Source organism: Liolophura sinensis, chromosome 12, assembly GCF_032854445.1.
Source record: "Liolophura sinensis isolate JHLJ2023 chromosome 12, CUHK_Ljap_v2, whole genome shotgun sequence".
NCBI classification, from domain to species: domain Eukaryota; kingdom Metazoa; phylum Mollusca; class Polyplacophora; order Chitonida; family Chitonidae; genus Liolophura; species Liolophura sinensis.
The window spans coordinates 29,598,428-29,886,785 of NC_088306.1; the positions used below are offsets into that span (position 1 = coordinate 29,598,428).

The window sequence follows — 288,358 nt, forward strand, 5'->3', positions numbered from 1 at the left end:
ACTATCACCAATGTGGTCGATGTGAGATCGTCCAGCTCATGCAGGCTTCCTCTCCACTCGTACGTTGTAAAGTCTGTCAGCAACCTGCGGATACTGGCCACAGACCCCCATTAGTTTTTCACAAGCGACAATGTTAACGTTTAGCGCTGTAGCTCAGTCCCAAACATTCCGTGGCCAATAAGCTTTGGTGCACACCTGGCCCAGCCTGTGAGAAAGAAGCCATAAAAATGTTGACATAGGTTGACCGTCAAAATCTGGACCTTTCATGCCGGCAGCTGGGAGGGGTGCCTAGCAACGTCTAGGGGACGTCACTCGCAGTCTCATCACCACCTGTCTCCTCTCACCCAGAATTTCAAACTTTCATCATTAAAACTCATACCTCCCCAAAGCTTAGACAATTCCCATCATTTTGATACCAAGAACCTGTACACCAAAAACAGCAGGCAGGCAGCAAAAAAAGACTTTACACCCTAAAATACACAGAATTACATTCGTAACACTGTGTCCTACTTCTGGGTGTTCCCATGGGCTCCCACCACATTGCAGGCCGTCCTGGAGTATACGGCGTGACACACAAATAAATCAAATAAATAAATACATAAACAATAACTTGATGCTTTTAAAGACTACAGCGCCGCAGGACGTTTTTATAAAAATTCAGTCATAGGTTGGGGGAGCTCGGCAACTTTGTTCGATGTGTTATTTCCTTTTGTTGCACTTTCCGATGATTTTGTCTTTCATACCTTCCCGTCAACGGGTCAGCACTTCCCTTAGATCTGCTGATTAACTTCGCATGGTAAAGTACGCAGGTCATTCCGAGGCTTAAAATGCATCGTTGGCAAACATCAGTATTTTGACCTTTATTTGGTCATCATCAAGATTATTTACAAGGCAAACAGCTGTTTGTTGAGAGCTTATCTATACGTGTACATGTCTATCACTATAAAGCGTTTGGCTATTAGGATAATGGGCTTTCTACGAGATACCTGCCATCTTGTACCATAACTTTTATTCCGTACTTTCAACCGATCATGCAAGATTACTGATTCTGACATCTATATCTATACGACCGCGTTCAGCATTATGGTGGGAGGAAACCGGGCTGATTTTGGGCGGAAACTCACGACGATCCGAAGAATGGTAACATTATTATATATAGGTAAAGAATAAACAAACATGGTTTATCTGCCGACTGCAAAGTTTTTGACAACACCTATACAGCACTACATAAATGAAGACAGCACTTACAACACAAAATGTTTAATGAGTCAGTGACGCAAATATCAAACATATCACATTCAAAAACAATAAGTTGCAAACAGATAACAATCAAACACGAATATGTTATTAAAGAGGCTACACCGGAGATTTTCGGCAAAAAGTCCATATTCGTTAATCAAATAAAGGTTTCTGTATTTATCAAGAATAGTTCAAGTTTTCGTCTTTCATCAGCTAGGCTCGTACCTGTACTATTTACAGTGTTAAAACGATTATAAGTTTGCAAAAGTTACAATGCGAACCATTTATTTATTACCGATTTTCAGCGCCAACACCACGATGCTGATATTTTTCGAAAGACAATTGTTTGGTACTACTTACAATAACAGCCAAAATTGAATATGCGCTGGCTAAAAAAGCTGTTGTATATTACATCGCACTTCGTCTTCGTAAGGGTAGAGGCCAGAGGGTGTGTGTGTGTGTGTGGGGGGGGGGGGGGTATTATTTATGAGGTAGGTAAGATTTCTTTTTGCGTATACTCAAATGGCCAAACGTGATAAATAGAACCTATTTTCAACACTTTTTTTAATTCTTCATTATTTTCCTTATTTGTCACAGTGTCAAATAACCCCTGATGCACGAGGGGCTGAGTTGTATGGAAGAGCCAGTACAGTTTCAAACCTTTACTATAGGGCCTGAAGCTATTAACAACATAAACAAAAACAACAAGAATTATCACAAACTGATACCCTATATCATTGACACTTATTTACATGTAGGTGGATTAGATTGGATTAAAAATATACCTCAGATGAAGACAGCTAATACATAAAAACTCTTCGGAAGCAACAATGTTAGAACTGCCTTGTCGATACATTTTCTCAGTGTGACTGGAAGGTTCCACCAAAGTAAATGTGAACAATCTAACATTTGCAAATTTGACAAATTAAAATATACTTGTATAAAGTCTGAATAAAACAACATGCATCAACACCCAACCGTCATATTCAAACAAACTTCCCAAGAAACTGATTCCCAAGGGATTGTATGTATTTTAATTTCAGGGTACGAAAAAACGTTAACAATAAATTTAAATATAAAGATTGACAGAAGTAACACAACATCAGTTTAAACCTGAAAGACATTGTCATAAATATATTTATGATGTCTGGAAGCAAAATCTGTGGTGCAATACAAAACACGATATTACACAATGGAGTTGTAAAAGCGTACCTATGTGACTGTACCTCCATGAAGGCAATCACATGTAATCTCACTTGATGAGCGACATTCATCTAAGCTATTGAACACTTTTACATTGTTGCCAACCATTTCACGAGTGAACACTTTCACTTTGCTGCTAACCACTTCACATCTGAACATTTACACACTGCTGCTAACCATTTCACATCTGAGCACTTTCAATTTGTTGTTACCCATTTTACATCTAAACACTACCACATTGCTGCTAACCATTTCACGTATGAACACTTACACATTGCTGCTAACCATTCCACATAAAAACACTTACACATTGCGGCTAACCATTTCACATCTAAGCACTACCACATTGCTGCTAACCATTTCACGTATGAACACTTACACATTGCTGCTAACCATTCCACATATAAACACTTACACATTGCTGCTAACCATTTCACAACAGAGCACTAACACATGGCTGCTAACCATTTCACATCTGAACACTTACATTTGCTGCTAACCATTCCACATCTGAACACTTACACACTGCTGCTAACCATTTCACATCTGAACACTTACACACTGCTGCTAACCGTTTCACATCTGAACGCTTACATTTGCTGCTAACCATTCCACATCTGAACACTTACACACTGCTGCTAACCATTTCACATCTGAACACTTACACAATGCTGCTAACCATTTCACATCTGAACACTTACACATTGCTGCTAACCACTTCACATCAGAACATTTACACATTGCTGCTAACCATTTCACATCTGAACACTTACACATTGCTGCTAACCATTTCACATCTGAGCACTTACACATTGCTGCTAACCATTTCACATCTGAGTACTTACACATTGCTGCTAACCATTTCACATCTGAACGCTTACACATTGCTGCTAACCACTTCACATCAGAACATTTACACATAGCTACTAACCATTTCACATCTGAACACTTACACATTGCTGCTAACCATTCCACATCTGAACACTTACACATTGCTGCTAACCACTTCACATCTGAGCACTTACACATTGCTGCTAACCATTTCACATCTGAACGCTTACACACTGCTGCTAACCATTCCACAACTGAACACTTACACATTGCTGCTAACCATTTCACATCTGAACACTTACACATTGCTGCTAACCACTTCACATCAGAACATTTACACATTGCTGCTAACCATTTCACATCTGAACACTTACACATTGCTGATAACCATTCCACATATGAACACTTACACATTGCTGCTAACCGTTTCACATCTGAGCACTTACACATTGCTGCTAACCATTTCACATCTGAACACTTACACATTGCTGATAACCATTCCACATATGAACACTTACACATTGCTGCTAACCGTTTCACATCTGAGCACTTACACATTGCTGCTAACCATTCCACATATGAACACTTACACATTACTGCTAACCATTCCACATCCGAGCACTTACACACTGCTGCTAACCATTTCACATCTGAACGCTTACACATTGCGGCTAACCATTTCACATATGAACACTTACACACTGCTGCTAACCATTTCATATCTGAACACTAACACATTGCTGCTAACCATTCCACAACTGAACACTTACACACTGCTGCTAACCATTCCATATATGAATACTAACACATTGCTGCTAACCATTCCACACATCAACACTAACACATTGCTGTTAACCATTCCATATCTAGACACTAACACATTGCTGTTAACCATTCCATATCTAAACACTAACACATTACTGCTAACCATTCCATATATGAACACTTATACATGGCTGCTAACCATTTCACATCTGAGCACTTACACATTGCTGCTAACCATTTCACATCTTAGCACTTACACATTGCTGTTAACCATTTCAAACCTGACAGTTTCGCATTGTTACTAACCATTTCACATCTGAACGTTTACATACTACTGCTAACCATTTCACATCTGAGCACTTACACATCGCTGCTAACCGTTTCACATCTGAGCACTAACACATTGCTGCTAACCATTTCATATCTGAGCACTTACACATTGCTGCTAACCATTTCACACCTGAGCAATTACACATTGCTGCTAACCACTTTACATCTGAACACTTACACATCATGTTACAGTAATTACAGAAATCTCTATAGATGTTTCTCAGGAAGTTCACTTTTCGTCCAGTTTAATTTTTGCTCCATTATATATTATTGGGAAGTTATGTCGGCTCTCTCTCTCATCTGTACATTTACAGGACGATTGCGAACGGTTAAGAAAATCTTAACTGTCTAAAGATTGGACGAGCAGCACAAGAGCAAAGCTATGCAGCTTGCAGGTGCATGCAGGCCAGAGGGTGTATGCAGGCCAGAGGGTGTATGCAGGCCAGAGGGGTGCATGCAGGCCAGATGGGTGCATGCAGGCCAGAGGGTGTATGCAGGCCAGAGGGGTGCATGCAGGCCAGAGGGTGCATGCAGGCCAGAGGGATGCATGCAGGCCAGAGGGGTGCATGCAGGCCAGAGGGGGGCATGCAGGCCAGAGGGGTGCATGCAGGCCAGAGGGGTGGATGCAGGCCAGATGTCCGAGACAGCCGAAAAGGCTGGAACTTTACCGATCCCCAAAAGTACAGGAGGTTTAAAGCCTGAAATCACAGAACAGTCAAATAATTATAATGACAAAATATTTTGTGCACCGATAGAGTTAAATAATATGCCTATACACGTTACAATTTAATTTCAAAAACAACACACATCAACTATAATCCACACAGAAACTACGTTCAGACATCAAAACTAAATCAAAACTTTAGAATGTATATATCAATGTATCAAAAGTATGACGTATGTATGCTAGGGGTTTAACGTCCTACTTATGAGAAGATGAAGCCATGATCGTGTTGGAGTTGCATAACAGGCAGGTCATGCTTGGTGTATAAAAATATAAAGTATAAAAGGGCAAGTGATGTGGAATGAACGAAATGAATTCGGAGGACATGTTGAACGAACTCCTTCATCTGTTGCGCCGGAGACAATCCAAATGTGTCTCAAATTAACAACTGCTAACGATGGCTTTATAGCAGCTTTCTTCCGTGGCCTTCACAGTGTGATCGTCAATGCATCATTGTACAAGCACTTAATACCATTCTGACCAAATCTGGGTGTACAAATACAGATTTTAAACACAGACTGCCATCTTTCACAATTTGCTACACACATATACATCCATAAAGCTCAAAACATATGACAATTTACATATTACATAATTTATCATTTGCACTAAATGTCTACATGTCAGCAACAGGAAGCCTTAGTGCATTACGCCCATGGCACCATGGCACATGAACAAGACGTTCATCCACTGGTACTTGATTGTCACCCGCATGTAGCTCAAACAGAGGCATCACATTTGTGAGCGTTACAGTGGAAGCATCAACTGATATACAGCTTAAAAAAACTTATATTTGTATATAGCATGTTTTCCATATCTAAAAATAATCTCTCATAGAAACTGCGTACAAAACATACGCATGATAAATACCACAGGCACAAATTAAGTGTAACGAATTTGCACAGGAACGGTCATGTTTACCTTCAGTACCTACACATTTCATGTGTACCAAATTGTGTACATGTGATACACATCTTCTTCACTTCGCGGGCTACACAAAAAGGTGTGTGCAAAATGGTACACATTTGATTTTGAGAGTACAAGTCAATATTATAACACTATACATGTGTAAGAATACCTGGCAAAACACCAGTCATGGCAAAGTACCAGTCAAACTGACGCAAACCTTGGGGCTCTTCTTAAGCTAAACTTAGCATTTAAAATGATGTATGCAACCGTTAAAAGATAGATTGCAATACTGAGGACCAAGGGATCAGTGAGGGTATAGCTTTGCGCAGAGTACCTAGACATCAGAGCGCGTGCCGTTCAGAATTTAACAAATCTGCCATACATTTGGCCAACTACAGCGCAAAAAGATATGAAACGAGCAAAGACCTTTGAAAAAGGTAAAAAAATATCATTCAATATCATTACTAAAAGTTGACTGATCTGACTTGATATTCTTTGACCAGTCAAGGTCACAGGGAAAAGACTTGACTTTTGGTGCATAGAATTTGAAGTATCCCGTCTATATAACTCATACACTAGTATGTACAGACGGACAGATTTGTCTGGTCACTGGGAGTCAACGTGCACTTGCTCACCATCCCACTTGAAAAACACAATAAACCGATCCATTATTTGTTGAATAAATAAACCTTCGCAGTGAACATAAAACTGAACAGTCAATGTATATCTCCCTTCCAAACATGCCAAAATGTATCAGAATTTATTTGATATCGCACATTTCACGATAGGGCACACATTCTCTAGTGCTGAATACTGACTGAGGCAAACTTGTTTCTTGGACTATGTGTCGATGTCAATCAGGCAACACTGAGATAAACAATCTGTATAGTTCCTTCCTTTGCTTCTCTAAGCAAAAAGTGACTTGTTGAATATTTTAGAAACCATCGTGCCCGATCATCGAAGGAAGTCTTTGAGGGTCTGTGGCAATAGGAATTCCTCTGCAATGATACGAAGCTTTGGTCCGAATCGACTTCTGAAGAAGAATCTACAAAGACACAGTAGACTTGGCATTTCCTTCACCGCATCTTGGAGTTCGCGAAATATCTCCATACTACCATCCTTGTCAAAACCTTCGGTATTGCCTTCTACAAGCCAATGCTCCTGCCATATATTGTAGCCAGCTTTTAGCAACATTTTCACGACCTGTGGGCAGCTCCTCTCTACTGCAACCCATAAAACTGATTTCTCACTCGGGTAAATCTTCCCTATGTATTCACTCCCTGGTTCATCGCCGGAACTGCTTGTTTCCATGGTAACCTTTTGCTCGAGCAACGTCTGCACGATACATCCCCGTTGCATGGCAACTGCATACCAGAGTGGTGATGCCCTGATGCAGTTGAAGACTTCTGGATTGGCGTTGAACTTTAAAAGTTCAAGAACACCAGCAACGTTACCGCTGTACGTGGCAAAATGAATAGGCGTGCTTTGACGGATGTCCCGGGCGTGCGGATCAGCTCCGTGCTTCAATAACAGGTGTATTGACTCTTCGCTGCCCCCGTAGAACGCTGCAAGGTGGAGGGCAGTGACCCCGTCTTCTCTGCGAGCGTTTACGTCAGCACCGTGCTTTATTAGAGCATCAACACATTTAGAGTCGCGGTCGCAGATCGCCATTATAAGAGGGTGAGGAGATCCGCTTGGTACAAAGTTTGGATCGGCTCCATTCTGCAGAAGAAGTTCGGCTATTTTGGAAAATCCTAAACAAAATCAACAAAACAACAGCCTTTGAGTCATACAAACTATATGGATCAATCTTTTTCATGTTAGTAAAATCAATATTTATTGACATTTCTCCAACACCACTTCACCTAGTGTTTTATTTATTTATTTATTTGATTGGTCTTTTACGCCATACTCATGAATATTTCACTTATACGACAGTGGTCAGCATTATGGTGAGAGGAAAGCTGGCAGAGCCCAGAAGGGAAACCCACAACCATCCGCAGGTTGCTAGCAGACCTTCCCATGTACAGCATCATGAGCTGGACTTGAACTCACAGTGAACGCACTGGTGGGAGTCTCCTGGGTTATTGCATGACCATGAAGGCCCCCTCCTGGTGTTTTAATCTTGGCAGAGTACTGTCCTTGTGTCAAGATGGGGCTTGTGTTTTACATTTAGAACAGATTCTTCAATACTTTAGCAGCACAATTTATTTTATGTAAGACATTTTCAGCAGTACTTATTTCTGGGGGCTTTCTACTATACTTCACTTTTTGTTTTCTTCCCCTTTCATATGTATAAACATATATATCTGCATATATACATAATTACCATCCTCAACTGCAGCCTGGAGAAGTGTCACTTTATTACAAACTGCGTAGTTGACGTCTGCTCCGGCTTCAATTAACGCTGAAGAAATGGCATAATTTCCACGATCAACAGCTCTGAACAGGGGACAGAAGCCTGCATCGCACAACAAATTGGGATCAGCATTTGCATCCAACAACACTTCCACCTCTTCCACCATTTCACTCTCAACGGCTGACATCAAAACTGTCTCACCGTTGCAATCTCTATGGTCCACATCCCAAATACCTGATCTGACAAGGAGCTTGAATGTAAGACTTTGTTGCATGCGTTTCTCATCTAATGGCAGAGCATCCAGCGCAATCAATGACAGAGCATGGTGCAAGAGGTTGTTTTTGTCATCTTGTGTCCTGCCACATTCGTCTGGTGTCGGTAAGTCCTCTTTGAAAATCGTTGCTCCTCTAGCTAGCAACTGCTGTACTATATCCGGGTACCCTACACGGGCTGCGATATACAGTGGTCTTAACTTGTTCAGGGGTGTGGTGGGGTTCGGATGGCACCCATGATCTAGGAGAAACTCCACAAGCCACGCCTCCCGTAACCTGACTGCCAGATGAATCAATCTCACCCCCACCCATATCTCCTTGCCAAATGAGCGAGAAGACAACCTACTGTTCTGCTTACATGAGCAGTTCCCTTGGCGAATACATTCTACAAAAGCTGCCGTATGGCAAGAGGAAAATTTGGCATCAACACAGCCAAGTTCGTGAGTTGGGTAGAACTCAAACTTCGGGCCTGCTTGGCACCAGCTCTGGCTACTATCACACCCTGAAAAAGATAAATATACATGTAGGTACATATTTACAAATGAACATGTTTTAAATTAATAAAATTAACACATAAAATTAACACCCATGAAAGAAGGGAGTATGCATGAATATCTGTAGTATGCCAGTACAACCCCACCAATGTTCAACCTTGTTTTGTTCTTTTACCAGAAAAGCTACTTTGCATCGAGAAAATTTTGCAACATTTTCAGTGGAAATCAAGCCAAGTAAACACAGAAAAGCGTTAAATTTATTTATTCAAATGATTCATATTTAATTATTGCCTTAACCTGTAAGACATTTTGAATATAATTTAATTGGTGTACCATACTGAAGAGTACTGTGCTCACACAAAGGTCATGCTAGCTTCCTCTCCAGTGGTACATGGGAAGATCTGCCAGCAACCTGCGGGTCTCCCCCACACTCTGCTCAGTTTCCACCCACCATAATGCTTGCCTTCGCCTTGTAAGTGAGATAGTCTCACACAAAAGCTCAGGACAGAAGGAAGGACCTTATTGTGACAAGAGGAAACCTTATTGTGAAAGGAGGAAATCCAGAAGAAAATTATTGTATCTGGTCAGGTATCAACCAGAGACCTACAGAACCATGATCACAACCGAACCTGCTGAATCTGGACATGATCATTACAATGGTACATACAGAATCCAATGTCTTCATCCAGTAGGTGTTTGTGATTCAGCAGGTGATCTTGGACAAATTCTTTGTCCTCCATAGGCCGAGCACACACCAACTGATACAAATCTGCCAGGAGGGATCTCGTCTCAGGATCCCTAACTGAAAAAACAAAAATTAGCAGTTTTGTCTGATGTGAAAGCATAATAGCATCTTGTTTAATGAGTGAATAAATGTTTATTGTTTCGATGTGGTTTAAATGTCATCTATAACATGAAGATACCAGGCACATTACTCACTGGCCTATTCCCTTCTGATGAGCACATGAAACAAAACAGCACCAACCATGCCAATTTTTCTCAAATTACATGTATGACCTGATTCAGGATTGAACCCTCGACCTCCAAATTGTTATGAATAAATGATAAACAAACAGCTTCTTATGCTGAATGTACAAGTAACTCAAAGTCTAAATTAATATACCAAAGATCCAGAACACCACAGAGAAGATTGCAATAAAGAAAGCCTGCTTACGGTTGGTTGATTCCTCTGACATCTGGCTCTAAATGTTGTGGCTATCCTAAGGCAATCCCACAGGCACTGTCGCATGATGTTGCACCTAAGGAGCAGGGAATCTACACTGTAAAAAACAAAGGGTGTTAGTGATCTTATGGCAGGATGTGCTTCTTTCATTTATGATCTTCACAGCGCATATTACCAGAAAATGTTGGTTAGTAAGTACAAAATAAAACTGCAATGAAGAAATCGGACACAGCCAAAAAGGAAACTTGGCAACAAAACAGCGCTGAGGAGTACACCAGACGAAGCCAACATACATTGTCAAAAAGGAAACCATGCAGGCAGCTAATAAAGAAAGAGGAAACCTGGCCGAGACGAAAAGAGAACACTTATCCACTTCACTTAAGTCCTTGCTGTACCTGGCTATGTTTCTACATAAACAAACCCCCCATAGAGCTACACATAAAGCTACAATCAAAATGATAATGTACAGTAACATTTTATAATGTACCACCCTTATTATTCATAGGCTTACTAAATATTTCATCAAAACACCAAACAAATAAATAAATACTTCATGAATGTGTGTTTTGGGATGAGCAACTCTTTAATTACTGCCATTTAATACTGCCATTATCCATCTTTCTGGAATGAATATATATCTGTTTAAAATCTATGGTGAATAAAATTAACCAATCAAAACAGTAACAGCACTCATGAGCTCAACTGCCATGGGCTAGTGCAGTGTACGTAGTTTGTCATGCTACGCCTCCGTCGTCTGGTTTCCTTTTGAGGGCTCCAGCCGGTAACAGGGTATGGCGTACATTACGTGTCACCACCGTACAAAGCAGTACGTATAGAAAGCCTAGAAACATGAGTACCGATGAAAACATATTTTTTACCTTGCTCACAAGTGGCTCAACATTTACCTCCTGTTTCATTTTCTTCTTTCTGTTGCTTCCTCTGTGACCCTGTCACTGTCAGTCAACCCGCGTGCTGCCGCTGGCTGCAACAGGAGAGTTGCGCCAAAGGGAGTGAACTCAGCCATGATACCAGGCTGATTTGGGAATAAATTATAATTAATAAATGAACTTAGGCCCTATATGACTATCTTAATTGTACGCACTAACGCACTAGAAACTTGCCACTTTCATAAGTAATAACTTGTTCAGCATTTGAAAACAGGATCGGGCTATTTTTTTTTTAAGTTATTGTATACATATGAACCCGCGGTTTTGTGGTTCCCAGATAAGCCAGCCTATTCTTAAACACTTTTTAAAGCAAAATCTGACTTCTAATATTAAAAGCTTGAACAATGATTTGTTTCAGTGTGAATGAATGAATGAATACTTGGGGTTTAACGTCGTACTTGACGATTATTCAGTCATATGACGAAGAGGAGTCATTAGATGTGTGTAGATATATGGGCGATTCTATCAAATGTGACCCATCCGCTCTTCTGACACTGTCTCAGATGGCGTTTGTTGGAAATGATCCAAACTTTGAAAACAGCTGAATGGACCATCAAAAGTCACACTTACGATAACGAACAGTGTTCATGTCTTATTTTTTGCATTGTTTTGGCTAATTTGTGGACCTACTAGCGGTGAATCTGTCTTTACCGTCACGCTAAATTCACGCTGTGGACTTACGCTGCTAAGAAAGACAGCTCTAGATATGATTCAACAACATCTGGACATGTTTAATCTGCAAATTTTAACATCAGTGAGTGAACAAAGTAGATTTCATTTAATTGCAACAACAGCTGTAATGGTGAATTCTTTGACTTGGGGGGGGGGGGGGCATCAGCGTGAGAAGCCTATTGCTTGTATACCACGTACAGCAGGGATGATTTCCGGGATGATGTCTGGGCTCTCAATGGCACTGATACCGTCTTCAGAAATCCACCACAGCTTCACACCGAGTGGACGCATGGATACACTGACCGTGCATTAGGGAGGTCAGCTCTACCCTTGGCTACTAGTCTGTCTGCGGTCCTTTTTATGAATGAACCTATTCCGTCAGAAGGCGCCTTTCCATGCCCGACTTCTAGGAAGTTCCAAGTACCAATTAAACCTTATTTATACAGCATCGTGCAGAATAATAAGGTTTTACGGCATCTGTACTGAGCTGTTGGTCCGTCACTTACAAAACCTAGAATTTCTAGGTCTTCATTTAATTCCTGAAGATGGCGAATAACTGGGTCTAGTTGTCCCCATATGGCGGGTGGATCATGTCTTGTACAGCTGGAGAGGGTGCAAAACCTGACAGTACTGGATGGTAAGTAGGCTACGCTGGTGTGCAGATATGTCTGTCGGTGAGATGCTCCGAAGTGAACACTCTGTATCTCTTCACTGTATTTGCATGAGTCATTTTCATAGAAGTCGACATGAAGCACAAGCCGTATTACTGGTAAGGTTTTCTTTCAGTGATCGAAGCTTCTTGTACTGGTGTGGAATATTGAAGGTGTGTTTACTCAGTTTCTCTCTCTTAGCTTGAAAGTCATCTCTCAGCTGTTCTAAAGTCCCAAATTCCTGTTCCTTGACAATCATCTTATATGACTTACCTTCTTCCTTTGTGACTTCACTAAATTTGGATTTCACTGATACCAGCTGGTTTGTAGTCCTGAGTCATGCGCCAAAGAAGGGAACTTATTATTCTTACAAACAGAGCAATTCCCGTGCATGCATTCCATGTTTTCGTGGTCACAATGCGTTGCCTCCACCATCTTTTCCAGATCGCTACAGGGCAGAACATCATGATGGAACAGTTTGTCTGTCAAAAACTGTAAATTGGTATAGATCGCGCGCAGACAGGTTTCCCAGTTATTAATGTTTGAAAGCAATACCCCAAATGGCCTCAATCTGCAGAAGAGAGAGTGGCTTACTGAAATATATGGATTGCGTGAAAGAAAAAGCAGGTGAAGATTCTTCAATGAATCAGAAAGAAGGCGCTTTTGTTTCTCCATTTTGAGACGTGTGATTGTCTCTTTTTTTGCCAGCCTTAATTCTACTAGCTTCGTCTTGGTCAAAAATCTCCACAATTTTACCTTTCAGTTTTGAGAATTTCGTCTGTGTTTTCTTTCTGTGATAATCTTGCACAAGTGTGTTATCGCCGTGTCTCAGGAGTTTACGAGAGATCCCAACTGATTGTTCTGCTGCCGTAAGAAGTCCATAATTTCTCAAGATTTTGCCTTGTATGACATTTAGAACTGTTTGCTTGGCCCTGTACTTCTTTCCTGTTTTGTAAGATGTCGTCAGGTTTTGAGACAGAACATTGTGTAGTAAAAGCGCCCGCTTTACAGTCCTGTAATACTGTCGTCTGTACTTCTCTGCCAGTCGAGCTTTTTTTTTCTCTCTAGTTTGTCTTCTAGCTGAATGATTCTCCTGTGAGCCATGGCGCTGTCCCCTCCCACCCTACTAGTACCTGCATCCAACCTTGAGCGTGCTACAGGAGCCAAGGCAGCTTGTGAATCCTCTGGTGATTGGGGTGGGGTCTGCAGGGTGCCAGACCTATTTGTAATAGCTTGCTGCCTGTTTCTTTTCCGTCGTCCTGCCTTTTCTTTCTTCCAACGTCTTGTCAGTTTTCGCTTCGCCCTTTCACTTGTGTCTTGGAATCAGTGGAATTGTTATTTTTCCAGCTTGTTTTCAACCTTTACAGCTGTTCATTTCATTTTGCCGGTAGTGCTTATACCTTTCGGAATCAGACTTTTTTCTACCTGTATTTACGTACCCTTTCAGAAGCTGTGAGGGGCTTAAAGTCTGTGGTATGATCCGACCCGCGGGTTTGATCTCGGCTGGAATTAAGATATCCATCTCTTAATCACAGGATCCCGGGTCCCCGACTTCGAGGCGGGCGCTCTAATTAAGCCACAAAAGTGATCTGTTTCGATGTGAAAGCGTTTATTTATTTATTTGACTTGTTAAACGGCATCGTCGAATCAAGAATGTTTCACTTATACGAAAGAGGCACAGTACCCATAATAAATATAATATATATATATATATATATATATATATATATATATATATATATATATATATATATATATATATATAGGGCAAATGATTATATGTTCCCAGTGGATTGATCAGTAATATCATGGAGGAATATACATATATAGATATAACCATATATACCTCCATGGTAATATCTTTACTCCCAGATGATATGAATAGTCGATAAGTCAGAAGTGTTTAGCACTGACTCCTGTACGCGGCACATAACGTTTTTCAGACTTCGGCATCAGTAAATTAATCAGTTTAACGAATTAAATTTAATTTTAACATTCCACATGGTGGTTAAAATGCTAGAGAAAGAAACAAAGATGTCAACTGTTTAAACCGTAACATTCTTGGAGCTTATGCGAACATTGTTAGTTGGATAATCGCGGTCATTTTCACGTGACCGCTTATGCGGTAATAGTGAGGCTCTAGATTAGGGTGTCATGCGGTTGGAAATGGCTACACTTTTATAATAAATGGACTTGTTAACCTTAACGATAGGCTAAGATCAGTTTTTAGAGTATATGCTATCAGCGTATAATGATGCAAAATATTTGATGAATATCTCTGAAACATTTTTTTTTAAATGTCAGAAATATGTGTCAATGGGAAGGAGGAACTATGATTGCCGAACTGTAGGCTGTCACGTGATACACTCTTCAGTCAAAATGGCTGCGGAAATCAAACCCTCGAGTTCAGGCAGACAAGGGAACATAAGAAAACCCGTTCTGCTGAACAAACTTGAGGGTATCAACGACGAAGTGAACGCCGCTGTAATTATCCCCCGAGAGGATGGTGTCATCACCGTCTCTGATGATAAGTAAGTCGAGATTTGACTGTTGTAAATCAACTGTCAAGTTGTGAAGTTGTGCGTCCCCCGGCCCACTTTTGTTATGGCTGTCATTGATATTTGTTCTGCGCTGCGCTACACGGTATAACTTGGCATTGTGTCGTAAGACATGTAATAATGTTAAAAGATCACAGGTATTTTGATAAATTGGGTACAAGCTACATAGCCTGATGCGGCTTATATTTACTGATGCGCGGAGACCACTGCCTTCTTTGTGAACTAGACCTTACACAGTATTAAAAGTTCACATACAATTTCTTGGCGAGAAACTACCCTTCTGACACTGAGCAAATATCACTTGCAGGCAGTCTTCATTTGTCATTAAGATTAGGGACTTGGGTGTTCACTTCGAATGAAACATGGAAATATGAGAACGAGATTTTGGATATACATGTAGGTAACTACCAAAATACAACATTGTATTTTATTTATTTATTTGATTGGTGTTTTACGCCATACTCAAGAATATTTCACTTACACGACGGCGGCCAGCATTATGGTGGGTGGAAACCGGGCATAGCCCGGGGGAAACCCACGACCATCCGCAGGTCGCTGGCAGACCTTCCTACTTACGGTCGGAGAGGAAGCCAGCATGAGCTGAACTTGAACTCAAAGCGACCGCATTGGTGAGAGACTCTTGGGTCATTACGTACAACATTGTAAAGACTTAAATAAATACAATGTACCCACATGTTTAGACTTAGTATTAACCCCACCTGTGAGTCTAATGTGTAAAACAACCTTGCTGGCCCAACTGCTTTCTTTCCCCATCACCCAAACCTCTTCTCACATACCCTCAAAATGTAACTACAGTAAGGCTTGAAGGGTAAAGCAGGGTCATTTTACATTTGCAACAATGGGGAAAAATTAGTCTACTGACACCACTGACAGTTTGGTGATCCGAGATTACTCTGACATTAGGCTTGGCAAAATTTTGTTTAGCCAATGATGGCCCCAAACCAAAGTTAGAGTGCGCTCTATTTCAAAACCCGATGCAGTTGCCATGGCAGGTTGTCACAGCGTTTGTAACAAAAATACCCCTCAAATATGTCTCCATGGTCTTTGCCATGCATGTTTGCACATGCACATGTTGCTTACCTTTTCATCTGTCAGTTTATTCCAAGGACAATGTTGATTTGTTATTTGCTAGACCGCGTGGTCCCTCGATTTCTTGGTAATGCTCAAACCAACCTGCTATTCTGAGAACCTTGACGTACTTGACAATGGCAGGTAACTACATGAGGCTTTCTAATGGAACACACTCTGACATTGGATTTTGGCCATGTCCTTGTCTGAACCAAATTTTACCAAATCAAATGTCAGAACAATCTCAGACTAACAGGTTGCAAAAACTTATGTCAAAGTAAGAGGTCGCTGGCAAATCTCGGCAAACTCATTCAGTCTTTCATTCATTCATATGCCTGGAGTTATCAATAAAAAGCTGTCACTGGCAGAAACTCAACACATCCCTGCACCTCTCTGTCCATTAGTAGCTGTTCTGGTTGACTCACTCTTCTCTCCTAAATTGATGTTCTGGTGTGTTTTTTTCTTTCAGAACTGTGCGTGTTTGGTTGAGGAGGGACACAGGCCAATACTGGCCCAGTATCTGTCACTCATTACCATGTAAGTTCTCATAATCCTCAGATTTATTTGTAATACATGTTTTCTCTTTGAACAGGGCGTAAGGTTCAGCTGTAAGTCCCTAAAAATCTGTAAACATCATCTTGCTGTACAGTGTGTACACATCCTTCATACATATATAATTTTTCTACATTCGTTTTCTTCATATTTCCCTGCCTCAGCTGCAGCCACATCACTGGCGTACAATGAACAGACCCGCAGGACATTTGTTGGTTTGGACAATGGAACTATATCTGTGAGTATAGTACAATATTTGTACAAATTATCTATGTATGCATGGTTATTTTTGTAAACCATGAGGACATGTGTCCCCAATTTGAAATCTGCTTGTGCATGGCGTATGGATTTGTGCATGTCCGTGTTGAGGGGGTGGGTTAGTAGGCAGTCTTAGCCAAGTGGTCAAGAGGGAGGGAGGGTGTTGACGGGGTGGGTCAGTAGGCAATCATAACTGAGGGGTTAAGATTGAGCGAGGGTGTTGAGGGGGTGGGTCAATAGGCAGTCATAGCCAGGAGGTCAAGATGGAAGGAAGGTGTTGAGCGGGTAGGTCAGTAGGCAATCATAGCTGAGGGGTTAAGATTGAGCGAGGGTGTTGAAGGGGTGGGTCAATAGGCAGTCATAGCCAGGAGGTCAAGATGGAAGGAAGGTGTTGAGCGGGTGGGTCAGTAGGCAGTCATAGCTGAGGGGTTATGATGGAGGGTGTTGAGCGGGTGGGTCAGTAGGCAGTCATAGCCAAGGGGTTAAGATGGAAGGAAGGTGTTGAGGGGGTAGGTCAGTAGGCAGTCATAGCCAAGGGGTCAAGATCCCTGATTTTCAGGTGTAAGGAAACAGAAGGGTTCGAAATGAACGGTGCATGGTTGCACATATGTATTCACCTTTTCTCTCACAATAATACTGACCGTCGTTGTTTAAGAGAAATATTCTTGAGCAGGGTGAAAACACCAATCAGATAAATGCATATATGTATTTATGCATTGCACCTAAAGTGTTTCCCTGTGCAGCCATTTCTCAATCTTGGTGCACAGCTAGACTCACAAAACTGTGATGTCACATGTATGACTTGCCGGCCTAGGATAGCAAACCGTTGAAATTCCTCTGCCTTCATTAACTTTATCTCAGGGTCTTGGTGACAGAAACTGGTCAATAACACCTGTAAGGGTGTTTTAAGGCAAATACATGTATGTATGGTTTCATTTTTTTTTTCTAGAATTTTTCCCACATATAAAATAGTTTTAAAACATGACATTTTATTGTTGCCTGTAGTGACCCAGAGGGCATGAGTCACGTCACACCCAGAATCCCTGGCTGTCTGTAGTGACCCAGAGGGCATGAGTCACGTCACATCCAGAATCCCTGGCTGTCTGTAGTGACCCAGAGGGCATGAGTCACGTCACATCCAGAATCCCTGGCTGTCTGTAGTGACCCAGAGGGCATGAGTCACGTCACACCCAGAATCCCTGGCTGTCTGTAGTGACCCAGAGGGCATGAGTCACGTCACATCCAGAATCCCTGGCTGTCTGTAGTGACCCAGAGGGTATGAGTCACGTCACACCCAGAATCCCTGGCTGTCTGTAGTGACCCAGAGGGTATGAGTCACGTCACACCCAGAATCCCTGGCTGTCTGTAGTGACCCAGAGGGCATGAGTCACGTCACACCCAGAATCCGCGGTAGTCTGTAGTGACCCAAAGGGTATGAGTCACGTCACACCCAGAATCCCTGGCTGTCTGTAGTGACCCAGAGGGCATGAGTCACGTCACACCCAGAATCCCTGGCTGTCTGTAGTGACCCAGAGGGCATGAGTCACGTCACACCCAGAATCCGCGGTAGTCTGTAGTGACCCAGAGGGTATGAGTCACGTCACATCCAGAATCCCTGGCTGTCTGTAGTGACCCAGAGGGTATGAGTCACGTCACACCCAGAATCCGCGGTAGTCTGTAGTGACCCAGAGGGTATGAGTCACGTCACACCCAGAATCCGCGATAGTCTGTAGTGACCCAGAGGGCATGAGTCACGTCACACCCAGAATCCCTGGCTGTCTGTAGTGACCCAGAGGGCATGAGTCACGTCACACCCAGAATCCGCGGTAGTCTGTAGTGACCCAGAGGGTATGAGTCACGTCACATCCAGAATCCCTGGCTGTCTGTAGTGACCCAGAGGGTATGAGTCACGTCACACCCAGAATCCGCGGTAGTCTGTAGTGACCCAGAGGGTATGAGTCACGTCACACCCAGAATCCCTGGCTGTCTGTAGTGACCCAGAGGGCATGAGTCACGTCACACCCAGAATCCAAGGCTGTCTGTAGTGACCCAGAGGGTATGAGTCACGTCACACCCAGAATCCGCGGTAGTCTGTAGTGACCCAGAGGGTATGAATCACGTCACACCCAGAATCCGCGATAGTCTGTAGTGACCCAGAGGGTATGAGTCACGTCACACCCAGAATCCGCGGTAGCCTGTAGTGACCCAGAGGGTATGAGTCACGTCACACCCAGAATCCGCGGTAGTCTGTAGTGACCCAGAGGGCATGAGTCACGTCACATCCAGAATCCCTGGCTGTCTGTAGTGACCCAGAGGGTATGAGTCACGTCACATCCAGAATCCCTGGCTGTCTGTAGTGACCCAGAGGGTATGAGTGACACCCAGAATCCAGGGCTGTTTGTAGTGACCCAGAGGGTATGAGTGACGTCACACCCAGAATCCGCAGCTGTCTGTAGTGACCCAGAGGGCATGAGTCACGTCACACCCAGAATTCGCGATAGTCTGTAGTGACCCAGAGGGTATGAGTCACGTCACACCCAGAATCCGCGGTAGCCTGTAGTGACCCAGAGGGTATGAGTCACATCACACCCAGAATCCGCAGCTGTCTGTAGTGACCCAGAGGGTATGAGTCACGTCACACCCAGAATCCGCGATAGTCTGTAGTGACCCAGAGGGTATGAGTCACGTCACACCCAGAATCCGCGGTAGCCTGTAGTAACCCAGAGGGTATGAGTCACATCACACCCAGAATCCGCAGCTGTCTGTAGTGACCCAGAGGGTATGAGTCACGTCACATCCAGAATCCCTGGCTGTCTGTAGTGACCCAGAGGGCATGAGTCACGTCACACCCAGAATCCCTGGCTGTCTGTAGTGACCCAGAGGGTATGAGTCACGTCACACCCAGAATCCGCGATAGTCTGTAGTGACCCAGAGGGTATGAGTCACGTCACATCCAGAATCCCTGGCTGTCTGTAGTGACCCAGAGGGCATGAGTCACGTCACCCAGAATCCCTGGCTGTCTGTAGTGACCCAGAGGGTATGAGTCACGTCACATCCAGAATCCCTGGCTGTCTGTAGTGACCCAGAGGGTATGAGTCACGTCACATCCAGAATCCCTGGCTGTCTGTAGTGACCCAGAGGGTATGAGTCACGTCACATCCAGAATCCCTGGCTGTCTGTAGTGACCCAGAGGGCATGAGTCACGTCACATCCAGAATCCCTGGCTGTCTGTAGTGACCCAGAGGGCATGAGTCACGTCACATCCAGAATCCCTGGCTGCCTGTAGTGACCCAGAGGGCATGAGTCACGTCACATCCAGAATCCCTGGCTGTCTGTAGTGACCCAGAGGGTATGAGTCACGTCACATCCAGAATCCCTGGCTGTCTGTAGTGACCCAGAGGGTATGAGTCACGTCACATCCAGAATCCACGGTAGTCTATAGTGACCCAGAGGGCATGAGTCACGTCACGTCCAGAATCCCTGGCTGTCTGTAGTGACCCAGAGGGTATGAGTGACACCCAGAATGTCTGTAGTGACCCAGAGGGCATGAGTCACGTCACATCCAGAATCCCTGGCTGTCTGTAGTGACCCAGAGGGTATGAGTCACGTCACACCCAGAATCCGCGGTAGTCTGTAGTGACCCAGAGGGTATGAGTCACGTCACACCCAGAATCCGCGATAGTCTGTAGTGACCCAGAGGGTATGAGTGACGTCACACCCAGAATCTACGGCTGTCTGTAGTGACCCAGAGGGTATGAGTCACGTCACACCCAGAATCCCTGGCTGTCTGTAGTGACCCAGAGGGTATGAGTGACGTCACACCCAGAATCCCTGGCTGTCTGTAGTGACCCAAAGGGTATGAGTCACGTCACACCCAGAATCCGCGATAGTCTGTAGTGACCCAGAGGGCATGAGTCACGTCACATCCAGAATCCCTGGCTGTCTGTAGTGACCCAGAGGGTATGAGTCACGTCACACCCAGAATCCGCAGCTGTCTGTAGTGACCCAGAGGGTATGAGTCACGTCACACCCAAAATCCACGGTAGTCTGTAGTGACGCAGAGGGTATGAGTCACGTCACACCCAGAATCCACGGCTGTCTGTAGTGACCCAGAGGGTATGAATCACGTCACACCCAGAATCCCTGGCTGTCAGTAGTGACCCAGAGGGTATGAGTCACGTCACATCCAGAATCCCTGGCTGTCTGTAGTGACCCAGAGGGTATGAGTCACGTCACATCCAGAATCCACGGTTGTCTGTAGTGACCCAGAGGGTATGAGTCACGTCACACCCAGAATCCGCGATAGTCTGTAGTGACCCAGAGGGTATGAGTCACGTCACACCCAGAATCCACGGTAGTCTGTAGTGACCCAGAGGGTATGAGTCATGTCACACCCAGAATCCACAGTAGTCTGTAGTGACCCAGAGGGTATGAGTCACATCACACCCAGAATCCATGGTAGTCTGTAGTGACCGAGAGGGTATGAGTCACGTCACACCCAGAATCCGCAATAGTCTGTAGTGACCCAGAGGGTATGAGTCATGTCACACCCAGAATCCGCGGTAGTCTGTAGTGACCCAGAGGGTATGAGTGACGTCACACCCAGAACCCACGGTAGTCTGTAGTGACCCAGAGGGTATGAGTGACGTCACACCCAGAATCCGCAATAGTCTGTAGTGACCCAGAGGGTATGAGTCACGTCACACCCAGAATCCACGGTAGTCTGTAGTGACCGAGAGGGTATGAGTCATGTCACACCCAGAATCCACAGTAGTCTGTAGTGACCCAGAGGGTATGAGTCACATCACGCCCAGAATCCACGGTAGTCTGTAGTGACCCAGAGGGTATGAGTCACGTCACACCCAGAATCCACGGTAGTCTGTAGTGACCCAGAGGGTATGAGTCACGTCACACCCAGAATCCGCGATAGTCTGTAGTGACCCAGAGGGTATGAGTGACGTCACACCCAGAATCCACGGTAGTCTGTAGTGACCCAGAGAGTGTAAGTCACATCACATCTGTACATTTTGTTTGAAATATTTCATTTCAATGTATATGCATTTTGAATGAATGGATGAACAGTCTGTGTATAACCAATAAGTGATGAGACATCACTGGTCCCCAATGTGGTGGGAAAAAGCCTTTCAGGTGGACTTACACAAAGTTTGTGGCTTCTGTCAGTTCCGACTCACACTTACACACTTTGCTGGTGAAAATTGATATGTCTCGTGTGGAAAAGCTTGCCAGATACTTGCCAAAGTGTGATGGTTTATGCTTAGTGATATTGTTCATCAAGATTAATCCATTTTCCCATTTAATACTCTGATGAAGTAACAACACAAGCTTACTAGTTCATCACCCAACTTTTTAGGACGTTTAAATAATAATATATTGTATTAATATTACGCTCACCAATGTGGTCGCTGTGAGTTCAAGTCCAGCTCATGCTGGCTTCCTCTCCGGACGTACGTGGGAAGGTCTGGCAGCAACCTGCGGATGGTCGTGGGTTTCCGCCGGGCTCTACCCAATTTTCACCCACCATAATGCTGGCCGCCGTCGTATAAGTGAAATATTCTTGAGTACGGCATAAAACACCAATCAAATAAATAATAAATATTAATATTACTAAATGTTACCTTTTTAGGAATACTTGTTGGCCGATGACTACAACAGAATCACACACACCAGAGATTACCTAGGTAAGATATTCAAGGTTCTAAACACATTATACTTTAATAAGGTGCTGTATTTCACGGAAAGTTTGGTATGTGTACTTGTGCTCATAAAAGCACTTTCAGAAGCACAAAGCAGCAAATGATACCTTTAAAGCCAAGACTTAAGTTTTTCTGATCAGAAATGAAATCAAATTTCAGAAAAGCCTTTGAAGGGACCTTACAAGGAAGGTTCGCTTCAGAAAGGATAAAGTGAAATGCGTCTCGTGAAGAATGCTAAATTTGAGGTGAAATACAGTTAGTGTAAAGGTAGTCAGGTATGCAAAGGAAGGTGTATGTCATGAGAATCTGTATGTCATGAGAATCTGTATGTCATGAGAAGCTGTATGTCATGAGAAGCTGTATGTCATGAGAACCTGTATGTCACGAGAAGCTGAGAAAGTTACAGATTTGCTTGTGAGACCTCAGTAGAGTTCTTGGCACAAGAACCTGAGTAGACTAGACTGGACTGCTTTAAAAAAGAGTTACTTCTGTCAACTCCAGGGCCATGACGTGTACAGTTTAACATTAGAGTTAAGCGATAAGATTTGTATGAATGGAATTCTGGAATGTTGTCAGCAGATTGCATTGTATTAAAACAACTGTTTAAAGTGACATAGGGGTGGTGACAGTGGGGTGGTGACAGTGGGTTGGAGGCAGTGGGTTGGAGGCAGTTGGGTGGTGGCAGTGGGGTGGTGACAGTGGGGTGGTGGCAGTGAGGTGGTGACAGTGGGGTGGTGGCAGTGGGGTGAAGGTAGTGGGGTGATGGAAGTGGGGTGGTGACAGTGGGGTGGTGGCAGTGGGGTGGTGACAGTGAGGTGGTGACAGTGGGGTGGTGGCAGTGGGGTGGAGGCAGTGGGGTGATGACAGTGGGGTGGTGGCAGTGGGGTGGTGACAGTGGGGTGGTGGCAGTGGGGTGGTGGCAGTGAGGTCGAGGCAGTGGGGTGATGGCAGTGGGGTGGTGGCAGTGGGGTGGAGGCAGTGGGGGTGGTGGCAGTGGGGTGGTGACAGTGGGGTGGTGGCAGTGGGGTGGTAACAGTGGGGGTGGTGACAGTGGGATGGTGACAGTGGGGGTGGTGGCAGTGGGGTGGTGACAGTGGGATAGGGGGAGTGTTCACAGGATTGTACAGAACAGGTGACAAAACCAATAACCACGCTCAAAGTTCAGTGAGCAACGAAATGTTAGCTCTAGTACCATCTCTACATATCTTCTACCAGAATGCATGTGACAGGTGACAAAACCAATAACCACGCTCAAAGTTCAGTGAGCAACAAAATGTTAGCTCTAGTACCATCTCTACATATCTTCTACCAGAATGCATGTTTCACGTATGTATAGGGTCTGCAAGATTATGTTGTGTCAAAACAGGCAGATTTGGTTTAGATGATGGACCGGTAACCAATAGACCTACATTGATAAGTGTGTAGATCTTTCAAAACATCACTGAATGACAAATATGCGACTAGTTTAAAGTATACATATATGCGTTTTAGAAGCAAATTTACAAATATAAGTTCAACACTTCACTGCTACGACTTAGGTTCAGCTTTACAGGTTTGCGCTTGTTGTAGTAAGAAAATCCATTTTCACGCAATTTGCTTTTATCACAACTTGTGATCTCACCAGTCTAAGACAATAGCCTTCATTATATGGAAATTTGGGAGGAGGAAGTAGCAAACTATAACTATTGAGTATTCAGATATAAACGGCTGAGTTGTGTTGATATCATGGCTAATCTCAGCCTTTCACACAGCACAGTCTCTGACATTTCAACATAGTTTAGGAGAAGCGTCAATCACAGCAGAGACCCAGTCCGACCACCTGATGTTTTGGCAGTTGTTTTGAATTCTACTAACTGTAAATGCAGTCTCACTAAATTACTATACAAACATGTAGATTTCACTGGGCACGTGGCCATATGTAAATTAATGGACCTCCATCCGCTAATCTAGATATGGCGTAAGATTTCACAATTGTGACTATTGCTAGGGGCAGGTCAGTGAAAATAGATGCATCTAATTGGCCAGTGTTGAAATCAGTAAGCTGTCAGTTAGACATTTACATGCATGTGACTCTGATGTCTCAGTCCAGTGCATGGCAGTCGACTGTCACATCAGTGTGAGAACGAGGTATGAAAACATGGTGTATCTAGTTTCGGAACCTTGGACAAAATGTGTTTTCTGTGTTAAACTGAAGGCAGATGGACTAGTGGGTGTATAATCACCCCTCTCTCAGTCCAGGCCTGGGCAGTTACATGTACCCCATGTGGTGAGGGCCAGCAGCCATACTGTCATTGGGGATTACTGCACAGCTGGGGGCTGATCACTCTCCCCTGTCATCTCCTCCGGCAACTCAAATGGGCTAATCTCTACATCATATACAGTACTTTCATGTTTAAATTTTTTTTTTGTTTTTTAGCTGGTTTTAAAAGTATTTGTCTGTTTTTGTTTAGTTTAGCATAAAGACATTTTCAATCGTGTAAGCTCTGTTCTCTCCATTTGGGTAGAAATACTTCCAAAGTTAATCCTTAAGCATTGATTGGTTGATCCTTTGTTACACAGCTCACCAGGGTCGTGTGGCCAGCGTGAGATTCTCGCTGAACTTTGAGTGGGTGCTCAGTTGTAGCAGAGATAAGTACTTCCAGTGGCACTGTTCAGAGACAGGACGACGATTGGGGGGATACCAGACATCAGCCTGGTGTCTCTGTTTAGAGTATCCTTTTTTAAGTTTTGGATGGCTCAGTGTTAATAATTCAGGAAATTCTGTTTGAGTTTCTGACTTAAGATAAAGTAAAATGACAGAAAAATTTCAACTAAAAAATTACATACTATAAATTTAACTACTAAACTCCTTTTTTCAGTGGAGTTTATGCATATAATTATTATGTAAATGATGCTAAGAATGATTTGTTAGTGTCATTAAACATACAAGTTTCATAAAACTTTGCAAATGGTTTCTCTTCACCCCATAGTTTTATCAGAATGCTCCAAAATATTTTATTGCAGGAGTGGTTGAAAAGGTTGAAGAATTAAGGCACGTGTGCTTTTGCTGATGTTTTGAAAGTGGCACATCCGCGCATTCTCATCATTTTAGGAAAGGTCTAATAATTCCTGTAACACATCTACTATCTACTTGTATGCTCAAAGCTGATGATATGTAACTACACATGTACCTTAAAATTGTTGAATAACCCCATAAAAGAAGTAAGTCAGAAGTTCCAAAACTTGGTTATATACACAGATTGTGGTAGATCCAAAGTTAATGACTGTTGTATTATTGATTGGCATGTGCGATGTATTATCATGAAGTGGACATACTAAATAGGCATGCAGATGGACAGGCTTCTTGGTACAGGTGCACAGCCAAATTATCTTTTTAATATAATTTCACCTGCTGAATGATATGGTATGTATATTAGTGTTTTATAAATCCTTAACAAAATATCTTTCTAGATTTGATGAGAAATCCAGCTATGCTTTTGTAGGAGATTACTCTGGCCAAATTTACGTGCTGAAAGTGAAAAGCTCAAATTGTGAACTGATAACAACGCTCAAAGGTCATTCAGGTAAATTTTGTCTCTCAGTTAAAGAGTTTTCATTAAAGACTTTTATGAGAGAAATATTTGTGTTTAATGGCATTAAAATGATGTTAATGACATAACTACGAGGTTTATGTAAATGAGAGTTTAGAAATTTGTTTAATGCAAAGAGTTACTTTTGTGGCACTTCATGTGTTTACTGAATTTTTATGTCATGTCGCTGTTGATGTTATATTCAAGTGCTTTTAAGAGTACACCAATTGCATTCATGTACATGTGTGAAATTTAACAATTTAAGAAATTGAAATTTTAAAAATGCAATTGTAGCTAATTCTTGATAACATTACTCGTTTAGATTTGTAAATGTTTGAAATGGCACAGTGATGTTTGTTCTTCTACATTACACAACTCTCTGATGAATATTTTCACAGGTAGTGTGAGAAGTCTAGCATGGGACATGGATAGAAGCTTGTTGTTTTCTGGTAGTTTTGACCAGTCCATTATTGTCTGGGACATTGGAGGTCGGCAAGGGACAGCCTTTGAACTTCAAGGTCACCAGTAAGTCTTTAGACTCACATAATAAATCTGTCACCAGGCCATCATTGGTTTTGAAGATGTGTACAGCAGCAGACAGACAAATAATTCTCAACAAGATACTTCCAGCATGCTTATATACCTACATTTTTCATTTTTTTCATAAAATTCCCTGGAATTGGCCTGCCTAACAAACTGTACTTTAGAAGAGTAATTACCTTTAGCTGATAATAAATCATGTAAAACCGTAAGACCAACTTCTTCTGGCTAAGGGGTAGGAGGCGACCAAGGTGGTTAGAGTGCCAGCATAAGGCAATGAACTAGGAGCCTTTCACCAAGGCGGTCACAGCTCACTGCTCTGCCTCTCCGGCCATACGTGGGAAAGTCTGCCAGTAACCTGCTGATGGTCGTGGGATTCCCCCCGGCTCTACCCAGTTTCCTCCCTCCATAATGCTGCCTGTGGTCGTATCAATGAAGTATTCTTGAGTGCACCAGATAACATTACGAGAATCTTAGATTCAGGTAATGTTTGACGAAAAATGAGCCATGCATTATACTTCAGTGAATTAAATAAATAAATATTAAAATATTTCAGTGACAAAGTACAAGCTCTTGCCTACTGCTCTGCCTCAAAGCAGCTGCTGTCTGCCGGTGATGACACAGTCCTCGTTATCTGGAATATGGACGCCAAAAGATCCGAGGTAAGCAGAATTTTGTCATGCTTTCAAAACAGAATAAATTGGGTCAAAGGTATTAAATATTCGGCTTTCAGTTTCTCTCACAGACTTGGAAACAAAAGCAAATCACATAAGTTGTATAGAATCTTTTGTACAATAAAACTGGTCACATGTCAATTCACAGTGTTAATATCTTCATCACATGTTACATTTGTGGTTTAAATGTCTTTGTCAGGCATGTTACATTTACAGTTTAAATGTCTTTGTCAAGCTTGTTACATTTGTGGTGTAAATGGCATTTGTTACACATGTTACATTTACGGTTTATAAGTCTTCTAACATTTTCCAGACTCCTGATTGGGCGGAGAGTGATGCCTGTGAAAAATGTTCAGCACCATTCTTCTGGAACTTGAAAATGATGTGGGATCAAAAAGTTATTGGAAACCGACAAGTAAGGGCTGTGTGTGTATTCATGTACCTGCTAAATACATGTAGGGGCTTTCTCAAATTACAGTTAAAATATTTTTACCTCAATTTCTTCTCTTTCATTATTCATAAATATATTTTGTTTAAGCTCTTTAGATGACGTTTGAAAACCAGCAAAGTTCAGTTTGGATTCTGATTCTGGCTGGTTTCCATGTTATACTTTCTTCAAATGTTATCCAATTTTAACATAATATTGAAGCACATTCATTTTGTAACCACTGACGTCAGCTGACTTGTTATAAGTATTATGCATCATAAAACAACAATGAAATAAAATAAATAAGTAAGTAAGTCTTATGTATGAGCTTACTTGAGATTTAACACCAGTGTCCACATCACGTTGTTTTCTGTGGACCACATGGCACAATGGATTCTGATGTCCACATCATAATGGTTTCCAGTGTCCACATCACAATGGTGCTGGTGTCCACCTCACAATGGTTTCTGGTGTCCACACCACAATGGTTTCTGATGTCCACATCATAATGGTTTCCAGTGTCCACATCACAATGGTTCTGGTGTCCACCTCACAATGGTTTCTGGTGTCCGCACCACATCACAGTGGTTTCCGGTGTCCACACTAGAATGTTTTGCCTGTGTACTTGCAGCATCACTGTAGAAAGTGTGGCCGGGCAGTGTGTAGTAAGTGCAGCATGAACAAATCCACCCTGCCACCCCTGGGGTACGAGTATGATGTCAGGGTCTGTGATGACTGTCACACACAGATTACGGACGATGAGTAAGTAGTATTAGACATCATAGTCAATGGAAATGTCCTTTTTATCCCATGCAGAAGCCAGGAATGTTAAGTTGGATCCGCCTGCCTGTCATGCTTTCCTATCCATCCAACAGCTACACCATAAATTGTCTGATTTTGATTAAATTTTGGGAAACCTTCTGATGAAGTATGAAAGTCAGCATTCACTCTCACATTAGTTTTACATACTCTGCTTACTAGGGGATATATATTCTCTGAATTTGCTTGGTTTGTTGACTTTAAGAGAAGTGAGGGCGTATGTGCCACTCTCTATGCTGAAAGCCATGTGACGAACACTGGTTTGTTTAGGCATAGCCTCACCACTGATGTTCCGGTGCAAATGTACTTATTTAATCATTAATTTGATTCGTGTTTTACGCCGTGCTCAAGAATATTTCACGTACATGGATACATGTACGCCAGCATTACAGTGGGAGGAGACTGGGAAGAGCCCGGGGTGAAACCCACAACCATCCGCAGGTTGCCGCCATACTGATGTATAATCAGCAGTTTAGATAAAGAGAATGCATGTGCATCAAATTCACTTTATGAAGATGATAGTTTTTCTGACAGGAAATTAATCAAATGGCCCAAACACCTCAAAAGTAGCAATATAAGTTGGATGAGTCAGTCAGAATCAAGCAAAATGTGTTATGGGGAAAATGCTAAACTTAATGTGAAATATAGTATTAATTTAGATATTTGTGAAAAAAAAGGTTTTCAAAAAATGTTAGGCGTTAAGATCTGGTAGGGAACTTAGGTTTTGTGTGTCTCTCTGTTTCAGTAAAGCTCCATTAGCGACATTCCATGACACGCGACATTGTGTGACCTATATGCATCTTGATCCCACAAAAAAGCGCCTTCTGACAGTTGGGAAGGACAGACTTGTTAAGGTCAGTTTGACCAGGTCAAGGTTCAAATCTTCATCACTGTTAATATGCCCATTTAAGGAAAAGTCCACACATGTTAAAACATTACTGTGTGTATGCGCAAAATGGACAAATTGTACATAACATGGTCGTACGAAGAGGCCATTTTTTTTATATCTGACCAAAAAAAAAAGCTCAAAATAAGATGACATGAAAGGGAAAAAAAAAGACCCTTTACGATGTGTTTATTTTAACTGATATGATAATGAAAATGTGCGTTTGGGTATTGTTTATTTCTCCGTCATTTCCTCATTTTCAAGTATCGAATTTGGAGTGATGTTAAATAAACTTCAGCATTTTGTTTATTTTAACAGAAATAGTGGGACTGAAAAGGGTGTGCGTGTGTTATTAAACACATATAAAATCTTTTCTGGACTTATGATTTTATATAACCTTATAAGCTTATAATTTATGATAATCTTATAAGCTTATAATTTATGATAATCTTATAAGCTTATAATTTATGATAATCTGAAGACATAAACAAGAGCACAGAACTCGCCAGAATATTCCTTTGCTCTCATCAAGGCAGGATAAAAATCAAACTGAGATGTGCAATTCAGCATTCTGATTATCTGGACCTTTCCAGGTTTTTAACTGAACAAGAATTGCACAAAGTCCTATAATTGTTTTCTTTGATTTATATCAAACAAAAGCTCCAAACTGCCTGGTTTCCTAAATCACCAAGTCTTACTGTGCGCTCTAATGTCTGTACAGGAGTAATACTTGTGTTGCTTAAAATATATAAATAAGGCATAATTAGGTAAATAAATAAATTCAACCCACTTTAAGTAAAAACATTTGAATGGATTAGTCAAAATGAATTAATGAGCCACAAGATTCGAAGTGTAAATTTGTGTGCAGCCTGTATTAGATTGTCTCCCTTTAAAACATTTGCCGTTGCTTGCCAGAAATCAAAATGAAAGATAAACATAGGATAAAGAAATATTTCAGAATTTAATGTGATAAAACTTTGAGGGATGTTGTTCATGATCCGAGAATGTATGACCCCGTATATTTCAATATCCAATCACTGATTGACCAGATAGCTAATCAAACTCTGTGTCTTTCCTTTCAGATTTGGGACATGAGTAGCGTGTTACACTGATGCCTCCGGCGATGGGAGACTGCCGTTATTATGTGCAAAGACCTGTGTAGGGTCAAGTTGTGTTCCTCAACTTCTCTGTTTATCTATGACATGTTTCTGTAAACACATTTTACGCCAAAGGAGATAAATCTAGGTATTCACAACAGTTTTTTTTATTTATTTTCCTTGTATGTAATTTTGATGTGGTATTAAATAAAACTGCTAGTTTAGGGGTAAACATATTTCTGTTTATATACTTGTGTTCCTTCATCAACGGTCAGAATTGAAGACAGCTGCAGTAGTTGTTCTAAAGATGCAGGAACTTACAACTGGATGTGTGTCAAAATCAAAAGGATTTTTGTATCCTCACAAATTATGGAAAGTTATACACAATCATAGTTTTCAGCATTTAGTTTGTACAATGTATGGTAGGATGGTCACACCAAAAACAGAACATAAGTATACCATTTTCAGCTGGCAATTATTATATTTGTTGACATTTTGCAGTCTGTTGTACAGAAAAATGGAGTATTTGGCTGTGAAAACAGAAGTATTTATCTGCATAAACGTGCCTGGTTTAGAGTTAATCTGCGAGAACACACATAAAATAATGCGCCATTTTTTTTTTTAACAGAATGTTAGGCAACACCAGTTTAACTTTGTCTTTTACTGGCAGGCCGACTCAAAGACCTTTTTATTTTGTTTGATCTCCATGTTTTTTATGGATTTCCTGCTTTTCAAGGCTTTCTGATCATATAAATATGTCTTCACCAGATAAATTTCTCACACAATAGACCATTTTGGGGGTTTTATTTTTGTTTTCATACCTTCTGACAACATTGATTTATTCTGCCCGTAAAACAACAATTAAACTTGGTCTGGCCTGAAGAACCAATGAAATGCAGTGTATATAAATTAATATTTATCCATGTACTTTTTAAATTTGTGGTTATTTGGCAACCAGAATTGCTTCCCTTGAAGGTAGGATAATCCTGTTGTGGCGCGCTGGTGTCATTACTTCAGAAATATTTCCATTGTGAAAATCTAAACGTCTGAATTATTATTGTAATTCTTCAGTAGAATTGGATTTTATAAAACACAAAATTAGCTAAACTTCTGTTTTTTGCTTGTTTTGAAAAACCCAAACAATTGTGTTAAAATGCAAATAAAGTTGCCCAGTCATGCAGTGTCAATGGGTAATGGCCTACCTGCTGTAAGGGGCATTACCCTGCTTTCGTAGATGTTGTCACAGTAAACCAGGTATTTAATGCAAAAATAATTTCTTGCTGGCGAATCATTACGTTCAAATGAAACTCAAGTTTTCTTCAGCTCGACAAATACCCAAGGTTTTATTAGGTCAAACTAGTAAAACGTACATGTATGTGTCCAGAATTTATTTGTTGTATATACTACCGAAACAAAGAGAAAGTGTAGCGAGATATGTGTAGTTAACATGTGATATAGATGAAGTAGAGAAATTTAACACTTCTTTGGGTGGAAAATTTCATGAAAACTGCTACACCTGTTGCTGATCCAGTTTGTTGTGTTCATGTTAAATATTATTGATGATGTAATTTTGAGTGTTTCTTATTTGTTCTTTTCTTTTCAAATGCATGTCTGTGTAGAAAGTAGCTTGAGTTTTAGCTGTTGTGATTTAAGTATACCTATCTTATACCTTCCGTCTCTCTGTTAAAAAGTTTTTTTCAACAATAGTTTCAAATGTAGGGGTACATGTTTCTCTGTATGATGCATTTCTGCATGAAGCAACAAAGGGAGATGACTGTGCTTTTAAAGATGTCATAATTGAAGAAAATGGCAAGCAATGTCATAGGCCTACTTGATGCCTTCAATTTTTAATCAGTGTTGAGATTTGTCATTCAGTTTATGTGATTTGTCATTCAGTTTATGTGATTTGACTTTCAGTTTATGTGATTTGACTTTCAGTTTATGTGATTTGAGCATGAAAGCAAGAAGTCAAATAACACAAATGTCAATCTGTCCGTGGAAAGTTATACTCTACATATATATGCACAGGATGTAGAGACTTTTTCGGAAGTTCCGTAAGATTTTGTTGTATATCAGAGTTTCAGTTTTGCAGTTGGTATGGTGGATTTTGTTTCATTGCATGTTGTTTTCACATTTAAACTTTGATTAGGTTTGGTTAACTCTGTTTGAATTCTCGCACTCATACAAATACATCTACATGAATATTAATAAGTTGTTGATATTTTGTTTGCTGAAATTAGCTGTAATCTGTCCAAACAGGAAACAGGAGAAGGTCATGTAAATTCTGAATCAACTGAATACATAGTACAAGGGAATATTTTCAGTCAAAGTACCAATCTCCAGTCAATGAAGGTAGGAAAAGTTAAATGCATGCAGGATGCTATTTTATAAAATTACTTTCTCTTTCAGAACTTAAATGCTTAAAGGGTTATAAATACCAGATATAATGAAACTAAAACAGCAAATTTGCACTGCAATAGCTGAGACACCCTGTAAAAAGTTGGTGTTGTCTTACACGCAGGTGCACATTAAGTGAATGACCCATGCATCTTAGGATGCCAAAAGTTTGACCGACTGACCGAATGACAGACAAAGCTGCTTAAGTGCAGTGAAAAAATTGTAATGCACAGTGCAGTCCAGTACATGTATATTATGTGATTAAATCGTTAAATCACAAGTGCTTTATGCTAATGATCTGGTGGATTACATCAGGTATGCCATAGCCCAGACCATGTGATAAAAGTTGAACTATATATATATATATATATATAAATGTGATAATGTTAAAATCATCCGTATTTCAAAGCTGAAGTTACCTGACTGTATGTGTAGTGAATCAAATGATTGATAACAATGTTTGCATCTTTACAAACATATATCTGACAGTCATGTACAATTTTGCTATGACCACGCTGGGATCTGCTTGTCCTGTAGATGAATTTTCATTCCTATTGCTCTTGGAATTAAAATATCGAAATTCATGTAAAATGTTTGTACATTGTTTCTTGAAATGTTGATTGTACTAAAGCATATACGGTGTACAAATAGCCACATGTTTTTTGTTTTCACTATGATTCAAGGATAGTACAGAGACACTGAATTTTTGTACAACACAACTGAATCCATGCGGTTTTCTTCACCCTTGCCATTTGTTATCAAGGAGATCACGTGGTCTCTAGCTTCTGAGATCACGTGGTCTCTAGCTTCTGAGATCACATGGTCTCTAGCTTCTGAGATCACGTGGTCTCTAGCTTCTGATCCATTTTACAGAATTGCATGTGTTTAATTTTCATGTAGCTTTTGTCAAAATTTTCAGAATCAGTTTTGGGCATGGCAAATGTAAATTGTCCGGGCATATTAAATACTCAGTCCCTTGTATGTCCCATTATATATTCTTCTATACCTGTTGTGGATGTATGATTTGTGTAGTGTAGGTCTTGGGGTCATTGGGTGGGCCAAGCCCTTGTTGGTATAGAGGGAGCCTAGCTATTAGGGCAGTACAGTGGGTCTATTATGGCTGTGGTGTGGGCCTAGCCCTTAGGTTTAGAGCAGAATACTGGTTGTAAACTTTTGAACCCATGCTCAGTATGTTTTTTTTTAAATAAACACTTCCAGAAGTTAGTGTGATGTGCACTCTATGTGTGCAGAGTTATGGCGGTCGAAAAAAAATTTTACTTTTCATTTTTTTTTTATTTATTTTAATGGTTCACAGATTTTTGCAGAGCTCAAAAGTAGCACAGTAGTGTCCTCTTTCTTTTTATTTGCATTACATTTAGGTGTAATTGAGACTGTTGTAATTAGTGTTTTGTAATACTAAGGTTACTTCCCTTTTCAAGGATTTACCTCCCTTGACAGTACAGCCATCTGCCTTATTTCAGGACTGAAGCATATAGGACTATTGAAAATGTAGCCGTTTGCTTAATTGTCAGTTTTCCAAGGCACAGAAGCAAATTGCAGTGATTCCTTCAGAAAAAACGCAGGCAGATTGGTCACTGTCAATCTCTGTGGTTGCTCAAATTCCATCACACTGCGTAGTTATACCGGTACTTCCAAACGTTAACAGAACTGACACCTACCACCAAGGGAGCTAAATCCTTGAAAAGGGAAGCAACATATGTATGACAAAAACAGAAAACACCTTGAATTAACATTCATGACATTTGTACATTTTTGACTGATAATACTGAAGATTTATTGAGTTGGATAATGATGTTCTGAGTGGGTGTAAAAGATGTCCACAACAATATTTGTTGTTGTTGTTGGTTTTTTTTTTTGATTTGTTGCATTGCTGTGTTTTTGCTTTTTGTTTTTGATATTGAGCTTGTCCCAATCTGGATATGTAATTGTTACTTTTATAATTGTTTTTTATGCATATGACTATATAAAGGGATCAGAAATGAAATTGATTTGGGTGTATTACATAGTACTTGTTTTCCATATTTCACCTAAAATTTAGAATTTTTCAAGCGACAAATTACCCTTGATTCTGATTAATTCATCCCTAATTAGGTGACTTAAGAGTAATTTGTAAAGTTTGATTACTTTTTTGTGAGAAAAACTTAAGTGTTGGTATGAGAAGCATCAGTATAAGGCCTTTTGTGATGTTCTAAAAGTTTGTGAAGTTTGATTCATTTCTTATCCGATAAAGCAGAAGTGTTTGTATCAAAAATATCATTTTTAAGGCCTTTGTCACCGTCTGTCACCTGCATTTTTGCAGGCAAGATATATGTACAGTATGTCTGAACTTATAGATAGTAACTGTAATGCACCATCCACTGTACTATATCCCAACTGTATCCCACCATCCACTGTACTATATCCCAACTGTATCCCACCCTCCACTGTACTATATCCCAACATGAAATGTAGGCTCACATATGCATGTGTAATATCCCTACCTGGTGGAGAATAGTTTACAGCCTCATGTATGAAATGCAGAATGTGACTTAGCTGTGTGTGGAGCGGCCTGTGCATGGTTGTAGCTATCTTCCAAGCTTTGTCCAGCTTCCTCCCACTATAATGCTGGTCGCCATTGTATAAGTGAAATGTTCTTGAGTACGGCGTAAAACACCTGTCAAATAAATAAAGTAACCCGTCTGAAATATAGAATGTTGTACTACTGGACACCCTAATGTGTGCAGGAAAGGTCTTTGGGAACTTGTTAAAAGGCTTGTAGTGTCAAGGACAAAATTGTTAAATAATTGTAAATGATTGTTATGTGACACGCATCGCATGCACGGTAGGCTGCTGTTTGTAAGAGTGGAATATTCATTATTATTGTTGTATTAAATATGAACTGATATACAGGGTGTCTCACAAGTCCTGCACCATCCTGATTTTCCTCCTTATTTTTCCCTGTTGCATATTTAATATTGATTTAAAATTTTTTTCCCCCTCTTTCAGAGTTAATTATGGCTAATAAACTAACAGTACAAGAAAGAGTTGAATTGGTTTTTATGTTTGGAAGAGATGGGGCCATACACTGCTCTGTAGCCCAATATTCAAGCTCAACCTGAATGGTGCGCGACTTCTGGAACACCCTGTATAATGCTATTTCTGAGTCACCAGACAAGTGACTGTGTAAAAAACAAAATCTGACTTCGGTCAATCCCACATCTTATTAAATGTATCGATCCTTCGGGAAAAATACAAACTAAGAATATATGGAATTTTATGTTTGTTCTTTATGTTAAAATTTGATTGTGGTATTTTTGGCTCGTGTATCATTATCCTGTGAAAATTTATCCTGCATCCATCCTGTCATGCTGTCTTTCCCTGGACACGAGATTGCATTCGCGAATGCTCCTCCGTTAATTCTTCAGAGAATGGGAGATCACAAATGTGGAGTGTTTCTGCAGACTCAGCACAATTCCTGTACAAATGTAACATGTCCCATTTGTAACGCATCACACTAGGATATATAGCTGGGGTGGATTGACAGTGTAGTAGAATCGCAGTTGTCAAATCATGGAAACACCATAACGTAAAGCCCTGACCTTTGCCCCAAATTATTGACAAACCAGAAAAGATTTCTAGCATTAATAATAATGATAATAATAATAATAATAATAATAATAATAATGCTTTATTTCAGACAGAATAATATGACCATATTAATGTTAGGACTCCACAAACAATTGCATGAGCATCACCAAACAGCTGGAGTGAGACAATCCACAAATTGTCTGTCCAAGTGTGGAACCTGCATCATGTATCATTGGCTGTTGATGGTCAGTGACATACAACACAGTAAAAGCCAGCAGGTACAACATATGCTACACAGGTCTGTCCAAGGCTGGATTTGAACCTGTGTCTTGTATTATTGGCTGCTGATGGTCTACACAGGAATAGATAGCAGGTACAACATATGCTGCACAGGTCTGTCCAAGGCTGGATTTGAACCTGTGTCTTGTATTATTGGCTGCTGATGGTCTACACAGGAATGGATAACAGATACAACGTATGCTACACAGGTCTATCCAAGGCTGGATTTGAACCTGTGTCTTGTATTACTGGCCGCTGATGGTCAACACAGGAAGAGACAGCAGGTACAACATATGCTACACAGGTCTCTCCATGGCTGGATTTGAACCTCTGTCTTGTATTATTGGCTGCTGATGGTCTACACAGGAAGAGACAGCAGGTACAGCATCTGCTATACAGGTCTCTCCATGGCTGGATTTGAACCCGTGTCTTGTATTATTGGCCGCTGATGGTCAACACAGGAAGAGACAGCAGGTACAACATATGCTACACAGGTCTGTCCAAGGCTGGATTTGAACCTGTGTCTTGTATTACTGGCCGCTGATGGTCAACACAGGAAGAGACAGCAGGTACAACATATGCTACACAGGTCTGTCCAAGGCTGGATTTGAACCTGTGTCTTGTATTATTGGCTACAGATGGTCTACACAGGAATAGATAGCAGGTACAACATATGCTACACAGGTCTGTCCATGGCTGGATTTGAACCTGTGTCTTGTATTATTGGCTGCTGATGGTCAACACAGGAAGAGACAGCAGGTACAACATATGCTACACAGGTCTGTCCAAGGCTGGATTTGAACCTGTGTCTTTTATTATTGGCTGCTGATGGTCTACACAGGAATAGATAGCAGGTACAACATATGCTGCACAGGTCTGTCCAAGGCTGGATTTGAACCTGTGTCTTGTATTATTGGCTGCTGATGGTCTACACAGGAATGGATAACAGATACAACGTATGCTACACAGGTCTATCCAAGGCTGGATTTGAACCTGTGTCTTGTATTACTGGCCGCTGATGGTCAACACAGGAAGAGACAGCAGGTACAACATATGCTACACAGGTCTCTCCATGGCTGGATTTGAACCTCTGTCTTGTATTATTGGCTGCTGATGGTCTACACAGGAAGAGACAGCAGGTACAGCATCTGCTATACAGGTCTCTCCATGGCTGGATTTGAACCCGTGTCTTGTATTATTGGCTGCTGATGGTCAACACAGGAAGAGACAGCAGGTACAACATATGCTACACAGGTCTGTCCAAGGCTGGATTTGAACCTGTGTCTTGTATTACTGGCCGCTGATGGTCAACACAGGAATAGACAGCAGGTACAACATATGCTACACAGGTCTGTCCAAGGCTGGATTTGAACCTGTGTCTTGTATTATTGGCTACTGATGGTCTACACAGGAATAGATAACAGGTACAACATATGCTACACAGGTCTGTCCATGGCTGGATTTGAACCTGTGTCTTGTATTATTGGCTACAGATGGTCTACACAGGAATAGATAGCAGGTACAACATATGCTACACAGGTCTGTCCATGGCTGGATTTGAACCTGTGTCTTGTATTATTGGCTGCTGATGGTCAACACAGGAAGAGACAGCAGGTACAACATATGCTACACAGGTCTGTCCAAGGCTGGATTTGAACCTGTGTCTTTTATTATTGGCTGCTGATGGTCTACACAGGAAGAGACAGCAGGTACAACATATGCTACACAGGTCTGTCCAAGGCTGGATTTGAACCTGTGTCTTGTATTACTGGCCGCTGATGGTCAACACAGGAAGAGACAGCAGGTACAACATATGCTACACAGGTCTGTCCAAGGCTGGATTTGAACCTGTGTCTTGTATTACTGGCTGCTGATGGTCTACACAGGAATAGGTAACAGGTACAACATATGCTACACAGGTCTGTCCAAGGCTGGATTTGAACCTGTGTCTTGTATTACTGGCTGCTGATGGTCTACATGGGAATAGATAGCAGGTACAACATATGCTACACAGGTCTGTTCAAGGCTGGATTTGAACCTGTGTCTTGTATTATTGGCTGCTGATGGTCTACACAGGAATAGATAGCAGGTACAACATATGCTACACAGGTCTGTCCATGGCTGGATTTGAACCTGTGTCTTGTATTATTGGCTGCTGATGGTCTACACAGGAATAGATAGCAAGTACAGCAAATGCTACACAGGTCTGTCCAAGGCTGGATTTGAACCTGTGTCTTGTATTATTGGCTGCTGATGGTCAACACAGGAAGAGACAGCAGGTACAACATATGCTACACAGGTCTGTCTAAGGCTGGATTTGAACCTATGCCTTGTACTACTGGCTGCTGATGGTCAACACAGGAAGAGACAGCAGGTACAACATATGCTACACAGGACTGTCCAAGGCTGGATTTGAACCTGTGTCTTGTATTATTGGCTGCTGATGGTCAACACAGGAAGAGACAGCAGGTACAACATATGCTACACAGGTCTGTCCAAGGCTGGATTTGAACCTGTGTCTTGTATTATTGGCTGCTGATGGTCTACACGGGAATAGATAGCAGGTACAGCATCTGCTATACAGGTCTGTCCAAGGCTGGATTTGAACCTATGCCTTGCATTACTGGCTGCTGATGGTCTACACAGGAATAGATAGCAGGTACAGCATGTACGCTATACATGTTGTGACTGGTAAGGCACGCGTACATAAAACTGAGACCCACTTAGCTGTGTCACTTAGTTCTGCAGCGTTCTCAGACGTCCAGACATCTAGGGCTGTGGGTGGGGGATATTTGAGAGAGTCCGAATAATCAAAGTGTCAAAATAAGAAGAATTATGGTAAGTGTTGTACTAACAGAAGTATAAGCAAAATCAGTGTAATGTCCCAGGGGTTTCAGTAATAGACAGGGTCAAGCCAACTTTGTTCTAGAAACTATCAATTTTGAACCCCTAAAAACCATTCATTAATGTTATTAGTGTTTCATGCCGTATATTCAAGAATATTTCACTTACATGACGGTACTCAGCATTATGGAGCGAGGAAACCGGGGAGTGCCTGGAACAAATACCTGATCATCTGCAGGTTGCTGACAGACCTTCCCTCCTTGCACAAGCATGAGCAACAGTTTTGGTGAGAGGATCCTGGGTAATTGTTCTGGGGTTTAAAATCAAGTTACAAGACAAGATTTTTTTTGTATTTTTTTTTTTTGTATTTGTATATTTTTGTGCCTATAATATTTATTTATTTATTTGATTGTTGTTTTACGCCGTACTCAAGAATATTTCACAGCATTATGGTGGGGGAAACCGGGCAGAGTCCGGGGGTAACCCACGACCATCCGCAGATTGCTGACAGACCTTCCCACGTACAGGTGCTAATGATAATATGCTAATGATGTATATAAGTAAATGGACAAAAACCTTTGTGCGAGGCCTGGCCTTGTACAAACATCCTATCCATCAACACGTATATACTGATCAACACTACAAAATTCTAACATACAGGAAGGTGAAAAAATAACCTACTTGGTAATCACAAGGTATGTTCTCTTCTATTAATGTGGGAGCAATCAACTAGCTGAGAAATACCCAGTACATTAGGCACTGTCTATAATCCAATATCTGAGGCGGACAGTTTGAAGACTAGAGTCTATTAGACTGGACATTTATAAAGTAGCATTAGAAACAAAGGTTGAAAAAGAATTTGTATTTTCTGACATCACTTCCTGCATGATCACCATGACCCCAGTGACATCGGATTGTTCAAGATTTGTGTACAAATTTTGCTGGTGGTGCTAGTATGTGCACTAAATGTACTGATTTACTGTCAGTAGCAATGTCCATGTCAGGGTTTTGTTCGGAACCCTATACACCATATGACCAAAGATTAACAGAGGCTACTAAACAAACTGAGCTACAGAGACATAAACGTTAACAGAGGATTCTGTATTTTTCATTCAAATGGTAAATAAAAAACTACTTGGAGCAGTATGATACTCAACAATTACATGCAGAATTTACCTTATAATCTCACAAACAAACCAACTTGATTTAACCCGTAATATAACCAGTATAGAAAGGAGGCAATTTTCAAAGAGTAATTAACAAGAGTTCTAGATAGAATACTGTACATACATTATATACATAGTTATAATATAAACCCTTCTAGAAAATGTTGAGCTTTTTGTACAAAACACATATAAAATTCCTGAAGTTTAACACATACATGTAGAGTTATGCTACACTGATGTCAATATTTTATAAAATTCTCCTCAATAAAGGACGACTTTGCATACTGATGGTAGCTTGTCTACATAGTCTACATACATGTCCATGTACATCCAACTGTACCATGGTGAAGATAAATAGATAATAAAGAACTTCTAAGAGAACTTCATTTGCCATGTTTATTCATGGCTTGGTACTTTGTTTTCTTAGCTCTAGTGTCTTCTGCTAACTTGTGGGAGAACACGGTGGTGACTACAGAAAGTAATCACATTCCCACCCCCCTCGCGCATTTATCCGTTCTCTGCTGCGTTATTTACATGGTTATTCAGGGGTGCATGTAACCATGTCAGTACAGAAGACCGATGTACAGGCAATCCGTTAAGCGATGGGACCACTATTTTCACATCTGAAGAAAGGGAGACAGCTTTGTCAACAAACACACGTGGCATCGGATGCAGAACAGAGGAATACGCCATTCCCCCTGTGACAGTTGATGTTCAATGAAAAGCGAAGCTAAGATATATAGGTCACACTCAAAAACGTGTGGATCCACCAATAAGCTTAGAATAATGCAAAAGCACTGATGCTCCAAAAAACCTGACAAAAAAAGTTGCATATCTGATGTTTCAATATTTACAAAAAAAAAATTTGTCTGAAAATTGAAATGTAAAATATGTGATTCTCAGTTTGTTCAGGTAACACTTATTAATTGTATATTTTTTGGACTGTCTGAATTGCACGTGAATGAACACTGTATGTATACATCACAAGAAATACACAATATTTCATGCTACAGCTTCAATACACAAGTACTGAAAACACCATAAACTATCTCCGGTAAAAATTTTTAAAAAAACAATTTTTCTTAGCTAATTTTATATTATTATCAGTATTTGCCTATCTAGTTTGTTTACTGTCAATGTATTTTGTTGAGCAGTCATCAGCAAAATAGAACTAAGAGACCATGTACACTTCAGCTTTTCCCCAAAATATCCATACACCATACAATATTTATATATTTTTTTTACAAAACTGCCTATCCCCAATAATATTTCTACATCTAATTTAATAATACAACTGCTTATCAATCTCTTGCATTGCTTAAAAAAAGATTTTCATGAAGACACCAATGCATTTCACCTGAAGTTTGGTACCTAAAATGCTCTGTCAGAAGCAGATAAAGTCTGGTATGTAAAATGCTCTGTCAGAAGCAGATAGAGTCTGGTATGTGAAATGCTCTGTCAGAAGCAAATAAAGTCTGGTATGTAAAATGCTCTGTCTGAAGCAGATAGAGTCTTGTACGTAAAATGCTCTGTCAGAAGCAAATAAAAGCCTAAATATGGCACGTTGATGCCAACACTGAAGTTTTTCTGATAAGAAATTTATCACACTTCTTAAAAAACTCTGAGGTGCATGAATTCATCAGAATCAAGCAAAATATGTCACTTGAAATATGCCAAACTTGAGGTGAAATACAAATGGCAGTTTTAATTTGGCGGTGTGATTTTGCCTTACATGTACATGATCTTCACACCAAATAAAGGTGATCACACAGCCACAGATTAGGAATTTTTCAAACTATTAAAACGCAGTTCTGCCCGTTTTCATAGATTCACCGGTTTTGACAGACTTATACTTTTTGCTCTGATTCACCATTTTCAAAGATTCCCCCAGTTTTTCACAGATTCACTGCATGGTTTCACCAGATTTCCACCATTCACCCAGACATATACAACTTTGTTCATCTCGCATCACATATATTTATGAGTTTACTGAGCAGATTGGACCATTTTCACAGATTTCCCTGATTTAAAAGAATTACCTGATTTCACAGTTTGAGTGTTTTCAAAGATTGGACAGGATTTCCTTATTTCACCTGATCTCATACTAGTAGCAGGTTCACCTTTTTTTAGTTTTCGAGGATTCATCTGTTTGAGAGATTAACAAAAGATTCCACCTGTTCTCACAGACCCACCTGTTCTCACAGACCCACCAGTTTTCACAAACTCACCTGTTTTCACAGATCCACATGATCCACCAGTTTTCACAGACCCACCCGTTCTCACAGATTCATCTGTTCTCACAGATCCACCTGTTTCCACAAATTCACCTTTTTTCATCAATATCCCTCTTTTCATGTGACAGATTCACAATTTCTTACTGCTGGAATTTCTTGCTGAGCTCCTCCAGGCTTTTTATCAACTGGTCTTCTTCTTCTTTGGTGGCTTTAGTCCACGCTAAGGGCAAATGTTTGGCTACAGGGACTCGGTCTGAAACAAGACAATATGTGTTTGGCTACAGGGACTCGGTCTGAAATAAGACAATATGTGTTTGGCCACAGATACTCAATCTGAAACAAGACAACACATGTTTGGTTACAGAGACTCAATCTGAAACAAGACAGCACGTGTTTGGCTACAGAGACTTGATCTGACTCATTACAATTCGTTTATGGCCACAGAGACACGATCTGAAACAAGACTATTGGTTTATGGCTACAGAGACATGATCTGAAACAAGACTATTGGTTTATGGCTACAGAGACACGATCTAAAACAAGACTATTTGGTTTATGGCTACAGAGACATGATCTGAAACAAGACTATTGGTTTATGGCTACAGAGACATGATCTCAAACAAGACTATTGGTTTATGGCTAAAGAGACATGATCTGAAACAAGACTATTGGTTTATGGCTACAGAGACATGATATGAAACAAGATGGAGTTTGAAACTAGAGCTGCAAAGCAGTCTCTGCTGGGGTCCACATCGTTCGTCGTCTTAGATATCAGCTTAAAGACAGCTTAACCATATCTAAACTCATAACGCCTTTGAGAAGTCATTGACAATGCCGCAGAAACGAGCAAGTCAACAGCTTATATATCTGTCCAGATGCCGTCTAACTCCAGGTTAAAGCAATGGGAATAAAAAGTTTTTCCAAAGAAACGGTGGTGTCATTTGAACGCTTCTAGTGATAAAACTATTGATCGTAGCTCAAATCTATTGGCATGTTACACAAAGAGCATGTCTTGGGCTACAACTTGCAAGTTTTTCCATCGACCATAGTTCTTGAGGTACAGGTCACTGAAATAACGTAAATAAATTTAGTTTTTTGACTATATCTCAAAAAGTCATAGACAAAAAATAAAAGGAGATTCAGAATCAGTGGCCTGAAATACACCAGAATATGTAAAAATTGCGAGCTTACATAGTTTTCACCAGAAGTCAGGGATTTTCTTAAAGTTATTGTAACTACCAACTGTCTACTAGAATATCAAATTTTAGAACAATCTGTTCAGTGGTTCAGAAGAAGAAGGTGTTGAAACGATTTCATATAAAATCCAATATGGCTGGGAAACCATGTGACATGAGGAAAAATGAAATAGCTAGCAAACAACTTCGGGTTAGGGGAATTTACTGCAAAATATAAGGTCAATCGGTCAAATGATCTGGGCTGTAGCGAGCTCACAAACCAAATAAATAACAACACTAATCCACACAAAAACCACAGGTGTCCTGCAGGACTACCTGCATGGACACCTAACAAGACAATTGGTTTGGGTTACAGAGACACGATCTGAAACAAAACAATTGGTTTTTGACCATGGTGACTCAGTCTGAAACAAGACAATAGGCTTTTAGCCACAGAGACTCAATCTGAAACAAGACAATAGGCTTTTAGCCACGAAGACTCAATCTGAAACAAGACAATACGCTTTAGCCACGAAGACTCAATCTGAAACAAGACAATAGGCTTTTAGCCACGAAGACTCAATCTGAAACAAGACAATAGGCTTTTAGCCACAGAGACTCAATCTGAAACAAGACACTTGATGTTGGATCACACACTATATGTGAAACGGGCCAATCCCTAGGCATATGTGTATTCCATACAAGTAACAGTATCAGAATACAAGGGGAACTGTGGGGACTGCATTTACTTTATAGATTTATGCGATTGGTGTTTTACGTTGTGCTCAAGAATATTTCACTTATACGACTGAGGCCAGCATTAGGGTGGGAGGAAACCAGGGTGGACACTTTAACAGACCTATCACCTATCCACAATTTGCCACTATGGTGATTAACTATCAGCGAACTTCATGGTTTCATTTTTCTATACCTATGGCAATTAAAATCAACTTTGGATGAAGTTGTTTTTACTGTTTATAAGATGGGGGTGCATGTACATCAACTTTACACTTTTTATTCCCTTTAACTGATTAGCTCACTGTCCCTATTTTCCTCACCTTGGAAAAACAATCCGCTTGACTGCTTAAGAGCTGCCTCAGAGATAGCTAACCAGATGAGAGTATCAGCTCCTTCCTCTGCAGATCGCAATCGCGTCTTCATTTTCTCATAGAAATCAGGCATTGCAGAACGCACCGCTGAAAATGTTAACACAAAGTGGAGATGCCAGTGCAGCTGTTGTACAGCTTAAAGTGTTAGATGCATGGTAGGCAAAACATTTCTTTTCAATTCATTCAAGAGGGGATTGTGGTGCAACAGAGGATTGTGGTTCAAAAGGTGATTGTGTGGCAAGAGGGGATTGTGGAGCAAGAGGAGATTGTGGGGCAAGGTGGGATTGTGGGGCAAGAGGTGATAGTGGCCCTACACATACATGTATACCCTCAAAATTTAAAACATAGAAAATTCTTTTTCACACTAAAACATATTTTGCTCCATATAATTTATAATGCACTTCACACCTCTGACCTGAACCACACCTTAACCTCACCTGTACCACACTTGCACCACACCTTAACCTCACCTGCACCACCCCTTAACCTCAACTGCACAACATCTAAAGCACATCTTAACCTCATCTGCACATTGTCTAAAGCACACCTTAACCTCACCTGCACCACACCTTAACCTCACCTGCACCACCCCTTAACCTCAACTGCACAACACCTAAAGCACACCTTAACCTCATCTGCACATTGTCTAAAGCACACCTTAACCTCACCTGCACCACACCTTAATCTCACCTGCACCTCACCTGCATATCATCTCATGCACACCTGAAACACCTCCACATTATCAAAAGCACACCTTAACTCCACCTGTACCACACCTTAACCTCAGATGCACATCATCTAAAGCACACCTTAACCTCACTTGTACCCCACACCTTAACCTCAGCTGCACGTCATCTAAAGCTCACCTTAACCTCACTTGTACCACACTTTAACCTCAGCTGCACATCATCTAAAGCACACCTTAACCTCATTTGTACCACACCTTAACATCACCTGCACATCATCTAAAGTACCTGTGTCAGCCCATCCTGAAGGCATGCTGGAGAAGTGAAATACCTCTAACCTGGACTTCACCTTAACCTCACTTGTACCACACCTGTGTCTGCCCATCCTGAGGGCATACTGGAGAAGTGAAATAACTCTGACCTGGACTTCACCTTAACCTCACTTGTACCACACCTGGGTCTGCCCATCCTGAGGGCATACTGGAGAAGTGAAATACCTCTGACCTGGACCTCACCTTAACCTCACTTGTACCACGCCTGTGTCTGCCCATCCTGAGGGCATACTGGAGAAGTGAAATACCTCTGACCTGGACTTCACCTTAACCTCACTTGTACCACACCTGTGTCTGCCCATCCTGAGGGCATACTGGAGAAGTGAAATACCTCTGACCTGGACTTCACCTTAACCTCACTTGTACCACACCTGTGTCTGCCCATCCTGAGGGCATACTGGAGAAGTGAAATACCTCTGACCTGGACCTCACCTTAACCTCACTTGTACCACGCCTGTGTCTGCCCATCCTGAGGGCATACTGGAGAAGTGAAATACCTCTGACCTGGACTTCACCTTAACCTCACTTGTACCACACCTGTGTCTGCCCATCCTGAGGGCATACTGGAGAAGTGAAATACCTCTGACCTGGACTTCACCTTAACCTCACTTGTACCACACCTGTGTCTGCCCATCCTGAGGGCATACTGGAGAAGTGAAATACCTCTGACCTGGACCTCACCTTAACCTCACTTGCACCACACCTGGGCCTCTCTTAACCCACACCTAAGACTCGCCTATACCACACCAGAGGCTCACCTATACCACACCTAAGCCTCACCAGTATCAGACCTAAGCCTCACCTGGTGTGTCTGCCCATCCTGGGTGCATGCTGGAAAAGTGGACAGCTGGGTACTCTGAGGCGTACTTCTCGGCCATGATCACTTGCTGTCGTTTGTTCTGCGCATACGCCATTGTCCCATCAAAGGGTGTCATTTTGGCAAACTGCAGATCTGCCACATTAAGTTTCTGGACCAGCATCCCACCAGATGATACTAAAATCTGAAACATGAAAAACAATGCCCATAAAACTGTCAATACTTACTTGCACTTATGCAAATTTTAAGGATTTCAAGTCACCTTGCATGTAGGCTTCTCATTAGGTACATGGTCTTATTAAAAGTCAAGAAGCTCATGTTTTAAAGGGCTACAGAATAGATGCTGATTGGCTGATAGTGGAGATAGGGTTTTCTGGGTTAAATCTGGCAGCCTTGGTCATGCTTGAATAAATACGCCATACCTAAAAGTCAGTTCAAGAAAGGTATAGCCTATCCTACACACCAGCCAATCAGCATCAGTTCTGTATCCCATTAAGATAAGATGTCAAAAATGGTTCCAACAAATTCTTAACCCTCATACTTAATTTTCTGATTTTTTTTCATAACTTCCACAGACTCAAAATGTAAAGGCTGTTAAAATAAGCTACAGTTTTAAAAGGTTCTTGAATTCTATGATGCCACTTATTTATTTGTGAAGTACTCAATTTTCGCATGGAATTAATTTTCGCAGATTTCGCAGTCAATTATTTACCAAAAAATAATTCCAGCAAAAAAAAATTCCAAAACTGAATCATACATTACAGGTGGTAGTATTAATGAAGTCAAAGAGTGAGTGAGTGAGTGCTTGGGGTTTAACGTCGTACTCAACAATTTTTTCGGTCATATGACGACGGAGGAATCTTTAGGGTGCATGTACGTGTAATGTGCCTCCTTGTAGCAGGACGGATTTCCACCGCTCTTTTATTTAGTGCTGCTTCACTGAGACGACTTACCGAAGGCAAGTAAGCCGCCCCGCCCGAGCCATTATACTGATACGGGTCAACCAGTCGTTGCACTATCCCCTTCATGCTGAACACCAAGCGAGGAAGTTACAACTTCCTCTTTTAAAGTCTTAGGTGTGACTCGATCAAGGATTGATCTGATCTACCGGTCCCGAAGCGGACGCTCTACCAACTGTGCTATCCGGGCCGGTTATGAAGTCAAAGAGAACTGACAAGAGTTGTGATAAGAAAGCCCAGGGGGCCAGTTAAATTTAAACAGCAGGGAGGGAAAAGTAGGCTTTAAATATACGCCAATTCTGATGATACAGGTTGGTGGGTATAAAACAAAGTGGGAGTTCATTCATCTTCAGTTTGATCAGTCTTCGGTATACCAGTAAAGTGAATGTAACTTAGACACCATCACATGCTGGCTTCAAACCAATGTTGCTTTGATACACGCTATCCCATTGGCTGTGTCTCTTCAACGAGTGAGCTTCTAACAAACTGTGAACTGTGTACAACAATGCATTGGCCATTTGACAGCTACGCCAATGTTACTGGTTGTTGTTCGGCTGCAAAGGACAATTAAACCGAAAAAAATCTAAACCTAATGGTGTTGCTGGATGAAGAATGAATGGCTTCCTCAGATAATAGTTATTATGTTTTGCATTGAAATGTTCCAAAAGCAATTAAAACAGAAAACAATCTAAACCTAATGGTGTTGCTTGATGAAGAATGAATGGCTTCCTCAGATAATAGTTATTATGTTTTGCATTGAAATGTTCCAAAAGCGATTAAAACAGAAAACAATCTAAACCTAATGGTGTTGCTGGATGAAGAATGAATGGCTTCCTCAGATAATAGTTATTATGTTTTGCATTGAAATGTTCCAAAAGCGATTAAAACAGAAAACAATCTAAACCTAATGGTGTTGCTTGATGAAGAATGAATGGCTTCCTCAGATAATAGTTAGTTCTTAGGTTTTGCACTGAAATGTTCCAAAAGTGATTAAAACAGAAAACAATCTAAACCTAATGGTGTTGCTGGATGAAGAATGAATGGCTTCCTCAGATAATAGTTATTATGTTTTGCATTGAAATGTTCCAAAAGCGATTAAAACAGAAAACAATCTAAACCTAATGGTGTTGCTTGATGAAGAATGAATGGCTTCCTCAGATAATAGTTAGTTCTTAGGTTTTGCACTGAAATGTTCCAAAAGTGATTAAAACAGAAAACAATCTAAACCTAATGGTGTTGCTGGATGAAGAATGAATGGCTTCCTCAGATAATAGTTATTATGTTTTGCATTGAAATGTTCCAAAAGCGATTAAAACAGAAAACAATCTAAACCTAATGGTGTTGCTTGATGAAGAATGAATGGCTTCCTCAGATAATAGTTAGTTCTTAGGTTTTGCACTGAAATGTTCCAAAAGTGATTAAAACAGAAAACAATCTAAACCTAATGGTGTTGCTGGATGAAGAATGAATGGCTTCCTCAGATAATAGTTATTATGTTTTGCATTGAAATGTTCCAAAAGCGATTAAAACAGAAAACAATCTAAACCTAATGGTGTTGCTTGATGAAGAATGAATGGCTTCCTCAGATAATAGTTAGTTCTTAGGTTTTGCACTGAAATGTTCCAAAAGTGATTAAAACAGAAAACAATCTAAACCTAATGGTGTTGCTTGATGAAGAATGAATGGCTTCCTCAGATAATAGTTAGTTCTTAGGTTTTGCATTGAAATGTTCCAAAAGCGATTAAAACAGAAAACAATCTAAACCTAATGGTGTTGCTTGATGAAGAATGAATGGCTTCCTCAGATAATAGTTAGTTCTTAGGTTTTGCACTGAAATGTTCCAAAAGTGATTAAAACAGAAAACAATCTAAACCTAATGGTGTTGCTTGATGAAGAATGAATGGCTTCCTCAGATAATAGTTAGTTCTTAGGTTTTGCACTGAAATGTTCCAAAAGCGATTAAAACAGAAAACAATCTAAACCTAATGGTGTTGCTTGATGAAGAATGAATGGCTTCCTCAGATAATAGTTAGTTCTTAGGTTTTGCACTGAAATGTTCCAAAAGTGATTAAAACAGAAAACAATCTAAACCTAATGGTGTTGCTTGATGAAATGTTCCAAAAGTGATTAAAACCGAAAACAATCTAAACCTAATGGTGTTGCTTGATGAAGAATGAATGGCTTCCTCAGATAATAGTTAGTTCTTAGGTTTTGCATTGAAATGTTCCAAAAGTGATTAAAACATAAAACAATCTAAACCTAATGGTGTTGCTTGATGAAGAATGAATGGCTTCCTCAGATAATAGTTAGTTATTATGTTTTGCATTGAAATGTTCCAAAAGCGATTAAAACAGAAAACAATCTAAACCTAATGGTGTTGCTTGATGAAGAATGAATGGCTTCCTCAGATAATAGTTAGTTATTATGTTTTGCATTGAAATGTTCCAAAAGCGACTAAAACAGAAAACAATCTAAACCTAATGGTGTTGCTTGATGAAGAATGAATGGCTTCCTCAGATAATAGTTAGTTATTATGTTTTGCATTGAAATGTTCCAAAAGCGATTAAAACAGAAAACAATCTAAACCTAATGGTGCTGCTTGATGAAATGTTCCAAAAGCGATTAAAACCGAAAACAATCTAAACCTAATGGTGTTGCTTGATGAAGAATGAATGGCTTCCTCAGATAATAGTTAGTTCTTATGTTTTGCACTGAAATATTCCAAAAGCGACAGATCACTGTGGAGTAAATCTGCGAAAATAAATTCCAGCGAATCGTAAGTACTTTACAGTAATTAATAGGTATATCAAAAACATACCACTCTTGGTTTATCTGCTTTCATAAGAACTGGGATGAGGGTTGTTGTTAGTATGTGGGTACCTGTGGAAAAAAAAAACCAACCAACCAAAGCATACACATCAGTTGTAGCTTGTAAATTTCTTAATAGTTGGTAAGTTATTTAGAAAGCCATATTGCTTCCGTTGTATGAAAGTTGTTTACACATTATGTTGAATTTTCCAAGACAATATGGGGAAGGTTAAATATCAATAACATGGGACATGTATTAAAACTGACCAAAACTGAGTCAAGGCTTGATTATAAACTAATTCTACATGTAATTTTTAATGGCTAGTTTTTCCTCCTTCTCTGACACTGTAAATGTACATAAAAGTAGCATCGAAGGAATACAAACAGATGCCTGAAAAAGGTCAGTCTCTGTAAATGGTACCTAAAGTGTTTGTGGCAAAGTTTTTTTCCAGTTCGTCTTCTGTCAACTCTCGAGTGTTTACCATACAGCCAGCATTGTTTATCTGAAAACCACAAGAGCATTTCCACTGATTTCACTGATGCCTTAATTACATGTGGGTGAGAATTAATACACACTGAGTTGGAATGTGATAATTCATGATGACAGCTCCTAATTCAGGAGCAGTATCCAATTCATGATCAGTTTTCAGTCCTTCAGCTGGAACCTTTAATTAGCCGCTGACCAATGAGTTCATGTGGGTGAATCCTTATAGTGTTTACATGTACACCTGCACAAGCCATTAGGTGAGGTGGCTTCCTCATAGCCAAGGTATCCCGCCTCCTATGTCCCCCACCCATTTACATGTACACCTGCACAAGCCATTAGGTGAGGTGGCTTCCTCACAGCCAAGGTATCCCGCCTCCTATGTCCCCCACCCGTTTACATGTACACCTGCACAAGCCATTAGGTGAGGTGGCTTCCTCATAGCCAAGGTATCCCGCCTCCTATGTCCCCCACCCGTTTACATGTACACCTGCACAAGCCATTAGGTGCGGTGGCTTCCTCATAGCCAAGGTATCCCGCCTCCTATGTCCCCCACCCGTTTACATGTACACCTGCACAAGCCATTAGGTGAGGTGGCTTCCTCATAGCCAAAGTATCCCGCCTCCTATGTCCTCACCCGTTTACATGTACACCTGCACAAGCCATTAGGTGCGGTGGCTTCCTCATAGCCAAAGTATTCCGCCTCCTATGTCCCCCACCCGTTTACATGTACACCTGCACAAGCCATTAGGTGCGGTGGCTTCCTCATAGCCAAAGTATCCCGCCTCCTATGTCCCCCACCCGTTTACATGTACACCTGCACAAGCCATTAGGTGCGGTGGCTTCCTCATAGCCAAGGTATCCCGCCCCCTATGTCCCCCACCTGTTTACATGTACACCTGCACAAGCCATTAGGTGAGGTGGCTTCCTCATAGCCAAAGTATCCCGCCTCCTATGTCCCCCACCCGTTTACATGTACACCTGCACAAGCCATTAGGTGAGGTGGCTTCCTCATAGCCAAAGTATTCCGCCTCCTATGTCCCCCACCCGTTTACATGTACACCTGCACAAGCCATTAGGTGCGGTGGCTTCCTCATAGCCAAAGTATCCCGCCTCCTATGTCCCCCACTCGTTTACATGTACACCTGCACAAGCCATTAGGTGCGGTGGCTTCCTCATAGCCAAGGTATCCCGCCTACTATGTCCCCCACCCGTTTACATGTACACCTGCACAAGCCATTAGGTGCGGTGGCTTCCTCATAGCCAAGGTATCCTGCCTCCTATGTCCCCCACCCGTTTACATGTACACCTGCACAAGCCATTAGGTGCGGTCGCTTCCTCATAGCCAAGGTATCCCGCCTACTATGTCCCCCACCCTTTTACATGTACACCTGCACAAGCCATTAGGTGCGGTGGCTTCCTCATAGCCAAGGTACCCTGCCTCCTATGTCCCCCACCCATTTACATGTACACCTGCACAAGCCATTAGGTGCGGTGGCTTCCTCATAGCCAAGGTATCCTGCCTCCTATGTCCCCCACCCGTTTACATGTACACCTGCACAAGCCATTAGGTGAGGTGGCTTCCTCATAGCCAAGGTATCCCGCCTCCTATGTCCCCCACCTGTTTACATGTACACTTGCACATGCCATTAGGTGAGGTGTCTTCCTCATAGCCAAGGTATCCCGCCTCCTATGTCCCCCACCCGTTTACATGTACACCTGCACAAGCCATTAGGTGAGGTGGCTTCCTCATAGCCACGGTATCCCGCCTCCTATGCCCCCCACCTGTTTACATGTACACCTGCACAAGCCATTAGGTGTGGTGGCTTCCTCATAGCCAAGGTATCCCGCCTCCTATGTCCCCCACCCATTTACATGTACACCTGCACATGCCATTAGGTGAGGTGGCTTCCTCATAGCCAAGGTATCCCGCCTCCTATGTCCCCCACCCGTTTACATGTACACCTGCACAAGCCATTAGGTGCGGTGGCTTCCTCATAGCCAAGGTATCCCGCCTCCTATGCCCCCCACCCGTTTACATGTACACCTGCACAAGCCATTAGGTGAGGTGGCTTCCTCATAGCCAAGGTATCCCGCCTCCTATGTCCCCCACTCGTTTACATGTACACCTGCACAATCCATTAGGTGCGGTGGCTTCCTCATAGCCAAGGTATCCCGCCTCCTATGTCCCCCACCCGTTTACATGTACACCTGCACAAGCCATTAGGTGAGGTGGCTTCCTCATAGCCAAGGTATCCCGCCTCCTATGCCCCCCACCCGTTTACATGTACACCTGCACAAGCCATTAGGTGAGGTGGCTTCCTCATAGCCAAGGTATCCCGCCTCCTATGTCCCCCACCCGTTTACATGTACACCTGCACAATCCATTAGGTGCGGTGGCTTCCTCATAGCCAAGGTATCCCGCCTCCTATGTCCCCCACCCGTTTACATGTACACCTGCACAAGCCATTAGGTGAGGTGGCTTCCTCATAGCCAAGGTATCCCGCCTCCTATGACCCCCGCCCCGCCCCCACTCAACTCTGCCGCCAAGTATATAACCAAGTTATTTGATAAAGTATAAAGTTTAAATTATATGTATGCCTAATGACATTTAGTATACGCCTGAAACACAGCCTCCTTCTCAGACCTGATGTATTAAAGAGAAATTCTTTTTGAAATAGGGTATTAAACAACAACAATCAAATGAAGAAATAGAAAATAACTTAATAACATTTGATAATAAATGTTATTAAAACTCACCAACACGTTCAGTGGTTTTCCAGACTCTTCAAATGCCTTTGCAAACTTGTACACTTCCCTGGGTTTAGACATGTCTAACTGATGAAGGACAACATCCTGTTAAACAGATGCAATGTCACATCAAAGCAAAAAAAAAAACCAAAAAAAAAAAACAAAAGAAATAAATACAACTTTTTCAATCGTAATAGTTTCTTTATCTTCTAAAACAACATCATGTCATTCTGAGATTTAAACTGTGTACACATTTGATGTTATAGCCAAACAAACACGGGTGATGTTATAGCCAAACAAACACAGGTGATGTTATAGCCAAACAAACACGGGTGATGTTATAGCCAAACAAACACGGGTGATGTTACAGCCAAATAAACACAGGTGATGTTATAGCCAAACAAACACAGGTGATGTTATAGCCAAACAAACACAGGTGATGTTATAGCCAAACAAACATGGGTGATGTTATAGCCAAACAAACACAGGTGATGTTATAGCCAAACTAACACGGGTGATGTTACAGCCAAACAAACACAGGTGATGTTATAGCCAAACAAACATGGGTGATGTTATAGCCAAACAAACACGGGTGATGTTACAGCCAAACAAACACAGGTGATGTTACAGCCAAACAAACACAGGTGATGTTATAGCCAAACAAACATGGGTGATGTTATAGCCAAACAAACACGGGTGATGTTACAGCCAAACACAGGTGATGTTACAACCAAACAAACACGGGTGATGTTATAGCCAAACTAACACGCATGATGTTACAGCCAAACAAACACAGGTGATGTTATAGCCAAACAAACAGAGGTGGAGATTATCTCTCTTACTGCCTTCGTTGATCAACTGATGTTCCCTGCCATATTCAAGACTACATGTATTTCATTTACACAACTGGCATCAGCTGTGTGTGGGATCAGCTGTGTGTGGGATCAGCTGTGTGTGGGATTAGTTGTGTGTAGGATCAGCTGTATGTGGGAGCAGCTGTGTGTGGGATCAGTTGTATGTGGGATCAGTTGTGTGTAGAATCAGCTTTATGTGTGATCAGCTGTGTGTGGGATCAGCTGTGTGTGGGATCAGCTGTAAGTGTGATCAGCTGTGTGTGGGATCAACTGTGTGTATGATCAGCTGTATGTGGGATCAGCTGTGTGTGGGATCAGATGTGTGTGGGATCAGATGTGTGTGGGATCAGATGTATGTGTGATCAGCTCTTTGTAAACAGCTAGAGCCTTGGAAGGAGCCATTTGGAAGTCTTGTGTGTCAAATCATGATTTAAGCAGAAGCAAGTGTTATAGCCTGCCCCTTGTCACATTTTTTTCATGAATTTGTGGTCTACATATCCACCAGAATCAAGTCTGCATACACGTAGGTTTATGAACACTCCTGCCACCAAAACTGTGTGGAAAATTCACCAAGAAGGATGGAAGTACTCTTCATTCTTACAATAATTCACAACCTAACCTGGTTTCCTGTGGTCTCTATTATCTCCTGCCTAGCTTCCTCTCCTCTTTCTAAACTCCGGCACACCATGTGAACAGTTCCTCCTAAAGTTTTAAGGAATACCAAATAAAAACAACAACAGTTGTAGATTCACAAAGTATGGACACATCATCAGCTGTTTATGTATATATCCATGAAATATGAAAACAGAGGAAAACAGTTGGTGTTATAGCCCAGACAGGGAATCATCTATCTATTATAAAGTATAAATATTGAGACTGGCCATCTGGCAACCATGACAACTGTGGAAATGAACAAATGTGAGTCTTGACACATCATCATCCGTGTATGCATGTATTCACCTACAATTAAAACTCCACGCCGAAAACAGTTGTAGTTGTAGCCTGAACAAAAAAATCATATCTATTTATATAGTATACATGTATATCAGGATCACGGCTATGTGGTTACCATGACAACTGCTAGAGTGGACAAATTGGAGAGATGGACAAAATCACTATATCATAATATGCTCGGCCTTTACACTTATGGCGTATAAAAATCATGCACAGCTGCCTACAAATCACTGTTTGCTATAGCTGTCTCAAAATTTGCAGACGAAAGGAAGACGAAGTTTCTAAACAGATTAATGCTTGGCAGCACTCCATTAATTGCAAGTAGTCTGGTAAAAAGATAAAACAAAACAAAAAGTTAAAATCATATCTTTATGATCTACGTAATTATAATCGAGAGAGATACTTAGAAAGATAACAAATACATTTCTCAATCTGAAGGGCTTAGCATAAACAGGATGATGATTTATGGCCTGCCTAAGAAAGATGGCCACTCTCTGCAGAAAGGACACACTCCTTACAGCACATACGCCACTCTCTGCAGAAAGAACACACTCCTTACAGCACATACGCCACTCTCTGCAGAAAGGACACACTCCTTACAGCACATACGTCACTCTCTGCAGAAAGGACACACTCCTTACAGCACAAACGCCGCTCTCTGCAAAAAGGACACACTCCTTACAGCACATACGTCACTCTCTGCAGAAAGGACACACTCCTTACAGCACATACGTCACTCTCTGCAGAACGGACACACTCCTTACAGCACATACGCCACTCTCTGCAGAAAGGGCACACTCCTTACAGCACATACGTCACTCTCTGCAGAACGGACACACTCCTTACAGCACATACGCCACTCTCTGCAGAAAGGACACACTCCTTACAGCACATACGCCGCTCTCTGCAAAAAGGACACGCTCCTTACAGCACAAACGCCGCTCTCTGCAAAAAGGACACACTCCTTACAGCACATACGCCCCTCTCTGCAAAAAGGACACACTCCTTACAGCACATACGCCGCTCTCTGCAGAAAGGACACACTCCTTACAGCACATACGCCACTCTCTGCAAAAAGGACACACTCCTTACAGCACATACGCCACTCTCTATGCGGAGTACATCACTCCCACCATCAGACAAGCCTGACCTTTGGAACTTGTGCAATGCACATTTAGGCTAGTTTAGCTTAGCATCACCACTGGTGTCCTCATGTGGAACTATTTGATCAGCATTTATCAATAAAATTGCTCCAGGTGTTGAATAGAATCAGGTGGCGTATACTTTAGATAAAGAGAATGCTAGTGTATAACGTATTATTAGATACCAAGGCTGAGACAGAGATTTTGTGTTTTCTGACATCACTTCCTGCCTCATCATGCTGTCCCCAGTGGCCTCAGTGTTGTTCAAGATTTCTGCACAAATTTTGGTAGTGGTGGCAATGATGTAAAGCAAATAATGAAAGCTGTGCAAGCACAGTAAGGTATGGAGAAAACAACATGGTTACATATAGCATCGATACAATCATATCCTAACTGGTGCTCTGACCTTTCTTGGCTATGGCAACAGCTGCACACTTTCCTAAGCCACTATTGGCTCCAGTTATCATGAAGTTTCTACCATTGAGTTGCACATCCAAATCTGATGCATTGAAATGTTTACTGGCAGAAGTGTACCCATTCCTGCAAGGCCAAAGTAACAACATGTTAAACACCATCATCTTCTAGCAAGCTCTAGCAATAAGGCATGTAGGCAAAGGGTCCTTTCATTCTTGACAATGTACTGTTTTCTGCTTCTGTTTTTGAAGTATTAAGTCAAGTGAATCAGTCATCAGTACCGGTATGTGTTGCATGGCCACAATAGTATTTATTTATTTCCTTACTAGTATTTATTTAAATTCATCTGTTTGTTTCGCTAAAAAAATTTTGTAATCATAATCTGAACTGTAAAAACACATGGCACATTCATATACGTCTATTTCTATGATGGTAGACTCCAAAATCTGGAATGCTGGCCACAAAACTAGTAATTAAGCTTACATGTATGCATGTAGACTGCATGTATGTTAACTACGTGTTGGTGCATGGTAGGCCTACTCACTTTGTGTATTCTTTCATTCCTTTCACAAACCATACTGCTTGGCGGTAGATAGACATAGTTACCCTTCAGTATATAACCCAACCAGCTAGCACAAGTAAACCTGCAAAATGAACACAAATGTCACGTGACAGCTCTATGTTGCATAAATCACCCAACTTTTTCAACCTCGAGCAGCTCACTCTGAATCTAAATAATAAAATTACGGCTTTAATTCCTTTATTTTGGTACCCATTCTGATTCAAGCATAATGCTTTTACTTTGGTCTGCTAGAAATATCAATGCCAAAAGTATCTGTAAAAAGTCAAAATTTACAAGTATTTAAGACATAACTCCATCAAACCCGCTTGTCTTACGCACCTGCAGCACAAAACGTCATCAACTTTTGCACCGGCAAGCCAGCGCATAATACAGTGACGTCAACAGCAAGGACTGCCCCGCATCGCTGATCTGGTCATAGACTATTGCGACTTTGTGCACATTTATTGATGAAATTTGTTGTAAATCAATAGCGGACGGCTGAAGGGAAGGCGTAGAGGTGTGGCACAAAGAAGTCCATCAATATGGTAAGTATTTTGCCCACATATATGTCAAGTTTATCGTTGTATTAAAACAAATGCGACCGACTTGTCACTAAAATGTCGCCGTGCATGCGGTGATTGTCATCCATATTATCCAAATACTGAGTGACAACACACACTGCATAATCAACTCTTACTTTTATGCTGGCGTTTGATGCTGGGCAAATTGTATTGTTTGTATTTGTATTTATGACCATACATAAAAAATTTGTAGATCTCATACAGTGAACTGCATAATTAAATACTAGTATCAGAATAAAAAATTAATATTTTCATATGGTTCAGAGATGTGATATAGTATCAGTTATGGATGTTGTCATTTCAATTACACGTGTTAAATATCTCCCATTCAGGAAACACGTATCTATATTTGTACATGTGTTACCAGTTGTGGATACCACATGTTCAAAGCAATAGCACCAGATGGCCTGGAAAATACAGGCTTCGAATTTAGCAACGGCCATTGCCGCCGCTGCCCTGTCACATGGCCGTAATGCCCCTGAAAATGGTGCCTGACCTACACCCACTGTCCGGCCACCGTAAAACAGGAAAGGCCTACCTGCCCTTGACAATAAAAGGATCAATTTTTTTATCATGTCTGTCTGATTTTGTGTTTTGTTCTCGCACCATTATCCTCTTACAGTAAGTTAATCTTTCCAATAATTTACGACAATGCCATACCAGCCTTGATTTGGAAACCATGCCCTCTTAAGTTAAACTTTAAGTGTGTACACATGAAGGTTTCCGATACTACTTTCCCTTTGCAGGAGCAATGTATGAATGATGTGTTGCTGCAGGATGAAAGGTGTGGAACTCTGTGAAAATGCCGTCACACGAGAGTCTAAAGCAAATTAAAACTAAAACGTTGATAAAAGCAGAAAAGAGCACAAAACTGGATGCTTATTTTCTTATAACCAAGTAAATTATTTCTGTTTTAAAATGTATATACATTAATTTCATTTCAACAACAACATGGTTATATACTTTGGCGACCTTGGAAATGACCAGTACAGTACTCCGTACGTCATTAAACACGATCATCACATGTCAGAACAATGTAGTTTTTTGTGAAATGAGGACAAAATGGTTGTCTTAACTTTCCACTACAAATAAATAATCAAATATCTTAGGCTAAATTAGGCCAACAACAAAGACACATGCTACATTATAAGAAGTATATGCTTGGTTACGTGTACTTTTGTGCAACCGGCCCCGATAGCAAAGTTGGTAGAGTGTCTGATCGTGGAGCGGTAGATCCAGGGTCAGTCCTGAGACTTTAGAACGGGAAGTTGCAGCTTCCACACTCGGTGTTCAGCATGGAGGGGATAGTGCAAAGGCTGGTTGACCCATATCAGTATAATGGGTCGGGTGGGGCGGTTTACTTGCCTTCAGAGAGTTGTCTTAGTGAAGCAGCACTAGATGAAAGAGCAGTGGAAATCCGTCCTGCAAAAGAAGGCACAGCAGGATTCATTCGTGATATGACTGAAAAATTGTTAAGTAGGACATTTAACCCCAAGCACTCACTCACTCACTCGCTCACTCACTTTTGTGCAAGAGTGCATTGTGCAACAAGATGCAGGAGCAGAGAAAAATGAATCTGAATTTTTAGAATGGTATTCATGTACACTGTAGTCTATTATGGTCAGAATACCAATATTTCCTAAATTCATATAAAGTCAGAAATAAATTTATGTACTAGGGTAAGTTTATCAACCAAACTTTACTTTCTTTCATTTTACAAACAAATATATAAAATTCATGAAAGTTTCCTGTTTAGAACACTTATGTTCTAATTCAGAAATGTTTCCTAATTTCAACTTTGACCAAACTTGTCATAACATATGTCAAATTCATAGACCTCGAGGTATTTTTTAACATACAAGTAATACTTTGCATCTGTGATCAAATGATTTCTCATGATTAGGCCTTAAGAAATTAATTAAGAAATTTAGAAAACAAATATTTGTACAGAAAGCCACATCTCTGTATAAGTATTATCAGTGGTTTAAAATTTGTTGTTTAGTTAGGATACATTTTAGTTTTGATGAGTACATAAAAACAAATACTCAACTTGTGGTGAGTTGTATTAGCTGATGGCAAGTTACTTTATAAAACACCTAGCCAGGCCAGTGTATTCCCTTGTAAATATTGTTTTCTCTCTAAACTGATGCGCACACAGTTGCCATGTCCACAGCAAACATGTCAAAACTGTAACAATACCCTATAAACCACACAGTACAATTATATGAGATATGAATAGTAATATGAAATAGTAATAATAATGAAAGTAATATGAAATATTGGAGTGTCAGATTAGCCATACCGTCCAGGGGCCTCTGTGGCTCAGTTGGTTAGCATGCTAGCGCAGCGTAATGACCCAGGAATCTCTCACCATTGCAGTGGCTGTGAGTTCAAGACCAGCTCATGCTGGCTTCCTCTCCGGGCGTAAGTGGGAAGGTCTGTTAGCAACCTGTGGATGGTTGTGGGTTTCCCCTGGGCTCTGCCCGGTTTCCACCCATCATAATGCTGGTTGCCGTTGTAGAAGTGAAATATTCTTGAGCACGGCATAAAACACCAATGAAATAAATAAATAAACCATACTGTCCACCAGGTGGCGCTCTGCTGTTAGCGTTCAAGAAAACATGGGACAAGCCATAATGGAAGTTTAGTTGATCATTTTGTGCCAGGGTAATGTTTGCTGCAGGTATCCAGGTAGGGTCCAGTCAGTGACAATCTTGTCAGAGAGAGCTGATAACCCTCTTTTTTAGCTTACCAGCATGTACAGTGTTCACTGAGACGATTGCTGAAAGTATTTATTTCCAAATTTCTGTCTTTGAACATTTTAATTTCTATGTCTTCCAAAGCCAAGTATTTAACAGTGGCTGTGGTTTTTTTATCTGATGTAACATGCCAAGATTTTCATCATATACATCTTGATCTGCTCATCCCAGTGTCTTTGCAGGACGATTTTCATCGTCTACATCTTGATCTGCTCATCCCGGTGTCTTTGCAGGACGATTTTCATCGTCTACATCTTGATCTGCTCATCCCGGTGTCTTTGCAGGACGATTTTCATCGTCTACATCTTGATCTGCTCATCCCGGTGTCTTTGCAGGACGATTTTCATCATCTACATCTTGATCTGCTCATCCCGGTGTCTTTGCAGGACTCTTCTGATTTCTGATTTCAAGCTTGTTATTGTCCAAACTTCTCCACTTTCTTGTTTTTCTTTAGAGAACATTACATTGCATTTTTCTTCTGCCGTGTATTTCAGATGCAGTTCATGCTGCTGTTCAGCCGTCAGGGCAAACTGCGGCTGCAGAAATGGTACGTGGCGCACCAGGATCGGACAAAGAAGAAGATCACAAGAGAGCTTGTCACACTAGTTCTGGCCAGGAAGCCCAAGATGTGCAGCTTTTTGGAATGGAAGGATTTAAAAATAGTCTACAAACGGTATGCTAACAACAAGAAGAATGTTAAAGTGCAAACATTTTTATCTTTGGCTAGTTTGCAAAACTGTATCTGGTTTGTAGATTTGTGGACAGGATTCTTTTTTTCTGACCCACTTTTATACTCTTTAGGCCAAGTAGAAAATCTATTTGGTTCCCTGGGTATTATGAACAGTCCCCAGCATTTTTGTTTTGTCTCTTTCCAAATCTTCTTAAGTTAAGGGAGGTTAAATTCACATAAAATGAAATGACGTGCATTTACTTCTCCTGAGTATTCAGTTATCTCCCCTGAGAATTAATCACCTCAGTCAAAACGGCAGATTTGTCGTTGCTTTGTGTTTAGATACATCTGTATGAGAAAACAAAGTCTATGTAAACCGTAAATCACAGGATTGTTTCACTTTCAAACCTGTGGAAATCTCTTGGCCAGGATAAATGTGGACCAGTCCAGGAAATTTGTTTTGGCAGAATAGAAGTTAAAAGCCTACAAGTACATGTATCTGTAGCAATACGGAACCAAGAGTATAAACCACATGGCCTCGGGGGCTCATGGTGCAGGTTTCAGCCTGGGCAGTTTTCAGACTCACCTGTTGTTTGATTAAGTAGAGCTAAAATATGTCTTATGTTTGTCACTGCGTGTTCACTTTTTTACAAGACCTGTGTTCGCCCAATGCTACGAGCATGTTTGATCTATAACTTAAGTATTGTGACTTTATATTTTCAGATATGCCAGTCTGTATTTTTGCTGTGCAATAGAACCAGAAGATAATGAATTGCTCACATTAGAAGTTATCCATCGCTATGTGGAACTCTTAGATAAATATTTTGGAAGCGTAAGTGTTTGGTTTTTTTTTTTCATGGCTTTTTGATTTTGTTATGCGTTGTTGTTTATGTGGTCTTTGTAAAAAAAAAAACCAAACTATTCCTCTATGCAAGCACAAGTAGTTAGTGAATGATTAAGACACTTGTCTTTCAATCACCAGAGGTTTGGTTTCAATCTGGCCTTTGGCAAGGAATTTATGGAATTTTTCCCATTTTCTTTGGAGCATCCCTGTCAATATGGGAGTCGTGAGGTATGACATTACAACAACAGAGTGATCTCCCTTTGTGACTTGACATCCCTTTACGGTGTGGATGGGTCTGCCAGTTTTAACATGTGAAGGTCTATGGAACATGATATAATTGTCTTAATTCCTCAACCTTTTGGCATTTTGAAAGAGCAACTTTCAGTGCAATATATGTTACAAACCAGTTACAAATAACTAAATAAAAAGTCTTTTTCATTGTGTCGTAACTACAAATTTAGAAGTCCTTGGAATGTTCAAATAAGCGATCATTCTCAATAAATCTCACATAGTGTACTGTTTTGTAGTGTGTGAAAAAAAATTGATTTTTGATTTCGATTTCCATGTCAGAATTAGCATATGTATAAATGGTTTGAATTTGTTCTAAAATATTCTGTGATTTCATGTTTTAGGTTTGTGAGCTGGACATCATTTTTAACTTTGAAAAGGCCTACTTTATGCTGGATGAGTTGATGTTGGGAGGAGAGGTTCAGGAAACAAGTAAAAAGAATGTGCTTAAAGCCATTGCTGCCCAAGATTTATTACAAGAGGTAAGTGTTGACGTCTGGTGGGAACAGGGGGGATAACTCTTTCAGGTAAACTTGATCACAGGGAGGATTAGTCAGTCAAAAAGCAGTGAAATTTTATGAGGAAAATGAGTTCTGAACTCATTAGTCGTGTTTGTTTTATACTCTGGCCTGCATATTAATTGATCCACAGGGTGTTTTGTTAAAAAAAACTGTTAACATTCATTTCTAATTTAGCGAAGGGGAATCACCGAACATTCTCACGTGACTGCAGGAAAATGTTCTATTAGGGCTGGCAAAACAAGATGACTTGAGATTACATTAAGATTTGTAAACAAAATTATTTTTTTTTAATTTAGAAAGTTGAAATTACGTAATTACGTAATAGTGGGCTGCTAGGGTTACATATAGACGTGTAACTTTTTGTTTTTGTAATTTCAATATAAGCAGGCATGAATGCATTTGTGCTTTTCTAACAGCTAAACTTACATGACTAATGTTATTTTTGGTTCTTAATACTTTTTTAATGTTGTAAATGTAGCCGAAGATATCCCCTTGCCCTTCCTGAAATGCAGTAATAATATTTAATGCTAAATGCTTGCCTCTGTTTGTATCTGTAGTTTTCTTCCTACAACCGAACTCATTAATACATATAGTATAGTTGGATTGTATGTAATACACGTATTAGTCAGCTGGAAAATTAGCCCAGACATAAATTTAAGGGTTTGCTGTAGTAAATAGTAAACAGGCATGTTAATACACTGTATATAGAAACAGTGTAAAGAGCAAAAACAACGTGCAAGTGCATTCTTATGTATTGAAGCACAAGCCTTCCTATGCATTGAAGAAAGAGCCTCCCTATGCATTGAAGCAAGAGCCTCCCTATGCATTGAAGCACGAACCTCCCTATGCATTGAAGAAAGAGCCTCCCTATGCATTGAAGCAAGAGCCTCCCTATGCATTGAAGCAAGAGCCTCCCTATGCATTGAAGCATGAGCCTCCCTATGCATTGAAGCTAGAGCCTCCCTATGCATTGAAGCACAAACCTCCCTATGCATTGAAGCAAGAGCCTCCCTATGCATTGAAGCAAGAGCCTCCCTATGCATTGAAGCACGAACCTCCCTATGCATTGAAGCTAGAGCCTCCCTATGCATTGAAGCACGAACCTCCCTATGCATTGAAGCAAGAGCCTCCCTATGCATTGAAGCAAGAGCCTTCCTATGCATTGAAGCAAGAGCCTCCTTCTCCATTTCCTTATTTCAGAATTTACCATATTTTATCAGTTTTAGAGTCTTGCCCTGTAGTTTGTACATGGATGATTGTCTGAATTAATGTAGAGATATGACTCCCAGTATTCATCTGTGTGTGGGTGTGTTTATTCTGTTTCCATATTTGATGGCAGTTTACTAATTACACCCAACAACTAGAGAGTGTCACTGAACAGGTGTGCTCTTGTAAATTTGAAGGAAATTCCTCACAGCTACCTGCCACCCCCCCCCCCTCCTTCCTTCCTCCCCCTCTTTAAAGATGAATGTGCCAGAGTTAGTTCTACACCTATTAGCTATGAGAAGCTCAGTGTGTTTCCTTTACTCTCCTCTACTGCTTTATGCTTGTGCTGTTCAAAGGAAAACTAATTCATACCTGTAAACATTGCATGTACAGTTATGGAAAACTTTTTGTGCTTAACATTAAACTATTTGTGATCTGAAAACAAAGGTGCTGTGTGCCACAAGCGAGATGTATGTATATATAGGTTTAAAAAAGACATAAGAGCAGCCTTTTTGCAAAAGGAGGGCTATGACAAGTTGGCTTGGTGGTGTCTCGAAAATGCTCAAGGCAAATCAAATGAGATTGGCCTACATACATGTACTGAAAACAGGAAAGAGCAGGCCTATGGTATCACGATGCCGATGGAAGAGTAAAAACGGGGCAGTGTGATTGGCCTTGATCAAGATATCAAGTCACGTATTATGGCTGTTGGTTTTTCTAAAATTCATGTTGACCGCAGTATTTTTTCTACAAGCAACACACAGAATGTGTAAGTCAATAATTTATTGTCTAGTCATTCAGTGTGTAGAAGGGTAGTGGAACAAGCTGATTTGTCTGATAGAGTAGAGACTGCAGGACATACACTTTTATATAGAATTGCAATAACTGTGGCTTCTCTTATTTCTGTTCAGTTTGTAATTAATTTTCCACATCAGTGAAATTCAGTTTGTACATGTAATTAACTGTTCACATCTGTGAAATTCAGTTTGTAATTAACTGTCCACATCTGTGAAATTCAGTTTGTGATTAACTGTCCACATCAGTAAAATTCAGCTTGTGATTAACTGTCCACATCTGTGAAATTCATTTTGCAATTAACTGTCCACATCAGTTAAATTCAGTATGTAATTAACTGTCCACATCAGTTAAATTCAGCTTGTGATTAACTGTCTACATCAGTAAAATTCAGAGTGTGATTAACTGTCCACATCAGTGAAATTCAGTTTGTAATTAACTGTCCACATCTGTGAAATTCAGTTTGTAATTAACTGTCCACATCTGTGAAATTCAGTTTGCAATTAACTGTCCTCATCAGTAAAACTCAGATTGTAATTAACCGTCCATATTAGTAAAATTCAGTAGGTAATTAACTGTCCACATCTGTGAAATTCAGCTTGTGATTAACTGTCCACATCAGTGAAATTCAGTTTGTAATTAACTGTCCACATCAGTGAAATTCAGTTTGTAATTAAACTGTCCACATCTGTGAAATTCAGTTTGTAATTAACTGTCCACAACTGTGAAATTCAGTTTGCAATTAAACTGTCCTCATCAGTAAAACTCAGATTGTAATTAACCATCCACATCTGTGAAATTCAGTAGGTAATTAACTGTCCACATCAGTAAAATTCAGCTTGTGATTAACTGTCCACATCAGTGAAATTCAGTAGGTAATTAACTGTCCACATCTGTGAAATTCAGTTTGTAATTAACTGTCCACAACTGTGAAATTCAGTTTGCAATTAACTGTCCTCATCAGTAAAACTCAGATTGTAATTAACCATCCATATCTGTAAAATTCAGTAGGTAATTAACTGTCCACATCTGTAAAATTCAGTAGGTAATTAACTGTCCACATCTGTGAAATTCAGTTTGTAATTAACTGTCCACATCAGTAAAACTCAGATTGTAATTAACCGTCCATATCTGTAAAATTCAGTAGGTAATTAACTGTCCACATCTGTAAAATTCAGTAGGTAATTAACTGTCCACATCTGTGAAATTCAGTTTGTAATTAACTGTCCACATCAGTAAAACTCAGATTGTAGTTAACCGTCCATATCTGTAAAATTCAGTAGGTAATTAACTGTCCACATCAGTAAAATTCAGCCTGTGATTAACTGTCCTCATCAGTAAAACTTGGGTTGTAATTAACTGTCCATATCAGTGAAATTCAGTTAGTAAGTATCTGTCCACCTTGAATTGTTCACACAAGAATAATGAAACTTTCAACTTAAATCATCGTATCGAAATCTTAATTTTGAATGTATTACAGATGACTTTGTTTGTTTCACAGCATCTAGAATAGGATGTAATTTCATGTTTCCACTTCTTGCCAAGCTGTGAACTAAACATTTGCCCAATTTCATGCCTGGCACAATGCTGGGTTTCATTCCTGTGCGTGCTTTTATGTATGTGTGTCTTGACTGTGTACACTGATTGCTGTTTAGAAGTTTATCACAAGTCAGTTTCTACACAAATATCTGGCATCATTAGGAATGAATTGGATAGTAACATTGATTTACCAAATCTGCTATTTACGGTAGTTTAGCTTGTGCCATTTTCCTACTTTTTACTTTCAACTTGTTTGAACAGTGGTGTTTTATTTCTTTGAACCATTAGGCCACAGTCATTTTAACAGTACTACACTATTCTTTGAGTGGCACTTCACTGGTCCCTTGAACTTTAATGCTGTAGTTCTTTGCATAGTGCAACACTACATATAGTTCTTTAAACAGATTTAGTTCCTTGAACAGTGGTGCATTATTTCCTCAAAAGTACTGCTCTTGTTTCTTGAACAGTGCTGCTCTAGTTCCTTGAACAGAGCTGTTGTAGTTCCTTGAAGAAGGCTGCTGTAGTTCCCTGAACAGTGCTGTTGTAGTTCCTTGAAGAAGGCTGCTCTAGTTCCCTGAACAGTGCTGCTGTAGTTCCTTGAAGAAGGCTGCTGTAGTTCCTTAACAGTGCTGCTGTAGTTCCTTGAAGAAGGCTGCTGTAGTTCTGTGAACACTGCTGCTCTAGTTCCCTGAACAGCGCTGCTCTAGTTCCTTGAACAAAGTTGCTTATCTTCCTTAAACACTGCTGTTCCAGTTCAATGAATGGTACAGCCTTGAACAATACTACTTAATATTAAATCATTTACCACAGAATCATGACTTGATGTCCAGTTTTTGTTTTTCATTATAGTACATTTCCTGTATTTGGTGAACAACTGATAATGCTATTGTACAGCAGGTGTTTTCTAGACGTCACTCTATGCACACGTTAGGAGCCTTGGCAGGGGTATTTAGGGGTACAGGTAATTTTGGGTTTCAGTTAACCCTAACTCACATGGTGTATTAAAGACCTGATGCAATATATTCTATAAAAACACTTTGTATAGAGAGAGAATTGCAAAGCCACAGTTAGATTTTTGTTGGATATGGTACACACCTGAAACAGAACTCCATCAGAGTTTGTAATTGAATTCTATTATTAAATGTGAATTTTTTTTTCAATGTCCTTCAATTCTAAAACTAAGTAATAGTTACACAGATAATTCTGACAAGATGTCTGGTAAAGGGTCACGGTGACTGTTGTACAATACAATGTGTTTTGACATCCAGTGAGCTTTCTTAGACGGGTGATCAAAAGAACATGTAACTCTCTGAAAAAGGAGGTTTCAAAAAGATTGATTTTAACAGAAAAATTTCCAATACACTGCTGTATATTTATAACTGGTCCTACCCATTAATGCCATGCAAGTATTGGACAGGAATTACATTCAATTTCTGCCCTTCATCGATCAGTGTTGCATCACAAAAGATGGAAAAAAAATTTGTATCCATGTTACTTTTTGACAAAATTTGACCTCAAGTTTGCTCTCACTTTTAGTGAAACTACATGTTTCATGTGAAACAAAATGTTGCTCAATAATGACATGATGTACAATCTTTATGTGTGTACATCACTCTTCTTTTTCTAGAGAGCTACTAGGCTACAGCTGTTGCTTGCTGTCTTACATACATGTACATGTAGATGGAGTGTATATAGAGAAGCCATTGGTTCCATGGTTTTAAGTTTACGTGTTTTTCTTTTTCTCTCCAAGGACGAGGCTTTAGAATCGGCACTGAAAGAATATGGCCTCACCTAAGCTTACTGCGATGCCGGTAGTACTAGATGTGTCTCAACAATGACTCGCTTCATTTTCATTGGTTCATGTGACTTTAAATCAGTTACCTTCGTAGTTGTTGTTTCTGATTGTTTGTAATTTTTTTCTTTTCTTTTTTTTTTTTTTCATGTGATATTGCATTTTCTTGAAGTTAACCTTCAACATTCATGTTTTTTGTTTCTTTTTATGCTTGATTTCACGTTTTAGTGATACGCATTTAAACATGAAAATTTACAAGCCTAGATATTGTCCCCACAGATTTACTGCTGAGTATTTATGATTTATGCGCAAAAAGTTGAGAATTTTCAGTAGAAACTTGAAGTGTGATATGAATATGTCAGATTTTGAAGACATATGCATCCAAATACCTGTGACGACGTAGTGATGCGTGTAAGGAGCAGATTATGCAAGACCACGTTAATTTTCCATTTCCATGTTTATGCATCTTCATTTGTGCACTTACTAGTTGATACACGTCTAGAATTCTTGAGTTTAGATAAACATTTGAAAAAAAAAATGGCTTGAATTGAGGAAGAAAAGTCAGTAATGCTATGATAATAGATTGTAAATTGAGTTGAAAAGATTTCTTGAATATACATGTACATTGTCATTCTAGCTGCAGGAATAACAACGTTGTGATATACATATTTTCAGCTATCTAACCAGTAATATCCTAAGTTCTCGGTGACAAATTGTTGAACTTGACCCTGGCAGATTTTGTGTATGTTTTGATTATGTCATAAACAAGATACAAGTTTAAAACTACATGCAGTAGTGTTAGGCATTTTAAAACTTTTTTAATCCCACATTCACATTTTTAGGGGTTTTTTTTTCCTTTCTTCTTACAGAATATTGTAAAATATGCTTATCCCTTTTTTTGGCGGGGGGTGTAAGGAGGGGTGGGGGGGGGGGTTTGTGGGTACAGTGTTGGAGGGGACTAGGGAGAAGGAAAGAGGTTGGGACAAAATGTCTTTTTTTGATAGATCAGTGTACAGTTCTGTCTTCACAGTTGTGCTTTAAAAAACACAGCACACACAAATAAAGATTAAATAAATGAACGCACATCTACAGGGTAAGTGTACATTTACAACCAAAATTGGGGGAGATGAACTTTGCTGTAAGCTCTAGGAGCAGATTTTGAATGATGGTTGATATGTGCAATTTAATCTTGTGATAATTACATGTAGACCATTTTCTAACACTTGAAATTCAAGTCAGTCCCTCAGAGAGTTAAGCTCGGTTATGCTCATGTGAATAACCTGAGTGCCATGGCCACATTCTTAAAGTTACTGTATAGGTTTCATACAGCCAGGAATGTACTACGGTCATTATTCAACCTTTTCACGTGTTCACAAGGTATTTATTCAAGCATATTCTGAAGGCATTATTCTGTGTTGGCTTATATGAAGCCCTGACACTGACCAGTCCAACCAAGATAGTTTTGTTTCCAAAATCAAATTAAAAATGTGCTTAAATTGCACTGAAAGTTGCTTTCATATGCGAAATGGTTGAGGAGTTAGGGTTGCTGCCTCACTGCTTCACCACTGTGGAATCGGAGTGACTTACATGTATTTGCAACTACAAGCGGCCAAGTGGAGTTCTACTAAAAGGTTTACCAGTAAACACAAAATTTCTGCTATGTACTCCACGATAGTGTTCTGGATGTGGTTGGCAACAATGACAGTTTTACCGAAGTTTCCAGGCTGTATGAAAACTCGGCTGTTCAAAAGGAAATCGATATGAGGAAGGTTTCTCATTGTAAAAGTCAGTGTGTGATGCCACTTCACAAGTTCTATAAGTTATATTCATGAGGGCGAGATCATAACATGGGAGATTTCTCAGTCATTTCTAGGAAAGTGATCGTGGACAATAATTTGTTATTTTTAAATCTATTTGTACTGGATAGTATCATGATTTTAATATGTCAGGCAACTTTTTACATGTTTCAGATTTAGCAAATACCAAAATGTACATACGCATTTTTATGCCAAACTAATCTATATGGAAACCTACTATTACTTTCTCAACAATCATGTTATGTTTTTGTGCGACAATTTCCATTAAGGCTTCTATAATCAGCTTGCTTTGTCTATACATTAACTCCACTTGCTAAACATTGCGTGCTTTCCTTTACCTGCCTCACAGGCATTAAAAAAAGCCACAAAAAAGCAACAAAAAACAGTTTCCAGCTAACTCTTGCCATGCCAATGATGCCTTCTGTTACTGTATCACATTTTGTCTTTTGTTTTTAATATTGTTATGTGCGCGTTTTCATGAAGTTTTGTGAACGTTTCATTGTCTGATCCATTGCTGTCCTTTCTCTCTGTCCCCCGTGTTTTTGCAGGAGGAAACCCCACAGGGGTTCTTTGAAGATCATGGGCTGGGTTGAAGCATGCTGTTGACTGCATGAAGTTCCGGGCCACTTCTAATGCTTCCAGTCATATTCATTGCTATCTTGACAAATTATATAAGCTATTGGAGAAAAAAAGAAAAAAAAAAGAATTAACAAGAGTGCACCATGACAAATCCTCTTACCTTTGTTCCCACCTTTAAGAACTTTGCTTCAGTTAAAATTTATTTACATGGAGCAAATGCTGGCATCCTGTCATCATGCAAAGAAATGTAATTTTTTCTTTATTTAACGAAACAGTTTGGTTAATGTAAAAATTGCAGCTGGCACATATACAAACCAGCAGTGTTCTTGGTATGGTTGAAAACTGCCAGCATTTGGTTTACATGGGGATGAGCTTTGACTGATTGTTTGATTTAGAAAATAGACCAGAGTGCTTCCATTTCTTATTTGACTAGAACAGAAATTTGTGTGAATATTCTGTTCTTGAAATAAACCATAGATATGTGTTTGTCATGCGAATTCTCCCTGCATATCTAATACAAGTTTTTTCCTGTTGTCTAATCTAACATCTGCTGTTCTGTAGCATGGTTATTTACTCGAAAGTCTATTTTTATGTTATTTCAATTTGTAGATTTTTTATACAGAATTTAGCATAATACACTTTTTTCGTTTTTTTTTTTTTAGTTACAGTTTATTAAAATGTATGCTATTTCAGAAGTTGTGTGCCACTTTAAGTACATGTATGACATACTTGCTTAGGAAAGTTTTTGCGTATTTCAGAAAAAATTTTTTTTTTCCATTTTAAACATCACATATAAAATTAAATCACATTTTGAATTCATAACAGTAAATGGTTTCAATTTACATCTAATTTGTGCCTTGACCTAAAAAAATATTCCATGACCTTTTCTTGTGTTTTTATGATAGTAAAAAATTTTAAATGCTATTTTAGCCAACTGTGGGTTATCCCTTCAGGTAGAGATATTACCCTAAATGACCATAAATTTTGTCCAAGACCAACCTGCCCATTTTTCCAGATTCAGAGAGGTCTATTGATTCTAGAAAGGTTTTGAGGTTTGCTTGGAACATGGAATGATATTGTACTGGAAAATTGTAAGTTTCAGCACCAAAAATTAATATTTTGTAACATTTCTTTGCCTGTAAAATGCATCTTACAGGCGAAATTTTAGGTTGTTTAGGGTATATATATCAATTATATTTACATATTTATATATATATATATATATATATACACACATACACTGACCATGACATTATAACCATTTACATTCATCCTTAGTTTCCCTGACTTCACAGATCGAATTGTCTTTTTTGGCAGCCTGGTTTTTGCTGACTTTTTAACAGCTGATTTCACATCGACCCTAATTTCTTTAGCTTAAAAGCATTTTTTATTGCACAATGTTTCATTCTGAGATTACCTCCCTTGAATAGCTATACACAGTCTATGTACAGTAAATATTGGGTGACATTGTCTAATTTAAAAAAGAAAAAGGAAGATAAGGATGTATTGTTTTCATAAAAGAAATGTGAAGACATTATATAAAACAAAGAAAACGTGGTTGTGTATGGTCGTGAAATTATTTGAAACAGGCATACAATAAAAAAATATTTGCATAAATGATCTAAAATTTTGGCCACTTTTAAGCTACTCATTTTTCTGGAAACTTAGAGTTCTGTTGATCTAAGAATGGTGTTTTTCAGGTTTGTTTGGAAAGTGGTATGACTGGAAAAACATACATTTGAACAATAATAATACATGTAATATTTCATCAGTGTTATTTACCTTTCCAAATGGACCTCTTTAGGGCGAATAATAAAGGCCAAGACGTACCAGAGGTGTCTTGGAAGACGTTATTCTTTACTTTTATATCGAGACGCTGAGATGAGCCCAGTCAGTGCTTAGAAGATCATTTTTTCAACAAATTATTCACCATTAAACCTGTTTATTAAATCCTGAAGAGGGTAGAAAAAGAGAAGAAAGTCTTATAATTTGTGGGACATTTTGATTAGCCCAGCAATTTTGCCTGGTGATGACATATTTACACAATCTTTGTAAAACAGGAATTTCATTTAAAAAGATCACCTTAAGATTGGAGAAAAATAAAGAGGTGGGTTTTCTGTTATATTTTCATTCTGTTTTGGATTTTTTGTTTTGGTGCGGGCTATACTGTAAAACAAAATAAATTGGTGTTGCCTAAAAGGTGTAGGGTTACCATGGCAAAGCTTACAACACCACCCTTAGCAACAGCAGCATAGGGTGTACAAGAAGACCAATTTACCACTGCAAAGCTTACAACACCACCCTTAGCAACAGCAGCCTAGGGTGTACAAGAAGACCAATTTACCACCGCAAAGCTTACAACACCACCCTTAGCAACAGCAGCCTAGGGCGTACAAGAAGACCAATTTACCACGGCAAAGCTTACAACACCACCCTTAGCAACAGCAGCCTAGGGCGTACAAGATGACCAAGTTACCATGGCAACGCTTACAACACCACCCTTAGCAACAGCAGCCTAGGGTGTACAAGAAGACTAATTTACCACTGCAAAGCTTACCACACCACCCTTAGCAACAGCAGCCTAGGGTGTACATGACGACAAAGTTACCACGGCAACGCTTACAACACCACCCTTAGCAACAGCAACAACAACAACACTCAGCCCATAATCTTCCCTGTGCTAAGACCCACGTGATGTCAGTGACCGTGTTACCAGTTTTTGTGTTGTTGTTTTCAGTGTTGTACATTTTTGTCCGTTGAACTCGTCATGGGGCTTGGAATTTATCAAGATTGCATGATTTAAAAGCGCTCCTATTATTGGTATTAGCATTTCACTGTTCATGTCTGTAGAATTTATGATTTGACAGGGTTTTATTCTTTCTTTCTTTCTCTTCTTGTTGTTCATTTTCAGTTCACGGGTTATGAGTTTTTCTTGTACAGTTTATTTAACCGTGTTACACACATTGCTGTGGTGATCTGTAACTGAGTTTACTAGCATGACGTGATGTTGGGAGGGTAAGAAACTCCATCATGCCGTTGCCTTTCCTTACACTTGCACTTGTTCTGTTTTTGTTTCATTTTCTACTGTTCACTGGTAATTTCAGTCTTCTCTGTCTCGTTCCATTCATAGGACTCCGACGAACCTAAAAGTATTCTTGAAGAAATGGGAATAACAGCCTTCAGCTAAGCCAACCGGCTGCTTTCTTTGATTCTCCAGTCACATAACTTCAGCTACCAAGCTGGCCAATGAAGGCATTGACATGATTGTCATGTGATTTATATCCTATTTGAAATAGCCAATCACCTTTTGAGAAATGTCAAGTTGCTGCTGACCAATCAAAGTGCATGCACTTAACTTGTCTTCTTTAACTGATGAATGAACTTGTATTCTAGCCAATCAAAACTGTTGTAGTGCTTCCAAGCAAGACTAAAAGGCCTGAACTTTTTATCTCTGAATTAAAACGAATGATGGATGACAAAAGATTTAATACTATCTTGATCTTTTCAAAGAAAATGACTTCAGTAATTTCTACTTTTGTTCCTAATTGTCCCCTGCATGTTTGTTGTTTTGTCTGGTCATGACACACCCTTACAAAAAGTAAATGTTATACACCAGTCACACTTGACCTCACCACCTTCAATACATTTAAGCTGGGTTGGTCTGTCTCATTAATGTTGTGGTGATGGAGAAATGACGCATCCTGTAGATGTTGGTGAAAGTATCACAGGTCAGTAAACTCTGTTTTTTGTTGGATTTGAATTCATTGGTTGAGGCCATCCACACAACAAGTGCAAGAATTTGCTGTCAAAGCTGGGTCAACATGTACTGGCTTTTCAACAGAATTTTGCATCTGTAGAAGGGCACAAATTAGATTAAAATGTAAGGGTATTTAAAGGGAAATTGTTATTAAAGAAAGCACTGAATAACTTGAAATTTAATCTCAGAAAGAGCATCAAAACTTAAAGTAAGAGATGCGTTGCATTCCTAATTTTTGAGAAGAAATTTTTTCTCAAAAAGCCAGATTTTTGTAAATTTGGAATTACCAGTTCTCATTATCAAAACAAAATTTGTTGGTTGTCCTATCTGGAAGGAATCTCATTTTGTTTTTTTCTGTTTTTTTGTTTTTGGCATTTGAAGTTAAAACAGGACAATGTGTGTGTGCATGATTTTTGGATTGAACAATTCCTAGATATCTAATAACCTCACAAAACACCAGAAATACACTCTAGAAAATAAGTTGTGCTGAAAAAGTAAACTTCTAATCTCAGGATAGCAACAAGTTCATAGCTTAAACGTTGACATTCCAATCTTTCATTTTATTTACAACTTACATGATTATATATTTGACTGTACTGGTTATAACAATTTTTCATTTTGACCCCAGATATAAAAAGGTTGTTTTTTTTTTAAACATGATATATCCTCACAGGCTTCTTGGCGAAGGGCATAAACTTTGTGTTAGGCGACACAAACAGTTTAACATGGTGACATGTTCCATGTCCGTTTTCAACTGGTTAGTCAAAAGCTTGTCAAACACAAGAGCTTAAGATCACCCTTCTCATCAGGTCGTAAGTGCTTGTATTTGCAGAATAATGCCCACGAAGGCTTAGCTGAAGTTAGATTCCTGTCGTAACTTGTAGGCTGGGTCTGTCCAAAGTCATACGGCCATCAACAACTGGGACCAGTTGAGTTGAGTTGTGTTTTAAGCTCTTAGATATGCCAAGCTTTAGCAAAGTGGCTTTTCCATAAGGATGAGTGGCATTGTACAAGTCTGATTTTCTTATTCAGGTAGGACATTTTTGAACATCTATCAAATTTTTAAGAAAAAAATTAGATTTTCAAATTATACAAGTTTTGAAATACATCTGGTGCATTTTGTGAAACAGATAGCCCAAATTGTTCTTTTTTGTCTTATTTTGAAGTTTTTATGAAAGGTCAATTTAAAAATACACATTTCAATCATGGTAAAGCAAATATTGTAAAGTTCTTAAAATTATGGTAATAAGTATAATAGTACATTGTGCTGGATGGAGTGTCAACTTAATGAATTGTGTGGAGTTGTTTTTCAGAAGTAGTTCTGTTGAAGCTTTAATTGTTAGATCTCTATGGTAACTACAAATTGTGGCAGTCTCATGGAAGTATGTGGGTTGTTTTTTATTAGTTGAGTCCATCAATATTACAGATATGTATTTTCCTGTCATGATTTCATGCTGTATTCCACTATATCTTTGTATGCAAATTTTGGAAACCTTAATATATCAATTGCAACACTTGGAGGTTTTTGTGACATGTTAACTGTAATTCTCCAACCTTTTCGCATGTTGCAAGGTGTTTATCCAAGCATATTCTGAAAACATTGTTCTGTGTTGACGGACAAAATTACACTTTTTGTAAAGTTCTCAAATTGGCCAATCCAACCAATGTAGTTTTTTTCTACAAAATCAGATTAAAAATGTTGATAAATTGCACTGAAAGTTGCTCTTTCATATGCGACAAGGTTGAGGAATTAGGCTATTTTCAGATATACTCATTGAATTACAGTTTAACTGAAATCATTTTACCTGTAGGTTTCTTTCTTTGACTTATATAGACAGAAGTACTGGTATGACAGATTACACTGGTTGCAGGTTTCGTCCAAGAGTTTTCAACAGTGGTTTACTCAACCAGCCTTTTTTTTTTTTTTTGTTAGTGTGAATAAGTGCTTGTATAATCCTGCATGAAGTTTGTGGAGACCACTTCTCACCAGTATGCCACATGTGGGAAAGTTCACCAGTAACTAGCCAGTAGTCCCTGGTTCCCTCCAGGCACTTCATTCTCCATCATTTTAGTGAAAAAGTCATGCGTATGGCATAAAATAATCAACCAATCGTGACCAAATCTGCAGCTAAATTTTCTTCTAAAAGACCGACTTGTATGTAAGTCCCAGTTGAGGGTTTGGGGTCTGATCATAGACCAGCATATAGAAAGGTACAGTTAATAGTAAAAGTGAAGAAATTGTTATTTAGTTGTAAGATACTTCGATAACTGTTATATTTATGGAACAAGATATTTGGACTTTTATTTCTGAAAGGTGGGAACAAAGGGTTTCAGCTTGTTGGGATTATTGGCTATGTTTAAATTAGACCTATTCCATCAATTAGAATTTGGAACAACAATTTTTCAATGAACAACTTATACACCAAGTGTAATATCAAGACAGCACTTTCGAAATTTAAATTACAAACTAAGCATTATGCTCTTTTAGATTATCTGGTCAGAAAGTGGGACGAGTGTTTGTCCAAAGGGACATGACAGAGTCTTCAGGTAGAGGTGGAGGTTTATTGTTGCAATAGCCAGTAATCCCTTTAGTTTTTCTTCCTTTTTTAGTCCTGCAGTTCCGTAATTGTCAAGTCTTTCTGTCCGGGATAAAGATAATCTGTATGAATGGTACATGTGTATTCTGTATATTGTTATGGCTATTGACACCAGTTGTGGCACACATAGTTATGATTAAACTTTATAACATTTGAACACTAAGCTCTTCGTTGTGTTTTGTCGTCTTTCACATGGTGATTCTTAACTCATACCCCATGCAGGTATAGAAGCTGGGGTCACTACTATGGAGCAAGTTCTTGTTTCTTTCAGTAACCCATCGTGTTCCTGGGGCCTGGGATAGTGAGCAGAGGAATATATTTATTCATTTGATTGTTGTGTTTTGCCATATCCAACAATTCTTTGTACGTGGGAAGGCCTTCCAGCAACCTGTGAACGTCCCTGGGTTTTACCCTGGGTCTGCCCAGTTTCCTTCCACCAAAATGCTTTAAGTGTAATATTCTTGAGTGCAGCAGCTTTTGGGATGCAGTGAGAGATAGACCAGACATCGTCAACACTTTAGTGGGATGCAGTGAGAGATAGACCAGACATCGTTAACACTTGAGTGGAATGCTGTGAGAGATAGACCAGACATCGTCAACACTTTAGTGGGATGCAGTGAGAGATAGACCAGACATCGTCAACACTTTAGTGGGATGCAGTGAGAGATAGACCAGACATCGTCAACACTTTAGTGGGATGCAGTGAGAGATAAACCAGACATTGTCAACACTTTAGTGGGATGCAGTGAGAGATAGACCAGACATCGTCAACACTTGAGTGGAATGCTGTGAGAGATAGACCAGACATCGTCAACACTTTAGTGGGATGCAGTGAGAGATAAACCAGACATCGTCAACACTTTAGTGGGATGCAGTGAGAGATAGACCAGACATCGTCAACACTTTAGTGGGATGCAGTGAGAGATAAACCAGACATCGTCAACACTTGAGTGGAATGCTGTGAGAGATAGACCAGACATCGTCAACACTTGAGTGGAATGCAGTGAGAGATAGACCAGACATCGTCAACACTTGAGTGGAATGCAGTGAGAGATAGACCAGTCCATGCTATTCTGGGTATGGCAGACTTTTTCAAGTGTGACCAAAACTGTAGGGTTTTCCTCCTCTTCAAGCTATTCAGTTTTAATTGTCAAGCTGTATCTTTTAACATTTGTTATCCTCTAGGACTACAAAGTAATGACATTTTAACCTTAAACATCTGACATTGTGGAGCTGTTTTCAGTGCTTATGAACCCTTTTTTTCATCTGGAATTATTTCCTGATAAAGGTGATAATTTCTCAGTGAGGAATATCAGTCTTTATTTTGACTGGGACATAAGAATGTGCTCACAAATGTTTCACTCTCAGCACTGGCCAGTTTTGTAGGTTGAGGGAACCAGAATCTTACACCGCTATTTTGATCATCATGATGGCGTCTGCATGCAGCAAGCTAATCCGAGTGCAAACATATGTATAGTACGTATGTGTGTATTCTGAGGATTTTAAAACTGTCCTTAAAAACAGTTTTTTAGTCAAATAATGATGATCCAAGAGTCATTCAGTGTGTTTGCATATATTGTGTCTTGTGGCAGGTGCCTCTCTGAATCACAACATCAAAAGACACCAGACACGACACCTATGCCGGCACAGTGTACCGCACTGTACAGATGGTTACAATGAAACTTTTTTTTTTGCACCTAACTTTACTTAAGCTTGTTAGAAACTACCAGTTGTGGTCCTAGTTGTGGCTTCCTCAAGTTTTAATATCACTCTTGTATCACTGCCGATATATTAAATGTCAACACAACAGCACCAAAGTCTCACTGAATTGGCGGCGGCAAAAAGAAATGCTGATCTAAAGACACAATTTGCTGGCAATTACGACAACTTTTGCTGAATGCCGTCGCGAATTACTAAGGCTGAATAATCAAGAGGTATAAATAACTGTTGTACATCTAGGTAAATCCAGTGACAGGACTTCCTGTGGTATGTTACATGTGATACATAACTCTTGTAGCTACATGGGAACAGTTGATCGACTGGAGTAAAAAAGCTGGCTAAATGGTTTTTCACTTTAAATGATGGTTTATGGGTGGAGGAAATCAGACAGACCACCTCACTGATCAAGTGCCAGCAAACCAGCACTTTTAACCATCAGAGGCAGCAAAAGTTCCTCTGTGTGAACAACCACCTCAATGATCAAGTGCCAGCAAATCAGCACTTTTAACCATCAGAGGCAGCAAACGTTAAACTGTGTGAACAACCACCTCAATGATGAAGTGCCAGTAAATCAGCACTTTTAACCATCAGAGGCAGCAAACGTTAAACTGTGTGAACAACCACCTCAATGATGAAGTGCCAGCAAACCAGCACTTTTAACCATCAGAGGCAGCAAATGTTAAACTGTGTGAACAAATCTTTACTTTAGCAAAGTACACAGGTTCAAATGCATTTATGGCAAAACAACAACAAAAACATGTCATGAAATCTTTTGTAACGTAACGATATTATATTTACCATGAACCATGCCATACACAGACAGAGTGAAAGTGCTGTGCATTTACACGTCCATATACAGAGCACATCTTTAGGAGTTACAGTATTACAGTGTCTGACACTGATACAAAACAAACATTCATCTATGGCCAAAAATGTAGTTATTTGCTTGTTGTTTGACATCATACGCAATACTTTTTCATTTATGTGCAAATTTATTTATTTGGTTGTAACACGACATTCAAGAATTTCCACTTAGAAGATGGCGGGCTGGTTTTATGGGTGGATAAATAGAGCTTTGGCAGACTTGGCAACTTTTCTATGTGGTATGTCAGTGGTATTCACACCATATCAGTGGTATTCGCGCCATACCAGTGGTATTTACACCATATCAGTGGGATGCACGCAGTGTTGGCAGCATGCATGCGGTATCAGTGGTATGCATGCCATATCTGTGGAATGCATGCCATATCTGTGGTATGCATGCGGTATCACTGGTATGCACTCGGTATCAATGGTTTGTGCTGCACACTCGTGGTATGCACGCGGTATCAGTGGTATGCAGGCCATACCTGTGGTGTGCACTCCACACCTGTGGTGTGCACTCCACACCTATGGTATGCACTGTGGTATGCAACGTAAATTATTTCAGGTGATATCTTTATGACAAAAAGTCAAGATACATGTATACACAGAATGCAAAGTCTCATATTCAAATCAACGAGATGAGAGGGCAGTGCCCAAATTCAAGATGTAAATGACAATGTACACAAGTACATGTACACAACTTTAATTGAGCCAAATGTTTTTTGAGGACAAATTTGGCTGAATAATGCAGATAAATTATATTTAAGAATCAGTTAAAAAGGCAAAGTTTTTTTTTAAAGAAAACTAATAAGATAAGTAAGAATTCTCAACATGTACAAAAACATGCAACAAATAAAAATTTGTTACTCGGTCAGAGATTGTTGAATAATTTCATCCACCAGGGCCAATTTGCTAGGGCTTCCAATCCCATGCAACGCCGAAGCACTGGAATTTTTACTAATACTCTCAGAATCTGCACTTTTTGAAACAGAGTTTACAAACATGGCTTTTTCCTTTTTGCGTTCTTTGTGTTTTCGATGAGATTTAGATTTTTTCTTACGAGCTTTGGACAGCACATCACTTACATCAGAGTTACTGGAACTAGAAGACTGACTTCTGTCTAGTAATGTTGATGAAACAATCTTAATGCTCTTACCGGAATGTTCACTAATTATCTCCCTTGAATCTAATCTTGGCTCATTTGCTTCCCTTGACTGGCCTGCTACAGAAGAACACCTATCCCGTCTTTTGCCTCGGTGACGCGCAGGACTCCTACTCCTCGATCTCGACCTCCTACACTGACGTTTTCTTAACTCCTCATCAGGAGATTGGGAGTGACCTTTGTGGCTACGATTCCGTGACCTTGCCCTTGATCTACTCCTTGAACGTGATCGCGAATGCCTTGATTTGCGATCCACTGATCGCTTACCCTGGCGATGACTGGAACGTGACCTCCTGTGAGATCGTGACCTTGACCTTGATTTTCTATGAGATGATCTGTCACCATGGTATCGACCATTCCTCTCTCTCTTATCGTACCTCGAAGACTCTGATCTTTCCCTCTGACTGGTGCCCCACCCTCTGGTGGAACGTTCGAAATCCATATCAGCATCTCGAAATTCATTCCCAGGGTTACGGAAAACATGGAGGAAGTTACAGTTCTTGCCTTTTGGACACTGCTTTCTACCGTAGAGTCCTGGAAAATAAAAAGTGTATGAAAGTTTTTAATTTAATTTCTTTAATTGACTGGTATTTTACGCCGTATTCAAGAATATTTCACTTATACGACGGCGGCCAGCATTATGGTGGGAGGAAACCGGGCAGAACCCAAGGGAAACCCACAACCATCTGCAGGTTGCTGGTAGACCCTCCCACGTTTGGCTGGAGAGGAAGTCAGCATGAGCTGGTCTTGAACTCACAACTATGAAAGTATTAAAGGAACTACACCACTGGAGGGGACAAACTTGGCACTGAACCTTCCCTCCGAGAGCGGGAGATGGGAAGAAGAGGAGGAAACAATTCATGATTTGCTATCAGAAAAGCTTTGAGATGACAGAAACAATTTCATCAAATGGACATCTGTGATTATGCTGTCTTTTCTTCCATGAAAATTACACGAAATTACATCTTTCATGAGAATCCTTCATACAGTTTCCATAACAACTGTAATCAAAATTTAAGTTCTTGAACAATAATATTTATTTATTTGATTGGTGTTTTTCTCAAGAATATTTCACTTCTACAAAGGTGGCCAGCCTTATGGTGGGAGGAAACCGAACAGAGCCCGGGGTTATCCCACCACCATCTGCAGGTTGCTGACAGATCTACCCAGGTATGAGCTGCATGAGCTGGACTAGAGAACAATAATAACAACAACAGTTGGCCTAGTAGAACTGAGCAGGTACAGCAGCACTGAGTAGGTACAGGAGCACTGAGTAGGTACAGCAGCACTGAGTAGGTACAGTACAACTGAGCATGCAAGGCAGAACCGAGCTGGAACGGCACAGCAGAGCCAAGCTTTCCACACATTTAGATGGTAGGAACGTCATAAATGTTTATTTTATTGTTGTTTTATATTACACTCAAGAATTTTGCACGTAATGTCTACAAAGGCAAACATCCTGGAGTACTGATTTTTATGTCATTGTAAAAAAGGACACCAAAATATTGTCATGTCATCATAAACAAGAACAAGAACTTTGTGACGTCATCGTAAATAAAGACACAAAAAGACTGTGATGTCATCGTAAATAAGGACAGAAGAACTTTGTGACGTCATCGTAAATAAAGACACAAAAAGACTGTGATGTCATCGTAAATAAAGACACAAAAAGACTGTGATGTCATCGTAAATAAGGACAGAAGAACTTTGTGATATCGTAAATAAGGACATAAGAACTTTGTGATCGTAAATAAAGACATAAAAAGACTGTGATGTCATCGTAAATAAGGAAACAAACTCTGTGATGTCATTGTAAATAAGGACAGAACTTTGTGATGTCATCATAAATAAGGACAGAAGAACTTTACGATGTCATTGTAAATAAGGCCACAAGAACTCTGTGATGTCATTGTAAATAAGGACATAAAAACTATGTGATGTCATCATAAACAAGGCCACAAGAACTCTTTGATGTCACTCAATACAGACACAAAAACTTTGTGATGTCATCCTAAATAAGGAGACAAGATAGCCACATAAAATGTGATGATTACTGCAATGTCACTGCAACAAAATGCACCCTGGGCTTACCACAGATAGCCAACTTCCATCTTTCTATGGACACAAACTGTGCTGACAGCTGCTTTCCTCCATAATATCGCCCGTTAAACTTGGCGAAAGCGGCCTGAGCTTCGTCTTCCCTGAAAACCAACAGCAAGATTTATTTGACTACCCTAATTCTTCAACCTTTTCAACCACCCCTGCAACAAATATTTTGAAACCTTCTGAGAGAAATATGGTGTGTAGAGAAATAATCTGCAAGTTTTATTGAGTTTGTGACAAACAAATCGTTTTCGGTGTCATTTCCACAATAATTTTTGCATAAATTTCACTGAAATAAGTGCTTCAGAGGTGAGAAAGATTTACAGTATTTGATTATTGCCTAGTGCCATACACAAAAATTATTCATTTGAGTTTTACATGTAGAGGTGACAGGAGTGCCTGACAAAAACCACTAACCTCTGACAAGTTACTGACTGACTTTCCCCACATGTCATGTAGAGATAAGCATGCGATCTCATTTCATAGCCATTAAGGGCAAGAACCTCTAACCAATAGATCATGGCCTATCATCAATTTTAGGGAAAGATGAAAACCGCTCCACTGAATAAAATCAAAATGTTTCACTTACCTGTAAAACTGGACGTAAACATTGCCTCTCAGGTGTGGTTCGAAATTACAGCAGACCTTAAATTGTACAACTCTCCCCATGCTCTTAAACTCCGGCAATACATCATAATAAAAATCCTTAAAATGCTGATACGTTTCTCCTTCCTCGTATTCCAGACCTATGTCTACAAAACAGAAATATGTGATCCGCTGACATACATGGGAAATAACGTGTACCTGAAGAAACACACTGAATGACTTTAAGCAGTCAATTATCACTGGAAATGCATCATAATGTCCTCGACCCCTCAAAGCTTTTTCAAAGTTTACAGCGTAGACAAACCTACAGGGCTTGGATTCAATTACTCTCATTCTGCAACATTTCCAACCACCTCTGCAACCAATATTTGAAAACATTCTGATAGAGCTGGAGAACTAATCTGCATTGTTTTATGACGCTTGCACCTTAGGTAACACAAACAAATCATTTTAGCATCATTTTTATAATAACTGTATTCATAAATTCCACTTTTGGAAGATTTGGTTTACACTGTACGAGGATTTCAGGATTATTCACATGATGACACTGACATGACCACAATGACTTGAGGATACTGACTTGACGACACTGAGATGATGACACTGACATGACAACAATGACTTGAGGACACTGACCTGATGACACTGACTTGAGGACACTGACCTGATGACACTGACATGACGACACTGACTTGAGGATACTGACATGACGACACAACACTGACATGACGACACTGACTTGAGGACACTGACATGAAGACACTGACATGATGACACTGACTTGACGACACTGATTTGATGACACTGACATGGTGACACTGACATGCTGACACTGACATGATGACACTGACATGGTGACACTGACATGACACTGACATGGTGACACTGATATGACGACACTGACATGACGACACTGACATGACGACACTGACATGGTCACACTGACATGATGACAATGACCTGACGACACAGACATGGTGACAATGACATGACAACACTGACATGACGACACTGACATGGTGACACTGACTTAACGACACTGACATGACGACAAGGACATGGTGACATTGACTTGAGGACACTGACCTGACGACACAGACATGGTGACAATGACATGGTGACACTGACATGACGACAATGACATGACAACACTGACATGAAGACACTGACATGGTGACACTGATATGACGACACTGACATGACGACACTGACATGGTCACACTGACATGATGACACTGACCTGACGACACAGACATGGTGACAATGACATGGTGACAATGACATGACAACACTGACATGACGACACTGACATGGTGACACTGACTTGACGACACTGACATGACGACAATGACATGGTGACATTGACTTGAGGACACTGACCTGACGACACTGACATGGTGACACTGACATGACGACACTGACTTGACGACAATGACATGGTGACATTGACATGAAGACACTGATATGGTGACACTGACATGGTGACACTGACATGACGACAATGACATGACAACACTGACATGACGACACTGACATGGTGACACTGACTTAAGGACACTGACATGACGACAATGACATGGTGATATTGACTTGAGGACACTGACCTGACGACACAGACATGGTGACAGTGACATGGTGACACTGACATGACGACACTGACTTGACGACACTGACTTGACGACACTGACATGGTGACAATGACATGGTGACACTGATATGGTGACACTGATATGGTGACACTGACATGGTGACACTGACATGACGACAATGACATGACAACACTGACATGACGACAATGACATGGTGACACTGACTTGACGACAATGACATGGTGACACTGACATGACGACACTGACTTGACAACACTGACAAGACGACAATGACATGGTGACACTGACATGAAGACACTGATATGATGACACTGACATGGTGACACTGACATGACGACAATGACATGACAACACTGACATGACGACACTGACATGGTGACACTGACTTGACGACACTGACATGACGACACTGACATGATGGCACTGACCTGACGACACAGACATGGTGAAAATGACATGGTGACATGACGACACTGACATGACGACAATGACATGGTGACACTGACTTAAGGACACTGACATGAAGACACTGATATGGTGACACTGACATGGTGACACTGACATGACGACAATGACATGGTGACATTGACTTAAGGACACTGACATGAAGACACTGATATGATGACACTGACATGATGACACTGACATGGTGACACTGACATGACAACAATGACATGACAACACTGACATGACGACACTGACATGGTGACACTGACATGGTGACACTGACTTAAGGACACTGACATGAAGACACTGATATGGTGACACTGACTTGACGACACTGACATGACGACAATGACATGGTGACACTGACATGGTGACAATGACATGGTGACACTGACATGGTGACACTGAAATGACGACAATGACATGACAACACTGACATGACGACAATGACATGGTGACATTGACTTAAGGACACTGACATGAAGACACTGACATGGTGACACAGATAATTAGGCTTTAGACCGATGATGAACATATGATGCTTCAATGGAAATGCTGGTCATTAGAATAACACACGATACTAATGATACTACTGTGCTTGGAAGCCGCTACCTTAACTAAGATTGTTCTTACCCATGTCATATTCATCCCTCAATGTCTGCTCTAGCACGAAGCTGCTATACATACCGGGAAACAGCAGGGTGGTGCAATCTTCTGGCTCGGGGTGAGCCCGGGAACAACTGGAAATATCCACAAATATGTTTCATACGTAACTAAATTGTTAAGAGTCCTGTCACAGAGCTATTTGTCCAACTACAAGTACCTGTACAGTCTCACAATATCTCTTCTATTACATTAATGTATGTGAAACCTTGTAACCAGTAGAATGGTAGTTGTAACCAATAGACTGGTGCTTGTAACCAGCAGACTGGTACTTGTAACCAGTAAACTGGTACTTGTAACCAGTAGACTGGTGCTTGTAACCAGCACACTGGTACAGGTACGAATGAAACTGTTAAAAATGCAAAAACAACAGACATGGCTTTAAAGCAATGGTATGTGCGGATTATGACAGTCCTTACAACATCTTCCAGCTTTATAATATATTTAACTTTGCTCGTCAATATCAACATAATCAGAATATGCAGGTTTGAAAATAGGATGTTACAACAAAAGAGTGATGTCGCTTTCTGACTTCTGGCCTTATGGCAGTGTAGGGGCAATCTGCCAATTTTAACTTAAGGTGGTGTATAGGACATACTAATATTATGATCTTGGGTGGGTATGGGATCTCAATATTGTCCCAGAAAAAAATGAAGATGTAGTCTTGGCGTGCTGTAAAGTTGCAACGTCGTCTGGCACAGAGACGGGATTCTGTTGAAAATTGCATGTTCATTTAGGCTGGTACAACATGCTGTATTTCAAACTTTAATCTAAACTTCACTAGCCACACTTCTCACAACAAAGCATGGAATAACTTTCCCAGCTTTTTTTATAGCATTTCCTAATCGTAACATGAAAACGAAACATTTATAACGTAGTGAAAATCGAATTGATTCAACAATCCCTTCTTCACTCACCGATCGCCAAACCTGCAGGCACCGGTCTTTCTGAAGAATGGGCAAGTCTCTCGCAGTTGTTCCTTCCCATAATTCATTGGGGCAATCGGGTTGTGCCACGCTCCATTTCCCTGTACACAAGTTTGAGAAAAGTGACACAAATTATAAAATCAGGTGTAATCATGTGATTATGCCATCTGCTTGTTGTTGTGCCACAATGCTGCTAACCTGGAGTTATCAAGTCACAGTCATTCAATTATTCATTCAGATTGTTGTTCAATGCCATACTGGTGAATTATTCATTCAGTGTTGTTTAATGCCATATTGGTGACTTATTCATTCAGATTGTTGTTTAACACCATATCGGTGAATTATTCATTCACAGTGTTCTTTAACACCATGCTGGTGAATTATTCATTCACAGTGTTGTTTAACACCATATTGGTGAATTATTCATTCAGACTGTTGTTTAATGCCATACTGGTGAAAATAAAAGCAGAGGAATCCTGAAAATCCCCAGTCTAAGAGCGGCACTGAACATGTGCATTCTGGTGTGACACATGTACAAGGAGGAGGAGGAGGAAAATTAAACAGGGCCCAGAGAAAACAGACCCCCATAGGACGACACGTGATGTCAGGGATGCCCTCTGGATCACAGCAGACCACTGAAGGACGACACGTGACTTCACGGATGCCCTCTGAATCACAACAGACCCCCATAGGAGAACACGTGATGTCACGGATGCCCTCTGGATCAAAACAGACCACCGTAGGATGACACGTGATGTCACGGATGCCCTCTGGATCACAACAGGCCACCATAGGATGACACGTGATGTCACAGATGCCCTCTGGATGACAACAGACCGCCTTAGGATGACACTGGAAATCACAGATGCTTTCTGGATCACAACAGACCACTGTATGACGACACAGGACATCACAGATGCCCTCTGGATGACAACAGACCACTGCAGGATGACACGACGTCACAGATGCCCTCTGGATCACAACAGACCACCGTAGGACGACACAGGACATCACAGATGCCCTCTGGATGACAACAGACCACTGCAGGATGACACGACGTCACAGATGCCCTCTGGATCACAACAGACCACCGTAGGACGACACTTGACGACACAGATTCCCTCTGGATCACAACAGACCACCTTAGGACGACACAGGACATCACGGATGCCCTCTGGATCACAACAGACCACCGTAGGACGACACTTGACGTCACGGATGCCCTCTGGATGACAACAGACCACCGTAGGACGACACAGGACATCACGGATGCCCTCTGGATAATAACAGACCACCTTAGGATGACACGACGTCACAGATGCCCTCTGGATCACAACAGACCACCGTAGGACGACACTTGACGTCACAGATTCCCTCTGGATCACAACAGATCACCGTAGGACGACACAGGACATCACAGATGCCCTCTGGATGACAACAGACCACTGCAGGATGACACGACGTCACAGATGCCCTCTGGATCACAACAGACCACCGTAGGACGACACTTGACGTCACAGATTCCCTCTGGATCACAACAGGCCACCTTAGGACGACACAGGACTTCACCGATGCCCTCTGGATGACAACAGACCACCGTAGGATGACAAGACGTCACAGATGCCCTCTGGATGACAACAGACCACCTTAGGATGACATGTGACTTCACGGATGCCCTCTGGATCACAGCAGACCACCCTAGGATGACATGTGACTTCACAGATGCCCTCTGGATGACAACAGACCACCTTAGGACGACACAGGATGTCACGGATGCCCTCTGGATCACAACAGACTACCTTAGGACAACACGTGACATCACGGATGCCCTCTGGATCACAACAGACCACCGTAGGATGACAAGACGTCACAGATGCCCTCTGGATGACAACAGACCACCTTAGGATGACATGTGACTTCACGGATGCCCTCTGGATGACAACAGACCATCTTAGGACAACACATGACATCAAGGATGCCCTCTGGATCACAACAGACTACCTTAGGACAACACGTGACATAACGGATGCCCTCTGGATGATAACAGACCACCTTAGGATGACATGTGACTTCACGGATGCCCTCTAGATGACAACAGACCACCTTAGGACGACACAGGACGTCACGGATGCCCTCTGGATCACAACAGACTACTTTAGGACAACACGTGACATCACGGATGCCCTCAACAGATGACAACAGACCACCTTAGGACAACACATGACGTCACGGATGCCCTCTGGATGACAACAGACCACCTTAGGATGACATGTGACTTCACGGATGCCCTCTGGATCACAGCAGACCACCCTAGGATGACATGTGACTTCACAGATGCCCTCTGGATGACAACAGACCATCTTAGGACAACACATGACATCAAGGATGCCCTCTGGATCACAACAGACTACCTTAGGACAACACGTGACATAACGGATGCCCTCTGGATGATAACAGACCACCTTAGGATGACATGTGACTTCACGGATGCCCTCTAGATGACAACAGACCACCTTAGGACGACACAGGACGTCACGGATGCCCTCTGGATCACAACAGACTACTTTAGGACAACACGTGACATCACGGATGCCCTCAACAGATGACAACAGACCACCTTAGGACAACACATGACGTCACGGATGCCCTCTGGATGATAACAGACCACCTTAGGATGACATGTGACTTCACGGATGCTCAATGGATCACAACAGACCACCGTAGGATCTGATGTTTTAAAACAACTCAGTTGAAAAAAAATTCCAACAAAAATAAATCACACTATTTTCTCCGGCAGTGTTTAATAGTGTTATCTGGTATAGATTTCATTTCAGTGTTTTCTTTGGCCTTTAAGCTATAAGTATTGGGTGTTGATTACTTACCTTGTTCTCATTTGCTGTAGCTTCCTTTAACAGAGCCTCCTAAAATACACGCAGTTAAGGCCATCAAAGATGTCGAAGGATTTCAACAGTGAACACATGAAACATTTCAAAACATTACATTGGTAACTTAAGTCTTACATGTACAACTTTAATACGTTTACTTTCCAACTTGAATAGCAAGGAGTCAAGAAAACACATAAACAGCTTTCTTATTCAGCTTTCAAACACACTGGCCAAATCTTCTTAGGACATTTAACAGTTAAATAATAACACTAGGTTCATTTCCACAGTGCAAATTATAGGCCAAAATATACTGAATGCAATATTTTCTGTTATTTACATGATAAATAAATTAACAATAAATTTGCAAGAGTGTATTAAACCAGACAAATATCAATGGTATTTTTAAGGAATGTACCTTTATCTGAAGACAATTTACTACTCCATTGTCAAAATAAGGCACCTTGTCCAGAGCCAACCAACCAACTTGTTTTTGGTAATTTTGCAGAATTTTCCCAAGATTCGGGGAGATATTCCTACACTTTCCAAATTCTGCATTAGTCTTATGACCAACTGTCCCAACTTTTTCATTTATGTGAATGTATTTATTAGGCTATTGTTCATTCCCTTTCACCGGCAACAACCACATTCTTCAGCTGAATGAGCCCAAAAGAACCCATTACTTCAACTGGTTGTGATTTCCTTTAATCGGCCTAATCATTGCCAGTACTGCGGCTTAGTGCATAAAATAAGGCAAAAAGATACAAAAGCTGAGGCATTCTGGGAGAAGATGACGTCTCAACCCAGATATCCGACCAATCAGACACATCCACATGACATCAGTAACTTATAGTTAAGGATTCAAAAATCAGGTACTTCAAGAACTAAATAATCTTTAAAAAATCCTATAGATCTATTTACCCCCACACAGACATACTGATAGAGTACATGATTCATGTGACCAGGGGTTTCTTTGTGCGTACAACGGAAGTTGGAGGTACTGGGTGAAACCACAGCATTATACTATGGTGGCCGGCATTACGGTTTGAGGAAACCGGGCTAATCTCACGAACATCTGCAGGTAACTGACAGACACTCCAAAGTACGACTGGAAAGGGAGTCAAGATGAGCTGGACTTGGACTCACAGTGGTCGCATTGGTGAGAGGCTGGAGAATCATTGTGCCATGCTGGCCCACTAACCATGCAGTCATGGAGGCCCCAAGACATCTTTAGGAAAAACCATGGTGATAGCTCAGACTGACCAGCGAGAAGCCCTTATTTTCAAACTGAATCCAGTAATATCAAATCGAAATGAAAATGACTATGAATTGAAATGCTAGGATATGGTGTGTCGTGGCTCTGTCTGTCACATGTCACCTGCTTCTCTCTCTTCACTGCCTCCTTCTTTTCCCTTTCCTCTGCTTCCTCTTTTTCTTTTCTCTCTCTCTCCTCCCACTCCGCTTGGATTTGTTTCTGTTGACAGAAGAAAAAAAGGTCCCTTGATTTATATATATTTACTATTTTTTGTGAAGATTTCCAGTCAGATTTACAGACATTTACAGAAGTCTTACAGAGGTAAGTCTTGAGAAATTCCAGAAGAAATCAAGATGTTGGGGAAGGAGTGAGTTGGATACATGAAGAACCGGGGTGTCAGTGGAGAAAACCAAAATGAGTTTGGAGAAAGTTTGAAGGTGTTAACAGATGAAACCAGAAAGGATCTAATGCAAGTTGAAATCACAATGCCAAAGAAGAATGAGAATGAGTCTGGAAGAAGCCACGGTGTTTGAGGAAGAAACCTGGGTGTCAGACAAGAACCTAGGGTGTTAGTGGAGAACAGCAGAATGAGTCCAGAAGAAACCAGGGTTTCAGAGAAGTAACCAGAATGTTAGCGTTGGAAACCAGCATGTTTTTGAAGTAAACGAGAGCATCAGTGGAGGCAACCAGAGTGTCAGTGGAGGCAACCAAAGTGTCAGTGGAGGCAATCAGGGTGTCAGTGGAGGCAACCACTGTGTCAGTGGAGGCATTCAGAGTGTCAGTGGAGGCAACCAGGATGTTATTGGAGGCAATCAGAGTGTCAGTGGAGGCAACCAGAGTGTCAGTGTAGGTAACCAAGATGTCAGTGGAGGCAATCAGAGAGTCAGTGGAGGCAACCAGGGTGTCAGTGGTGGTAACCAGGGAGTCAGTGGAGGCAACTAGGGTGTCAGTGAAGGCAACCAGAGAGTCAGTGGAGGCAATCAGGGTGTCAGTGGAGGCAACCAGTCTGTCGAGGAGGCAACCAGAGTGTCAGTGGAGGTAACCAGGATGTTAGTGGAGGCAACCAGAGTGTCAGAGGAGGTAACCAGGATGTTAGAGGAGGCAATCAGAGTGTCAGTGGAGGCAATCAGAGTGTCAGTGGAGGCAACCAGGATGTTACTGGAGGCAATCAGAGAGTCAGTGCAGGTAACCAGAGTATCAGTGGAGGCAACCAGAGTGTCAGTGGAGGCAACCAGGGTGTTAGTGGAGGTAACCAGGGTGTTTGTGGAGGCTACCAGAGTGTTAGTGGAGGCAACCGGGGAGTCAGTGGAGGCAATCAGAGTGTCAGTGGAGGCAATCAGAGTGTCAGTGGAGGCAATCAGGGTGTCGGTGGAGGCAACCAGAGTGTCAGTGGAGGCAACCAGGATGTTACTGGAGGCAATCAGAGTGTCAGTGTAGGCAATCAGAGGAGGCATTCAGGGTTTTAGTGGACGAAACCAGTTTACTTAAAAGAATACATGAAAATGTGTATTCTTAAACGAAGATTACATGCATATCTTTTCAGGCAAATCAAGAAAAACATTTTGAGGCATATCTTAATAACACTTTTTTATGCATACTTTCCATTATTGTTCAGAAATTTCTGGAAAACAAAGAACTTATTGGAGATATGGGGCCAGCTTACTGCCCCCATTTGGACTCTTTTGCCCCAAACAGAGTCTTTCTGGACAGCTACTGCTTACAACTGTGAGCTAAATTCATGTAATTATGAAACTGACTGCTGGTGCCTTAAGAAAACTGTAGTTTAATCTTAAACTATGTTAGCACCCTCAGAAGAAAGCTGATACGCTTCTTTGTACTCCTACAAATCTATGCCTTTAAGACTCTGAATAACGCACTCAAGACACTTGAGCTAAAACAAACCCATTTGCAATCTGCTGTCAATCTCACCTTTTGTGCTTCAATCCTCAGCCGTTCTCGCTCTTCTCTTTCCTTCTTCTGTTGCCATTCTCTCTGAGCTGCCTCTTCCCTCTCTAACCAGAGATGATGTTGTTCCTCTCGGATTCGTTCTTCTTCCTTGGTTTTCTCTTCATCAGAAGATGCTGAGGCTGAGCTTTCAACACCTTCTTCATCATCACAAGAAACACGGGCAGACATGAAACATGTGTTATTAATTTTGTTCGCGTCTAAAATTTGTAGTCATAAATCAACCCAATACATTTTAGCTGAATATAGGAATGTACCAAGGCAAGTCTCAAACCTGATAATATAATGAATAAACTGAAACAAATGTTTTTGAAACGAAAATAGTACTAAGTGAAATTATTTGATTTTAATTAATTACTGATTCTAATATACAATGTGGGTCCTGTAGAAACATACCCGCAAACATTCTCAACCACTAACTGTGAATAAAGCCTGTGCTCACAGTGAGAGCAGAGTTGTGTGTTCAGAGTTGGGCACCTTACTCATGGAGCCATGTCCCCAGAAGGTTAGCCAGCTACCCGTCCAAGTGGACAGATGAAATAGGAAACAGGTGGTGCCATTTGGATGCCCTGTTTTCAGCATTTTTAACATGGAAGAGATGGACAAAATGAATTCTGGGCACCCTGTTGTAACACAATGGTCTCAGAAAACACTCACAAATGACATAATATATAAAATCAATTTCAAGTAATCAAACAATTTCTCAACTGCCCATTTACTCTTTTCTTCCTAAGGGGCCTCTGTGGCTCAGTTGGTTAGCGCGCTAGCGCAGCGTAATGACCCAGGAGTCTCTCACCAATGCGGCCGCTGTGAGTTCAAGTCCAGCTCATGCTGGCTTCCTCTCTGGTCGTACGTGAGAAGGTCTGTCAGCAACCTGCGGATGGTCGTGGGTTTCCTCCGGGCTCTGCCGAGTTTCCTCCCACCATATTGCTGGCCGCCGTCATATAAGTGAAATATTCTTGAGTACGGCATAAAACACCAATCAAATAAATAAATAAAATACTTTTCTTCCATTTTCTCTTTACCTGTCAACCTCTGGGCTTCTCTCTCTTGGGCCTCAGTCTTGCGGATTGCTCTTCGCTTTTCTTTCTTCTTCAAGGCTCTCCATTGTTTACGGCTAGAGCAAAACCATAACATTATAATGATTCTTCTAACAGTTCTTCAGTACAATTTAGGTACACAATATTTAAGTCATTATGGGGCATTACACAGGCTGTTAGAGGCTGGGCGATACAACATAAAGTGTAGGACTGGACATACAGATTGTTAGAGGTATGACTATACAGCACAAAGTGTAGGACTGATCACATAGGTTGTTAGAGGCATGGCTATACAGCACAGAGTACAGGACTAATCATACAGATTGTTAGAGGCATGGCTATACAGCACAAAGTGTAGGACTGATTACACAGGCCGTTAGAGGCTGGGTGATACAGCACAAAGTGTAGGACTGATCAGACAGACTGTTAGAGGCATGGCTATACAGCACAAAGTATAGGACTGGACATACAGATTGTTAGAGGCATGGTTATACAGCACAAAGTGTAGGACTGGTCATACAGACTGTTGGAGGCATGGTTATACAGCACAAAGTGTAGGACTGATCATACAGACTGTTGGAGGCATGGTTATACAGCACAAAGTGTAGGACTGGTCATACAGACTGTTGGAGGCATGGTTATACAGCACAAAGTGTAGGACTGGTCATACAGACTGTTGGAGGCATGACTATACAGCACAAAGTGTAGGACTGGTCATACAGACTGTTGGAGGCATGGTTATACAGCACAAAGTGTAGGACTGGTCATACAGACTGTTAGAGGCACGACTATACAGCATGAAGTGTAGGACTGATTATACAGATTGTTAGAGGCTGGGCGATACAGCACAAAATGTAGGACTGATCACACAGACTGTTAGAGGCACGACTATACAGCATGAAGTGTAGGACTGATTACACAGGCTGAGAGGCATGGCTATACACCATAAAGTGTAGGACTGATCACAAAGACTGTTAGAGGCATGGGGATACAGCACAAAGTGTAGGACTGGTCATACAGACTGTTACAGCATGGCTATACAGCACGAAGTCTAGGACTGGTCATACAGAGTTGTGATTTTGGAGCGATATTTCTGGTCAAAATTGATGGACAGAATGGCTGTCTACAGGCAGCATGTGTAGGCTTGGTCTGTTGAGAAATGTTTGTGCATTGTTTACTATGCGTAGTGCAACTACGGTATAACATATTTCACCTGAAGTTAAGCACTTTTCAAATGATACATTCATCCACCTTCAAATGAGGGTTTTTTGTGAACAGAAGTTTGGTTGATTTATTAGAAAAAGTGTTGGCATTAAAAGTGGCAGTAAACCTATTCTCTTCAATCCCTGCCGAACACTGGCGTGCTTTCAGGTCAGAGTGGATTTATGGGCCCACGTACTCTGTTCCTTGTGCAATGGATCGACTGATCTTTTAAGTTCAACAACTACATGTTAAACGGCAGGTAACTATTAGAAATTGCTGAAAGTAGACCTAACTGTTTACTTCAGCGTAAATCAACTAAGATTTTATATGATCACAGGACACTGACCTTGTGACATGACAGAGATTCACGAAAAAATCTAGCTATTTTCAAGTTATTCAAGGAGATTAGTCCTCAGTCACGAACATATGGTCAGAAAGTGTTTCTAACGGCGCCTCTAAGGTAAGTCGATGATAGTCACGCCAGAAGGCTACAGTGTACTGCATATGAAAACTACATGTACATGTCATCTCCACAATGTGTTGTTGTTGTTCATCCTTTTGAATCCCGGTTTGTAGCCAAACTCCAGAGGATAACACCAGATATTGTCTCACTGCAAATACCACATAAACACTTCTGTTTGATGAAACAGTTTCAGGCATACACGCTTCACATAAAATGTTCCATGGTTACCTTAACTTTGAAGATATTTGTAATTTACTTTGCTCCTCATCCAATGCCATGCCGTGCTTATGCCACAGATCGGCGGATTCTAGGGTTCGCAAGGGTTATTTAGCTTTAAGGTATTACCCTGAATGAAAAAGAAAACCTCTGAAGAACAATTTGAAAAAAAATAAGGCAACTTTGTGTCTAGAAATGGCTTCATCCATACACTCCCATGCTTTAATAAGCAATGCGAAAAAGAATGTTTGTTTATTTATAATTCTCGCATTTTGCCGAACTGTAGCTCTGACAGAGCAAGTGTCAATACACATATTTTGATGACGTATGTCCCAGACTAGTAAAAATAGCTCCTGACAGCTGACAATAATATAGAAGAAACTGCGCTTTCTGCCTTCAAATTTCTACGTTTTAAATGCGCTGACTGTTTACCATATCACTGAAAGTTGGGACTCCATGTGTTGCTGTACAAATGTGACATCATTAAGAGAATTTAGTCAGTGTTTCCTTGAGGAGGTAAGTATCTAATGTTTAAAAACCATGGAGAGAACCATCCGGACTAGTACGATAGGATGAATAATCACTAACGGACTCCGTTACGGAGTTTTGTATGTGTTATTGTTGTCGCGTTGGACTTTAGCCACTGACCCTGTCCAGACTGAGTTGGCTGACCAGGTTGCAAGGTATGGAAGAAAAGGTTAAGGCTGCGGATTTTGCTCAGTGTATTGTCTGAATGAAATAGGTCTTGCCACTGTCAGTTACCAAGCGCCTTGCGTAACCGACGTGTTAACAGCTGATGTAATTAAGTAGAGCATCAAATTTTATGCCATAGGACTCTTTGTGCTCTTTTAAGCACAATTGTGAACTCTCATAAAACTTCAGTGCAGATTCCTGGATTGAAAAGTTATACAAAAGCCTATTTATTACATCATATAGTTGCTGGGTAGTGTAGTTTACATGTACATGTTACTAGTAAGTGATGTGCATATATTTAATCTGTAGGTGATAGCAATATTCTGGTAATGTTATTTTAAATAGTTCGCTAACAAACAGATGATCTGTTATAAAACTGTTGTTTAACAGCTCTGTGTCAATCACTTCATGTTACTTTAGTTGTTTCACATCCAGTCAACAAACATCCCTTTCCACTGATAAAGGGTATTAATTTGGTAATCAGTGTACTGGGAAAGCAACTAAACACATGCATGGTCAATATGCAGTTTGATACACTATTGCAGATCCTGTAAATCCAGGAATTTAATTTGCTAACATAACAGTGATAATTTGTAACATGTGTGCTTCCATATTGTAAATGTTTATGAACTCCAGTCTGGCCGGTGATAAAAAATAAAAAAACTTTATTATTTCATGCAGACATGATTTGTTTTTGTTTCGTGTAATTAGCATTCCATATCTGTTTTGACAACAGAAAATAGGTTCAGTTGATCTGTGGCTTTGTTAACATCAGCGACGGAAGCCCTTCATGATCTGAGACTGGTCAGAGACCTCAGGTGATGCTAAACACACCCCCTCCCCTCATCGATGGCAAATTGCCTGTGTTCGTCTTCCCAACGTCGCTGACCTTCTATTCTGATGATCAGTCCAGTCATAAACAAGTCGTCACTCTCTACAACCCATATGATTTTGCTATCAGGTTCAAAGGTGGGTATTCTAAATACTGGTGCATTTAATATCCTAATATCTCCCCCACCCCAAAAAAAAAGAAAAAAATAGTGGATATTTAAAGACAAATATGCCATTTACGTGTAACTTTACTGTTATTACCATGGATGCTGAAACTTGCATATTCCCAGTAATCTATTCGTTGTATATACATGTAGCGTGGTTCAACTGTATATTATAAAATGCTTGTTTTCCCCTATTATTACTTATTTTTTTATTTGTGTTTTTTTTGGCAGTATTGTGTACAGCGCCAAGAAAATATTCAGTTGTTGATTCTGAAGGAACTATTAAACCAAGATGCTGTGTGGATATGTAAGTTAGTGCTTGTGCAATATTAGTGTAAATTAAGTTTACATATGTATTGTATAAATGGGTACATGTACATGCATGTCTGAATCTTACTATACATTCTCGAGATCACATACACAGATAGCTCCAGACTGACGTGAATAGTGTTAAAGTTGAAACAAAGCTAAAAAATAAAGTGTAACTCGTGTTGTATGGACAGCTGAAAAACATATGCGAAAATGCATTTTCTTTCTTTTTTTTTTATCTGATCGTATTTACATTTACATATTTACATCACAAGAAGCTTTTCGAATTCTGAACACAGATTTTAATGCTGGAATAGCACTAACTTATAAACAAAAGTAAAGGGTTCCTTAAATAATGTTTGCAAAAAGTTCACCTGTACAGGAGGTGAAATTAGAATATAAAGAAAAAAGGAGATGTGACATCATAGTACTGTGTCAATGGCTGTATGATCCATAAGGCCCACCTTACAATTTAAACATTTGACTTCATATGAAAAATCTGAAAAGAATAAGAAAACATAGTTTAGAGATAGGTTTCAATGGGCTTTCTCCTGAATCCTCCTGCTCACAGCACTTCATTTTTATGCAGTTTTTTCTTCCTTTAAATTTTGATCCAAGCAGATCGTAGCTTGATGGACTTAAATCCTTTTGGCAAAGGGGTGGTGATGCCATGTGTGCATAATTTACATGTAGCTACGTGTACATGTACTGCGTAGTGGTTTGTGAGTCCGCCTCGAAGTCAGGAGACCCCAGGATCAAACTGGGGTCGGGTCATACCAAAGACTAAAAATGGTAGTTCTTGCTTCCTTACTTGGGGCTCAGCAGTGAGAGATTAGAGGAAGGAAACAGGACTGGTTGGCCCTGTGGCAATATAATGTGGCTGGCTCAGGTGTCATATCTGGTGCCTTCAGCATGATGCTTATGTAGCCGTAGCACTATGACGGCATGGACTCACTCAAGAAAACACAGTATATGTACGCACTCCTAATGACTCCACATCATCATATGACTGCAAAATTGTTAAGTATGACATTAAACCCCAAGCATACATACATACATACATATACATGCATATCATGTGAATGTAACATCACAACTGACTTCAAGTATTGTCTTAAACTAGGTGAGTTACATGTCATAATTCTGTCAAACTGTGGAAGTAATCCCTGATGGATGTTTGAACATTTTACATCAAGAAGACTGAATTAACTTCAGTCTGGAATTAAGATAGTCCCAGCTTCAGTTAACATTTATCACAAGTTCCTATATGCATGTAAAGAGGAGTATGCCACTTCTGAATTAAATCTTCCAAGGTGTACATGTACTTCAATCTGCTTCCATGCATAGGTGTTAAAGTACTCAAAACATTATCTAAAGTGATAGATGTGTGTTTCCTAACTAGATGTACCCAAGTGTTTCTGTACAACAGACGTGGAAATGTGATTAAGCTTTGTTTCTTAACTTTGCTTTTCTGGTCCGCAGAGTTGTCCGTCACACAGACATCTGCATCAACCATGAGGGCATTCGAGACAAATTCCGTATCCATGTGTCAGAGCATGGGCAGAAAAAAGTTTTAGGTAAGTAAGGCAGTTCAGTACTCTACTGCTGTACAAGATGGCATTACAAGTATTCCATAGACTTACGCTTTGCACACGTCTGCTGTTGGAATGTGTTACCAGCCATCTTGTAACGAGTTTACAATTTCGTTCCTAGAGCTGTTTTATTCATGAAATTAACGGAATCAATGATTTTCAGAATTCAAACCAAATTCACACCACAACTATAACTTCCCGATTGTTGGAAAATTATTACAAAAATTAACTCAGGGCGACCCCTTATATGAAAAAGTAAGATGGTCGTGTAAAATGTTAGTGTGACTGTCTCACAGATAGCAGTATAGATTTCACCCGTTTTAAGGATGCATCGTCACCTGTAGTTACAAAACAATACTCTGAAAGCACCTGCAAATTGGATATTAGCCACTCACAATACAGGTTCTCAATGAATCAGTTGTCATGTGAATTGATGATCATAAGATTCTCTGGTGAATCAATCCCTGCATGAATCAGTCATCACTTGAATTATTCACTCATATTAATCAGTTATCATGTTCATTGATCCATCATGTGATTCAGTCTGTTATTTTGATCAATCCATTGTGTGAATAAAACATTAGTCTTTTGCATATATTAATCATCATGTGAATCAATGTGATATGTGAATCAACCATCATGTGAATCAATGTGATATGTGAATCAACCATCATGTGACTCCATCTGATATGTGAATCAACCATCATGTGAATCAGTCTGTTATGTGAATCAACCATCATGTGAATCAGTCTGTTATGTGAATCAACCATCATGTGAATCAATCTGTTATGTGAATCAACCATCATGTGAATCAATCTGATGTGTGAATCAGCATCATGTGACTGAATCTGCGATGTGAATCCACCATCATCTGATTCAGTCTGGTATGTGAATCAGCCTTCATGTGAATCATTCCATCATGTTTCTGTTTTCAGGACGAAAGGACGTACTGTCAGTCTTGTTACCAACCCGTGAGAAGACCCCACCCCCAGAGGAACATTTTGAGTCTTTACCACCCATGTCCATGTCTCCGGGACACTCGCAGCAGCCCCTGGTCCACAGACACACCCCAGGTGATTAATCCTTCGCAGTCATAATACAACAGCTTCTATAATAAAATATCTTATGAGGACATACTGTATTTTACCGAGAGTTTGATGTGCAAAAATGTACTTCCAGAGTCACATAAAGACCTTAAAATGTCCATATTTGATGGCAGCACATAAATTAATCAGATTTCAGAGAAACACTTTTAATTGATGCTATAAGATAGTTGTCTGAATAAAGTGAATTGTATGACTTTTTTAAAAAATTTAAGCTGAAAAAACAGTACTTGTAGATCACATTATATTTCGTTATTTTATTAACATATTCAATAATAAAATATCCTATGAGCACATATTTCAACTTAAGTTTGGTATATAAAAATGGATATTCAGAACATGCATGTAGTCCTTAAAATGACACTTTATTGCTTACACTTAGGCTTTTTTGATATGAAATTAATCAAACTAGATAAGATGGATGAATCATTCAGCATCAAGAGAAGTGTATCATCGTCAAAAAAGCCAAAGTTTAGGTGAAATATGGTATGTTTATTTTATTGTCTTACTAAGTAGAGGTATCGCTAGAAGTACCCAGAAAGTACACACATTTGTTTTGTGTACTGGATGGTTGGTGTTTCATGCTGTAGGCCCTACCCAAGACTATTTCACTGATATAATGGTAGGTGTGTAGGATTATGGTTCAAGGAAGAGCTAGAATGAAGAGGTACTGGGTACGCCTTGCAAGATGCGTGTATCTGATAACTCATGTTCTTGATTTAAACATTTCTGCAGCGTGGAGCCAGTGTTAACAAATTGCAAACTTGCAAAGATAACTTGAATATGGAATATCCACTGTCCTAATATTTATGATTTTCCTGTTTCGTAAGGTTTTCTCACCATGTAAGTTTGTTGTTAACATTAAAGGGAAAGAGAGCACCAGACTAATGTTTATTTCCACTGAAAGACTACCATTGAGAGTATCTTAAACTGGTGTTAATTATTTTTTTTTAGATTTTTTTCAACCCAGTTAAAGTTTAGTGAAACTCGGTCATGTGACAGCTTCAGTGTGTCTCAGTTATCGACAGCAAGGTGACATCATGTTTACTCTAGCTCTGTATTAAATGTCGAAGGTATTTCCCACATAATAATCAAAGCAATAGCCTATGGTAGATTAAAGTTATGGGCTTGACGATAAAGTACCAAGTGATATATAGATGTAGTTTTCTTGGAAATGGTACATACTGGAAGGATCTTTCTTCCACTGCTTGAACTCTTCATACAGTGGGCCGACTATATCATTTTTGTATAGTTTACAAGTAGAGTGAACATGCATGGCTGGGGTATTCCTGGTTCCTGGCACAGATGGAAATAGATCTAAGCACAACATTTGACTGTCGCTGAATTTTATGCTTGTTTTGTAATGGTGGCTTTTAAGACAAGAGCAGTGCTGACCTAGTTATCGTGGAAGTCAGAGAAAGGACCTCGGCTTAAACAGCCTTTCATTCATTTTACTTTATTTCATATAAGAAAGCAGAAAAAAACATCTTTTGTACACAAGAATGGCAAAGGGCAAAATTTAAATCCTTCAGTTCTAATAAATCCAGAAAAAAAAAAATTATATTACAAGATTGAATTAATTTTAAACATTGTCAGATGAAATGCTGCCTTCTCATTCCCATAAACCTTCGGTATCCCTAATGAATTGTTCACTGACCCTGATATTTGTTATATAGCAACTGCAGGCTGATTAAACGTTGATGTGAAAGACAAAAAATGTATATGTATAATTTGAACAGTGTGTCTAAGTAGACCTAGGGTCTAATGAGTAGAGGGGCCTCCGTGGCTCAGTCGGTTAGCGCGCTAGCGCAGCGTAGTGACCCAGAAGCCTCTCACCAATGCGGTCGCTGTGAGTTCAAGACCAGCTCATGCTGGCTTCCTCTCCGGCCGTACGTGGGAAGGTCTGCCAGCAACCTGCGGATGGTCGTGGGTTTCCGCCGGGCTCTGCCCGGTTTCCACCCACCATAATGCTGGCCGCCATCGTATAAGTGAAATATTCTTGAGTACGGCGTAAAACACCAATCAAAAAAAAAAAAAAAAAATCTAATGAGTAGATGAACGTGGTTTGGACCGAGAAGGTATTCTACTATCTGACCTAATTTGTGATACCTTCGTTGAATATTACACAGGTTGTAAATCAATTGATTTTACATCAGTGGTTGTCCATAAATGACACTTGTCCCACAACACTGTGTTAAAGGGCCCTTTACAATTATATAAATCGTCGGGAACGATCTCAAAATAATGTCTTATGCAAACTGATAGCAACGTGTTTGATTGGATAAAATTCTCAAGATGGCTGCCTCAACTCACACCATCCATCTGTGCAGTATTGCCATTTTGTTCTACATGTTGTTCAGGGAAATCTCATTAAAATAATAAAGTATGATAGTTTTTACAAAGCTTGACTATCCTGCTTTCAATTGAAATATGTTTTAGCCAGGTTCTGTCTTGTGCCTTAACAATGTCTGGAACAGTTCATATCTCACAAATAGTAAATGATTTTTCAGTTTCATTTTTATACCCTCTGATAAATGATCCTTTCTGCCCATAACACAAAAACTTTAATTGGTGTGGCCTTACCTTAATTTAGTTTTGCTTCTTACCATAACTACATTTGTACATGCATCCTGGTGTAATAAGTTGGTGAAAATTCCTGTGATATTTGGTAAATCACAAAACTTCACTTGATTTTTAACTAGCTATGCACCCTTCAATACTACAGGTCATACTGCAGGGGAAATAAATGATGAAAGAAAAGTCACCCACAATTATAGGCAGTGTACTATCCATGTATTTCATCTGATCCACTGCATCTTGTAAACTTTTATTAATTTTGAGTATACTCGATGGTTAAGTGACCAGGTTTACGCTGTTGATTGTTAAGGTGAATGACCTAATATTGAGTAAGTTGCAACTTTTGCCTGGTTCCTAGAGCTCCTGTGATCTTAGAAAGGTGTTTTGGGGTTAATATTTATCATGAATAGTAGGATGTTGTAGCCCCGAAAGTAATATTTTATGACATTTGTTTACCTCTGAAAATGCAATTTTTCGTACATAATTTCACACTATTTACCTGTCATTATTGTTGCCACAATTTTGTGCGATGTGTGATGTTGCATGTCTTAACATTGTGTTTACAGGTCGCCCTTTGCCCGTAGCGTCCGGCCCGGGGGTACTGGTGGTGTGTATAGGAATGGTGTGTATAGCTGCCCTCATGCTACCCCGGCCCCACTCAGGGGGAGAAAAACACATCTTTACCCGAATACCTTCATCTGAGTTTACACCAGAAACTGATAGCGGCATATATTCTAGGTAAGGAGTGCTTACAAAATAAGCTGTGTTTTACCTACAGTTTGCCCTGTGGAAATGGACTTTCAGTGATGGCCTCTCATCCGCCATATGCCACTGTTGGTATGGGATAGCTACATGGAAAATATAATGTTGATTCTTTTAATCTTGATATTCTGAATAATGATATTGTTATTTACTGGTTTAAACTTTAAGAATAATAAGATGTCTGTGAGAAAATGTTATGATATAACAAAGATTTTATTTTGTATGATTGGAATATCTTTTTATGGGGGATAAAAATTGCAATTAAATGACTGTAGGGTTGAAAACGCACTATGCATTTTTTTTTTAGTGATTACTGACTAGATATTGGGTAAAATGCAATTGTCAAGGATTTATCATGTGGAGAAGATAGTAAATGGCATGAGGCCATCAAGAGGATCATGGGAGGTAATCCCTTCTTCTCCAGTCGCCAAGTTGTGCATCTCTTATAATTACTTTTACATTTCTTTCTTTGTAGGTCTTGTTACCATGGTGATTCTAAGAGCGTGACAGTAATTCTCTTTTAGCCACAAGATTTTAGCGCCCAAAATTTGTCACTTTGCTGCCATAATAGAACAACATGCTGGAACTGTTCCATATGATTGCAGAGTGTTCTATATGTGTTGAAGCTGGATTGTGTGTCTGCTGTCTGTCTGTATGGCTGTCTGTTTGTTTGTCTGAATTTTAACTTAATTCTCAACTGTACAATGCCTTTATTTAAGTCATGAATAAATTTCATACTCTCATGTAAGCCCTGTGATTTCTTAGTTTTTATTGCGTGTTTTTTGTGAGTTCAAGTCTAGCTCATGCTGGCTTCCCCTCTGGCCATACATGGGAAGGTCTGCCAGAAACCTGCTGATGGTCGTGGGTTTATCTCGGGTTCCCTCCCACGGTAATGCTGACCGCCGTCATAGATGTGACATATTCTTCAGTATGGTGCAAAACACCATTCAAATAAATAAGAAAATTCTACAAGACCACATGTACAGAGCCATAAAAGGGACTTTGTTATTTTGTTTTTTTTTTAACTGCATTTTTTTTTTTTTTTGGCACTGTTGGGTTGGAGTTTTTTTTTTCTATTTAAGCAGACAAAAAAAAAAAGAAAAACTTCCAGAAAAAGATCTTCGGCTTCGAGATAATAAGCCAATCGAAATTATGGTTTGCTTCACGCTTTTATTGAAACACTCCTGTATGTGACAATATCGTTGGATGATTATCTCGAGACTCAAGATAACTAATTCAGACCACAACATGACCAACCAATCATTTGGCGGCAGGTATCATGATTGAGACGAAACCACGAATCAAGTTGTTATCTGACTGGTTGAAAGACTTGGTGCCCAAGACCTTTTTCTAGGCCTGCTATAAAAAAAAAAAACTTTGGCTGCAGAGGTGCAAAGCTATGTTATACTGTGTGATTAGTTATTGAGCCATTGAACTACAATCAAACAAAAATAAAAATTTTACCATCTGGATGAGCATGTATATATGGCAGGGGTTTGGCATTTTGAACCATTTCTGTCTTGTATTCCTACCTATCTTCCATCGTTTTGCCTGGGGCTTTGTGTGAAATTTTTTACCAGGTACATGGCAAAAGGCGAAGGTTTACACAAGGCACTACAGCTTCCTCCACACATAAACTTGTCATGTTGGCTAAGTGAAGGCAGGTCAAGGTCACAGGTGCTTGCCTTTCATTCGCTATAGAACACACAAGGAGCATGTTTAAATGAAGCCTTGGACAGGGAGTTTGTAAAATACCACGATGTCTAGATGCACTTATATCCTCCACCAGTATGGTGTGTATATGTGTTGGTCACGTGTTGGAAAGTTCATCAGTGACTTCTCAAAGGTGAGTGGTTTACCCACAGGCGTTTTGGTTTCTACAACCCATAAAATTGACCCAGTGAAAAACTCTTCACTACAGTGTTAAACAAAAATGAAATGAAAATAAACAAAAATTAAATAAATATCCGCTTGCTAATGTATCCTGACATTTTTGACATCCCATCCTAATCCCAATCTGAATCCTAATCTTACAGAACATCCATGCAGAGCCCTCATGTTGGCCAAGTACTTGTTTTCCATGCGGCATTCTATATTTGATTTATTTATTTCATTGGCGTTCTACTCTTTATTGAAGAATATTTTACTTATCTCTCAGTGCCCAACATTATGGTTGGAGGAAGTCGGGCAGGGAAGCCAGAGAGAAACCCACAACCATCCGACCAGTTAGACCCAGAATATCATAATTTTCCTGGCTATAGAATACATCATGTGTGATTTTTTTTTTACTCTGAAGGTCTCTGATGTAAACCTGTTGGCTAGCCACGACATGATATTCAGACCCATGCATTACACTTGGTAATTCCAGATTGCACTGTTGGCTGTGTGGACTTCATTTTCCACAAAAATGTCCAGTGAGCTAAAAACAGGATTAGCGCCCTATGGATTCGAACTCAGACCTATTGATCAATACATGCAGGAAATAGTTCTATCAATCTGAAACATATGAACAGGGGAGTAAATTTGGATGGAGTTCTGTGAATTGAAACATTTTTTCTTTAATACTGAAGAACGCATTAACAAATAGAACCGATGTTCCAGCTGCAGATATCGGAAACTGGAAACTTGATTTTGCTCGCCTGTTGATTCCTTTCACTATAAGAGTCAATTCCAGACAAAAAAATCCAATGGCTGTCTTTGCCGATATTTACAACTGTGTCTTGCTCGTTAATTGCTTCTGGCTTTGATGTATTACGTACTAAGCATCTTAGATCGATAACATGATTCATCTAGTTGACCTTTTATGATCGGCACAAGTTATTTGCGGAGCGTTTCTGGGACTAAAATTCGGCAGTTCTGGTGGGCGAAAAACAATCAACAATGCGTGAATGCTGACTAGATAATGCCTGGATGACTCAAGCAGACTGCCACTTCCTGCGGCTTTCTGATTGGTCGCTATTTTTAGAACCAAGGGAGTGAGCTAAAATGGCAGCCTTCTGAAGTCGTCGACGGTGGTTGTGAAAGATAGGCATAAGTTTTATCGGAATTCAGGGTTTCTACTCGCTCTACTGAAATTATCCGCGCCCACACAGGACCTGAGACTGTAGTAACCACTAGGTGAGTATGCATTTTTATGTAGCACTTGTCAAATCGGCAAAATTTGCGATCTAATAGAAGGACAGTCTGTTGTCTGAAACGCGAGAGCTTGTGAGTTTAGCTGAGATGATGGCTTTCCCCCCACCTACACTTTGTCACCTCGTTCCAGACTGTCACATTTCTGGGCTCCTTTTTCAGTTTGTCCGTTGTCTGCCAATGATTGTTCTTCGTGACGTTTATTTCGCAATGTGCAAAGTTCACCACAGAATACAGAGTAAATTTTAAGCGGAAAATTGGCGTTGAAGTCGTCGTGTCATGCGTGCGGTTGCACTGAGGGATAGCTAAACAGGTTGTACTACACTGGGTGTCATCTATCAGTCGAACAGCTGTTTCTCTATCGTTACAGCGTCCACTTCGCCATCGCCTGATTCATATTCTTCCAAGAAGTTAGATCAGGTTGTTGAAATTTAAAGATCAGTCATGTGGAACTCTGTACATATGTCATGTATATTCTGATCAGGCCAGATATTTCAATTTGTAGACCGAAAAGCCAGCCAAATTTTGAGCAGGTTTTACTGAGTATTCTCCACAGGGGAGACTCTTCGCCATGCTGATGGCTGCTCTTCACAGATATAAATAGTCCACTTTCCAGGACAAATAAAAAACCCACATCATGGAGAATGGTGAGCTCTTCACCTCAGTCATGCTTGTAAAGTTTAGAGATGTGAACATGACTGCCTGTTTGAAGTCTTGAGCACTTGTTCATTGACTAGAAATGGTCAACATGAGTATAACAGGAGCCGAATGTGGTCCAGCACAGTGCGATCCCCTCAGCTAGGGATTGCAGATTTAGAAAGTGTCGGGTAGGAAACGCCAAGGTTCTAGGTGCGGATAGGAAAATACATGTACCCAGCGGAGGTACCCATGTTAGATGTCGTATCGACAGCATACAACATTTAATTCATTACTCTAAGTACTAGATACGCTGCTCCTTGAACATTTCAGAACAGATTTTCCAATGAAGCCAGTCACTTGTACACTTTTCTTAGCAGTTTATGCGATCACATATCAGGGGGATCAATTATTCTGCTTCCTTCTGCATGTGTTTACAAACTTCCCTGGTGAAATGTTAAAGCTGGGATACATTGACATAAATCCGAAATTTTCCTCTTAGAGAAGGTGGCGCTAGTCTGAGATAGGACTTGAACGTCAAAAGTCTTTTGTTGCATGATGGGAAACATGTTGTGTTCTGGGGTTTCATCTGTGACGTATTTGGTCTACCCACTGTGACGTTGCACCGTTAAAGCTGCAGTAGAATGTCTAGTGTCACTGAAATGATGTTAAAATACCTCCTTGTTCGGACTTTGGTCAGTATCGCATGGTTTGGTGGCGTTTTTGTTGATCCATACACATAAGTCCCTGATCAAATATGTATGCGTAGAACATTCGCGAAAAGAAAACACTTGTTCCAGGAAGGAAGTGTGTAATCAAGTGGGCCCTGTGTGCATATAATCCATTATTTCTCTCCCACATGTAGCCCCATTTCAGATTAACTTGAGCAAGATGAAGTAATAAAAATATGAATAAAACCAGGATGCAATACGTGTACATACATTGAACATGGTGCTAAGCAGTGAGAGTACAGGCTCGGTTTGTCAGCACAGCTGTTGGGTGGGAAGGTTTGTTAGCGACCAGACCAAGGGCAGTGGTTTACTTTAGGTACTACGTTTTCCCAGGGTTTTACTTTTAGAGTTAGAGAAGAAGGCCAGAGCACAGAGGTAGGTGGTTGAATTGAAAGCAGATATGTCATAAGCACTACTGGTTTATGGATGCAGAAGGTGTGCAGTTGTCTGCAGTTGGCCATTTTTCCTGTGTGAATTTCCTGGTTTCCTCCGCCAATAAACTGGACTCTCTTAAGGTGAAAAATTCTTGATAAGTGCTTTAAAAAATGAATTGAATAAGTGTGATGCAGGCAAGAAACTAGAGCTGTCTGAGTTCCAGAAAACATTTGTGCTCCCAGACTCTTGAGTGCCGAAACTAGTCTAAAAGCTGTAAAACTAGAGCCTAAGGGCTATGAAATGGGCCTGTTGCTCTTCTTCTATTTTTATTTTTCTTGTAAGTAAAGACCAGTTGTCTTCTAGTACAGTTGATTGATCTTCTCTACCCACAAAGGGCCTATCAGTTATTATGCCTGTAATGGAGGACCCGGCCCCACCTCATTATGACATGACTTTAAAGAGAACGCATTGCACCAGAACGTCATATTATGAAATACTGTGAGATTGTAGACATTTTCCCGAAATGTTTTTTTCACAACTAAGTCGTTACCATTTCTATTTGTATGGTTAGTGTGAACATGAAAGTCTTCATTATTTGTACCATTACATGTACCTGTGTAAGCCTACAGCAGTGCACATTTTTTTTTTAAATACTCAACACTTCACTACTTTAGGGCCCAGCAATACATTTGGAAAGTACGAAGTTGATTGAGTGATGGGGGTTGAGGAAATCAAAGGACATACATGTGTATACATGTATAGGCCTACATAGACCTACCAGTACAGAGATTCTTGTAGTTACATATAGGACTACATAGACCTACTGGTACAGAGATTCTTGTAGTTACATATAGGACTACATAGACCTACCGGTACAGAGATTCTTGTTGTTACATATAGGACTACATAGACCTACCGGTACAGAGATTCTTGTAGTTACATATAGGACTACATAGACCTACTGGTACAGAGATTCTTGTTGTTACATATAGGACTACATAGACCTACTGGTACAGAGATTCTTGTAGTTACATATAGGACTACATAGACCTACCGGTACAGAGATTCTTGTTGTTACATATAGGACTACATAGACCTACCGGTACAGAGATTCTTGTAGTTACATATAGGACTACATAGACCTACTGGTACAGAGATTCTTGTTGTTACATATAGGCCTACATAGACCTACTGGTACAGAGATTCTTGTAGTTACATATAGAACTACATAGACCTACCAGTACAGAGATTCTTGTTGTTACATATAGGCCTACATAGACCTACTGGTACAGAGATTCTTGTAGTTACATATAGAACTACATAGACCTACCAGTACAGAGATTCTTGTTGTTACATATAGGCCTACATAGACCTACTGGTACAGAGATTCTTGTAGTTACATATACAACTACATAGACCTACTGGTACAGAGATTCTTGTAGTTACATACAGGACTACATGGACCTACTGGTACAGAGATTCTTGTAGTTACTTATAGGTCTACATAGACCTACTGGTATAGAGATTCTTGTAGTTACATACAGGACTACATAGACCTACCAGTACAGAGATTCTTGTAGTTACATATAGGACTACATAGACCTACCAGTACAGAGATTCTTGTAGTTACATATAGGACTACAAGTATATATAAGTACATGTTGATTGCCCAGAATTACAACTTGTCATAACATTCTAGAGTAAACTAATTATTTCAGCTCTTCCTCACAAGGAGCGAATCTGAGTCATGCTCATAGGCCTACATTTATTTATTACACTTCAACCTGTAGGCCAACTGGGTTTATTCCAATAACTCACTCATTGACAACTTTTCCCTTCAATTTATTTTGATAGCAGGGGTTCTAGTATTGTTTCATTCTATGGTAACTTGTCTAATGGAACTGGTAATTTTTTTACCTGTCGAAACATTTCTGTATACATGAACAACTGTCGTTTTGGGATCAAAACATGACTCACTTGTTATGATAAATCCAAATGTACACCTAGATTAGAAGACAAAAAATTATTCTTTGTGCTTTATTTATTGGCAGTACATAGCATAAATCTAAAGTGCGGTTCTGAACACTAGCTGTTCTATGATTGTTGTGTTTCATTGCATTGCATTTCTCAGAAAACATCTATACATGTATGTGTTGGAAACTGGACCCTCGATGACATTTTAACATAGCACAGATATCTGCCGATCAGTGTAGAATAAAAACCATACATTGGGAGCGATGTTACGATGATTTGATGCAGTACAGGAGCAGGGCTTTTTGTATTGTAACCCAAATGACCTTTTTTTGTTTTTTGCCCTTGCTACATCTTCTTCATGGCAAACACGGGAATGTCACACATACAAATATCACAGTAGTCATTATCCACGACTGAGGTTAATGGTTGTGTAACATGAAAATGTGTTGTAGAAACTTGCCAATTGATGCAGGAATTTGTTCTACATACACCTATGCTGTAAACCTGGCTCAGATCTTTCCAAAGACATTAAAAAAAGCACTTGCTGCTATCTGGGTTGGCACTTAGCACTGAGAGGCTAGAGCAAGGAAATAGGGGTTAGCCCTGCGTAAGCATCATGTGAATGGGTGGGGTGTCACGTCTGGTGTCCTTGGGATGATTCTTGTGTTGGGGCAGCATCTTGGCGGCATGGACTCGCCCTGCCACAAGAAGATACAGCATACATGAACACATCTAATGATTCTGTGTTAACATATGACTGAAAAATTGAATAAAACTACAGTACGACATAACAGTTAAACCCCAAGTACACATACATATATACACAATGCATATATTGTGGAGATTAAGATTTGTTTAATCCTGTAAAGTCAATTCCTACCGAAGTACATGTCTGCATGTACATGTAGGAGTTGGTTAAGGTCCATGCTGGTAGATAACCCATGCCAGATGTTTGGCCACACAGTTCATCTACCCTCATGTAGTAGTAACCATCATGTAGATTACAGTGCTAACATGCTTCTGCACTTGTCATCAGCCCATTGCAGATGTTATGTACCTGTACAACACCTAGATTATGTTACCTCAACACCTGTTACAATAAGTTTCTATAGACAAGCAGTATAGATACACAGCTAAGCCAGCCAAGCCAAGGTCAAGTACTACTTGTATTCTAGAGTCTACATTTACCATGCCTTTGACAACATTGCAAGGTACCCTCAAGTAAATTTACAAGAAATCTCTACACTGATCAGCTATCAGTAATCATCAGTTGTAAAACTGATCTCACATGTTTTTTTAGTTCAGTATCGGACAACTGACATACATGTACATGCACGTGCACCTGTAAACAATTATAAACAATGTATATTCTCATTTTTGACTAATGTATATACATGTATGTATCGGTGTTACACCTGTATAACTAATAGTCCTATCCCAACAACACCTCCTTAAGTGCATTTCACCCTGCTGTCAAAAACACAGCTTTCCAAGAATTCCCTTTCTAAAATTTTAAGTGTTCTCAGATTTAATCTCTGTTTCATTTAAATCCTAATAAAATATCTGAAATAATTACCTTTTACAAAATATCAGCCATGTTTGTGCATATGTACTGTTCAAAATTGGAAATAAAGGTCCTAAACTTGATAAAGCCAGTGGCATAATCACTTGTTCAGACTGTAGAATCATTTCAACATGGTACAAGTATGAGTCTGATATTTACTAAAAGGCAATAGTTTGAGCCATTCTTGGTAAATATATAAAATTTGATGTGATAAGTGAATATGGATTTGTTGCCAAAAATCTGTGGTTTAGCCTCTTTAAGCTTTTGCTGAAACATCCAAAGTCCGAGTCATTTGTGGTTATACATCAGCAAGTTTTTACTACATTTACATGTGGTACATATATATGTGTTTTGCCTTGATGCAGTATCAGTCATAACATGGGAAAAGCCTGAAATATTTTCCTACCCAACAATCTTCCAAGATTATGCTAATTAGAGTCAAAGAAAACACTATTGTCAAGAATATGCTTGATCAAAGACCATTAAATGTTGTTCATAAAAATAAAGTTCAGTTCACTTTTTTAGAATTATTTCAACGTAGTAAAAGTGTTTGTTTGTTTTGTCACCAGCAATCAGAATACAGATGTAAAGATATAATAAAGAAGATATTAGTATAAACATTTATGATTATAAACAAATGGTTAAATGACTTCAAGGGGGGATAAAGTCAGGATGAACTTTTTCTATCCCGTTATAGTTAAATTTACATACAGTAAGTATTATTAAAATGCATTTCAAAAGTTTGAATTCTCTGGTGGCTGTTTCTGACTATTGGGACCAGTGACGTCACATCAGATTTTTGCTGCTTGACACACACAGGCTGCTTCATTTCTTTATTAAAAATGCATACCTGTAGATTATGAGTACATTAGCTGAATGGACCTTGAAATGAGCTACCTGTATTTCAAGCAAAATCTGGATGTGACGTCACTGATACCCTTCGGTTCACAATTGACCACCATAGAATCTGATGTTTGAAAACCATTTCACCATGTTGGAAAATTCCTATAAAAGAAATCTGTTACTTGGACAGTTTTTAGATGTTTTTCATCTGACATATTCTTCATTTTATTGTTTTCTTTGCGTTTAACAACAGTCCAGGTATTATAATGCATGCTTCACCACAGGAACTTACAACTGCAAGCTTTGGATGGCAGTGCGTGTATGTACCTTGTACACATGTGTGTATTAAGGTTAGTTTTTACTTCACTGTTGTAATGTGTAAATATTATATTTTAAACCACAAAACTGTTGAATATGCAGGTAACTTGTCATATGTTTGAACAAATCTTAAAATAGTCATTGGAAGAAGAAAAAGTAAAATAAAAACATTTGCCATCACATGTTTATTTCACATGGCTGTGTTACATGTATGTAAAAACCTGAGTGCTGTGTGGAATGTCATGTCATTTGTTAAATAAGAGCATGTTAAGAGCTGTATGTCACAAAACCTGTTTTCACGGGTACATTGTACCTCCAGTGTCTGTCAGACAGCCATGGTTGCAAACCTCACATAACCTCTTAGCATAGCCCTAGTGACTGTTAGCAATAGTTCACATGTAGATGTGGGAAAACTTGCAAGATTTCATTTACCTGGAGATGTATGAAGAATAATATGTATTTAACATATTTGTATGGAGCTGAAAACTTAACACTACTGAGTTAGGACACACCTTATAAAAGGTAAACAGAGTTGCCTCCCCTGCACCACATTCATGGTATGCAGAGTTGAAGTTTGGTTGAGAAACAAGTTTGTGTACACGTAACTATGCTCTTGTTAGCTTCACAATAAAGCTTTGAGGAGATTAGCAAGTTTTTGTGTAAATCACATAAATAAACTATTTAAACATTTTCTTCATGTGGACAAACCATTCCAAACGTACATGAAATATTTAAAAGCATGGCTTATAGCTGAATCACTTTGTTGTTAAATTAGATAGTTTATGGTTGTATGGTGGTCCAGATCTGCCATATTGTATCTGCAGTCCTGTTATCTCACACCCAGCCCATGTTCATGTTGTTGTTAAATTTGGTATTTTATGGTTTTATGGTGGTGCAGATCTGCCGCATTGTATCTGCAGTCCTGTTATCTCGCACCCAGTCCCTGTTCATGTTGTTGTTAAATTTGATATTTTATGGTTTTATGGTGGTGTAGATCTGCCATTTTGTATCTGCAGTCCTGTTATCTCACACCCAATCCCTGTTCATCTGATGTTTTATGGGGGCCCAGATCTGCCATATTGTATCTGCAGTCCTATTACCTCGCACCCAGTCCCTGTTCATGTTGTTGTTAAATTTGATATTTTATGGTTGTATGGTGGCCCAGATCTGCCATATTGTATCTGCAGTCCTGTTATCTTGCACCCAGTCCCTGTTCATGTTGTTGTTAAATTTGGTATTTTATGGTTTTATGGTGGTGCAGATCTGCCACATTGTATCTGCAGTCCTGTTATCTCGCACCCAGTCCCTGTTCATGTTGTTGTTAAATTTGAGATTTTATGGTTTTATGGTGGTCCAGATCTGCCATATTGTATCTGCAGTCCTATTATCTCACACCCAATCCCTGTTCATCTGATATTTTATGGTTTTATGGGGGCCCAGATCTGCCATATTGTATCTGCAGTCCTGTTATCTTGCACCCAGCCCCTGTTCATGGTGTTGTTAAATTTGATATTTTATGGTTTTATGGTGGTGCAGATCTGCCATATTGTATCTGCAGTCCTGTTATCTCGCACCCAGTCCCTGTTCATGTTGTTGTTAAATTTGATATTTTATGGTTGTATGGTGGCCCAGATCTGCCATATTGTATCTGCAGTCCTGTTATCTTGCACCCAGTCCCTGTTCATGTTGTTGTTAAATTTGATATTTTATGGTTTTATGGGGGCCCAGATCTGCCATTTTGTATCTGCAGTCCTGTTATCTCGCACCCAGTCCCTGTTCATGTTGTTGTTAAATTTGATATTTTATGGTTTTATGGTGGTGTAGATCTGCCATTTTGTATCTGCAGTCCTATTATCTCGCACCCAGTCCCTGTTCATGTTGTTGTTAAATTTGATATTTTATGGTTTTATGGTTGTGTAGATCTGCCATTTTGTATCTGCAGTCCTATTATCTCGCACCCAGTCCCTGTTCATGTTGTTGTTAAATTTGATGTTTTATGGTGGCCCAGATCTGCTATTTTGTATCTGCAATCCTATTATCTCACACCCAGTTTCTGTTCATGTTCATTTTTATGAAGACTTGCACACATAAGCTTCTTGACTACGTGTACATGTGTATTTCATTGTCAGTAACATTCCATTTGTTTGAACTAATTGATTAAAGATAAGTGTAATGATGTAAACATATGACCATTGTCTGAAAATGTTTCAGAATTTTTGAAATATTCACTGGCTGAACTTGCATTAACAATTTGTGCAAGCTTGCTAAAGATCCACATGTACTGGTAGTTAGAGCAAACACCCAGCTCCTTCCAGTCATCAACATGTACTGGTAGTTAAAATACAGTTCTGTAATTCAACCTTTTTTGTATGTTAGCAAGGTGTATATTCAAGCATATCCTGAAGGCATTATTCTACGTTCACTGATAAAATCCTACTTCTTGTGAAGCCATGAAATTGGGTAATCCAACCAATGTAGTTTTGCCTCCAAAATGAAAGCAAAAATGTGCATAAATTGCACTGAAAGTTGCTCTTTCGTACATGGATTCGAAAATGTTGAGGAGTTAGGGCAGAACACCATGTATCGATGATGGCAAATACATGTAAGCTGGTACAAAAACTGCAGGACAAGGACAGTGTGCTGCACACAGGGATAAGACTGTATACTTTTCAGTTCTAGGTATTTGCTGATACATCATTATGGTGAGACAGAGAGCCTTACGAATAAACAGAGTACCCAGGCTATTCAGTTAGAACAAGCCCTTGCTTACTTGTACCTGAACACCCACTGTACATGTGCTCACTGCTGTAGGTGTGTTGAGACAGGTGGAGGTGTTTGTAGTCTGTACAGAGAAACGTATTCTCCGGTGGATTGATAGCTTTCCAGGAAATTCTCAAACGATGTGGGAGCAAATCAGAGGGGAAAGTTTACTGCCCTCTTCTACATGTTTATGCTGTTCCCACGTGCCTGAAAACCTTTGTCTTGACCTGACTAATGTCTGTTTTGTTTGTAAAGGTACAACACATCCACGGGCACTCAATATCCAGGATCTTGTGGTTGACTAGTACGTGCAGGATAAATAAGCTGGTTGGTTTGTTGAGGACGATCTACTTTCTCGCCACGCTACTGTTCATGTGAGGTAAGAAATGCATATTCCCAAATATCATACTCATAAAACATCAGATTTCCATGCATTGGGTACATGTATTCACAATCACCACACGTTTGATTATTTGCTTCAGTTTTATCAGCAATACGCACATGTAGGTGTACTTATGTGATGCACAAATAACATGGGTATACATTTACATTAGGTAGGCAAAAAATGCATGTAAGAAAAGACCAGATTTGTTAGAAAAAAGTCTTTGTGTAAAGCAGAATTCACCAATAAGTGCATTATGTTTTTTTAACTTTTCCTTCAACCAATTACATGTAGGTGTTATTTTTTAATAAAGTTTATCCATGTGCTCTAGAAATGAAACTGTTCTAGCCCTTTCTGGGGCAGAGAATTCTGCAGATATCCACGTAGTTTTCAAGATTTTGGTGGTAACAAGTGATAAGCAGTGGCCTCTTGTGTGGTCTTGCATGAAGGTTGATGATGACCATTGATTTCCACAAGTATGACGTAGATATATTTGAGAGGGTGCCAGTAATCGGCCGTCATTGTATAAGCGAGAAAAACTTATGAGTCTGGCATTAAACAGCATTGAAATAAAAAAAATGGGGCTGCTGATCCAGTGTGTTGGTGAGGTGAAGAGGGGTTGGATGGCAGAGGAAGGGACTTTGTTTCGGCTCACTCTGCTAGTTTTGTTGGCAAGCACTCACCTAACCTTTTTGGTGAAGTATCCATAAACAGTCTCTTACAAAATACATGTAAATGAATGAAGACATCATAAATGAATGGACAGATGAGACAACATGAGACAGATACTTATGAATGAGTATGTATAATTAGTCAGACAGTCAGGGGGAGTTGGGGTGGGGTACCACAACAGAGGAAATAGTCCAGTAGATTGGTGGTTAGGGTCCCCTACCCTCAGGAAATGTTAAGAGGCTTATGTCATGGCCTGTCTAGTGCCTCCTTATGTCACTTTTCGTTGTACAGTTATAAAAGCCCTGTGGTAAAGAAGGGGCGTGTTCACGTTTGACTGTAAACAACTAACCAGCCATTTTACGTGTACGTTGTACATGATGATCAACGGTATACAGACACAGGTAGGCCAGGGTGTACTTGTACACGGACACAGCTTATCCAGCTTTAGAAATGTCCTGACATTGTATGAGTACCAACGAAGGTGTACATACTGTATATACATGTACATATCTGATAGTGCTTATAAAAAAAACACATTTTCACCAGTTACTTTGTATTGTTATAAAGGTACTTATTCTAGGTTGCATAGATTTAGTGTTTTCCTGGTTTGTAAAATATAGTTGATGTATGATACACATGTGTGTAGATATTCTTACTTTCTCATGATGATTTTATAATATGTACGCTCTGAAATATCAAAGAGATATGTGATTGTCCCCAGGGACGACTTTGGTAAAGGTGTTCATAGTTTGCAAGCCCCTTGCAGTTCAGTGTTTCCCCAAGGAAGACTTTGGTAAAGGTGTTCGGTGTGCATTTATCTGCGTACTAAAATTTAATTGGCAGTTTTCATTCAGTGATGGTCAAGCTAAGATAATGGAGATCGGTCATCATCTCAACTACATGCACATGTGATTTAAGCAGAGTGTCTGCGTACAAGTAGAATTCTTTCACCAGGGTTACTGTAGTATTGTACATGTGTGTGAATGGGAGGTGGTAAAGCGGGATCTGTTCACCATCATCCACCAGGGTTACCATAGTATTGTACCTGTGTGTGAATGGAAGGTGGTAAAGTGGGATCTGTTCACCATCATCCACCAGGGTTACCATAGTATTGTACCAGTGTGTGAATGGGAGGCGGTAAAGAAGGATCTGTTCACCATCATCCACCAGGGTTACCATAGTATTGTACCAGTGTGTGAATGGGAGGTGGTAAAGAGGGATGTGTTCACCATCATCCACCAGGGTTACCATAGTATTGTACCTGTGTGTGAATGGGAGGTGGTAAAGTGAGATCTGTTCACCATCATCCACCAGGGTTACCACAGTATTGTACATGTGTGTGAATGGGAGGTGGTAAAGTGGGATCTGTTCACCATCATCCACGCAGCCACAGTATATTTTGCTCACAGTGTCAAGACAGATATATTTTAAAATACATGTACATGTAGAAGAGTTATAAAAGCATCTGGAAGGCCTGCTAGAAGCAAGAGACCCTCGTTCAGGAGCTGGAGGGATAGTGTGGGTGCTGGAATGTGGAGAACGCTGCCTGTCACAGGGTACTTCATATTTCGTTAAGAGGACATGTTACCCTACACCCACGTCCCCCCTCTCCCACAGGGGCAGTTTATCCAGGTCTTCCTTGGTTTCTGTAGTGGGGACATCTGGAATTTGGCTTGGGTTCCCTTTGCCTGCAGTGTTGACTTGACCCAGAGATAAAGACCCCTGTGGTTTAGGAATCTAAAGTTTCCTCCATTCATACTGTGTGTACATGTTCATGCCCATGGGGTGGACGGTCCCTAACCCCAGAAGCTGGGATACCAACAACACTCCTTGTTACATGTGATGAACAGTATACATGTGCTACACTGGGGCCATTGTGTATGCTTTTTGTTGTGAAAGATACTGTTTCCAGTAGGGAATTAAACCTGACACTTCTTGGACAGTGACCAGTTCAGGGTTTTTGGTTACCTAAAGGACATGAGCTCATTTTGTTGCCAAAAGTGACAGCGTACAATTTCCAGGCAGACTGTTAAGCTTAGCATTTCCAAAAGGATTTCCAGGAACTTTGGTGTCAAATTTGGTGTTTCCAGATTGGCATGAAGCGTACATGTGTGTGTGAAAGGACCATTACAATTTTATTGGTTTCCAGGAGGACATGAGGTGTTGTAATGTCATGAGTGTCCCATATGTAGCCATCCCTAAAGATGAGGGCTTGTGAAAGGTTTGACCTTTACCATTTCTAAAAGTTACATTACGTTTTATTGGTTTCGCATGTCTTAGAACTAGGTGTACAACTTTCAGGAAGAGTTTGACAAAGGCTTAATGTTCGACCTTTCTTTTGACACTGTAGCAGTCTGGACTAAACAAGAACTGTGCAGATTGTTTGATACGCGGGATTACATTCATTAACACTGCACGGAACACAGCGGTGTATTTGATGACAACAGTTGTGATGTATCTATATTTTTTAAGCAAGTCATCATCAGAAGCGTGCCCTCATTCACTAAGGGTTTGCTCAGCCTACATCTACTATAGGCAGTTCACAATACATCTATCTCACACAGGAAGCTAATGTTGAAGTGACAAGGAATACTGAAGCTTATGTTAGCTACATGCTGGTTTTCTGTCAACAGTCAAGCTGAGTAATCCCTCACTGGAGATAAAACGTATAAATCTCCAAAATAGATGGGAAGTGTTTAAATATTTGGAGGTACCTTTGACCTGCCAGGAAAAGAAGGTTGTTCATTGGAATGCCATCATCACAGCTCAAGTTGGAACTCTTTGGCTGAACATGGAAGATAACAGTGTTAATGGGATGAGTTACATGTACATGCCCACAGCAAGTAAGCTGTACATGTAATTTGTGGAAGAGTTGACTGGTAAAAGTGTGTGTACAATTTCTGAACTACAGCAAAGATCTACATACTTGTAACGTTTTCAGGGACAGTCTTTACGAGACATACAAAGTTTAGTTTTTCATACATGCATATATTCTCTAGTCCAATTTGACCGTACCATTTCATTTGAAAACATTCGGTACATGTATATCTATACACAGTACTCAGCTGTTTGACAGAATCCATATTGTGTAGTCCTGTGCTGTAACACTTTCTAGTAGTACAAGTACTCAGCACTGTTTAAAAAATATCTGTCTCTATCAGTTTGCCTGGCCTGTGCGTCCAGACCTTCCTCGGATTGCCTCAACTTTCCCCAAACAGAGAAACTGCAGCTGCATTCGTGTACGCCCTTTTGGCCCTTAAGACTACCACCCACCCCCTAAGGACTGAAATCCTACAGGTGCACAGTAGAGAAGATCGTATTAAGAAAAAAAAATGCTGGACTATTTTTATTGGTGGGGATATTTTTACCTGTCATTGCCTTCCAGCCCGTTGGCTGCCTGGATGGATCATCTGTAGGGTAGGTACATGTAGGGTACTGTATGTAACTCAGGGTTCACTCCCTCGGACAAGGATCTGGGTAGTTGCACCAGCACTGGATGTTTTATAAACATCCTCCCTGCTGTATTTATTTGCCGTCTTCCAGGACAAAGACCTGAAGCATCTTGGTAGCACAGCTTGGCGTAGATAAAACTTGGACTTAGTGTCAGAGAGTATATACATGTATACTGGGCAGGGAACTGTGAAGAAAGAACTGAGTGAAAGCCAAGGAGCCAGGTCAATTAAAAACGCTGGAATCCACTGCTCCTTTTACCCTCTCAGCTCCTCCCCCTAAAGAGGTGTGAAAAGCCTGAGTCACTCCCATCCCCCTCTGTGCTGCAGTGTCTCTAACAGAACTAAGCTTACTTCTGACTCTTTAATGGTTTTAACTTGACCGATGCCTTTGTCAGCCTAGCTGTGGTACTGCAGAGGAGTGTAGCCCAGCATGCAGGGCAGGAAAACCCATTGCTCCTGGATATGTGCATGTACAAGTTCTGGTACCTATCCTAACCTGCTGAGCAAAGAGTCCTCTCAGTTTGTACTGGATTGAGTGCTTGATTTGCTGACTCTACGTTGTACCAAGACAACGACGATACTTGATTTAACAGGCAGGGATATATAGTATAGATCTTGTTCCGGGATTGTTGTCTTTCTTGGATTTTACCACTACCATACACTCTCAAGATGATGGATAATTATTACACTCCTGGATTTGTTCTGGACAGGTTTGTTATTTTGTTTGTCTGATTTCTCTTGTGTCACTGCGTGCAATGTAGTCATTTCACATGTATACATACATGCATGTACATGTGTACACATATAATTATGGTTGAACAGGGTACACCTGAATGTACTTATATGAGTATATTGTTACATGTACAAATATGTTGTTACATGTACAAGTATATTGTTACATATATGAATATATTGTTACATGTAGGAGTGTATTGTTACATGTAGGGGTATTTTGTTACATGTAGAGGTGTTTTGTTACATGTACGAGTATTGTTACATGTACGAGTATATTGTTACATGTAGGAGTGTATTGTTACATGTACGAGTGTATTGTTACATGCATGAGTGTATTGTTACATGTATGAGCATATTGTTACAGTATTACAGTTATGTCTAGATGCTTTTGAGGTACATGTATGTAGGATTACCCGTCAAAGCATTATTAAAGCCTCGTTCACATGATGTGATTATGGAGTCGGCCCTTTAAATTTGACTAGTCACTTGAAAGCACGGCATGTGCTATTTCATGCGGTTGTTGCATTCAGCATACAGCATTGTCTGAATGCTGCTTATGGAATAGAAATGGATCTACATGTATTTTCACAAACTGACAAATCGCATCATGTGAACACACATCTTTTAATAAACTGTAAGCTGCTTAGAGTGGTGTAATGAGAACAACGGTATATGTGGATAATAATGTGTGTGTTTATGGAAGGTAGCTCAGTCAATTTACAATGAAGCTGTTCTTCCCAAAGGTCCTCAGACAGAAAACAACATACAACAGGGATAGAAATGAGAAGTAAACCCGGCAGATCAGTTGTCTTGTTGACGCCTGAAAGTTACTGGACATTTCTGCAACTCACAGGACAAAATTTCTTCGCACTGAACTGTTGGCTGATATATGATTAAATGCACTCTTTAAGTAGTTTTGGCATACATCTATTTTACTATCTGATCAGAGGGGTTATATGAGGTCACTGTAATTTTCACAGGTCTTGCAGTAGATTGCTTCCAATCTTTGAAATATCATCGCATAGCTGATGTTGTTGTTGGATTAGTTTCATTGCTTGGTTCAGTCCATTAGTCGATTACTTGGTAAACCCAAATTTAAGTAGGCTGGTTGTTTTGAGCGATCAACATGTTTTGTTTCGCTTCCGACGATTACCATATTTTTAGAGTCGCACTCCTGACCACGTGAACTTCACTCCGTGATATGCGCCTTGCGTCTCTTTGCTCAATGAAAAGCCTCAGGAACAGGGTAATATATTTTCTTTATAAGGAAAGTCTCATACAGGAAGTCTAGTACATTTTATGGAAACGGGATTTTCTGATGGAGTAATGATTTGAAGTAATTTGACATTTTCTTACGAATAAAAGGCACCGCTATGAATCCACTGGAATGCCAGTTTTGGAAACTGATGAAAATCACCAAATATTATGTCCGACCAGTCAGTTGGTAATTTCGAACTATGTATAGGAAACATGTACTTAGAGTCCAATCCAAAAGATATATAAATATATATATATATATATGTATGTAAAATAAAATAAGGCATCATGTTGTTTGAGAAGTGAAGCTACATGCATTCATACGTACAAAAACAACAAAACAACCAATATGGTGCTGTCCCTGCAACTGTCCAACCAGCTGGAGAAGTAGGGTAGAGGGAGACATTACAGGCCCCTTCCAGACCCCCCCCCCCCCCCCAGGGTGGGGGGCAGGAAGGGGCCTGTAATGGCTGGAACCCCTACACATATGGACAGAGAACAAACCGAGTGAGCGGGGAGATGGTCTCTTTGCCATCCCTTGTTTGCTTTGAACAACCCACATGTGTGCAACAGTGTTACAGGGACGTAGCCTTAATGATAAGTAAATGATTTTGAGTGCATTTACAAAGTTGTATTCATGTAAGTATCAGTATTACAGTACATGTATTTCACTAGAATTTTGGTGTGTATAAATGTACGTTTTGAAGCACAAATACATAATGTATGCCTTAAAATGAAACTTTCAAGCAGTTAAGTTTTTCTGATAAGAAAGTCCTAAAACTTCACAAAAAAGGCTATGACACCGTATTGAAGATGAATGAAGCTGTCTGAATAAGGCAAAATGCGACACTTTAAGTGACAAAGTTTAGGTGAAATGTTTTCTATGTGGGATTGTTCCTTTTTGTGCCTAGTATAGATTGCATTACTCAATCACTTCAGATCTATATACAGTATCAATTTTCGTGTACATGTACATCTAGATGTCATCTGTCAGTCTTCTGATGTCATGTTGTGACTGCATCATGGAAATGAAAAACAAATGACATAACCAATGATTACATAATGTGTGTATCCTAAATGTCATATTGTTCAGGAATCTGCAGTGTATATTCACATCTGAACTCTGCACTTTGTGGTTTGCCACAGCAACAGTTAATAGCCTCGTGAGGCTGTTATAGTGCACATACATCTATGCTTTTAAAGGTACATGTACATGTATATTTTTAAGGTTGCAGCTGCAAGCTGTCATTTAGCACATGCAGTGTAGTCCTCTTGAGGCAGTGTTCACCATGATAAATTATATGTATGCTGGTAGACAACAACAGATGTAGCTGGTAGACAACAACAGATGTACATGTAGCTGGTAGACAACAACAGATGTAGCTGGTAGACAACAACAGATGTAGTCATCATAATACACATACATCAAAACATCAAGCCTGGAAATAAGTAGGACAAGGACAATGTCCTGCACCAAATAGTATTTTGACAGAAGCCAACTGATTCAGGATAAAACTGCGGTGCAAATGAACTTGTACCTTTTTTTTAATGATGTGAGTAGCTGGAAGATTTGCCAAGATTTCCTGCACTTGCTAAACATTATTTCCAGGCTTGTAACAGGTATTCTACTGCATGTATGTGAATACCTGAGTGATTTGTTACAGGTATTCTACTGCATGTAAGTGAATACCTGAGTGATTTGTTACAGGTATTCTACTGCATGTAAGTGAATACCTGAGTGATTTGTTACAGGTATTCTCCTGCATGTATGTGAATACATGAGTGATTTGTTACAGGTATTCTACTGCATGTAAGTGAATACCTGAGTGATTTGTTACAGGTATTCTACTGCATGTATGTGAATGCCTGAGTGATTTGTTACAGGTATTCTCCTGCATGTATGTGAATACCTGAGTGATTTGTTACAGGTATTCTACTGCATGTATGTGAATGCCTGAGTGATTTGTTACAGGTATTCTACTGCATGTATGTGAATACCTGAGTGATTTGTTACAGGTATTCTCCCGCATGTATGTGAATACCTGAGTGATTTGTTACAGGTATTCTCCTGCATGTATGTGAATACCTGAGTGATTTGTTACAGGTATTCTACTGCATGTATGTGAATACCTGAGTGATTTGTTACAGGTATTCTCCTGCATGTATGTAAATACCTGAGTGATTTGTTACAGATATTCTACTGCATGTAAGTGAATACCTGAGTGATTTGTTACAGGTATTCTCCCGCATGTATGTAAATACCTGAGTGATTTGTTACAGATATTCTACTGCATGTAAGTGAATACCTGAGTGATTTGTTACAGGTATTCTCCTGCATGTATGTAAATACCTGAGTGATTTGTCACAGATAATAATAAATTAGTCCTGTCAACACAGCTGTCCATTCAGGAGATTTTTGCTGATATACATGTTAAGCCTCGATCATAATGAGTGTTAGGACAGTGGAGATATTGTACTCTTGTACCAATACTCTGCTTTTCTCCAGCCATACTACTATACACTACATGTAGGTACATACATGTACATATAGATAAGCTCAAATGTAAGTTCAACCTATTTTTAGTTCTTTGATGCTGATATAGATGTAAGTACAGATATACATCTACTGACGTGTAATATGCAGTGATTAACTCACTGCCCTGGCCAAATTATTCCTGCTGGTAATAAATCAAGGGATCTGGACAGAAATAGATTTCTCACTGTAAGGTGTATCTGACCTTAACCATCAGGAACTACAGGGATTTTTTATGCAGTTTCTTCCTCGCTAATCCAATTTGGTTTTGTGGTGAAACAGCATTTTTGGTTAGAATTGAGGCGTATAAATTTCAAACCTTAGAGGATACGTGAAAGGCTTGTTTTTTAACATCAGCTTTAGCCTTGGAGTGTAAAAATGGTTTTAAACTGGTCAGTCTGGAAATTCAATACCCTACTGTGTTGATGTCAGTCGTCATAGTTATCAAAACTACTTCATTGTGGGGGGAGAGCCTGAATTTCCAAATATTTTCAACCATTGACAGAAAACACGCATAAAATGGAGGCCTTATTAAGAAATATAAAACATGCCTCAGTAAGTGGCAATTTTTTTTTTGTCTTTTTCTTTTTGTGGCAAATCTTCCTTCATGTTCCTTAAAACTATACTTGCTGTTTTATGGTACCTTTTCATGTATCCTTTACATGACAGTGCCAACCCCATCTTACTACAAAGCAAATAATACTTCAGCCCACATTGAAACTTATTTGTACCAATCCTACTGTAACATTGAACAGACGTTTGAACAAGTGGCTTCACTGTTATATATGATAATACTAGTTTAGAGGTCAGGGAGTACAAGAGTTTCACCTGTATAACACTACCTCGTTCTCATTAACCTGTGCACAGGTATTTACAGCTATTAATGATACTCCAGGTGGAGCGTCTGTGACAGTGTAATGGGGACCATGTGATCAATGGTGCCTTTCATACTGTCTCCATGAACATGGCTTTGTATTTCCTGTTATAGACAGGTACATATTGATAGAGGTAGAAATTGAGAGATCTATATAAAGCTGAGCCAGGTCAGTGTGAACACAGATCAATTGTCTATGATGTGACAAGAAAACACCAAGTCTACATGTGTACATATTTGTGGGATGATGCATGATGCTTGTAATAGAAGGACTATAGGTTTTACCTCGTATATTACCTGGAATTAAGATAATCCCAGATACTACAGTGTAGTTCAAGGACTTAGTTCAGTTCCAGCTTAGGTCGTAACTCCACCAGTACTCAGGAGACATCATCTGGATAGTGATAGTCTCACCACCATTGTACCAAACAGGCTTGTTCATGACACAGCTCTGATGATGTCTTTACACCAACTTCAGTAAGATGTGCTGTAGAGTCATGCTTTGATTCTGAGCTGTGTCATACCTGTACAATTGGTATATAGTGTGTAGCTACTGTTTGCTTTGATCTTACTGACCAGTGGACAAGAGCATTTGTATTGTGGAGATTTGGTAAAAGTGAACATCTCCCCCTTGATGTGATACGCCTGTCTCGTCTGTGTGTTATAAAGGATCTTAGCCTTGTCGCTTTAGTTACTACAAAGTCAGAGGTATACTGTATATAACTACAGTATGTCAACACTGGATTTATCCCTAAACAGGTAGGTTGGCGACGGTAGATTAAAATATATACGTAAACATGCGTGCATGTGATTTTCAATATGGTTCTCCAATCTCAAGATAGTTTTGTATTTGTAGGCATAATTGTCAGTAATTGCCCTCGTGAGTGCTAAACTTCATTTCATCCATGAATGTCTGATGAATAATTCACACGTAAACAATGGTAATCACTACATACATGTATGGTAACTGAAGATCTAATGGGGAATTTCCAGTTCATGCTCTTATGGCTTAACGTAAAAAAAGTCCTACTGTATCATGTAACCTGTCAAAAATGGTAGGAATCTGTTGCGGGATGATATTTACTACTACATGGATGTCTGAAAAAAGTTGGGCAAAAATTTACCTAGAGTGGATAAACGCTGGAGAAAATTGAGGAGTTGAACGTTTGTATGCTTGAGAAGTTTCTAAAGTAAAGGGGTGTGACTTGTGCCACTAGAACAGGTTGAGTTAAGTGATTGGTCAATTATTGCCCACAGAGGTTGCTGGCGATTTTTCACTCGTCGCATGACACAGGAGGAGAACTGTTTCTTCCTTCAACCACAAAAGAGTTTGAACTCAAAACAAATCACTTCTCTGCCATTACACAAGTACTTGTGAACTTGGATTCTTCAACTCTAAGACTATATAGTACATGTGCTGTACTGTAAGCCTCATGATACATGTGTTGCTTTCTATGTCCATCTTGACATGGAGCTGTGACAAGGCCATCTGTAGAAATAAACAAACATGGCCTTTGTTCTGATGGTTATCAGAATTTAGGAATGGGATTGAGCTTCTATGATTGAGGCGGAGTCTGATATGTACTTCAGATGTAATGATTCATGGTGGACTTTTCATCCCTATGATCAACATGTGCCCAAGCATGTGTATCTATGTAATCCTATATTTGATATTGTATGTTACATTGTGTACGTCCCTTAGTAAATAAATGAAAATATGAATTAGTTTCTTGATGCTTGATCATAGTTCTGTTACACTATAGGCACTTCAGATACATGAATATCACTATGATCAGTGTACAGTAGTAGTACATGGTTCTATTACATTATGGGCACTTCAGATACATGAATATCACTGTGATCAGTGTACAGTGGTAGTACATGGTTCTATTACATTATAGGCACTTCAGATACATGAATATCACTATGATCAGTGTACAGCAGTAGCACATGGTTCTATTACATTATGGGCACTTCAGATACATGAATATCACTATGATCAGTGTACAGTAGTAGAACATGGTTCTGTTACATTATGGGCAGTAGAACATGGTTCTATTACATTATGGGCACTTCAGATACATGACTATCATTATGATCAGTGTACAGTAGTAGTACATGGTTCTGTTACATTATGGGCAGTAGTACATGGTTCTATTACATTATGGGCACTTCAGATACATGACTATCACTATGATCAGTGTACAGCAGTAGTACATGGTTCTGTTACATTATGGGCACTTCAGATACATGACTATCACTATGATCAGTGTACAGTGGTAGTACATGGCTCTATTACATTATAGGCACTTCAGATACATGACTATCACTATGATCAGTGTACAGTGGTAGTACATGGTTCTATTACATTATGGGCACTTCAGATACATGAATATCACTATGATCAGTGTACAGTGGTAGTACATGGTTCTGTTACATTATAGGCACTTCAGATACATGAATATCACTGTGATTAGCATGCAGTGGTAGCACATGGTTCTATTACATTATGGGCACTTCAGATACATGACTATCACTATGATCAGTGTACAGTGGTAGAACATGGTTCTATTACATTATGGGCACTTCAGATACATGAATATCACTATGATCAGTGTACAGTAGTAGTACATGGTTCTATTACATTATAGGCACTTCAGATACATGAATATCACTGTGATTAGCGTGCAGTGGTAGCACATGGTTCTATTACATTATGGGCACTTCAGATACATGAATATCACTATGATCAGTGTACAGTAGTAGAACATGGTTCTGTTACATTATGGGCAGTAGAACATGGTTCTATTACATTATAGGCACTTCAGATACATGAATATCACTATGATCAGTGTACAGCAGTAGTACATGGTTCTATTACATTATGAGCACTTCAGATACATGAATATCACTATGATCAGTGTACAGCAGTAGTACATGGTTCTGTTACATTATAGGCACTTCAGATACATGAATATCACTATGATCAGTGTACAGCAGTAGTACATGGTTCTGTTACATTATAGGCACTTCAGATACATGAATATCACTATGATCAGTGTACAGTGGTAGTACATGGTTCTATTACATTATGGGCACTTCAGACACATGACTATCACTATGATCAGTGTACAGTGGTAGTACATGGTTCTATTACATTATGGGCACTTCAGATACATGAATATCACTATGATCAGTGTACAGTAGTAGTACATGGTTCTATTACATTATAGGCACTTCAGATACATGAATATCACTGTGATTAGTGTGCAGTGGTAGCACATGGTTCTATTACATTATAGGCACTTCAGATACATGAATATCACTATGATCAGTGTACAGTAGTAGTACATGGTTCTATTACATTATGGGCACTTCAGATACATGAATATCACTATGATCAGCGCACAGTAGTAGTACATGGTTCTATTACATTATAGGCACTTCAGATACATGAATATCACTATGATCAGCGCACAGTAGTAGTACATGGTTCTATTACATTATAGGCACTTCAGATACATGAATATCACTGTGATTAGTGTACAGTGGTAGCACATGGTTCTATTACATTATGGGCAGTAGTACATGGTTCTATTACATTATAGGCACTTCAGATACATGAATATCACTATGATCAGTGTACAGTAGTAGTACATGGTTCTATTACATTATAGGCACTTCAGATACATGAATATCACTGTGATTAGTGTGCAGTGGTAGTACATGGTTCTATTACATTATGGGCAGTAGTACATGGTTCTATTACATTATGGGCACTTCAGATACATGAATATCACTATGATCAGTGTACAGTAGTAGTACATGGTTCTATTACATTATAGGCACTTCAGATACATGAATATCACTGTGATTAGTGTGCAGTGGTAGTACATGGTTCTATTACATTATGGGCAGTAGTACATGGTTCCATTACATTATGGGCACTTCAGATACATGAATATCACTATGATCAGTGTACAGTAGTAGTACATGGTTCTATTACATTATAGGCACTTCAGATACATGAATATCACTGTGATTAGTGTGCAGTGGTAGCACATGGTTCTATTACATTATAGGCACTTCAGATACATGAATATCACTATGATCAGTGTACAGTAGTAGTACATGGTTCTATTACATTATGGGCACTTCAGATACATGAATATCACTATGATCAGCGCACAGTAGTAGAACATGGTTCTATTACATTATGGGCACTTCAGATACATGAATATCACTGTGATTAGCGTGCAGTGGTAGCACTTGGTTCTATTACATTATGGGCACTTCAGATACATGAATATCACTATGATCAGTGCATAGTAGTAGTAGTACATGTACATACCTACACACTGTACATTTGTGTGGCTGCCTTGTATGATCTGGAGGTTTGTCATGATCACCAGGTGAGGTGTTTCTGATTGTCATGATTAGCATGTGAGGTGCTCCTGATTGTCATGTGAGGTGCTTCTGACTGTCCTGATCGCCAGGTGAGGTGCATCTGATTGTCATGATCAACATGTGAGGTGCTCCTGATTGTCATTATTGGCATGTGAGGTGCTTCTGACTGTCATGATCACCAGGTGAGGTGCTTCTGACTGTCATGATTGGCATGTGAGGTGCTTCTGACTGTCATGATTGGCATGTGAGGTGCTTCTGATTGTCATGATTGGCATGTGAGGTGCTTCTGACTGTCATGATCACCAGGTGAGGTGCTTCTGACTGTCATGATCACCAGGTGAGGTGCTTCTGACTGTCATGATCACAAGGTGAGGTGCTTCTGACTGTCAATCCCATCACATGCTCACTTGGTTATGGCAGAATACACTTTACACAGAATACACAGAATGCAAGTTTAGTCAATTTTAACATTCCTGTGTCACGCAACAAGACACAGTGTGATGAAGACCTCTTCTATGACGCTACACTATATACACAAGTCTGTGAAGGCCTACGGCTGTAAACATTGCTCAAACTTATTCAAATACACAAAATCACGATATTGTCAAAATATAAATAATAAATAGAACATTGCACCGTGTAGGATGAATACCATACAAATTTTTGCTCGTGAAAGACGGAAATGACAACTCACTCAACCCTGAGACGCTCAACATTTCTGCCTCTCACTCGAAAAATATTTATGAAATTCAACCTTCACTGTGCAGTATCCTTTGTGTATATGGGCACTGGACCTTAGGGAATGGACCATGGTTCTAACATGAATAATGGACTACACTGAAGTTGTTTTTTAAGTCTGAGTGTTTGCAGTTTGACTATGGCTCTACTGCAAGTGACTCCATGTAGTCTGTCATTTAGAATTACATGTATAGTGCAATCAGATAGAACTATTTTGCCAGTTTTAGTCTAGTTGCTGAAGTTGGAACACGGTTCCACCACAAAGGACTACATCTATATGTTGCCATTTAACCTTACAGACAGGTATCACCATGGCCTCCATGCATGTTAACCTCGAGGTTGTGGTTTTGTCTGTTCATTTGTATGTCATAGTCGGCTATTTGTGCTTTCATGTATTAGTCTGGATGGGAGGAGTTGCATAACATGTACATGCACGTTTGCAGCACCACTTGTACCTGCACATTTACCAGTATTCTACGTTTACAGTTACCAGTATTCTACGTGTACATTTACCAGTAAATACATGTCTCTAAATTACAGTCTTAGAGTGTATGGTGCAGTGAGAACATGCAGGGTTAGGCCCCCTGTTGACTTTACCATGACCAGCTTGCTGAGTGAGGGTTCTCTGTGTTATCATTGCATGGCTCACTGCAGTAGATGTATAACCCAGATGACTCACTGTTTATCAGTGTGTGTGTGTGTGTGTGTGTGTACATGGTAACACAGGAAGCTCCTCCCCCCTCCCCCCCCCCCCCCCCCAACAGCAGATAAGACATGATATACTGGGCCAGGAGGGAGTTGAGTACAGCTGTAAAATCACAGAAATATTTCAGAGTGCATGTGCTGCTTGCTCTCACAACTCCTGTAAACAGGTATACATGTAGGTGCTTTTGTTGCTCACACCTGGATAGTCAGGCAGAACATAACAGGTATACATGTAGGTGCTTTTGTTGCTCCAACCTGGATAGTCAGGCAGAACATAACAGGTATACATGTAGGTGCTTTTGTTGCTCCAACCTGGATAGTCAGGCAGAACATAACAGGTATACATGTAGGTGCTTTTGTTGCTCACACCTGGGTAGTCAGGCAGAACATAACAAGTATACATGTAGGTTGTTTTGTTGCTCACACCTGGATAGTCAGGCAGAACATAACAGGTATACATGTAGGTGCTTTTGTTGCTCACACCTGGGTAGTCAGGCAGAACATAACAGGTATACATGTAGGTGCTTTTGTTGCTCACACCTGGGTAGTCAGGCAGAACATAACAAGTGTACATGTAGGTACTTTTGTTGCTCACACCTGGGTAGTCAGGCAGAACATAACAAGTATACACGTAGGTGCTTGTGTTGGTCTCACCTGGATAGTCAGACAGAACATAACAAGTATACATGTAGGTGCTTTTGTTGCTCACACCTGGGTAGTCAGGCAGAACGTAACAAGTATACATGTAGGTACTTTTGTTGCTCACACCTGGGTAGTCAAGCAGAACATAACAGGTATACATGTTGGTGGTTTTGTTGCTGCAACCTGGGTAGTCAGGCAGAACATAACAGGTATACATGTAGGTGCTTGTGTTGCTCACACCTGAATAGTAAGGCAGAACATAACAAGTATACACGTAGGTGCTTGTGTTGGTCTCACCTGGATAGTCAGACAGAACATAACAGGTATACATGTAGGTGCATTTGTTGCTCACACTTGCGTAGTCAGGCAGAACATAACAAGTATAGATGTAGGTGCTTTTGTTGCTCACACCTGGGTAGTCAGGCAGAACATAACAAGTATACATGTAGGTACTTTTGTTGCTCACACATGGGTAGTCAGGCAGAACATAACAGGTATACATGTAGGTACTTTTGTTGGTCACACCTGGGTAGTCAGGCAGAACATAACAAGTATACATGTAGGTACTTTTGTTGGTCACACCTGGGTAGTCAGGCAGAACATAACAAGTATACATGTAGGTACTTTTGTTGCTCACACCTGGGTAGTCAAGCAGAACATAACAGGTATACATGTAGGTACTTTTGTTGCTCACACCTGGGTAGTCAGGTATACATTTAGGTACTTTTGTTGCTCACACCTGGGTAGTCAGGCAGAACATAACAGGTATACATGTAGGTACTTTTGTTGGTCACACCTGGGTAGTCAGGCAGAACATACACTACATACACAATATGGATTTCGGCATTGGATGATATTCTGAGAACAACAGCTGATAACAGGAAATTATAGCATGTTGGACAACAGAGCAATCTGTGAACGTCAACAAAACCTGGTTATTGTAGAATACAGTTAGTAACAAAACATTACTAGTTAGTAGTCAAAAAGACAGAAATGTATGATGGTCTGCTGAATTGGGAACTGATCAAAACCTGGTCAAAGGAATAAGTAGGCAAAACTGATCACAAAGGAATAAGCAGGCAAAACTGATCACAAAGGAATAAGCAGGCAAAGCTGATGACAAAGGAACAAGTAGGCAAAACTGATCACAAAGGAATAAGCAGGCAAAGCTGATGACAAAGGAACAAGTAGGCAAAAACTGATCACAAAGGAATAAGTAAGCAAAGATGAACACATTCTGATAGATTGAAGAATCTTGATGAAAGGAATATGGTCACAATACATGTCATTCATTCACTTGATCAAAATCAATAATACAGGCCACTGATTTCGCATCCTAGCCACATGCATTTGTACAGACTTTTTTCTTTTAACTGAATGTTGCTCTTGTTGTTGCAGCGAGTGCCAGGGTCCGGTGGTACCTAGCATAATGGCCCAGGGTCGACCAATCAAATGTGTGGTCGTGGGCGATGGGACAGTGGGGAAGACCTGTATGCTCATCTCATATACGACAGACAGTTTCCCGGGGGAATATGTGCCCACAGTGTGAGTACAGTTGTTTCCCCTTGCTTTATTTCACTGTTCATCTCGTTACATTGTTTCACAACGGTATGATGAGGGTTTAGGTTCAGATCAGATCGATTAGGTTCTCAAAGGTTTAATCTAGATATTCTAATCTATATTTAAAAAATTACATTTAAAAAAAGTGTTTCAAATTATGACTTTAGTCAGAATTGGCCTGTTTAAAAACATTGTGTTGAAACCATTTCTACTGTATCTACCATAAGAAAGAGTAAAACAATCAGAGATTTGGTTTGGAATTTTCTCTGTTATTAATGTGGCAGTGCAACACTTGTACTTGTAAATCATACTTGTATTATGCACTGCACAGTTTTATCAGCAACCTGCCCAGTGGCTTGCACCATAGCTCCTTTTCACGAACAGCTTTTTTCTTTACAGATTTGATAATTACACTGCCAACATGATGGTAGATGGCGTAGCAGTCAGCTTGGGATTATGGGATACGGCTGGCCAGGAAGACTACGACAGGTTACGACCTCTCTCCTACCCACAGGTAAATTCCTCAGCCTTTGGGGGTGGGGAGTGGGGGGGTGTCTCCGGAGTGGCAGGGTAGGATAGTCACATAACGTTATCACCGTGGTTTTGAGTATAGTGATATATGTAAATGTATCAGGTTGTCACATTTGTGTTTGGGGATAGTCACATGTGATTGGCACATGGGTTTTCACATTAGTGACATGTCCGTGCACAGCACATTCAGAAGAACATTGGGGACTGTGAAAATTATTTACAAATCAAATGATATATTAAGAGATAGAAGTACTAATATAGTGATTATCCTAGATGAGAAAACCCAATCTTACAAGCACTGCCTTGTTTGCTCCCACCATCATGTTGGTCACCATCCTATAAGTGAAATGTTCTGGAGTACAGCATAAAACACCAGTCAGATAAATAAATACATACAGGTACTGTTGCCTTGACATGTGTTACATCACTTCAGGAATGACAAGTGTTATCTCACGCATGTTTCCATAGACTCCTGAGTACAAAGCTATAAAAACTCAGCCTATTTCCTCATTACTGGGGAGTTAGGTGTACACTATACATATATGTGTGAGAAGGAGGGGTTGGGAGGTAGGCACGGGGCTGCGGGAAGGCAGTTAGGGCTAGATTGCCTGCTCGTGATGATCTTGTCATGTTAGAGTACTTCATTCTACAGCAGTCAGGTCAGATACAGATAACACAACCTCCGTTACAACACATGTGGTAATTCTTCTAAAAAGCTGTTTATGTGGATGGAATAATTTGAACGATTTTTTTGAATGTGAAGTTGCATTTCTTTTGAAGCATTTACATTTTTGTATACATGTCTCCCTTATTGCAAAGCTGCTGTTGGGGTACAAATCTGCCTGTCCGAGCCTGTTATAAGTGAAGTACTTGATATGAAGTTTGTTAGCTACTGATGGCTGGTGACATGCATGGTACAGACACACAGAAGTTTGTTAGCTACTGATGGCTGGTGACATGGATTGTACAGACACACGGAAGTTTGTTAGCTACTGATGGCTGGTGACATGTATTGTACAGACACACGGAAGTTTGTTAGCTACTGATGGCTGGTGACATGTATGGTACAGACACACGGAAGTTTGTTGGCTACTGATGGCTGGTGACATGTATTGTACAGACACACGGAAGTTTGTTAGCCCACTGATGGCTGGTGACATGTCTGGTACAGACACACGGAAGTTTGTTAGCTACTGATGGCTGGTGACATGTATGGTACAGACACACGGAAGTTTGTTAGCTACTGATGGCTGGTGACATGTATTGTACAGACACACGGAAGTTTGTTAGCTACTGATGGCTGGTGACATGTCTGGTACAGACACACGGAAGTTTGTTAGCTACTGATGGCTGGTGACATGTATGGTACAGACACACGGAAGTTTGTTAGCTACTGATGGCTGGTGACATGTATTGTACAGACACACGGAAGTTTGTTAGCTACTGATGGCTGGTGACATGTCTGGTACAGACACACGGAAGTTTGTTAGCTACTGATGGCTGGTGACATGTATGGTACAGACACACGGAAGTTTGTTAGCTACTGATGGCTGGTGACATGTATTGTACAGACACACGGAAGTTTGTTAGCTACTGATGGCTGGTGACATGTCTGGTACAGACACACGGAAGTTTGTTAGCTACTGATGGCTGGTGACATGTATGGTACAGACACACGGAAGTTTGTTAGCTACTGATGGCTGGTGACATGTATGGTACAGACACACGGAAGTTTGTTAGCTACTGATGGCTGGTGACATGTATTGTACAGACACACGGAAGTTTGTTAGCTACTGATGGCTGGTGACATGTATGATGTAGACAAAAACATAGTGTGATGATGGATGTTAGCTGTAAGCCAAATCAACATAGTATTATGGTGTTTATTGAATAATTGTTTGACAACCAAATTCTGAATGCAAAGAATTCTCAAGGTTTTCTTCACTGAAACATTTAAAAGTATGAATACAAGATAATTTCTGCGTTAGCAACTTGTGCCCACATTTGGGGGACAGATTTTTGACCGTTTTGTAGTAAAGCACATGATGCTTCTCCCACATTGTTGTACAATCTCAGCAGTTTATATACTGTATGTAGTAAATAATACTACCTCAAAAGTATACTCTGTTGTATAGTATTTGAATTAAATCTACAGTCTATGATCAGAAAAAATGAAGTTAATTGTGAGGGAAAAAAATTATTTTTTTATTTATTTATTTGATTGGTGTTTTACACCATGCTCAAGAACATTTCACTTACAGTATATGACGGCGGCCAGCATTATAGTGGGAGGAAATTGGACAGAGCCCGGCGGAACCCACGACCCCACTCAAAATTAAAGGCAGAGGAAGTCAGATGCCATTTGGAATGATCTGTGATCTAAGTTTGAAGAAAATAGTACATGTACATTTGTGATACATACAAGAGTTTAGCATGTCTACAGTCTACACATACTGTACATGTATACTTTGGCAACCTCCATCCTTTGGATTAGAATGCGTTTGTGTAAAGTTGCTGTATTTCACCCGTAGTGTAAAGACTTACTTTAGTGTTAAGACATGTATGTCCTAAAGGCAAGGTTAAATGATTAGGAGTGAGATAGTAGGAATTGCTTTTTTAAAATTGTAGAAAAAAAAGACGCATTGTATTAAAGCCATTGTTGTTAGTTTGGGAGGATAATATGGTAATAAGTTTTAATAATAAGAGGATAATAGGTTTTCTGATTTACTCCAATTTTGCCTGGTGTGACATCGTGCAAGAACACTTGACATCACCCATCACTGACTTACACCAACAAATGACATTGTACATGTACTTTCAAACGCGCGTGACGTCATTCTAGCGCAGCTACTTACGCAACGTCGTAGAAGCCTGATTCATCGGAATATTACTACATCGCATCAGGAAAATGTTACGGAAACTGCCAAAGAGTTTGTTTGTCAGGACTCTTCACTTACTGGGGTTAAATAGCATTATTCAGCATAAAGTTTTTAAAACTGTGGTGCTAGCCATGTTCCATAGGGTATCCTTCATATTGGTTTAATATCTCAAACCTGGCGTCTCTTTTGAACCGTGGTGCTAGCTATATTCCATAGGGTATCCTTCATATCAGTTTAATATCTCAAACCTGGCGTCTCTTTTGAACTGTGGTGCTAGCTATATTCCATAGGGTATCCTTTATATCGGTTTAATATCTCAGACCTGGCGTCTCTTTTGAACCGTGGTGCTAGCTATATTCCATAGGGTATCCTTCATATCAGTTTAATATCTCAAACCTGGCGTCTCTTTTGAACCGTGGTGCTAGCTATATTTCATGGGGTATCCTTCATATCGGTTTAATATCTCAAACCTGGCATCTCTTTTGAACCGTGGTGCTAGCTATATTCCATAGGGTATCCTTCATATCAGTTTAACGTTTCAACCTGGCGTCTCTTTTGAACTGTGGTGCTAGCTATATTCCATAGGGTATCCTTCATATCAGTTTAATATCTCAAACCTGGCGTCTCTTTTGAACTGTGGTGCTAGCTATATTCCATAGGGTATCCTTCATATCGGTTTAATATCTCAGACCTGGCGTCTCTTTTGAACCGTGGTGCTAGCTATATTCCATAGGGTATCCTTTATATCAGTTTAATATCTCAAACCTGGCGTCTCTTTTGAACCGTGGTGCTAGCTATATTTCATGGGGTATCCTTCATATCGGTTTAATATCTCAAACCTGGCATCTCTTTTGAACTGTGGTGCTAGCTATATTCCATAGGGTATCCTTCATATCGGTTTAATATCTCAAACCTGGCGTCTCTTTTGAACCGTGGTGCTAGCTATATTCCACAGGGTATCCTTCATATCGGTTTAATATCTCAAACCTGGCATCTCTTTTGAACCGTGGTGCTAGCTATATTCCATATGGTGTCCTTCATATCGGTTTAATATCTCAAACCTGGCATCTCTTTTGAACCGTGGTGCTAGCTATATTCAATAGGGTATCCTTCATATCGGTTTAATATCTCAAACCTGGCATCTCTTTTGAACCGTGGTGCTAGCTATATTCCACAGGGTATCCTTCATGTCGGTTTAATATCTCAAACCTGGCATCTCTTTTGAACTGTGGTGCTAGCTATATTCCACAGGGTATCCTTCATGTCGGTTTAATATCTCAAACCTGGCGTCTCTTTTGAACCGTGGTGCTAGCTATATTCCACAGGGTATCCTTCATGTCGGTTTAATATCTCAAACCTCACATCTCTTTTGAACCGTGGTGCTAGCTATATTCCACAGGGTATCCTTCATGTTGGTTTAATATCTCAAACCTGGCGTCTCTTTTGAACCGTGGTGCTAGCTATATTCCATAGGGTATCCTTCATGTCGGTTTAATATCTCAAACCTGGCATCTCTTTTGAACTGTGGTGCTAGCTATATTCCATAGGGTATCCTTCATGTCAGTTTAATATCTCAAACCTGGCATCTCTTTTGAACTGTGGTGCTAGCTATATTCCATAGGGTATCCTTCATATCGGTTTAATATCTCAAACCTGGCGTCTCTTTTGAACCGTGGTGCTAGCTATATGCCATATGGTATCCTTCATATCGGTTTAATATCTCAAACCTGGCGTCTCTTTTGAACTGTGGTGCTAGCTATATTCCATAGGGTATCCTTCATGTCAGTTTAATATCTCAAACCTGGCATCTCTTTTGAACTGTGGTGCTAGCTATATTCCATAGGGTATCCTTCATATCGGTTTAATATCTCAAACCTGGCATCTCTTTTGAACCGTGGTGCTAGCTATATTCAATAGGGTATCCTTCATATCGGTTTAATATCTCAAACCTGGCATCTCTTTTGAACCGTGGTGCTAGCTATATTCCATAGGGTATCCTTCATGTCAGTTTAATATCTCAAACCTGGCATCTCTTTTGAACTGTGGTGCTAGCTATATTCCATAGGGTATCCTTCATGTCAGTTTAATATCTCAAACCTGGCATCTCTTTTGAACTGTGGTGCTAGCTATATTCCATAGGGTATCCTTCATGTCAGTTTAATATCTCAAACCTGGCATCTCTTTTGAACTGTGGTGCTAGCTATATTCCATAGGGTATCCTTCATGTCAGTTTAATATCTCAAACCTGGCGTCTCTTTTGAACTGTGGTGCTAGCTATATTCCATAGGGTATCCTTCATATCAGTTTAATGTTTCAACCTGGCGTCTCCTAGGACTGAAGTAGTACTTTAACATTTTCCAAGAGATACATGTTGCTTCATTCTGATTGGTTGATCCGCCTTAATATAAGCCTACTTAACATTTTTTTTTGTGAAATTTGATTAATGTCGTATCAGAAAAACTTGATGGATGGCATTGAAGGTATTATTTAAGGTCTTTATGTGCTTCTGAAATTGCATTGTTACATGTACTAAATTTGAGGTGAATTTCCCTGTCAGGATTTACATTTGTAATTATATTACATCACATACATGTGTTCAATGCAGTCTCATTTTATTACAGACCAAGGAGAATGTTAGTCATCTTTCTGTGCATTGGGCAGTATGTGGAGGGTGGGGTGATGAGAGCAAGGGTAACCTTATACACGTATTAATACTGTTTCAGGAAGTTAATTCAGATTTTAATCTTAATACAATGACTATGTACAGACCAAAACTGAACATTAGTCCAGACCAAAGGTTAGATCTGGACATTGGAAAATGTCTGATGAGCTAGGATATATTTCCACACAAATTGACTATTTAATGGTGAGTAACGGATCTCTCATCACTCGTTAACAGGCTTGAGGATGTATGTCAAGCTTAACTGTAAAGATCTTTTAAGGCTTTTTGAATAACTTTCCACTGGCATCATTACATACCAACACATTGGCTAAATTGTTGAAAATTTGAGGAACTGCTGTTACAAACAGCCATAAATAGTTCTGTTGTTTCAGACGAAGGTCCAACATTCTTGTGTCATAGGTTTACAGAGTTCTAAAGCAAGGTGTCTCCAGCTCTTCACCATATTTCTTGGTAAAAAAAAAAAAACAAGTTTTGTGTTGTCCTGTAAGTGATAAAAACTGGAATACATATAGTGTATGGCACTTAATGGATGGACTGTCAGGAGTGGCACATAATTGATACCATAAGTCTTTAACTAATGAGGTATCGTGTTCAAATGCAAAGCTCATCTGCTGGATAGGCTGTCCATTTCCATGTTCTAAGTCAGGATTTTCGTTTGTCGGTCGGGCTCTGCCCATTGTCTTTAAATCCCCACATATAATTTTCAGCACAAACCTTCAAAGAACTAAGAAATGTATGTATATAAAGTAAGTCTTAGGATGGATTCGTGTACAGAGAAACAGTCAACACTATGCCAGAAAGACACAAGAAATGATGCACGCACATAATTTTAGAAGTGCTGAGCCAAGTCATGTATCGTACCACATGTAGCTTAGAAAGGTGTTGTTAATGACAAAATATACATTTATCTCTGTTTCTCTTTATTTGCAACGGTTCATACCTCACTGCCAAGAGAAAAGGCTCTGTCTGATGGATGTGTGGCTTTGCCCAGTTTTCTCTTCCCCCATAGAGCCTCGCTCATTGTCTTAAACACCATTCAAAACTTAAAGTGAAGTGAATTGAATTCAGTTCAAACAAAACACAGAAATACTGATTTGAATGCACTAACCAAATACATGTACATTCGAATATGCCTACCATCCCCGATAGCACAGTTCGTAGAGCGTACGCTTCAGGAGCGGTAGATCCAGCATCAATCCTGTGTTGAGTCACACCTGAGACCTTAAAATAGGAATTTGTAACTTCCTTGTTTGGCGTTCAGCATGAAGGGGATAGTGCAACAACTTGTTGATCTGTGTCAGTATAATGGCTTAGGAGGGGCGCCTTACTAGCCTTTGGTGAGTCGTCTCAGTGAAGCAGCACTGGATAAAAGAGCGGTGGAAATTCCTCCTGCAACAAGGAGGCACATTGCATACACTCTGAGGATTCCTTCATCGTCATATGACTGAAAAATTGTAGTATAACATTAAGCAAGTGCTTGTTAAGTACAAGCACTCACTCACTCACTCCAATATGCCTAACTGTTAATTTAGGATGCAGATGGCTTACGTACATGTACCTATACCTCTACATGTGCACCGCACAACATGTACCTGTACCTCTACATGTGCACCGCACAACATGTACCTGTACCTCTACATGTGCACCGCACAACATGTACCTGTACCTGTACATGTGCACCGCACAACATGTACCTCTACATGTGCACCGCACAACATGTACCTCTACATGTGCACCACACAACATGTACCTGTACATGTGCACCACACAACATGTACCTCTACATGTGCACCACACAACATGTACCTCTACATGTGCACCGCACAACATGTACCTGTACATGTGCACCGCACAACATGTACCTGTACATGTGCACCGCACAACATGTACCTGTACATGTGCACCGCACAACATGTACCTGTACATGTGCACCGCACAACATGTACCTGTACATGTGCACCGCACAACATGTACCTCTACATGTGCACCACACAACATGTACCTGTACATGTGCACCGCACAACATGTACCTCTACATGTGCACCACACAACATGTACCTGTACATGTGCACCACACAACATGTACCTGTACATGTGCACCACACAACATGTACCTGTACATGTGCACCACACAACATGTACCTCTACATGTGCACCACACAACATGTACCTCTACATGTGCACCACACAACATGTACCTGTACCTGTACACATGTACCACACAACATGTACCTCTACATGTGCACCACACAACATGTACCTCTACATGTGCCATGAACACTGTCACTTAGAATACTCAGCTGAACAAAACATTGTTCGGTTGAAGTGAAGGTGGTGAAATATTAGACTTTATGCTGGGACTTAAATTTATTTTCTATTGATCCTTTGTGAGATCAGTCAAAATGAGTAAGTGTTCCATGGGAGAAAGTGTATTTCAATTAATAGGGCAGCTTTTCTGGCAGACAAAAAGGTACTGTTTACTACTTAGTAATCTTGGACAAGTGCACTGTTGACATCATGCAAACCAACATAGAACAAAACAACCAGTGTGTTTCTTTGGCATTTCAAGGACAGATTGCCAAAGTCTGATTTATAAAGGCACAAGCTTGCCAGGCACCCACGAAACACTGGTGACATTTATACATGGTAAACCTTTAAACCATGGCCTGTAAACTAAACTGACCTTGTTTATTGATGATGCTGAACTCGACCCGACCTGCTTATATCAGCTTTAAATATTTGGACTCATTTTGGTTAGGTATGTGGCATTTTTATGGAAGTTTGATGTCTGTTTTGTTTTGTGTACATATTACTCTCTCTTATGACGTACACAAATAAAGGTAACAGTTTTATATGACAGTTATGACACACGTGTCTGTGATCGTAACTCATCTTGAAGTTACTGTTGGTGAAGTGCTATGAAGATTCTCGCAATAAATGTATCTTGTTGGTAAAATCATGTGAGTAGTTATTAATAAAAGTATCATGGCTGATTTGTTAAGTGAAGAGAATCATTATCGTATCAGATTTCATGAATTGGTGTGTAGACTTCAGTTTTGTGTCAGATTTATACAGTGGTGTGAAGATTTCAGTTTTATATCTGATTTATGAATTGGTGAGAAGATCTCAGTTTTGTATCAGATTTATACAGTGGTGTGCATATTTCAGTTTTGTATCAGATTTATGCTGTGGTGTGAAGATTTCAGTTTTGTTTCAGATTTATACAGTGGTGTGCATATTTCAGTTTTGTATCAGATTTATGCTGTGGTGTGAAGATTTCAGTTTTGTTTCAGATTTATACAGTGGTGTGCATATTTCAGTTTTGTATCAGATTTATACAGTGGTGTGCATATTTCAGTTTTGTATCAGATTTGTACAGTGGTGTGCATATTTTAGTTTTGTATCAGATTTATGCAGTGGTGTGAACATTTCAGTTTTGTATCAGATTTATACAGTGGTGTGAAGACTTCAGGGTGGTATTTAAAAGGTAAAAACAGGACACATATTTTGTTGTTACATCAGATTGGTGGAATGAAGCGAAGATTTCAGTGCGTATGGAAATTGCGGGGAGTATGAATGTGATTAATAAAATGGTGGGAAGACATCAGTGTCTGTTTACCTGATTGGTGAAATGGTAGGAAGATATCAGCATCTGTTTACCTGATTGGTGAAATGGTGGGAAGATATCAACATCTGTTTACCTGATTGGTGAAATGGTGGGAAGATATCAGCATCTGTTTACCTGATAGGTGAAATGGTGGGAAGATATCAGTATCTGTTTAGCTGATAGGTGTAATAGTGGGAAGATGTCAGCATCTGTTTACCTGATAGGTGAAATGGTAGAAAGATATCAGCATCTGTTTACCTGATTGGTGAAATGATGGAAAGATATCAGTATCTGTTTACCTGATTGGTGGGAAGACATCAGCATCTGTTTACTTGATTGGTGAAATGGTGGGAAGATATCAGCATCTATTTACCTGATAGGTGAAATAGTGGGAAGATATCAGTATCTGTTTACCTGATTGGTGAAATGGTGGGAAGATATCAGTATCAGTTTACCTGATAAGTGAAATAGTGGGAAGATATCAGCATCTGTTTATCTGATAGGTGAAATGGTGGGAAGATATCAGTATCTGTTTACCTGATTGGAGAAATGGTGGGAAGATATCAGTATCTGTTTACCTGATTGGGGAAATGGTGGAAAGATATCAGTATCTGTTTACCTGATAGGTGAAATAGTGGGAAGATATCAGTATCTGTTTACCTGATAGGTGAAATAGTGGGAAGATATCAGTATCTGTGTACCTGATTGGAGAAATGGTGTAATATCAGTGTTGTTTGACCAGGGCTTTTGAGTGGTCATCATTCTATACAAATGGTAAAATTATGAGAAGACTTCAACATTTACATGTGTCTTACTGGTGGCATAGTAGGTAAATAGCAGTAAGGCCACACCATGGGATGATTTCATGTGAATGGCTGGAAGATACGCAATAATGCCCTGCATCAAGGCGGACATCATTTCCAGGCTTTGGGTGAGAAGGTTTCAGCATTGATTCTGGATTTGTAATTTCATCTGACAGTATTGTATCCAGTCTGTGAAGTTTTAGGGTATGTCTTCCCATCTGATCTCCATCCAGAGGATAAGGTGATGTTAGGAGATGTTTACTTTGTCCATCAGTCCACCAGTAACCATTCCCACATGTGGACCTCACAGAGTAGAAACAGCAGGACCAGAGAGAACGGCCTACTTGGTCTATGCAGGACCAGGGCTAGGGGTGCTCCCTGTACTACACCAAACCATTAGTTTACTGCTGGAATGTGTTTGTGTAGAATGTGGAACTATTTTGGCAGGAAAGAAATATCTGTGTGTGTGTGTGCGTGCGTGAGCACACGCAACATATTGTACATGAATGCCGGATAAATCATAAAAACTGTTTTAGGGAGCAACTAGTCTGTGCGCTGACAGTAGAAAAGTAAGCGCAAAATGTAGTAAAATTAAAGGTGTTTGTTTTTGGGAAAGGTTTGTAAAAGCTATGGCCTGTTCCTGGAAAGTGTTACTTGTGTGTACCGGAGACTGAGTAAGGAACAGAGTTATAAAGTCATTACCCAACAGAAAACAGAGTATTGCTTTCCCAAGTAATAATTAAACAAGTACATGGTAACACAATTAGGCTTTGGGTAATCTGGATAAAACTCGACCATAGCCCTCCCCAATGGAATAAGTGATGTACTTGCTGGAATTAATTTCCAATTTCGTGCTTTCTCTGCATTGCTGCATGCTTAAGCGTTTTCTTTTCTGTTTTTTTTTCTTATAAAATCTCCTCTTAATTTGGTCATTTGTTGTTAAAATTGTAGGATAGGATGAGTGTTTCCATACAGATTAGGGTTAGACTATTTGTGTCGTTCATTCAGCAGAACATGTAGAGGTAGGTTTTACAGCAGTTTGGATCTCAATACGCATAGCATAACAATCTTGTGGACAAAGACTCCATGTATTGGCTAGGAGGAGAGAGTATACATGTGTCTATACATAATGTGTGTGTATCACAAAAAGCAGCAGGACTGATGCTGGTTAAGATCAGGCTACCAGTAGCAACAGTGTGGGTCAGAGGTTAGGCAAAACATGACTTCAAGGTCAGATAACTCCCTCCAAACATTCAGGGTGGGGTCTCCTGTCAGAGGCACTTTGTTAGCTCAGTAATCTGATAGAAGTGCCCCTCCACAGAGAGTAGTGGTCAGGCGACACTCAGAAGCTGTGCAGGCAAGAGTATGGCTTTCTGTATGTTATCTACACAAAGTTGTCTTTGTGGACATTTCTGTCATAATAAAATAAATGTTCTTGAGTCTGTTTATGGTACGTCTGCTTTTTGGTGCTTGAAGTTTGTACATGTACATGTACTTGGATCAATTCCTGAGCTACCATAATGCTGGCAGCTAGCATATATGTGAAAAATTCTTGAGTACGCCATAAAATAGATCAATTCCTTAGCCACCATAATGCTGGCAGCTAGCATATATGTGAAAAATTCTTGAGTACGCCATAAAATAGATCAATTCCTGAGCTACCATAATGCTGGCAGCTAGCATATATGTGAAAAATTCTTGAGTACGCCATAAAATAGATCAATTCCTTAGCCACCATAATGCTGGCAGCTAGCATATATGTGAAAAATTCTTGAGTACGCCATAAAATAGATCAATTCCTGAGCTACCATAATGCTGGCAGCTAGCATATATGTGAAAAATTCTTGAGTACGCCATAAAATAGATCAATTCCTTAGCCACCATAATGCTGGCAGCTAGCATATATATGTGAAAAATTCTTGAGTACGCCATAAAATAGATCAATTCCTTAGCCACCATTATGCTGGCAGCTAGCATATATGTGAAATATTTGTGAGTACACCATAAAATAGATCAATTCCTGAGCACCCATATCATGTTAAATATCAAATTGCTATGTTCACAGTTATACTTCGTTTTATCATTTTGAATTCATTTACATTTAGAAGACTAGCAACAGAATGCAAAAAGATTTGAGTGTGTGTTACAAGTTAATAGAGCTCTGGTGGAACGAAAAAAGTACATGGTTCAGATGTCAACATTTTAGATTCAGTTTGCTAAATGCAATTCTTGGTACAGTAAATTATTGCACGTGAGCAGTCTTGTGCATATAAGCTGTCATGTCAGTATTTAGATGTGTCTGTATGTGTACTTTATATAGCTGTGCTAATTGACTGTTTATATGGGTTGATGGAGAAGTCTGGTCTACCTCAAGAACCCAGGTGAGCTTGTCGATCTGATGAGTGCCTGTAAATAAGGTATTATACACACTTTAGACATACAGAGAGTAGAGGGATAGCCACTTACCTTAAATGTCCTAATCTTCAGGAAGCCGCAAGTCGTGGCGTAGTACAAAGGTGTGCAACTTCCAGTGGCTGGTACATGAGGTATGGGTTCAACCCCAGCATTGGACAGAACTGTGTGGTGCAGTGTGCAGTTGATGATGGACATGGGGACAGTGGCGGTGTCTGTCACCAATATGACGTGCTGCACATGGGGACAATGGTGGTGTCTGTCACCAAAATGACGCGTTGCACATGGGGACAGTGGCGGTGTCTGTCACCAATATGACGCCCTGCACATGGGGACAGTGTTGGTGTCTGTCACCAATGTGACGCGCTGCACATGGGGACAGTGGTGGTGTCTGTCACCAATATGACGTATTGCACATGGGGACAATGGTGGTGTCTGTCGCCAATGTGACGTACTGCACATGGGGACAATGGTGGTGTCTGTCACCAATATGACGTACTGCACATGGGGACAGTAGTGGTGTCTATCACCAATATGACGTACTGCACATGGGGACAGTGTTGGTGTCTATCACCAAAATGACGTACTGCACATGGGGACAGTGGTGGTGTCTATCACCAATATGACGTACTGCACATGGGGACAGTGATGGTGTCTGTCACCAATATGACATACTGCACATGGGGACAGTGGTGCTGTCTATCACCAATATGACGTGCTGCACATGGGGACAGTGGTGGTGTCTGTCACCAAAATGACGCACTGCACATGGGGACAATGGTGCTGTCTGTCACCAATATGACGTATTGCACATGGGTACAGTGGTGGTGTCTGTCACCAATATGACGTGCTGCACATGGGGACAGTGGTGGTGTCTGTCACCAATATGACGTGCTGCACATGGGGACAGTGGTGGTGTCTGTCACCAAAATGACGCACTGCACATGGGGACAATGGTGCTGTCTGTCACCAATATGACGTATTGCACATGGGTACAGTGGTGGTGTCTGTCACCAATATGACGTGCTGCACATGGGGACAGTGGTGGTGTCTGTCACCAATATGACGTGCTGCACATGGGGACAGTGGTGGTGTCTGTCACCAAAATGACGCACTGCACATGGGGACAATGGTGCTGTCTGTCACCAATATGACGTACTGCACATGGGGACAGTGGTGCTGTCTGTCACCAATATGACGTATTGCACATGGGTACAGTGGTGTTGTCTGTCAGCAGTATGGCGTACTGCACATTGGGACAGTGGTGGGGTCTGTCACCAATATGACGTGCTAATACAGCCATGTATATGCGTGGTACTCAGATTTCCTCTTTTAGTGGGTTGATAACATCGTATAGATGTATGTGTACATGAATGAAAAAAGTTTTGAGCTCAAATGTTGAATACCACTGATATATGTGAGTGCATGTGCAATTTATCTAAATACAAAGATGATGACAGGTTGAAGTGTGCAAATCTGAGATTGTAGAGGAATTGCAGTATCTCTACAGCATGTGGACGTACCGTAAGTCACCTAAAATGTTGCCCATGGCTACAGTACACATTTTATCCGATTCTGAGAGTTCTGTTGATCTTACAAAGAGGTTTCGATGTTTGTTTAGAATCAGGTGATATTTTACTGGTGTTCCTTTACTAGTAATATTCTGTGTCATTTATTTTCCTCAAAGAAGGCAATTTTGGCATAAAATTTTAAGCATAGTGTATATATATATATATATATATATATATATATATATATATATACACATACATACATCGAAGGCATAGGACTGTTACATGCTGTGGGCTTGGCCTTGGTTCAGAGAGACAGTGGGGGAGAAGGTGAGAAACTTCCCTGCCCCTCAGGCAGTTATATACATGTCTTAGGAAGAGAAAGACTTGGTATCAGTAGGTACCTCCTAAGAGATAGAAGTAGCATGCAACTCAAGTGTTAAACAAGCGAATCGGGTGACAAGTATAATTCTGTTAAAGTACATATAGAAAGCTGTAATGATTGACATCGAACTGGCCCAGCTTGGTGTAGTTGTACATGAAGGTGTATTATCCTTTTAAATGTAGCCTACTCTCATCTTCCGTCTAAATGAAAACAAATAAAGTATATTTGCTGAATAAATTGTATTTATTAATTTATGTTTAGTAAGCTTTTCTTAATGACAAAAAAAAGCTTTTGGAACTTTTGTCTCCTGGTAGCCTATGACATATAATTGTTAACCAGATCAATTTAGTCACACATCTTTTAATGAATAAATACATTGATCACCAAGACTCTTGAGTGCAATCAGGATTCAAAATCTGTTGGGTTTTTTTAGTTTGTTTGTTGTTGTTTTTTTTTTTTTTTTGCTCTTTTTTTCACAGAAACATTTGAACAGATTCATTTAGTGACAAATTGAGGAACTCCTTTACAACTATTTACTGTTAAATCAAGGGGTTTTTTTCAGTTGTCTTATGGCACATTTACAGTGTACCTGGGGTTGTTTTACCTCTTAATGAGATGTACAGGAAGATACACACCAGCTGCCCTTCAAAGAAAATACACACTTCCGGCTGTGGAGCAGTTTAATCTTCATAGTCATTACCTACTGGCCAGGAATAGTGCAGGGGGTGGGGTCAAGTATCAGCCCTAGCTGGTGTGCGAGGGGTTAGGATGAGGGTGTGGGAGGGAGCATGACCTGGTCAGTGCTGGTGTGGCTGGGGGAGGGGGAAGCAGGATGGGAGTGGGAGAATGGAGGCATAGAGTGCTAACATGTACATGTGTTCTATGTGCCTTCAACCCTTCTGGGGATAAAAATAGATCTTTTTGAGCATGTGCTCAACTGAAGAACAGGATCCTTTACAAAGATGATGCCATTCAACTTTTTTTGTAAATAAAAACAAAATGTTGATGCATTACAAGTTTTTTCATTTGTGGTACATGTATTTCAAACTTGCCCCAATACTTGCCCACCACAACTTCACAAAAATCGTATTCAATTACATTGAATCATAGTGATAAAATTTTCAAAATGATTTCAAAATGTCAGTAAGATGGACAGTCACCGTGTACTGAGATGAGCTAAGCTGATGTTTTCACAGATAACTACTTAGTTTTTTATATATTTTGAGATATTTGTAAAAAAAAACCCACAGCTGATAAAATATTGGACTTTTGACTGCAGGATGCTATTGAGTAATGATTTATGGGTTCCAGTGGATCAGTATCTGTGGGAGATAAAACATGTCAGGTCTGTTAGCACTGCTTCGTAATGAATACACGTATAAAGACACTTTTTGTTAATTTCTGTTAAATATATCCAAGTTGTATCCAAGTTTGCGTTTTGTTTCCATTTATGTGTGCACACTTAAGAACTCCTCTTTCTCTCCTTCCTTGGCGGCTTTGATGGCCTAATGCTTAGTGTGTCGTCCTCAAAAACGAGAGATGATCATACCCGGTTCAGGTCGTACCAAAGCTGTTAAAAATGCTATTTGTTGCTGCCTTGCTTGGGGCTCAGTACTGAGAGGCTAGAGCAAGGAAACAGGACTGGTTGGGCTGTTAGTATAATTTGACTGGGTGGGGTGTCATGTCTGGTGTCTTTGACATAATATTTTAGCGTTGGCCGCACTTCAGCCTCATTATATGCTCAAGCATACATTTGTACATGTTATCTCCTTTTCTCTTTGCAGACTGATGTGTTTTTGATATGCTTTAGCGTTGTTAGTCCGTCTTCCTACGAGAATGTGATGACAAAGTGGTACCCTGAGATACGACATCATTGCCCTGATGCTCCCATTTTACTTGTGGGTAAGTGAAGAATCACTGTACATACATGCTACTTTCTTGCACAGAGGCTTCAGGGTCTCGCGTTGATAGGTTAACTTCTACTTGTTTGACATTTCAGCATTTTCCTGAGCTAAGAGTTACATGTAGTAGTCATAGGACTCCCCTGATTCTAATACAGTTTGTATATAGACACTACAAGTACATTAAAAAAGTCTCAGTATTGACCTGTTTTAAGTTTTCATTTTAAGTTCACCAACATTTTGTTCTGAGCTTAATTTTAAACTTAACTGCAACTACTGACTGGGTTTTTCACCTGTGGCTTGTCTCAAGTGACATTTACATCAGGTAATAAATGTATGCATGAAGAAAATTACTGACATATTCCCACATCTAGCATCCACTAAATTTAACATTTTTTCCTGTTTCAGGAACAAAAATAGATTTACGAGAAAGCAAGGAGGCGATAGCCCAGCTGAGCGCTCAGGGTTTGTCTCCCATAAAACGTGAACAGGGCATGAAGATGGCAAATAAAGTGCGGGCTGTGCGCTACATGGAGTGTTCAGCTTTAACACAACGTGGATTAAAACAGGTGTGTTGTCTGACTCATAACAAAATTTGAATTACAATTTTAGGGTTGCCTGACAGTTTTTGATTCTGAGTACCAAGAAGTAAACATTGTTTTAAAATCAAGAAATTGGCCCCAGGGTTCCTGTTTTTTTGTGAACAAGTAGTAAAAGTTCAGATTATGTCTTCATAGCTTGTTGACTAATGAGCTGCACCCCCCACCCCCCACCCAAACAAGCTCTAACATGTGGTGAAAACTAAATTTGGAACACCAGCATGATATATATATATATATATATATATATATATATATATATATATATATAGCTTGGACAGTCATTGTAATTAAAAGATGGCAGGTACATGCCCCAGAAATATACATTTGCAAATTCTGAATGGGTGTGACAAACACCACATCAATGCATCACCACTGAGCATCCAATCTTGATTTCCAGGTAAAATGTTCTTGTTGCATATTTGCAGGTATTTGATGAGTCTGTTCGAGCAGTTTTGCAACCCCAGCCGGCGCGACAGAAACATAAGTGCAGTTTGCTCTGATTACAACTGATCAGCATTGTTTTTTGTGTACAGTGTAAAAACTTTAGATGACCTCCTGGTGGTGTCACACCATCGTCAAACTGCCATGATAAACTGGAACTCTAGAAGCCTGAGAGTGGGAGAGCAGTGTGGAGATTGCCTCACTTGAGTTGTCTCCTCTGTTTGGGCTCCTTGCTCCCGCGTGACATGCGTCCACCATGGAGACAAACTATGCATATCACAAGACAATGGGCATTGATTTGTCAAGAGTCAGTCCATCCTGGGGTCTTGCTGATGTGTTACCTATAATCCAGGCTGAACTAATATACTGTATACAGATTTCATGCAGTGTTACATGAAGGACTGATGAGACCGTTGTATTTCTGGTTGAACATGTTACTGACTACATGTTATATGTTCAGCCCATCATTGAGGAGAAGAAGTTTGCCAGATCTTGGCATGTGGAGGTCTTTTACTTTTATTCGAACGTACAGAATGTAGGTTTTGTCACCAAAACGAGGGTCAGGAAACGAATGCTAGATGTACAGTAATGTTCTGTATTTAAGGCATCGTTGAGTCACCAGGATATTGTAATGCATGAATATTGCATACTTCCCTCAACCTCTACGTCCTGATTTGTCATGGCCTCAGACTCTTTGTACAGTTTGGTTTCACTTTCGCATTCATCCTCATGTATGTGTAAGGCAGCATTAGTGACCTGCTTATCTTGTTATGATGTAAATGGAATGTTTTGCATTGTTGTGTGACAAGCCATGAGCACAGAATTGTAGATGGTTGGTCGAGATGTTGTTTACTTTCAGTTTCACTTTCAAACTGAAACTGAAAGTAAAGCACCAGAGCTTTGATGTGTGTCTTTGATGTACAAAACCACCATGATCAGCTTTAGCTGTCCTGCATGACAAGAACCAGGTTTTCTTGAGCCTTGGTTAAAAAAAAGGTCACGTGTGACCTGGCATTTCACTTTCACTAAGACCAACAGTAACTGCCTTCGGAAGTATTATTACAACATATCTTTAGCCCATACTATAGCCATTGTATTAAACAGTAATGCCCAAATAAGGAACTTTATACAAATTTTAGCCAGTGTACCTGTATACCATTCTTAAACTTGTCTGTCCCACGAAGCTTTCCCTCTTGATTCCTGGATAGTAATTATGTCATTGAGAAGATAATTCCAGATGATAATGTTGATTTCATTCCAGTGTGGTTCACACAGATTGCTTGAATTCAAAGAAGGCAATGCATAGTTGTTTGCAAGTTCATGCAAAGGGAGGTAACTTGTTTAGTAAGTTGTAATACTGATATAATAAGGCTGGAAAAGGCTCATACAGTGATACTCTTGTTTACAGGGATACTTTTATGTTTAGGAACACAATTTTGGGCTCTGTTTGGCTGAAAATGCCTGATAGGTTCGCGGAGAAAGGTGAATGAAGTCACATTGAGAATCAGGGTTGAACACACTTTTTTTGGTGGCATCATTATCATAATCAATTTACACTTGTTGGATTTCAGATGAAAGTGACATATATATATATATATATATATATATATATATATATATATATATATATTTGTTGTGAGAGCTTATTTATGCTGGATTGTTTGTCGTCATGACTAATTTCCATGGCAACAGTTGATTGTCAGGCTGTCTGGTATGGGGTTTTTTTTTATCAGACAAGCTTTTTCATTGGTTGTTTAGAATATCTGGTGATCTGGGTGAAGCAAATTGTAACAAAAATTTGTTAAATTTTCTCAGTATTTTGGACGATGTGAGTGGAAAAGTCAAAAAGGTTTTACCATCCATGATGCTGTTCAAAACATATTAGTCCTATTTTGAGCACTTTAGAGCAATTTTCAGCCTTGTGAAAGAAAATAGACGAAGCATACACATATAATTAATGTAGTACATAATGTGTTCATGAGAAGGTACTATCAGGTAGTAATATGGTATGAAGGGTGCATGAATTCAGGAGAAACAGTAAAGGGCTTGGTAATAGATAGGCAGGTGGCATTCTTTGAAGTATAACAGCAAAAGGTGTTCATAGTCGGGTCATTGGTTGGGGCATGCCGCAACATCTGTGTCACCACATGGATTTTGTATGATGCTAAGGCAATTAGCAGGATGAGGTGAATATTAGAAACAACAATGTTATTTATCATTAGCCAAAAATATAATGCCACTCTGGTGTCATTTTTACCATTTTTATATGAACAGAATTCTTTGTATCCGTGTGATTTGGTTGGTAAGAACAGAAGATTGTTTGGTCGTAGGTTATTTTGCTGCCTAGCAGGGTTATTCTTTCGCACAAATGCCAGTGCCCTTTTAGCAGATGAAATCAGAAGGCAGAGTCAGTCATTTGTACACGTATCAGCTGAAAATTGAGAACCTATAGGTCATTGGTGGTAAGGCTTTGATTGACAAATACATTCAATAGGAGGGATCATGGACATGCAATTGTTGGCATTGTAGTTTGGTAACATTAGAATAAAGTCAACAAATATCATGAGATGGATGTGTTAACATATATACAATTATGTCATATACAGGAAAATGTGTTACCTTAAAAATTCCGACAGCAAACTACTGGCTGTTTTACCCCATCACCCAACCCCTTAATGCAGATTGCGTGTTGGACTCGTCTGCATCCTTGTTGTTGTTTGTTCTATTTTATCATGGTTACTGATGCTTGAAGTTATGTGCTACATGTATGGTGTTTAGGACAACCAGATTATGCTGTACTGGGTCTGTATCAGTTTGTATTGGGCTGTATCAGTTGTATTGGGATGTGTGTTACACAAAAAAAGACTGCGTTCATGTGTGTTACCCGGAATACCATGGTATTCAGTTGGCATTTCAAGAAGTCGATGTCATGTCCTGCATTATACACATGTGCATTGGTGTTTTAAATTTTCATGATATTCTATTGAAATCAGGTTATTCTGATTGGCTTGATATTAACCAATCAAATGAGTCAAACAAAAATATAATAAACCAGTGAGTGTATTTGTTTCATTTTACAGGTAACAAGATAACTGATAAACTTATACAGGCAATATAGTGTAAGCAGGTAAAGCTCTGAGATTTTCTTTCTATCTTAAAAATTAGACACTTCCAATCAATGACGTGGCTCTTTTCTCCATGAACTGTTGAAGGAATCTGCATTTTGGTCATGAAAGGGTTATGTTTGTGGTGCAGTACCAGTATGTTGCTGATGTAAACAGTTTGCTTGCTTTTCTATATCTTTTTCATGTGGGGGGGGGGGGGGGGTTCTTGACTACTTCCACGTCAGTTAGAGGGCACGAATCTGATATCTCCACTGTTACTAAGTCAGTCTTTGATATTTGTGATTACCTTATTTATGTTAGATATCTGATTTTTGGTTTTTAGTATTTTTTTTTATCTCCCCCACACACCCCACCCTGAATTTAATAACCATAATACTTAGCCTTTACGTTTTATTTTTTCGTACTGTTCTAGAATTTTACAATGGGACAATCTGACTTATGGTTTTTGTGCTCTGTTTCTTGCCTGCTTTTAAGCTTACAATGATAATCACATTGTGAGCCCCTTTGTAAGCCCCTTTGTAATTTTATTTATGAGATTTTACCATTGAATTTTGTTGACTGTAAGCATTTATGACACATTTACATTGCAGGAGAATTGCTACCTATATATTACTTATGGTTATTGCACGCTTATAAAAAAAATGGATACTGAAAGAAGCTTGATTTTCTAGTGATTATGTAACCATGATTCTGATTGGCTGGTGTCTTTGAAACAACTTGAAAAAAGGCCCTTCATAGACTGTCAGAAAGAACTTTGCGAATCACTACTCATGAGATTACTGAAACTTGTTTGCTCACATGTATATCTAAATGAAAAAGCCAGTGTTGTAGAAACAACATTTGCATCCAAGGGTCTGTCTTGTGAAATGTGGAGTAATTCTTACTTGGATAATCAAGGTTGTATGAACGTTTGTGTCAACAAAACTACAGTTCAAACCCGTAAAGGTTTTTTCAGAAAAGCTTCTGTTAAACACTTCTATATCTCAATTTATTTATCTTACACAGGTAATTCAGCCAAGACTTTTGCTTGGAATTCGTGTTACATGTATTTGCAGGCTTAGCAAGGATTATTGATGGTATATTTTATATTGGTCTCTGTTTTTTCTTTTTTATTGATGTTGTTTCTTCTTTATGTTCCATTTTGCCCACTTTCCCTCCACCAAATTCTGATTGTGCTCTTTTTTTTTTTTTTTTCTTCTTTTTTTTTTGCCAATGGTAATCGTCTTAACTTGCCAGTCATGCATAATTTGCGATTTTTTTTATTATTACTACTTTACGCTTTAATATTTTCTTCCACATTTTTTGTTGGGACTTGGTCTAATGCTGATGTTCATCTGCTCAAGGAGAAATGCATTTTTGAGGTCATAACCTCAAATTTATGACAAATGTACCTGTAATCAGATACATATTTGTATGTTAGCGTTTATGGTGTAATTGCTCCTCGGCGCTGTTATTTTTCAGAACAGAGCTTTATATTGAAGCCATTTTTTGGCTTGAAATTCATGTAAGGCGAAATCAAACCTGAAAGCTGCATTTGCATGTTATCAAGTAGACTCAAGTTGTAATTTAGAAGAAACTTGACCTTCTGAATCACAATTTCACATGAACAGTATCCCAGTTATTTGGCTGGAATATAGGCCTAAATGCAAGGTTATTTAACACTCGTGAAAGAGTAAATCTGCCGCTAGTTTGGAATACGGCAGATTGTGTGAAGCTCATCGTTGTTTTGCCATATCAGATCTGAATAAAAGTACAACAGCTATTGAGGAATTCGTTAACAGGTTAGAGAACCATTGTATGATCTCTGGTGAAAACTTCATCTCGCGGCTACAGCCCGTGTGTTAAGCATGCCTACCTTTCAGCGTTTAGTCATGTCATTGTGATGAGCAAATCATTTCTTCGGTACAGCCCTTCTATCATCAGCTGCGTGTTAGTCTAGGTTTTTGGACCCGATCTTCACATATATGTACGTCGGTATCATGCTGTAGCAGGGGAGAGAACTAGGGGCCTTGTACTGGACTTCCTACGTGTTTTTAATTGGACATTCTGATTGGTGCAGATTAGTGTGACGCGAGAACCAATATTGATTGCGCGCAATGTGTTCCATGTAGTAAAGTCCGCCCATCTCGATTATCAATGACGTTCATCAGTTCACCACGTGATCAGTCAGTCACTTGCATAATCAGTGAATTAATACTCGGCTTAAAGATTGTATTGTTTTCCTCGTGGTTGGAGCATAGTATACTCTTTGTTCTGCATTTTTCGTGGCGTACAGTGTGTTATGTGGACAACCAGTTCTGTGCATATGTTTACTTATTTGAAACATCACACATAGAGCGAAGGAATGTCTGCACGGCGTGGTTTCTAACACGTGCAATATGGAAATAAAAACTTAAACCTGCTGACGGCAGATTTGTATATAACTAAAGTGACTGTCGTGTTGGTTTGTTCGTCAATTTGGTTTGTTCATCATACATTGTAGCTTTTCTGGCGGTATGGATTAGGTTTGACGGAACAAGTAAAATATTACTTCATATGAAGTGACATACACTGTGTAATGGGCAACTCTCGCTGTTCATGGGGGACTGGTGACAATAGATCGATGGCCCTCGTCGGGTCATTTGTGCAGACTTACTTGTGTGGAAGACCACCTGTCATACACGAATATGACGTTTTAAGTCTGTAAGGTGCACGCAGGAAAGTTCGTCAGTTTGCTAAAAGTGGGTCCGCACGCACCTTGGTTACCGGGTTTCCTCACCCATTAAACTGACCGCTATAGCACAAGTGGAAAATTATGGACTATTGCGTTAAACAATCAAATAAGTAAATTAATAAATAAATATGTGATGGCTTAATGCATGTCAGAGTCTTCATAGGAGGCCATCTTCATCGCTTGGTTTTCGGCATACGTTATTGACTGACCTATAATTTGGTCCCAAAATGTGCATTTTCCTCGGCAGATAAATATTATGAAATATTACATTTAGTGCCGACACTGCAATGTTTACAGGAAAATATCTTTTTAAGATCGATAGAACTTTCAGAATCAGACAAATTTGCAACTTTTGATATGCGCGAAAACGCCAGTCATTCACCGAACCCGTGTACATTTATATCTAATATTGGCTAGCTTGCTGTTTCTGGATTGGACCTTGCGTTCTAGTATAATTACAGCGACGTTAAATCTGGCCTGCTGCAAGAACTGTCTCAAAATGAGGTAAATAATGCTACTAGCCACGAAAAGGAAAACAAGCAAACTTAGATAAGTTCGTAGTAATTTGGGAATAAAGACGGGTTTAGAGCAACCCGCTATCATCTTGGACGAAATTTCAAATTTTGAGCCAACCTTTGTATCTGAGAGAAAGATTTTCCCTTTACATTTTAGGCAAATAAAATGGAAAAAGTGAACTAACAATAATTGTCCTAAATCTGTTGCGCTTGAGTGTCTGAATGAAGCAGTTATTCAAACTGCTGACGTAGTTATAGTGATGGCTCCGTGAAATGTCATGCCAAAGACATTTCCCAGGCATAATGGGCTTTGTACACTACAACATAACTTGCGTCTTTACATCGTCATTAATAAATGTTGACTGCTTGTCTTTACATGATTCTGCCTTAATTTCTTAGTTTATATACACTCTTAGTTCTCAAGTGGTTTATGTTGAACTTTGATTTGAACATAGGCCTTGTGATTACTGGCCCCGGGAGTTCATTTTGGTTGACACGTCGATACGTGGATGCCTTGCCCATCGCATTGCAAGCATCGTCCTCGTCGCATCCAACCGAACGTTGATCATTCACTCGTTGCTGGGTAACAAAAAGCATAAAAAAACCTAACAAACATCGTCACAAAGGCAATACAAAAGACATCAACGTGAAGAGTAAAACAGGAGCAGCGACGACATTGTGCAAAACCCAAATTTAAAAGCATTTCCTTCTTTGATATGAAAATATTTCCTTCATGGCATGGGTATGTCATGGACAGATGAATGAGAGTCAAGATGGCCGATGGTAGCCGTCTTCGATCACGGAACCCATCAAAACCCAATTGCAACCAACGTCTCAACAATGGCAAGGTTTTGTCCAAATTTGTGAACGATGGCTTGAATTATTTTTCAGACATCGCATTAACATTTCAGATAGAACTAACGGGAAAACAGAGAGACGGAATAGCGACAACATCTACAAGTCTCCCCTGCATTTTCGTGGCGGGGGACAAATATAGGCTTATTAATAAGCCGAGTTTCTTTTAAGAACGTCTTTTTTTACTTCACGCTTAGAGTTACCGATGACCAGTTTCCTGTGTCGTAGTAATTCATACAGGGGATGTGAATGTTTTAACTAAAAATACAAAGCAAAACGATCCATTGAGTGCTTGGGGTTTAACGTCGTACTCAATAATTTTTCAGTCATATGACGACGAAGGAATCATTAGGGTGCATGTACGTGTAATGTGCCTCCTTGTTGCAGGACGGATTTCTACCGCTGTTTTATTTAATGCTGCTTCACTGAGACGACTTACCGAAGGCAAGTAAGCCGTCCCGCCCGAGCCATTATACTGATACGGGCCAACCAGTCGTTGCACTATCCCCTTCATGTTGAACGCCAAGCGAGGAAGTTACAACTTCTTCTTTTAAAGTCTTAGGTGTGACTCGATCAAGGATTGATCCTGGATCTACCAGTCCCGAAGCGGACGCTCTACCAACTGTGCTATCCGGGCCGGACCGATCCATTGATGACTAAGAACCGGAACTCCTTGCATGGGGCAACGTTTCCGGGTGTTCTCAGTCATCCAATTTAGAATCCTAAAAACCAATGTGTGAATAAATGTAAATAAAACTAATGAGTTGAATAAATAATCATAAATTTTAATAGTTGAGTAAGACAAACATTTATATACAAATTTACATGACAAGCACAAATTCTTACAATAAATATCAGCGCCTGTGAATCCTACCAAAGATGAAGCTATTATTCTGGACGATATAAACTTTCACACAACTTGGTAAAATCTCATTTTCACATAAATATATAAATACCACAGATACATCCTTACAGACGTACGCATGACTACTGAATGATGAAGGGGATTTAGCACTCGTATCATTACTGTTTCCATATATGCATACTGTGAATTGCTTCTTGACAAACCGGACGTATCCTCCTGGGCCGTCAGTCGGGAGTTGGATCCGGATCAAACTGCCATTTCTTGGGAAACTTAAATATTCTGGACATGAGAGTTGATTCCCCGTCTTACGACTGTCACCACATGTTGTACATAGGCCTGTTATACAATGGAACAGGACGATCTTGTGCAGCAGGGTACATGGACGGGTATGAGTGAGGGAGACCGTACAGAGGTGTGGGTTGCGCAGGACGAGGGGCTGGAACTTCCGTTTTCACATTGGCTGCGTTCTTCTTCCTCCATCGGGCGCGTTTGTTCTGGAACCATACCTAAAGAAAGCAAAATCCAGTGTGAAATTAAGAAATGCTCTCCGTGACTAAGTGTATATAATTTTTTTCGAGAAATGATTGGATAATTCTTCTGATAAAGTACCGTGGACTTACCTTAATTTTTTGCTCAGCGATGTCCAACTTCTTTGACAGCTCTTCTAGTTCGTCCCAATCCGGGTAAGGCGATTCCACGAAGAACGCCTCTAGGGTTTGCAGTTGAGCAGGGGTGTATTTCATCCGTGGCTTCTTTGTCGGTGCGGGTTCCGGGGCCTGGATGCGATCCTCTAGGGCAGGAATAGATCTTGTTGCACTGGACATAGAAAGTGCTTGGTAAGGTGTTCTGGTGTTTTGTGGTGCCATACAAGGCGCAGCGACTGGCATTATCTCCTTGAATGTCGCTCCTGTAAGCGAATTGTCCGGGTACGATGCCGCGACGGTTGCTTCCTCTGGGTAAGAAGCATGCGCACTTCTACCTGGTGAGGGTGCAGTGGTGTAGGTTCTTGGTGGGTATGGTGCCTGGCCGTGTAGAGGTTCCGGATAGGAACTAGAACTCTGTTCGTGGTAGGATGCAGAAGTGTGCGGTACTTGGAGATACGACTTCGCTACTGGGGATGGTCTGTTACACGCAGTGTGGTTTTGCGTTCTTTCCAAATACGCTGTTGTGGCATGAAGTCTCTCTAGGGAAGCCACGTTGACACTGACAGGCCCACGGCAGGAGGAAACTGTTGAAGCATGCTTTGTGGCCATTTTAGATGACACCATTGATGGTGTTTGAGATGGGAAGGGAGACGCTGATCCTGTGAACGTCCCTTGAGGCGATGACGGCTTTCGAAAGGGGGCCATAGTTGGAGAAGATTCCGCAAAAGAGGCAAAACCGGGTGATGCACAGCTCGTGTTGCCAAGTGGAAATGACGTCACTGGCGGATAGGTGGGGCTGTCCGCGCTGGCGTCACATGACTGGTATCCACTGCTGTATCCAGCTGACGATGACGAACATGGGCCTGGATCCGTCTTCTGTATGACGTCAGAAGTCGCGGGAGAATTTGTTGAAGCGCTGAAAGGGGAGTAACTCTCCACGTCCAGGATATCATCTGAAAAAAAAGAAGTGACACTTTAAAATACTGGCAAGTAATTTGAACAAATCACTGTAGTAGTTCTACGTTACAATAAGAGGAATTAAATGAGAATGTACATCTGCGTTATCACTGAGAAGCAAGCTTCTGCATTTTGTTTAAATCTGAAAGCTGTGTAATAAAATTCAAAAAAGTTTTAATAATTTAATTCATTATAAATTAGTTATAATATTTTAAATAATGGCTTTGATTGTGATAAATGGATTTAAAAGTATAGTTACACAAAGAAAATATTACATTTAAACACGTACCATTATTTGAACTCTCTGGGGTAGATTTCTGTTCCACTGAAGGAAATTCTTGGGCTGTTCGTTGACAGTTTGTCTGGTACATAGATTGTGACTCGTACTGAAATGGATTCAGGGAAAGGTCCGAGACAGGAGGCTGGCTGTGATGCTGGTTTGACTGATACTCGGCATTTTCACTTCGTCCAGTTCCGTAATATCCCGGTGGCACGTGACAGGGCTCCGAAGATTGACCAGGTGCCTTCTGGTGAGCAGATGCCCATGTCACGGGCCAGGCGGATGATGGATAAGCTTGATGCATGTTGTAGTTGGAAGACATGCTTTGATAATGGCTGGCCGAGGCCACGCCCATCCGGTTTTCTTGCCCTATTGTACTGGCTTGTCCGGATGACGTCATCAAGGATTCAATGCTGTGGAAGGCGGACATTGATTTTGGTGCTCCGTAAGAAATAGTATGGGATGGCTTTAATAAAGAGAAAAACATAAAAAAAATCATAAATTCCGCAGTACTAATTTACATTTTTTTATCTCATCAGTAACTAAAAACAAAAAAAAAAAAAAATAAATAAATCACTTAAACCAAAATTTAAATCATGAGAAATACCAAATAATATTGCGGATTTAATCATTCATTACAGACGCTCGAACATTTTTATTGCAGAAATTTCTGCAGATTGTTTTTATGAAATACAGGTATAAATGTCGTTTTGGTACGTACGAAATCTTAACGTCCACAAAAACATGCTTAAATTTTTTTTAAATTGATATTTATCATTTTTAAAGCTTTGATTGCTAAATATGACTTTTAGACTGAAAACACATTAGTTGAGAAAGTAAGAATGTAAATGGTACTTACAGTGGAATTATTCATAGCCATGTCTTCAGTTTTCATCTGATGAACTTCCATGAGTGGCTAACTCTGGTTGACTTGTTCAGGACCGGAGTGAAAGTCGAACTGAAGCAATAACGAAATGGCTGAGATTTTATAATAGGAATCCAGCTGTCAGTTCCACAGAGTTAATCTTGTCCGCGACATTGAGAACCTATGCTGACATATTAATGTTCTGAATTAGATTAGTACACTAGAAACAATAGAACTTGTAAAGGAAAAGCGGGAGCGGCAAGTCACGTGATTACTCGTACGAGACCCCCGTGTGGGAGACGCCCGTAGCTGTTTTGGCCATGTACACCCGCTGTGCGGTGTTCACTACTTACCTGCATATCTGCCTAGCTCTAAAATGATACATGAAATAATCAATGAGATTATATGTATTAAATAAATTGCTGAGAAATAATTTGAAGTTCGACTATAGTGATTGGACTTTTAGTGGTATATTTATATAAATGTTAATGTTGGCAAGATATTTAGCGGTATAAGAAAATCATTGGTGGTTGTTTCTTGGCACTTTGTGTTAGTGTCGTAAAACTGTAAATTAAAACATTTTAGTCACACATCTGTTGTGAACGTGTAAGGCAATAGATAAACCGTATATAACAACAGATAGGCCTATAAGCCATATCTCTTTTGTGCTCATGTATCATATACATTTTGAACTTTATGATACAATAGTTTTTGCTTTAAATGAATAATTATACATCTATACTTATTCAAAATCTTCTTTGCTTAGAGATATATTCGGTATTTTTTATTCTTAGTGGATGGTTATTGATCTGACAATAAATTAATCGCCGGAAATTAAAAAAAATTATGGTACCACCGACACAAAAACGTATTCCCTTATTTGTCTGACACTTGGTATTTTTTGTGTAGTTATGTATTGCTACTCAATATTAACAATTTACATGGACCATCATGTGAACTATTTTTTAATGTTCCTTTGGGATTGTGCACTGGAACTGCATGGAAACAACAAGAGATTAAGGATTACTTTCCGAAAATCACGAGAGGGCCAGGATTAACGGTAGTCACTGTCACGTCATTCAATCAAGGGCATGTTTTTTCTGAATCCCAAACCTCTGCGCAATAATAATTAGGTACTAAAATATACTAGCATTATATTCATTAATGAATGTATTTTTTGTAAACTCGAAAATATCAGACTCATGTACATATGTAAATAGAAAAACAACACATTGTAAAAAAAAAAAGTAACATTACATATTACATTATTTGTGGCAACGACATATATAGACGAATTGCAATAGGTTGTGTTTTGTTTCATGTAATTTATGACATTCAAACTTTAGAACTCTATAAAATTGATGACTTTTAACGTAAAAAGCTATTAAACAAACCATAGTGATATGATCCCTCAGGATGATCAGATATTAAACAAACCATAGTGATATGATCCCTCAGGATGATCAGATATTAAACAAACCATAGTGATATGATCCCTCAGGATGACCAGGTATTAAACAAACCATAGTGGTATGATCCCTCAGGATGATCAGATATTAAAACAAACCATAGTGATATGATCCCTCAGGATGATCAGATATTAAACAAACCATAGTGATATGATTCCCTCAGGATGATCAGATATTAAACAAACCATAGTGATATGATCCCTCAGGATGATCAGATATTAAACAAACCATAGTGATATCATCCCTCAGGATAACCAGATATGAAACAAACCATAGTGATATGATCCCTCAGGATGATCAGATATTAAACAACCATAGTGATATGATCCCTCAGGATGATCAGATATTAAACAAACCATAGTGATATTGATCCCTCAGGATGACCAGATATTAAACAAACCATAGTGATATGATCCCTCAGGATGATCTGGTATATAACAAACCATAGTGATATGATCCCTCAGGATGATCAGATATTTAGTGATATGATCCCTCAGGATGATCAGATATTAAACAAACCATAGTGATATGATCCCTCAGGATGATCAGATATTAAACAAACCATAGTGATATCATCCCTAAGGATGATCAGATATTAAACAAACCATAGTGATATGTTGTGATGTTAATTGCAATGTATTAGACGACGCCACTTGTCTAGAATTACTCAAAATGCTGTGTTGTCATCACATTTAGTATACAAGTACTTTAAAACAATGCCAAGGGATCAGGCATGGGGATCTTTAACCCAACAGCAGAATCCTGGTTTATGATTTAATCAGTTAAATGTAAGGCAAATTTTGAATTACACCCAACCTGACTGACGTCCATGACAAGTATCCCACTTCATGATATTGCAGGTATGTAGGTGAAATGTAAAAAGTAAACTATACAACAAATTGTAATGGTAACATATGTTTATGATTAGGGCATGTATAGAAAAATAAACGCAGTTATTTACAACAGGTAATTAAAATAATATCCATTTAAATTTACACATTCCGTTAAAGGGATAATCCATACGGGATTAAAGGGTTAGCGTGTGGGTGACATTGAGAACGATGATGTTGTGAACGGAAGTGAAATGAAACAATGACGTGAAACAATAGAACCATATTACAGGTATCGTCCTACCCAGTGGGTGGCTTTATCTTGATCACCATTAGAGATCACCTTAGGGGTCAGGAATGTGAGACAAAGCAAAACATTTTGTGAACATAGTTCTGTTGCAGCTTAGTGTTTATCTCTGCTGGGTATGAAAAGATAAACTCTGCGGAAAGTTGGCGAAATAATAAAAACATTGTGTGAACATTGTTCTGTTACAGCTTAGTTTTTATCTCTGCTGGGTGTGAAAAAATAACTCTGCGAAAGTTGGCGAAATAATGAAAACATTATGTGAACACTGTTCTGTTACAGGTTAGTTTTTACCTCTGCTGGATGTGAAAAGATAAACTGTACAGAAGGTTGGCGAAATAATGAAAACACTGTGTGAACATTGTTCTATTACAGCTTAGTGTTTATCTCTGCTGGATGTGAAAGATAAACTCTGCGTAAGGTTAGCTAAAACTGTCAACATTGCGTGAACATTGTTCTGTTACAGCTTAGTGTTTATCTCTGACAGAGATGATGAGACATACTCTGCGGAAGGTTGGCGAAACAATTGAAACATTGTGTGAACGCTGTTCTAATGCAGCTTAGTGTTTCTCTCTGCTAGATGTGACAAGATAAACTCTGCCGAAGTTTTTATGAAAGAATGAAAAACACTGATCCATTACAGCTTAACGTTATCGCTCCCAGTTGCGCTGACATTGTGTGCATCATTTCCACGAGATCTCCCGGATTAAATCCCCAAAACATACACGTACCATGTGACATTGGCGAGTTCTGAGTTCGAGTACTATAAGACTTAAACGTTTCGCACCTTAGAATGGGGAGAATATTGTGTATCTTTTAGCCACATAATTACTTGTTCAGGTATTCAGAGCATTAGGTAGACAGGAGTTCTGAAGAGACAAACTAAAGCTTCCATGCAGTTACTGTACTTAAAGATGAGAAAATGGATGGCACAATATACATGGGTGCGAGGAAGGTGAATACAAAAGTCCGACTATTACAGTTGAAAGAGGTGGCCAGGAAGCAGCACCATAAGTGTGCAGTGGTTTAACCTGGTCACTGTGATTTCCTGTACACAGTAAACCTGCTTTCAAATCTGACCTTGTGAATTATCCTTACTTGGATAACCACTGAACAACATTTAAGGACATTTCCTGTGCTCCAAATCATGAACATGTTTAGCAGCATCTCTATGTATCTAACCTTTCTAGATCTTTAGTTCAGTCCGTCCATTTATTTCAAGGTTGTTTCAGTCTTACTTAAAAATAAGTTACATCAACTAGCTCGAACTGACTGAGTAGCTACTTTGGAGCGTCTCAGCTGGCTTGAGCTAACTTCTGCGAGCTAAAAAAATGAAAGAATGATTATGGCTTAACGCCACATCGGCAATTTTGCAGCCATATCGTGGCGAGCGAGCTTAAGGAAACCAAGTCTAAAATGATTTTTAATTGCATTAACTTGACAGGAGAGACTGGAATGAAAAAACAGTGCGTGAATTTTCAGAAAAAAGGAGATATCGCAAAAATGCGAGCTTGGTGATATTTCCCTCAGAGGTTCGTACTCGAATACTATGTATAACTGCCACTGGCAGTTGCTGATACAGGCGTTGCTCTTATTTGAAGAAATCGCCGGAATATATCTTCGCTTCTCTTGCGACTATACGATGCATAGTAAAGCGATAATTAATCGGAGTTCCATAGTCTGACGTCCATGACAAGTATCCCACTTTTATGATATTGCAGGTATGTAGGTGAAATGTAAAAAGTAAACTACACAACAAATTGTAATGGTAACATATGTTTATGATTAGAACATGTATAGAACAATAAACCCAGTTAGTTATAACAGGTAATTAATATAACATCCATTTAAATTTACACATTCCGTTCAAGGGATAATCCATACGGGATTAAAGGGTTAGAGTCTGGGTGACATTGAGAACGATGATGTTGTGAACGGAAGTGAATGAAACAATGACGTGAAACAATAGAACCATATTACAGGTATCGTCCTACCAGTGGGTGGCTTTATCTTGATCGCCATTAGAGATCACCTTAGGGGTCAGGTATGTGAGACAACGCAAACGTTTTGTGAACATTGTTCTGTTGCAGCCTAGTGTTTATCTCTGCTGGATGTGAAAAGATAAGCTCTGCAGAAGGTTTGCAAAATGATGAAAACATTGTGTGAACACTGTTCTAATACAGTTTAGTGTTTATCTCTGCTGGATGTGAGAAGATATACGCAACCGAAATTTTTTTTTGAAAGAATAAAAACATTGAACTATTACAGCTTAACGTTATCGCTTCCAACTGTGCCCACGTTGTAGCGCACGCAAAACAGTGTACTATTGTCACAACATTCTCCGTGACGGTGTCTTGCGAAACATAACATGCGAAATTCACGAAAATATTGGAGTGAAGATAGCTCCCCATATTTCAGGAAACACAATAATGTTGTTGTAAGATCAGTCATTTAGTGTCGATGTTACATCACTTCTACACGAATACAGTGAAATTTCCATCGACTGGAAGCTTTGGACTCAACTACAATAACCATTATGTATGACTAAAGTATTCAAGGAGTTTGCCATCACAAAGGAAACACTTTATATTAATTTTAAAATTTAGGAATATCCGGTCTTAATATCTTAATTTACATAGGTGTATGACCTTTTTCTTTTTTATCCTTAAAACCTTTCGTCTAGCCTTACATTTTTGTTAAGTATTCTTTTTCCACTTATTTTTAGTTAAAAGTTAATGCAATTGTAAATTTCGATAATAAATAGTCGATTTGATCAATTCGTGGCGTCTTAAGCCTCTTGATATAAACAGCAAAAATGTAACGGTTGTTATCTTTGGATTATTTCAGCGGAAAAATGTCACGAAGAGCACAAAAATGGAGAAGCCATTAGGGGGGTGAGATTAATCTACTGTTGATGGTAGATAATGATGTGACGAATAGGGCAATAGTTTTTAAGTTACCTTATACATTACATAACAGTCCTGAGGGGATTAAAGGATTAGCGCCTTGATGACATTGAGAAACATTAATCGACTGTTGATGGTAGATAATGATGTGACGAATAGGGCAATAGTTTTTAAGTTGCCTTATACATTACATAACAGTCCTGAGGGGATTAAAGGATTAGCGCCTTGATGACATTGAGAAACATTACGTGACGTACATTATGGCGTGAATTATCCTGCCCAGCAGCGTATGTGTGAGATAATTTCAAAAACTGTGTGAACAACAATCTACGTTCATTCATGTAGGCCTATTCACTCCTTTATCTCGCGACTTGATCTCACTCTTTACCACCAGAAGTAAATGCATGCAAATCGTATACTTTGCACATGGACATTCCTTCATTAATAAACCTAAACACATTGTATGATTTTTGTAATTCCCTGAACCCAATTAGCTGTAGTAATTTGTGTACATTGAATCTCTCTTTATCTCTCATTGTTGGGTTATCATTTATGTAATTTATTGCAGTCATTTTCATCTCCAGCGCTGTTAGTTTCCGAATTTTTACATAAGGGCTGTAGTCTGTCTTGCAGCTTTAACGATCATTCCATGTGTATAGGTGAGAGGTTATTGCTGGTTCTAGCATGCGTTCATGGCATTATCTGTGTGAAGTTTGGCCAGACAAAAATATAGTAAAATATATGTGAGACAATCCTAACATTGTGTTATCTGGGCGTCCGTCATCTCTACGTGATCTCCCGAGATTAAATCCCCAAAACCTACACGTACATGTGACATTGGCGAGTTCTGAGTTCGAGTACTACAAGATTTAAACGTTTCCACCTTAGAATGGGGAGAATATTGTGTATCTTTTAGCCACATAATTACTTGTACAGCTATTCAGAGCATTAGGTAGACAGGAGTTCTGAAGAGACCAACTAAAGGTTCCATGCAGTTGCTGTACTTAAAGATGAGAAAATGGATGGCACAATATACATGGGTGCGAGGAAGGTGAATACAAAAGTCCGACTATCACAGTTGAAAGAGGTGGCCAGAAAGCTGCACAGTAGGTGTGCAGTGGTTTAACCTGGTCACTGTGATTTCCTGTACACAGTAAACCTGCTTTCAAATCTGACCTTGTGAATTATCCTTACTTGGATAACCACTGAACAACATTTAAGGACATTTCCTGTGCTCCAAATCATGAACATGTTTAGCAGCATCTCTATGTATCTAACCTTTCTAGATCTTTAGTTCAGTCCGTCCATTTATTTCAAGGTTGTTTCAGTCTTACTTAAAAATAAGTTACATCAACTAGCTCGAACTGACTGAGTAGCTACTTTGGAGCGTCTCAGCTGGCTTGAGCTAACTTCTGCGAGCTAAAAAAATGAAAGAATGATTATGGCTTAACGCCACATCGGCAATTTTGCAGCCATATCGTGGCGAGCGAGCTTAAGGAAACCAAGTCTAAAATGATTTTTAATTGCATTAACTTGACAGGAGAGACTGGAATGAAAAAACAGTGCGTGAATTTTCAGAAAAAAGGAGATATCGCAAAAATGCGAGCTTGGTGATATTTCCCTCAGAGGTTCGTACTCGAATACTATGTATAACTGCCACTGGCAGTTGCTGATACAGGCGTTGCTCTTATTTGAAGAAATCGCCGGAATATATCTTCGCTTCTCTTGCGACTATACGATGCATAGTAAAGTGATAATTAATCGGAGTTCCATAGTCTGACGTCCATGACAAGTATCCCACTTTTATGATATTGCAGGTATGTAGGTGAAATGTAAAAAGTAAACTACACAACAAATTGTAATGGTAACATATGTTTATGATTAGAACATGTATAGAACAATAAACCCAGTTAGTTATAACAGGTAATTAATATAACATCCATTTAAATTTACACATTCCGTTCAAGGGATAATCCATACGGGATTAAAGGGTTAGAGTCTGGGTGACATTGAGAACGATGATGTTGTGAACGGAAGTGAATGAAACAATGACGTGAAACAATAGAACCATATTACAGGTATCGTCCTACCAGTGGGTGGCTTTATCTTGATCGCCATTAGAGATCACCTTAGGGGTCAGGTATGTGAGACAACGCAAACGTTTTGTGAACACTGTTCTAATACAGCTTAGTGTTTATCTCTGCTGGATGTGAGAAGATATACGCAACCGAAGTTTTTTTTTTTTGAAAGAATAAAAACATTGAACTATTACAGCTTAACGTTATCGCTTCCAACTGTGCCCACGTTGTGAACGCAAAACAGTGTACTATTGTCACAACATTCTCCGTGACGGTGTCTTGCGAAACATAACATGCGAAACTCACGAAAATATTGGAGTGAAGATAGCTCCCCATATTTCAGGAAACACAATAATGTTGTTGTAAGATCAGTCATTCAGTGTCGATGTTACATCACTTCTACACGAATACAGTGAAATTTCCATCGACTGGAAGCTTTGGACTCAACTACAATAACCATTATGTATGACTAAAGTATTCAAGGAGTTTGCCATCACAAAGGAAACACTTTATATTGATTTTAAAATTTAGGAATATCCGGTCTTAATATCTTACATGTAATTTGCATAGGTGTATGACTTTTTTCTCTTTTATCCTTAAAACCCTTCGTCTAGCCTTACATTTTTGTTAAGTATTCTTTTTCCACTTATTTTTAGTTAAAAGTTAATGCAATTGTAAATTTCGATAATAAATAGTCGATTTGATCAATTCGTGGCGATGACCCAGGAGTCTCTCACCAATGCGGTCGCTGTGAGTTCAAGTCCAGCTCATGCTGGCGGCCGTACGTGAGAAGGTCTGCCAGCAACCTGCGGATGGTCGTGGGTTTCCCCCGGGCTCTGCCCGGTTTCCACCCACCATAATGCTGGCCGCCGTCGTATAAGTGAAATATTCTTGAGTACGGCGTAAAACACCAATCAAAAAAAAAAAAAAAATTCGTGGCGTCTTAAGCCTCTTGATATAAACAGCAAAAATGTAACGGTTGTTATCTTTGGATTATTTCAGCGGAAAAATGTCACGAAGAGCACAAAAATGGAGAAGCCATGAGGGGGGTGAGATTAATCTACTGTTGATGGTAGATAATGATGTGACGAATAGGGCAATAGTTTTTAAGCTACCTTATACATTACATAACAGTCCTGAGGGGATTAAAGGATTAGCGCCTTGATGACACTGAGAAACATAATGTGACGTACATTATGGCGTGAATTATCCTGCCCAGCAGCGTATGTGTGAGATGATTTCAAAAATTGTGTCAACAACATTCTACCTTCATTCATGTATTCACTCCTTTATCTCGCGACTTGATCTCACTCTTTACCACCAGAGGTAAATGCATGCAAATCGTATACTTCGTATAAAAAACAGTGCGTAAATTTTCAGAAAAGAGGAGATATCGCAAAAATGTGAGCTTGGTGGGATTTCCCTCAGAGGTTAGTACTCGAATACTATGTATAACTGCCAATGGTAGTCGGAGATACAGGCGTTGCTCTTATTAGAAGAAATCGCGCGAATATCTCTTCGATTCTCTTGCGACTATACGATGCATAGTAAAGTGTTTCGCACTGTAACTATCGTGGGAAATCCACTTTATAATTAATCGGAGTTCCATATTTGCCCTTGGATCAGGACATACTCCATGTATTATATCGCTTGTTAGCTCGTTCAAATAATGTGTATCCTATTTTAAATGACCATTCATACTATAGTTGCATTCGGTTACGTGCGTGCAGAACCGATATGGAATTACAACCGTTTTAAGACTGCTGCATGCGTTCTCTATGGAGTTTGCCCAATACGGCTGGATCAAGTGAGATTTACAATGGGTCTTAATCCCCACACAAAATACATATAGCCACTCATAGAACCAATGGTCTATATCGGCGAAATCGGCTTATGAAACCCAGAATAACACCTTCACAATGCATGAGCACGAGGACTGGTCAGGGAGGGACGAAGAAGTTGAGGTTCTGTATAGCTGAAAGCACTTCTTAACGGTGGACACGTACTAGTAGGGTAACCTTCAAATCAAGATGGACCACTGGCTGATATGTGCTGCCAACGAGGGAGATAAGCGCACTGCACGAACTGGATGATGGTTTACGGATATGTGATATAGGTGACTCAACAAGGGCCAGCCTCGGGGTGAACCCCTGACAGCTACGCAAACCAGTAGGTTTGTACATGTATTTAGTAACCAAGTACTCTCTTCGCTTAAAAATCTTTGAACTGCTTTGCTGTTATAAAACACTGGTGTGTGTTTACAATGTAATGGAAAATGGCAACGTAAACAATATGGGTTTAAATGAAATTCATGATTAGTCTTTGTTTTCTGTCTTTCCGTAGCAATGAACACCGGAACAACGTAACGAAATTTGTCCGAACCGATCATTTGACCACAGTTCCTCAAGCGACTTTAGCCCTACGGTCATTTTACCTATTACAAAGGCATGTGATATGATTTTAGCTGACATCATCACAAATAAAAGCCTGGTTGTATCTTTCTTACGAATGACTTCATGACTTCATGCGCTCTGCTTCATGGCTGTGTCTAATTCCGCTTAACCCGGTGCCGTATATTCGTCTGAATAAATTTGATCGCCACGTCGGATACATGAACAGTTGCAATCAAAGCACAACCGAGATACATATTTGGTGATCGACAACTGATATTCTACCCTGGTACTAGCGTCTTTACAACATCATTGCAAACTGTTGACAACTTCTTTTTGTATGATTCCGTCCTATTTTCGAACTTTATATATTTTTTAGTTCTTTGGTGATTTGTGTTGTACGTCGTTTTGGGAATTGTCCTTGCGGTTACTGACCTGGAACGTCCTTACTAGTAGAGAACGAATGTCTGTTTCGACGCATAGATTCTGTCCAAGGCCAAATTAGACATACAGGTGTATACAGTCTGCTGTAGTGTGCTATATTTGGAAATGTGTTTTTCGAATGATTTGGGAATTTGGTGTATATCAAATACCTACACTATACACGTATCTAAATCATCATAAACGATCGCAAAATGATGTCTTAGGCACTGCTTCATGCAGAGGTATCAGTCATCCCTTAATGAAGGGTGAATGGTCGATAAAGACAACGTCACAGACTATGTCGGTCAATCTGATGGCAACGCGTTTGACTGACTCAGAGTTTTAACACATCTGCCTAGAATCACGCAAGTCATTTGTTTGATATCATCACTTAGTTATCTTATTCACATCAGAATAATGAAGTATAACACTTTTTAGAGATTTTTAACATTTTATTTTTGATTGAAATGTGCTTTAACCAAGTGTCTCGTCCTATAAGGTTTTTTTAAGAATCCATAGTAAAATCCTTATGTCATTATACCAAAGGCAAACATTACAAGTTCATCTTCACCAAGCTTATCTATCGGGCCCACAAGATCACATTGCTGTCTGAGTCTGAAATCAACTTTTTACTCAACCTCTGAATTGACTCTAGTAAAATGCCTCTCACATCTACATCATATTTATTTATTTGATTGGTGTTTTACGTTATACTCAAGAATAATTCACTTATACGACGGCGGCCGGCATTATGGTGGGAGCAACTGAGCAGAGCCCGGAAGAAATCCACAACTATCCGCAGGCTGCTGACACATTATATTAAATGCCACGTAGCAATCTATGATATGATCTTGTGTAAGAGCATATCACAAGCACGAACAAACCTTTCAACCAGACAAAACATGCATGTGTACATCATTTAATGGTTTTGAGAGAGTCCATACCCACATCAAGGACAGTAGAGCGCTTGCGTGCTTCTCTGTCCATGCCCCTGGCTCACGAGGCGTTAAATCAGACGTAGTTTTACTTCCAGAACTATTTCTCAACTTATCGATTTGAAGTCAAATGTTGTCAAGAGAAAAATGGGTGTACATGCATTTTTCTCTTTGCAGGCACTTCTGGCTCGCAGCCATGTCAGTCAAAGATGGAAGCACAAAGGTCAAAAGGAACCAGAAGAGGTTGTTCCACGCGGTTTTTCGGGGTAACGTTGACCACCTACAGGAGATTTTAGAGGACGGCAATGTGGACATAAACGCTTATGACATCAACTCACGCACGCCTCTTATGCACAGTGTTGTCCTCGAGCGCGTCGACGTCAGGGCGCCTGTTATACGCTGTCTGCTCGACGCTGGCGCAGACGTAAACGTCAAGGACGCTGACGGTAAAACGGCCCTGATGTACGCCGTGTCAGATCACGAAAACAAAGAAGTGATAGAACTGCTGTTGGCGTCGGCTCGCTCGGATCCCAACGTGCAGGACCTAGAAGGGAACACTGCCCTGATGCATGCCGTTAATTCCGATAACGTCAGAGCTATACGGGCATTGGTTGACGTGAACACCATCAACAACGCCGTAGATACGAGGCTGGCGAACAAGCACGGCTATTCCGCCCTGCTTATGGCTGTGAAGCTAAGACGAGTCGAATGCTGTAAAGTTCTGGTGCATGAAGCTAAAGCGGATCCTAACGAAGTCTCAAAACACTGGCAGGGAACGCTGGCGCGCCTCTTGGAAGGGGACCGGAACGCCAACGGTAAGGATTCCGCTCTCCGCAAAGGACGACGGGCATCCATTGCATCGCTTCCTTCGTCGCTCAGTCGACCGATCAGGTCAAGCTCGCCGACCGAATCCAGGTCAAGGCCTCCGACGCATTCTGGGCATTCCTCTCTGAGTTCTTCGCAAAACCGATTCACGGCAAAGGTAACCGGTACGCAGATAAGACCAAGCGGCCGCGAGAGGAGGAACTCTGGGCTTCGGCGCCATCAGTCCATTAGGAATGTGTCCCCCGAGGAGGACGAAACGGAGAGTTTAAGAGACATGTTGCTGTCGTTCGAGATTCAGTATCGACCAACAGCGTCCAGGGAGGACAGCCAATCTTCACTCTTCTCGGAAAGCACGTTGACCTTCCAAGGAAGGCCAAAGACAATGAGGGAAGGAAGCAACTCATCTATCGACACTCTGACAACCTTACAAAGCCGCCCGAACACTCGACAGAACAGTGACCTCTCCATACATACTCTCGAGGAATTTACCAAAGGTCGATCGCCAAAATTACCACGCGACACAAGTGCTGTGCTCAAGAGATCGGGCACCCAGCCGCCTGGAGTTGACGTCGGAAGCGGGCGTCGGACGTCATGGTCACGTCCAAGTTCGTCACTCGTGCTGCAGCCAATGCTTCCTTGGATGAGTTCGCGGGACTCCGAGCCTTGGCTCAATAACCTCCCGCATGGAAAAGCGGACCAGATGCCTCGGACACTCAGCTCAATGTCCTCTTACAGGTACAGTCTTCCGCCCCACATCAAATTCCAACAGCCGAAAATGTCCACGGTCAGGTCTGCCAAGGAAACAGCTCTAAAACACATCCGAGGGAGTTTGAGGATGCAACAGACGCCGACGCCATCCGCCCATAGAGTCTTCAGCAGAGAAGATAAAGCGGGGCGCCATCTCCCGGCTATCACGGGCTCTAAACATTGACAATATGGACGATGTGCAAGGACATTAACTGAAGCCACTTGATAATGGGTGAAGAACACAGCTCTCCAACCGAATCCTAACCAATTGTGACAACCACGAATGGAATGGCAAGAATGTTACAGTGTTATAAAATAAGCCGCAAAATAACGCGGTTAAGCATTTCACTAATATCGCAGCGGTAAGGATTGTCAGTTGAAGAAACCGGGCAGGGAATTTGAGAAATGCATGGTTTCTAACAAAAAGCGCATCTCCCAGAAATGATGACATTCAATCTCTCGATTATACTACATGTAAATGAAAATACATCTGAAAATGATTTATATCAAAGGATACCATGCTGTTAACATAAAGAAGGCTGTGTAGTGGTTCAGCTGTACCGCAGATGTATTGAATCACAGACCTACACTGCCTTACCTGGAGACATGTATGGATTACGTTGTCATCAAAAGTCTCGACACAGACCAGTGGAATACATGCTATCCTCATGCACAGGCCCCAAGTCTTCCGTCCACAACCATGGCTGAAAGAGCTCACAAACCTGATACACATGGCTAATTAACATATTCCAGAATGACCAGTGGAAAAGTTCGCAACATCGCCAGCCGTAAGAAGTTGATGAGGATAAGTTTCTGTAGGTGAATACGGTCCTAAGTTTACCAAACTCGTTGATAGAGATCGGCCTTCAATTATGCAGACTATATGGGTCACTTGTGGACGATCGTTGACGCCAGGTATTGGAGCAGTTCTTTTCATTTTATTGTGAATGCAAGACTATAGTCAACCCCCCCCCACGCTCTCTCTCTGTATATATATATATATATATATATATATATATATATATATATATATATATATATATATATATATATATATATATATATATATATATATATACTTTAATATGTGAATATTAATGAAGATACATCAATGACAATGGAAATTCGTTCTCATTTCGCTCGTACGAGAGTTCATTGGAAAACATGGACTAAGTCACTTTTCGCTTGTATTACAAACCCAAGTGTCTTTTCACAGAGCATGGAGTCCATAAATTCTGAATGTTTTTCGAGAAGAGAGGATGGTACACAGTTCGCCTGTTTATGAAACGCCACTATCAACATACGATACATTCGTCAAAATTAAATTTGCTAAGGAAACCCCTTTTTGTTTGAAGACTGTCTGTCTCGGTTGTTGGTTTTTCTACAGATGTCGGCTATATTTATCAATACAGTGTACAGGTTTTTTATTTAATATATTGTTGTTTTAACACCATTTTTTTTTTGACTTACTGTATTTTCCCTCCAAAGGTGCATTTTAGAGCAAATATTAAAAGGTAACAAAATATTACATTACATGCTCAAGTTTCCATTCCTCCAGCACAAGATCTCTCAGAATCAGGCAAAATGAGAAACTTAAATCATGGGCAAAATTTTAGGAAAAATGCAATATTTGTCAGCGGTTAGACGTGCTTTTAAAGGTGGAGGAAACCAGAAACTCCACAGTAAACATAACCAGCGTTGTTTGTTTTGAGTAAAGAATTCTTCTCTCTACACGACGGACTGTCATTAACGTGATTGACTGGAACAGGGGTGCTCGGAATAAACCACCAACCTTTGGCGAGCTCCTATATGTGTTTTAAAGCAAACTAAACACGACAGCAACAGCAGGGAATGGTGTTTTTTTCTCACAGTTTGGAACAGTGATCTGTAGGTTGGAAATGTTGTGCAATCACACTCCTTCCATAAACAAAACATAGCCTCCATCCCAGTAATTCCGGACTGCGTCTTTTTCCTGTGAACTAGGGTGTTAATTGGCGATGATATACATGTACTCAGAGATGTATATTGAACTGAATCTGTCTACTCATTAGCAAGGTTCGTATTTATTAAGTAACGTACGAGTTAAGTCATTCATGTAAATTGCGAGTGGTTAAAAAGTAAAACTCAAAACATGGAAGTAAAACTCAGAACTGGGAAGAACAATTGTGGAATGTACTATGTTCTGCAGCAAAGAGTCAGTGTGGAAATTTTGAACAATACCTAGAGCCAAAAAATTTAATTGTAGCTGTGGTTGAAGTTTTGTCTTCGGCTTAAGTCGGAAGACGTTTGATAAATACGGGCCCACTGCCACTCCAAACATGTATTTGCTGTGAGGGAGTGCACGTGTGACTTATGACGCATTTCTGACTCCCACAGTTCTGATTTATGGTGGTTGTAACGGCACAGAACCCACGAGGCACCTCGCCCCACTTGCTACATATACTTTATGGTGGTTGTAACGGCACAGAACCCAGAAGGCACCTCGCCCCGCTTGCTCCATATACTTTATGGTGGTTGTAACGGCACAGAACCCAGGAGGCACCTCGCCCCACTTGCTTCATATACTTTATGGTGGTTGTAACGGCACAGAACCCAGGAGGCACCTGGCCCCACTTGCTCCATATACTTTATGGCGGTTGTAACGGCACAGAACCCAGGAGGCACCTCGCCCCACTTGCTCCATATACTTTGTGGTGGTTGTAACGGCACAGAACCCACGAGGCACCTCGCCCCACTTGCTCCATATACTTTATGGTGCATGTAACGGCACAGAACCCAGGAGGCACCTCGCCCCACTTGCTACATATACTTTGTGGTGGTTGTAACGGCACGGAACCCAGGAGGCACCTCGCCCCACTTGCTACATATACTTTGTGGTGGTTGTAACGGCACAGAACCCAGAAGGCACCTCGCCCCACTTGCTCAATATATTTTATGGTGGTTGTAACGGCACAGAACCCAGGAGGCACCTCGCCCCACTTGCTCCATATACTTTATGGTGCTTGTAACGGCACAGAACCCAGGAGGCACCTCGCCCCACTTGCTCCATATACTTTATGGTGCATGTAACGGCACAGAACCCAGGAGGCACCTCGCCCCACTTGCTCCATATACTTTATGGTGCTTGTAACGGCACAGAACCCAGGAGGCACCTCGCCCCACTTGCTCCATATACTTTATGGTGGTTGTAACGGCACAGAACCCAGGAGGCACCTCGCCTCACTTGCTCCATATACTTTATGGTGGTTGTAACGGCACAGAATCCACGAGGCACCTCGCCCCACTTGCTACATATATTTTATGGTGGTTGTAACGGCACAGAACCCACAAGGCACCTCGCCCCACTTGCTCCATACACAGGAATTACATGTACATTTTGGCCAGTAGGTAAAGAGGAATCTAGTCCTACACAATATGTTTTATAGCTCTGACTTGGCAAAACAGCGGCGCTTCTCCATAATGGAAGAAAAAGACTGAGTGATATCAATGCCGTGGCTATTTGGTTTTACCTCAGTTTGTTTGTACAGGCCGACAAAGAAACCCAGCTGGAACTCAACTCCAACATGCGACATCATTGGTTGAATCGCCTAAGCTTGTTGACAAATGATATTGCCTAATGTAGTTTAAACTCTAGCAAAGCATAAGACCAAAGTGTATCTATCAAAATTTTGCTTTATTTTTCGTGCATAAAACAATGTGTTTGAGAACAAGAAGACAGCAGTGTAAAATATCAGAAACCTGCTTTAGGCGGAAATATGTAGATATGTACATGTATAGGTTTACAATGCTACTGGTACCCTGCGGCTGTAACAGACAACTGACAGGTAATTCCATGTAACTTGTCGCCCAGGATGGGTCTTGGATAACTCGTTTCAGTGTGGAGGCAGGAAATGACGTCAGAAGAAAGGCTCTGTCATCTGTGTAGGTATGAATTTCAACTCTTTCACGGTATTTTCACTGATGAACATTGAATATTGATTTGCTCAGCGGCGAGTCTTTGGAACAGAGCACACACTGTTAGGAAACATGGACTTTTCTGAGACAAAAACCAATTCAACATATTCCAGAAACCCCAATGCTGTCTAACCAAGAGTCAATGCTGTCTGCCCAATATTATATGCAGTCTATCCAATGTTCAATGTAGTCTAACCAATGTTCAATGTAGTCTAACCAATGTTCAAAGAGGATCCCAGATCTCCATATTCAATCTTTTTTGAAATTTGTTGCACAGTTGAAATGGCTTGAAGGCATCAGGGTTATATTTGGTCTGGGTGTGAATCAATAACTGTATCTGGAACAACTTGTGGATCACGTTTTCGACTTTGGTGAGAAAAAACTTGATATGTTCTTCATGCCTGTTTTATCTACACTTAGGAGTTTCTTCTGTCCAGCTGTCATGCTGCCATTCTGCAAAACAACAAACAAGGCCATCATGAACATTAAAAGGTTATTACAGGGAGAGGAAACTCGCTACTTTTGTCAGTAGAGTACAATTTACTCACTAGCTCAAAAATAGCTTCCTAGTCTTGTCAGCAGAGTATTCCTCACCAGCTCAATACATTTGTCAGCAAAATACACTTCACTGGCTCAAAAACAGCTTGCTACTTTTGTCAGTAGAATACACCTCACTAGCTCAAAAAACACCTTGCTACTTTTGTCAGTAGAATATCCCTCACTAGCTCAAAAAACCTTGCTACTTTTATCATTAAAATATACCTCACTGGCTCAAAAACAGCTTGCTACCTTTATCAGTAAACTATACCTCATTAGCTCAAAAACAGCTTGCTACTTTTATCAGCAGAATATAGCTCTCTTGCTCAAAAAACAGATTGCTCCTCTGGTCAACAGAATACACCTAACTAGCTCAAAAACAGCTTGCTACTTTTATCAGTAAAATATACCTCAATGGCTCAAAAACAGCTTGCTACTTTTATCAGTAGAATATAGCTCTCTGGCTCAAAAACAGCTTGCTCCTCTGTTCAACAGAATACACCTAACTAGCTCAAAAACAGCTTGCCACTTTGTTCTTACTGCCAATTGAACACTGAGGTTATGAGTTCAAATCCAGCCCGTGTTACTGTGGCTGAGACACAGAGTGAGAAATCTGTCACATAATTCCACCAATAGCTAAATGCCTGTGAGCAAGACCCACATCTTATGTGTCTTGTAATAAATCTATTAAATACAATAGTTTGGCCTTCTTGGCTACAGTGTTGGTGGAATTTGATTGGCTACAGATTCCTTCCTTCTACCAGATGTGGAGAAAGCAATCAGCTAATCAAGTTTTCATACATGCCACCACTTCATGGTACTGAATGTGTATATAATGTGTGAATAAATATTCATTTACTAGTATTTGAGGGTCTGGCTGCTAATGTAACCTTCTGACATGCACCTACAGGGGTCTATTAATAGAACCTTCTGACATACACCTTCAGGGGTCTGGCTGCTAATGTAACCTTCTGACATACACCTACACGGGTCCGGCTGCTAATGTGACCTTCTCTCATACACCTACGCGGGTCCGGCTGCTAATGTAAACTTCTGACATACACCTACAGGGGTCTGCTACAGTAACTTTCTGACATACACCTACAGGGATCTGTTAATGTAACCTTCTGACATGGACCTACAGGGGTCTGGCTGCTAATGTAACCTTCTGACATACACCTTCAGGGGTCTGCTACTATAACCTTCTGACATACACCTACAGGATTCTGCTAATTCAACCTTCTGACATACACCCACAGGGGTCTGCTACTATAACCTTCTGACATACACCTACAGGGGTCTGCTAATTTAACCTTCTGACATGCCCCTACAGGGATCTGCTACTATAACCTTCTGACATACACCTACAGGGGTCTGCTAATGTAACTTTCTCACAGACACCTACATCATACATGTACAAGGAAAATATCCAGACATTCCAAACAGTGGGAGGCTAGGATAAAAAAAAAAAAAGAAACATCTCACATCCTCTTGAAAAATCCCACTAAATTTCTCTTACATTCTGTGCATAATGGCATATTATTAGATACTCTATTTACACTGAAGTCCTCACATAAGCTACAAGTACAGCCAAACCATTCATTTAATGGAGCTTTGTATTCTCTAGCTGCGTTCACAGCCTTCACTTCTGGGGGTAAATCGTTCTAGATCTTTGCACCTTGTTAGCTAAGAAGAGTTATGCCCGTATGCTCTCGTTCTGTGTCAGGGTAACCTAACAATATGGTTATCCCAGAGGTTGTAGTGTGTCTCCTTTATCTAAAGCATGTCAGGGGGGTAATCAGGGTGTATATTCTTAACAAGCGTAAACACCTCTAAAGCAATACACCTTGCTCAATACCCCTTGCTCTATACAGCTTGATAGTTATGGTTCCTGGCTTAGAAAGTGCTATGCCATAATTCATAATCTGAGAAAACAAAGGCGATTGCTCTTTGATTGAGTTTTTCAAGTTAGTCACAACAGCCTTCAGAGAAGAACGTCCAAATAGATGTATAGTAGCTAAAATTTGACAAGAGGAAACATCTGTAAATAAAGCAGCTTGACCTTGTCATTGTGTTCTACTCTTTATGTTCAGAACAAAATCTTGCCAGTTCTTGATTCCAAACAGGATACCTTGAAATTTACTGGGATTGGCACACAAACAATTATCTTCAAACCAACGAATGGCGATCACAGCTTTATCTCTAAGAGATTTAATAATCATGTCAGCTGATTTGGCATTAGCACTTATTGTGTTGTCATCAGCATAATTATAAAAACTGCAGCCAATGATGTTAAGTCATTCATAAAAATATTAAAGAATATTGAGCCTTGCGGAACTCATAGCATAGTGCCAGTGGTTCTAAATATCACATATCTTTACTCTTTGTTTCCTTTTTCTCAGGTAGTTACTTAGTAATTTACAGAAGCTGACAGAAAGACAATATGTACTACATATACGTATACGTACTACAAAAAGCCTTTGACAAGTCAATAAGTACAGCACCGCCCACATCACCATTGTTCAGAGCATGCTTCCAGTCTTCAACACAGCGAATTAACATTGTGTAACAACTACAGCCAGTACAATAGGCCGACAGGAAGTCAGAAAAGATACACGTAAAATTGCCCTCAAGTTGTTCCGCAAGACATTTCTCCAAAAACCTTTGATACAGAGGCAAGAACGCTTATTGGTTCACAATTTAATTTGTTTGTTTTTGCATTTCTTGTTGTGTACAGGCGTGACATTCGCTGCCTTTAATTCAAATAAATCTTACCTTCTGCATCTTGTTATCTAGCTTTTTCTGACCTTTGCTGTAATCTTCTGTCGGATTTAAGTCTGCAGGCTCAAGTTTTACTTTCTAGAAGAGGAAATCAGAAGGAAACATAGAATCCACAGGATGTGATTTCACGGTACAACTTTCTGATTCGCACAAACACAATAATGGTAAGTCACTTAAGTCTGGTATGAAAGAACTAACCTTCAGAAGCTCACACAGGCTGTAAAATGGTACTTTTGATGCCAACATTTAAATATGTCTTTAAATCAAATCAATCCAACTCTTAAGTGAATCTATAAGGTGGATAAATCCATTTAGAGTCAAGCAACATTTGGCACATGAAAAATGGTGAAGATTAGGTGAAATACACTCTATATGAATACTTATGGCTTAACAACACAGCAGGAAACTTTTAGCCATATCGTGATGACAAATTTATATGTTGACTGGAACCGAAATTTTCAGTTTGTTTATGAAGTAAAAACGTTGAGTAGGGTGCTGTCCACGCTATTGTCAAATAACTGTTTCTTTTTTTCTTCTTCCTTTATTCACAATATGTTACCTAGGTGATAGTGGTTAGGTTTATTTGTGTGTGTGTGTTTGTGAGTTGGTGGGTGAGGAAGGGGGGGGGGTGGAAATCTGAGGGAAAACCCTACCACCTTATCCGTCACTGTACCTAACAAATCCCACGGGGTGGAGATCTGAGGAGAACCCTTCCACCTTATCAGTCACTGTACCTGACAAATCCCCCGGGGTGGAGATCTGAGGGGAACCCTCCCACCTTATCAGTCACTGTACCAGACAAATCCCCCGGGGTGGAGATCTGAGGGGAACCCTCCCACCTTATCAGTCACTGTACCTGACAAATCCCCCGGGGATGGAGGGCTGAGCCAGGAGACTAGGCATGGATGTTAACACATGAACTCTTTGATCATAAGCTTGGTCAGCACTACCAGAACCAAGGACAGGCCATATCCAGTTTTCTCATTCCACTTTGAGTGATGTGATTGAAGTCAAGAAAAAAAAACATCAGGTTTTTGTTTGGTGTGTTGAAGATACCATACACAATTACAAAATGCCATTAATGGATACTCTATTGCTAAAAATCAGTATGACAACAACTACAACGCACAACACTGAGGTTGTAAATCCTCTCTGAATGGGTCTTTCTACATCACAAACATTAAAACATAATTAATGTTTATGAAAACAACTTTTGGAACTATGGGTTGGGTATCGGCCCCGATTCTGTGTCCATATTGACATGGAATTGATGTGAATAACGAAACAAAAAACTGGAATTCTGCAAATTCGTGGAGAAATCACATGCCTGCATTTTGTCATTCATTGCTAACTGGGCTGAAGGGAGATGAATCCTGATACGGACCCAAAATACATCCTCTGCTTCTGTCATGCCAATTCAAATTATCGTGTCACAGGCAAAACGAGTATGTTTACAGTGTTAGAGGAGGGTATAAAAAATAAAACTGAAAAATCTCCTCGTTTAACTCATGAAAAACATAGAGATAAGAAAAATTAAAAACTGGACTTTGACTTTTTTTTGTTGGATATTTTCTGGTTGGTTCATCCATAAAACACGACCTGTTAAAGAGGTGTCAGCTCACCTTGCTTGGAGGTTCCTCAACTGGGCTTGGGTCTGGTTTAACAGGTATGCTGAAACAATACAGAGAAAGATTAGGAATGCGCTAATATGGAAGTAATGCAGTGGCCAGAAATTATGGACCATGCGTAGTAATTACAAAACCTTCAAAACTTACCTCCTGGACTTGTTCGTTGCCATTTTGGATGGAGTTAATACTGATGTGAAATTGGGTTCAATGATTTATTAAGTAAGAACAGTAGCTAAAATCCACAACCTCACTGAAGCCAGAACAGTAGCTAAAATCCACAACCTCACTGAAGTCAGAAAAGTAGCTAAAATCCACAACCTCACTGAAGTCAGAACAGTAGCTAAAATCCACAACCTCACTGAAGTCAGAACAGCAGCTAAAAGCCACAACCTCACTGAAGTCAGAACAGCAGCTAAAAGCCACAACCTCACTGAAGTCAGATCTAGTAGCTAAAATCCACAACCTCACTGAAGTCAGATCTAGCAGCTAAAATCCACAACCTCACTGAAGTCAGAACAGTAGCTAAAATCCACAACCTCACTGAAGTCAGATCTAGTAGCTAAAATCCACAACCTCACTGAAGTCAGATCTAGTAGCTAAAATCCACAACCTCAAGAAAGTCACATCTAGTAGCCAAAAGCCACAACCTCACTGAAGTCAGAACAGTAGCTAAAATCCACAACCTCACTGAAGTCAGATCTAGTAGCTAAAATCCACAACCTCACTGAAGTCAGATCTAGTAGCTAAAATCCACAAAGTCACTGAAGTCAGATCTAGTAGCTAAAATCCACAACCTCAATGAAGCCAGATCTAGCAGCTAAAATCCACAACCTCACTGAAGTCAGATCTAGTAGCTAAAAGCCACAACCTCAAGGAAGTCAGATCTAGTGGCTAAAATCCACAACCTCAATGAAGTCAGATCTAGTAGCTAAAATCCACAACCTCATTGAAGTCAGATCTAGTAGCTAAAATCCACAACCTCAATGAAGTCAGGACAGTAGCAAAAATTCACAACCTCACTGAAGTCAGAGCAGTAGCTTAAATCCACAACCTCACTGAAGTCAGAGCAGTAGCTTAAATCCACAACCTCACTGAAGTCAGAGCAGTAGCTAAAATCCACAACCTCACTGAAGTCAGATCTAGTAGCTAAAATCCACAACATCAATGAAGCCAGATCTAGCAGCTAAAATCCTCAACCTCAATGAAGTCAGATCTAGTAGCTAAAAGCCACAACCTCACTGAAGTCAGATCAGTAGATGAAATCCACAACCTCACTGAAGTCAGAACAGTAGCTAAAATCCACAACCTCATTGAAGTTAGATCTAGTAGCTAAAAGCCACAACCTCAAGGAAGTCAGATCTAGTAGCTAAAATCCACAACCTCACTGAAGTCAGATCTAGTAGCTAAAAGCCACAATCTCAAGGAAGTCAGATCTAGTAGCTAAAATCCACAACCTCAATGAAGTCAGAACTAGTAGCTAAAATCCACAACCTCATTGAAGTCAGATCTAGTAGCTAAAATCCACAACCTCAATGAAGTTAGGACAGTAGCAAAAATCCACAACCTCACTGAAGTCAGAGCAGTAGCTTAAATCCACAACCTCAATGAAGTCAGATCTGGTAGCTAAAATCCACAACCCCAGTGAAGTCAGATCTAGTAGCTAAAATCCACAAAGTCACTGAAGTCAGATCTAGTAGCTAAAATCCACAACCTCAAGGAAGTCAGATCTAGTAGCTAAAAGCCACAACCTCACTGAAGTCAGATCCAGTAGCTGCTCCTATACTGACTTGTAGCTCACTAGATCTGAAGTAGCCCTATACTCATCCTGTCCAGTGATCTTCCGATCCAAGTCTTGGTTCCCAATTTTGGAATATGAAGTCAGACATTAACCTCATTTGACTTTAACATGCATCTGTGTTTTAAAACAATGATTTTTACTGGTACTAAGATTTGACCTCTCCTTACAAAGTGTTCAATGCTTCCGAAAATGACAAAGTTTCGCATGTGAGTTACTGTTGTTTACTTTCGCACGATCTGAGTTTGCGGCATGAAGACAGAAAAGAGTGACTAGCCTCCGGTCTGTTTCATTACCCTGCATGGCACTTAACAGCTCTGTAAGCTAATCCTCACCACATAGGGTCAAGTCACTGACAGCGAGGTGTGTAGGTCTCCTGACTAGAAGGCCTACATGTACATCTCTAAATATACCCATGAATGAAGTGGAAGAAAGTATCAAGACAGGCAATGTCTATTACAAACCTTAAAATTCTAAACACTATCTGAAAGCATGACCATGCCAAACGAGGAATGTACATGCTTAATTTACACTGCAGACGAATTGATTTTTGGGGTTAGGCCTACGTGAAAGTCACCTCACACAGTTATCTGGTGAACGGTTGTCTGCTGAGAGGTCTCATTATGCAACGAATATGTGTACAAATGTATTTTAGCTAAAGAGTAATTTTACAGAGAAATATCTGTCATCAGCTTGTCATGTCCACGTAATTCCAATTTAGTATGTCAGTCTACATGCAAATTTTGTTTTATTACAGTCGGAACTGTCGTCCTATTGCAAAAAGAGTTCCTTTTCCTGTGTTTTTATATCTGGAACCTCCATTAAACACAGAAAACATACTCCATGCATGGTTTCTGAAAACTACCACTATTTACTTTTAGCCCTTTTCAGTAGTACTGCATGTGAGTTCAGCACAATGGGAGACAGGATTTGTTTGAGTCAACACAACAGGAGTTCGCACAACACCGTCACTGAATTTTCTAAAAGTTTATGATTTCCTGTATACACTTTTGCTTACATGTGATTTACGAGTTGCCAGTGACAGATAAGATAATTGTTTTGCATTTCGTCAGCAAAAATCATGTGATCGATGGGTAGACACGTGGAGTCCTGCGATTGTCAGTGGCTTGTATCTACATGTAGATAAACAAATCTGTATGACTAAAATTTCTTCTGAGGGGACTTGATTATATATTAAGTAAATTAAGTATTCACGTTTACGAAATATGAATGGGTGGAAGTTGACAGTCTTTCAAATCACACGCCAGAATGAACAAGAAATGTTTGGCTGTAGCGGTGCAAACACACATGTGTAGGTGTCGCTTTGATCGCACTTTGACATCTTCACCTTGTCTGAAGTATGCGAGTACGGATGCACAGTGTGCTAAATTCTGTTACAGCTTTGTATAAGAAGAGCCCTGCAGTTTAAAAATGGATATTTGACATGACACTCCACATTGGTGGAGGTGCTGGTCAGTCACGTTTAAACTCCACAAAGTTTTCTATCAAATTTCCAGTTTATCACAAGATAACAATAATGAATCAATCAACCTGTTGTGAAGTGCATGTACTAAAATTACTATGGTTAAAACTGAGGAAGACATGAACTGTTGGTGGCAGGAGCATAGACTAACTGCTCAGTGAAGCGTGAACTGTTGGTGGCAGGAGCATAGACTAACTACTTAGTGAAACGTGAACTGTTGGTGGCAGGAGCATAGACTAACTGCTGAGTGAAGCATTAACTGTTGGTGGCAGGAGCATAGGCTAACTGCTCAGTGAAGCGTGAACTGTTGGTGGCACGAGCATAGACTAACTGCTCAGTGAAGCGTGAACTGTTGGTGGCAGGAGCATAGACTGCTCAGTGAAGCATGAACTGCTGGTGGCAGGGGCATAGACTAACTGTTCAGTGAAGAATAAACTGCTGGTGGCAGGAGCATAGACTGCTCAGTGAAGCATGAACTGTTGGTGGCAGGAGCATAGACTAACTGTTCAGTGAAGCATAAACTGCTGGTGGCAGGGGCATAGACTAACTGTTCAGTGAAGCATAACCTGCTGGTGGCAGGGGCATAGACTAACTGTTCGGTGAAGCATAAACTGCTGGTGGCAGGGGCATAGACTAACTGTTCAGTGAAGCATGAACTGTTGGTGGCAGGGGCATAGACTAACTGCTCAGTGAAGCATGGACTTATTTATCACCTTCTCCAAGTGTCAGTATAATCTCCTGGCCACCTGTGATGTTCTCCCATGGCGCCGAGTCAGTTAGAACCACAATCAACGCAATGAATAATGGGCACACTTTCCGAGTCTAAGGGCGAAACATTAGGTCATTTACCATAAGTGTCCAACAAGGCAGTACCAAAATCCCTTATTTTGCGCTGTTGGGGTATGACTTGGGATTGAACCTTGGATCTACTGCTCCGAAGACTGACTCTCTATCCACTACACTACCACAGCCTGTAAAAAGATAGCAACTACTTACTCCAGGTAATCAACCAACAAAGAGCTCAGCTCCAAAGGGAGGTAATCGGATACAAGTCCACATGCATACCGTCTGTAGTCATCTACAAAGGAAAGTTGACTGCAGATTTAATATTCCATTTGTAGATGTACATACAATATGAACCTAACACGGCAGATGATAAACGCAACATCACATCAACATGCTAATATATCACATACTTACAACATCAAATTAATTGAAGTAAAATATCCCGAAAATTTTCTTCTCACCTTACTTTTGGCTGGTTATTGAAAACCCCTTCATGCATGTAACGTGTCAGGATATTAGAATATGACTCCTACACAAGCCTGACATACACGAATTCCTAAGACACAATGCATATCATTATTATTCCATCACGCTATAGAAGCCAAACCGATATATGCTGAACTGGCCTAATCAGATTTATCTGTGTCACAAGCACTGGCAGCCATATTGGAGTATGTTGTACAACTAGATATCATCTTGTCCAGAAACACTGATCAGAATCGGCTGTATCGGCCGAAAATATTAAATTCTAGAAAAGACGTAGAAAGTATGTTAAATATGAAGTGTGTCACAAGCTCTATTCCGTATTTTGCTAATACAGGTTACTTCTCTTTTCAAAGAAATGCCTCCCTTGACGGTATGTATCTGTCCTTTATTTCAGTGTTACAGCATATGGGACAATGGACAATATTTCTGTTTACTCTGTCAGTTTCACAATGCCCAGAATTAAACTTCAATGATTCTAAAGAAGTTAACCTTACAAGGAATTTTACAAGATTAGTTACAGTTAATCAATGCGGTTGTTTAAATTCCATCACATTAGCACTTCCAAATGTTAACAGCAGTGGATAGTCAAGCCCATGCCTAAATTCAAGGGGGATAATCCTTGAAAAGGGAACTAATCTATGTATTATGAACATAAGTAAGATCTCACCTTCCGTCACCGATTGCTCCTTCAAACTACGGACATAGGTTGCTGACTGACCCACACTCCCAATAAGAACATTTCTCTGCTGTAATCTGTCTACGACTTTTTCTACCTGATCATAAAAAATGTGACAATACACTATGTTAAGGTGTAGGCAATGATTACAAAACACTGAAAAAAAAAAAACTGCTATGAACTGCAGCTTGTCTCTGATATGAACTGCAGCTTGTCTCTGATATGAACTGCAGCTTGTCTCTGATATGAACTGTAGCTTGTCTGATATGAACTGCAGCTTGTCTCTGATATGAACTGCAGTTTGTCTCTGATATGAACTGCAGCTTGTCTCTGATATGAACTGCAGCTTGCTCTGATATGAACTGTTGCTTGTCTCTCATGCGAACTTTTGCTTGTCTCTCGTGAACTTTTGCTTGTCATTATATGAACTGTTGCTTGTCATTATATGAACTGCAGCTTGTCTCTGATATGAGCTGCAGCTTGTCTCTGATATGAACTGCAGCTTGTCTCTGATATGAACTGTAGCTTGTCTCTGATATGAACTGCAGCTTGTTTCTGATATGAACTGTAGCTTGTCTCTGATATGAACTGGAGCTTGTCTCTGATATGAACTGTTGCTTGTCTTTGAGATGAACTGCAGCTTGTCTCTGATATGACCTGCAGCTTGTCTTTGAGATGAACTGCAGCTTGCTCTGATATGAACTGTTGCTTGTCTCTCATGTGAACTTTTGCTTGTCTCTCATGTGAACTTTTGCTTGTCTCTCGTGAACTTTTGCTTGTCTCTGATATGAACTGTTGCTTGTCTCTGATATGAACTGTTGCTTGTCTCCGATATGAACTTTTGCTAGTCTCTCATGTGAACTTTTGCTTGTCTCCGATATGAACTGTTGCTTGTCATTATATGAACTGTTGCTCGTCTCTGATATGAACTGTTGCTTGTCTCTGATATGAACTGTTGCCAGTCTCTGATATGAACTGCAGCTTGTGTCTGATATGAACTGTTGCTTGTCTCTGATATGAACTGCAGCTTGTGTCTGATATGAACTGTTGCTTGTCATTATATGAACTGTTACTCATCTCTGATATGAACTGCAGCTTGTCTCTGATATGAACTGTTGCTTGTCATTATATGAACTGTTGCTTGTCACTGATGTGAACTGCAGCTTGTCTCTGAAATGAACTGCAGCTTGTCTCTGATATGAACTTGTAATGGGCACATTGTTCAGGATGTCACTTACCTTCAACTTTAACCATGAAAGAGTCTTTTCCTTATTGTATCGGAACACTTTCAGATCATCATCTCCTATAAAAAATACTGGATGTTCTTTCATTGAAACCTAAACAATGTGAGTGTTAAATATATATCAACAGTACACCAGAGACTGAACCATCGACAAAGAAACTGGACAAAGAAACCACATACGCAATTTCAATACTGTATATGGGAACATCCAATTTATTTGAAGAACCTTGAGGAATCTACAGCACCTGATCAAGTACCTAACAGATTCCCTGACTTAAAGCCACAGCAACAGTGAGCAACAACATTACATCTGTAATACAAATGAGGCAGTGAAAAGTATTCTGTTCCATTGGGGTATCTGATTCATTACGTCGTATCAACCAGGCATAGAAATTATTCTGTTCTATAGGGGTGTCTGATGTGTTATATGTCATATCAACCAGGCATGGAAATTATTCTGTTCTATAGGGTGTCTGATCTGTTTTATGTCATATCAACCAGGCATGGAAATTATTCTGTTCTATAGGGTGTCTGATCTGTTTTATGTCATATCAACCAGGCATGGAAATTATTCTGTTCTATAGGGTGTCTGATCTGTTTTATGTCATATCACCCAGGCATGGAAATTATTCTGTTCTATAGGGTGTCTGATCTGTTTTATGTCATATCAACCAGGCATGGAAATTATTCTGTTCTATAGGGTGTCTGATGTGTTATATGTCATATCAACCAGGCATGGAAATTATTCTGTTCTATAGGGTGTCTGATCTGTTTTATGTCATATCAACCAGGCATGGAAATTATTCTGTTCTATAGGGGTGTCTGATGTGTTATATGTCATATCAACCAGGCATGGAAATTATTCTGTTCTATAGGGTGTCTGATCTGTTTTATGTCATATCAACCAGGCATGGAAATTATTCTGTTCTATAGGGTGTCTTATCTGTTTTATGTCATATCAACCAGGCATGGAAATTATTCTGTTCTATAGGGTGTCTGATCTGTTTTATGTCATATCAACCAGGCATGGAAATTATTCTGTTCTATAGGGGTGTCTGATCTGTTTTATGCCATATCCACCAGACAGTGAAAATTATTCTGTTCCACAGAGGAATTTGATTGCTTATGTCATATCAACCAGACAATAAATTTATTCTGTTCTAGAGGTATTTGATTTATTATATGTAATATCAACCAGGGAGGGAAATTATTCTGTTCTATAGGGGTGTCTGATGTGTTATATGTCAAATCAACCAGACAATGAAATTATTCTGTTCTATATAGGTACTTGATTCGTTGTATGTAATATCAACCAGACACTGAACATTATTCTGTTTTTTACCTGTGTTTAACTGTCTATTATACAAGCACTCAGTTCTCACGTTTAACCTCACCTTTAATGTCTGCCACATTTGAGAGTTCACTGAGTCCAGAACAACTGAGAAGTCTGCGGCACTCTGAGAAGTTCTCATCCACCACTATCTGATCTAAAGTCATATACTTTCCAGACTGCAAAAATTAAGAAGCCAAATCTTTTCACCAATGTAAGACTTCTTTAATGGGAAGTGTCTTTGACAAAAGATGACAGAATGTCTAATGTACATTGTATGTCTAAAATTACAGATCTTTTATGAGCACTTTTCTGTTCAGGATATAATTACAAATCTCAATCTTCAAAGTTAATGAAGCAAACCTGAAAAGAAAAAAAAAAGGAAAAAGACAAAAAAGAGAAGGGCCAGATATTTTATTTATTTATTTGATTGGTGTTTTACGCCGTACTCAAGAACATTTCACTTATACGATGGTGGCTAGCATTATGGTGGGAGGAAACTGAGCAGAGCCCAGGGGAAACCCATGACCATCCGCTGGTTGCTGGCTGACCATCCCACATATGGCCGGAGAGGAAGAGAAGGGTCAAATAATAAAACCAGAGTATATAACACACAGGCATATGAACCAGCAGTTGAAATCAGAAACACCAACAAAAAAATGGGTGACCTTATATCAGGTGGGCATAAAAAAATGGGCCGTACTTAAACACTCAATACCTCCGAAACCCTCATACGTCAGCTTCTAAAAATTTACACACTTAAAAGCCATTATGCCCTAAGTATACAGACCAAGTTTCGATATCATCCTTTAAAAATTCTGTTCATCGGACCAAAATCAAAAAAAAAAGAGTCAAAAATGCATGTTCTGTACATTTCAAAATGATGTTCTACCTTGTTTTACTTGAAAAGGTGATCAATTGGTCCTCCATATTCTCTGTTGACTGCACACAAACGTTTCTTCCATAAACTGACTGAGTCCCGAATTTCCTTAAGAGTAATTTTTTCCCAGGAGTCCATGATGCGTGCCACACAGGTGCAGTGTGCACTCTACTCATGACACCTGATGCAATGTGGGTTGCGTTTTTGAGGCTATGTTTTCATTTTAACCCTGTGTACAGACTACTCAAGCTATGACCTTGAAAATTGGTCAGTATATTAACAAAATCATGCCTTTGGATGTCTAAATTTTGAAAATGAAAGGATAATGGAGCAATGCAGCATCAAAGTACGGCCCATTTTTTTTATGCCCACCTGATATATACATGTATGTAATACAGTAGTTCACCCAAAATTCAGTCCATGAAAACACACTTTCAGGGGCACAATAAGGCCTTCAAACGATACCTTTGATGCTACCACTTACACTTTACAGGTAAGTTTTTCTGTAAAGACAAGTATGGTGTTGTTTTTTATTATAGCACAGTCGTTGCACTGGCTATGGCTTTTATTTATTTTATTTATTTGGCTGGTGTTATACACCGTATTCAAAAATGTTTCACTTATACGATGGCGACCAGCATTATGGTGGAAGGAAACCAGGCACAGCCTGGGAGAAACCCACGACCATTCGCAGGTTGCTGACAGACCTTCCCATGTAGAAGATTGATGAATCATTCAGAATCAAGCAAAATGCGTGGCCTGAAATGTTTTAGGTGCAGAATGGAGTTTGTGGTAACATCAGCCAAAACTGTTTTGAATCCAAATAATCATGAGTATGAATTTGTTCAGTGCGATGAAGGCAGCTGGACTTAAGGGCCAGTACATTCCGCAAAGAACTCGGTTTTTCAGTTCAATAAATAAAGGTTGAGGTGGGTAAATATCAGAAATTGAGGAAAATACACCTCAATGTTAAACTTAATTCAGGTAAGTATGTATGTGAACCGAATAATTCAGGCAAGTATGTATGTATGTATGTGTGTTATCTCACCTGAGCAGAAGCAATCAAGTACGGTAAGACCAGGTAAACAGGATCGGCAGGTGTCACCAGTAATATACTACCATCTGAAGCATACATGTACAATGTTACAGCAAACAGGGCTCCTCATAAAGGGAGGTCATCCCACATACGTGTCAGGGAGGGCTAAGTTCTCCACACGCCAACAACCACTGATGCACTTCATGAAAAGCTGACACAGGGAGGTACAGTACAGCCCCGCCAAAAGGGCATGCTGTCTTACCTAACGTTTATCGGGGCTTCAGAAGTCCACAACTGTCATAGCCCCAGGTTTCCTATAGTTGCAGCAGTACCTCCATAGCAGGTGCAAAATTTACAAACTGCCAAGGGTGCAGATTTGTTATGAGAAACTGTGACACTGTAGATTTTAGAATTTCAGACAGGCCTCAGTCTACGACTGCCATCTGGATGCCAACCTGTCTTTACAGTGCTCTTCAAGTAACAGGATTTGTCCTCTATGTCAACTGTCAGATCGAAAGGAAGAGCTATGTCTGCTCACCTGGATAGCATGGTCGTCAGAAAAACGAAAATAAAGCATTTATAAACAGATGTAAAATTCCAACACCAATGTCATTTAGGTTCGTTTACATCTGGAATCTAGTGTATGATGTAAAATACTAAGCACATGATGATCAGTGAAATGCATCACTGCCGTTTTGCATAGCTGAAACCGAACAAATGTTGGACTTCATTCTATTTTTAGTTTACCTGCTTGAACTGTATCATCTATCAACCAAGATCTGTACTTCTCTGTGAATTTGTTCACTTCATACACACTTGAGTCTCCATGGGTGAACAAAAACAATGCTCCTTGCTCTAAAAACAAAACAAAAAAAAAAATTAGAACTGGTAGCAGGGCTACCAAACAGTTCTCCTGTGTGACACACATGAATACAAAACTTCAGCTCAGTGCATAATTTTTGTGTTATTTGCAATGACAGAAAAAACTATATAATGAGAGGTATGTGCTTTCTTCCAGAAAGTGCTACATTGCTCAGAGGCAGCTTTTTGCTGCTTATAGGCAACCTAGACATTATCGTAGTTTCACTTTCAGAAGATCCATGAACCTTCATACCACCCCCAAAGCATATAAATGGACTCTTCCCACTCACCAGTTTTAGGATGTTTTAATCTGACAAACACTGGACTGTTTTCATTGTTTGGATCACAATCAAGGGCTGTGTCTGAAACAAGGGACATCTTTCCATTTCATATGTACACAATCAACGTATTCATCTTAAGACAATGATTCTTTATATTTCCCTGAAAAAAAAGTTGTATTTGTTTATTTATATGTATGTATGCTTGGGTTTTACTTAACAATTTTTCAGTCATACGAGGATTCATTAGGTGCCTGTGTATATATGTCGTGTGTCAGTCAAACGTGGATTCATTAGGTGCCTGTGTATATATGTTGTGTGTCAATTATACAAGGATTCATTAGGTGCCTGTGTATATATGTCGTGTGTCAGTCATACGAGGATTCATTAGGTGCCTGTGTATATATGTCGTGTGTCAGTCAAACGAGGATTCATTAGGTTCCTGTGGATATATGTCGTGTGTCAGTCATACGAGGATTCATTAGGTGCCTGTGTATATATGTCATGTGTCAGTCATACAAGGATTCATTAGGTGCCTGTGGATATATGTCGTGTGTCAGTCATACGAGGATTCATTAGGTGCCTGTGTATATATGTCGTGTGTCAGTCATACGAGGATTCATAAGGTGCCTGTGTATATATGTCGTGTGTCAGTCAAACGGGGATTCATTAGGTGCCTGTGGATATATGTCGTGTGTCAGTCAAACGAGGATTCATTAGGTGCCTGTGGATATATGTCGTGTGTCAGTCAAACGAGGATTCATTAGGTGCCTGTGTATATATGTCGTGTCAGTCATACGAGGATTCATTAGGTGCCTGTGTATATATGTCAGTCATACGAGGATTCATTAGGTACGTGTGTCCTGGTGGCAGGGTCAATGTAAAGTGCTGCCACCACTGAAGTATCATGCCAAAGATATAACACTCAACCCGGGCACAATGGACCAACCAGTCCTGTTTGATCACACTGCTGTAACCTCTCAGTGCTGAGCGCTAAAGCAATCAAGACAGCAGCAATGTACCATTTTTAAAGTCTCTGGTATGACCCGACTCGGGTTTGATTCCAGGATCTCCCACCTTTGAGCCGGAGGCTCTAACAAATGGCAGCCGAAGTGGTCTGTTCATTTATATGTCACTCATTTATATGTTACTCATTTATATATATGCTACCCATTTACATGTATGCTACTCATTTATATTTATATGTTTGTTACTCATTTATATGTATGCTACTCATTATATGCATTTATATGTTACTCATTTATATGTACGCTACTCATTTATATGTTACTCATTTATATGTATGCTACTCATAGATATGTTACTCATTTATATGTACGCTACTCATTTATATGTATGTTACTCATTTATATGTATGTTACTCATTTTATGTATGTTACTCATTTATTTGACTGGTGTTCAATGGTGTGCCCAAAAGTTTTTCTCATATTTGACAGTGGTCTGGTTTAGGATGGAACAAACCTGGGTGCCCAGGAGCCATTGTCCTTTGCTAGGAACCTGACAACCCTCATGACTGAAACTCAAAGCCACAAATGAAACAGCTACAGCTACCTTCAGACACATGACCTCTTGTCACAGGCCTGATAGCCATGGTTAGCCATTTTACTTGTTAAGGCCACATCAATTTTAATTGTTGTTCTTTCGACAGAATTAATTGTTTTCAGGAGGGAACAAAAATAAAAGTTCAATAAAAAATCAACCAATTGGTGTAAAAATGTAAAGTCTTAGCAATTTTTCCTCTTGAAGATGTACTTACATGTTCAAAAGGCCTTGAAATTGAGAATAATCGTGAAAACTTCAAGACCGTACAAATTAAAAAAAAGTTCATTTACTTTAAATAAAGTTTTATTTTGGTTCCAATGTTAGATTTTTTAGTGTTTTCTCACCCATATAGCACAAAATAAAATTGGTGTCGCTGACCAGAACTCACCGTCAGTGGCCACCAGCCACTGACTCTGCTCATCTTTACAGTGAGCACTGCTCACCAGAACTCACCATCAGTGACCATCACCCACTGACTGCTCATTTTCACAGTGACTAGTGATCACCAGAACTCACCATCAGTGGCCACCATCCACTGACTTCTCATTTTTACACTGACCACTGCTCACCAGAACACACCATCAGAGGCCACCACCCACTGACTCGGCACATCTTTACAGTGACCAATGCTCAGCAGAACTCACCATCAGTGGCCATCGTCCACTGACTGCTCATTTTCACAGTGACCACTGATCACCAGAACTCACCATCAGTGACCATCATCCACTGACTGCTCATTTTCACAGTGACCACTGATCACCAGAACTCACCATCAGAGGCCACCACCCACTGACTCTGCACATCTTTTCAGTGACCACTGCTCAGCAGAACTCACCATCAGTGGCCACCAGCCACTGACTCTGCACATCTTTACAGTGACCAATGCTCAGCAGAACTCACCATCAGTGACCATCACCCACTGACTGCTCATTTTTACAGTGACCACTGATCACCAGAACTCACCATCAGTGGCCACCATCCACTGACTTCTCATTTTTACACTGACCACTGCTCACCAGAACTCACCATCAGTGGCCACCATCCACTGACTGCTCATTTTACAGAGACCACTGCTCACCCGAACTCACCATCAGTGGCCACCACCCACAGACTCTGCACATCTTTACAGTGATCACTGCTCAGCAGAACTCACCATCAGTGGCCACCACCCACTGACTGCTCATTTTACAGAGACCACTGCTCACCAGAACTCACCATCAGTGACCATCAACCACTGACTCTGCACATCTTTACAGTGACCACTGCTCACCAGAACTCACCATCAGTGACCATCAACCACTGACTGCACATCTTTACAGTGACCACTGTTCACCAGAACTCACCATCAGTGACCATCAACCACTGACTCTGCACATCTTTACAATGACCACTGATCACCAGAGCTCACCATCAGTGACCATCACCCAGATTCTGCTCATCTTTACAGTTTCCAATGCTCACAAGAACTTACCATCAGTGACCATCACCCATCGACTGCTCCTCTTGGCAGTGACCACTCCTCAGCAGTACTCACCATCAGTGACCATCACCCACTGACTCTGTTCATCTTTACAGTGACCGCTGCTCGCTGGCACCTTCTTATCAACATCAGCCTCCTCTGGCTCTGTCTTCACAGAGTTTCGGGATCTTCTTGGGGGCATAATTACAGGCAATCTAAATGCAAATTACAGGCAATCTAAATGCAAATTACAGGCAATCTGAATACAAAGTACAGGCAATCTGAATACAAAGTACAGATACTTCAATTACAATAATGTTCAGTGAAATTAAAGAAGTGCAGCAATATTTAACAGTAAGCTTCGCTACTACCATTCGGTACAATTGTAAACCTTTGTCCAGATTTCAGGTTTTTTTATGTCGCTCAATGTTAAAAATGCTGAAATCAGCCGAAGGACCCACATAGAAGCACAACTTCCAGGAGCTTAGAGCGAATCAGCCACTACCAATCTAGGTTTTGAGAATCACTAACTTTAGAGTCAACTGGCAGCTACATGTCAGCGATATGTCAACTATCTAGACCCTTCAGCTAACAGCCATTATCAGCCGTTCAAATTTTCTCGCTGTGTAACAATCAACTTAAATGAACTGAAAGCAAAAGACGAATTGGCATTGAGCTATACAGCTAGTGGCAATTTCTACATGCACGTTTTTGCTTACAATCCACAAACAGCATGGAGATGCTGTGGATAAAGCTTGGCTTGTTAATCCTAGGCCTATGTTAAGGATTGGGATTGCCTGTTACTCAAAGGCTATAAAGTTTTATTTAAACTGTAAGACTTGCAGACTGTTGATCCACATTCCCCGGTCAGTGATTAAGGGGCATTTTGAATTGCATCGCTACTCTATTCATTTCTTGAATCGTTTCATTTCTTAACACTCTTTAATGACAAATAAACTTGCTGCTTTCAAACTCTGTTTTTGTTTTAAACCTTAATTGTTTATACATACATCTCTGTTTTATCTGTTCTATTTATTCTCCAATCTTTAACATCTTATTTAAGATAAGATATTATGGTGAGCAAATATGGGGTTGGTATGTCCCTCCCTGTATACAATATAAATTTGTCCTGACCACGCAAGCTTGGCGGGAAAATAAATTTCACAACATTGATTGGAACAAAGATGGTTTTATTGAATATATCGAGTTTGACCATAAGCGCAACACCTGCACGCTCAACTTAAGTTCATTAATTAGACAGGTGTCACCCTTTATTACGAAATACACGCAATAATTTCTAACATGGGTCCCCAACCAGACAGTGGTAGAATCGTCAACTTACCACACATCCATGAAATGAATCCAAACCCTTAATTTCGGACAATAAAAGTTTCTGATTTAAAAAACTGGAAAACCTGAATTAAAAAACACAATTGTAATCATGATGTCTTTTCAAGAAATTGATCAACAAATATAAAAAATGCATTTGTCATGAAAATTACCAGTGATTTAAATCCAATTGCTTGAATTAAATCTTTGAATTACGCGAATCATCCACTTTCCGAACGACAGGCTAAGTGCTAATCTTACACCACATCCATTTGGAAACATGGCTGCGCCCATGGCGACTGCGAACCAACCAAAAATTCGAACGAAAGGAACCAAAAAGAAACCATCTTACAAGAATGTCCTCGTAGATCCATTCAAAGTGTCGTGGTAAATGGCTAAAATGTTGGAACTTGATGTTTAGAAAAAAAATTTTGGTGGTATTCAAATTTACGTGGCGATAATTGGCACCTGTCTGACTCTGTGATTTCAATAAGTGATTTCATGAAACTCCTAATAATTGTCTTTTTTTTTTTTTCACTCTAACCGTGGTAATGGCTCAGATGTTCCTTGTGGATTCCAGATTGTTGAGTGAAAAATCATGTCTTCCACCACGTGACCAGAACAGTGCATTAACATTTTGCAACTCGAGATAAAGTTTAGTTGCTGAGCAGGCTAGCTCTCATTGGAGGATGTATGCTCAGAAAATTGTAATGCCCGTGTTTATCATTCTGAAGTGATGTCATAGCTGCTATGAACCAATCATTAGCACACTCTTTAGTTACGTACTTTAGAGAATTGAAGGTGAAAACAAACCGAATTTAACCTAGAAGAGATAGGCCTTGGATAAGATTTTAGCATGAACAATGAAAAATGTAGCTTTTTGGTAATAATTTTTTCTTGGAAGAGTAATCATAATGTGCCTAACATTGAAAGATGATAGTTTCATTGTCCTGTAGTTCTTTAAACTTTAGAAATCGGCAAAAATCAGCATTTCGCCCATTTTGATAGCTCCATGTTATTTATCACCTCCTTGCCTTGGGAGGAACCCAGATGTTGGAAGCTATGAATAGCAATATATATTCCTAAATGTGTCTGACACATTTGCAGCTGTTTTACACCGTAACTCTCACAACTGTGTCCCTTGAAATGAAAGTTGCCCCACTTTGCAACTAAATAAATTTTTAGCTGAGATTAAAATTTATGTCAGGAGGATCATTTTCAGATACCAATTGATGTCTGATTCTTTCTTACTCACCGTCTGAATGAAACAGGACAAACAGGACACCTGTATGTAGATACCAAGTCCCTCATTTACTGCTGAGTAATGGTGTCCCAAGATTAAATCAGGTAGTGTACATAGCATCACACATGGAATGAGTGGAAACTGATGTTTTGGAAGATCAAAGATGGTGAAGTCTGTATCATAGTGAACATCAGGTTGATGGTGAACACATGGTCCTAAAATTAACACCTTTAAGCGAAGTTAACAGGTACCAGTTTTGTTTTTTTTTGTGTTTTTTTGTAGGCCAGTTATAGAAGCAGAGGTTGAGTCGGATATCTTAGACAAGATGAAAAGGTAAAGTATTACTGTAAGAACTTTTGGTTACACGTAAGATTGTATGTACCTCGTGCTAGTTCTGTCCAACTCTTTTCCCTGACACATGTCTGATATACTTGGGCATGGTGTCATGGTGCTCTTTTCCCTCACATATGCCTGATATACTGGGAGCATCTTGTCGTGGTGGTCTTTTCCCTGACACATGTCTGATATACTTGGGCATGGTGTCATGGTGCTCTTTTCCCTCACATATGCCTGATATACTGGGAGCATCATGTCGTGATGGTCTTTTCCCTGACACATGCCTGATATACTGTGTTGTCATGATACGGTGAGGTGTCTGTGGGACTGTGTTCCAGTGAGGCAGCACTATTAGAGATGTGAGCAGAAAAAAGATGCAAAAAGGGATTAAAACCACGCCACTAATTGAACAGAAACCCTTTTTACTGCCTTATTTTGACTGAAAACTATGAAACCAAAGCTGCTGCCCGGAAAGCTCCTGGATGAAAATCAGCCACAAAATAATGTAATGACTTTGCAGCTTGTTTTTATTGTCTCCAAGTATCTGGCTATGTAGCCAAACCGTGGTTATTTTCTGACTGTTTTGAATGCAGCACCATATGTCTGCAGCTCTTGCTAAATGTAACTCAGGTATTGGTGTTATTTAGGTTTGTAAGATGTGTGTGTATGTGTTATGGTTTCCTACACTGAACGGTTTTCTTACACATAGGTAAATTTGTGGTTTCCTCCCAGCACTGGGTGTTTTTTTTTCCCCCAGGCACTGTACAGTTCCCTCAATGCACTTTGTGCATGCCATTTAAATAAATAAGTGACTAATTAAACAGTTTGGTTTGTGTAGATTTGGCGTAACTGTATACACTTTCCTGACCAACTTCTCCTAAATTCTGTTGTCTGCAGCACCTTTTCAGCATGTAACTTAGGGAGACAGCCTAATGTTAAGGTTCATATTGCAAGTTTAAACAAGAAAGATAGGGGGAAAGGAAAGCAAGAGAGAAAAGAAGAACTGAAGAGGAAGAGAGAAGAAAGACGCAAGACTGAAAGTGATCAAGGAAGGTAATGTGGATGTCAGACTATGTTGACATGGTTGAAAAATTGTATGAAAACAAAACCAGTGGTGCAGATTTTAATACCAGTCGGATGCTAATAATATGAACCCGAGACTAGAAGTTTGGCGAATTCTCAGCACCCAGTTTTGTTTAAAAGTGTACTAAACAGTAACAACCTTGTACATTTACATAAGAAATAAAAAGTAATAAAATAAAAAAATTAATTTTGAGTTCTGATTAAATGTCAAATAATTCTTAAATATCAGTTCCCTTTTTGTCCTAGGACAATATTTTCAAAATATTCAGTCAGTCAAAAATTTGGAAGTGTTTTTATAGTGTGTGGAACAAATTCTCTACACAGGTCTAAGCCACTGATCCTAGGCATCAATAATGTTATGCGCTGTTTGGAGAAAGATCAACTACGATTGGTTGCCGTGTGTCGTAACGTCCACCATAGCCTCTTGGCAATGACGAATCACCTGATCCCATTGTGTGCTAGTCGTGGCTGTCCATCCGTCTGTCTGCCCAACCTTCAGACTCAGCTGACATCTGTGTTGTCAGTCTCCTCATTGCTGGCCTTAGGAATCAAGGTGGGTTTAAAAACAATAGTGTTTCGCTTGGAGCTAAAATGTGCTGGTTACATCCTTTTAAAAGTTTTTTAAAACTAAAAAAAAAGTTAAACTAAATAAAAAATAAAAACTTTAAAAAAAGTTTTTTAAAAGAATTTAAAAGTTTGCCTGTCTTCACTGTGCCCTTGTCTCCACTGTTGCCCCGTCTCCACTGTTCCCCCGTCTCCACTGTTCCCTCATCTCCACTGTTCCCCCATCTCCACTGTTCCCCCATCTCCACTGTTCCCCCGTCTCCACTGTTCCCCTGTCTCCACATTTTTTCAGGGAGTGCATAGAGGATATTGGAGAGTGAAGGTTGAATAACAAAAATATTGCTCAACAGGACTTGAAATCTTTCTTTCTAACAAGGAGGGAATGATCTGTTTGATACCCGGGTTTACTTGTTAAGATGTGGAATTAATAAAGTGCGATCATGTTTCTAGGAGTTCTATGAGTTACAGGTGGAAATGATAACCTGTGACTTGCGAAGCATTGAGTGGTCTAACATCTCCACCTTGAGTGGTCTAACATCTCCACCTTGAGTGGTCTAACATCTCCACCTTGAGTGGTCTAACATCTCCACCTTGAGTGGTCTAACATCTCCACCTTGAGTGGTCTAACATCTCCACCTTTCACAAGAGTAATGTTTATGATTTCAACCTTCAGTTTGCAGAATTTTATTTATTGTTTATATTTGGACAATATCTTGCTTTTGTGCATTTGAACATTTTTATGCTGAATGTTTTTAGCTGTAAGCCTTCACACACTTTTACCTGTCTTTTACCCTGTTTACTCCTTGCATAATGCTGGCTGCCGTTACAGAAGTGAAATATTCTTGAGTGCGTCATAAAACACCGATTAGATAAATGAATAAATATATGGTTGTTCAGATGGACTTGCATAAAGCTTCGCAGAAATAACTTCCCTCCCTCGCTGCAAGTGAGCTCCCAGGTGAAGATCTGCATGTCACGTGTGGGAAAGTTTCACCGCCACTTATGACCTTGGTGAACTCCCTGTTGGTTATTGGTTAACTCCCTATTGGTTATTGGTTAACTCCTTGGTTATTGGTTAACTCCCTGTTGGTTATTGGTTAACTCCCTGTTGGTTATTGGTTAACTCCTTGTTGGTTATTGGTTAACTCCCTGTTAGTTATTGATTAACTCCCTGTTGGTTATTGGTTAACTCCTTGGTTATTGGTTAACTCCCAGTTGGTTATTGGTTAACTCCTTGGTTATTGGTTAACTCCTAGTTGGTTATTGGTTAACTCCTTGTTGGTCATTGGTTAACTCCTTCATTATTGGTTTACTCCCTGTTGGTTATTGGTTAACTCCTTGGTTATAGGTTAACTCCCTGTTTGTTCTTGATTAAATCCCTGTTAGTTATTGGTTAATTCCCTGTTGGTTATTGGTTAACTCCTTGGTTATTGGTTAACTCCCTGTTGGTTATTGGTTAACTCCCTGTTGGTTATTGGTAAATACCTGTTGGTTATTGGTTAACTCCCTGTTGGTTATTGGTTAACTCCCTGATGGTTATTGGTAAATGCCTGTTCGTTATTGGTTAACTCCCTGTTGGTTATTGGTTAACTCCCTGATGGTTATTGGTAAATGCCTGTTCGTTATTGGTTAACTCCCTATTGGTTATTGGTTAACTCCTTGGTTAACTCCCTGTTGGTTATTGGTTAACTCCCTCAACGCTTTCATTTCCTCTACCTATTACACATACTGATGTCCTATAAAGCTAAGTGGAGCAAAAGGCAGTGGTTTACTTTGGTTTCCTCTTCCCATAAAAGTGACTGAACTGACTTAAAAAGAAAAAACTTAAAAGAGGTTTAAGCGACAAATAAATTCCCTTGAGATAATTGTAGCAGTTGTGACATTTCAGGTTCAGTGGTTTGTAGTTCACATCTCATTTGAACCAGTTCACGTCTTCATTTGAACCATTTCCACGTCATTTGAACCAATTCACATTTCATTTGAACCAGTATGCTCAACTATCTCATTTTTCACTTATGAAAAAACTTATGAAATATTCCTCGATGATGATCACAAGAGGGATGTTTCTCAGACTTGCCGAGCAGTGTTGCATACTGTGAAGTCGTGAAGGAATGGGATTTTATATTAAAGGAAGCTATATTTTAATACAACATGAAATTTGTTGTATTCTTATATTTGCATGTTTGGTGAAATTTCTTTGTGAAATTTTGTACAACTTGTCGAACACAGTTTATCATTTTGTGCATTCAGAAACCGACTAAGGAGGACAGCAATTCAGCTGCTATGGACGAACTGGTCAGTTATATTTCAGAAAGATGCAGACCTTTAGAAATATCCTGGCTGGAGAGGGACACAGCCATTGGCAGTAACACCCTGAGTGATGCTGAATGTGAAGCAGTGGCTGAAATGTCAGCAGAAACTTTGTCTCTTTCAAAGTCTGGCATAAATTATGGGATGGAAACCAAGAACATCAGCTGTAAGCCAGATTTCTCTGATTTGTACATCAAAAAGAGAGTCTCAAAAGATGGTGGATTGGAAAAGAGAGGTTCTGGTTTTGGTGACCTGGATTTTATTCAGTTTGGGAATCCTTCAGTAGAATCTAGTGATGAGGATGGAGAAGTTGTGTCGTATACATTACTGGCGAGTTCCAAAACAAAGGAGGTCAATCCCAATCGGTGTGATGTGTGCGTCGGTGCCAGAGGAGATGGTAGTGAAGTTCGTTCTGAGAAAGCATCGAGTATTGGCAAGCGAAAATTAAGCCACAATGATGTAGAGGTTGCCATCCCGTCAAAGTTTAGGAAAGCAAGAATCAGGCAGAAAGTGCCAAATCCTAACAAGAAGAAGAAGAGGCGAAAATCCAACTCTTGAAAGATTTTGGCTTTGTAACCTCGAAAAACTGAGGCGTAAATAAGTATTGATAACTATCAGCATCCATTGAGTGAATTCCTCATCAACCATGAATCAAAATAAATAAAATATTTATAAAGCAGGACTGCTTGCTGTGATTACACTCTGTTTTCATTAATCATGTTTTGTAAAATATTGTTTCTCAAAGGGGAATTATCTGAAAAATGGTAAGGTAGACGTGACATGCATGTATATATGCCTGGGTTTATATGTCGTACTTAACACTTTACATTCATATGACAAGGAGTCACTGTACGTGTACATATACTGTGTCTTCATTTGACAGTGGAGTCACTGTACGTGTACATATACTGTGTCTTCATTTGACAGCGGAGTCACTGTACGTGTACATATACGATGTCTTCATGTGACAGACAACACAAGCCAGTTTCTGAATGCAGTTACAGCTACATGCATCAGTCACTGGATTGATATTAAATTATGACTGAATGTATCATCAAAGTGTCGCGAAGTCCTTGGAAAACATAAATGAAGTCCCTTTCCAAGCTTAAAACTGCTCTTCAGGCACATCATATATACAGTCATACTTTTATAAAGGGTTGATTCAAAATGATTGCTGTGGTTATAGCCACCTAAAAGAATTTGATTGTTAACATGCCTTTGGAGAGAGGCGAACATGCAGGTATATTTTGTCATGCTCAAAATTAGGGTCACGTTTGTGGGAAGGGGACTTGGCTGTTGTTCCACACCACACTCCAGAATCTGTCAGTTACCTACAGAGTAAACCACCACCAACGGGATACCAGCAAAAGTCCGAAGTGGGACGTATTACAACATTTCAGTGATGCTGCACAATCCACTGCAGCTTTAACAGTGTAATGTCAGAGTGGGTAGACCAGGTACGTAACAGATAAAACTGCAGCTTTAACAGTGCAATGTCAGAGTGGGTAGACCAGGTATGTAACAGATAAAACTGCAGCTTTAACAGTGCAATGTCAGAGTGGGTAGACCAGGTACGTAACAGATAAAACTGCAGCACGCAGCAAGTTTCACGTCGAGCCACAAAAGACTTGTGACATGCAAGTCCTATGTTGTGCTTTTGTGAGAGGAAAATCTGCCAGTACCCCATCGGCAAGTCAGGGGAAACCTCTCTCACCTATATATGCATGGATACTTTGGGTTTTATGTTACGCTGAACAATCTTCAGTCATATGAAGACTAGACATGCCGCCAAAGTGCTGCTGTCACTGAAGTATCATGTTGAAGATACCACTCATGACTCCTAACCTAGTCAAATGTTTACATTACTGACACTGCTCCAACCAGTCCTGCTACCTTGCTTTAACCTCTCAGTGCTGTCAGAGCGTCAAGCAAGGTCAGTACAGGCCTCCAGACCAAGAAAAAGGTTTCAGAGAATGTAATGTTCAACATATATCACTATAGATGCGGCGTTCGTTAGCAATTTTCACAAAAGTCTGCGGAGTTTGTTAGCAGTCTTCACAAAAGTCTTCCTTTACACCGGCCAGTTTGGATCATTTGTCTCGTGCTCTGTTATAAACAAGGAGAGACGTTCCTTGTAACACGTCTTCTCAAACATAAAATCAGCATACCAGTGCATGTCCAATTTCTAAAATCCAGCAGTTCCGTTGCTAACTTTCCTATAAAACACAAAATGTTATTTGCGGAAAACGAAATCATTTGATATTTCAGCATTTTGTAATGCAATCATCAGCAGTATCCATGGTAACATACATGGACATATAACACCTTTTTCTGTGGAATTTGCCAATGTTACGATAATATTTAATAACTCAAAACAAAAATCTTGAACACGCTGGGGTCACTGTGATGAGGCATGAAGTGATTTTATGAACTTTACTACCAATTTTGACCTTTTTCATTTTCAGTTGGATTTGCGCTGCTCGATTTTTCGCCAAAACTCTCCAGTATAGCCTTCTTAATGAAAGAAAAGACGTGTATTATTCTTTACCTACCTAAAAGAATGCCCTATTGTCACTTTCATACTGATTCAAAACTTCCAAGTTTTCAAAACTGTGAGCACTATATAGGCTGCCATTGCATAAATGAAACATTCTTTACAACGGCGTAAAACATCAATCAAATAAATAAAAAAAAGTGTGGAAATTCTTGAAAACAACTCAACAAATAGAGAATGTCTGTAGGAGATTTATTCAGCTGTTAATGGCCTTTGATAGGACACAGAAGAAGATGAAGATCTGGGCAGCTCCTTTAAAACTGTAAGGTTACACAAGTGTGAATAAAACTTGCTGTTTCCATGGTTACCCATTACAAAATACATGGAAGCTTGTCTGTTAATAATAAAAAAGGAAATTGAAGATAGACGTACTCAGTTTAGTTTTACATGAACTTTTTTACACAGTTTCCTGTCTATCCTTGTACAGGTAAATGCTTTCAAGCAAAAAGATTTTGTGTCAGCTTACATGAAGTTTGGAGGCCTTCCCCCTTGACAGGATGAATTGAAATGAAGGGGAGGTAAATGGAGTACTGTTATGGGGACTGCTGACGCCTGACATGGTTCTATGGTGCTGGATTATCAAGTAGTTTTTTTTTTTAACATAACAGATCAGGGTTCATTCAAGTCTGAAAACAAGTAACAATAACTTTGTCTCACTATGTACAAACACATTTAATATTCAAAAACAGCACTGTAGCATTCATGTCAATGTCCATGTAAATAAAAAAAAGATCCAGTCAGAGTGACAGAGCTCTGGGAGCTCCGCCCACTAGGTGTGGCCACTGATCAAGCTGAAAGACTTCTGGTAGAAACCATGGAACTATACAATGGAACCATTTGATTGATAGCTGTCAATGAGTGAAAATGAAACGGATAACCAATGGGGATGAGATCACAGGAACATTTTGGAAACCAACATCGTTGATTGGACAACTGAAGGCGAGGGTGTTTCTTCAGTAATGCACCTCGCACACAATTTCGCTTGTTTCCAAACAAATATTTTGCGCTTGAAAAGTTCACGCTACTAAGAATATAATCTGTGAGAGCAACAGTCCTTTACCAGCAAAATGCAAGTACTAGTAACTTTGACCAAAGCTTCTGCACACTTCCTAATGATGTTCTTCTCTCTAGTGAACGCAGTGAAAGAACAAGTGTGTCACAGAGCGTAACTTTCATCCGTCCAAACACCCTCTTCTCACTGGAGAGCTTGCACACCTGTCAGTTGCCATGGCGATGTTCATTTCCTAGCTGCAGGTATTCATCCTCTGTCACCTGCTGTTGTGTCCACCTGCCTGAGCACTGTTTGTGGCACTAATCACAGCACTAATCGTGGCACTATTCACACCCTCAGCACTCAGGCGTTTGGTTTCCACCCGAACCATGGACTGTTCAAACTGTTCAAGCATTTGAATAAGCGCACGCTTTTTGAACCGACTGGCCTCTCGAATAATGTCTCTTACAAATGTTCTTTTTGTCTCAAGATTTCCCTGTACAGTGTTTAGATTGTTGAACAGGTTGTCGTAGTCTGTAAAAAGAGAGATCCAAACATAAGAAAGTAAGTCTCAATTCATGAATAAAAACTGGGTTTGAAAAGTCTCAATAAAAACTGGGGTTGAAAAGCCTCAATAAAGATTAATTCACTACGTAAATAATGTAGATAGATGAATACAAATATGGATTCTGACCACAAGAAAGTAGATCAAATAATGGTCAATTATTGTCCAACAATATTCATTTCAGACAGCCCTCCATCTGGGTCTGAGCTAAACAAGTTGACAACTCCATAACGACACATGATTAGGTTTTCAAGATATTTCAGTAATCTACTGTTTTAAAACCATTTGACCCGGTTGGATTAATTCAAAACAAAACAAAAACAAATGGAACTATTTTCCATCTGATATATATTTTAATTTATTCTTTTTTCTTCGCTTTTCATATTTGTACAATCAATCTGATCAAACTGCCTGATGTATATGGCTACCACAATACACTTCGGTCCAATCTGATCAATCTGCCCTATCTATATGGCTATAACAATACACTTTGGTCCAATCTGATCAAACTGCCCGATGTATATGGCTACCACATTACACTTGGGTCCAATCTGGTCAAACTTCCCGATCTATATGGCTACCACAATACACTTCGGCCCAATCTGATCAAACTGCCCAATCTATATGGCTACCACAATACACTTGGGTCCAATCTGATCAAACTGCCCGATGTATATGGCTACCACAATACACTTGGGTCCAATCTGATCAAACTGCCCAATGTATATGGCTGCCACAATACACTTCGGCCCAATCTGATCAAACTGCCCGATGTATATGGCTACCACAATACACTTCGGCCCAATCTGATCAAACTGCCCGATGTATATGGCTACCACAATACACTTGGGTCCAATCTGATCAAACTGCCCGATGTATATGGCTGCCACAATACACTTGGGTCCAATCTGATCAAACTGCCCAATCTATATGGCTACCACAATACACTTTGGTCCAATCTGATCAAACTGCCTGATGTATATGGCTACCACAATACACTTCGGCCCAATCTGATCAAACTGCCCTATCTATATGGCTACCACATTACACTTCGGCCCAATCTGATCAAACTGCCCGATGTATATGGCTACCACAATACACTTTGGTCCAATCTGATCAAACTTCCCGATCTATATGGCTACCACAATACACTTTGGTCCAATCTGATCAAACTGCCCTATCTATATGGCTACCACAATACACTTGGGTCCAATCTGATCAAACTGCCCGATGTATATGGCTACCACAATACACTTTGGTCCAATCTGATCAAACTGCCTGATGTATATGGCTACCACAATACACTTGGGTCCAATCTGATCAAACTGCCCGATGTATATGGCTACCACAATACACTTTGGTCCAATCTGATCAAACTGCCTGATGTATATGGCTACCACAATACACTTGGGTCCAATCTGATCAAACTGCCCGATGTATATGGCTACCACAATACACTTTGGTCCAATCTGATCAAACTGCCTGATGTATATGGCTACCACAATACACTTGGGTCCAATCTGATCAAACTGCCCGATGTATATGGCTACCACAATACACTTTGGTCCAATCTGATCAAACTGCCCGATGTATATGGCTACCACAATACACTTGGGTCCAATCTGATCAAACTGCCCGATGTATATGGCTACCACAATACACTTTGGTCCAATCTGATCAAACTGCCTGATGTATATGGCTACCACAATACACTTGGGTCCAATCTGATCAAACTGCCCGATGTATATGGCTACCACAATACACTTTGGTCCAATCTGATCAAACTGCCTGATGTATATGGCTACCACAATACACTTGGGTCCAATCTGATCAAACTGCCCGATGTATATGGCTACCACAATACACTTTGGTCCAATCTGATCAAACTGCCCGATGTATATGGCTACCACAATACACTTTGGTCCAATCTGATCAAACTGCCTGAAATATATGGCTACCACAATACACTTGGGTCCAATCTGATCAAACTGCCCGATGTATATGGCTACCACAATACACTTCGGCCCAATCTGATCAAACTGCCCGATGTATATGGCTACCACAATACACTTAGGTCCAATCTGATCAAACTGCCTGATGTATATGGCTACCACAATACACTTGGGTCCAATGTGATCAAACTGCCCGATGTATATGGCTACCACAATACACTTTGGTCCAATCTGATCAAACTGCCTGATGTATATGGCTACCACAATATACTTGGGTCCAATCTGATCAAACTGCCCGATGTATATGGCTACCACAATACACTTGGGTCCAATCTGATCAAACTGCCCGATGTATATGGCTACCACAATACACTTTGGTCCAATCTGATCAAACTGCCTGATGTATATGGCTACCACAATACACTTGGGTCCAATCTGATCAAACTGCCTGATGTATATGGCTACCACAATACACTTTGGTCCAATCTGATCAAACTGCCCGATGTATATGGCTACCACAATACACTTCGGCCCAATCTGATCAAACTGCCCGATGTATATGGCTACCACAATACACTTGGGTCCAATCTGATCAAACTGCCCGATGTATATGGCTACCACAATACACTTTGGTCCAATCTGATCAAACTGCCTGATGTATATGGCTACCACAATACACTTTGGTCCAATCTGATCAAACTGCCCGATGTATATGGCTACCACAATACACTTGGGTCCAATCTGATCAAACTGCCCGATGTATATGGCTACCACAATACACTTTGGTCCACTCTGATCAAACTGCCTGATGTATATGGCTACCACAATATACTTGGGTCCAATGTGATCAAACTGCCCGATGTATATGGCTACCACAATACACTTTGGTCCAATCTGATCAAACTGCCCGATGTATATGGCTACCACAATACACTTTGGTCCAATCTGATCAAACTGCCCGATGTATATGGCTACCACAATACACTTGGGTCCAATCTGATCAAACTGCCCGATGTATATGGCTACCACAATACACTTTGGTCCAATCTGATCAAACTGCCCTATCTATATGGCTACCACAATACACTTCGGCCCAATCTGATCAAACTGCCCGATGTATATGGCTACCACAATACACTTTGGTCCAATCTGATCAAACTGCCCGATGTATATGGCTACCACAATACACTTTGGTCCAATCTGATCAAACTGCCCTATCTATATGGCTACCACAATACACTTCGGCCCAATCTGATCAAACTGCCCGATGTATATGGCTACCACAATACACTTTGGTCCAATCTGATCAAACTGCCCGATGTATATGGCTACCACAATACACTTCGGCCCAATCTGATCAAACTGCCTGATGTATATGGCTACCACAATACACTTGGGTCCAATCTGATCAAACTGCCCGATGTATATGGCTACCACAATACACTTTGGTCCAATCTGATCAAACTGCCTGATGTATATGGCTACCACAATACACTTTGGTCCAATCTGATCAAACTGCCCGATGTATATGGCTACCACAATACACTTGGGTCCAATCTGATCAAACTGCCTGATGTATATGGCTACCACAATACACTTGGGTCCAATCTGATCAAACTGCCCGATGTATATGGCTACCACAATACACTTTGGTCCAATCTGATCAAACTGCCTGTTGTATATGGCTACCACAATACACTTCGGTCCAATCTGATCAAACTGCCTGATGTATATGGCTACCACAATACACTTTGGTCCAATCTGATCAAACTGCCCGATGTATATGGCTACCACAATACACTTCGGCCCAATCTGATCAAACTGCCCTATCTATATGGCTACCACAATACACTTCGGCCCAATCTGATCAAACTGCCCGATGTATATGGCTACCACAATACACTTGGGTCCAATCTGATCAAACTGCCCGATGTATATGGCTACCACAATACACTTTGGTCCAATCTGATCAAACTGCCTGATGTATATGGCTACCAAAATACACTTGGGTCCAATCTGATCAAACTGCCCGATGTATATGGCTACCACAATACACTTCGGCCCAATCTGATCAAACTGCCCGATGTATATGGCTACCACAATACACTTCGGTCCAATCTGAACGAATTTTTTTTTTTTTTTTTTTTTTTTTTGATTGGTGTTTTACGCCATACTCAAGAATATTTCACTTATACGACGGCGGTCAGCATTATGGTGGGTGGAAACCGGGCAGAGCCCGGGGGAAACCCACGACCATCCGCAGGTTGCTAACAGACCTTCTCACGTACGGCCGGCCAATCTGAACGAGGAGTAGATCTCCATAACAACGAAACCTACTTCTGCCTGGACGTTTGAGTTCCTTGTAGAGGATATGACGTAAACGTGTATTATGCGCCCAGATTGCCGACTCCCGTTTGTGATTGGTTGGTGCACTCCCGTCTTGTTTTGATCGCTTTGGTGGAGGCTCCTTAGCACTGTGGTCATTTTCCATCACATGGTTGGTCATGTGACTTTGGGGTTCCACAGCGTCTGAGGGTTCCTCGGTAATGTCTATAACCAAGGCGCCAGGTTCCTCATCTGCCAAAGCAGGGGAGAAGTGTTTCATATATTTATTTCATCTAAATTTGATTGGTCTATAACACTGTGGTGAAGAATTTGTCAATTGTATGACAGCAGTCAGAATTATGGATGAAAGATACCCAGTGCAAAATTTGAAATATCATTTTAAAAATGTTGTAATTTTAAGACAATTCTACAATCAGGTACAAAAACCTGGTGACAAACTTTACAATTTTCACTTAAGTCAGAAATGTCTTCATGGAATAGGCCATAACCTTCACCAGCTATCTGACAAAACTGTCCTAAAAAGTGCCCAGAATTTCTTGTAAAATATTTTGGTCATGATGCAGATGGTGATTTCACCTCATTTCGAGATATCTTAGAAAGTCGTTCTGTGGTCTGCTTGAAAGGTGGGATGTTATCCGAGCGGAAAAAGGAGTTTCAGCATCAATAATAATATTTTATAACCTTTTGGGAGAATTCATATGGCAGACTCAGTAAGCCATCATCAGCCAAAAGAGGACTGAAAACTTCAGTTCAAATAGTACTTTACATGTATTTTTTTTAGATTTGTGAGTGAATAATTTGCAGGAAAATCCCTGAATTCTCTGGCGAGCCTTGGTGGAACAGAAAGCATGTGCTAGATCTGACATTACTGAGCTTGGCCCAGAATGTTAATGGCATATACATGTATGTGATTTTCTGATAAATAGACTGAAAAGCTTAAAATTAGCTTGAAAACAATATTAAGTATATATGCCAAAATGAAAACAAGGAGTGCAAAGATTTATGGATGTCAAAAATAAGCTTGCCACACCACATTATTTAAATGAAGTACTTGAGTAATTAAGTAAGTAACATGTAAGTTGTGGGAAGTAAAAACTGAGAAAAGGTCATTCACCAAAACTGAGAAGTAAACCATAAAATTCAACAAAGCTTAAACAATCAACATGATCATTTGTAGAACAATGTCAGCATTTGATTTGCAACTGAAACCAAAATTGCTCAAAGTCAAGGTGTTAAAAAGCTGGACTAAGACATTTTCCTCCCTCCAAGAAGAACTGGGAAGGTCCATTAACCTTTGCACAGTAGGCCTGCATACTAGGTCAATGGACCTGACCATTTCAACTCTGGGGTGGTATAGGAAGCATCTCAGTGACTTGGCTCAGTGTTAATAGGGAAGATTAGTAGATTACCTTTCTTGTTACCGTGGCTGTTAGTTTTGATCTTTTTGACCTCACCGAGGTCAAGGTCGTCTGACACAGGACTGTGCACAGGACTGGAGGCAGGACTAGAAGCAGGACTGGAAGCTGCGCTCGATGACCCCACTGAGGGAGAAGATGGCCTCCACACTGGGAAGTCCTTTGGTAAAGGACCTGAGATAGAAAAGTAGCAAAAATTACCTAATTAATTAATTGACTAATTAATTCATTTATGAGATTATTTGCATTAACAATTTGCTCACAAAACTGCAAAACAATGTTTATATTACATTATTCCTGTATGGTGTCATCAAACCTTAGAACACTTTTCCAAAATTTGATCTATTTTATTTACCTGTATTTATTTATTTGGTTGTTGTTTAAAGCCATAACCAAGCATTTCCACACATGCAAAGGTAATCAGTTTATGGATGAAGGAAACCAAATGTAAAACAACACACTTTTGATAAGTTAGTGAGTAAGTGATAGGCACACCATATTGGTGTCAGTTTATGGATGAAGGAAACCAAATGTAAAACAACACACTTTTGATCAGTTAGTGAGTAAGTGACAGGCACACCATATTGGTGTCAGTTTATGGATGAAGGAAACCAAATGTAAAACAACACACTTTTGATCAGTTAGTGAGTAAGTGACATGGACACCATATTGGTGTCAGTTTATGGATGAAGGAAACCAAATGTAAAACAACACACTTTTGATCAGTTAGTGAGTAAGTGACATGGACACCATATTGGTGTCAGTTTATGGATGAAGGAAACCAAATGTAAAACAACACACTTTTGATCAGTTAGTGAGTAAGTGACAGGCACACCATATTGGTGTCAGTTTATGGATGAAGGAAACCAAATGTAAAACAACGCACTTTTGATCAGTTAGTGAGTAAGTGACATGGACACCATATTAGTGGAAGACAAGTGGTCTGTAACAAACGTTGGATTGTGCAAACAGTCATGTGAGTGTTGTTAACTGCATATTGTCCCTGTGGTCCCAGTACACCATTGCCACCGCTTTTCAAAGATCAACAGAAAGCTCATGGTTAGGCCAACAGAGTAACTAAATCATGGCAGAAATGACCTGTCAAATAATGTGGTCTCTTTCACCTTACCAAAGAATCCTACGACTAGGGTAAAGTAAACAAGTATGCTCACAGAACCACAGGTATTTCCCTGACAGGCTTTTATGTTTGCTCCTTTCTTTGTTTTTTTTTTCTTACGAGACACGAATGGATTCCTGTTGACTAGTTCTGTGGGAATCCACCAGACTCTACTTCAATTCCAGTACCAAAGGTTACAATGTACATAAATGTGAACAGATTTCAGGTATTACCGCAGTATAACTTTCACAATGTGAAACAATCTATATTTCATGCCAAAAAAAATCGAATTTACAGAAATTCAAGAACATTCCTGTAGTTCTAGTTTACAGGAGTCATGAGGAGAATGTGATTCTTCTCGAAAACCAAGTAAAGCCCTGATTGGTTCATGTACCTGGTAAATCTCCTGCCTCCATGTGGCAACTGAACTGCTAAGATACACAGTAACTGTCTTAGTGTGAAGCAGGTGAAGTTCTAGCCTACACATGTACCTGGCAAATCTCCTGCCTCCATGTGGCAGCTGAACTGCTAAGATACACAGTAACTGTCTTAGTGTGAAGCAGGGGAAGTTCTAGCCTACACATGTACCTGGCAAATCTCCTGCCTCCATGTGGCAACTGAACTGCTAAGACACACAGTAACTGTCTTAGTGTGAAGTAGGTGAAGTTCTAGCCTACACATGTACCTGGCAAATCTTCTGCCTCCATGTGGCAACTGAACTGCTAAGACACACAGTAACTGTCTTAGTGTGAAGCAGGTGAAGTTCTAGCGTACACATGTACCTGGCAAATCTTCTGCCTCCATGTGGCAACTGAACTGCTAAGATACACAGTAACTGTCTTAGTGTGAAGCAGGTGAAGTTCTAGCCTACACATGTACCTGGCAAATCTCCTGCCTCCATGTGGCAACTGAACTGCTAAGACACACAGTAACTGTCTTAGTGTGAAGCAGGTGAAGTTCTAGCCTACACATGTACCTGGCAAATCTTCTGCCTCCATGTGGCAACTGAACTGCTAAGATACACAGTAACTGTCTTAGTGTGAAGCAGGTGAAGTTCTAGCGTACACATGTACCTGGCAAATCTCCTGCCTCCATGTGGCAGCTGAACTGCTAAGATACACAGTAACTGTCTTAGTGTGAAGCAGGGGAAGTTCTAGCGTACACATGTACCTGGTAAATCTCCTGCCTCCATGTGGCAACTGAACTGCTAAGATACATGGTAACTGTCTTAGTGTGAAGCAGGTGAAGTTCTAGCCTACACATGTACCTGGCAAATCTCCTGGCTCCATGTGGCAACTGAACTGCTAAGATACACAGTAACTGTCTTAGTGTGAAGCAGGTGAAGTTCTAGCCTACACATGTACCTGGCAAATCTCCTGCCTCCATGTGGCAACTGAACTGCTAAGATACACAGTAACTGTCTTAGTGTGAAGCAGGTGAAGTTCTAGCCTACACATGTACCTGGCAAATCTCCTGCCTCCATGTGGCAACTGAACTGCTAAGAAACATGGTAACTGTCTTAGTGTGAAGCAGGTGAAGTTCTAGCCTACACATGTACCTGGCAAATCTCCTGCCTCCATGTGGCAACTGAACTGCTAAGATACACAGTAACTGTCTTAGTGTGAAGCAGGTGAAGTTCTAGCCTACACATGTACCTGGCAAATCTCCTGCCTCCATGTGGCAACTGAACTGCTAAGAAACGTGGTAAATGTCTTAGTGTGAAGCAGGTGAAGTTCTAGCCTACACATGTACCTGGCAAATCTCCTGGCTCCATGTGGCAGCTGAACTGCTAAGATACGTGGTAACTGTCTTAATGTGAAGCAGGTGAAGTTCTAGCCTACACAGAAACAATGCTTTCAATAGTAAATGCCCCTGAAAATCACTACAATGAGTGGCATTGTCAAAATGCATAATTGTCTAAGACAGTGGCTGCCCCAAGTATATTTTACCTGTACGGACAAGTTGACAAAAATTTACATCATAAATAGTCAATACAAAATTCGCCGAAAATTAAGTTTTCTGATTTGCTTAGTTTCACGAGACTAAAGCCTGGATGCCAGCCTGAGAAGCCATCTGTGGAGGACCAATCAGAGAAGTGATGAACAAAGCTTTAACATAACGAGTCAGCCAGCACCACATTGCATGAAAGGCATAATTTTGTTTCCGATGCATTGTAAGTCTCTTGTAGCCAGTTTAACAGACATTTGTATTTGATGTCATCACTCTAGCAAAAGAACTTCTCAGCCATAATGTAGCACAATTACATGTAAGATGGCTCCAAAATGGCAGTCTTGTTTGACCTACCTGGTTTTCTCTTACGAGGCCCTGGTGATTGTGGCATTCGTTCTGTCATTTTCTTCTGTCTGATTGGCTGACCTAACAAAGGGTCATCTGCTTCATCAATCATGATGTTCTAAAAAAAGAAAACAAATGAAATTTCATTAAGAGTCTGTCAGCACTCTGTAAAATTTACATATGAGCAGCACAATCCACATTATAATGTGTACTTCACACGGAATAAAACTTCATAAAAGTGTTTTCCTGTGAACCTGCTGGGTACTGGCATGATGCAAGTCTGAAGGTCATTTTTTTTAAGCAGTCTCTTTTTATAAAAATATAACCCAAACAGCGGTCACTTTTGATAAAATATAACCCAAAAGGTCCATGCGAAGTAACTGGTCTTCCCCAATGTGTATCCCCTATTTGTAAAATTCCAAGGATCTTTGGAAATTTCCACAGGCCTTGAGTACCGTTTATTGGTACACTGCCACAAGGATTTATACATGCAGAAAATCTTTGTGATGTACATTTGCCATGTCTTTAAGTATTAACAAATGTTTTATTATAGAGCAAGTTAGAAAATTTGGAAATGCAGAGAAGTACAAATTGTTCCTCTAACTTGTGCAGGCTAATAATATATACTGATAAACAAATGTTTATACCAGTGCTTACCTTATTGACTTTAAATGGGTTTCCAAACATGTGCTGCCTAACAGGGGCCGTCTCTAACTCTCGTAATGGTTGTGGCATTCTTTTGAGATATTCTTGGTAGTTCCCCATCTGTTGTACTGGTATACTATGGAACTGATCTAAATGGAAAACAAAGACAATTGCCTTAGAAAATGAGAATATTAGAACTTGATTATTGCTGCTCAGTTGCTTAGTCTAAGAGAAGTGATATCTCAGGCTAAAACTGTGGGACAGTATGGAATGCTAAAGTTGATTTTCATTACATCCAGTTGAAGAAGCTCGTTAACGGTCATTAATTAAAAAAAAGCATTAACACAACTCACTGTTATATCAATATGGCCTTGACTCCTCCAGCAAATATCACACAACACATGCAGGTCTTTGCAGAGATGTCAGTGTGCTACATATCCATTCAAATTTGTGATATTTCAACGATATGCAGTATCTGCAGGTCACATGTGGAAAAGTATGCGAGTAACTTGCCAAAGGTTGCTGGTTTACCACACATACTTGGATTCCCTCCAATCATACAACTGATCACATTGTATAAGTGATAATTCTTGAGTGTAACATTAAACAACAATCAACCAGGCACATGTAAATATATAAATCAAAAAAGGCACCATGACGAGTAGCTGTGGGCGTCTTACCTTCATCGACGAGCTTGGTGTTGGTTGTTGTTGTTTGGAGAAAGTTAGCTCTCATCCTGGCAATCTGATCCAGCAGAATGCCGCGAGGAATGTCGTAAGGGTTTCTGTCGACAAAGACGAAATTACAATAAAATGTCATAGGTTCTTCTGACAATAAACACAACAAACCTTTCGTACACGTTTTTGCATACATTGCAATAATAGTGCTGTAAAGAATGTCACACTGAAGGATTTCTGGTCATAAGATGATCTATCAATAACAAACAAACCTAAGCTGTACTGACATAGAATAATGCAGGACGATGTCTTTCTTTAATTCAACCAATGCAAGAATGGAAGAATAAAAACAAATCATTTGGACCATCTTCATAAATATCCTCTATAAATACAGTACATCATGTTACGTGTGTTCTGTCAATGCAATTTCATGCATTCATCGTGCATATTCTGTGTTGACTGATGAAATTATTCCCTTTAGGAAGCCCTGAAAATGGCCAATCCAACCAATCAAGTTTTGTCTCCAAAATCAAATTAGGAATGTGAATAAATTGCACTGAAAGTTGCTCTTTAATATGCGAAAAGGTTGAGGAAAAAGGGTAAGTACCAAAATATTGACAACAGTTTTATTGTTGTAAGTAGGAATCCTGAAGTTTACTTCCATAGGTTTCTTTAGATTTATTACAAGTCTAGACATATTTATGGTTAATGGATCTAAACGATGTTTATACCTGTACTACATAAAACAATGTTCATATCTGTACTACATAAAACAATGTTCATACCTGTACTACATAAAACAATGTTTATACCTGTACTACATAAAACAATGTTTATACCTGTACTACATAAAACAATGTTAATACCTGTACTACATAAAAAGATGTTTTATCTGAACCCATGCTAATTTTCAGAATACACCACTGCATATTACAGGAGACATCAAAGGACTGTGGACACATGTCTTGAGAGTGATATGTCGGTTTATAGACAAGTCTGGACAAGGGTTTATATATCGGGACAAGGGTTGCTTGGCAAAGATGCCGTACATTCAGACACATGTAACCACAACATGGTCTGAACATGTCTGAGGCAAGATTTAATGATATAACAAAGAAAGCATTAAACTCGCTGATTAAAGGATTAACTTTGACGTGGCTTGCATACAGATAATTACAATTCTAACACTCATATTAATTAATATAAAAAAAAAAGTAAAAAAAAAATGTATATATATTGGTGTGCCATATTGTAGGAATCCAAGCAGTGTCCTAGAGAGAGAAATATGATGGTATATGTGATGATATATGTGAGGGTATGTGTGACGGTGTATGTGACGATATATGTGTGCTGATATATGTGATGGTATATGTGATGGTATATGTGATGGTATGCATGATATGTGATGGTATACATGATAATATGTGACGATATATGTGGTGGTATATGTGATGGTGTATGTGATGATATATGTGAGGGTATGTGTGACGGTGTATGTGACGATATATGTGTGATGATATATGTGATGGTATATGTGGTGGTGTATGTGGTGGTATATGTGATGGTATGCATGATATGTGATGGTATGCATGATATGTGATGGTATGCATGATATGTGATGGTATACATAATATGTGACGATATATGTGACGGTATATGTGATGGTATTTGTGGTGGTATATGTGATGGTATGCATGATATGTGATGGTATACATGATAATATGTGACGATATATGTGATGATATATGTGACGGTATATGTGGTGGTATATGTGAAGGTATGTGTGATGGTACGCATGATGATATGTGATGGTATACATGATAGTATGTGATGGTATATGCGATGATATATGTGATGTATATGTGATGTATATGTGAAGGTATATGTGATGTATATGTGAAGGTATGTGTCATGGTATACATGATGATATGTGTGATGGTATGTGGCTAATTTTTTGACTGGACATGCTCAACTGCAAAAGATTATGAATTGGTATCTCAATATTAGATGACAGAAATTCAGTCACAGTGATATCAGGACTTGTGAGTAAAAATATTGTATATATCATGGAAGGCTTAATGTCTATAATACTTAGTGATACTAGATCAGAATCCCCCCCCAAAATGTCATACAAGGTGTTGTTACCCAGACTTCTACAACTCATAAAACTCCCTCCTGTCTGTAACAAAACTGTCTATTACTGTGAACGTGTGTTCTCTCCATTATTACATCACAATTATCACTGCATGTATGCTCATAAAACACATACAGGTATGAAGTACGCAAGCACTGCAATGTCACAGACAAAAACGATATGTTCTACTGCGACTCAGACCTTCTCTGTAGCTCATCCTTGAGTCTCCCAATGAACAAAGATCATAACATGCCAAACAATCATTCTGTTTTAGTCAAATGCTACAAATCATACGAGTTTACTGAATTTCTATTTCATAGTCAAAACATCAAAGTCATGATGCATTAACATGGCTTAAAAGAATACAGAATCACTCCTGATTGGTTAGTGAGAGAAATGAGCAGGTCCACACTAAGGGGGACATAAGCTACAATACACACATATTCAAGTGTTGCGAAGGCCACAGTCTTTAACCTAGGAAATCCACCCCATCACTCAGCCAATCAGTGTCAATTCTGTATCCGTTGATGACAAGTGGACAACGCTACCTGTAGTATTGGGGATGAACTGACTTGTCTTCCACACCTAGCAGGAAGCTGTTGAAGTCAGTGAGCTCCTGTTTGAGGTTGGCCATACTGCCACCTGCGATCTGTAACATCTGGTTAAAATCCTTTCTCTGAAGGATAGATGTTTTGCTCCTGAAGAGATAAACAAGAACAGCATTATAGTCTCCATAACTTCTAGTATATGTACACTTCTTTTTAATCTGCAAATAATCAAGAGGTTTTGCTTCTGAAAAAAAAAAAACGAAAACAAAACCAGGATTATTATGCCCATAACTTCTAGTATAAGTATGATTTTTTTTTTTTTTTAAATAAACTTGAATCTGTTCTAGGTATTCATGAACCCTAATTCTTCAACCTTTTCAACCACATCTGCAAATCAACATTTTGAAACATTCTGAGAGAACTGTGAGGATTTAAAAAATAATTTGTAAAGTTTTGTGAAGCTTGCAACTTTAATGACTCAAACAAATCATTTTTATTTCTTGTAAAGGATGAGGATGTAGAGTATACCCCGCTCTACTCTTTTGTAGTTATGGGGATTATCAAGAAACCATATATACTGGTCATACAAGCTCAACAAGTAAAATCTGGTACAAATGAAAACATGAAGGCTTGTTCCTAAATAATTCACCAGATGACACAAACATTGACCAGTTGACTTCATAATTTTGTATTATTTCTTTTTTTTCTACGATTTTGTCACATGACTGCATGCATGTCCCTCCTAAACACACTGACACACCCACCTGTGGAAAGCAAGATGACCTCAATTGCATTTGCCAGGTGTCATGAAAAAAAAAAATCATCCTATAATAGACATTATCTGACAATGTCTGTTGTCAGGAGGCAATTCTTCCACACGTTTTTGGTGAAGGGCTGTGCAAAACTGTAAACTGTTTTCAGTGAAATGCTGTATGACACCGTAAACGGTTTTGAGAGAAGCGCTGTGTGACAGTGAACTGTTTTGAGTGAAGCGCTGTGTGACACTGTAAACTGTTTTGGGTGAAGCGCTGTGTGACACCATAAACCATTCTGAGTGAAGTGCTGTGTGACACTGTAAACTGTTTTGGGTGAAGCGCTGTGCAAAACTGTAAACTGTTTTGACTGAAGCACTGTGTGACATTGCAAACTGTTTTGATTGAAGTGCTGTGTGACACTAAACTGTTTTGGGTGAAGCACTGCGTGACACTGTAAACTGTTTTGAGTGAAGTGCTGTGTGACACTGTAAACTGTTTTGGGTGAAGCTCTGCGTGACACTGTAAACTGTTTTGGGTGAAGCGCTGTGTGACACTGTAAACTGTTTTGGGTGAAGTGCTGTGTGAAACTGTAAACTGTTTTGGGTGAAGCGCTGCGTGACACTGTAAACTGTTTTGGGTGAAGCGCTGTGGGACACTGTAAACTGTTTTGGGTGAAGTGCTGTGTGACACTGTAAACTGTCCTTAAAATTAAGGACTATATGCAAGACTGAAAATGTTGAAGTAAATTTATGAGAATATCTTACCTTGGCACAACTTTTATTCCTTCATAAGCTGGAACTTTCTGACCCACAGAGGCCACAAGTCTGTCCATTTCAATCTTGGCCTGAAAATAAAAATATGAACATAAATACAACTGATCTGTTAAAACTAATATCATCGTTGCTATTCATGAAATCAATTTTTTAACAACACAGACATTATAAGGGTTTCATGGTTTGTTTCGTTTTTTTTTTTCCCTTAATTTATTTCTCTGATTGGTGTTTTATGCCATACTCAATATTTCATTTCTACGATGGCAGCCAGCATTATGGCGGGAGGAAATTAGGCAGCCTGGAACTCACAGCCATCTCCTTGATGAGAGGCTCCTGGGTCACTGTACTGTGCTAGCACGCTAACAGAGAGGTACCGTTTTCTTTGGACAGGAATATCTTCCAAAGGTAAATATGGCTGCTGTCATAGAAGTGGAGAAATAATATAATACAGGGATAAAAACCAATAAATTCAAATAAATTCAGGTAAATTAATAATTTTGTCAAATGTAATATTTTCTGCACATCAGTTCCACGTGTTTTTATCATATAGATCTGTCCTATTTGTCACAGCATGTACAATGTATATGAGAACAAATCACAAGAAATGGTTAGAAACTAGACCTGAACAAACTCACCTGGTTTTTTAACTTCTTGAGATAGGAAATGACACTGTAGCTGAGGCAGTTGTCCATGCTCTCTGGGATGAGATTAGGCGCTCCCATTGTGTTCAACGCTCTGCGTAACGGCTGAAAACACATCAGCATACACATGTAAGAACAGTTCATTTTCTTCGTCAGACTCACTGATCATAAACAGAATTAAATGCATCTGATTATTCAATAGACGGTCTTCTTTTCCTTTGTGGACCATACACCTGACAAGGACGACTGGAGCATTACTATGCAAAATTGAACAAAAATGTAAACACAGAACATATTCATTCGATATATATATATATATATATATATAGAATATTCAAAAACAACATTCTGCCTTCTACTGAGTGAATGAATGGGTCAGTGAATCAATGTGTCAGTGAATGAGTGAATGAATGGAGCAGTGAATGAGTGAATGAATGAAGCAGTGAATGAGTGAATGAATGGATCAGTGAATGAACAGATCAGTGAATGATTGAATGAATGGATCAGTGAATAATTATGGCTTAATACCACTTCAGCATTACTGCAGACATATCGTGGCAAAAATGTGGTTCGCGTCGCTCCTTATCTTTCGCTATACATCACCGCCACCAAAAGACAAGCTTGACCTTTGGAGCCGGTGAGATGAGCGACGTCTTGTTCGAACTCAAGCATCATCACTTGTTTCCTCCCATGGAACTATTTAATCAGCATTCATCAATAAAATTGTTGTAGAAGTTGGTTAGAATCATTTACACTTTAGATAAAGAGAATGCATGCGTATAAATCATTATTAGAGACAAAGGTTGAGATGGATTGTTTGTGTTTTCTGACAGCACTTCCTGCCTCTTCATCGTGACCCCACTGACCTTGGCATTGTTCAAGATTTCTGTACAGAATTTCCTATTGGTGTCAGTGATGTATAGCGAAGGATAGAGAGCGAGGCATCCGCTGTAAGGAGCACGTAGTTTGGCACGACTGATTCACTTATTCTGAACATTAGAGAGTTCCAGCAGTTAAGGGCATTAACCCACTCACACAAATTACTTACTCATTTCATTGTTGTTTACATGAGAATGTTTCACTTAGGCCGAGGTGTTTGGTCCTATGGGTGGTGAGAACCAGTCAATCATGAGAGTACATGTTTGTCATCAAAATTGGATTTTCTGCACTCAGGCCCTTTACAGGTGTGAACTGTACTCAGGCCCTTTACAGGTGTGAACTGTACTCAGGCCCTTTACAGGTGTGAACTGTATTCAGGCCCTTTAGAGGTGTGAACTGTACTCGGGCCCTTTACAGGTGTGAACTGTACTCAGGCCTGAACATTAAATGGTATGAAAAATAGGTGCTATATTTTATATCACAACCATAATGCTCAACTTACCTTAACTCATATCTACAAATTTGACTGCAATTCATTCAGTGAAAAAAAATTCCAAAAAGATAAGTAAAGTTATTTTCAGGTACAGTTTTTAATGGTTTTTCAACTGATGCTTACTTCATTTTTACACTAACTTTCTTTTAAGTTAGAAACTCAACTCACCCCTGAGTAATAGACTGGCATGGTCTTTAGGTAGTTTCCAAACTGTTGCGTCCACTTGGCATTGGGCTTTGACTTGTGAACTTTAAACAAATCATCTGTCGGCAAAGGATAAAAGTTGAAGTAAGTCATCAACTAACACCACAAATAGGCGAATGTAAAACCTTGCATTCCCTGAAGTGTGCGATGTGAGGGTTACAGTGTATACACAACACAGCAAGGTAACCTGCAGGGGATAACTGCAACTGGTGTAACAGCATACATGTAACTTGCAACTCTGTGACAGCTGAGTGCTGGAAAACCACAGCTGACACTTACTATAGAGTTGAGGTGTGTGGAAGCCTTGGTACAACTTTGTGACAGTTGTGTGCTGGAACATCACAGCTGACACTTACTATAGAGTTGAGGTGTGTGGAAGCCTGGTACAACTTTGTGACGGTCGAGTGCTGGAACATCACAGCTGACACTTACTGTACAGTTGAGGTGTGTGGAAGCCTTGTACAGCTATGTGACAGCTGAGTGCTGGAACACCACAGCTGACACTTACTATAGAGTTGAGGTGTGTGGAAGCCTTGTACAGCTCTGTGACAGTTGAGTGCTGGAACACCACAGCTGACACTTACTGTACAGTTGAGGTGTGTGGAAGCCTTGGTACAACTATGTGACAGTTGAGCGCTGGAACACCACAGCTGACACTTACTATAGAGTTGAGCTGTGTAGAAGCCTGGTACAACTTTGTGACAGTCGAGTGCTGGAACATCACAGCTGACACTTACTGTACAGTTGAGGTGTGTGGAAGCCTTGTACAGCTCTGTGACAGTTGAGTGCTGGAACATCACAGCTGACACTTACTATAGAGTTGAGCTGTGTAGAAGCCTGGTACAACTTTGTGACAGTCGAGTGCTGGAACATCACAGCTGACACTTACTGTACAGTTGAGGTGTGTGGAAGCCTTGTACAGCTCTGTGACAGTTGAGTGCTGGAACACCACAGCTGACACTTACTATAGAGTTGAGGTGTGTGGAAGCCTTGGTACAACTATGTGACAGTTGAGCGCTGGAACACCACAGCTGACTCTTACTGTACAGTTGAGGTGTGTGGAAGCCTTGGTACAACTCTGTGACAGTTGAGTGCTGGAACACCACAGCTGACACTTACTGTACAGTTGAGGTGTGTGGAAGCCTTGGTACAATTCTGTGACAGTTGAGTGCTGGAACACCACAGCTGACACTTACTGTACAGTTGAGGTGTGTGGAAGCCTTGGTACAATTCTGTGACAGTTGAGTGCTGGAACACCACAGCTGACACTTACTGTACAGTTGAGGTGTGTGGAAGCCTTGGTACAACTATGTGACAGTTGAGCGCTGGAACACCACAGCTGACACTTACTGTACAGTTGAGGTGTGTGGAAGCCTTGGTACAATTCTGTGACAGTTGAGTGCTGGAACACCACAGCTGACACTGTAGAGTTGAGGTGTGTGGAAGCCTTGGTACAACTTTGTGACAGTTGAGTGCTGGAACACCACAGCTGACACTTACTATAGAATTGAGGTGTGTGGAAGCCTTGGTACAACTTTGTGACAGTTGAGCGCTGGAACACCACAGCTGACACTTACTATAGAGTTGAGGTGTGTGGAAGCCTTGGTACAACTTTGTGACAGTTGAGTGCTGGAACATCACAGCTGACACTTACTGTACAGTTGAGCTGTGTGGAAGCCTTGTACAGCTCTGTGAGAGTTGTGTGCTGGAACACCACAGCTGACACTTACTGTAGAGCTGAGGTGTGTGGAAGCCTTGGTACAACTCTGTGGCAGTTGTGCGCCGGAACACCACAGCTGACACTTACCATAGAGTTGAGCTGTGTGGAAGTCTGGTCCAACTTTGTGACAGTTGAGTGCTGGAAAACCACAGCTGACACTTACTATAGAGTTGAGGTGTGTGGAAGCCTTGGTACAACTTTGTGACAGTTGAGTGCTGGAACACCACAGCTGACACTTACTGTAGAGTTGAGCTGTGTGGAAGCCTTGCACAGCTCTGTGACAGTTGTGTGCTGGAACACCACAGCTGACACTTACTGTAGAGTTGAGGTGTGTGGAAGCCTTGGTACAACTCTGTGACAGTTGTGCGCTGGAACACCACAGCTGACACTGTATAGTTGAGGTGTGTGGAAGCTTTGGTACAACTCTGTGACAGTTGAGTGCTGGAACACCACAGCTGACACTGTAGAGTTGAGGTGTGTGGAAGCCTTGCACAGCTCTGTGACAGTTGTGTGCTGGAACACCACAGCTGACACTTAATGTACAGTTGAGGTGTGTGGAAGCCTTGGTACAACTCTGTGACAGTTGTGTGCTGGAACACCACAGCTGACACTGTATAGTTGAGGTGTGTGGAAGCCTTGACACAACTCTGTGACAGTTGTGTGCTGGAACACCACAGCTGACACTTACTGTATAGCTGAGGTGTGTGGAAGCCTTGGCACAACTCTGACAGTTGAGTGCTGGAAGACCACAGCTGACACTTACTGCAGAGTTGAGCTGTGTGGAAGCCTTGTTACAACTATGCAACAATGACTACTGTAGATCTCTGTAACAACTACAACAAGTATACTGACATACATGTACAGCTCTACCAACCATGGGCCGCTTGCACAAAGATATCGTAAGCCTAAGCTGACTGTAAATCCCTAAGATCTCGATCGTAACCTACAATTATCACCATGCTGCATGAAGGGATTATCAGCTACGATAGTTGTAACATATAATCGGAACTTCCTCTGTGGCCATTTGTGGGAAGGTCTTGCAGCAACCTGCGAATGGTCATGGGTTTCCCCTGGGCTCTGCCTGATTTCTTCTCACCATAATGCTGGCCACCGTGGTATAAGTGAAATATTCTTGAGTACGACGTAAAACACCAATCAAATAAATAAAATAAATACAATTAGAAATTACAAATGATCAACCTGTTGTAAATATTTACCATCGCCCCAAAGTTACCACACAAAAACTTGTGCTTGCCTTGGGTAGACTGTTAATACTTTTCAACTCAGTTTGAAAAGAAATGTAATATATTTGTCTCAAAGAGATGTTACAAGCATTTTGTCCCATGTTGTTGTTAGCTGCGGAATCATTCTGGTGCAGAATTGTCTGAAAATGAGGGCAGGAGTTAATGACTTGTACATCGTGAGTTTCAAAAGCTTACCTTTTCTACATACAGGTAAAATTTGTCCTACAATTGCGACTGTATCTTCAAAAATTTACAATTTCCTCACAATTCCTTTTTGCAAGCAGCCAAACATTTTTTAAAGTCAAATGTAAGCTTAATTGTAAGGTCTACGATCAACTGTAGCTACGATATCTTTGTGAAAGCAAGCCCATGCCATGGGTCCTCGGTGGTATATCACTAGCTCACTTCTATCAGGCTTCTGGTATTTCACAACAGTTGATTTAGCTTCATCGTGTAAGAATATATTCACAGTTTTTAGCATCTTGGGCTTTTTGCAAGGAGCAGGAGGTTCCAGTACCCCAGTCATGTGACCAAAGAGTGTGCTGATGATTGGCTTTGAGCAGTTATGACATCACTGAAGAACTATGTTACTGCTGGAACTATTGGATCATTTATTCACCAACCAACCAACCACTGGCTGGCCAGACCCTAGGTCCATGTACTGGACAACCTGTACAAGACTTTGTGGAAATCCATGTCACATGTGTTGTAAAACTTAACTACTCCACAATGGAACTGTGCAACAGTTACCATACAACTGAACTTTGCTGCAGCTATTGTACCATTGAACTGTGCAACAGCTATCATACCAATGAACTGTGCTACAGTTATTTCTATTGTACAACTGAATTGTACATAGGCTATTGTACAAATGAATTGTACACAGGCTATGCTACAACTGAACTGTGCAAAAGCTATTGTACAATTGAACTATGCAACAGCTACTGTACAACAGAGCTGTGCATCAGACATTCACCAACTGAGCTGTGCAACAGCTATCATACCACTGGACTGTACTACAGTTATCATACCAATGAAATGTGCAACAGATTTCTTAGAAATGAACAATGAAACAGCTAATGTACAACTAAAATTTGCCACAGCTTTGTACAACTCAATTGTGCAAAAGCTATTGTACAACTGAACTGAGTAACAGCTATCGTACAACTGAACCGTGTGACAACTAGTGCACAACATCATGACTGTTGGAATGAACTGTGAGAGCTGAACAACTGACCTGTGGTGCCTTCATAATTGAACTGGCTCAGCAATAGTTCAACTGCTCTGGGTATTTGCTTTTTTTTATCAGGTGCACACTGGGACCTTTAGTTGATTTAGTGACATTTGTGAAATTGGAAAATATTCAGAACACTCAATAGCTCAAATAAACATTTTCATTTCCAATTTGTGGTTTGCTTAGAAGTCTAGAAGAGTTCCAGTTTCAGAGGAAGTAATAACAGCAATGAAAAAAAAAGAGGAAAACAAAGTATACATGTGTGTTAAAACAGCCTGATGCAAATCCCACACAGAATTTCAATTTTGTGTTTTCAAACCAGTGCTCTCACTTGCCACGTCTCACTTTGTACCCTTGTCCAATCAAAGTGCTGCCTGTGGTCACATGACAGGGGCGCACCAGATTTGGGCAGGATCACTCCTCAGGTTGCCATGACGACGCTACAGTCGCAAGACGCCACAGTGGGAAGAAAAAGAAAGCAGAGCGTCATTTTTTTTTTCATTAAAGAGTAAAATTGGAAACGTTGAGCAGAAAATTCAGGGGGAGATAACCAGGTGGAAAACAAACATGTATACAGGCTGAGATCCAATTCACAAAGCAATCACAGTGTTATTGGCACGTAACTATATGTACCATGACAAAGCTTGTGTACTTCATATGTTATTTATGAGCACACATACACCGACAATGTTAATGTAATAACGAAAACAACAAAAAAGTTCATAGGTTCGGACCGTTTTGTTACAGGCGAGAGGGAGTATTACGAGTTTCCCATCGTTTAGGACTCACCTAGAAGAGGTAGAAGAGCTGGGTAGTTATAGGGCAGTACAAACAGGTTTACACACATCAGATTACTGCTGGCCTTGAGGTAACCAAATGGATGACCTATATCACTGTACTTGGCACTGTTTGTCACGAATACCTGATGGGCAGAGCAGATATCGGTATACAATGATTAACTCAAAGAGTCGAATTATGAAAAAAAAGTTCACATGCACAAGACGCAGCCTGATATACAAAGCAGGTGCACAGAAACTAAAAACACATTCACTAAATTTATTAACACAGTCACTGAAATTGTACTGAGACATATTTAATGAACTAGTATGTAAATTGTCGTTTTGGAATCAGGTTTGTTGTCAAGGTTAATATAAAATCTCTGGAATGTTTGCACTAACTGCGCATGCAGACTATTCATGGGTTCCAGCATTGTTTATGTCAAATATACAGGTGCACTGGTGCATTATGCTTCCCATACTGTAACACTTCACACTTTTCACCTCTTTACAAGATGTTTATTTTAGCATATTCTGAAAGCATTGTCCTGTTCAGATTGATAAAATTATACCTTTTTGTGAACTGAGAAATTTGCCAACACAAAGTTTTGTCTTCAGCGTCATATTTTCCGTAAAGTTTGAAGTAATGGGATGTACATATGCATCACAATGCCTGGCTTCTGATAAAAAACAATCGAGTGATTTTTTAGAAAATCGTAACAGAAAAGACTTATAATATGTCTGACCTGCCAGCAGACACTCGGAGTTCTTCTCTCTAAGATATATTGGGTCAAAGGTGACGGCTCCAACTCGTATTTGTCGAACGGTAAATTTTCTATCACCATGGGGTCGCAAGACGTGCAACTGAACTTTAGAACAGGTTGCGCTGAGCGAGGGGGCTGAAAAAAAAAAACGAAAAAGAATATGCATGGTTTTCATTTTGCGTGATAACAAGCACGAAGTCACCCTACATGTCCTACAATCATGTCCTACAATCATGTCCTACAATCATGTCCTACATGTACATCTGGAGTATTTAACAACCATGTCAAATGAGAACTAACCACACCCTAAAACGGGTCCCTTGCCTGGTCATACTGCCAAAGCACTGACCCTAATAAGTCCGTAGGTTTGAATTCAGCTCTCCCCAGATTGGCTCCAGCTTCCTGTTCTGAGCTTTGTCAGCTACATGTACTTCGTGCTGACTTAGTGCTACAGGCATCCAGGTAAATATCATCTGTGAACTACCCTAAATGACCATCAATTTTGACCATGACTAATTTGACCATTTTTGCCCGATACTTAAAGTTCTATTGATTTTAGACAGGTGTTTTGAGGTTTGCATGGAACTTAAAATATTTCAGTACCAAAATTAATATTTTGTGTCATTTATTTCCTTTAAAAATTTCCTTTTTGGGGCGAAATTTTAGGTCACTTAGGGCATTATTTGTTATTGCTTAAACACGGGTGAGATACCCCTGATAAAAGCGTCATTTCACACAATAAGTATCACTTCTTGTTACAACATTTTGATATTTCACACCCAGACAGTTCATAGATTAACCAAACAGAAGTACCAACAGTCAACTACCAGCCTCCACCATGGGCATATGACTCTCACCAATGTTGGGCTATTCAGGTCTGGCCAGAAGGCCTCCGGCATTGGCCAATGTCCAACCGAGTACCCTTTCTGTGCCGACCTCGGAACATAAATCAAACGGCGACAGTTGTACCAGCCTGTGTTTGTTGGTTGTGGTGTTAGCGATCGCTTTTTCTCTTCCATTCCATTGGGTAGTATTAACACACCCATATCCTGTCTGTTCATATCGCGATTCTCTGTGACCCACACAAAAAAAAAAATCAGAAATTTGATCATTATATGTATGTGAGACATTAAAATCATGTTTTTTCACACAAGCTATCATTTCTAAAACTGTTATCATTTCCACCTCTCCCAAGAAATATATCTGTCGCATTCAACCTTCACTGTGCAATATCCTCTACTCATTTATTCATTAGTATTAAATGCTGCAATGAAGAGTTCTATAAATCATACAGCCTTCTCAGTTCTACCACACATCTACAGCATTCTCAGCTCTACCACACATTTACAGCATTCTCAGCTCTACCACACATTTAAAGCCTTCTCAGCTCTACCACACACTTACAGCCTTCTCAGCTCTACCACATATTTACAGCATTCTCAGCTCTACCACACATTTACAGCCTTCTCAGCTCTACCACACATTTAAAGCCTTCTCAGCTCTACCACATATTTACAGCCTTCTCAGCTCTACCACACATTTACAGCCTTCTCAGCTCTACTACGCATTTACTGAAGTGAAGAAAACCAAAAAAAAAAAGACCAGTAGGCATTACAAAACATACCACTGAATACTACATCTAAAAACCATTTGTTTGTTTTTTTTTAACAACTGTGGGCTTTAAGTACCACTTTTACAGTCGGATAAAGAGAGAAAAACCCGCCTGTTTCATTGCCATTCATTGTTATCAAGCCTACCAAAGAATTCAAGCATCTGACTGCATTTAATTCAGTAAAAACTAGAGCCTGCATGTCTAAAATATCCCTCTTCCACCTCTCAACATAAATGAAAATAAAAATAATAATAATCAGACTGTCATTATTATTGAGCATCTAGATGTTTAGCGGATATAAAAGATGTACACAAAGTTTCAGTTAAATACGCCCTTTACTTTAGCAGGGATAAAATCTGTACGTGAAAATCTGGACAGGAGTAATTATGAAAATAATTACCCAATTACTATTAAACTAAAGCATGTTCAAATGATAGGCAAGATGTATGGTAAGTTTCATCAAAACTGGCACTGTAGTTTGGGAGAAGATGCAAGGACAAAATCACATCTACAGACAGAGAGATATACCCACCTAACTTTTTTGGGGGCATGAAAATTCACAGAATATTTAAACATTTTCAGCTCAGTTGGAATTACACTCACCTTTTGATATTCCATTGATATCACCATTCATATCTGTTTTACCTATTGGCAAAGAACAAATGATAAAATACAAATCAACAAAGGGACCATCACAATGCCAAAGGTTTGGATGTTCTTCTCTTTAGATCATCATTTGAACACCTTACTTTTACAATGGAGATTAGTAATTTGGATGGAGGAAACTAAAATGGACAGTGTAATTCACCGCCTTAGCAAGTTACACTAGCAAGCTTTGTTTATTTATTTATTTATTTGATTGATTGGTGTTTTACACTATACTCAAAGACTTTTTACTTATACGTAGGCAGTCAGCATTATGGTGTGAGGAAACCCACAACCATCCGCCGGTTGCTGGTAGATGTTGCCCTGTACAGCCGGAGACGAAGCCGTCATGAGTTGGACTTGAACTCACGGCGACTGCATTGGTGAGTGGCTCCTGGGTCATAGCGCCACGTTGCTGTGCTAACCCCTCGGCCATGGAGGCCCCCAGATGATTCTGTCACGTGTGAAGAGTTATACTAGTGGTATGGAAGTGGTCTCCAGGCAACTTTATGTCAGAGTACACGATGGAGAGCTTTTGACAGTGTAGTGCCACCACAGCCTCAAGAACAAGAGAAGTAAAGTTTTATTGACTGGATTAACATGGATGAGCAATAAACTACTATTCAAAAATATTCAAAGCATAAGACATAAAGATATTATTGTTTCAAGGGTACTTAGTGAAAGCTTCAATAGGGCAGCACTGGATTACCTCCCTTAAAATCACTCTCTCGTTTATTGGGCGGGAATTTAAACGGCATAAGTTTGTTGTCGACCTGGCTTTAAGACAGATCTTAATTTTGTGAGCTGATTTGGAAAGCCCATGGACAAACCTTATCCATAGTTTAAATCCTTTATTTTAAAGATTAAAAATCCTGGCCCTAATTAAATGCAACAGACAGCCTTGGCAAACTCTGTGAAGTAGGTACATTCGTCCTACTCCTCATTTAACATTTCTCAACATTTCTGCGACTCTCAAAGGTTGATATCCTGTTTTTCTTTTCATCGTTGCCTAGAAAATATCTGTCACTGTTATGACATAGCCTACATACTGCATGATTTAATAGGCGATGTTCCACTTTTCGTAGTTTTATACCTCATAAACTAATCTCGCGTTATGCCATACTTGTTGTCTTGTAACAAGGGAGGTAATTCAGTGCAGGCCTATTGAAACAAGGGCTACTTTACTTGCTCAGGTAAAGACAAGGACTACGTCTGGCTTCTTGGTGTCATGCTTAATGAACAGCTTTATGATAAGGTGTGATAACCCAATATGACTTGAGCTATTTTAAGGCTCTTTACAATTCGCTCTAGCAACACACTCCACATCCTTACCATCCACATTCACAGGAGGGGGGTCGGGGCCTATCTTCTCAAAGTTTATAACAACACCACTCTGAACTTTGGAGACGAGAGACTCTAACGCCGCATTCAGCATTCGCTGAGACGTAACCAGGTAGGATCGCCCTGTGGAATGATTGACAAAGCGATGCGTGTCACGAAGCAATCCAAGAATGACTAAGCAAAATGAATGGAAAACTCTTCTATTTACCAGAACCACCTGTTATGGAGTAAACTTTAATGAAACCCATCTCTACAGCAACAGACTTCTGGAAAATAAGCTACAAATTTATCTGGAATTTGTATCTTTTTGTTTTCAGAGTTATCAATTCTTAATAACTGCTTCATCAATTTCAAATGATGCAGCTTGTTAGCATGGAAACAAATGCAATCTCTGGCATTGGAATGGCAGAGAAAGACAAATAAGGGCAAGGTAATGCTGGATTCTAATGGATATGACTGAATAAAACTGAAGTATGACTACATACTTACCTTTCAGACAAAACTTCCACTAAAATAACCCACTATTCCATCTGTTATGTAACTCCAGTAAATTTAACTATACTTTAATGTTTTAAGAATGTTAAAACACTGACCTCCTGTGACCTCACACATGGCGTCCAATGGACAATTTTCTGCTAATGGAATGTAAGTTGGGCCTTGGTTTTCCATTGGATATGAGCCTGGTAAATTGATGACGAGACCGAATATCCGCTGATCCCAGCGGAAAGGTTCCTTCGTCAACTCGCTGCCAGGGACAGTAGATGTCATGGGTAAGTTTAACTGAAACAGGAGTTTGTCATAACTAGTTAACATCATATTACCGGGAACATGTACACTGTGGAAATGTTTTCAATCTGCATGATTATTGCAAAAATGCTTTTTCAACTCTAAATTTTCAGAAAATTCAGTTCTTTTTTCATGTTTTTTGCATTTTTTAGGGGATTAAATAATAATAATATAACACAGTACAGGAATCATGCAGCAAAACATTTGTCACATTTGACATCTTGACAAATCAGTTGTAATAGTATGTTTTCATCACATTTCGTCACAAAGGTCTCATGAAATTTGTGATCCAGCCAAACTGCCCTTATTTATTTATTTGTTTTACATCATACTCAAGGTATGATCCATTTAGTTTTTAGCTTTTTATCCGGATATATTTCATGTACCACTGGTCAAAGACGGCTTCATTAGGGCCAGGTACAACCTGTGAACTGTATGCCAAACTACACGAAGTAAAACCATCAACAGCTTACTACCACCAAGGCCTCAAGAACAATAGAAATAGGGCAGTCTTGAAAGTTTCCTGTCCAAGAGTGGTAATGAGCCCACATCAGACATAACCTAGGGACTGAAAGACATGTAGTGTCTTGGAACTGACCTCTTGCTGTATACCGCCCTGAGTAGTCAGCTTCCCGCCATCTGTTAACACTATAATCACAGCTGGCTCTAAATAATACGGACATCTTCCCTGGAACAGTTCAAAAGAAATTTGCATCACAATTTGAAAGAATGCCAAGGATCAAAGAGGTTGAATCAAAAGTTTTCCACTTTCAAAACAGTCCGACAGTCCAATTACAAGCTGCCTCTTATTTATAATCTAAAGGTATTGCATAATGAGGATGTAATTGTATACTGAGGATGTAATTTCTATTCGTAGTTAGCTGTGACAAACAGCAGTAATTCAACACCTGTTAATTACTGTTGTGTTTTATGTCACATCAAGGGGAGATAACTGCATTGTAATTACATGTTAACAATGACATTAAATAGCTGAGTATCCGTGTAATTTATATTAAGTAGAAAACTGGAACCATCACTAGCAACACAGGTGAAAATTTCACGTTTAAAGAGGCTATGCCAAAAAATTCTTATTTTCTAATCAAATGCAATGTTCTGTACTTACACCCCCACCCCTCAAAAAAACCTCAAATTATTGCCATGCATAAATCTCAGACTTGTACCGGCATATATACTATTTATAGTGTTAAAATGATTGTAAACTTTGAAAAAGGCACACAGTCAATATAATCTGACAAATTCTATGACCCACTTTGAAGCGTAACATGTGCACCAAAGTGGCTTATATTTGTGAAAGGTATTTAGTTAGGACACTCTAAAACAATAGCCAAAAAACTTCAACTGAATCAGATTTTTGGCCAATAATTTCTGCTTAAGCCCCTTAAAAACCTTTGATTCTATAAACACTTTGGCACCAATGGATTCTGCAATGTGAGTGTTTTTCCTCTTCCTTTTTCTCAAGGCTTCAGATTTTCTTTTCCAATGCTTCCGATTTAACTTTTCAAAATCACCACCGGTGATATGATTTAACTCTGTTTTGTTTCTTCAAGACATATTCACATCTAAATTAGGTCTACTTTATATACTAGTAGCAGGTGATATATTCAAAAGCTAAGGAGACAATTAATAATAAATAAGCTTGCAATACTAGTTGTTGGTGTAGGTGATGTCAATAGTTGGTCATGTCTGCCACATATCTTACCTGGCCGTATGTGTCTATACCAGACTGCATGCGATTAACATTTAACAAGTCAAAGGCATGTTTTAGGGATGGGCCCATAGTTGACAATCCCTGACACTGGAGATTTTTCAACTCAGATATAAATGTGGCATGGTTTTCTTTCCAGCCAGCCTGAAATATTAAAAAAAAAAGAAAAAAAAAGAGATGAACAAACTCTGACAACTGAATAAAAACAAAATTTATTTTCACAGCACAATTTCAATCAATATTGATAAAAAAAAAATCTATTGAAGTCAAAGAGCAAAAGAACTGTATGTGTTTTAACAGAAGTTGGGGCAATTGACTATTTAGTTTAAGAAAGTTTTTCATTTTTTTTTTGTCTTCATTTCACCCTTTTTATTTCCTACGCATACCTTTACAAGATGAAGAAAAAAAGGCTTGGCAGAGCAGAGCTCATGAATATGAATTAGCCACTGGTTGCTTAGCATGTGAACATTATTCCCAGCATGCATCAGACAATCGAGCTGCAGAAGAAAATGGCGGAGGTAGACAGGGAAGATTTTGTCTCTGTAAATCTGGCGGAAAACGCTTGCAGAACGGATCTCTTCCTACCTCGAATGTGCCTAAAATGGATTACAACTACCCTGTCTACTACTGCCTAAGTCTGGAGGCCTAAAACTCGCTCTAACTCCCGTATGGCGGCAAAATACGCTACCTTGATATTCGCTGGTGGATCTTCGAAGGTCAACAGCATGAATCTGTCCCATCTGCTTTGCGGATCTCGACCCCGCAACTGAATAAAACACGAAAAGAACTTATAAGACAAAATCGGAGATAAATGTAAATAAATATATGTATCGAAAGTGTCTCGTTTGAAGGGCCTACCTTCATAAATGTCTCTACAGAGGCTTTTGCGGCGTCTAAAAGGGTGTTCCCCAGATATGTGCGTTGATTCATCGAAGCACTCGTGTCTACGAGAAAAAGAATGATAGTCATAGTGTAGCTAAGACCCTAGCCCATGGATTCGGATCAAATCTGACAGCTAAAAGGCGATATTTAGTGTGAACGAGCTCATATGAACTCCGACGTCTTCACAATGGTCCTTCGCCCCTGGCTGCCTCAACAGCAGCTAGCACGCCACGAAACACCATTCACGTGACCTCACCGCCATTACATTTTGATTGGCTGGGATTGGAGAGAGTTCAATTCGCCCGAGGTCAGAGTTCAAACCTTGCTGGTGTATGGCGTATTTATAGATCGGCAGCAAATACCGAGGTTGTGTGTTCTTCTCTTGCGCATATAGATATCTGTGAACAGGGAAGGAAGAATGTACTTTTATTCCCACTGTTTCTGCGCCTATCCTTAGTCTGGGAGTTTACTTCCCAGTGAAATAATGTGAAACAATGAATAAAGCGTCCGAGTTTACCCTTTTGCAATAGTAGATTATTTTCATCGTCACTGCTTCGACCGTTCGTTCGTAGGTCCATGTACATTGTACATGTCTGTTAACTGTGGTCCTAGGTAACCTATACGGTATTGCCTGTAGGCGTATGTAGCAATAAATTATAAACATTATCACTGCAAGAAAAAAAGTAATAAATACAGTTTGAAAAAAAAAAATTACAAACAAGTATGCTCAGGACCTTGAAACAACATTTTGTAGAGCTTTATAGGCCTAGCTCTACTAAATTCTTTATAGGCATACTCGGTACACTGTACATGTAAAAATTGATATGCAGCCTGCACATATATAAATCGACATATTCCAAAATTGGACTTTGCCAGTTATAGGCATACACTAATACAGGCACAAATGGTTTTCAAAAGAAAAAGAGGTCGTGTTAATTATAATAGGCCTATATGCAAAGTGTACATCGATTTTGGCCTGTTTACATGTATTTATAATTTCTTGATTTCGTATTAAGAAAATTCACCCAAGGACCGATATGCATCAATGACAGAGCATTCCGGCTACCTCATTTTCCGTGCAAACCTTTTCTTCATTTTCTAAATGTTATATTTATTTATCCATTTATGTACATTTGAATGGTGTTTTACGCCGTACCCAAGAATATATCAATTATACGACGGCGGTCAGGTTTATGATGGGAGAAAATGGCATGGGCAGAGCCCGGGGAAACCCTCGACCATTCGCATGTTGTCTAAATGTTAACATTAATATGTGTTATACGGGTAAGCGAGTCCTGCGTGAGATTTTTGCAATAAATTTGAAGAAACATGTCGGCCTACATGTATTGTTATCTAGCTGAATTTATCTATCTTGAAAAGATAAAATTAAACCGAGATGCAGAGGAGATATTTTGTTATGTTTAGAGCGTGTCAGCTTTATATTCTGTAAGTTAAATCCTGTGCTTAATCAGGTCAAATAAATAAAACAAGGAAATAAATAAATGAAATTTGAATTCACAGAATTAAATTTATTTATTTATTTATTTATTTATTTATTTGTACAGTCAGCATGGCACTGGAAGGTGTCATGTACATACTGAGAGGCTTAAGGTAATATATAGACTGGTCTGTATATGGCTGTATTTAGTGACGTCCATATATGTATACATGTATCTGGGGCCTGCGTGGCCGTCGTGGCCGTCGTGGCCGTTGAAATTAGCGTGCCAGCGCGGCGCAATGACCCAGTGACCTCTCACCAATACGGTCGCTGTGAGTTCAATGCTGGCTTCCTCTTCGGCCGTACGTACATGGGGCGTTTTACCAGCGACTTGCAGATGGTCGTGGGTTTCCCCCGGGCTCTGCCTATTTTACTCCCGCCACAATGCTTGCCACCGTCGTATAAGTGAAATATTCTTGGGTACGGCGTAAAACATCAATCAAATAAACATGAAATAAATATACATGTACCACTGTATCATGTATCAAAATCAGACAACAAACAAATATTAATAAAAACAAGCAACTTCATTAAGGTTACATGTATTTATTTGAATGTAGTCTAACGGTGTTTGCTCAAGATTTTCTTTCGATTAACATCACATGTCTTCTACTCTCATAAGCCACTTGATTCACACTATTAAGCACTTCTCAACCTGGACAGCTTTAGGTGTATATACTGAAATGGATCCCACGTGGACCCAATGGCGCGAACCTTGTCTGGATCTACGCACTTGTATTTATGAAATGCTAATATATAACTAAGACTTTATGTAACCAAATGGTTTGAGCTATTCAGGCCATACTTTGATTAAACAATAGCAGTATTTTTTTCTCCCTCTACATATACATATAAAGATCCATAGGCTACTATATCCAGTATACATATATCAGATATACATGCACATCGAGGCACATGTATACATGTATATATACTTCGGATTATAGAATAGCAGTATGCCGATAGACGCGAAACGACAATCGCCCCCTGAGAAAGCCCCTTCCAAAGTGGTTCAACAAATACAACCCCTCCCCCCTCCCCCCCAAAAAAAATTCCCCCCCAAAAAACAGCATGCAGCAGTGACATATATGCGTACTATTCTTGGATTCGAAGTCAGTATCTCAGTAAAGCAACGCAATATTTACTGCATTCGCAACAGTCGTTTTTGACAGCTACTCAACCTGAATATATATATACATGTACATGTAGACCTAAAGTATGTGTCTATATAGTCGTAGACGAGACAGTATTAGTCAGCACGATAAACACGCGCTTGTATAGGCAACCGTAAACACTACCCCCCCCCCCTCCCCATTCACCCCCACCCCCACCATTAGGCCTATATATGTGTGGATTAACTGGAACTGTATTTATAGGGTTTCATTACTAACCTATTCCGAGTCGCCCATGCGTCTGATTCAACTTACGGCGTTGGAGGACTAAAAATAGTCTGTGAATACAGACTCAGGCCAAACCATTACATATATCCGTCAATATAGCACTCATGTATACCTATATATGACAGTTTGAAGTTGACATCAGATGTATCAATTAAGAGCATGCAGATTAAAACCTGTTTGTACAGTGCATGTCGCGGCGCCTGTGTAGACACACATTGTTTTAGTTTTTATTTAATTTGTTTACTGTTAAGCGATTTATTAGCTCCTTATAATAATCTCTATCCCTAAATTGAACAAAATACTGATCAGCTATATATCTGCATGATGTAACATAAATCCCAGATCAATCAATTTGTGTTTATAGGGTTTGCGGCAAAATGGAACTGTATATATGTAATGTGGTCGCTGTGAGTTCAAGTCCATCTCATGCTGGCTTCCTCTTCGGCCGTAAGTGGGAAGGTCTGCCAAGAACCTGAGGATCGTCGGTGGTTTCACCCGGGTTCTGTCTGATTTCCTTCCCACCCATTTGAACCCATAATGCTGGCCACCGTCGTATAAGTCAAATATTCTCGAGTAGGCATACGAGGTAAAGCATAATTGAAGTAAATAACAAATCATTCAGTTGCGCTTTGATTGCAACTGTGCATATGTCCAGCGTGGAAAGCCGATTCAACTGGATGAGTACACATCCTCTCGGCCCAGTTCATATGTCAGGCATTTTCGTAGCATTTTGTACACAGCTAACGTTATACAATTTTTGAAAACGTACGTGTGACGCCATAAAATGCTTCTCTGAAGAAGGAAATGAGTAGCGTTTTGTACACGAGTTTGGGTACGTGTAGCACGCGATGTTAACAGGATGTGTACATAATTCGGTACGCATTAAAAATTATGTATAGGTATACATAAAAATAATGTATACAAGGTACACTTTAATGTTTCGGTGCAAATGTGCTACAATTAATGTATGCCTGTGATACATATCTAGTGTATGTTTTTTTTTTGTTTTTTGTTTTACATACTATCGGAAGTGGGTCACAGTCATGGTCTATTGTGGTCACACGCAAGCGCATGCTTGCTTTACGGGTCAATCACATTTCTCGGAAAAAAGTGTCCAGGACTAACCTGCTTGCATTCTTTGGGATCTTGGTGCAAGAAGCAATGGGCGGCTAAGATAAAGGCCAAAATACCACAATGGTCTGGTGTCGGAATACCACGATGGTCTGGTGTCGGAATATCACAATGGTCTGGTGTCGGAATGCCACAATGGCCTGGTGTCGGAATGCCACAATGGTCTGGTGTGGGAATGCCACAATGGTCTGGTGTGGGAATGCCACAATGGTCTGGTGTCGGAATACCACAATGGTCTGGTGTCGGAATACCACAATGGTCTGGTGTCGGAATGCCACATTGGTCTGGTGTCGGAATACCACAATGGTCTGGTGTCGGAATACCACAATGGTCTGGTGTCGGAATACCACAATGGCTTGGTGTCAGAATACCACAATGGTCTGGTGTCAGAATACCACAATGGTCTGGTGTAGGAATACCACAATGGCCTGTTGTCGGAATACCACAATGGTCTGGTGTCGGAATACTACAATGGTCTGGTGTCGGAATACTACAATGGTCTGGTGTCAGAATACCACAATGGTCTGGTGTCAGAACACCACAATGGTCTGGTGTCGGTATACCACAATGGTCTGGTGTCGCTATATCACAATGGTCTGGTGTCAGAATATCACAATGGTTTGGTGTCGGTATACCACAATGGTCTGGTGTCGGAATACCACAATGGCCTGGTGTCGGAATACCACAATGATCCGGTGTCAGAATACCACAATGGTCTGGTGTCAGAATACCACAATGGTCTGGTGTCGGAATACCACAATGGTCTGGTGTCGGAATACCACAATGGTCTGGTGTCGGAATACCACAATGGTCTGGTGTCGGAATACCACAATGGTCTGGTGTCGGAATATCACAATGGTTTGGTGTCGGTATACCACAATGGTCTGGTGTCGGAATACCACAATGGTTTGATGTCGGAATACCACAATGGTCTGGTGTCGGAATACCACAATGATCTGGTGTCGGAATACCACAATGATCTGGTGTCGGAATACCACAATGGTCTGGTGTCGGAATACCACAATGGTCTGGTGTCGGAATACCACAATGGTCCGGTGTCGGAATACCACAATGGTTTGGTGTCAGAATACCACAATGGTCTGGTGTCGGAATACCACAATGGTCTGGTGTCGGAATACCACAATGGTTTGATGTCGGAATACCACAATGATTTGGTGTCAGAATACCACAATGGTCTGGTGTCAGAATATCACAATGGTTTGATGTCGGAATACCACAATGGTCTGGTACCGGAATACCACAATGGTCTGGTGTCGGAGTGCCAAACTGGTTTGATGTCGGAATATCACAATGGTTTGATGTGAAAATACCAGAATGGTCTGGTGTCAGAATACCACAATGGTTTGATGTGAAAATACCAGAATGGTCTGGTGTTAAAATACCACAATGGTCTGGTGTCGGAATACCAGAATGGTCTGGTGTCGGAATACCACAATGGTCTGGTGTCGGAATACCACAATGGCCTGGTGTCAGGATACCACAATGGTTTGTGTCTTGGGTTGCCTGCATGGGGCCCCAGTGATTCCACAAAGGCATTTCTGACGTAAGTCAAAATATAACAATTCTGTACGATGCTTAGTTTTCGATACTATGAGTTGTAATTTGGACATATTTGTTTTAAGATAACATTGCTGAGGGGTAGAATATTTTAAATTTTGAAACACTAAAATAAGCTATGAGATCGTATTTTAAACTTTGACTTAAGTCAGAAATGTTTTTTTGGAATCAGCATCTGGTGTCTTGGGTTGCGTGCATGGCGCTCCTGTTAAGCAGCACTATGGATTTATCTACACTCGAAACACGCATATAAAGGCAGAGTACATATTTCAACGCACCCATGCACATCCGGGCATGGTTGCACAAGCTGTTAGGTGTATACACACTCCAAATGAGTACGTGCGTATACAGTAGGTTTTATATACTTATTTATTATATTACACAAGGCTTAACCTAGATTGTAGATGTGGAAAACATGTATGCTTGAATATGTCTACACACTGACTCACCATTAACAGTCTCGCGTTCTCGCGTGGATCGGCGATAAACATTCATACAAAGTTGGAATGAACGTGATTTTATTGTGCACACTAAGGATAACAAGAATGCATACTGGTGTAAAGTTTTAACAGAAAGAAATACTGGGACAGAGTTTCTGACATCATTTCCTGTCTTTGAAACATGAAGTTGTAACTTCTTCCTTTGGCGTTCAGCATGAAGGGGATAGTGCAACGACTGGTTGACCCATATCAGTATAATGGCTCGGGCGGGGCGACTTACTTGCCTTCGGTAAGTCGACTCAGTGAAGCATCATTAAATAAAAGAACGGTGGAAATCCGTCCTGCAACAAGGAGGCAGGTGATCAGTCGAGAGAGCGCTTTGTTGACGATGTGTGTACAAAATTTAATATTGGAGCCCACATAAAAGTTGGGCTGAGGATAAATGTTGGTGATTTGAGCCCAGATTAGAGTTGGACTGAGGCTAAATGGTGGTGATTTGAGCCCAGATTGGAGGTGGGCTGAGGATAAATGGTGGTGATTCTAGCCCAGACTGGAGTTGGGCTGAGGATAAATGTTGGTGATTTGAGCCCAGATTGGAGTTGGGCTGAGGATAAACGGTGGTGATTTGAGCCCAGACTGGAGTTGGGCTGAGGCTAAATGGTGGTGATTTGAGCCCAGACTGGAGTTGGGCTGAGGCTAAATGTTGGTGATTTGAGCCCAGATTGGAGTTGGGCTGAGGATAAATGTTGGTGATTTGAGCCCAGATTGGAGTTGGGCTGAGGCTAAATGGTGGTGATTTGAGCCCAGATTGGAGTTGGGCTAAGGCTAAATGGTGGTGATTTGAGCCCAGACTGGAGTTGGGCTGAGAATAAACGGTAGTGATTTGAGCCCAGACTGGAGTTGGGCTGAGGATAAATGTTGGTCATTCAAGCCCAGACTGGAGTTGGGCTGAGGCTAAATGGTGGTGATTTGAGCCCAGATTGGAGGTGGGCTGAGGATAAATGTTGGTGATTTGAGCCCAGATTGGAGTTGGGCTGAGGCTAAATGGTGGTGATTTGAGACCAGACTGGAGTTGGGCTGAGGCTAAATGGTGGTGATTTGAGCCCAGATTGGAGTTGGGCTGAGGCTAAATGGTGGTGATTTGAGACCAGACTGGAGTTGGGCTGAGGCTAAATGGTGGTGATTTGAGCCCAGATTGGAGGTGGGCTGAGGATAAATGGTGGTGATTTGAGCCCAGACTGGAGTTGGGCTGAGGATAAACGGTGGTGATTTGAGCCCAGATTGGAGTTGGGGTGAGGCTAAATGGTGGTGATTCTTGCCCAGATTGGAGTTGGGCTGAGGATAAATGTTGGTGATTTGAGCCCAGATTGGAGTTGGGCTGAGGATAAATGTTGGTGATTTGAGCCCAGATTGGAGTTGAGGTGAGGATAAATGTTGGTGATTTGAGCCCAGATTGGAGTTGGGCTGAGGATAAATGTTGGTGATTTGAGCCCAGATTGGAGTTGAGGTGAGGATAAACGGTGGTGATTTGGGCCCAGATTGGAGTTGAGCTGAGGATAAATGGTGGTGATTCGAGCCCAGATTGGAATTGGACTGAGGATAAACGATGGTGATTTGAGCCCAGACTGGAGTTGGGGTGAGGGTAAATGTTGGTGATTTGAGCCCAGACTGGAGTTGGGCTGAGGATAAATGTTGGTGATTTGAGCCCAGATTGGAGTTGAGGTGAGGATAAATGTTGGTGATTTGAGCCCAGATTGGAGTTGAGGTGAGGATAAATGGTGGTGATTTGAGCCCAGATTGGAGTTGGGCTGAGGCTAAATGGTGGTGATTTGAGCCCAGATTGGAGGTGGGCTGAGGATAAATGGTGGTGATTCTTGCCCAGATTGGAGTTGGGCTGAGGATAAATGTTGGTGATTTGAGCCCAGATTGGAGTTGGGCTGAGGATAAATGTTGGTGATTTGAGCCCAGATTGGAGTTGAGGTGAGGATAAATGTTGGTGATTTGAGCCCAGATTGGAGTTGGGCTGAGGAGAAATGGTGGTGATTCTAGCCCAGACTGGGGTTGGGCTGAGGATAAACGGTGGTGATTTGGGCCCAGATTGGAGTTGAGCTGAGGATAAATGGTGGTGATTCGAGCCCAGATTGGAATTGGACTGAGGATAAACGGTGGTGATTTGAGCCCAGACTGGAGTTGGGCTGAGGATAAACGGTGGTGATTTGAGCCCAGACTGGAGTTGGGGTGAGGGTAAATGTTGGTGATTTGAGCCCAGACTGGAGTTGGGCTGAGGATAAATGTTGGTGATTTGAGCCCAGATTGGAGTTGAGGTGAGGATAAATGTTGGTGATTTGAGCCCAGATTGGAGTTGAGGTGAGGATAAATGGTGGTGATTTGAGCCCAGATTGGAGTTCGTCTGAGGATAAATGGTGGTGATTCGAGCCCAGATTGGAGTTGGGCTGAGGATAAATGGTGGTGATTTGAGCCCAGACTGGAGTGGAGCTGAGGATAAATGGTGGTGATTTGAGCCCAGACTGGAGTTTGGCTGAGGATAAATGGTGGTGATTTGAGCCCAGACTGGAGTTTGGCTGAGGATAAATGGTGGTGATTCGAGCCCAGATTGGAGTTGAGCTGAGAATAAATGGTGGTGATTTGAGCCCAGATTGGAGTTCGGCTGAGGTTAAATGTTGGTGTTTCGAGCATAGACTGGAGTTGGGCTGAGAATAAATGTTGGTGATTGGAGCCCAGATTGGAGTTGGGCTGAGAAAAAATGGTGGTGATTTGAGCCCAGATTGGAGTTGAGCTGAGGATAAATGGTGGTGATTTGAGTCCAGATTGGAGTTAAGCTGAGGATATACGGTGGTGATTTGGGCCCAGACGGAAGTAGGACTAAGGGTAAATGGTGGTGATTCGAGCCCAGACTGGAGTTGAGCTGAGGATAAATGGTGGTGATCTGAGCCCGAATTGGAGGTGGGCTGAGAATAAATGGTGGTGATTTGATCACAGGCTGGAGTTGAGCTGAGGATAAATGGTGGTGATTTGAGCCCAGACTGGAGTTGAGCTGAGGACAAACGGTGGTGATTTGATTTTTTTTTTTTTTTCGATTGGTGTTTTACGCCGTGCTCAAGAATATTTCACTTATACGACGGCGGCCAGCATTGTGGTGATTTGAGCCCAGATTGGAGTTGGGCTGAGGATAAATGGTGGTGATTTGAGCCCAGATTGGAGTTGGGCTGAGGATAAACGGTAGTGATTTGAGCCCAGACTGGAGTTGAGTTGAGGATAAACGGTGGTGATTTGAGCCCAGATTGGAGTTGTGCTGAGGATAAATGGTGGTGATTCGAGCCCAGACTGGAGTTGGGCTGAGGACAAACGGTAGTGATTTGAGCCCAGATTGGAGTTGGGCTGAGGATAAACGGTGGTGATTTGAGCCCAGACTGGAGTTGAGCTGAGGATAAATGGTGGTGATTTGAGCCCAGATTGGAGTTGAGCTGAAAATAAATGCTGGTGATTCCAGCCCAGACTGGAGTTGGGCTGAGGGTAAATGTTGGTGATTTGAGCCCAGACTGGAGATGGACTGAGGACAAATGGTGGTGATTTGAGCCCAGATTGGAGTTGGGCTGAGGATAATTGGTGGTGATTTGAGCCCAGACTGGAGTTGGGCTGAGGATAAACGGTGGGGATTTGAGCCCAGATTGGAGTTGTGCTGAGGATAAATGGTGGTGATATGAGCCCAGACTGGAGTTGGACTGAGGATAAATGGTGGGGATTTGAGCCCAGATTGGAGTTGAGCTGAGTATAAATGGTGGTGATTTGAGCCCAGACTGGAGGTGGGCTGAGGACAAACGGTGGTGATTTGGGCCCAGACTGGAGTTGGACTGAGGATAAATGGTGGTGATTTGAGCCCAGATTGGAGTTGGGCTAAGGATAAACGGTGGTGATTTGAGCGCAGACTGGAGTTGAGCTGAGGATAAATGGTGGTGATTTGAGCCCAGATTGGAGTTGTGCTGAGTATAAATGGTGGTGATATGAGCCCAGACTGGAGTTGGGCTGAGGATAAACGGTAGTGATTTGAGCCCAGATTGGAGTTGGGCTGAGGATAAACGGTAGTGATTTGAGCCAGACTGGAGTTGAGCTGAGGATAAATGGTGGCGATTCCAGCCCAGATTGGAGTTGAGCTGAAAATGAATGGTGGTGATTTGAGCCCAGACTGGAGTTGGGCTAAAAAAAAATGGTGGTGATTTGAGCCCAGACTGGAGTTGGGCTGAGGCTAAATGGTGGTGATTTGAGCCCAGACTGGAGTTGGGCTGAGGCTAAAATGTTGGTGATTTGAGCCCAGATTGGAGTTGTGCTGAGGATAAATGGTGTGATTCGAGCCAAGACTGGAGTTGGGCTGAGGACAAACGGTAGTGATTTGAGCCCAGATTGGAGTTGGGCTGAGGATAAACGGTAGTGATTTGAGCCCAGACTGGAGTTGAGCTGAGGATAAATGGTGGTGATTTGAGCCCAGATTGGAGTTGAGCTGAAAATAAATGGTGGTGATTTGAGCCCAGACTGGAGTTGGGCTGAGGACAAACAGTGGTGATTTGAGCCCAGATTGGAGTTGGGCTGAGGATAAATGGTGGTGATTTGAGCCCAGATTGGAGTTCGGCTGAGGATAAACGGTGGTGATTTGGGCCCAGATTGGAGTTGGGCTGAGGATAAATGGTGGTGATATGAGCCCTGACTGGAGTTGGACTGAGGATAAACGGTGGTGATTTGAGTCCAGATTGGAGTTGGGCTGAGGATAAATGGTGGTGATTTGAGCCCAGACTGGAGTTGGACTGAGGACAAATGGTGGTGATTTGGGCCCAGACTGGAGTTGGGCTGAGGATAAATGGTGGCGATTTGAGCCCAGACTGGAGTTGGGCTGAGGGTAACTGGTGGTGATTTGAGCCCAGACTGGAGTTGGGCTGAGGATAAATGGTGGCGATTTGAGCCCAGACTGGAGTTGGGCTGAGGGTAACTGGTGGTGATTTGAGCCCAGATTGGAGTTGGGCTGAGAAAAAATGGTGGTGATTCCAGCCCAGACAATAGTCGGGCTGAGGATAAATGGTGGTGATTTGAGTGTAGATCAAGATTAAGGATTAATGTTAAACGATTTTTTCCCACGGACAGATAGAGAAGATAGGGAAAATATGACACTATGCAGGGGGGAATTTTGCATGCTAAATAGGGCAGAAATGGAGAGTTTTGCTCCCTTGCATGTAGTGCGGGAATTTGTACATGACAGATAGGGCAGAAATGGAGAGTATAGCCCCTTTGCGTGTAGTACGGGAATTTGTACATGGCAAATAGGGCAGAAATGGAGAGTGTTGCCCCTTTGCGTGTAGTGCGGGAATTTGTACATGCCAAATAGGGCAGAAAAGGGAGTATTGCCCCTATGCGTGTACTCCGGGAATTTGTACATGACAGATAGGGCAGAAATGGAGAGTGTTGCCCCTTTGCGTGTAGTGCGGGAATTTGTACATGCCAAATAGGGCAGAAAAGGGGAGTATTGCCCCTTTGCGTGTACTGCGGGAATTTGTGCATTGCAGAAAGGGCAGAAAAGGGGAGTATTGCCCCTTCAGCGTAACACGGGGATTTGTACACTGCAAATAGGGCAGAAATGGAGATTATTCCCCCTTCAGCGTAACACGGGGATTTGTACACTGCAAATAGGACAGAAATGGAGATTATTCTCCCTTCGGTGTAATACGGGGATTTATACACACCAGATATGGAGAGTGATGTCCCTTTATAGAGTGGGAATTTGTACATGACAGACAGGGTAGAAATGGAGAGTGTTGTCCCTCTATAGTGCCGGAATTTGTAAATGACAGAAAAGGCAGAAACGGGGAGTGTTTTCCCTTTATAATGCTGGAATTTGTACATGACAGACAGGGTAGAAATGGGGAGTGTTTTCCCTTCATACTGACGGAATTTGTAGATGACAGACAGGCCAAAAGGTCATTACAGGATGCAGGAAAAGCTTTTATAAAACGAAGAAAAATGTTTCTAAGAAAAATAAAGAAAGTATATGCCAAAAATAGAAAGAAAAAATGAGAAAACTTATTTCATTTTTGACGCATACTTTATGTTTCTTAATAATCCCTCTATTTTATGCATATTTTCCGTCAATGAATATTCGGAAATGACGTCATCGATGACCTTACTGGGAACGCGGACACAGCGCAGTACCGCCTCTCCCTGCACAGCATGGTACTTAATTTCCGAATTGACAGCGTGGTTGCTTTAAGAACAGTGTAGTTTAAAGCCATTTTTACACCCAAAGGAGAAAGCCGTGAAGATTTTCTGTACTTTTCTGATTTAGGCAACAACCTAACCTCAGTATAAGACAATAAACAAAGCGTTTCGTGCATCCTTTAACAGAAATTGACACGGTATGGCTGAAAATTGAAATACCGACAATGTGGCATCTAAACCCAGTTATTTTAACAAATGTATAGGTGAGACTCGGTATAGACGATGCATATGTATACTCATCGGTGTAAAAACGATACAAACATCGAAAGCACATGCGATGCATTAAGGCTTTGATTCCGCTTGATTGCAAGGTGATGCCGTATAGGTGCCCCACCCTTTTACAAATCCAATAAAGTGTCTGTACACGATCAATATACTCGGAGTTTTTACGGAAGCATGTGTTCTGCATTTTATACCGGCAGTCAGTTCTTTTACGACACTTACGTAAATACATCCTTTGGAGGTTGAGAATCTTGTTGGAAAGCACGCATGCCCATCAGTGCAAGTGAATGGAAAAGAAAGTGTAGGCCTGCCATGGGCCAAAGTCTAATTGGGGTACATATGAATGAGGCGACCACATTATTCTGTGCTTGTAGAGATAGAGGGAAAAGCCATGAAGACGTTTGTAAATGAAAATAATATATGAAAGGGAAAAAAAAGGAAATTGTGCAGTATTGTCCTTATTTCCCAATATAACTTGTAAACTAAACCCAGTCTGTATGCATGTTCATCCTATTTGAAGGGTAAGAGTTTCAAGAAATTTATTTTCTCCTTTTCACATGCACCCATGTCATATTATTTATTTCATCCCCCTCTGAACAGAAAAGGTCGAATGTTAGACAACATCAAAATCAGAATATGTAAAACACATCCGGAAATCACGGTACACATCACCATTCCAAGAAATACGGCACACGTCACAATCCAGTAACACGACAAGCATCAGCACACAGGCCGAACGGCAGGAATCCAGATACAACCGCACATCACAATCCAGTAACACGACAAGCATCAGCACACAGGCCGAACGGCAGTAGTCCCGAAACAACGGCACATCACAATCCAGTAACACGACAAGCATCAGTACACAGGCCGAACGGCAGTAGTCCCGACACAACGACACATAACAATCCAGTAACACGACAAGCATCAGCACACAGGCCGAACGGCAGTAGTCCCGACACAACGGCATATAACAATCCAGTAACACGACAAGCATCAGTACACAGGCCGAACGGCAGGAATCCAGATACAACGGCACATCACAATCCAGTAAACACGACAAGCATCAGCACACAGGCCGAACGGCAGTAGTCCCGACACAACGGCACATCACAATCCAGTAAACACGACAAGCATCAACACACAGGCCGAACGGCAGTAGTCGCGACACAACGGCACATAACAATCCAGTAAACACGACAAGCATCAGTACACAGGCCGAACGGCAGTAGTCCCGACACAACGGCACATAACAATCCAGTAACACGACAAGCATCAGCACACAGGCCGAACGGCAGGAATCCAGATACAACGGCACAGCACAATCCAGTAACACGACAAGCATCAGAGCACAGGCCGAACGGCAGGAATCCAGATACAACGGCACAGCACAATCCAGTAACACGACAAGCATCAGCGCACAGGCCGAACGGCAGTAGTCCAGATACAACGGCACATCACAATCCAGTAAACACGACACGCGTCAGCACACAGGCCGAACGGCACGAGTGCAGACACAACGGCACATCACAATCCAGTAACACGACAAGCATCAGCACACAGGCCGAACAACAGTAGTCCAGATACAACCGCACATCACAATCCAGTAACACGACAAGCATCAGCACACAGGCCGAACGACAGTAGTCCAGATACAACGGCGCATCACAATCCAGTAACACGACAAGCATCAGTACACAGGCCGAACGACAGGAATCCAGATACAACGGCACATCACAATCCAGTAACACGACAAGCATCAGCACACAGGCCGAACGGCAGTAGTCCAGATACAACGGCACATCACAATCCAGTAAACACGACAAGCATCAGTACACAGGCCGAACGACAGGAATCCAGATACAACCGCACATCACAATCCAGTAACACGACAAGCATCAGTACACAGGCCGAACGGCAGTAGTCCAGATACAACGGCACATCACAATCCAGTAACACGACAAGCATCAGTACACAGGCCGAACGGCAGTAGTCCAGATACAACGGCACAGCACAATCCAGTAACACGACAAGCATCAGCACACAGGCCGAACGGCAGGAATCCAGATACAACCGCACATCACAATCCAGTAACACGACAAGCATCAGTACACAGGCCGAACGACAGGAATCCAGATACAACCGCAAATCACGATCCAGTAAACACGACAAGCATCAGTACACAGGCCGAACGACAGGAATCCAGATACAACCGCACATCACAATCCAGTAACACGACAAGCATCAGTACACAGGCCGAACGGCACGAGTCCCGACACAACGGCACATCACAATCCAGTAACACGACAAGCATCAGCACACAGGCCGAACGGCAGGAATCCAGATACAACGGCACATCACAATCCAGTAACACGACAAGCATCAGTACACAGGCCGAACGGCAGGAATCCAGATACAACTGCACATCACAATCCAGTAACACGACAAGCATCAGCACACAGGCCGAACGGCAGTAGTCCAGATACAACGGCACATCACAATCCAGTAAACACGACAAGCATCAGCACACAGGCCGAACGACAGGAATCCAGATACAACCGCACATCACAATCCAGTAACACGACAAGCATCAGCACACAGGCCGAACGGCAGTAGTCCAGATACAACCGCAGATCACAATCCAGTAAACACGACAAGCATCAGCGCACAGGCCGAACGGCAGTAGTCCAGATACAACGGCACATAACAATCCAGTAAACACGACAAGCATCAGTACACAGGCCGAACGGCAGTAGTCCAGATACAACGGCACATAACAATCCAGTAACACGACAAGTATCAGTACACAGGCCGAACGGCAGGAATCCAGATACAACCGCACATCACAATCCAGTAAACACGACAAGCATCAGCACACAGGCCGAACGGCAGTAGTCCAGATACAACCGCACATCACAATCCAGTAACACGACAAGCATCAGCACACAGGCCGAACGGCAGTAGTCCAGATACAACCGCACATCACAATCCAGTAACACGACAAGCATCAGCACACAGGCCGAACGGCAGTAGTCCAGATACAACGGCACATCACAATCCAGTAAACACGACAAGCATCAGCACACAGGCCGAACGGCAGGAGTCCCGACACAACGGCACATAACAATCCAGTAACACGACAAGCATCAGCGCACAGGCTGAACGGCACTAGTCCAGATACAACGGCACAGCACAATCCAGTAAACACGACAAGCATCAGTACACAGGCCGAACGGCAGGAGTCCCGACACAACGGCACAGCACAATCCAGTAACACGACAAGCATCAGTACACAGGCCGAACGGCAGGAATCCAGATACAACCGCACATCGCAATCCAGTAACACGACAAGCATCAGCACACAGGCCGAACGGCAGGAATCCAGATACAACCGCACATCACGATCCAGTAAACACGACAAGCATCAGCACACAGGCCGAACGGCAGTAGTCCAGATACAACGGCACATAACAATCCAGTAACACGACAAGCATCAGCGCACAGGCTGAACGGCACTAGTCCAGATACAACGGCACAGCACAATCCAGTAACAGGACAAGCATCAGCGCACAGGCCGAACGGCACGAGTCCAGATACAACGGCACATCACAATCCAGTAACACGACAAGCATCAGTACACAGGCCGAACGGCAGGAATCCAGATACAACGGCACATCACAATCCAGTAACACGACAAGCATCAGCACACAGGCCGAACGGCAGGAATCCAGATACAACCGCACATCACAATCCAGTAAACACGACAAGACTCAGCACACAGGCCGAACGACAGGAATCCAGATACAACCGCACATCACAATCCAGTAAACACGACAAGACTCAGCACACAGGCCGAACGGCAGGAATCCAGATACAACCGCACATCACGATCCAGTAAACACGACAAGCATCAGCACACAGGCCGAACGGCACGAGTCCAGATACAACGGCACATTACAATCCAGTACAGACGACACACATCAACTATATGTTCACAGGACGGTACATACTCAAGAACAAAAAGGGGCCGTACAAAGATGTTCGTGCGACCTTTATACCTGTGCAGCCTATATTCGTGGAAAACGACACGAAGTATAAGTGGTCAGGACATTTGCAGGATTTTGGAAATTACAGCAGTGTTTCGTGTGGCGTTGAAAAGTGCTTAACAAGGCCCAGACAAGGCTGGGTGTATTGGTTTAGCGTACTGAATGTTTTTATTTTCGGCACGTGAGTAGATGAACGTGGCAATGCAATGTCCAAATCTATACGTCACACGTGGCAATATAGCGTCCCAGGAGCCTCTCACCAATGTGGTTGCTGTGAGTTCAAGTTCAGCTCGTGCTCAATTCCTCTTCAGCGGTAAGTGGGAAGGTATTTCAGCAACCTGCGGATGGTCGTGGGTTTCCCCTGGGCTCTGTCCGGTTTCCTCTAACCATAATGCTGGCCGCCGTTGTATAAGTGAAATATTTTTGAGTACTGCGTAAAACACCAATTAATTTAAATAAAAATAAATAAATAAATAAGAAAAAAAAATAATAATAATAAAAAATAAATACATAACGCCATAGTGGTTTTTAAACGAATGTCTGCTTCAAGGCATAGATTCAAGAATATTTCACCTATATACGACGGCGGTAATTATGGTAGGGCATCTACGGCCAGGTCCACAGGTTGCTGACAGCCCTTCCCATGTATGACCGGAGACGAAACCAGCATGAGCTGGATAGAACTCAGAGCGACCGCATTGGTGACAGGTTCCTGAGCCGTTGTGCTGCGTTTTGAAGTTGGATGATCCGCGATTAAATCCGTTTCGGTTCATGTAAGAACGATAAAAATGGTACTTGTTGCTGCCTCGTTTGGAGTTCAGCACTGAGAGGTTAGAGCCAGGAAAAAGACCTGGTTGGCCCGTTGTCAAAATTTAATGTGACTGGGTCTGATGTCATCGCTGTGATACTTCTGTTAGGGCAACGTCTTGGCGGGATGGATTGGCCCTGTCACAAGAAGACACGGTATATATGTACACACGCACACACCTATTGACTGCTTGACAAGTAATGTCTCAGTGTCGGTCAACAAAGAGGCTTTCGGGCTTCCAGAGTTAAAGACTACTCAGTTAAAATAAACGTTGACATGTATGTAAGCAAATGAAAAATAAATGGGGAGCATTTCCCTCCTTAACAAATCGGTTCTAAGCTGTTTGAAAACACCATCAATCTCAGCTGCAGTGTTCGTAAACAAATTTGCGCTTTACCATGCAGGAGAAATATGCAGAAACTCGGGCTTATTGGCCCACGGGAAAGAATAAAGAAGGCCTAAACCGTTTGGACGCAAGATATAATTTAACACAACTTCGTAAATCGATTTTTCGTAAATCACGTCGTCTTATTGTCCTATATAAAATAGAAAACTTTTTCCGAAAAAGGTTACGAGAATGTCAGAAATACGACTTCAAAGTTTTGTGGAAGTCGTTTCAGGGGCCCGTTTCAAAATTAGTCTAAGGGTTATAAGCTATGAGACAGCTAACTCCGATAGTCGACTAGCGATGCACCTGGTATGGTAAGACGGGGAATCGGCCTCAGTGCAAGACACCGTGGACCTCTTGTAGCGAAACTGACTATATACCCGTGAGTGACATCTGCTGACACGCTGAAGAGGCTACATCTACTTCTTTTTTCAGTTTTACTCGTCTTCTCCTGTTATATGGCAAGCACGCGGCTTATAAAGCTCCAAACATGCACTGAAGCGATGGATATGTCATTAAATCGAAAAATTGGAGCCGGCTCCAGTGACACTGAAAGTTTTTTTTTTGCATGTAAACACTGGAGAGATATAAAAATCACTGGGCTACAAATGTAACTTTCTGAAAAATGAGCACTGAGTTATGCACCAATCAATTAAATAAATATATAACATTATAACTTTCTAAATTTTTTTTTGAGCACGCAGTTATGCACCAATCAATTAAATAAATGTATAACAAATGTAACTTTCAGTCTTGTACTTCCTCTACGCATAACATGTTAACGACAGCTAGTGGACCACATGTGCTTTCAACCAGGATTCACGTATGATGTTGCTACAGTTGCCAAATGTTACGTAATACCATAGCTTATCCATTCTAATACATAATAACACTTATTTAATGCAATGTGGCCTTTATCTTTAATCACAGTAAAGTATGTTTCTAAAGAGGAAGAAAAAAGAGCCACAAAGATTTGAACTCTTCCCCGATATGCAACCTTTTCGCCCCATCGAGGATGCCTGATGGGACATCGCAGAAATATGAAGTTTAAACTTGCTAAAATATAACAAAACTCATCACATTATAAAGTTTATGTTTTACATATGAAGACAAACGTTAACCAAAACGAAACTTTTTTATAATGTAAAAAGTGTCTCGTTTGAAACGAAAAATTGTTGTTTTTGACCGAGAGTGCATTTTGGGGGGCTTATTACTAAGCAACCATCTCTTTATGGGCAATTAAATTTTTATTGGTGCTTCGACCAGGCTTAATACTTCTTATTCCGAAATTTACAGAATTGTGCTCGGATTTTGAAATGTGCACTTTCTTTTTGTGCCTTTCTGGGGCGGATTCTCCGCTTTACCGTACCCCGTTTCAAAGGAAATATCTGGTTGTATACCAAAGCTTTTTGTATTAGATTTTGAAACTTAGTCCAAAGCCTATAGTCACAAGTATGTGAAAATAAATTCGTCTTTAAAAGTGATACGGGTCCCATTTTTTGAAAGTTTACTTATGGAATGGAGAAAAATAGGTATAAATCAGCTTCTATCGGCAAATGAAAGTCTTTTTAAACCTCACAAACCATGAAAACGCACCCATTGTTGATGTTTCACTTCGACTACGTAGTGAGAGTTATAGCCCTTCGTTTGCAGTGTAAAATACGAAAACTTACCTTTTTGTGTTAATTACACGGTGATTGAATTTACCGATTATTTCATGGTTCTACCAATTAGATTACTGCAATGCGGCCTCGTAGCCGGCTATGCTAAGCCGTGCAAACTTTAGACAGTTTGAAGTTTGTGATACGGCCGTGTCATGTTTTTTTTGTAGTAGCCTACTTACGGTAGTTGGCTAAATGGCACTTACATCCGAATAACAGACCTTACACAGCTACTGAAGTTTTGTGAAACACTCTGGGCCACAGGCATCATTCCTGTCCAAGGGGAGATAATCAGTCCGCACGCACTCATTTTTTCGCCAGGTTTTTGAAAACAACGAATTTCTCATATCTGTAATATGTTGTCTCCATGTACAATGACAACTCCTTACAAAACGCCATCTTACTGTACCTAACGTATGCGGTACGTACCGTATATACGAGTCGGGAGTAAGAGTGCCTTGTGCTCTCAAAACATCTGCATATCACAGCATTCTGTATTATTTTAACAAAGGATGTATTACACGCATTTTAATAAAAAAGATATTTATTTATTTGATTGGTGTTTTACACCGTACTCAAGAATATTTCACTTATACGACGGCAGTCAGCATTATGGTGGGCGGAAACCGGCAGAGCCCGGGGGAAACCCTCGACCATCCGCAGGTTGTTGCCGGTCCTTCTCAGTTACGGCCGGAGAGGAAGCAAGCATGAGCTTGAACTTGAACTCACAGCGACCGCATTGGTGACAGGCTCCTGGGTCATTACGCTGCGCTAGTGCGCTAACCAACAGAGCAAAAAGGTATTGATTCATTGACTCAGAAAATGCACATGTATGTTTACAATGATAAGTATTTCTTTATTATACAAGTCATTAGTGCCATTTTTATCCCTAGTTCTTAAACTCATTCGTCAATTCCAGTCATAAACGATATAAGTACAAATAGAGTATATGGTACATTGTACAAAGTACAGATAATGAACTGTAATAACACGTGTTTTCTCATCAACAGGTATATGCTCATAGAACAAATACTGAAACGAAACTAATACAAAATGTGAAAGAGAAAATACCTATTATTTCATAAAATACTGCATTCAGCTAAAACATTTTAATAAAACATTGAGCAGATTGGTTGATTTACATATTATAATAATAAAATAATAAAGAACAATACTCCGACAGTACAGCTAAATGTGTCCAAAATAAACACCGCATCAATGATTCAGAATGAAAAGGAAAAACCAGTACGCCTTCACGGGAATGCTTTCTTCTTTTGAAACAGTCACATATAAAAATAAGGGATTTGCTTGTAGATCATCTATACAACATACAGCATATGTGTATCAAACAAAATACCTTGAATAGTAATGTAAAATTAGATCATGTTATCTGTGCACCAGTGGAATAGAGTAGTAGATATAAGTCGAAATACTTCTGGAATTCGCATTACATAGTGATCATTCTCAGAATGATAATAACTATATAACGAAGGAACACAAATGCAGCAAGAAATAACATTCTCTTGTTTTTGTGGGGGTGGGGGAGGGGGTTTGAGAGAGAGTATGTAGGCTACTTACATAAATATGTAAACAATTCCTGTTTTGAAAGTGCAAATCGGGTTTGTGCAAAGGTCTTTTGTTCAGAGATGGTGTTTTGTACACACAAATGTGGATTAAGAAAACTTCCCAGACCCATTTCTTAATTTAAATCAGTGCCTACTATTTACACCTTTATAACTTTGAAGTGTGACGTACCAAAGCATAAATAAGGAAAAAATGAATTCAAGCAGACAAAAAAATTAATGTAAAAAATTACTATTAATATGAAAACTGAAATAAAAAAAAATAAGCACTATTGTGAATAAAACTGGTAAACAAAACTTGTTTAGAGCATAAAACACAATAAAAAAAAACACTGTGACAACCATACTGTCTTTTTTCCCCTTCAATAAATATTATGGTTACAAATGAAGCAATATTATGTAAAATACCGGAGACAAAATAATGTTTTTCCCTCAAAAACTTCCACACTTAAATCTAGTACACCACATTTGTATGTTCACTATCATCAAGGAATTCAATCTTGGTCAAACATTAATACAAAATAAAATTGATATTTGACTAGAACAAGTTTACTCTGCCCTATACTTACACATCCAGCTTATTTCTCACATAACCACGTGTTCAAATCTAAGCAATGAAATACCAACAAAATGTTTTATCTTACTGTTAAAGGAAATGATAGCATTTATTTACAATAACGAGCTATCAATCACAAGAAAGTCCAATAAAGAGGGCATGTGAAAATATCTTCACACAGGTTGTTTTTACTGAATGAAATGCACTCAAATGTGCAGATCTTATGGTGGATTTTATGAACGACAGTGTGTAATCAATAGAATTATGTCATATTTTTTTATTTCTTTCTTAAATATTCCACACACTGATAAGTTCTTGTGAACTTTACTGATGTATTGTATGACAACAAAATACATTAATCTGACATTAAATTGTCATTTTATGGCAATAAGAAATGAATATTGCTATAAAAAATTAATACGGCTTCTCACTGCTTAATACATTTACCACCAACGTACAGTGATTCACAAAGCCTGCAATATATTCATGTAGATTTGTCTAACAGATTTAAGTGTTTTTAACACATTTGAGTGGATTTAAAACAATCACCAAAAACAAACGAAGGTATTTTTTGTCCGGCAACCTTATCACTGGCCTTTCATATTATGTTAATTCCAAATGTGTTTCACATTCAATGAAATAACAAACAGCAACTTTTAAGAGATAGGTTCAAAACAGAACAGGCAATAACAAACGTTATTCTTCAAATTACATGTATCTTCAAAACACAGTGACAGATTTTATCACACATATGTTCCTCAAATATCGTAACATTTAATGCTCTTCTGAGATAATGCCATATATTTTTATCATCCGCAATTCAACAATCAAGAAAAGACATCAAATCTTTCTTAAGAGAAAGTGAGATTTATATTTAAGATGTAGTAATAATCAATCAAACATGCATACTGTATATAAATGGACAAGTCAAGCAAATGGAAGACAACACCTGATTGGCTGAAATACTTAATGGACTGTGCAAAACAGGGAATTCTGATTGGTCAAAAGTAGGGGAAGCATAGCTGGATGCCTCTCTGGAATGTCAATCCATTTCCCAGATAAAAGTAACTGAAATAAACAATACCCTAAACTTTCAAATCATCCTAACATTTAAGTTAAAATTTCTGTTCCGATAGGAAGTGAATATATCTCTACTGTTGTGGTACACAGATATAATACTGTTTCTTCAGCAACCAATATATCTGGATTACTACTGGTGTGTTAAATTGTGGCAACCTTTCAATATAATCAATGCCTAGTGCACATCGTGGTGAACGATGAGGAAGAAATCAAAATATTTCTGTCACTTTCACTTTTGCCCAGACCAGCAGTTTTATACAAAAGCTGGACTTTGTGAAAGACAAGAAGCTGATGCATTATTACACAATCCTGTACTTACAGGATTTCTGTTGGCATCCTGATCCACATTCGTCAGTACAATAAGTACAATGAGTACAATGAGTACAATACAGTGTAAAACACTACTTAATAGTTATTGATATTGATCACATCAAAATTATACAATTTCAAATAAAATCAAAGTGTAAATTTTAACAGTTTTCAGCCAGATGATAATTATCATGATGTTTCCGTCAAGTTTCAAATTGTCATATTCTCAAGTCAATTTGTCAAATACTGCATCTGACTTCACAGGTACGTTAAAGGTCTGAACAAGAGTTCAGGTGAACATACAAACGCATTTATTAGAAATGTATATAAGAATATCAGCAGCACTGTGGGGAGTATAGCACCTCATGGGAATCCTCATGGGTGTTGATGACGGGTATGTCGTTACCATGACAACCACGTAAGTGGACAAATGGTGCTCGGAACACATCACCATCATCTGCATCCATAAAAAATGACAGCCCAGACACGAAATCGTATCTATTTATATAGCATATATATATATATAGGGAAAATGGCTTGTAACCATGACAACAGCACAAATGGACAAATGTGAGTTGCAACATATCTTCATCTGTGTATGTATGTATCCAACAAAAATTAAATTTCTACGCAGAAAACAGAGTTAAAGCTCAGACACGAAATCATATCTATTGATATAGTATTATGGTATTATAGTATTGCAATCTGGTAACCATGACAACTGCACAAATAGACAAATGTGAATCAAATCACATCAACATCTGCATATCTACGTATCCAATAAAAATTAAAACTTTACGCGGCAATATGGTAACCATGACAGCTGCGGAAATGAACTAATGTGAGTCGCGAAAGATCTCTATCTGTGTATGAAGACATCCACCAAAAATCAAAACTTTACACCTCAAACAACTGAAGTTATGGCACAAACTCATATCTGTTTATGTAGCATATATAAGGGAAATGGCTACGTGATTACCATGACAACTGCTGAAATAACCAAGTGTGAGTCGTGACACATCGTCATCTGTGTACGTGTGTATCCACCAAAAATGAAAACACTCTGTGGAAAACAACTGGTGACATAGCCCGGGCGTGAATACGGATAGACAGGTGGACAGACAGCCAAAATCGCAATAACATTGGCGGAGGCGTAAAAAAACTGCAGCACCTCATTCAGTTCAGTTTCATTTGGATTTTCAAGTTGCTACACGCTTGAAATTCAACTGTTCTGAACATGAGCACCAAGCAAGTTAAATGGTAAAGACCCCGACAGCCAAATGGGCAGTAAGAGAGACAGCCAGACAACCAAACAGGCAGTCAGAGAGACAGCCAGACAACCAAACAGGCAGCCAGAGAGACAGCCAGACAACCAAACAGGCAGTCAGAGAGGACAGCCAGACGAGCAAACAGGCAGTCAGAGAGGACAGCCAGACGAGCAAACAGGCAGTCAGAGAGACAGCCAGACAAGCAAACAGGCAGTCAGAGAGACAGCCAGACGAGCAAACAGGCAGTCAGAGAGACAACAAGACAACCAAACAGGCAGTCAGAGAGACAGCCAGACAACCAAACAGGCAGTCAGAGAGACAGCCAGACAACCAAACAGGCAGTCAGAGAGACAGCCAGACAACCAAACAGGCAGTCAGAGAGACAGCCAGACAACCAAACAGGCAGTCAGATTGACAGCCAGACAACCAAACAGGCAGTCAGAGAGACAGCCAGACGAGCAAACAGGCAGTCAGAGAGACAGCCAGACGAGCAAACAGGCAGTCAGAGAGACAACCAGACAACCAAACAGGCAGTCAGAGAGACAGCCAGACGAGCAAACAGGCAGTCAGAGAGACAGCCAGATAACCAAACAGGCAGTCAGAGAGACAGCCAGACAACCAAATAGGCAGTCCGAGGGACAGCCAGACAACCAAACCGGCAATCAGAGAGACAGCCAGACAGGCAGTCAGAGAGATGGACAATCAAATTTCCAGCCAGCCTGCCAGACAGATCTGCATTTTATGCAAATGCATGAAACTAAGAAACACTTTACGCCAAAAAATTAATATTTATCAATCACACTAAACAGTGTCATAAAATTTCCATCTATACCAAACATCTACATCAAAATATTTATCATAGCCCCCAAAACGTTATCAAGAATTTCTTCCATATTTTAGTAATATTTTCTGTTGAAACTCTTTACCCAAATTCACAAACTCATTCTGAATCAGAATCCACTGAATCTGCATCACTTTCATCCAAGATTGCTGAATCCCGGTCACTATGGTTACCATTTAACTTCGTAAGGGAAGGGCAGCCATTTTTGCGCAATTTTCCTGCAGGACTTGTAGAGGATTCACTCTTTGACCTTGTCTTTCCCAGTGATCGTGACATCCGCGCTTCATTAAATCGACTCTTTTGGAAAGTCATGATGCAGTGAAGATTTCCGCCTGTCTTTTTCGTTTTACGCTTTTGCAAACCTTTTTCAAGTCTTCGAATATCTAAGTACTCCGGGTTGTTGCAATTCAAATCTGTTGAAATGTCCGTCCACCTAAGAAAGCAGGAAAAAATTACTTTTGGCATTAGAACAGAACATTATGAAACCTTTTCAACTTTAAATACTTCTGCGAACAAAGTCTGATATCTGACTATTTTCAACTGATAATTCCCTTGTATACATGTAAATATACTGAAGTTCTATAACTGAAGTCATTCACTTCTTCAGCTGGATAACAGACTTGCTTATGTTTACGATTCCCGGCAGTTCTATTTTGGGAAAGGTACAAGTCAACCTGCCTTTTACAGTGAATAGCTGGATGCTTTCTGCTAGTGTCTCCGATTAAAATCCAGGTCTCAGATTCTTCTTTTGTTGGGTTAGGTCTGAAATGCAAATATCACGGGGATTAATTAGAAGGTCATTAAAATCTTTAAATGACTATAATTTATTAACCAAAAATAAATGCTGCCAGAGAAAACGTTAGGTTTGTGCAAAAATTCTGATGTGCCCATCAGCTTAGTGGTACACTTCAGCTTGAGACACTGTACACACTGTAATTCACCTAACGTTAAGCTGTTTTTAAGTGACCCTTTTTTTCATTCCATAAAAATTTCACACACCATGGACAACTAAATGTGTGCAACAAGCAAAGCAACTCCTATGAATAGAAATTCATTTTTAAGATCTCAATATTTTGACTTTCATTAAGTCATCATTTCTCCTGATCTAATGCATTTATTTATTTGAAACCCACGACCATCCGCAGGTTGCTGGCAGACCTTCCCACTTAAGGCCAGAGAGTGATCTAATGAAAGCTTGAATTTCTCCGCAGTTCCTTTCCTTATTTGTTATGCAAAGCGGTTCAGTGGAGCAATTACATACATGTATCTGTGCATCTGGATGCTTTATCAGGCTATTCTCTACACTGTTTCAGAGGTTACTACACCAGTCAGAAACTTTGTACATGAATTGCTTTTGCCATAATCTATAGTGCTGCATCGGAAATTTGGGAATGGTACTTCATCTAATACTACATGTGTATTTGAGAATGGTACTTCATCTAATACTACATGCAGATTTGGGAATGGTATTTCATGTAATACTACATGTAGATTTGGGAATGATACTTCATGTAATACTACATGCAGATTTGGGAATGGTATTTCATGTAATACTACATGCAGATTTGGGAATGGTATTTCATGTAATACTACATGTAGATTTGGGAATGATACTTCATCTAATACTACATGTAGATTTGGGAATGGTATTTCATGTAATACTACATGCAGATTTGGGAATGGTATTTCATGTAATACTACATGCAGATTTGGGAATGATACTTCATCTAATACTACATGCAGATTTGGGAATGGTATTTCATCTAATACTACATGTGTATTTGAGAATGGTACTTCATCTAATACTACATGTAGATTTGGGAATGGTACTTCATCTAATACTGCATGTACTACTAAATGTATATTTGGGAATGGTACTTCATGTAATACTACATGTATACTACATGTATATTTGGGAATGGTACTTCATGTAATGTTACATGTATACTACATGTAGATTTGGGAATGGTACTTCATGTAATACTACATGTACTACTATATGTATATTTGGGAATGGTACTTCATGTAATACTACATGTATACTACATGTATATTTGGGAATGGTACTTCATGTAATACTGCATGTATACTACATGTATATTTGGGAATGGCACTTCATGTACTATTGCACGTAATTGGGAACTGTACTTCATGTAATACTACATGTATATATGAATACATGTACATTTATAAATACATGGAAATGTTTGCACATCAGGGTTTATCATATACTGACTTACTTTTTTTTAGCATTTGTTTTTAACATGCATGTAGTGTCACAACTTTTGCTGAATGTTTGGCATTTTCGACACAGCATCAACCTAGAGAGAATAATTTTGTACATCAGTGTTTTCAGATACTGATGTTTCTATAAATAATATCATCACTGTTGCTGAATGTTTGGCATTTTTGACACTGTATTTACTTACAGACAATAATTTTCAAATAAATGAATCTTATTACAAGGATGAAGCCAAGATTGCAAAAAAAAAAAAACAACAATTGGTGATAGTGAACTAATAAATAGCTTGGCCAATGAATATCACTCACCCATATGCTTGGTCTGCTTTGAGACATGTGTCGTCAAATCCTATTGGACAGAAGTAATGGTTCTGACAGTGGTAAATGAAGGTATTGTGGTTGTCATGGAGACCTCTCCTTAGCAACTCCAGCGCCTGCTCTGATGTCACACCTGATGTTTTGTTCTTTCCCTGAGGTTTATACAGGAAATAGCATCGACCTTTGACCTGAAAGTGATCATTCAGCTTCCTAAACCATCTGAAATGAAAACAGGAAGATTCTGGCAAAAATAAACATAAAGACCAAAGACAGTGAAACTAAAAATGGCCACTGGGATTTTCATATGCTACAACTCTTCTATAAAAAAATAAAATGAAGCATAAGACGACATAAAAAAAAATACAAGTATAAAAGTCTATAAAATATACCAACCTTCAACATTTGAGATCACATGTATGTCCACAATTAAATATTCAACAGCACCTCTAAAAACATAAATTTGCGGCCAAAAATATTACAATAAAATTTGCGTATGCTGTAATTCTGCATAAATAAAATAAAAAAAAAAAAATCACTTAACACAAAGAGAATCCTGAAACATTTCTTTGGAATAATTTACCAAACACGTATAAGCATCAATCATTACGCTCAGTCGGTTAGCGCACTAGTGCAGCGTAATGACCCAGGAGCCTCTCACCAATGCTGTCGCTGTGAGTTCAAGTCCAGCTCATGCTAGCTTCCTTTCCGGCCGTAAGTGGGAAGATCTGCCAGCAACCTGCGGATGGTCGTAGGGTTTCCCCCGGGCTCTGCCCGGTTTCCTCCCACCATGATGCTGGCCGCCGTTGTATAAGTGAAATATTCTTGAGTACGGCGTAAAACACCAATCAAATAAATAAATAAATAAATCAATCATTACTATAAATACATGTACATGTATATCAGTCAGCATGATTATGGCGCTGTGGAATCGAATGCAAGCTTTGTAGAATCAATGTGAACAAGTACGTGAAGTCAAACATTTTGTTGATTACCTCATAAGTGTAGAATTTCCTGTAAAAGGTCCGAAACGAATCTCTTCGAAAGGAGGTTGAAAGCCGAGGACAGCGAGGGCCTGCTCTTGTGTGATGGGGCATAACCTGAGGAGGAAAAACAGCAAGATTACCACCACTACTTACCCCATTTTGCTACAATAATCGCAATAATGATGTTCGTAAAAAAAAAAAAAGTCAAAAAGAATCAACAAGAACTGCTGATTTTTTCCAGACAAGACTGTCAATTCTTCTGGCCCTGGTACCTGACAAATACCAAGACTTAAAAAGACGTAGCCAATTTGGCAGATAAAACAAGATATTCATAAAAGCCTTTCATCTCTGACAGTAAAATATTCATGTATTTCAGCCAAGGTTGTTTTTCATATTATGGGTGAAATATTATAAGGGGATGTTTTCTCTACACCCATAAACCTGAAAGCTGTAATATAAGTGAACAACTGTTGAGGACAGTGTTGAACACCAAATAAATAAACAAATAAATAAATATACTGAGTGAGCGAGTGCTTGGGGTTTAACGTCGTACTCAACAATTTTTCAGTCATATGACGATGAAGGAATCCTTAGAGTGCATGCCTTTCACCAATGCAGTCGCTGTGAGTTCAAGTCCAGCTCATGCTAGCTTCCTCTCCGGCCGTACGCGGGAAGGTCTGACAGTAACCTGCGGATAGTCCTGGGTTTCCACCCATCATAATACTGGCCGGCGTCATAAAAGTGAAATATTCTTGAGTACGGCGTAAAACACCAATCAAATAAATAAACAAATCAATAAATATATTGAAGAGATTGTTACTAGGTATACTGACTTGCCATGACCAAGTGAACTGAAGAGGTAGTTCCAGCAGGAGACCAGGGAGGAGATTCCACAGGAGGTTTTGTGTTGGGGGCGGGATATACAGTACCTGAAACAAGACGTCTGTCGCATGACAATACAGGCAACAACAACACCATTCACAGAATTAAAATCTCACGATAAATATGCTAACTTAAGCTGGATTTAGAACTTCATCTGAAGGGCCATGAATAATCAGATTATCTTTGAAATCATAATCAACTTAGATTTAGAAGCAAGGGTACCAAAGGGCTCGCCTGTAGGAGAGACATGAATGCAAAACTTCAGCTCATAATCAACTTAGATTTGGAAGCAAGGGTACCAAAGGGCTCGCCTGTAGGAGAGACATGAATGCAAAACTTCAGCTCATAATCAACTTAGATTTGGAAGCAAGGGTACCAAACGGTTTGCCTGTAGGAGAGACATGAATGCAAAACTTCAGCTCATAATCAACTTAGATTTAGAAGCAAGGGTACCAAAGGGCTCGCCTGTAGGAGAGACATGAATGCAAAACTTCAGCTCATAATCAACTTAGATTTAGAAGCAAGGGTACCAAAGGGCTCGCCTGTAGGAGAGACATGAATGCAAAACTTCAGCTCAAAATCAACTTAGATTTAGAAACAAGGGTACCAAAGGGCTCGCCTGTAGGAGAGACATGAATGCAAAACTTCAGGTCATAATCAACTTAGATTTAGAAGCAAGGGTACCAAAGGGCTCGCCTGTAGGAGAGACATGAATGCAAAACTTCAGCTCATAATCAACTTAGATTTAAAAGCAAGGGTACCAAAGGGCTCGCCTGTAGGAGAGACATGAATGCAAAACTTCAGCTCATAATCAACTTAGATTTAAAAGCAAGGGTACCAAAGGGCTCGCCTGTAGGAGAGACATGAATGCAAAACTTCAGCTCAAAATCAACTTAGATTTAGAAACAAGGGTAACAAAGGGCTCGCCTGTAGGAGAGACATGAATGCAAAACTTCAGCTCATAATCAAAGGGTTTGCCTGTAGGAGAGACATGAATGCAAAACTTCAGCTCATAATCAACTTAGATTTAAAAGCAAGGGTACCAAATGGTTTGCCTGTAGGAGAGACACGAACGCAAAACTTCAGCTCATAATCAACTTAGATTTAGAAGCAAGGGTACCAAAGGGCTCGCCTGTAGGAGAGACATGAATGCAAAACTTCAGCTCATAATCAAAGGGTTTGCCTGTAGGAGAGACATGAATGCAAAACTTCAGCTCATAATCAACTTAGATTTAAAAGCAAGGGTACCAAACGGTTTGCCTGTAGGAGAGACATGAATGCAAAACTTCAGGTCATAATCAACTTAGATTTAGAAGCAAGGGTACCAAAGGGCTCGCCTGTAGGAGAGACATGAATGCAAAACTTCAGCTCATAATCAACTTAGATTTGGAAGCAATGGTACCAAAGGGCTCGCCTGTAGGAGAGACATGAATGCAAAACTTCAGGTCATAATCAACTTAGATTTGGAAGCAAGGGTACCAAAGGGCTCGCCTGTAGCAGAGACATGAATGCAAAACTTCAGCTCATAATCAACTTAGATTTGGAAGCAAGGGTACCAAAGGGCTCGCCTGTAGGAGAGACATGAATGCAAAACTTCAGCTCAAAATCAACTTAGATTTAGAAGCAAGGGTACCAAAGGGCTCGCCTGTAGGAGAGACATGAATGCAAAACTTCAGCTCAAAATCAACTTAGATTTAGAAGCAAGGGTACCAAAGGGCTCGCACCAGAGGGCTTCCTTCCACAATAATGCTGGCCGCTGTCCTAGAAGTGAAATATTCTTGAGTACGGCGTAAAACACCAATCAAATAAAAATAGCAAAAGAAAAAAAAAAGTGAACTACAAAACTGAACTCCTGTTTACTCCTACCAGCGTTTGAGGTCAAGCACTTTCCTTAGGGCAATATCGCTTAAGTCCTCTCTGACCGATGGAGCAACGTAACCATTCTGGCCCACAACCACTTCATATTTTTTCAGGATAGGTTTAGTGGCTGCAACAGAAAGAGTGTCTGATTGATTTCACACACGAGTGTAACTGGAGAGTAGCCTGCATCTCAAATCTGCTTTATTTATTTGATTTTTGTTTTTAAAATGCCATACTCAAGAATTTGGCAGTCTGATTTATGGTTGGAAGAATGTGGGGTGCACAGGGTAAACCAACTTCGTTTGAAAAGTTACGGATAAACTTTACAGATGAAGAGATTTGCATGGCATAGTAATGTACATGTAAGACAGTTGGTTTTCTACAAATGTTAGTCTGCAGAGCAAGCAAGAGAAATATATATATATATATATATATATATATATATATATATATATATATATATATACATCTGTCTAGTGCATATATCATCCTGGTGTTCAACCATGCCTTTACACTCACCCAATTTCTTTTTCTGAACTTCATTCTGGTCTCCCCAATCGCTTAAGTCAATTTCCCAAGCTGTGTTTTCAGAAGATGAGCTTTCTGAGCGTATTTTTGGTCCAGGTAGATCAACAAAATCTCCAGCACCATTGCTGGTTAGGAGAGTCGTGCCACCATTCGCAAATGCAGAATCTAAAATATTTTCACTGTCTTTTTCCTTGGAAACTCCATTTGCAAGGGGCATGTTGGTGGTCATCTCCTTTCGGGAGATGTTAGAGTTACCTCCCTTACCCTCATCAGACGGCTTTGACTGACTGGCTAACTGATGCGGATCAGAAAGGTCACCTGATAATCCTGAATTCTGATTGGTGGATTGTGTGTCACTGGATACGGCTGCAGCTGAATAAGCTTGGGTAACTGAAATACCGTAAGTAAGCCATGAACTTCTTTACGCAAATCAGTGTCTTCGGGCAAACAAGACTCACTATGTAAGTACTGTAGCCACGATACTCCTGGTGGGTCTACATGCTGATAGTTCTCCACAAGTCTATAACTACACATGTAGTATTAGTTACAAGCTTCTGACACTTTCACTTAAAGGAACTTTCAAAGATGGCATTAAATTCTCATGTTTCTACAGTAATCTGAAATAAATCCATCGTAGCAATGTTACATTCTTTTAATTTTCTTCACGTAATTAAAATCTTAATCACGCATTCATTTTAACTTAGCTCCATGAACTATCAGGCGGAACGTACCTGCACTGACAGAACTCAGCAGCGCCTGACACTGATGGGAGCTGATCCCTTCACTCTGATTGGACAGATGAATCAGAAGTTCCTCCACCTCAGCCACCAATCGCCCCAGGATGCTTGCCTGCAGCTGCTGTAACTCAACGGCTGCAGACGTACGGGCTGCACTGCTGCGTGTCGCAGCTGTCTGGTCACTTTGGAAGGAATCCAGTGCATCCTCAAAATCATCATCACTTTCGTCGCTCTCATCAAGAGTGCTTTCCGAATCTGCAAATACATTAACACAACATGTTAGAGTGAAACAGAGGTGATAACTGACCACTCTGCTGACGGACAAATGTTTTGGCATAGTTTTCTTGATAACGGTACCACATCAGCACATATAAATCTTCCTATTAGATTTACTTTGCATTAATCCTTCACACAATATAGATTTACCTCTAAAACCTATATTTAATAGGTTTACATCATCATTTGAAGAGACACCTTGATCTGACAGCGGACCAAGATGTACTTCCTCTGGAGAAATAGTAGGAGGGCGTCCATCTATGCTGAGCTTGTCACTGATTACCTCCCCTTGTCGGTGACCCTCCACACTGTCTGGTGTTTGATTGGCTGGTACTGACTCCTGGGCCCCCATATCAGCTTGAGTACCAAGACTTTAGCTGAAGCGAAGGAAGTGTGCAGTGTTTACAACAAACCATCGTAAGGCTACAGCTGATATTGTATACGACATACTCTAACTCACCAGGAATTTCAACCATGAGTAACTTGCCCATTTTTCCTGACTCTAAGAGTTCTATTGATTTTAGAAATTTTGAAGGTGTTTTGAGATTTGCTTGGAACATAGAATGACATTCTACTAGAAAATTGTAAATTTCAGCCACAAAAATAAATATTTTATGACGTTTATTTACCTCTAAAAATGCACTCTTGTGGCCAAAATTGTAGGCCATGCAGAATACATAGATGCATGGTTTCACACAATTCTCCACCTGGCAGCTATTAAACCTGCCACGCAAACTGAAGGTTTGTATATCTCTCTCTGTGCCACAACTCAAGGTAGAATTTAAGTGCTCATTACCTCCCCAGGAAAGTTCTGTTTTTGCCGGCATATATTTCAGACAGACTGACTTGGCTGTCCGTTTGTGTGTCATGTGTCTGTCTGTCTGTCTGTCTGTGTTTGCAACCTTAAAGACAAATGTTATGCACAAGTTTAGATGAAATTTTCCACTGAGTCAGCTTCTGCTTTGTCATGAGCCATGTAACAAATCACAATTCAGGAATGTTTCATGTTCATTCAAGTATTTTCTAGTTTCTTACAAATAAAAAAAAATACAGTGAGATTAGCAATTCAGCCACAAAGTACAACTATAATACATGTTACTGCTGCAAAATGCACAAAAATCCTTTAATATACCTGTGCTTTAGAATGTAATTAGGCATACCCTCAGTATAACTCCAACATCTGTTACAGCAAGACTTAAGCCCTGGAGGATATGAAAAAACTTCAAAACATGGATCTCATTTCAACCAATGACCATACCGCCCATCACAAGACAGACAATGCACCTGTAGACAAGTAATACAAAATGACATATCTGCATACACTAGTTGAGGAGGTCAAATTTAGAAAAACAGACAACATTTTACTACCCCGTCAAAGAAATTTTGTGGGTGTGGACTGATATCATTAATTTCAAGTTTAAATTTCCCCAATATCACTTCATCATTAGAATTAATTGTTCATAATCGGCTTTCAAGGACTGAATTAAATTTAACTACAATGTACATGTACAATGTAATTATCAGTGTGGTTAAAAAACAAGCCTTTTAGCATTACTCAAAATCATTTTCTATTGTCTATCTAATTTTGTTTCGGCCAGCTTATATTACATGTACATCAAATGTCTTTTTTTCAAGTAATGATTTTGATTAAACTAATAAAAAGGATTTTAAAGCATGTAATATTGAGGCCAAGCTTGAATACACAGGTAAACTGCTGCCAAGGACATTCTCAGTCTAGGGCCACACGAAACAGACTCTCGGGCACCATTTCATGAAGCCTGCCATGGGCATTCTCAGTCTAGGGCCACACAAAACAAACTCTCAGGCACCATTTCATGAAGCCTGCCAAGGACATTCTCAGTCTAGGGCCACACAAAACAGACTCTCGGGCACCATTTCATGAAGCCTGCCAAGGACATTCTCAGTCTAGGGCCACACAAAACAGACTCTCGGGCACCATTTCATGAAGCCTGCCAAGGACATTCTCAGTCTAGGGCCACACAAAACAAACTCTCAGGCACCATTTCATGAAGCCTGCCAAGGACATTCTCAGTCTAGGGCCACACAAAACAGACTCTCGGGCACCATTTCATGCAACCTGCCAAGGACATTCTCAGTCTTGGGCCACACAAAACAGACTCTTGGGCACCATTTCATGAAGCCTGCCAAGGACATTCTCAGTCTAGGGCCACACAAAACAGACTCTCGGGCACCATTTCATGAAGCCTGCCATGGGCATTCTCAGTCTAGGGCCACACAAAACAAACTCTCAGGCACCATTTCATGAAGCCTGCCAAGGACATTCTCAGTCTAGGGCCACACAAAACAGACTCTCGGGCACCATTTCATGAAGCCTGCCAAGGACATTCTCAGTCTAGGGCCACACAAAACAGACTCTTGGGCACCATTTCATGAAGCCTGCCAAGGACATTCTCAGTCTAGGGCCACACAAAACAAACTCTCGGGCACCATTTCATGAAGCCTGCCAAGGACATTCTCAGTCTAGGGCCACACAAAACAGACTCTCGGGCACCATTTCATGAAGCCTGCCAAGGACATTCTCAATCTAGGGCCACACAAAACAGACTCTCGGGCACTATTTTATGGAAGCCTGACATTGTACACTATTTCATGGAAGCCTGACATTTTACACCAATTCATGGAAGCCTGCCAAGGACATTCGCAGTCTTGGGCCACACAAAACAGACCGTCAGGCACCATTTCATGGAAGCGTGACATTTTACACCATTTCGTGGAAGCCTGACATTTTACACCATTTCATGGAAGCCTGACATTTTACACCAGTGTATATTTTTACAAAACTATGCACAACTTGACAACTTAGGCATGATGCACATGACTACAAATATCAGGTACTGTTCAATAGATGATATTCAGGCTTGGTTCAGGGTCACATTCAGCTTATTAGGCAAACGAAAAAGTCCAAACCCAGATGAGATTAAAAGGTTAATTAGATGTTAAAAATGTAAAATTTAAATATCATATTTTGCTGAATCAATGTTCTTAAGTTATTAAGTTGTATAAGTTATTAAGTTGTATAAGTTATTAAGTTGGCTTCCTGTTCCACCGTACGTGGTAAGGTCGGTCAGCAACCTGCGGATGGTCCGTGGGTTTCCCTTGGGCTCTGCCCAGTTATCTCCCACCATAATGCAGGTTGCTGTCATATAAATGAAATATTCTTGAGTACGGCATAAAACACCAATCAAATAAATAAATCTATCAACAATTTCTTGACTTTAGACTAAACTATGAGACTCAAAATGATGCCCAAACTAAAAAGCCTAATGTATTTGACCTTGATGTTATACTCTGAAGAATTTACAGAAGGGTTAATTTTTTGTGACTGCCAATACATATGCATGTACACATGTCCTTTGCATATTACAGACCATATTTAGTGAAAATTATCATTTTATCAATAAAACATTTATTTAAAAAATGTATCGAAATGGCTACAGCAGACCCACCTCAATATAGCTCTATCAGACTTTCTTCAGCAGGGAAGATTTTCAACAACTGTAGGCCTATGTATCTACATACATGTATATATTTACGCATACATATTATATATCAGTGCCACAGACCTACTTTATATCCACAGTGACACAACTATGCAAGTATTAACAGTACATATTAACCTGATAGATACATGCATGGATGTAAAACTTCATGCTGCCGTTATCTTACCCATCTCTGACAACAGCTGTATGTATTATATAAGACATTACCACCACCACCACCAAACAGGTAACAGATGGTCTATTGCTCCCAGGCATCCTGTGTTATACAGGTCCATCTTTTCATGTAGGATAAGATGATTATGTACATGTAGAATAGTAAATTTAATCAACATGTCAAAGAAGATTTAATATCATGGCTACTGTCAATCTAAAAAAAACAAAATAAAATTCAGTCACCACACAGAACAAAATTTAAAAAAAAATGATACAGAACAAATAAATTTCAGTACATGTATGGTACAGGCTTGTTTACATATTTCTACAACAATTAACAGCCCGACTGTGTGACCATATAGATTTTGTTTACATGTCATCTGAGCCTATATTAACTACATCTATCTGTTGGTTGGTTCCCTGCTGAAATTACATTAAACTGATGCTTTATAAAAGCATGCGCAAATACATGACATGCACGCATACATACATGCATGCAAATGGATTAGTGTATACCTGTACAAATGGACTAGTGTATAACTGTACAAATGGATTAGTGTATAACTGTACAAATGGATTAGGGTATAACTGTACAAATGGATTAGTGTATAACTGTACAAATGGATTAGTGTATAACTGTACAAATGGACCAGTGTATAACTGTACAAATGGATTAGTGTAAAACTGTACAAATGGACTAGTGTATAACTGTACAAATGGATTAGTGTATAACTGTACAAATGGATTAGTGTATAACTGTATAAATGGGCTAGTGTATAACTGTACAAATGGACCAGTGTATAACTGTACAAATGGACCAGTGTATAACTGTACAAATGGACTAGTGTATAACTGTACACATGTACAAATGGATTAGTGTATAACTGTACAAATGGACTAGTGTATAACTGTACAAATGGATTAGTGTATAACTGTACAAATGGATTAGTGTATAACTGTATAAATGGGCTAGTGTATAACTGTACAAATGGACCAGTGTATAACTGTACAAATGGACCAGTGTATAACTGTACAAATGGACTAGTGTATAACTGTACACATGTACAAATGGATTAGTGTATAACTGTACAAATGGACTAGTGTATAACTGTACAAATGGATTAGTGTATAACTGTACAAATGGACTAGTGTATAACTGTACAAATGGATTAGTGTATAACTGTACACATGGATTAGTGTATAACTGTACAAATGGACTAGTATATAACTATACAAATGGGCTAGTATATAACAGTACAAATGGATTAGTGTATAACTGTACAAATGGATTAGTGTATAACTGTACAAATGGACTAGTGTATAACTGTACACATGGATTAGTGTATAGCTGTACAAATGGACTAGTGTATAATTGTACAAATTGATTAGTGTATAACTGTACAAATGGACCAGTGCACAACTGTACAAATGGACTAATATATAACTGTACAAATGGACTAGTATATAACTATACAAATGGGCTAGTATATAACAGTACAAATGGATTAGTGTATAACTGTACAAATGGATTAGTGTATAACTGTACAAATGGACTAGTGTATAACTGTACACATGGATTAGTGTATAGCTGTACAAATGGACTAGTGTATAATTGTACAAATTGATTAGTGTATAACTGTACAAATGGACCAGTGCACAACTGTACAAATGGACTAATATATAACTGTACAAATGGACTAGTGTACAACTGTACAAATGGACTAGTGTACAACTGTACAAATGGACTAGTGTATAACTGTACAAATTGATTAGTGTATAACTGTACAAATGGACCAGTGCACAACTGTACAAATGGACTAGTATATAACTGTACAAATTGATTAGTGTATAACTGTACAAATGGACTAGTGTATAACTGTACAAATGGATTAGTATATACCTGTACACATGGATTAGTGTATAACTGTAGAAATGGACTAGTATATAACTGTACAAATGGACTAGTGTATACCTGTACAAATAGACTAGTATATAACTGTACAAATGGACTAGTGTATAACTGTACAAATGGACTAGTATATAACTGTACACATGGATTAGTGTATAACTGTACACATGGATTAGTGTATAACTGTACAACTGGATTAGAGTATAACTGTACAAATGGACTAGTGTACAACTGTACAAATGGACTAGTATATAACCGTACAAATGGACTAGTGTATAACTGTACAAATGGACTAGTGTATAATTGTACAAATGGATTAGAGTATAACTGTACAAATGGACTAGTGTACAACTGTACAAATGGACTAGTATATAACCGTACAAATGGACTAGTGTATAACTGTACAAATAGATTAATATATAACTGTACAAATGGATTACTATATAACTGTACATGTACTGGGAGTTCAGCTGTATATATATATGACTCAAAATTTCCTCCCTGGCTCAGTTGGTTAGCGGGCTAGTGCAGCATGATGACCCAGGAGTCTTTCACCAATGCGGTCGCTGTGAGCTCAAGTCAGCTCAAGCTGCCTTCCTCTCTGGCCGTACATGGGAAGGTCTGCAAGCAACCTGTGGATGGTTGTGGGTTTCCCCCAGGCACTGCCCGGTTTCCTCTAACCATAATGCTGGCCACTGTTGTATAAGTGAAATACTCTTGAGTACGGTGTAAAACACCAATCAAATAAATAAATAAATATCACTGAGTAATCACGTAACTTATATGCTAGGAGAGTAATAGCCATAAAAATAGGCTGAACTATAGGCTAAAAATAGGCATGCGATACTCAGAAATACATTTAGCCTATCTAAGGTGCAAATACATGTACATAAACTCACAACTTAACAAAGAGAATTTAACACATAAATAATCATACTTTTTGTTTTTGGTCAAGTTTAAAAATGAAAATGAATTAGACAATTAATAATAAATGGGGAAAAAAAACCCCAACTTACTGATATCTGTGAGGATGACTTCATGCTATGTGCTTTACCGTACCAGTCCCATCAACATATAAAATAAAGTCAATAAATTTTTTTTTCAATTTGATGACTCAAAGCTTTGTGGACTGACATGTACATTGTGGAAATGTGTTTCTGTATATCCTACATGTACAACCCAAACAAAAACAAAGAGGATTAAATATTTACCAACATCAGGCACAGACACATTTACAAACATCATTGTCTATCTGAAGATGATTGACAGACATGACTCATCCTACTAGTGACTACTTGTACATGCTGACTACCTGTGGATCTAGACTCATGTATTACTACAGCACTATGCTCACTTCACACACTGCCGTTTCTCTTGTTTCTCTTAACATGGAGTTTAGCTACAGACTAAGCTGGCTCTAAATTCTGTCAACCATCAGCATTCAGGCCACTCCTATATAGTAAATTGTCAATTCCTCCTTGTTTATATTGTTACATGTATTTGATTTGTTTGTTTGGTTGAGGTAAATAAACAAACACAATGTTGCCTTAGATCAGTGTTTTCTGTTAAATCATATTATAACAGCCTCCTTCATGTACTTACTAGTACCCTTATTCCTCAACCTTTTCCCACATGAAAGAGCAACTTTCAGTGCAATTTTTGTGCATTTTTAATTTCATTTTGGAGCCAAAACTACATCGGTTGGATTGCCCATTTTCAAGGCTTCACAAGAAGTATAAACATATCAGGCTACACAGAATTATGTCTTCAGAATATGCTTGAATGAACATCTTGCAAACATGAGAAACAGTTGAAGAATTACTGTATCAACAAACTTGATGTGTTTAAACAGATTAAATATTATGCATGTAGGCCTATATATGTTTTAAAGCAAAACAAAACAAGAAAAACAAACAGAACTAACTGGCCTGATGAACAGACCAAAAAGAATCCCTAAGTGACATCGACTCCAGATTCATCAGATCTCTGTATGCATGCATCTATCATGTGTCTACATGTATAAAATTAGCTTTTACCTTTTATAATTCTTACCAGTCTCAGCTGAACTGATTTTATTAAGATTAAAGCAGTGCTTTTTTGCTAAAACATTGCAGTTTCCATGGCAACATTAATATATATGTTCATCTTGGTCGTCTTTTCTCCTCCTCACCATGCTCTCTTTAATTTAATTGTAATAAACACTGCATATGTGTTTCTTTCTCAAAATACATGTAATAAAGATCCTGGCTGTACTCTCCTAAACTGTCAACATACTTGTAATAAAGCTCCTGGCTGTACTCAACTTAGTCAATATACATATAACAAAGATTTTTTTTAAAATCTCCTAAATTACCAACATTCAGGTAAAAAGATCCTTGCTGTACTCTCCTAAATTGTCAGCGTACATGTAATAAGGATCCTGGCTATACATACTCTTTGTCAACATACATGTAATAAAGATCCAGGCTGTACTCACCAAAATTGTCAACATATATCATAAAATCCTGGCTGTGTTTTCCTGAATCGTCAAGCTGAACATACATGTAATAAAGATCCTCGCTGTGTTTTCCTGAATTGTCAACATGCATGTAATAAAGATCCTGGCTGTACTCTCCTAAATTGTCAGCATACATGTAATGAAGATCCCGGCTGTGTTTTCCTGAACTGTCAAGCTGAACATACATGTAATAAATATCCTTGCTGTGTTTTCCTGAATTGTCAACATGTATGTAATAAGGATCCTGGCTATACTCTCCTAAATTGTCAACATACATGTAATGAAAATCCCAGCTGTGTTTTCCTGAACTGTCAAGCTGAACATACATGTAATAAAGATCCCGGCTGTGTTTTCCTCAATTGTCAAGCTGAACATACTTGTAATAAAGATCCTGGCTGTATATACTCTTTGTCAACATACATGCAATAAAGATCCTGGCTGTGTTTTCCTGAATTGTCAAGCTGAACATACATGTAATAAATATACTGGCTGTATGTACTCTTTGTTAACATACATGTAATAAAAATCTTGTCTATGATTTCTTTTCTCAAGTTACATTTTGTAATAAAGACCTGCCCAATGCATGTTATCATTTCTCAACATACATGTAACATGTTGTTTTTTCCTCAACTTACACCCAGTATGCATAATACAGATCCTTTCCATGTTCATCTATGTTGTCACTGACTCCTGTTCATCTATGTTGTCACTGACTCCTGTTTAGCTACGTCGTCACTGACTCCTGTTCATCTATGTTGTCAGACTCCTGTTCATCTATGTTGTCACTGACTCCTGTTTAGCTACTTTGTCACTGACTTCAGTTTAGCTACGTCGTCACTGACTCCTGTTCATCTATGTTGTCACTGGCTCCTGTTCATTTATGTTGTCACTGGCTCCTGTTCATTTATGTTGTCACTGACTCCTGTTCATCTATGTTGTCACTGACTCCTGTTCATCTATGTTGTCACTGACCCCTGTTCATCTATGTTGTCACTGACTCCTGTTCATCTACATGTATGTTGTCACTGACTCCTGTTCATCTATGTTGTCACTGACTCCTGTTCATCTATGTTGTCACTGACTCCTGTTCATCTATGTTGTCACTGACTCCTGTTCATCTATGTTGTCACTGACTCCTGTTCATACTCTCCTTTCTCAAAAACATACACGTAGGTATGTAAAAAATGCATCGTGTATAAAACAGTTAGATGATGGTCAATTATGCCTGCCTAAGTGGCATTATACCATCATTCATTATTCGTTCAATGTAGATCTGATGACCAAAACAGATCCTGTATATGCTACCCCTTACTAACACACACTTACATGGAAGCTGTACATTGTAATAATGTACACATGTACTACAGATCAGCTGGCTTAACTTGCGTGCCTATAACACAACTGGCACATATTTAATTGACATTGTTAAATGACACATGACTATCTTAATTGTTACAAATTTACCTACATTGTTTTTATTCCCACATCAAAGTTTCCTGTACATATCAGTGCACTGTCATTAAAAAACCAAACAAAAAAGTTCAGTTTGTCTTTTCACTGGCAGATGAAACCATTATTAATTAACAGGTATTTCAATGACATGTCACAGAAGTATATAAGGGGCCTACACTGGAGAAAGAATTAAAGCTATTATTAAAACTAGTGTGTTTTTCCTGAGTCAGAAATTTCCAATTAATGCTTGAAACCCAACCTTTGACATACATGTATATAAATATGTAACCGAACTGCTCCACTTGCATGTTTGGCTCTGTGCCCCAGGATCAAATACCTTGTGTGCCATACCCTACCCACCTGTCCTTCACACAATGAATTGACAAAGGACCAGGTAGACCTCCTCTTTAATGAGCTTGTTTGAAGCTATGGGCCTATATTGAGGACACATACAGTACCCGATACTTGAAATATATGTAAATGTACAAGGCCAGAGACTAGTTGCTTCCGTCTATGGTTTCCGCTAGCAGCAGAAAACCTTTAGGTGTAGCTGCATAGATGCATGTAACATATAGGATGCTCAAATAGTAATAAACTACTTGTATGGTCTCAACCAGATAGCTCCATATCCTGAAGACCCAGGCCTGGTGATGGTGGGTCCACAGGGGGGTATACAAACGCTGGAATGTCGATATCACACATGCATGTAATATGGCAGTGTTGCTAGTGTAGGCCTACATACAAAGTTTGCTGTATTTTGTGCTATTTTATTTAACAAACCAGTTCCAGTCAAATCTAGGCCTACATGTACATAAATGTAACCATTCATAAGAGTGATTTTATAAACTGCATAAATTTTCAAACCCAATGGAATGAGACAGATCTGATATATCATAGCAAAGACAAGACCAGAGACAATTCTGAGGTATAAAACATCTGTTTTGATTTGGGGTGATAGGAGCAAAACCGCACAAACGATATAGTAATTTAATATGATTTATATAATGAAACAATAAAAGTAGGGGCCTCTGTGGCTCAGTTGGTCAGTGCGCTAGCACAGCGTAATGACCCAGGAGCCTCTCACCAATGTGTTTATAAGTGTGTTCATTAATCCTATGTGCAATAAGCCTAAGTCTGCAGTTATGTTTGAAAAATGTAAAATCCAGGTATATAAGGGCAAATCAATCACATTAGAATGTTGGTGTTTAATAAGGCTTGAATGTCAGTTGACAGACAGACAGACAGACAAACAGGCAGACAGACAGACAGACAGACAGACAAACCGCATCCCAGCCAGACAAACAGGTAGGCAGACATACAGATAAACAGGCAGGCAGGCAGACAGACAACAGACAAACAGGCAGACAGACAAACAGGCAGCCAGAAGGGTTGACATTAAATATCTCGACGAGCGGCCTGGCTCCAGATGACCTTGTCTGTGAAAGCAAAACAAAGTGGTGCTTCTCGTGCAAGCGCTAAGCTGCGTTCTGTGGAAGCCTAGATCAACATACACCGAAAATTACAGCGTGCGTTTCTCCATGCATCTTCAAGCCACTAATGTTTGTCAATCAAACAAAACAGAATATAAACATTGTGGTGTCTGGATTGGTAATCTTGTGGTTATGTAACCGCCAAGCACTTACGGAATTTGCCGAAGTGTAGAGGTTGGTGTCTCGGAATTTGGCGACAAGGAATCGGTGGCAGACATGGGTGTTTCAGAAAGGTCAGTCGACGCGGTTTGAACCGTTGACAAAGGCCTGGATTCGCTTTGCAGCGGTAAAGAAAAAGACCTACCGTGTCTCAGAGGAAAGTCTTGATCATTGTGTGGTCCACGATCATCCACATCTGTGAGGGATTTGCCCAAAATGCGCTGAAATCCGACTATTTACAAGCCGATCGTATTTTAGGCGACATGTAAAATCAATGCCTGCTGTCAACGACGGTTCACCAGTTGAGCAGACCGGGAAATTGGGAAGAGGGTACGGAGGGGGGAGAACGCCTAGCGGGCACTTCAGGCGTACATGCGTATGCGTAATTTGAAGAAAGAAAAAATGTTCCTCGTCTAGTTACAAAACACTTCCTTGAAACATATACTAGCCAGCTGTCTGAAGTGATACCCATTTCACACTGCTCCGTGGGCGCATCAATTACAGGTAAACGAAAAATAGAGGTAGCCTAGGCTCCAGCCAGTAGGCCTATAGGCCCATAGGTCTATAAAAGGTACCAGTAAGACTTGTAACAAAATTCGTGCATCAGTAAATTACGCATCACGATGACTGCATGCAAAGCATTAATTAACGCAGTATTTAAAAAAAAAGTCGATGTAGTATGTATTACAGTGCGTTTAAGAACGATTCGTTATGTTTTACCAAGTCACGTGACATCGCAAATGGCTGCGCAGCCCAAGGATGCGCGTGTCATTTTGAAATATGGCTCGCGGGTGTCGTCTTCTGATGAAAACCATGTGGCCTCGAGCAGCAGGGGTCACAGGGTGAAGGAGCTCGTGTCAATAGGCTGCCAGTCTCCTGACTGCCCTGTTTAATGCTGTCATCATCCAACTCACGGTATTTCTAACTGACGAAACAACCATGCTGCAAAACACACCCGCGGACCCAACTATAATTCAGTAGAGTCAGCATTTATCTAGGACTTCTGTAGCACATATAGGCCTTTATGTGCTATATATTATGTACTGGTACATACTGGTATAAATGTATACATCATTTAGGCCAAAATAGTTAAGAGGAGCCACAGTGGCCTAGTGATTAGCGTGTTAGCGTAGCACTTGCAATGGCCAGTAACGTCTCATCAGTGCAATCGCTGTGAGTTCATGTCCAGCTTATGCACGATAACGTATGTAATCTGTTAAAATGGCGGCGTAAAGGTGACTTCTGAGCCTTCGATGATTAACTATTAAATACTCAAAAAAAAAAAAAAAACAAGCCCTGGTGACAGAAAATGTAGATATATTATATAACCTTAAGTATAGCCCTTCATTTAAGGTAGGCCTATAGGTTGTATACATGTGTTCTTTTCTTTTAAGAAATCTATACCCATACATTTCCTTTGGTATTCCCGCTTATATATTGCTTATATGTTAGATATGAAACAATCATATATGCAGGATAATGCGGGATTAATTAGCGCCACATTTATTTAGGAAGTATATAGGGAGTCTATATGCATGTTATTAGTTGCCTCTGTATACCTGGAGTGGATTACACAGGTTTGTACAACGTCTCTTATTCCGTCAGTCCGTAAGTCCGCCAAACTATAGTTTGCCTTACATTTTGGGGTTCGTCGTACTGAATTGTAACTTGGTACATTGTTTCACTCTAACAAGTTACAGATGAACTTCGAGTTTCAGACCCCTATGTTCAGTTCGTATACAATGATGTCTTATCCAGATTTGGACTTCAACAGTTTTTCGGACTTTAAAAACCCAAAAATAGAAATGGTTCATCTTACCGAATTGAACTTCGTAGTCTTATATGCAGGCTTCACGATATATACACGTTAAAGATCCAGTTTGGGAATTCTGCGTCCCATTTTTGCCAGGTTTTTATTCATTTTTGAACGGAACAGTTTCCCATATGTTTCTTCAAAAATGTTTCTTGCGCAACGCTGGATTGAAGCCTGATACATGAATCAGCTTTACCATGAAATCTGGTTAGTGATGTGAAGTGAAGCTCGAGTAGCGGGCTGTTTCGCCCATTTTTATTCTCTTGTTAACTGGACATAGACATAGACATATTGTCTTGTGGGCTCAAACCGGAAGGGGACATAGACTGTAACGATTGTCCTGTGGGATCAAACCGGCAAGGGACATGCACTGTAGCTATTGTCCTGTGGGCTCAAACCGGCAAGGAACATGCACTATAGCTATTGTCCTGTGGGCTCAAACCGGCAAGGGACATGCACTGTAGCTATTGTCCTGTGGGCTCAAACCGGCAAGGGACATGCACTGTAGCTATTGTCCTGTGGGCTCAAACCGGGCAAGGGACATGCGCTGTATAACTATTGTCCTGTGGGCTCAAACCGGAAAGGGATATACACTGTATCTATTTTTCCGTGGGTTCAAACCGGGCAAGGAACATGTTCTGTTGTGAGCTGGACATACACTGTAGCTATTGTCCCGTAGGTTCAAACCGGTACTATACATGTATAGTGTACATCTGTGTCAGATGTGTAATTTGTATCTTCCATATGGAGCTCTGTTTTCTGACTGCTTGTTGTTCGACCAAAAACCATAGCCAATGCAATGACTGCGCTATAATAAAAACCAACAAAACCATCCGATGCAGCACTTCTTGGTTTACAAGATAATAAAATTTGCTTAAATTTGGAATTAACCTGGCTTTTGAATGAGATGAACCGTTTCTTCTATACGGCGGAATATTTGAACATGCTCATAGGCCTATTTGATCATACTGTCTTAACCAGTACGTATGAAACGTTCCATTGTTGTTGTATTAATGCGTTATGCTCGGATGGATATTTACCCATAGGTGGCGTCATGGATTGTTAAAGGAATAGACAACAAAGGCAGGCTTTAAATCCGATGAGGGATGCTTTATCAATGCATGTATACATTTAATCTGCAGTAGTCTTCATTTTTTTAAAACAGTTTTGGTTATCGTTGTTTTCAACGGTATTTACAAGTCGTATCATGAAAGTTTGGTCACTTTAGCAACATGCGACTTTTTACGTTTTTGTTTTTCACTCTAGTCCATGCAAAAGTCTTCATGCTCTATTAGGTACCACGTGACACATATGGTATTGGTGTTGCATTCAAGCATTGTCCTGAACAATCAAAACGAAACGGGGCCTCCGTGGCTCAGTTGGTTAGCGCGCTAGCGCAGCGTAATGACCCAGGAGCCTCTCACCAATGCGGTGACTTTTTCCTCCGGCCGTAAGTCTGACAGCAACCTGCGGATGGTCGTGGGTTTCCCCCGGGCTGTGCCCGGTTTCCACCCACCATAATGCTGGCCGCCGTCGTATAAGTGAAATATTCTTGAGTACGGCGTAAAACACCAATCAAATAAATAAATAAATCAAAACAAAACCAGGCCTGCGCTGGGACTGACCTTACAACTTTATGTCGTGTGTATAGATCTGCGCTGCTCTACCATAGACACGTGTACATGCCCATAATATACATTGTAAGCTGCTAAGCTGGTGAACTGTTGTCTGAATTTACCCGTGCAGGGCTAAACATGAAAACAATGTTCTCGTGGTGGACCTGGAGGCCTGGTCCCTTTGCACTGTTTTGATGTGTTTGTGTATTATATGTGATGACAATACAGCGTTGTGAGTAATTCTAGATCGGTGACAATATATTTCAATTGTCACCACTGCATATTTTTACCTACTTCTACGTAAGTGATTTGCCACGATTTAAACACATACATGGACAGTTAGAATAAAACCCTGACTGAGGTAAAATGACAAGAGACCAACTGGTAGAGCGTCCGCCTCGGGGGCGGTAGATGCAGGGTCAATCCTGGGTTGGGTCACACCTAAGACTTTACAAAAGTGGAATTCATAGCT

The 288,358-nt window shown here is 40.1% G+C and overlaps 13 protein-coding genes across 27 annotated transcripts; 6 read left to right on the forward strand and 7 right to left on the reverse strand.

The window, feature by feature from the left end:
- Window positions 1-6,932: 6,932 nt before the first annotated feature.
- On the reverse strand, window positions 6,933-10,399 carry LOC135479875 (putative ankyrin repeat protein RF_0381). Its single transcript, XM_064759781.1, has 4 exons — window positions 10,301-10,399; window positions 9,794-9,928; window positions 8,331-9,134; window positions 6,933-7,755 (listed from the first exon to the last, which is right to left on the reverse strand). The coding sequence occupies exons 1-4, from the start codon at window positions 10,320-10,322 to the stop codon at window positions 6,956-6,958; spliced, it is 1,761 nt and encodes a 586-aa protein (XP_064615851.1). The 5' UTR covers window positions 10,323-10,399; the 3' UTR covers window positions 6,933-6,955.
- A 4,558-nt stretch (window positions 10,400-14,957) lies between these two features.
- LOC135479020 (WD repeat and FYVE domain-containing protein 2-like) lies at window positions 14,958-36,465 on the forward strand. 2 transcript variants are annotated; one of them, XR_010445811.1, is made up of 12 exons: window positions 14,958-15,109; window positions 16,695-16,762; window positions 16,942-17,015; window positions 22,680-22,734; window positions 25,309-25,459; window positions 26,200-26,312; window positions 26,717-26,843; window positions 27,415-27,520; window positions 27,846-27,947; window positions 28,591-28,721; window positions 29,529-29,632; window positions 30,747-36,465. XR_010445811.1 is itself a non-coding variant. In XM_064758722.1 (12 exons), exons 1-12 carry the CDS (start codon window positions 14,958-14,960, stop codon window positions 30,774-30,776), a joined length of 1,218 nt encoding a protein of 405 aa, XP_064614792.1. In that variant the 3' UTR covers window positions 30,777-36,465. The 2 variants fall into 2 exon arrangements, 1 of the variants encoding a protein (XP_064614792.1); XM_064758722.1 differs by having other exon boundaries at window positions 29,524-29,632.
- A 4,958-nt stretch (window positions 36,466-41,423) lies between these two features.
- Window positions 41,424-58,402, reverse strand: LOC135479179 (dehydrogenase/reductase SDR family member 12-like). The gene is made up of 10 exons (XM_064758954.1): window positions 58,299-58,402; window positions 57,747-57,880; window positions 55,864-55,946; window positions 54,400-54,495; window positions 51,577-51,658; window positions 51,166-51,227; window positions 47,374-47,572; window positions 45,503-45,640; window positions 43,414-43,522; window positions 41,424-41,658 (listed from the first exon to the last, which is right to left on the reverse strand). Exons 1-10 carry the CDS (start codon window positions 58,352-58,354, stop codon window positions 41,631-41,633), a joined length of 987 nt encoding a protein of 328 aa, XP_064615024.1. The 5' UTR covers window positions 58,355-58,402; the 3' UTR covers window positions 41,424-41,630.
- Window positions 58,403-58,724: 322 nt separating this feature from the next.
- On the forward strand, window positions 58,725-78,224 carry LOC135479050 (AP-1 complex subunit sigma-2). Of its 5 annotated transcripts, none has more exons than XR_010445815.1 (6): window positions 58,725-58,861; window positions 62,151-62,329; window positions 63,050-63,158; window positions 63,803-63,940; window positions 69,270-69,375; window positions 71,677-72,880. XR_010445815.1 is itself a non-coding variant. In XM_064758767.1 (6 exons), the coding sequence occupies exons 1-5, from the start codon at window positions 58,859-58,861 to the stop codon at window positions 69,312-69,314; spliced, it is 474 nt and encodes a 157-aa protein (XP_064614837.1). In that variant the 5' UTR covers window positions 58,725-58,858; the 3' UTR covers window positions 69,315-69,330; window positions 74,838-78,224. The 5 variants fall into 5 exon arrangements, 4 of the variants coding, with proteins under 4 accessions (XP_064614837.1, XP_064614836.1, XP_064614835.1 ...); XM_064758767.1 differs by lacking the exon at window positions 71,677-72,880 and adding an exon at window positions 74,838-78,224 and having other exon boundaries at window positions 69,270-69,330; XM_064758766.1 differs by having other exon boundaries at window positions 69,270-69,330.
- A 2,324-nt stretch (window positions 78,225-80,548) lies between these two features.
- Window positions 80,549-97,313, reverse strand: LOC135479160 (U2 small nuclear ribonucleoprotein auxiliary factor 35 kDa subunit-related protein 2-like). 2 transcript variants are annotated; one of them, XM_064758924.1, is made up of 10 exons: window positions 97,198-97,313; window positions 95,289-95,380; window positions 94,228-94,400; window positions 92,422-92,517; window positions 91,044-91,082; window positions 88,153-88,262; window positions 87,206-87,312; window positions 84,499-84,661; window positions 83,898-84,007; window positions 80,549-82,340 (listed from the first exon to the last, which is right to left on the reverse strand). In XM_064758924.1, exons 1-10 carry the CDS (start codon window positions 97,245-97,247, stop codon window positions 81,508-81,510), a joined length of 1,773 nt encoding a protein of 590 aa, XP_064614994.1. In that variant the 5' UTR covers window positions 97,248-97,313; the 3' UTR covers window positions 80,549-81,507. The 2 variants fall into 2 exon arrangements, with proteins under 2 accessions (XP_064614994.1, XP_064614993.1); XM_064758923.1 differs by having other exon boundaries at window positions 94,228-94,403.
- A 221-nt stretch (window positions 97,314-97,534) lies between these two features.
- LOC135479255 (motile sperm domain-containing protein 1-like) lies at window positions 97,535-105,964 on the forward strand. The gene is given in 8 exon segments (XM_064759068.1): window positions 97,535-97,701; window positions 98,615-98,847; window positions 99,105-99,180; window positions 100,665-100,759; window positions 101,710-101,847; window positions 105,021-105,100; window positions 105,102-105,192; window positions 105,692-105,964. Coding segments are annotated over 7 exon segments (660 nt in total). The 5' UTR covers window positions 97,535-97,701; window positions 98,615-98,699; the 3' UTR covers window positions 105,724-105,964.
- Window positions 105,965-108,217: 2,253 nt separating this feature from the next.
- LOC135479025 (ras-related C3 botulinum toxin substrate 2-like) lies at window positions 108,218-154,127 on the forward strand. 2 transcript variants are annotated; one of them, XM_064758729.1, is made up of 7 exons: window positions 108,218-108,333; window positions 117,805-117,928; window positions 135,345-135,491; window positions 135,906-136,020; window positions 152,102-152,219; window positions 152,627-152,787; window positions 153,246-154,127. In XM_064758729.1, exons 3-7 carry the CDS (start codon window positions 135,376-135,378, stop codon window positions 153,318-153,320), a joined length of 585 nt encoding a protein of 194 aa, XP_064614799.1. In that variant the 5' UTR covers window positions 108,218-108,333; window positions 117,805-117,928; window positions 135,345-135,375; the 3' UTR covers window positions 153,321-154,127. The 2 variants fall into 2 exon arrangements, with proteins under 2 accessions (XP_064614799.1, XP_064614800.1); XM_064758730.1 differs by lacking the exon at window positions 117,805-117,928 and having other exon boundaries at window positions 108,251-108,333.
- Window positions 154,128-161,648: 7,521 nt separating this feature from the next.
- LOC135479876 (homeobox protein Hox-A11-like) lies at window positions 161,649-163,615 on the reverse strand. The gene is made up of 3 exons (XM_064759782.1): window positions 163,225-163,615; window positions 161,955-162,931; window positions 161,649-161,840 (listed from the first exon to the last, which is right to left on the reverse strand). The coding sequence occupies exons 1-3, from the start codon at window positions 163,613-163,615 to the stop codon at window positions 161,649-161,651; spliced, it is 1,560 nt and encodes a 519-aa protein (XP_064615852.1).
- A 17,032-nt stretch (window positions 163,616-180,647) lies between these two features.
- Window positions 180,648-202,635, reverse strand: LOC135479451 (ribonuclease H2 subunit B-like). Of its 3 annotated transcripts, none has more exons than XM_064759279.1 (12): window positions 201,637-202,635; window positions 199,839-199,978; window positions 196,754-196,825; window positions 196,350-196,457; window positions 195,615-195,688; window positions 193,751-193,865; window positions 192,352-192,416; window positions 191,105-191,210; window positions 190,162-190,243; window positions 185,882-185,930; window positions 184,254-184,337; window positions 180,648-181,394 (listed from the first exon to the last, which is right to left on the reverse strand). In XM_064759279.1, the coding sequence occupies exons 1-12, from the start codon at window positions 201,726-201,728 to the stop codon at window positions 181,296-181,298; spliced, it is 1,086 nt and encodes a 361-aa protein (XP_064615349.1). In that variant the 5' UTR covers window positions 201,729-202,635; the 3' UTR covers window positions 180,648-181,295. The 3 variants fall into 3 exon arrangements, with proteins under 3 accessions (XP_064615349.1, XP_064615350.1, XP_064615351.1); XM_064759280.1 differs by lacking the exon at window positions 201,637-202,635 and adding an exon at window positions 201,106-201,125; XM_064759281.1 differs by lacking the exons at window positions 199,839-199,978; window positions 201,637-202,635 and adding an exon at window positions 198,758-198,775.
- Window positions 201,369-207,304, forward strand: LOC135479450 (ribonuclease P protein subunit p38-like). Its single transcript, XM_064759278.1, has 5 exons — window positions 201,369-201,479; window positions 202,618-202,668; window positions 203,569-203,724; window positions 204,079-204,307; window positions 206,569-207,304. Exons 1-5 carry the CDS (start codon window positions 201,373-201,375, stop codon window positions 207,184-207,186), a joined length of 1,161 nt encoding a protein of 386 aa, XP_064615348.1. The 5' UTR covers window positions 201,369-201,372; the 3' UTR covers window positions 207,187-207,304.
- Window positions 207,305-209,359: 2,055 nt separating this feature from the next.
- On the reverse strand, window positions 209,360-240,532 carry LOC135479057 (integrator complex subunit 6-like). The gene is made up of 20 exons (XM_064758773.1): window positions 240,319-240,532; window positions 240,149-240,226; window positions 239,455-239,604; window positions 238,333-238,422; window positions 237,542-237,728; window positions 236,940-237,071; window positions 235,566-235,607; window positions 234,208-234,422; window positions 233,333-233,485; window positions 232,600-232,732; window positions 227,577-227,671; window positions 226,031-226,141; window positions 225,387-225,466; window positions 223,868-224,017; window positions 221,189-221,292; window positions 220,521-220,657; window positions 219,873-219,981; window positions 216,446-216,625; window positions 215,028-215,267; window positions 209,360-210,707 (listed from the first exon to the last, which is right to left on the reverse strand). The coding sequence occupies exons 1-20, from the start codon at window positions 240,427-240,429 to the stop codon at window positions 210,451-210,453; spliced, it is 2,754 nt and encodes a 917-aa protein (XP_064614843.1). The 5' UTR covers window positions 240,430-240,532; the 3' UTR covers window positions 209,360-210,450.
- Window positions 240,533-264,601: 24,069 nt separating this feature from the next.
- LOC135479877 (octapeptide-repeat protein T2-like) lies at window positions 264,602-265,375 on the forward strand. Its single transcript, XM_064759783.1, has one exon. It carries the CDS (start codon window positions 264,602-264,604, stop codon window positions 265,373-265,375), a length of 774 nt encoding a protein of 257 aa, XP_064615853.1.
- Window positions 265,231-284,736, reverse strand: LOC135479472 (basic immunoglobulin-like variable motif-containing protein). Of its 6 annotated transcripts, none has more exons than XM_064759319.1 (11): window positions 284,452-284,728; window positions 274,416-274,539; window positions 273,406-273,632; window positions 272,974-273,234; window positions 272,234-272,632; window positions 271,721-271,841; window positions 269,806-269,901; window positions 268,982-269,086; window positions 267,981-268,208; window positions 266,109-266,192; window positions 265,231-265,863 (listed from the first exon to the last, which is right to left on the reverse strand). In XM_064759319.1, exons 3-11 carry the CDS (start codon window positions 273,605-273,607, stop codon window positions 265,530-265,532), a joined length of 1,830 nt encoding a protein of 609 aa, XP_064615389.1. In that variant the 5' UTR covers window positions 273,608-273,632; window positions 274,416-274,539; window positions 284,452-284,728; the 3' UTR covers window positions 265,231-265,529. The 6 variants fall into 6 exon arrangements, with proteins under 6 accessions (XP_064615389.1, XP_064615388.1, XP_064615391.1 ...); XM_064759318.1 differs by having other exon boundaries at window positions 284,603-284,727; XM_064759321.1 differs by lacking the exon at window positions 284,452-284,728 and adding an exon at window positions 283,146-283,176.
- Between the last annotated feature and the right edge of the window lie 3,622 nt (window positions 284,737-288,358).

Excerpts from the sequence above, each read along its gene's own strand:
- LOC135479875 (XM_064759781.1), bottom strand. The coding sequence starts at position 10,322 with ATGTCAGAGGAATCAACCAACC. Across the intron at positions 9,929-10,300 it reads GTCAGAGGAATCAACCAACC|TTAGGGATCCTGAGACGAGA; the intron begins GTAAGCAGGCTT and ends TTGTTTTTTCAG. Across the intron at positions 9,135-9,793 it reads GGATGAAGACATTGGATTCT|GGTGTGATAGTAGCCAGAGC; the intron begins GTATGTACCATT and ends TATCTTTTTCAG.
- LOC135479020 (XM_064758722.1), top strand. The coding sequence starts at position 14,958 with ATGGCTGCGGAAATCAAACCCTCGAGTTCAGGCAGACAAGGGAACATA. Across the intron at positions 28,722-29,523 it reads ACACAGATTACGGACGATGA|TAAAGCTCCATTAGCGACAT; the intron begins GTAAGTAGTATT and ends TCTCTGTTTCAG. Across the intron at positions 29,633-30,746 it reads GGAAGGACAGACTTGTTAAG|ATTTGGGACATGAGTAGCGT; the intron begins GTCAGTTTGACC and ends CTTTCCTTTCAG.
- LOC135479179 (XM_064758954.1), bottom strand. The coding sequence starts at position 58,354 with ATGTCTATCTACCGCCAAGCAGTATGGTTTGTGAAAGGAATGAAAGAA. Across the intron at positions 57,881-58,298 it reads GGAATGAAAGAATACACAAA|GAATGGGTACACTTCTGCCA; the intron begins GTGAGTAGGCCT and ends TTGGCCTTGCAG. Across the intron at positions 45,641-47,373 it reads AGGATGGGCAGACACACCAG|CGGTGCGTTCTGCAATGCCT; the intron begins GTGAGGCTTAGG and ends TAACATTTTCAG.
- LOC135479050 (XM_064758765.1), top strand. Across the intron at positions 62,330-63,049 it reads TTAAAAATAGTCTACAAACG|ATATGCCAGTCTGTATTTTT; the intron begins GTATGCTAACAA and ends TTATATTTTCAG. Across the intron at positions 63,941-74,837 it reads CCCAAGATTTATTACAAGAG|GACTCCGACGAACCTAAAAG; the intron begins GTAAGTGTTGAC and ends TTCCATTCATAG.
- LOC135479160 (XM_064758923.1), bottom strand. The coding sequence starts at position 97,247 with ATGGCATTGGATGAGGAGCAAAGTAAATTACAAATATCTTCAAAGTTA. Across the intron at positions 95,381-97,197 it reads CAAATATCTTCAAAGTTAAG|CCGTAAACAATGGAGAGCCT; the intron begins GTAACCATGGAA and ends GTTTTGCTCTAG. Across the intron at positions 92,518-94,227 it reads TGAGGATTGAAGCACAAAAG|AAACAAATCCAAGCGGAGTG; the intron begins GTGAGATTGACA and ends TTCTGTCAACAG.
- LOC135479025 (XM_064758729.1), top strand. The coding sequence starts at position 135,376 with ATGGCCCAGGGTCGACCAATCAAATGTGTGGTCGTGGGCGATGGGACA. Across the intron at positions 135,492-135,905 it reads GGGGAATATGTGCCCACAGT|ATTTGATAATTACACTGCCA; the intron begins GTGAGTACAGTT and ends TTTTCTTTACAG. Across the intron at positions 152,220-152,626 it reads TGCTCCCATTTTACTTGTGG|GAACAAAAATAGATTTACGA; the intron begins GTAAGTGAAGAA and ends TTCCTGTTTCAG.
- LOC135479876 (XM_064759782.1), bottom strand. The coding sequence starts at position 163,615 with ATGACGTCATCCGGACAAGCCAGTACAATAGGGCAAGAAAACCGGATG. Across the intron at positions 162,932-163,224 it reads CCCAGAGAGTTCAAATAATG|ATGATATCCTGGACGTGGAG; the intron begins GTACGTGTTTAA and ends CTTTTTTTTCAG. Across the intron at positions 161,841-161,954 it reads TCGCTGAGCAAAAAATTAAG|GTATGGTTCCAGAACAAACG; the intron begins GTAAGTCCACGG and ends TGCTTTCTTTAG.
- LOC135479450 (XM_064759278.1), top strand. The coding sequence starts at position 201,373 with ATGGCTGCGCCCATGGCGACTGCGAACCAACCAAAAATTCGAACGAAA. Across the intron at positions 202,669-203,568 it reads ATCTTAGACAAGATGAAAAG|CACCTTTTCAGCATGTAACT; the intron begins GTAAAGTATTAC and ends TGTTGTCTGCAG. Across the intron at positions 203,725-204,078 it reads ACTGAAAGTGATCAAGGAAG|GTCTAAGCCACTGATCCTAG; the intron begins GTAATGTGGATG and ends TTCTCTACACAG.
- LOC135479451 (XM_064759279.1), bottom strand. The coding sequence starts at position 201,728 with ATGTTAATGCACTGTTCTGGTCACGTGGTGGAAGACATGATTTTTCAC. Across the intron at positions 191,211-192,351 it reads TTTCATGGTTAAAGTTGAAG|GTAGAAAAAGTCGTAGACAG; the intron begins GTAAGTGACATC and ends TTTTATGATCAG. Across the intron at positions 184,338-185,881 it reads TTGAGGAACCTCCAAGCAAG|AAAGTAAAACTTGAGCCTGC; the intron begins GTGAGCTGACAC and ends TTCCTCTTCTAG.
- LOC135479057 (XM_064758773.1), bottom strand. The coding sequence starts at position 240,429 with ATGACTATCATTCTTTTTCTCGTAGACACGAGTGCTTCGATGAATCAA. Across the intron at positions 232,733-233,332 it reads CTCCGAGTGTCTGCTGGCAG|GTATTCGTGACAAACAGTGC; the intron begins GTCAGACATATT and ends TCTGCCCATCAG. Across the intron at positions 216,626-219,872 it reads GCCTCGTAAGAGAAAACCAG|GTCCTTTACCAAAGGACTTC; the intron begins GTAGGTCAAACA and ends TTTCTATCTCAG.
- LOC135479877 (XM_064759783.1), top strand. The coding sequence starts at position 264,602 with ATGGGCAGTAAGAGAGACAGCCAGACAACCAAACAGGCAGTCAGAGAG.
- LOC135479472 (XM_064759317.1), bottom strand. The coding sequence starts at position 273,607 with ATGGGGGCCCAGGAGTCAGTACCAGCCAATCAAACACCAGACAGTGTG. Across the intron at positions 273,235-273,405 it reads ATTAAATATAGGTTTTAGAG|ATTCGGAAAGCACTCTTGAT; the intron begins GTAAATCTATAT and ends ATGTATTTGCAG. Across the intron at positions 268,209-268,981 it reads GGAAATTCTACACTTATGAG|ATGGTTTAGGAAGCTGAATG; the intron begins GTAATCAACAAA and ends TTTTCATTTCAG.